The 264,484-nt window shown below is 42.7% G+C and overlaps 8 protein-coding genes and 1 pseudogene across 19 annotated transcripts; 3 read left to right on the top strand and 6 right to left on the bottom strand.

Annotated features, from left to right (window-relative positions):
• Positions 1–28,109: 28,109 nt before the first annotated feature.
• Positions 28,110–86,831, top strand: RPGRIP1 (RPGR interacting protein 1). The gene is made up of 23 exons (XM_079768644.1): positions 28,110–29,708; positions 33,474–33,748; positions 34,945–35,044; positions 35,576–35,689; positions 38,555–38,660; positions 45,930–45,953; positions 46,837–46,983; positions 47,459–47,532; positions 50,689–50,834; positions 53,714–53,874; positions 54,240–54,383; positions 54,843–54,993; positions 57,204–57,656; positions 57,815–57,966; positions 58,582–58,963; positions 60,239–60,423; positions 60,734–60,931; positions 64,391–64,529; positions 70,893–70,990; positions 79,394–79,586; positions 81,165–81,249; positions 84,154–84,284; positions 86,583–86,831. Exons 1-23 carry the CDS (start codon positions 29,647–29,649, stop codon positions 86,693–86,695), a joined length of 3,633 nt encoding a protein of 1,210 aa, XP_079624770.1. The 5' UTR covers positions 28,110–29,646; the 3' UTR covers positions 86,696–86,831.
• A 148-nt stretch (positions 86,832–86,979) lies between these two features.
• On the bottom strand, positions 86,980–128,787 carry SUPT16H (SPT16 homolog, facilitates chromatin remodeling subunit). Its single transcript, XM_079768624.1, is given in 27 exon segments — positions 86,980–88,283; positions 89,097–89,174; positions 89,313–89,442; positions 89,818–89,947; positions 96,260–96,429; positions 96,822–96,897; positions 97,409–97,521; positions 97,852–97,977; positions 99,473–99,591; positions 99,852–99,978; positions 100,085–100,220; positions 100,747–100,874; positions 101,319–101,472; positions 101,557–101,672; positions 101,756–101,851; positions 101,960–102,025; positions 103,320–103,432; positions 103,564–103,637; positions 105,964–106,054; positions 107,586–107,758; positions 108,631–108,782; positions 109,202–109,348; positions 110,114–110,266; positions 111,151–111,321; positions 112,776–112,799; positions 112,801–112,872; positions 128,619–128,787. Coding segments are annotated over 27 exon segments (3,147 nt in total). The 5' UTR covers positions 128,685–128,787; the 3' UTR covers positions 86,980–88,137.
• A 128-nt stretch (positions 128,788–128,915) lies between these two features.
• Positions 128,916–189,102, bottom strand: CHD8 (chromodomain helicase DNA binding protein 8). 11 transcript variants are annotated; one of them, XM_079768618.1, is made up of 39 exons: positions 189,020–189,037; positions 188,162–188,263; positions 169,940–170,995; positions 168,706–169,077; positions 167,328–167,713; positions 166,211–166,325; positions 158,929–159,111; positions 158,783–158,851; positions 158,016–158,071; positions 157,389–157,506; positions 155,834–155,917; positions 152,779–152,916; positions 151,536–151,657; positions 151,152–151,395; positions 149,786–149,962; positions 148,459–148,602; positions 147,963–148,218; positions 146,222–146,432; positions 145,770–145,965; positions 144,894–145,061; positions 144,401–144,580; positions 143,495–143,605; positions 142,950–143,146; positions 142,521–142,720; positions 142,260–142,440; positions 142,080–142,169; positions 141,330–141,433; positions 139,240–139,369; positions 138,086–138,161; positions 137,573–137,627; positions 137,188–137,395; positions 136,554–136,762; positions 135,740–136,459; positions 135,364–135,515; positions 134,787–135,089; positions 134,185–134,298; positions 133,813–133,992; positions 133,311–133,427; positions 128,916–130,836 (listed from the first exon to the last, which is right to left on the bottom strand). In XM_079768618.1, the coding sequence occupies exons 3-39, from the start codon at positions 170,780–170,782 to the stop codon at positions 130,264–130,266; spliced, it is 7,782 nt and encodes a 2,593-aa protein (XP_079624744.1). In that variant the 5' UTR covers positions 170,783–170,995; positions 188,162–188,263; positions 189,020–189,037; the 3' UTR covers positions 128,916–130,263. The 11 variants fall into 11 exon arrangements, with proteins under 11 accessions (XP_079624744.1, XP_079624739.1, XP_079624747.1 ...); XM_079768613.1 differs by lacking the exon at positions 188,162–188,263 and having other exon boundaries at positions 189,020–189,102; XM_079768621.1 differs by lacking the exon at positions 188,162–188,263 and having other exon boundaries at positions 142,260–142,416; positions 189,020–189,102.
• On the top strand, positions 143,620–144,390 carry LOC307098110 (large ribosomal subunit protein uL22-like; annotated as a pseudogene). Its single transcript has one exon. The product of its transcript is annotated as a large ribosomal subunit protein uL22-like (transcript).
• A 2,369-nt stretch (positions 189,103–191,471) lies between the features above and the next one.
• RAB2B (RAB2B, member RAS oncogene family) lies at positions 191,472–209,476 on the bottom strand. The gene is made up of 8 exons (XM_079768208.1): positions 209,239–209,476; positions 208,937–209,008; positions 205,771–205,838; positions 199,291–199,373; positions 199,024–199,116; positions 194,882–194,993; positions 194,017–194,085; positions 191,472–193,281 (listed from the first exon to the last, which is right to left on the bottom strand). The coding sequence occupies exons 1-8, from the start codon at positions 209,282–209,284 to the stop codon at positions 193,174–193,176; spliced, it is 651 nt and encodes a 216-aa protein (XP_079624334.1). The 5' UTR covers positions 209,285–209,476; the 3' UTR covers positions 191,472–193,173.
• Positions 209,477–209,601: 125 nt separating this feature from the next.
• TOX4 (TOX high mobility group box family member 4) lies at positions 209,602–226,791 on the top strand. The gene is made up of 9 exons (XM_079768205.1): positions 209,602–209,689; positions 209,907–209,975; positions 217,966–218,208; positions 219,077–219,337; positions 219,683–219,913; positions 222,227–222,307; positions 222,975–223,718; positions 224,840–225,003; positions 225,694–226,791. The coding sequence occupies exons 1-9, from the start codon at positions 209,684–209,686 to the stop codon at positions 225,752–225,754; spliced, it is 1,860 nt and encodes a 619-aa protein (XP_079624331.1). The 5' UTR covers positions 209,602–209,683; the 3' UTR covers positions 225,755–226,791.
• A 144-nt stretch (positions 226,792–226,935) lies between these two features.
• METTL3 (methyltransferase 3, N6-adenosine-methyltransferase complex catalytic subunit) lies at positions 226,936–238,367 on the bottom strand. Its single transcript, XM_079768206.1, has 11 exons — positions 238,117–238,367; positions 233,250–233,464; positions 232,759–233,160; positions 231,290–231,465; positions 229,724–229,940; positions 229,311–229,498; positions 228,897–228,935; positions 228,403–228,511; positions 228,216–228,281; positions 227,933–228,045; positions 226,936–227,163 (listed from the first exon to the last, which is right to left on the bottom strand). Exons 1-11 carry the CDS (start codon positions 238,214–238,216, stop codon positions 227,052–227,054), a joined length of 1,737 nt encoding a protein of 578 aa, XP_079624332.1. The 5' UTR covers positions 238,217–238,367; the 3' UTR covers positions 226,936–227,051.
• A 4,618-nt stretch (positions 238,368–242,985) lies between these two features.
• On the bottom strand, positions 242,986–243,483 carry LOC307098462 (small ribosomal subunit protein eS19-like). The gene has a single exon (XM_079769297.1). It carries the CDS (start codon positions 243,451–243,453, stop codon positions 243,016–243,018), a length of 438 nt encoding a protein of 145 aa, XP_079625423.1. The 5' UTR covers positions 243,454–243,483; the 3' UTR covers positions 242,986–243,015.
• A 4,946-nt stretch (positions 243,484–248,429) lies between these two features.
• Positions 248,430–253,745, bottom strand: SALL2 (spalt like transcription factor 2). The gene is given in 5 exon segments (XM_079769284.1): positions 248,430–249,569; positions 249,571–249,614; positions 249,617–249,787; positions 250,259–253,077; positions 253,473–253,745. Coding segments are annotated over 5 exon segments (3,288 nt in total). The 5' UTR covers positions 253,540–253,745; the 3' UTR covers positions 248,430–249,382.
• Between the last annotated feature and the right edge of the window lie 10,739 nt (positions 253,746–264,484).

Below are 264,484 nucleotides of genomic sequence, written 5' to 3'. Positions count from 1 at the left end.
CCCATCCTAATCTGGGCCCTAGATTACCCTCATCCTGAGATGGCCTGTCTCCAGCCTATTACACTTGATCGTAGCCAAAAGGTGGAGAAGCAAACCCCTCTGTTCACATTATATCAGCCGTGCAGCAGTGGACCAGCTCTACTAAGAACGAGGGAGATTTCTCTGGGCTGTTAGGGAAAGCAAGGTGCAGAACACTATCTAGATAATGCGATTGTGTGTGTATACATTTTAAGAGATGTATGTACATGTGAATGCAATTTGGTGCATTATTTTGTTTTTTGTATATTTTTTCCTGATGCATTATTTTGAATTAGTTCTGATTTCCAGAGAGATTCATAAAGTACCTATAAGTTACCTGTCAAATAACAAAACTAAAACAATTTAGTAATGAGTTTGATGTCCTTTATTCAAGGGAAAACAATGCACAGAGGAGAAATACAGGACCTCACAGGACCTCACAGGCAGTGAAGCACTCTTGAAGGATTTCAGGCAAGAGCAACTTTTGTATAGCATGAGAAATAGCAAAGCAGAAACAGGGCATGGTTGTCTGAGGTTGATGATCTGACTTTATAAAGATGAATGAACAAAGAAGAGCCCAGAGTTGTGTGGCCTTTATAATTGGATGACTGGATTTCTGTGAAGCAGAGCTTTTACAGGAACAGAAAACTTCAGTTTGCTGAGGTGATACTCTGGCAGGAGCAACTCCATCTTTTTTAATGTTTTTATTGATTTTAGAGAGAGAGGAAGCAAAAGGAAGAGAGCGAGAGAGAAACATTGATGTGAGAGAGAAACATCAGTAGGCTGCCTCCCACATGCACCCTCACCGGGATTGAAACCACAACCTGGGTATGTGCCCTGAAAGGGAGTCAAACAGAAGACTTTTCCGTGCATCTAACAACGCTCAACCAACTGAGCCATACCAGCCAGGCTAGGAACAACTCCATCTTGAATTTAGAAATTTATTTCAACATACATTTGGGGGAGTGAACCTTTTATCTCATTGACCCCAAGAATGAATGAGAAGGAATAATTTATCTGTTTAAAGGGACTCCTTATGGAGTAATACAGAGATTACAATAAGCAAATATAAGCACTTATATCAACATGGATAAATCTTGAAATGAACATTGAGTGAAAAAAGCAAATTACAAAGAGCCAATCTGCCTAGAAATCTCTGACATCTTCAAATAAACAACTAAAGGAAGAACCCTACAATATTCTCAAAATGAAAAAAAAAAAATGTTCACTTACCCAATCAGCATTAATTGATCAAATACAGTAAGCAAGGCATGGGAGATATTATTAAGATTTATATATAGTCCTTGCCCTCAAGCAACTCAATTTAAGAAAAAAGATGGACATCTTTTAAAAATGACTGTAAGGTAGTTTTTAATAGTGTTTAATAAATATAATAGCTTGAGGATACAATTAATTGAACTGAGACAAGATAAAAAAATCTTCAATGAAAGTATATTTTAGGCTTAGAGAATAGCTTATATACAAAACAAGATAGATAAAACACCACAGTAAATTCAAAATTTTTAATTAATTTAGTAAGGCTGCAATGTATTGTGCATGTAAGGAATTGTGGAAAATGTCTTTCAGTTCTTAAAGAGCCACATTTACACTACTCTAGAATTTGGACTTTATTCCATGCAATGGGCATTCATTAAAACGTTGTAAGAAAAGGTAAAAAATAAAAAAAGGACTCCTTATGGTTAATTGGGCCCAAACTTATAAACAGGGTCTAGCAACTAGCTGTTGTTCATAGGGGCCTTTCATGCACACTGCGTTTCAGGGAAAAGCCACAAACTGGGCTGCCAAGCCTCCGGCACGGTGTTCCTGCCATCTGAGCTGAGCCTTATAAAATAGCTCCTGGGCCCTCGCCAGTTTGGCTCAGTGGCTAGAGCATCAGCCTGTGGACCGGTCCCAGGTTCGATTCCAGTCAAGGGCACATGCCTGGGTTGCAGGCTCGGTTCAGGAGGCAGCCAATCAATGATTCCCTCTCATCATTGATGTTTCTATCTCTCTCTTTCTCTCCCTTCCTCTCTGAAATCAATAAAAATATATTTTAAAATAAATAAAAATAAAATATCTGCTGGTATTACATTTGGACCCATGAGACTCAGACCTTCCCATTCCAATTGGAGTTATGCAGTTATACCCTCATTTTCATCTTTACAGACTAATCTGAGCAGCTCAGTAATTGTCACTCAGAATGGGCAATTCTCATCAGTCACAACAGTGCTATTGGGACCAATCAAACAGTTTGGATTTGGAGTCCTCATTTGCATAGAAATGCCAATCGAACTACGGGCAGGAACTTCTCTCTATATAAGCCAGCTTCCCCTGAGTCCAGTAGAATACACTTTCAGCGGCATTTCCCCTGTGTGGACTGTAACAAGTACGGTAACACCTTAGCTGCTTCAATTGAATAAAGTCTCTCTTCACTGCACCCACATTTGGGTGTCCTGTTGGCATTGAATTGATGACAGTGAACTTGATTGACAACCTTTTTCAGTTGTGTGCATTTCTCTATTTCAATTTTTTTTAAAAAATATATTTTATTGACTTTTACAGGGAGGAAGGGAGAGGGACAGAGAGCCAGAAACGTCGATGAGAGAGAAACATCAACCAGCCGCCTCCTGCACACCCCCCTCCGGGGATGTGCCCGCAACCAAGGTACATGCCCTTAAGCGGAACCGAACCCGGGACCCTCCAGTCCGCAGGCGGATGCTCTATCCACTGAGCCAAACCAGTTTCGGCTATTGTTTCAATTTTTTGCCACATGCATGTATGTATTGCTTTAGGCTACTTTATTTATTTCTTTTTAAATACATGTGTTTATTGATTTTACAGAGAGAGAGGGATAGAGAGATAGAAACATCAATGAGAAGGAAATATCCATCAGCTATCTTCCATACGCCCCCTACTGGGGATCAAGCCCATAACCAAGGCATGTGCCCCAACTGGGAATCGAACCAAGGGCCTTTTGGTTCATGGGTTGGTGCTCAACCACTGAGCCACACCGGCCAGGTGCTTTAGTCTACTTTAAAAGGAAAAATGAAAAGCATATAAGAAAGAATATACTAAAATATTAATAATGGTTCTCTCCTGGTAGGAAAATTACCAGTACATGTGCTTTTTTGTCAGCTTTGAACAAGTAATCAAGGGAAAACATACTTAAAATGCTTAAAGCTCGGCTCAATTGCCATATTACAGTTCATTTAAAAGTACCTCATAGCTGTGGTTAACTTTATGGGCTCCAACAATCTCTTAAAACCCAAGATTGGTTGCCTCCCACACATGCCCTGACTGGGGCCAGGTATTGAACTTGCAACCGAGGTACATGCCCTTCACCAGGAATCGAACCCATGACCTTTCAGTGCTTGGGCTGATGCTCTGGACACTGAGCCACACCAACCAGAGCTCTTCTTAATGACCAAAACGATTAACTTAAAAATGAAAATATAAACAAGCAAAAAAATCTTTAGCCACAAAGCTTGAAAAATATTAGAATGATTTTTTAAAAAAATCAGAATCGCCCAGCCGGCATGGCTCAGTGATTGAGCATTGACCTATGAGCCAGGAGGTTGCTGGTTCAACTCCCAGTCAGGGCACATACCTGGGTTGTGGGCTTGATCCTCAGTGTGGGGTGTGCAGGAGGCAGCTGATCAGTGATTCTCATCATTGATGTTTCTGTCTCTCTCTCTTTCCCTTCCTCTTTGAAATCAATAACAATATATATATATATATATATATTTAAAATCAGAATCATGACATCCATTTAGTGGTTTTGAGGTTAAGTCGTATTTCTTTCTTTTTTTAAAAAAAAAAAAAAAGCCTCACCCAAGGACATGTTTTACATTGATTCTAGAAAGAGGAAAGAAGAGGGGGAGAGAGAGAGAGACCTCCTGGTTCATGGGTTGACACTTAACCACTGAGCCACACAGGCTGGGCTAAACTTTCTCTTATAGTTTGAGTCTTACCTCTGAATTATTTCCTAACCAGAACTCAAGTACCAAGGTTGCTAAACCAAGGTCCGGTCTATCCCTACTAGACTAACACCTGGTGCCATTCTCCCCACCAACATTCTCATACATATGTATGTAATGAATTTAGTTATTGTTTCTTGCTAATCTTTCTCCTATCTATTTAATTATTAGACCAGCAAAAAGAACCTTGAAGGTAGAGGAAATTTTGTTCCTCCCACACAGTGCTTTGAGACTTATATAATACTAGAGGCCCAGTGCACAAAATTCGTGCATGGCGGGGGGGGGGGGGAGGGTGTCCCTTAGCCCAGCCTTGCACACTCTCCCATCTGGGACCCCTTGAGGGATGTCCGACTGACCGTTTAGGCCCGATTCCAGCCAGACATCCCTCTCACAATCCAGGACTGCTGGCTCCCAACTGCTCGCCTGCCTGCCTTCCTGATTGCCCCTAACCGCTTCTGCCTGCCAGCCTGATCACCCCCTAACCACTCCCCTGCCAGCCTGATTGATGTCTAACTGCTCCCCTGCCAGCCTGTTTGCCCCCAACTTTCCTCCTCTGCCGGCCTGGTCCCTCCCAACTGCCTTCCCCTGCTGGCCATCTTGTGATGGCCATCTTGTGTCCACATGGGGGCAGCCATCTTTGACCACATGGAGGCAGCCATATTGTGTGTTGGAATCATGGTCAATCTACATATTACTCTTTTATTAGATAGGATTAGTGGCTCCGTGCATGAAATTTGTGCACAGGGGGGTGTTCTCAGCCCTGCCTGCACCCTCTCCAATCTGGGACCCCTCTCGCATTCTGGGACTGCTGGCTCCTAACTGCTCACCTGCCTCTCTGCCTGATCGCCCCTAACCACTCTGCCTGCTTGCCTGCTCACCCCCAACTGGTATGAGGGAGAATAAACCAGCCTTCTCACTCCCAACTTCCCCCCCTTGCCAGCTTGATCACCCCCAACTTCCCTCCCCTCCTGGCCTGATCACCCCTAACCGCCTCTGCCTCAGCCCCGCCACCATGGCTTTGTCCAGAAGGACGTCCAGATGGTCTCCCAGAAGGTCTATTTAGCATATTACCCTTTTATTAGTATAGATAGCCTCCAGCCACTTCAAAGAGATATTGTAAAAATAAGTTACTTAATCTTCCTATCTTTCTAATTCCTCAATTTCTGTTCCCCCTTCTTACTGAGGACGAAAAAGGGGCCACATACTAAATCTGACAAACTTTGAGGAGGCCTGCCATGCAGAGACCTATGATGGTCTGTGTTAGGTCGAGGCAGGGGGGAAAGACCACAGCCCTGCAAGCATCCACAAGGTAGATGGTGACAAAGATAACTGGCGCCTTCCCAGACCTTGCCAGCCTTTCCAGACCCCTGCCCGAGGCAGGAATTCCACACCTCTCATGCCCTCCACCCTCCCCTCACTAAACAGCTGTATAAAGGAAGTACCTAAGCCCCGTTTTGGCGCGAACTCCCCTGGCCCACTCTCGGACCGGTGAGTTTCGCCCGGGAGCGCAAGATTAAAACCTCCCCCCCTTTCCATGGCCTGGACTCTGTCTTGTTTCCTGCGTCGCAAACCTTTCAGTCTGAACATAAAAATTCCTAACTAAAAGCAGTCATGGCAGGTAGTCATGTCCTGGGCGGATATCTTCCTTGACAAAGGCCAATCTTTAACTGAGCTGCCTATTGTCTTTTTTGCATCTATGATAACATTCCTTTGAAATGTCAGAGTAATCTCCTTTCCAAACCTCTCAGGGCACAAGCTCCTGTCAGAACACGAGACCACAGAAACCCTCACTGTTATCTTATTCTCCCTCATACCATCTTTCTGTGCTGTAAATGTTAATTGTTAAGTATCCTGTATCCAGCAATGTAAAAGAAATATGTATCTATTCATTTTCCTTTTTATCCAATCTCAGAGACCCCCATACATCTTCCCCTTTGATTCTGATGTGTAAAATAAATGGTAAAACTGCCATTTTCTGGAAAAATCTGTTGAGATTTTGCTTCCAAGCAATTGTCGTCAGTTTGGATTAAATAAACTCATAAAAATTCTTACAAGTTTGGACATTTCTTATGTTGACACTACTAAATGTTTTTCTCCATCTTTTCTCTTTGCTTCTCTTTTAATTTTCATCCTAGCAATGACCTAAATCTGGCTTCCTATAGGTTAAGCCTTCTTTAACACACTTGCCATCTGTTCTCCTTCTGGCTCTGAAGCACAAGATTTTATCCTGTAGTAATTTTTATTATACTAATCTTTGTACAGTTTACAAAGTGCTTTTCAGTTCACAAGTCTTACATTTCATAATTAGTACTTATTTTACTATTATGGAAGAAATGGACCTTTTAAGCAAATTTCTAAATGTTATAAAAATACTATGTAAACTGGCCCACATCCTTTCAAATATGAAATTACATTTCATTTAGTAATTACCTTTCACCTGACTGATCATTATACAATTTACTCAAGGACATTTTTATGTACAATTTTGAAGACTGTTGGAAGCCGCCCATTGCCTTCGCTAGCAGAGAGAGGTGGACAAGGAGTCCGGAAGGCTGGTTAACCTTGAAGGCTCTGGCAAGGGTCAGAGCTAAGCACCCAAGGTCTAGTTGAAACAAAGGGAGCTGAAGCAACTTCCACCTTTTAGTCTCATGTAAATCCTTACTGATGGGCTATCATTGGAATTGCCTGCCTAAGGGCTATGGGTGGATCCCAAAACCTGAATAAAAGGGATTAAGGCCTGAGCAAAGCAGAGTCCTTCCTCTTGAGCTGGGTTCCCACCTGGCCCCCAATTCCCAAATTTATATTTTCTTGTCTAGTCTCTTTCATTTGTGTGTGGCCTCCTCCAGAGCCCGAACCCTGAACCTGAAACCTGAACCACGCGGGACGTGGGGGGGACACTCACAGAAGACCTGTCTTAATGTCTGAAAAACATTTCCAATATTGTAATTCTTATCTTTTGTTACCATGTATTCCACAACTCCACCCCTGACTACTGACTTTTGGTCATCTCAATGCACATTCAGTTACCTAAAACCTCAGAACTCACTCTCTTGCTCAGTACCTCATGTCCAAAGAACCCTGACTACCATTACCTTCTGGCATAGCAGAGGGCCAAAACATGGTAAATTTTGGAAATGTAAAGAAATGTAGAATTAAGGACAATAAGGTAAACTACATGCTAGCACGCATTTCACTGGGCAGATTCAAGCATTAAGGAGATACCATTAAAGTCCCTTTCATTCTAAAGAGTCCTAAAAAGCAAGAGAAAGCCTTATTAAGCTTCTGTGAGTAAAGGTTTCCAACAACCAAATCAAGTATCAATTTTCAAATTTAAATTTTTTTATAATGCAATAATAGAAAGGTTTTTAAATTTTTTATTGAATTTATTGGGGTGACATTGGTTAACAAATTTATATAGGATTCAAGTGTACAATTCTATGATACATCATCTGTATATTGTATTGTATGTTCACCACCCAAGGTCAAGTCTCCTTCCTTCACCATTTATCCTGTCTTTGCCCTCTTCTAGTACCCTGTTTCAAATTAAATTTAAACCAAATAGAATTGGGGACAAAAATGTCCAAAAACTGGTCTGGCCGGTGGGGTTCAATTGGTTGGGCTTCCTCCCATGCACCAAAGGGTCACCAGTTCAATTCCAGTTCAGGGCACATTCCCAGGTTTCCTGTTTGATCCCCGGTAGGGGGCATGTGCAGGAAAAAGCTGCTCAATGTATCCTTGTCACCTCAATGTTTCTTTCCCTCTCCCTTCCTCTCTCTTTTTTATATTATTAATATTTTTAATATATATTTATTTATTTCAGAGAGGGAGGGAGAGGAAGAGAGAGATAGAAAAATCAATGATGAGAGAGAATCATTGATCAGCTGCCCCCTACACGCCCCCACACTGGGGATAGAGCCCGCAACCGGGGCATATGCCCTGACCTGGAATTGAACAGTGACCTCCTGGTTCATAAGTCAACACTAAACCACTGAGCCATCCTGGCCGGGCCCCTTCCATTACTTTTTTTAAAAATATACTTTAAAAAAAAATATATATATATATATATATATATATATATATATATATATATTATTGATTTTTTTTTTTAACGAGAGGAAGGGAGAGGGAAAGAGAGTTAGAAACATTGATGAGAGAGAAACATCGATCAGCTGCTTCCTGCACACCTCCTACCGGGGAAGTGCCCACAGCCAACGTACATGCCCTTGACCGGAATCAAACCTGGGACCTTTTCGTCCGTAGGCCGACGCTCTATCCATTGAGCTAAACCGGTCAGGGCAAAAAATATACTTTTATTGATAACAGAGAGGAAGGGAGAGGAAGAGAGAGATAGAAACATCAGTGGTAGAGATCCAGCCTGAAACCTTGGCATGTGCCCTTGACTGGAATCAAACCTGGGACCTTTCAGGCCGCAGGCTGATGCTCTATCCACTGACCAAACTGGCAAGGGCTTCCAATACTTTTTTAATCACAAAAAATGTTATATCTCCAACTTTATTGATGACTGAAATTCCTATAACATGGAACAAAGTCTACATTCCACATTCAGAAGTTGTGGGGGAAGGGAACATTCTCCCCCTTCCCATATTGGTTCTTATGGCTAGTTGAATAATTAAAATGACAGGAGAAAGTCATGTTTTAATATATACACACAGGAAATTCACATAAGCATGAAAATTCTAAAACAGTAAGGCAGAATAAGGTGTGTATGTCATTCTGGATTAAGGAGAAGGAGATAACAGTGTGGGACTTGAAAGTGAACTAAGGCAATTCACAGTGAGTTGAAAAGAGTTAATGTTTAGTAAACAAATGCTTGCTGGGCAATGTTTAGTAAACAAATGTCTAGAGACAATGGGTCAGAGAGAGGACTTTGATCCAAAGGGGCCTGCTAGGTTCCTCCCTATCTTCCATACTAGTTCACATTGTACTGTGGTCATCTGTGGTGGCAGTTCCTCTGGGACAGGCCTTCCATCTCAAATGCTTTTTAGATATTTTTGGGGAAGGTCATTGATTCTTCCTGAGTCTTCTGTTTCTTTTCTAAATTAAATGTATAGGGTGACTTTGGTTATAGGAGCATATAGGTTTCAGGTGTAGATTTCTATGATACAAGATCTGTATCTTGCACTGCCTGTCCACCACCCACAGTAAATCTTCCATCACCGTACATTGGGCCCCTTCACTCCCCACCCACCAACTTCCCTCTGCAACCACCACACTGCTGTTTGTGTGCAAAGTTTCCGTTGTATTTCCCACATATTGTTCCCGGAAGAGGGACCTGGCCCTTAGGGGGTCTGCTTGGGACCAGTTGGTAGTGTGTGGGTTCTTGACTTCATGCAGGAAAATGTTCACAGCAGGAGTTCAGGTGAATTTTAGAGCGTGTTTATTAAAGCTGGGGACAGGGAAACAAAGGACCTAGGATAACTGGAAAGGAACTAGGGGAAATGAGCCTAGGCTGGTCTTTGTTGGCTCACTAAGAAGTCAAAGCGGGCTTTGGGGAGAGGTTCAGGCGGTTTGCCTGGGACAAACTCAGCTGCTCATTGCTGCCCTGGTTGCAAGCCTTGTGGGGTCCCTTAGAGTTTAGGAGATGCACGCCTTTGGGGAAATGAGATGGGTTGGAAGAGGGGAGAGGAGTGGGTGTGAGTCTGGGAGGGAGATTGGCTTGGGACCTTGGTTTTGAGGAGTTTTAAAGACTGGATGTTTAGGGGAGGTCTTAGTGGAGGATTTCAATAGAATATTCATCAGTTTTATGCTGATATACCAAAATGAGATTTATTCTCTTAACTTTATTTGTCCTCTGGTATGGTTGGCAAATGACACTAATTGAATTTCTGCTGTTTCTCTGGGTAGGTGATTTAAACTATTACCCTCTGGTTGGGGAGGAGAAGTGCAAATCATTCACTCTTAAGTGTTGTTGGTTTAAGGAAGATAAAATTTATTAGAAGGCTGCAAACCGCTATTTAACTGTCTATCTTAGTTCCCTATTATGCTTGTACTAGCTGTCCTGTCTTATGAGTGAAATCATATGGTTTTCAACTTTTTCCAACTGGCTTACTTCACTTAGTATAGTATTCTCAAGGTCTATCCATGTTATCTCAAAAGGCATTATTTCATCTTTTCATATGGCTGAGTAGTATTCCTTCCAATGTGTTCTTTATTTGTGCTGTCAGTCTTTATTTTCTACTGTTCTTTTTTCATAGTTACTAGATATTTTCTCATGCTGTTGAGCATCTTTACCATCATTATTCTGAAGTCTGTTTCAGATAAATTTCTTATCACTGTTTCATTTATCTCTTCTTCTGAAGAATTCTCTTGTTCTTTCATTTGGGAATTGTTTCTTTGTTTCCTCATTTTGGCTGCCTGTTTGGGTTTGTGACTATGTATTAGGTAGATCTGCTACATCTCTCAATCTCTGCTACAGGACAGTGCCAAACGCTGTTTCTTGTAAATATTTCTCTCTTTTCCGCGTCCAGCATGGCTAGAGAGCAGTCCAGTTCCTGAGTAGGGGCGGCCGGGGATTGAGAAAATGGAAGAAAAAGATAGACACAGAGATAGAAGTAAAAAGCTGGGACCGGGTGGGACTGCTGCCCTCTTCTGATGGAGAGACAGTGACCTAGAGCCGATGCAGCGTGTTTATTTTATACCCCCAAATACCAGAAAGTTTTATTAAAAGTCAAGATAAAGGAGATTATTTGCATTCTTGAGTGGGCCCGAGTCCTATTCATGCCTAGTGCTTGACTGGATTTACATAATAAAACCCACTCCCTGGCACCTGGGCAGAAATGAAGGTCAAGCTGACAACACTTTTGCCTTTTGGCAGAATGTGTTTCCAGTGTGTAGCTTTGCCTACCGCCCTGGATTCAGCTGACAATGTAAAGAAATGCCCATGTGCCTTCCCAGGCACTCTCTACAGTTTCTGACTAATTAGATCAGCAAAGACTCAAAGCCTCCACATCTGTCTCTGGCTGCAGACTGAAAGGATTCCTCTTGATCTGCCTGCAGGCAATCATCCACAGGTGTGGCAAGAGGTGTTTTTTTCCAACAGGATGAGGCAATTTTTTCTGCTTGGAGGCTAATTGTTATTCTCAGTCTCATAAGAGGCAATGTGTTTTCCAATAGGGTCAGTTAACTGTCTTCCCCCCAGGCAATGTCATCTGTATAGCAATTATCTGCATGAGAAAGATTACCTCTGCAGCATGAGGGAATGGCTCAGGACAGGAAACTGGGGTGTCTGCCTTCTGAGCTCTAACCCCAGAGCCCTCAATCCTGGCTTCTGCTCACCCAGCTCCAGTCCACTCTGCTGTTCCTCTGTCAGAACACAAGATAAGTGGCTCCACAGGGAATTTTATGCATTGGCCCTTTATAAGAGAGTGCCTGGATTTCCAGTTGTCTCTTCCTGGTAGAGAGCTACCCTGCGCCTTTTCACAGCCAGATATTATGTGGGTACCCTTCTCAGTTCTGGTGCTCTCTGCTGGGGGGCCCAGCTTGGGAATTAAACCCCAGAGTTCTCAGTGGCAACCCCCCACAGCTGAGATATCTCTCTGGAACTTCAGCTGTTGTCTGTGGGAGCCTGGCCAGCCCTTTCACACCTCTGCCCCTCCTACCAGCCTCTTTGCAGTCTCCACTTTTGGTCCTCAGTTGTCATTCTCTCTAGCAAGTCTTCCGTTGATTATTCAGTAAGTTTTTCTGTATTTTAGTTGTAATTCCAGTTTAGACCTGGGAGAATGTCCGTAAGACATCCACTTACTCTGCTGCTATTTTTAATCTAGTCTTCTCTTTGTCTTTAACCTTTGGCATTTTAATTGTGATGTGTCTTAGTGTGGGCATCTTTGGGTTCCTCTTGTTTGGATTCACTGTGCTTCCTGGACTTGTAAGTATATTTCTTTCACCAGGTAAGGGAAGTTTTCTGTCATTATTTCTTCAAATAGGTTTTCAATATCTTGCTCTCTCTCTTCTCCTTCTGGCACCTCCATAATGCAAATTTTGGTACACTTGAAGTTGTCCCAGAGGCTCCTTATATTGTCTTCATATTTTTGCATTCTTTTTTCTTTTTGCTCTTCTGATTGGGTGTTTTTTTCTTTCTGATATTCCAAATCACTGATTTAATTTTCAGCATCCTCTGCTCTACTATTGAATCCCTATAAATTATTCTTTATTTCAGTTACTGTATGCTTAATTTCTGACTGGTCCTCTTTCATGTCTTTAATGTTCTCACTAAGATTCTTGAAATTCTCACAAAGCCCCTTGAAGTTTTTATTAAGATCCTTGAGCCTACTTATAATCATTGTTTTGAACTCTGTATCTAGTAGTATGTTTGCTTCCATGTCATTTAGTTCTTTTTCTGGAGATTTCTTTCATTTGTGACATGTTTCTTTTTCTCTGCATTTTGGCTTCTTCCCTTTGTTTGTTTCAATGTATTAGGTAGAGCTTCCATGTCTCCTGGAATTGGTAGAATGGCCTTGTGTAGTAGGTGTCCTATAGGGTCCAGTGGCTCTGCCTCCCCAGTAACCTGAGCTAGACACTCTAGGTGTGCTCCTGTGTGGGCTTTGTGCACTGTTTTGTTGTAGTTGAGCCTTGATTGCTATTGCTGTCACTGGGAGGAATTGACCTCCAGGTCAATTGGCCATGAGGACCAGCTGTGACTATCACAGAAGAGATACTGTAGGGGAGACTTCCCTATGGTGCAAGACTTGCTTGGTGCTCACTGAGTCTGCCCCTTGAATGTGTTGCTCACGGATATGTAGAGTTGTAAGCTCGGTGGTCTGAAGCTGTCTACTTGGTGCACTGGCTCTGGGCTTTCCAGGAGGTGCAAAGTCAGCCACTTCCTGGGGCCACCCAGCATGAGCTAAAAAGCAATCTACAGATGGCTGCTACTTGCATTGGGCTTGAAAGTGCCCAGGAGAAGCCAAGTTGTGCAGCAAGGTAGGCTGCTGTTAATGCCGGGCTTTGGGCCTCTTATTGAGGGGTATGGGACACACTGAAACAAGCCTCTGCTTGTTTAAGAGATTTTAGGAAAGTCTGAAGCCTGATCCAGAATAGGCCATTCATATGAAAAGGCCTCTGCAAACAGCTTGGATGGGGCTGCAAATTGGATAGGGCAGTGTCTCAGAGAATTACCAGGGCAGGGCGAACAGTGTGAGCCAGGTTGTTGGAGATTCAGATTGGCACCTGACAGTAAGCTCTGTGGTGGAGAAGGTCTCAGCATAGGAACAATGAATGCTGTGAGCACCCCTGTCTTGGAGAAAGCCGCCCTCAAGTTCTTGTCCCTATGCCAGACAATCCAGTTCCACCCCATATGTCCCTGGATCCCCCCAAACCACTGCCCCAGTGCTGGAGTTCAGAGGGAGCAAATATGTGTAAGTCCATGCACTATCCCTTGAAGAGGAACTGCCTGGGTCTCCAGAAGCCTCTGTGTCACTCAGCCATAACCCCTCCTGGTTTTTACAACCCGAAGTTATGGAGACGTCTCTTCCTGGCACTGAAACCATGGGCTGAGGCATCTGGTGTGGGGTTGGGACCCCTTGCTCCTCATGGGAGACCTTTGCAGTGGAGATAGCCCTCCCAATTAAGGAAATGCCACACAAGTGTGCCACACTAACCCATTCTGCACCTCCACCCCACCTACCAGCCTCAATATGCTATCTTCTTTAATTCTCTAATTGTAGGACTTCCATTCAGCCAGATTTCAGGAAGTTCTGAATGATGGTTGTTCTGTATTTTAGTTGTAATTTTGATGTTGTACCACATCTTCTTTATCCATTGTTTCTTAAAAATAAAATAATTCTGCCCCGGCCCATGTGGCTCAGTTGGTTGAGCATGGTCCTGTGTACCATAAGATTGCTGGTTTGATTCCCAGTCAGGGCGCATACCCAGGTTTGGGCTTGATCTCCAGTCATGGTGCATTTGGGAGGCAGCCAATCAATCTTTTTCTTTCACGTTGTTGTCTCTCTCTCTCTCCCTCTCTCTTGCTCTCTCTCTCTCTAAAATAAATAAAAACATTTTTAAAAGCTATTAAAGTAAAATAAAATAATTCTCATGCCAGAGAGACACGTTTTGGTGTGGCAAATTTTGCTTCCTTCTAAAGTACATTAAGTCTAGCCCTATCTGGTTTGGCTCTGGATAGAGCAGCAACCTGTGGACGGAAGGGTCCTGGGTTCGATTCCAATCAAGGGCACATGCCCAGGTTGCAGGCTTGATCCTAAGGTTCTCTCTCATCATTGCTGTTTCTATCTTCCTCTCCCTCCCTTCTTCTCTGAAATCAATAAAAACATATTAAAATAAATAAATAAAGTACATTAAGCCTAGTGAAAAAATATGAAATGGTCTACATTCACTCTAAGATGTAATGAGATGTCAAGGGAAAAAACAGGAGGTAACTGGTTGCCTGAAAGGGGTAGAAGGAAATGTTTAAAAAAATAAACAAAGCCTGCTGGTGTGGCTCAGTTGGTTGAGTAAAGTCCCAAGCACCAAGAGGTCGCTGGTTCGATTCCCAGTCAGGGCACACACCTGGGTTTCCATCCCCAGTAGGTGGTGTGCAGGAGGTAGTTGATTGATGTTTCCCTGTCATCAATGTCTCTCTCTCTTCCTCTCCCTTCCAATCTCTCTTGAAAAAAAATCAATAAAAACATATAAATAAATAAATAATAAACAAAATCAGTAATTCAGACAAGAGAGAGCAAGATTGCCACACAAACTTGGCATACTTTGAAATTTTGGCCAGCACTAGCTCTGCTTCACATTATCTCTGCATCGATCATCCAAAAAAGGAAAGAAGATCCAAAATTAACTGTGAAATAGGGAACTCATACAACTTAACAAAAGGAAGATAAACAACCCAATCAAGAAATGGGCAAAAGACCTAAATAGATGCTTTTTGAAAGAGGACATACAGAAGGCCAAGAGGCATGTGAAAACATGCTCAAAGTCACTAATCATCCGAGAGATGCAAATCAAAATGACAATAAGGTACCATCTCACACCTGTCAGAATGGCTATCATCAACAAATCAACAAATGACAAGTGCTGGTGAGGATGTGAAGAAAAAGGAACTCTCATGCACTGCTGGTGGGAATGCAGACTGGTGCAGCCACTGTGGAGAACAGTATGGAGTTTCCTCAAAAAGTTAAAAATGGAACTCCCATTTGACCCAGTAATCCCACTTCTAGGAATATACCCCAAGAAACTAGAAACACAAATCAGAAAGAATATATGCACCCCTATGTTCATAGCAGCACAATTTACAATAGCTAAGATTTGGAAACACCCTAAGTGCCCATCAGCAGATGAGTGTATTAAAAAACGGTGGTACATCTACACAATGGTATACTATACTGCTGTAAAAAGAACTCCTACCATTTGCAATAGTATGGATGGAACTGGAGAGCATTATGCTAAGTGAAATAAGTCAGTTGGAGAAAGATAAATATCACATGATCTCACTCATTTGTGGAATATAATGAACAACATAAACTGGTGAACAAAAACAGATTCAGAGACGGAGAAGCATCGATCAGACCGCCAAACCTCAGAGGGAAGGTAGGGGAAGGTGGGGTAAAGGGGAGAGATCAACCAAAGGACTTGTATGCATGCATATAAGCCTAACCAATGGACACAGACACTAGGGGGCTGGTGAGGGAATGAGCAGGGAGGTGGCGGGGGGGGGGGGGGGGAGAGGACGGGATTGGGGAGATAAGGACACATATGTAATACCTTAATCAATAAAGAAAAAAAAGCAGAAGGAATCAGGGAAGATTGGGGAAGAATAAAACAATAAGAATATACAGCCAAAACTGGTTTGGCTCAGTGGATAGAGCGTCGGCCTGCGGACTCAAGGGTCCCGGGTTCGATTCCGGTCAGGGGCATGTACCTTGGTTGCGGGCACATCCCCAGTGGGGGGTGTGCAGGAGGCAGCTGATCGATGTTTCTCTCTCATCGATGTTTCTGACTCTCTATCCCTCTCTCTTCCTCTCTGTAAAAAATCAATAAAATATATATTTAAAAAAAAAAAAAAAAGAATATACAAAACTTTAGAGAAGAAGAAATCAAATTATAACAACTTTTGTACTAAAAAAAAAAAGTGAAATAGCTTGGGCAAGAAGCAATCTTGGGTGTGGAAAAAGCCATTTTTTTTATGTGCTTTAATTCCAAGAAAGGAGTCCCAAACAAAGGTTCTCTGCTCCAATCCTGATGCATTCCAAGCCAGACTGCTAATTTTTATAACTCTGGCACTTAGACTTGGAAAAATATTATGTTGAGTTTTCCTCTTTTCACTAGGAAATTTATGTTCTGGATGATTTCTATACTTTCTAATAATCTCCAATTTATTTTATTTTATTATTTGATTGGATATAGGGAAATCACACAGGGCCCATTAAATATTTTCTTAACCTCCTGGGAATCCCTGCCTTTCATGTCAGTAACCAGAATGGGAGCTTTCCCAATGCACACAATGAGTGCATAAAAGAGAGAATTTCATGTAACAAATGAGACCATATTCCACTTAGTGTATAATATGAATGCAGTGACTAGCCATGCAGGATTTTAAAGAACTTCTTATTTTCAAATATCAGTTCCTGTTGTTGCATAATTACATCCCAATGTTTGGTTTGGAAACTTTGGTCACAGTTCCATGGAAGATGTACCATACGTTCTTTTCCTTGAAAGGGTCCTGGCACCTTGTTCCCGCCAGTGGAGCATGGTTTGTTCTCTTCAAAGAGGTCTCAGGGCTCCAGAAAACCTCCCCCTGTTGTTACCCTTCAGGGAGAGATTTAAAGGTCATTCTACTAACACCATCAAATTTCTATTAATCTCAAATGAAACAGATGTTTTCAGCTTTAGTTTTAGTTGAGAATTTGGTGTATTAAGAATTCTTTTAGGTGCTCTTTCTCCAACTGCGATATGCATAGAGAAAAAGCATAGCCTTCAAGCTCTGCTCTACAAGGAGTTAACATCTTAAGAGCTAAACAGAACTGTATTAACTCCTCTCTCAATAAGCCAGGCAGACAAGAGGATTCTAGAGGACACCACAAAAGTCCGAGAAAAGAATTAGAGCAGACTCTCTGGAGGAAGCAAAAACTGTAAGTTTATATCTAATCCATATTTATGGTCTCCTATTTCTTTCCATGGGGTGTTTTTGAGAACAGTGAAATAAGTTTATTCATTTTTCATTGTACCACCAGTCTCCCAGGCATTAGGCACAACATCGTTAGGTCACCTTTAATCCTGTCACCCTTTTATTCCATCCTACATCCAACTAATTGTCAAGTCTTTTGATTCTCCTTCCTTGGGGTCTTTGTGATTCATCCCAATTTTCCCTCACCCCCACCCAACTACCCCTGCTATTTCAAAGCTTCTTTCCAGAACCATGGCAATATCTATCCTCTTATCACTCCTCCTCTCTGCCAGTCTTTTTAACTAATAGCAGGTGAACCTTCCTAAAGCTCTTTTACTGCTCTAACTTTAATGCTCTTTTGCTCAAAATATATAAATTGCTGGCCATTTTGACAGAATGAATAGAACACCTCTATTTTAAATGCAAGGTCTTCCAAAATATGCACTTAAATTCTCACAACTCTTTCTTAAACTCGTCATGGCTACCTGCTATTGTGCAAGACCACTCTGCTCTTTGCCCATCTCTGACTCTATTCAAACTGTCCTCTGTATGGAACCTGCCAAAATCCCTCCTAGACTCCAACAACCCTCCCTCCATAATGCTTTATCTGATCCTTCAAGTGAATGTCTCAGTCTTCCTTTCCTCTCTCACTTTGTTTTGTTTTTCTCTGATTGACTTTATATATTTTACCGCACAGTTAAACATGTGCTTTTCTCATCCCCCCCTCCCCTTTGTTTTTAATCCTCACCTGAGGATATTTTTTTCCATTGATTTCTAGAAACAGTGGAAGGGAGAGAAGAGGAAGAGAGAGACCCACATCATTGGTTGCCTCTCACACACACCCCTACTGGCACTGGGGAACCTGCAACCAAGGTACATGCCCCTGACCAGGAATCAAACCCGAGACCCTTCAGTACGCAGGTCAATGTTCTAACCACTAAGACAAACTGGCCAGGGCTCATTTTTCCTCTTAATTATTCACTTCCTGAGAGCCAGGGCTCTATTTGTCTTTTAGTAGCCATTGAACAAAATGGACACACATTAATATTTGTCAAATTAAGTTCAATCCAAATTCCAGGAGCTCCTACCATCCTTTACGAGCATTCATACAATCCAATTACCGAGCCTACACTTTTCTCCACAATCTTTCTTCGGCTCTGTTCCAAGTATCTTTCTCAATGCTTACATCTCATTTGCCTCTATCCTCTTACATAAGATCAGCTCCTCCTGGGTTCCCTAACTCACTGGAAAAGTATTCTCTTCAAGGATCTCTTCATAATTTGTCACCTTCTCCCCACCAAACCTTCAACTCAACTGCAGTCCTCCTTTCAGAGACTTGAATATTTATTGGAACTGTTAAAGTTAATTCCTTATACAGGAAATCTTAAATCTCTAATCCACATTAAATTGAAATGTTAAAACCCTGCTCCTGTGCCCTGACCGGTTTGGCTCAGTGGATAGAGCTTCGGTCTGCGGACTCAAGGGTCCCAGGTTTGATTCCGGTTAAGGGCGTGCACCTTGGTTGCGGGCACATTCCCAGTAGGGGGCGTGCAGGAGGCAGCTGATTGATGTTTCTCTCTCATTGATGTTTCTAACTCTCTCACCCTTTCCCTTCCTCTCTGTAAAAAAATCAATAAAATATATTTAAAAACAAAACAAAACAAAAAAACCCTGCTCCTGTATATTGCCACACAGGCCTACTTATCCCTTGAATTTTTAAAGGATAGGAATATTTTTGCAGCATTATTTCCTCTACACTATTAAAATGTTACTGCCCTAGCTGGTTTGGCTCAGTGGATAGAGCATCAGCCTTCGGACTGAAGGGTTCGGAGTTTGATTCCGGTCCAAGGCACATGCCTGGGTTGCAGGCTCGGTCCCCAGTAGGGGGCATGCAGGAGGCAGCCAATCAATGATTCTCTGTCATCATTGATGTTTCTATCTCTCTCTCCTTCTCCCTTCCTCTCTGAAATCAATAAAAATATATTTTAAAAAAATGCTACTGACATTCCTTTAAGCAGGTTTGTCACCTGCTTTTTGAATTTTTTTTCCTCCATCTCTCCTACTCAGATCTGTGATACCATTATGGCTCTCATCTCACTGTGTCCTCAGGGGATGAGGGGGTTAATACAAAACGTTGTAGAAATCAATAAAACCAATTGTAAAAAGAAAAACAATGACTGTCACAATCCAATGTTGTAATACTACATCTGCTGAAAAATTATTATATGTCTGCAGACAGCAGGTACTGTGTTAGGCAATATACATACAAAGATATTCTCAAAAGAGTTTATAGACTTGTTCAGCCAGCATGGCTTAGTGGTTGAGCATCCACCTATCACTGTTCAATTCCAGTCAGGGCACATGCCCAGGTTTCAGGCTTGGTCCCCAGTGTGGGGCACGCAGGAGGCAGCTGATCAATAATTCTCTCTCATCATTTTTTAAAAAATATATTTTGTTGATTTTTTTTTTTAGAGAGGAAGGGAGAGGGAGAGAGAGTTAGAAACATCCATCAGCTGCCTCCTGCACACTGCCCACTGGGGATGTGCCCACAACCAAGGTACATACCCTTGACTGGAATCGAACCTGGGACCTTTCAGTCTGCAGACAGATGCTCTATCCACTGAGCCAAACCAGTCAGGGCTCTCTCTCATCATTTATGTTTCTGTCTCTCTCCCTCTCCCTTCCTCTCTGAAATAAATAAATAAAATAATCATATATATATATATATATATATATATATATATATATACCATGTTCCTCTCTGAAATAAATAAATAAAATAATTATATATATATATATACCATGTTCCTCTCTGAAATAAATAAATAAAATAATTATATATATATATATATATATATATATATATATATATATATATATATACTAGCGTTCCCGTTGCAGGAAAAATCCTGCAATAGGGTTTCCTGCTGCACTCTACCCCACCCTGCCTGCTCTCCTCCCTTGTCCCCCGCCCCGCCTTCTCTGCCAGCCCGCCTGCTGTTCCCTTCTCCCCCGGCCCCGCCTCCGCTCCTCCCTTCTCCCCCGCCCCGCGATCTCCACCAGCCCCCTGCTTTTCTAACTTCTCCACCAGCCCGCTCTCCTTCCTTCTCCCCTGGCCCCGCCTCCGCTCCTCCCTTCTCCCGGGCCCCGCCTCCGCTCCTCCCTTCTCCCGCGACCCCGCCCCTTCTCCCCGGCCCCGCCCCTTCTCCCCGGCCCCGCCTCCACTCCTCCCTTCTCCCCTGGCCCCGCCTCCGCTCCTCCCTTCTCCCCCAGCCCCGCCTCCGCTCCTCCCTTCTCCCGCGACCCCACCCCTTCTCCCCGGCCCCGCCCCTTCTCCCCGGCCCCGCCTGCTCAACTTCCTTCTCCCCCGGCCCCGCCTCCGCTCCTCCCTTCTCTTCCCCCCCGGCTTGCTTGCTTCTCTGCAGCTTTGCTCCCTTCTGCAGCTCTTGGCTTCTTTCTACGCTGTCTCGATATGCAAATTAGCCGCCATATTGGTTTGGATAATTTGCATATTCGTCCTGATTGGTTGATGGGCGTGGCTTGGCTGGTGGGCGTGGCTTGGGCATAGCGAATGTGCGGTCAATTTGCATATTTGTCTATTATTAGATTAGATATATATACCATGACCTCCTGGTTCATAGATCGATGCTCAACCACTGAGTCACTCCAGCTGGGTGGGAATTCTTTTAAAAATATTAATTTGAAAGAGAGAGAAACATTGATTTGTTGTTCCACTTACTGATGCATTCATTGGTTGATTCTTGTACATGTGTCCTAACTGGGTATTGCACCCAAAACTTTGATGTATGGGGATAACACTCTAACCAACTATGCTATCTGTCCAGGGCTACAAGGGAATTCTTTTAGTCTTTCATTCCACTGAGTTTAAATGATGGGTAAATCCTCCTTCCTTATATTTTCTCTCCACTCCTTTTTTCCTGAGAGATTAAATCTGGCCACTACATTGGATTTAGGATGTTTCTTCATCACTCCTTCACTGGCAGTCTCTCCTGGGTTTTCTTTTCTGACATTCTTATAACCTCCATTTCATTTTTAGAGCTTCTTTGATTTCACTGTTAGTGCTACTGTTCAGTTGCTCCACAGCAGTATACAGCTTTGGTGGTGTATTTTTAAATTGTCATAACCAAAGCCATCTTATCTGGGCCCAGACATTAAAGAACTACAGCATTTCTTCTTCCACTACAGCTCCCTTTAAATATATATATATATATATATATATATATATATATATATATATATATATATATATTTGATTTTTTTTTACAGAGAGGAAGGGAAAGGGATAGAGAGTTAGAAACATCGATGAGAGAAACATTGATCAGCTGCCTCCTGCACACCCCCTACTGGGGTTGTGCCCGCAACCAAGGTACATGCCTTTGACCGGAATCGAACCTGGGACACTTCAATCCACAGGCAGACGCTCTATCCACTGAGCCAAACCAGTTAGGGCTACAGCTCCATTTTTGCAAATGGCTTTTGATCCAGAGGGCCAGGCCTGTGATGCAGTTACCTCTTCGTTCTCTTTCATATTACTTCTCTACAGAAGGAGGCTGGGAAGACAGGGTAATTTAGCAAAACCACAAATGTGATCTTAAATGTGAGATACCCTTTAAAAGAAAATTGTTTCTTTGGTTGCTTCAATTCTGTTTTAATCCTAGGATTGTTGTCTAACATGTGAAAGTACATCAACTTTTGGGTGATTGTTCAGCTTCCTTAAAATAAGCATGCTATGAAATCGGTATAGACACATTTAAAATTATGTCACTGGAAAGAGGTTCTCCGCTTACTGTGGTTTTTAAAAAAATGAAACATTTGCCGAAACCGATTTGGCTCAGTGGATAGAGCGTCGGCCTGCAGACTCAAGGGTCCCAGGTTCGATTCCGGTCGAGGGCATGTACCTTGGTTGCAGGCACATCCCCAGTGGGGGGTGTGCAAGAGGCAGCTGATCGATGTTTTTCTCTCATCGATGTTTCTGACTCTCTATCCCTCTCTCTTCCTCTCTGTAAAAAATCAATAAAATATATTTAAAAAATGTTAAAAAAAAGAAAAAAAGAAACATTGCAGAACAGAATGTGAATGACACAATTCAAGTTAAGCTATCTGGAAAGTAGATCAATAAAATGTTAATGTTGCCCTAGCTAGTTTGGCTCAGTGAATAGAGTGTTGGCCTGTGGACTGAATGGTCCCAGGTTCGATTCCAGTCAAGGACACATGCCTGGGTTGAGGGCTCGATTCCCAGGGGGCGTGCAAGAGGCAGGCAGTCAATGATTCTCTCTCATCATAGATGTTTCTCTCTCTCGCTTCCTCTCTGAAATCAATACAAATATATATATTTTTAAAAGGCTATGATGGCCCTAGCCAGTTTGGCTCAGTGGATAGAGCATCGGCCTGCAGATTGAAGGGTCCCAGGTTGGATTCTGGTCAAGGGCATGTACCTTGGTTGCGGGCACATACCCAGTAGGGAGTGTGCAGGAGGCTGCAGATCAATGTTTCTCTCTCATCGATGTTTCTAACTCTCTCTCTCTCTTCCTCTCTGTAAAAAAAACAAATATATATATATATATATATATATATATATATATATATATTGATATATATTGATATATATTGATATATATATTGATTTCAGAGAGGAAGGGAGAGGGAGAGAGAGATAGAAACATCAATGATGATGAGAGAGGATCACTGATTGGCTGCCTCCTGCAAGCCCCCTACTGGGGATGGAATCCACAACCTGGGCAGGTGCCCCTGACCAGAATCGAACCTGGGACCCTTGAGTCTGCAGGCCGACGCTCTATCCACTGAGCCAAACTGGTTAGAGCAAAAATACATTTTATTGATTTTTTACAGAAAGCAAAAAAATATTTTATTGATTTTTGGCTCTATCCACTGAGCCAAACTGGTTAGAGCAAAAATATGTATTTTTTAAAAAGGCTATGATGTATAAAATACTATCATGAACGTGTTGAGAAATTCCTACTACAACTTAAGACTTAAGTGCAGCCTACCAGAAGCATGTAATTTGCTGGACTTTTGTTTTTTAATTTCAGTGTCCTCTGGAATCACTTACAGCTTGAGAACTGATATGACATCACACCTCCTGGTGGAAAATACATTAAAGAACTTGTTAGGGACATAGATTTGATACCTCCAATGATACCAGCATCAAAAGGTAAATACAATGCCTGAGGATGGATGCTTTTTATTTATTATTTACTTATTTTAATCCTCACCTGAGGATATATTTTGTATTGATTTTAGATAGGCAGGAGTGGGGGAGAGAGAGAATGAGAGAGAGAGAGAGGTGAGAGGGAAGCATTGTCACCTAGCTGGTGTGGCTAATAGTTGAGCGTTAACCCATGAACCAGGAGGTCACAGTTCGATTCCCAGTCATGGCACATGCTTGGGTTTTAGGCTGGATCCCCAGTTGGGCGTGTGCAGGAGGCAGCCGATTGATGATTCTCTCTCATTATTGATGTTTCTATCTTTCTCTCCCGCTGTACTTGTCATCATTTCCAAAGGATAGATCAGAGAGGTGATCATAGTGGTGGCTAAGGTGGTTCTGAGACTAAAGTTCTGAGCTCTCTTTCTTCCAGAGAAGGAGCTGTATTTTGAGCTCTGTGGTTTTAGAATAATTCCCATAAGATCAGAGCCAACCCTGGGCCAGTGAACACTCACACACTGAAAAGCATGCTCTAGTTTCCTCTGATTAGACCAAGCAGAGGCTCTGTTCAGGAGGCAGTTTGGGGCCGTTTCTCCAGACCACAAAAACAAATGAGATGACGCTTGGTAATTAAGAAAGGTTTCTATCCCTTTCCTTATGGGAGATTTAAAGATGGTTGTGGGCACAATCCTTGTCTAGGTCCAAATTATCTAATAAGGAGAAAAAATAGAATAATAAATGAAAAATTAAGTAGTCTAACAGCCCTATTTGATATTTCTTAAGAGAATGTACTTTCTAGACAGAAAGTTGAGTCATACCTCATGCTCGAATGATATGGAATGATATTCCTTATCCAGGAGTGAAATGGAATAATAAAGAGATCCATTAGTATACATTTCATAAACTTCTTCATTTCCTCTTAAGTACTTGACCTAAGATAGATTTAAGCCCTCTGGACAAAATGTGATGAAAGACCTGATGGGTTTTTTAAATGACATGTAAAAATAATCTCCATTTACCCTCTCCTGGGACTTTAGGTAAGAATATTAAGATTCAACCAACTTTGAGCAAAATGAGCCAGGAAGAAACAGAGGACAGTTTACTTCGTCTTCGTGAAGAACACATGTTGTTAAAGAAGCTTTCTTGGAAGCAACAGGATGAGATCAAAAGGTACCTAGAGTTCTCCTTAAGTCTTTAAAAGCTGTATCTACACCCGGCCTGCATGACACTAAACCAAAAAGAATACATTTTCCTGAGTTGTCTATACCCGAAAATAATTCAAATGTCAAAAATGGTTAACTCCAAAAACAATATTTGGAAGCAATATTACTTTATTTGGTTTTCTTGTAAAACACGTCAATAGACTGCGGCCATAGGCCACAAAGTATTATCAAGAGCTATTTCAGCTCACAGATCAAGAGCCTGGACAGATTCCTGCCCTGGTCACCATAAAGGGAATAGGAACAGGGCGAATGCCCAAAATCTCAGGGGAACAAAGGACAAGTAAGGGCAAGTAAGAAAGGGTGTGTTTGTTTGTTTTTTAATTTAGAAAATGAAGCAAAAACTCATATTGATCATTTACTGTATGAAGGTATGTTGCAATCACTTTATATATGTTAACTAACCAAGAGGTTAATTGCCCAAAGTCACAGCTAGTGAGTGGCGGAACTGAAAGCTTTTAACTAAAAAATCTAAATACGGTGACCTTAGAGTATTGGCTTGCTTTCAAAAGTGCATCTCTTGGGTGGGGACCTGGAGAGGAATCTGAGATAGGGTGTGGGTAGATAAACAGATGGGAAGAATGGGTGTTCTCAAAGTTCCGGAACTATCTCTAGGACATAGTTTGAAGATATTGGTGTCAAAGACCAACAGGAACACATATATGGTTGAGCAAGTAGTGTTTATTACTCATTACAGCTACAGAAAATGCACACCATGGGGAACTAAGGGCATCTCAGTAGGAATGTGTTAGAAAGAACCTATTTAAGGATTTGATCTTCAGTGAGGTGAACTGGGGGAGGGTCCAAGATAATAGTTTGCTCCAGATTTGGTGTTGTCAGAAAGCAAGGACAACTCTGTGTTTGGATAGCTCAAAAAATCTTATCTCCAGGGAGGGTAGACTAGAGTGAGGCTGCATCTGTAATAGGTAAAGAAGTAGCAGTCACTCATATTAGCCAGGAGACTAGGATGTTTGGTATTTTGTGGTGGCACAGTGACCTTGCTTTTTGTCTGTGCTTAGACAAGATTATGCAGTGGTCTCAAATGGCCTGGTCTGATGTTTGTATTCTGTGAGATTATGTCCAACAGGATAATAATATGGCCTAGCTGTGAGCACCAGGCCAGCTTCAAACAACACTGAGAACTAGCTATGTCAAACCAATTTCCCAATGTCAGGAGCAGTTTTTTGCTTTCTCATTGATAATGCCCAAGAGTAGTTCAGAGCCAAAACCGGTTTGGCTCAGTGGATAGAGCGTCGGCCTGCGGACTCAATGGTCCCAGGTTCGGTTCCGGTCAAGGGCATGTGCCTTGCGCGTCCCCAGTGGGGGGTGTGCAAGAGGCAGCTGATCGATGTTTCTCTCTCATCGATGTTTCTGGCTCTCTATCCCTCTCTCTTCCTCTCTGTAAAAAATCAATAAAAAAAAAAAAAAAGAGTAGTTCAGAGCTTCATTTACTAGTAGAATCTAGAGGATTACGAGTTTCCTCCATAAGCCAGGTCTCTTTAGAGCTGGAGAGTCTTTTATATTATGGAGAATCAAGAATCTGACATCAGAAAGTTGCACTGGTCAAAAAATCTTGCTTCTTGTTTGGTAACCAAAAAGTACTTGGAATTATAGATATTAAGTGGCTAAATTGAACTCTATCCCCCCTCTCTGGCTTTGAGCAAGTTACCGAGGTATTATGCCTTGGTTTCTTTATCTGGATATAAACATAAGTAATAATAGCTAACTCATACAGTGCTTACAATACACCATCACTGTCCTAAGCACTTTACATATATTAGCTTATTTAATCCTCATAACAACCTAATGTGGCAGGTACTGTTTTGTCTCTTCATAGATGAGGAAACTGAGCACAACAGGTTAATGACATGCCCAAGGCCACATAGTAAATATCAGAACTGGCATGTAGTGGGACCATGGGATCTGATGGTAACAGTAAAAAAGCATGATTTTAGGTCTGGACAATAGTGATTGACTATCCATATATAAGGCTCAGTGTTTACTAGGGGCTGTAGAAGGCTAATCCTTAAAGTTGGACACCTACTAGTATACAGGGGTGTGCAGACAATTGGGATGAGGGAAGTAAATATTAAAATTTTACTTATGTTTAATTATCTCCCCTTTAAAAATTAGTATTTTTGTTTATGTTTTATAATGACCAGACTGTATTAGTACAGAAGTAAATGTACATAATCCTATATAATAAAAGGCTAATATGCAAATAGATGGAAAGATGGAATGACCAGTCACTATGACACGCACTGACCACCAGGGGGCAGATGCTCAACACAGGAGCTGCCCCCTGGTGGTCAGTGCGCTCCCACAGGTGGAGTGCTGCTCAGCCAGAAGCCCGGCTCACGGCTGGCCAGCGCAGCAGCAGTGGCGGGAGCCTCTCCTGCCTCTGCGTCAGTGGAACATCCCCCATCCCCCGAGGGCTCCCAGACTGTGAAAGGGCGCAGGCAGGACTGAGGGCCCCACCCCCCTCCCCCAAGTGCACGAATTTAAATTTCAAGTTTAAAAATAAATATACACACAAGTATATTGAGGAATGTTCAAACATTTTTGTTAAGATGAGTGTGTGATCACTGCAACAGAATGGACAAAGATGGAACCACTATGTCCCTGCCCTCAACGTGTTACAGTGTTTTGGGGACTGAAAATATTTTTTAATATATTTTTATTGATTTCAGAGAGGAAGGGCAAGAGAGAGATAGAAATATCAATGATGAGAGAGAATCATCAATTGGCTGCCTCCTGCACGCCCCAGTGGTCGGTAAGCTGCGGCTTGCAAGCCACATGCGGCTCTTTGGCCCCTTGAGTGTGGCTCTTCCACAAAATACCACGGCCTAGGAGAGTCTATTTTGAAGAAGTGGCATTAGAAGAAGTTTAAGTTTAAAAAATTTGGCTCTCAAAAGAAATTTCAATCGTTGTATTGTTGATATTTGGCTCTGTTGACTAATGAGTTTGCCGACCACTGCCCTAGCTGGTTTTGCTCAGTGGATAGAGCGTGAGCTTGCGGACCAAAGGGTCCTGGGTTCAATTCCGGCCAAGGGCATATACCTTGGTTGCAGGCTCCTCCCTGGCCCAGGCCCTGGTCAGGGCTTGTGTAGGAGGCAACCAATCGATGTGTTTCTCTCACATCGATGTTTCTCTCTGTCTTCCCCTCTCTCTTCCACTCTCTCTAAAAATCAATGGAAAAATATCCTCGAGTGAGGATTAAAAATATATATATATATCACAGATCAATTCACATTATTTGCTACCAAATAAACTGTAGAAATAGCTGTCATAGAGAAGTCACATGCCAACTGTTAGGTCAGAGGAATTCCAGAAGCCGATGCATGCAACCGATGGTGACGTGGATAACAGACTAGTGCACCAGACAGATGGCAACACAAATGCTGGTCCCTTCCTGGAACCCGTGACAGTCCAGTGCTCCAGGCAAATGGTGACACAGATATTGGCTCCATTCCTGGAACCCCTGCCCTTGGCAGAAATTCCACCCGCCCTCAGCTCATGGTCCTCCGCCCTCACTGAACACCTGTATAGAAAAAGTACCTCAGCTCCCGCCCAATGCGACTTCTCCGGCCCTACCCTCAGGACCGGTGAACCTCGCCTACCCGGGAGTGCAAGATTAAAAGCTCTTCCTTTTGACTGGCCTGGACTCTCTGTCTTTGTTCCCTGCCCCGCGAACCTCACATTTGGTGCCAAAACCTGGGACGGTGCGAGCACTCCATCTGACCGTTCACGGTCCGGGGTGCCCCCCTCTCCTCTCTCTCTAGGATCCTCCGGCCTTCTCCCCCGGCTCGGCAGCGTCAGCGGTAAGTCCTGGCCCGTGCCGATCCCTGATGGTTGTCCGGCGTCTCTGTCCGTAAACCATGGCCCACGTCAGAGATTGCCTTCCAGGCATAGCCCTCCGGACCCCTCCAGGAGAGGTTCCGAACCTTGGGAGGTAGCGGAGATGTCCCTGCCACCCCTCGGTTCTCCGGCCTTTTGGTCTCCGTCCGGACCCCGGGAGGTAGTGGAGACAGCCCTGCCGTCCCTCGGGTCCCTGTCCGTAGCCTTGTCTGAACGACTGGGATGCTGGTCCTTTAGCCTCGGCTACTGACCACAGGTATCGAGCATGGGTAATCAAAATTCTAAACCTGATCTGAGCACACCTCTAGGGTGCCTACTCACCAATCTGGCTAAGCTAGGCCTGTCCCAGGATATGTGTCCTAAATGCCTCATTTACTTCTGTAACGGGGCATGGCCTCAGTATGAATTGGACAACGGGTCAAAATGGCCCGAGAACGGGACTTTCGATTTTAACATCCTTACTGACCTCAGTAATTTCTGCTGGCAAACCGGGAAGTGGCCTGAGGTCCCATATGTCCAGGCCTTTTTCTATCTGCACTCCTGTCCCTCCCTCTGCTCCTTCTGTTCCACAGCCCAGGTTCTCCTTGCTCGCGAGAAACCTCCTCTACTTACCGACACCCCTCCACTTTCCGCCTTATCTGAACCCCCCAAAAATCTTTCCTCCCCTCCGACTCGTCCGCCTTCCTACCCAGGCCCTCTCCCCACAGCTTCTTCCACCCCGCCATCCGCTCCCTCCCTTCCCCCACCCTCCCCCACCCAACGTTCTCTTTTAGAATTTCCCCAGCTAACCACCCACTTCATCTCACAGTCGGCCCCAGATATTCGGAAGAAGTTATAAAAGGCTGAGGATGGCCCTCAGACCCTGGTCCGAGATCTAGTGAACATGGCCTTTAAAGTTTTTAATGCCCGTGAGGAGCAGGCAGAGTCAGATTGGGAAGCCCACCTTCGACAGAAGGTAAACCTGCAAACCCAAGCCCTGGCAGCCGCGCATGGTCCCAAGGGGGCTGTGCGTGGTGGGGGTGCAACGAGAGGACTAACGCCACCTGGAGAATGCTTCAAGTACGGAAATGAAGGCCACTGGGCAAGGCAGTGCCCCCGGCCCCGGGCTCCAACCAAGCCCTGCCCAGCGTGCGGTCAAAGCAGCCACTGGAAAATTGACTGCCCCTGGAAAAGTGACGGGCCCTTTGCGTCTCAGCGTGGAGGGGCCGCCCTTCCAGGTCATGACTCGCCACCAGCCATGCTGGGACTGGCCGAAGACTGAAGATGCCTAGACTTGATGACCCCCATCACCCTCGCCGAGCCCAGGGTAACGCTCAAGGTAGCGGGTAAGCCGGTCTCCTTCCTGGTTGACACGGGGGCTACCTTCTCTGTCCTGCCCTCCTTATCAGGGCCCTTTTCCCTTCCACGAGCTCGGTCATGGGTATTGATGGCAAATCCACCTGCCCGCTGGCCACCGGGCCCCTTCCCTGTCTCCTCGACGATAGCCCTATAACCCACTCTTTCCTAGTCATGTCTTCGTGCCCTATGCCCCTTTTAGGATGGGATATCCTCACCAAACTAGGGGCCACTCTGCAGTTCACTCGGATCCCTTCAGCCTCCCTGCTTCTTCCGATCCTGGCCCTCTCCCTTCACAGGATAAATGCCTTATCTCCTTATCTCCTCTATGATAATTATCTCTAGGAAAAATGCGGGGGTTTAAAAATTCAAGCGGCTAGAAGCCTGGGAACAGGCTACGGGGCCTGCTCCCTCCTCCCCCTGCCTTTTATACTTAATGGAAGGTCTGAGGCATGGTTATGCATTTTTGAAGGACATAGAAAGAAGGTTTGAAGGCTAATTTGAAAGTGTGAAATTTGTGAAGGTTGTGTATGTGATGAGAAGGAAAAGAGAAATGTTGAAAGAAAGAAAGAAGTTCTAAATTAACTATCCTACATAATAAAATGGTAATATGTAAATTACCATCACTCCGCTACGCCCACGATTGGGCCAGCAGGAGGCGCAGGGGGCGGGACTCAGGGTGGCCGGGGTAGCTGATTGGGCCAGAAGGATGCTGAGCTCGCGGCGCCACTGGCGCCGCGAGCTCAGCGTCTGTACCATGGCTGCCGGAGGCTTTCGGAAGGCCTGGGGCGCCGGACAGGTCCCCCGCGATCAAAGGCCAAAGCGGGGGACCTGGCCGCCTGTCTGCTCCGGCGCAAGGCCTTTCGAAAGCCTCCGCAGCGCCGGAGGCTTTCGGAAGGCCTGGGGCGCCTGCGGACAGCCAGCCGGACAGGTCCCCCGCGATCAAGGCCAAAGCGGGGGACCTGGCCGCCTGTCTGCTCCGGCGCAAGGCCTTTCGAAAGCCTCCGCAGCGCCGGAGGCTTTCGGAAGGCCTGGGGCGCCTGCGGACAGCCAGCCGGACAGGTCCCCCGCGATCAAGGCCAAAGCGGGGGACCTGGCCGCCTGTCTGCTCCGGCGCAAGGCCTTTCGAAAGCCTCCGCAGCGCCGGAGGCTTTCGGAAGGCCTGGGGCGCCTGCGGACAGCCAGCCGGACAGGTCCCCCGCGATCAAAGGCCAAAGCGGGGGACCTGGCCGCCTGTCTGCTCCGGCGCAAGGCCTTTCGAAAGCCTCCGCAGCGCCGGAGGCTTTCGGAAGGCCTGGGGCGCCTGCGGACAGCCAGCCGGACAGGTCCCCCGCGATCAAGGCCAAAGCGGGGGACCTGGCCGCCTGTCTGCTCCGGCGCAAGGCCTTTCGAAAGCCTCCGCAGCGCCGGAGGCTTTCGGAAGGCCTGGGGCGCCTGCGGACAGCCAGCCGGACAGGTCCCCCGCGATCAAAGGCCAAAGCGGGGGACCTGGCCGCCTGTCTGCTCCGGCGCAAGGCCTTTCGAAAGCCTCCGCAGCGCCGGAGGCTTTCGGAAGGCCTGGGGCGCCTGCGGACAGCCAGCCGGACAGGTCCCCCGCGATCAAAGGCCAAAGCGGGGGACCTGGCCGCCTGTCTGCTCCGGCGCAAGGCCTTTCGAAAGCCTCCGCAGCGCCGGAGGCTTTCGGAAGGCCTGGGGCGCCTGCGGACAGCCCGCTGGTGCACCAGGTGCATGATTAAATCATGCACTGGGCCTCTAGTTTACAAGAATTGTACAAGGGCCATTTTACTCTGAGCAAGAAAGTGAGGCTTCAGTCTCCAAGCCTGGCAGGACAAGGTTGCTGGATACTTCTTAAGCTAAACCAGAATATTCACAGTGTCTAACTTCTTATCCAGCCACCCAGGTCCCTGGCTTCCACTACTCCTTTCCTTCCCTTTCCCTCCCACTTTCACTGCAATACAATCTCAACCACTCATCTGTCACCCCTTATTTGTATTGCCATGGCGACTACCCTCTCAGCTTGGAGTACGGAACTGGGAAAAGGAACCTCATACCCTTTAGTCCACCTCTTCTCCTTACACCTTTCAGCTTGTCTCCATGATCAGGGATTTTTCTTCCTCTGTGGGGAAAACACATACATCTGTCTCCCCATCAGCTGGACAGGAACCTGAAATCTCATCTATCTCTCACCCAATATAGATGCAGCCCCAATAATCAGTCTTTACCTGTCCCCATAACCCACCATATCTGACACAAAAGAGGAGTCCAGATCATCCCTCTCCTCCTAACCCTTGGCATCACAGCTGGGGTTGGAACTGCCATAGGGAGCTTAACCACTGCTCATCCTATATTGAAAGCCTGAATCAGGACCTACAAGAAACATGTGAATGCTGAGCAAGGGGCAAAACTGGGAAAACAAGAACCTCACCCCCGGGATAACCTATTCTCCCCTTTCATATCACTAGTGAAGCAACTGAGACCCCTACTGTTTCCCCCCCAAAATAACATCTAGGTCTCAGTTGTATTTCAGCTCCAGGCCCAGAAAAGCAGCAAAACCAGACAAGTGACACTGTGGCGGCCTCAGGACCAGCTTTTACCTCCCAAGTGACTCAACAGGATCGCTCTCGAGACTTCACCAACCAGTCTCTGGGGGAAAATCATGCTGCTGCACCCCTCGTCCTTAGCAGCGGTAACCCTACAGAACCGATGGGCCCTAGACCTTCTTACTGCAGAAAAAGGGGGGACTTGCATATTCCTTCAGGAAGAATGCTGCTACTACATCAACGAGTCCGGAGTGGTGGAACAGAACGTGCAGACCCTGACCAAGCTGAGTGAAGAGCTACGTGCAAGACACGCCCGGGACAACTCTCTTTTCCACTAGTTCCAAAGCCCCTTAGCTACCTGGATCCTACCCATAGTAGGGCCCCTAATTCTCATCTGTGTCTTTTTTCCCCTAGCCCCCAGCCTCCTCAAATTCATCCGCTCCCGGATGGCGGAGATGTCACGGGTGACTGTAAACCAGCTCCTGCTCCATCCCTACACTCGGCTGCCTTCTGACCTGCCTCTGCCTGACCCTGGCCTTTAAAAACCCCCCTCCCTCTTCGCCCCTGGTCAGCAGGAAGTAGCCAGGACGATTTCGGCGCCCCCTATCGCCAAAAGGCCGGGATGTTAGGTCAGAGGAATTCCAGAAGCCGATGCAGACGCAGATAACAGACTAGGGCACCAGACAGATGGTGACACAAATGCTGGTCCCTTCCTGGAACCCGTGATGGTCCAGTGCTCCAGGCAAATGGTGACGCAGAGATTGGCTCCATTCCTGGAACCCCTGTCCGCCCTCACTGAACACCTGTATAAAAAAAAAAAAAAGTGCCTCGGCCGAAACCGGTTTGGCTCAGTGGTCTGCGCACTCAAGGGTCCCAGGTTCGATTCCAGTCAAGGGCATGTGCCTTGGTTGCGGGCACATCCCCAGTAGGGGGTGTGCAAGAGGCAGCTGATCGATGTTTCTCTCTCATTGATGTTTCTAACTCTCTATCCCTCTCTCTTCCTCTCTGTAAAAAAATCAATAAAATATATATATTTTTTTAAAAAAAAGTGCCTCGGCTCCCGCCCAATGCGACTTCTCCGGCCCTACCCTCAGGACCGGTGAACCTCGCCCGCCCGGGAGTGCAAGATAAAAAGCTCTCCCTTTTGACTGGCCTGGCCTCTCTTTGTTCCCTGCCCCGCGAACCTCACACCACCCACTCTATTTTTGCCCACAGGATGAGGACAGCCTTGCTGCGGTTGACAGTTGCAGGCCGGGACCTGAGGGCAGAGGTGGCCACCCCGGAGCAGCTCTCAGAGCCCGCAAGGCAGAGGCGGGCCGCGGGCCGGCGGCAGCATCCCTCTAAGCACCAGCGCCCCCTGATGCTGGGGCCGCAACAGCAGTTCCCGCGCCCCGGCGCCCCCGTATCCCACCGCACGCAGCCGCGGGTCCTCGTGGGACAGAGACAGCTCCGCAGCGCGGGCGCTCCAGGGCTGGAGAGGCCCAGGCGGGGTGAGGCTCAGGGCCGTCCCCACAGGCCTAGAACCAGGGGAAGGCCGAGTTGCCAGCCACATCCTCCTCCTCATTGCTTTATTCCGCCCACCACCACGTTTTGTTCTTTTGTTCTCATTCCTTTCTACCTCCCTGAAGGGTTTTTCTTGTTTGTTTGTTTTTGTTTTGTTTTTATTTTCTTTCCCCTGAATGGGATGTCGGGTTCAAAATTCTCAGTTCATCCGGAAATACTGCTGAGAGCAGACTCAGACGACAGAAGCGGAAATGTGTTGGTCCCGTTCTGCAGCGGGCCTAGAAAACAGACAGAGAGATAACATGGATGTGCTGCTCAGTTGTATAGATAACATGGATGTGCTGCTCAGTTGTAAGCTGCAATGATCTTAGGATAGGTCCCTCTGGGACTCTCAAGCCTAAAACTGGGGCTCTTAGCCTTTTGGGGGAAGTGGATTTCTTTGAAACCATAATCAAAGTGAGGCCTCCTCCCAAGAAAAATGCACAGCACCTAGACAAAACTTTGCATACAATTGCATGAGTTCAGAGATTCCTAAAGCCCATTCCTGAAGTCCAGGCCTAGAACTCAGCTGTGCGTGAGGAGCTGCAATTTATCTTCTCCCAGTATTCCAAGTGGCAAAGAGTCTCTGGCTGCTATGAAACCCAACATTGACTTAAGTAAAATTTTGTGTGTAAATTTCCTTCACTTAGCGACTCAGCCCTGATTTAGATCCATGGGAATGGAGTGTTTTTACCCTGGGGGATACAATGTTAAGTTTTATTTGGTATGCTCCTCTATTTCCAAGCTCCCTATTTGAGCCAACCAAATCTTTGCAAAAAACGGCTAAAAGTAGAAAAACTGAAGTCTAAATTTCACTTCAGTTTAACTTCAGCATTACTGAGTACCAGGCACTAGAACTAAAGATGCATTAGAGTTAGACATACAGTTCCTGCCCTGGATAAACTTGTACCTTCTCTGCTTTTATACTCACTTACTTGAGAGTCTGTAGTCCTGTTGACTTAAAATTATGTAGTCGCCTATCTATGCAAGAGTAAAGACTGAGAACTCCTCTAGGATCAGTGGTCATATAAAGATTTCCCCCAGTCTCAAGGCTCCTTACTCCCAACACTTGGTGTTCCAGTTCTAGCACTTGGTGTTCTAGAGAAATCGGTTGCCAGTCTGCATCCTCTCTCTCAACTTTCAGAGCCAAGAGACAGGCTGAGCTACACGGCCCCTCCCACATTCAAGGAGCATGTGACAAACGAGAAAAACAGAGATGAAATATCCAGTGAACCCAGCGAACTGTGAGTTCTTTTCATTTGTCCTGCATGGTAACTCTTCCGGCTTTAATTGAAAAATACACCATTTAGGAGCAAGTGGATGTTGTTATTTTTGAGTTTGTCCAGCATAACAAAAGAAGATGAAAGTCAACCCTAGGTCAAATTCTAACTCCATTGCTTAAAAAATGGGAAATAAGCACCTCTCTTCTTCCAAGGAAAGGAAAACAAAGGCCTGTCCTTAATCGAAGGGTTTCCCTCTTTTTCTCTTTATATTTTTATTCCTTAAGTCGTAATTTATTTATGTTTCTGTTTGAACTTCAAAGTTATCTTTTGTCAGATTATCTTCCACACATACTAAGATCACTAATTCCTCTGAATTCCTTTTATATACGTGAGAGCCCAGTTCTCAACTTCAACTTCTGTGACGCAGTTTCTATTTCTTCTTTTTGTGTTTAATGTTCCTAATTCTAAAAGTAAAATTTCTTTCAGCAAAGTCTTAATTATGAATAAACTCATTGGTTTATGCATGCCTAACACTGCCCGCATTATGACTAGCAATGCTATGCAAGTGGGAGAATCACCCAAGTCTCCTGAGAAAATGTGGTCCAAAGATGAAGATTTTGAACAGAGAAGCTCTTTGGAATGCGCTCAGAAGGCCACAGAGCTTCGGTAAGAGTGTAGCATTCCATGCCTCAAGCCGTAATGAACTGAAAAAGCAAGAAATTCTTTTTTTTTTTTTTTTTTTAAATATATTTTATTGATTTTTTACAGAGAGGAAGAGAGAGGGATAGAAAGCTAGAAACATCGATGAGAGAGAAACATCGATCAGCTGCCTCCTGCACACCTCCTACTGGGGATGTGCCCGCAACCAAGGTACATGCCCTTGACCAGAATCGAACCTGGGACCCTTGAGTCCACAGGCTGACGCTCTATCCACTGAGCCAAACTGGTTAGGGCAAGAAATTCTTATTTGTACCTTTCATCAGTCTCAGAGGAAAAAAGAATGCTTGAAATTAACTTTAATTTTAAAAGTAGAGCTGTGTTAAGAAATGGATTAACCTAAAGGGGATGCTTATGTATAACTAGAGGCCCAGTGCACGAATTTGTGCACAGGTGGGGTCCAGCCAGCCCAGCCGCAATCGGGGCAGATCAGGGCTGGGCCTGTCGGGAGGAGGAGATGGTGGGAGGTTGGCCAGCTGGCCTGCCCTGATTGGGACCCAATCTGGGCTGGGCCAACTGGGAGGAGGGGCCAAAGGCAATTGTCCGGGGCCCCCGCCCTCAATTGAAATTGATGCCCAACCACTGAGCTGACTGGCCCTGCCCCCAAATGGGGTTGGGGGGCCCATCTGGGTTGGGGCTGGGTGGAGGAGGCCCTGTAGGAGGTTGGCCGGCCAGCCCTGCCCTCTATTGGGGTGGAGGGCAATCAGGGGCAGGGCCAGCCTGGGGGAGGGGCTGCGTGCCTATCATGGTGGGGCAGGCTGATCAGGGGTGGGCCAGCCACGGGGAGGGGCCGCAGGAGGTTGGCCAGCCAGCCCCACCCCCTGATCAGGCCAGTTCACTGGCCGCAGTGGGCATGATAGCAATCGGTCATCTGTTGTTCTGGTCATTATGGATGCTGGCTTTTTATACGTATAGATAGATTTGCTGCTTCACTTCATTGAAGAAAAACTATTTCATCCTCATCACCAGATAGAGGTGGATTCTCAGCCCTTATCCTGGAGAACTGTTTTTAAATAGTCTTTATTTTTTAAAATTTATTTTTTTAAAAATATTTTTATTGATTTCAGAGAGGAAAAGAGAGATAGACACATCAATGATGAGAATCATTGATCGGCTGCCTCCTGCACGCCCCCTACTGGAGATTGAGCCCACAACCTAGGCATGTGCCCTTGACAAGAATAGAACCCGGGACCCTTCAGTCCGCAGACCAGCGCTCTATCCACTGAGCCAAACCAGCTAGGGCTAGTCTTTATTTTTTAGAGTAGTTTTAAGTTCAAAACAAAATTGAGCAGAAAGTACAGATATTTCCCATAAACCCCCATGTTACCTCCACACAGCTCCCACACTGGCAACATCCACACCAGAGTGGTACATTTGTTATAATGGATGAACTTATGCTGACATATCACTATCACCAAAAGTCCATAGTTTACCTTAGGGTTCATTCTTTGTGTTGTATATTCTTTTTTTTTTTTTTTAATATATTTTTATTGATTTCAGAGAGAAGGGAGAGGGAGAGAGAGAAAGAAACATCAATGATGAGAGAGAATCATTGATTGGTTGCCTACAGGCCCCCTACTGGGGATCAAGCCCGCAACCCGGGCATATGCCCTGACTAGGAATCGAACTGTGACCTCCTGTTTCATAGGTTGATGCCCAACCACTGAGCCATGCCAGCCGGGCAGTGTGTTGTACATTCTATTGTACAAATGTATAATGAGCCCTAGCCAGTTTGGCTCAGTGGATAGAATGTCGGCCTGTGGACTGAAGGATCCTGGTCAAGGGCACGTGCCTGGGTTGTGAGCTCAGTCCCCAGTGGGGGGCCGTTCAGGAGGCAGCCGATCAATGATTCTCTCTCATCATTGATGTTTCTATCTCTCCTTCTCCTATCCTCTCTGAAATCAATAAAAATAACAAAAAAAATGTATAATTACATGTATTCGTCATTATAGTATCATACAGAATAGTTTCACTGCCCTAAAAATCCTCTGTGCTCTGCCTATTCATTCCTTCCTACCTTCTTACCCCTGATGTTACGGATCTTTTCACTGTCTCTGTGATTTTGTCATTGTCCAGAATGTTGTATAGTTGGAAACATACAGTATGTAGCCTTTTCAGATGGGCTTCTATTTAAATTTCCTCCATGTGTTTTCATGGCTTGATAGCTCATTTCTTTATTATTATTTTCACTAAATTTATTTGAGTGACATTGGTTGATAATTTATTTCTTTTTAGCACCAAATAATGTTCCATTGTCTGAATGTACCACAATTTCCATTCACTTTCTGAAGGACAATTTGGTTGCTTCCAACTTTTGGCAATTATGAATGAAACGGCTGTAAACATAACTGTTGGTTGGTTTGTTAGGCATCATCCCATGTACCGAAAGGTTGCCAGTTTGATTCCCAGTCTGGGGACACACCTGGGTTGTGGGCTCGGTCCCTAGTGGGGGATGTGCAGGAGGTAGCCAATCCATGTTTCCCTCTCACATTGATGTTTCTCTCCCTCTCCCTTCCTCTCTCTCTAAAAATCAATTACAAAAATTTTGAGAAAAAAAAAAAGCTGTTATGTTTTCTCAGAGCACTGAATTTAAAGTTGGTAGTCTCTCAAATCTCAGCTGATATGAGGGGAAATGGGAGAAAGGAGATTGTTATGGGAGTGTGCGTATACTTCCTATTTCTGGTGTGTTGTTGGGGAGATAGGCAGATAAGAAACAAGAGGAAGGGATTCTTACTGGTGCAGAATCAGCGGTAAAAGATGTTTAACTTTGTCCGTTCTCAGACAGAATATTTTAGCACTATCTTCTTCCTATAGAGCTTCTATTAAGGAGAACATAGAGCTGATTCGGCTTAAGAAGCTCTTACATGAAAGGGATACCATACTGGTAGCGACAAAAGCACAACTAACAGAAGTTCAAAAGGTGAGTTGCCATCATCAGCTGTGCTTTTTTGGGGAAAAACAGTTAGTTGAGTATTATTGTCTACATCTTATACATCAGAGACCACAATTGAGAGAAATTAAGTTATTTGTCTAAGGTCACACAACTTATAGGTGATATTCAAATCCAAACCTCGCAACTCAGAGTCCATTCTGTTTCCATTGCTTCCCATTATCTCTCTATTAGGAAGAAGGCTCAAGCCCTGCCCGATAAGGTAGAATTAAATGGGGTGAATTTGTGTCAGGGTTAAGGTACCAGCCAAGAGTTATACGCAGAATGTAAGTTAGGAAGTCAAGATCAGAAGAGAAGAACAGCTTTTACTGAGTACTCTCTATGTGCTGGACTCTGTACTAGATACTTATAGACATGATCTCATTTAAGCCTGACAACAACCCTCAAGGTAAGTACATTTAATGGGTGAAGGAACTGAGCCTCAAAGAAGTTAAGTAACTTGCTCAAGTCATGCAAATAATAAGGGGCAGAGCAGGCTTTGAGTCCGGTTTATCTGCCACAAAGGCTTATGCTCTTTCCTCATTATCACACAATAGAAACTTATATCTGAATTGAGGGTCTAAGTGATAAATTGGCACCATTCTTCTTCTTTGTTTTTTAATCCTCATCCGAGGTAATTTTTTCCATTGATTTTTATTTATTTATTTATTTATTTAAATATATTTTATTGATTTTTTACAGAGAGGAGGGGAGAGGGATAGAGAGTTAGAAACATCAATGAGAGAGAAACATCCATCAGCTGCCTCCTGCACACCTCCCACCGGGGATGTGCCCGCAACCAAGGTACATGCCCTTGACCGAAATCGAACCTGGGACCTTTCAGTCCGCGGGCCAACGCTCTATCCACTGAGCCAAACTGGTTAGGGCTTTTCCATTGATTTTTAAAAATATATATATTTTTATTGATTTCAGAGAGGAAAGGAGAGAGAGAAAGAGATAGAAACATCAATGATGAGAGAGAATCATTGATTGGCTGCCTCCTGTAGGCCCCACACTGGGGATCAAGCCCAAAACCCGGGTATGTGCCCTTGGCCAGAATCAAACCAGGGACCCTTCAGTCCACAGACCAACACTGTATCCACTGAGCCAAACCAGCTAGGGCTTTTCCATTGATTTTTATTTATTTTATTTTATTTTAAAATATATTTTATTGATTTTTTACAGAGAGGAGGGGAGAGGGAGAGAGAGTTAGAAATATCAACCAGCTGCCTCCTGCACACCTCCTACTGGGGATGTGCCTGCAACCAAGGTACATGCCCTTGACCAGAATCGAACCTGGGACCCTTCAGTCCGAAGGCCAACGCTCTATCCACTGAGCCAAACCGGTTAGGGCTCCATTGATTTTTAGAGAGAATGGAAGGGACAGGGAGAGACAGAAACACCGATGCGCGAGAGACACATTGATTGGTTGCCTCTGGCATGCCCCGGGCCAGGGCCAGTATCCTGCAACCGAGGTACATGCCCTTGACCAGAATCAAACCTGGACCCTTCAGACTCTATCCACTGAGCCAAACCAGGTAGGGTGGCACCATTCTTTTATTGAATAAATATTTATTGAGTACATGTATCAATCAGGAACTGTGCTAAGCACTGGGATATGAAGATTAAAAGATAAGTAAGATACCTCTTGCCTTCAAGGAACTTTCAGAGTGCAGGATCTGAAAAGGACTCATAAAGGAGTATATTCATGAGTCAAATAGTGGGATACTAAAGGTTGATAACATAATCAATTCCCCCCCCCCCAAAGAAATCACTTTATCTTTTTATAATGTCTGAAATATTTTTTAAATACATTTTAATAAAGAAATAATACATTTGAAAAACTTATAAACCACTAATAAGTGTTAATTCTGGGTAATAGGATTATAGATGACTGTTATTATAGTCTTTATACTCTTCTGAAATTTTCAACTTCTCAAAAATTACAAAACCACTGGATCCGGGTGAGCCTGGGCCCCGGGTCCGGGCGAGGCCGCGGGCCCCTGGATCCGGGTGAGCCTGGGCCCCGGGTCCGGGCGAGGCCGCGGGCCCCTGGATCCGGGTGAGCCTGGGCCCCGGGTCCGGGCGAGGCCGCGGGCCCCTGGATCCGGGTGAGCCTGGGCCCCGGGTCCGGGCGAGGCCGCGGGCCCCTGGATCCGGGTGAGCCTGGGCCCCGGGTCCGGGCGAGGCCGCGGGCCCCTGGATCCGGGTGAGCCTGGGCCCCGGGTCCGGGCGAGGCCGCGGGCCCCTGGATCCGGGTGAGCCTGGGTCCCGGGTCCGGGCGAGGCCGCGGGCCCCTGGATCCGGGTGAGCCTGGGTCCCGGGTCCGGGTGAAGCCGTGCCCCCCCTGGGTCCGGCCGAGACCAAACCAGAGGGAGTCGGACCTGCATTATCACCATTTGTCCACCATCCAGAGCTGAGGGGTCAGTGCCGACATGTACTCATAAGGAACTGGTGGTCATTGATATTGGGTCTCAAAAGAACTGTTGGTCCAGAAAGAAACTCACTACAGACTGATTTTTTGCCTGTCAGCATAACTATTATTGCCCGTCGCACATTCAATTCTTATAAGTACATCTCTAGTGACACATGATTTCGCTCATCTAGGGGAAATGATGAACAACATGGACTGATGAACAAGAACAGAACCAGAAACAAGGAGGCACCGATCGGACTATCGGGCCTCAGAGGGAGGATAGGGGAGGGTGGGGGGAGAAGGGAGAGATCAACCAAAGGTCTTGTGTGCATGCATAAGAGCCTAACCAATGGTTAAGTTCAACAGGGGGTTGGGGCATCCATGGGGAGGGGTGTGGGATGGGAATGGGGGGATGAGGACAAATATGTGACACCTTAATCAATAAAGAAATTAAAAAAAAAAATTACAAAACCACAAGGAAAGATCATCTGGCAGCAGTGTGAATGATAGATAGGTTGGCTGGTATGAAGATCGGAGGTAAAGAAATCAGGTAAAACCTGAGTGCAAAGATCCAAGGAAGAAAGGATGAGGATCCCCACCAAGGCGGTGAGAGAGGCTTACAGAGAAAGGACTGTATTGGGAGAGGTCCGGGAAATGGAAGAATGGGCTCTGTCATCAAAGGGGAGCGCGTGAGGGAAAGGAGAAGTGAAAGGTGATGCCTGAGTCTCCAGCTCGGGTGGTGGTGTCATTCACTTAGAGTGGCTACAGTTAGGACTGCCCTTGATATGTCTGCTCTGATGGACAAAAAGTATCTTCACAAGGCCAACCTCCAAACCCATGTTTAGTAGAGAACTATGCATATGCTTACATTCTTTGGATCTGGTTAATTTTTAAAAATATTTTTTAAGCCCTAACTGGTTTGGCTCAGTGGATAGAGTGTTGGCCGTCGGACTCAAGGGTCCCAGGTTTGATTCTGGTCAAGGGCATGTACCTTGGTTGCGGGCACATCCCCAGTAGGGGGTGTGCATGAGGCAGCTGATTGATGTTTCTCTCTCATCGATGTTTCTAACTCTCTCTCCCTTACTCTCTGTAAAAAAATTAATAAAATATATTTTTAAAGAAATTTTTTAAAAAGATTGTTTTAAAAATGTATTTTTAGAAAGAGAGGGAGAGGGGTGGGGTGAGGAGAGAGAGAGAGAGAGAGAGAGAGAGAGAGAGAGAGAGAGAGAAACATCAATGTGAGAGGGAAACATCGATTGGCTGCCTCCTGCATGCTCCCTACCAGAGATTGAGCCTGCAACCTGGGCATGTGCCCTAACCAGGAATCAAGCTGCACTTTTGGTATACTGGATGATGCCCAACCAACTGAGCCACACCAGCCAGGGCTGATTTGGTTAATTTTGGTAGCACTTAAAGGATGTGGAAATATGGAAAGAAAAATAATTTAAAGTTGTATAGGTAAATAACTGTACAGGTTCCCCCACTAAATAAATGTTTAGTGCTCTTATGAAGGCTTTTATAAGCTGAAATGGCCTAAAGCAAAGAAGCAGTTACCATTAATTTATATAGAATATTTGGGGGGAATTTCAAGACCCAAAAAATAACCCACCAAATCAAACCAAATAATATTAACATCCCAGCTTGCATTAGTATATTCCCTGAAACCCAAGATGAACTGTGCTAGTACAAGGTACCTATATGTTGAATCTATACACTGCTCATTGTTTTCTGGGATTTGTACCCTTCAAACAAATACTGGCACCTTGTACAAAAATAAAGTAAAATAAAATTAATTAATTTGAAAAAATAAAATTACACTAACATATAGTAAATGTAAGAACGATATGATAGCCCAGCTGGGGTGGCTCAGTGGGTTTCAGGGAATATACTAATGCAAGCATTGACCTATGAACCAAGAAGTCCTGGTTTGATTCCTGGTTGGAGTGCATGCCCAGTTTGCGGGCTCCATCCCCAATGGGGATGTATGTGGGAGGCAGCTGATCAATGATCCTCTCTCATCATTGATGTTTCTCTCTCTCTCTCTCTCCCTCTCCCTCTCCCTTCCTCTCTGAAATCAATAAAAATATATTTACAATAAAGAACAAACCCTGGTTGGTTTGGCTCAGTGGACAGAGTGTCAGCCTGTGGACTTAAGGGTTTCAGGTTCGATTCCAGCCAAGGGCACATGTCTGGGTTGCAGGCTCGGTCCCCAGTAGGGGGCATGCAGGAGGCAGCCTATCAATGATTCTCATCATTGATGTTTTGATTTCTCTCTCCCTCTTCCTCTCTCTGAAATCAATAGAGAGAGAGAGAGAGAGAGAGAGAGAGAGAAGGATATCATAAATACACATCATGCTTTGCACACCTATCAATCCACTCAAGCAGTAGACTTTCCATTTTATCTGTTACTGGGTGTTGACTATCAGAGACCATTTTGCTACTAGCAGAAGCAAGAGGAACTTCTGCAGCTTCCAAGATTCTTCCTCTCTGCCTGTAAATAGTATGCATGGTGGATGCAGGCGCGTTCAATGCAAGCACAATATCTTTATTTTATTCTTCACCATTGAAACATTTAAAGTGCATCCAGTGTTATGCTGTGTAACAACCTTACAAACCGTTTCTCTTAGGCTTTTCTGTTATCTTGCTAACAGACACACAAAATAAATCGGGATAAAGTACAGATGCTCACAGACACAATTCAAGCTGTGGTAGCTTGATGCTGAGATGCTGAGTGCAGTTGCAGGGAAGGAGCCTGGCCGTGCCACTCCTGCTGCTGTGCTCTGAATAAAGGCTCATTGAAAACAAATACTGATGTAATTTTTGCATTTCACCTTTGCGTGCAAAGCCGCTTTGAAATGCAAATCTGCTTTGCATTCCTATTGGTTAGTGAATACAGGTCCTGATGCAGCTCTTTCACGAAAGCTAAGTGGCACAATGTGAACTTTCAAAAAGCAGAGGATACCTGTTCTGTGGGATTAGATTTTTAAAAAATTGATCTCTTCCTTCATTACATTAAAGGAAAAGAGGAAGAAAGCCATTCTAAATTGAATGTCCTTACCTATGTCAGTGGCAGTGGTGGAGATTAGCTAAAATGGTGAACAATCATCCACAATTTTTTATTTTATTTTTTAAATATATTTTTTATTGTTGATAGTATTACAGATATTTCCCATTTTCTCCTCCTTTTCCTCTCTCCCATCCACAATTTTTTAAAATGTAGGTTTACAATTTGGTTTTCTTTTTAAAAAAAAAAAAAAACACATATTTTATTGATTTCAGAGAGGAAGGAAGAAGGAGAGAGAGATAGAAACATCAATGATGAGAGAGAATCATGGATCCGCTGCCTCCTGCACACCCCACACTGGGAACCAAGCCCACAACCTGGGCATGTGCCCTGACCAGGAATCAAACGTGACCTTCTGGTTCATAGGTTGATGTTCAACCACTGAGCCACCCCTGCTGGGCTCTCTTTTTTTTTTTTAGACTGTATTTTTAAAATATATATTTTTATTGATTTCAGAGAGGAAGGGAGAGGGCAAGAGAGATAGAAACATCAATGATGAGAGAGACTCATCATGCCCCACACTAGGGATTGAGCCGCAATCCAGGTTTATGCCCTTGATGGGAATCGACCTATGAAGCTATGAAGCAAGAGGTTCATAGGTCGAAGCTCAACCACTGAGCCACACCTGGCTGGGCACAATTTGTTTTTCTTTAGCAATTTACCTTTTTGTCATGCTTTCATACACATATACTAAAATAAGTTTGCATTCTCTTAATCCTTTAGCAGTGAAATAAGATAGTCAGTAGCACGGATTCTGGAGTCTGAACAAGTTTTAAAGTTTAGGCAATCCTACTTACCTCTCAGATTTGCTGTAAGGATTAAATGAAGTAATATATGTGGAACAATTATAATGATCATAATGTAATATATAATAAAGCACATAGAAACATATAACACATAGTAACTGCTCAACCAACAATACTTGTTATTAGTTTGGTTATTATTGTTTTTTCTTTTTCTAAAACTGGAAAGAGACCTTCTGAAGCATGTCTAGTTTCTAAAGATTTTTCTAGGATAATCCACCAAGTGCAAAGCAAATGTGAACAAATGACCCTTCATTTAAAAAATTATTATTATATTTTGTTAATCCTCACTGGAAGGTATTTTTCCATTGATTTTTAGAGTGGAAGGGAGGGAGGGAGAGAGAGAGATATTCATGTGAGAGAAACACATTTATTGGTTGCCTCCTGACCTACAGGGGCGGGGATCAAACCTGCAACCCAGGTACATGCCCTTGACCCAGAGTCGAGCCTGTGACCCTTAGGTGCACGGGCTGATGCTCTAATCATTGAGACATACCAGCCAGGGCATTTCATTTTTTATTTTTTTTTAATGTTGTGGTCTATTAGATTCATAGACAATATGGCAAGCTAGCACAGGGGGATAGTATTAGCAATTAGTAACCAGGTACTCAAATGAGTTGATGTATGGGGATTTTTAATAATGATTTAAAAAAGAAGTATTTAGCCAAAACTGGTTTGGCTCAGTGGATAGAGCGTCGGCCTGCGGACTGAAAGGTCCCAGGTTCGATTCCGGTCGCGGGCGTGTACCTTGGTTGTGGGGACATCCCCAGTAGGAGGTGTGCAGGAGGCAGCTGATCGATGTTTCTCTCTCATCCATGTTTCTAACTCTCTATCCCTCTCCCTTCCTCTCTGTAAAAAAATCAATAAAATATATTTTTTTAAAAATAAAAATAAATATTTAAACATTTGTGTTATAAACATCAAAATGAAAATCAAGTTGATATATCAATAGAATAATACTTATTTTTTTCTTTCAGGCATATGAAACTCTGCTCCAGAAGGTACTTAATAAGGATTCCTTGAATCTGTTTCTGATCAATCAGAGTAATGAAACCCAAAGAATTCTGGATTCATATTCAAGCAACGTGACACCAGAATTTAGCCAACTAAATCAAAGTGATTGTGTCACATACCGCACACATTTCTGTTAAGAAAAACGATACTACTACTATTATCAGAAGCTACTTGTTGCACTGTTTCCAAAAAAAAAATTGAAATATGAGAGCTGAGTTGAGAAATATTTAGAAGAGTATTTTTCAACCTACTGCTAGAGAGAATTATAGCATTGACTCATAAATTCCTAAGAGTAGTCTTTTAGCATGTGTGAGATGGTAAGATATAATAACAACATTGCAAATCTTCTCTGGTGCTATTAAGTATTTGGCCCTCTTTACTCCTGAGAGTGGGGTACAGATGAGGCTGGGGGAGTGTTCGTGCTTAAGAGTCACTAAGGCAGAGTTCCTCAAGAGAGGTGTCCACCAACAAATGCACACTTAACTTCTAGAATTAACATGTCATTTTGCTGGGTGCAAGGGGAGAAGTATATCATCATAAAAAGCATTCAAATGGCTTAGACAGCAAAGGCAGCTGTGAAAGGTGGTGCTTCACGTAGAGCCAGGGTTTAATTTGAACCTTGGGAAAATTAAGGCTCCAATTATGAATTACAGTTTATCAGAGTGGGAAATCCTCACTATCAGGGAAACAACACTTCCTGAGAAATGCTAGGGTGAAAAACAAGGCCGCGTTACACTGCAAATATAACATGCTGTTGATCAAAGCCATTCTTTGTGACATCCATTAGGGAGTGACAGGAAGGCTGGTCTCCTGAGTCCACTCCTGGTGAGTGATAGGACCATTCCCAGAGCACCTTCCCTTTTGCCCCAGAACCAGGGGATCCTGAGTACAACCCATGATGCCCTCCTCAGCCAAGTGAACGAGCTGAGGGCAGAGCTGAAGGAAGAGAGCAAGAAGGCTGTGAGCCTCAAGAGTCAACTGGAAGACGTGTCCATCCTGCAGATAACATTGAAGGAGGTAAATAATAACGATCAAAAGATGCCATTAATTGTAAGTTATGTTCTAATTTTAAAGATGTTAAAAAAGTGTATCTTAGCAGCACTATGGATATTTCATTTTTTTCAAATGAGAAACGTGAGGCTCTAAGTGGTTAAATAATTTGCTCAAGATGATAATATTAGGGGAATACTGGGATTTATACTTATGTCTGTTCTCCAAAGTCATTGCTCTTTTATAGCGTTCTGCTGCTTCCCTAACAGTAGAAACTCAGACACCATGATCATTTCCTTTGGATAATCTTCATTAATTCCAAGGAAAGTTTCTATCCTATCTTTAATTGGCTCAAGTCTTTCTAGTTGAGTGTCTCCTCATAGACATTGGAGGTGAATGTAGAAAACCTCCCACCCAAGCTCCACCCTGAAACAGAAAAGGGAAATCTTGTGCAAGACAATATCTTTTAAAATTTTATTTGTCACTCTACTATCATTCTTAGTTTCAGGAAAGAGTTGATGATTTGGAAAAAGAACGAAAATTGCTGAATGACAACTATAACAAACTCTTAGAAAAGTGAGTACCACATTTGGGTCCCAGTGCATTGTTTGTTATAAAAGACTAGAGGCCCAGTGCATGATTGAATCATGCACGTGTAGGGTCCCCTACACGCTTTCGCTTTTCGCGGTGGAGCTGGGTGCCAGTCCGCTGGTGCCAGAGAAAACAGGCACCCAGCTCCCACCCTTTTGATGGTCCACGGCCGCTGAGGGGGGCTGCCGCGGACACCTGGCTACCCTGCCGTTGAGAGGCGCAGCTGGGTGTCCGCGGCAGGCCCCCTCAGCAGCCGCGGATCTGGCCGTTGAGAGGCACAGGGGGTAGGAGTCCCGCCCCCTGTGCCTCTCAACAGCAGGGTAGCCCCCCTCAGTGGCAGCGGATCCGTGCCTCTCAATGGCCGGATAGGCCACCCCGAGTCCCGCCCCCCAGCCTCCCGCCGCCCAATCGTGGGCGTAGCAGAGTGATGGTAATTTACATGTTACTCTATTATTAGATAGGATGATTATAGAAAGGTGCCTTCCCAATTGTAAAAATAATACATAGTTGACAAGGATATGGGAAAACTGGTACTCAATACTGTTAGTGAGAATATAGGTCAGCACAGTGTTTTTGCAAGGGAACTTGATACTATCTACCAAAATGTTAAACCTCTGTATATCTTTTGTGCCAGCAATTCCATTTTTTTAAATCAAAACAAAAGAAATCTTATTATATGTATATGCAAAGATATTGTATAATAAGAATGTTAATTGCTGCATTTTTTTTAGTTTTACTGATTTCAGAAAGGAAGGGAGAGGAAGAGAATCATTGATAGGCTGCCTCCTGCATGCCCCCTACTGGGGATCAAGCCTGCAACCAGGGTATTTGCCCTGACTGGGAATCTAACCTTGACCTCCTAGTTAGATTCTGAGCAACACCAGAATCTAACAACCACTGAGCAACACCAGCCAGGCAGCATTGTTAATAATAGTAAAAAATAATTGAAACCACCCAAATTTTGATAGGGATTGACTAAATAAACCATTTTGCATTCCCACAATAAAATATGGTGAAGCTGGGAAGGGGAAATGCAGGGGGCAAGCAGAGATTAACCAAAGAATTTATATGCATGTATGCATAACCCATGGACACAGACAATAATGTGGTGAAGGCCTGGGGGTGAGGAGGCGGGAGCAGGGTGGATGGAGTCAATGGGAGCGGGGGAGCGGGAATAGGAGACATCTGTATTACTTTCAACAATAAAAATAAATTTTAAAAAATCTGATGAAGCTATTAAAAATGATGTAGCCTTAGCCAGTTTGGCTCAGTGTGTAGAGCGTCGGCCTTCGGACTGAAGAATCCTGGGTTCGATTCCAGTCAAAGGGCACATATCTTGGTTGCAGGCTCTATCCCCGGCACTGGTCAGGACTCGTGTGGGAGGCAACCAATCAATGTGTCTCTCTCACATCGACGTTTCTCTCTCTGTCTCTCCCCTCCCTTCCACTCTCTCTAAAAATCAATGGAAAAATATCCTTGGGTGAGGATTAACAAAACAAACAAAAATGCTGTAGACCTATATGCCTATTATTAAAAGAAAAATCTAGTTGCAAAGGAATATATTAACTCTGACCCAAAAGGATTAGAGTAGGGCAAAGAGGCACCTTCATTTTTATTCTACGTACTTCCACATCATTTTACTTTTTCACAGCACGCATACATTCATGCATTTCCTATTTGGAATTAAAAATACCTAGAATTAATAAAAATCAAATGTGCCTTCTGATTCAGTTAAAGGCAGAAGAGGACATATTGGGGAAGTTGTATGGGGGCATCCTAGGAACAACTGATGCTTTTCGACTCAGTGAAATGAGGTAGCGTGGGGATTATCCACGTTGAAGTTTCCCTGTTACAAACACTGCTATTGGCCTCTTCCCTTCATCATTCAGAACATTATCTTCTTGGACCGTCATCGAATGCATGGTCAGGAAGTGCCAAGAACTCTTAATATGAGCCTAAGCCAGTTGTTTTTAGACCACATTTATTAAAGTGATACATAGGGAAAAAAGACATAAGCAGAAATAACAGTTTATCAATATCACTCCACTTGTGTAAACACCAAGGACTGGCCATGTGTGCTTTACATTCAAAATGGGTCTGCCCTGCCCTGGCCGGAGTGGTTCGGGTAGAGCGTCAGCCCACGAACCTAAGGGTCTCGGGTTCGCTTCCTGGTCAAGGGCACCTATCTGGGTTGCAGCTTTGTTCCCTGGCCCCTGTTGCGGTGCTTGTTTGAGGCAGCCAATCGCGGTGTCTCTCTCACCCTGATGTTTTTCTCTCTTACCTCTCTCTCCCCCTTCCCCTTCCCTTCCACTCTCACTAAAAATCAATGGTAAAAATATCATCGGGTGAGGAGTAACAAAACAAACAAACAAACAAACCCAAAATTGGTCTGCCCTGACAGCTAGATACAATGGTGTTTGCAGGGTACAGTCACTGAAAAGTTGAAACTATTCATTCCTACCTTTCAGTGTAGTAATTTTTAAAAATATTTCTTAATTGATTTCAGAGAGGGAGAGGGAAAGAGAGATAGAAACGTTAATGATGAGAGAGAAGTATTGATTGGCTGCCTCCTGCACACCCCCCACAACGGATGGGGCCCTGACCAGGAATTGAACCGTAACCTCCTGGTTTATAGGTTGATATTCAACCACTGAGCCACACCGACTGGGCTCAGTGTAGTAATTTATATTCTAGTTCAAAGGCAAGTATTCTCTAAACTAGCCATTGGTGATGGTAGATAGAGGAATAGAGTAAGGAAAAGAGGAATATTTTGTTCCTCATTTTAATCCAGCAGGCCTGAGAATGTCCTGGTACACAGTTTGCTGACTAAAGAAAGCCATCATGCTAGGGAAGTTCCTTGGGAAATAGATGTAATTTGGGTTGTTTGCCCAATGGGATATTTGAGGCCTAAACAGAAGTGATGTTAAAGAACTCAATAGGACCCAAAGTTCCATGGCAGTTGGTAACTGACAGTTACAGATAAAGCAGGGGCAGAAAAAAACAAAACAAAACATGTAGGGCAGTGAATGGTGAACTAGGCCCAGGAGATGCTGAAACTGTGTAATAAAGACATTTTATCAAACACCTTTGAGTATCCATCTGACAAATCCCCCCTCCTTCCTTACTTCTTCTCGGGTTCAGCATGCTGGACAGCAGTAATCCTCCTCAGTGGAGCAAAGACCTTGGAGGAGAACAGCTGCAGCAGAAAGTCTCTCAGTTGCAGCATCAGCTGGATACTGAGCTGGAGGAGAAGAGAGAAGTCTTACTTCAGCTGTCCAGAGTGACAGGTAGGTTGGGCCTTGCAGAGCTGTCTCAAATGAGGCATCCTTTGCATCTGGTTGGGGAGAAAGGAACTTGGGTCAGCATTTCTCTAATCCCTCAGTTGGTCATAGATAACTAGAATAAGAACACTGGCAATGAGGATCAGCTTTATAATCCAGAAAGCACAACACCTACCTCACACTTACACTTTTTTCTACATAATGACTTTCCATTTGAGAGGATGCCAATTCTTAATTTATTATGTTTATAACTATATATATATAAAACTATATATATGTATATATGTACACACACACACACACACACACATATATATATATATATATATATATATATATATATATATACTTTTTTACATTTATTTCAGAGAAGAAGGGAGAATGAGAGAGAGAGAGAGAAACATCAATAATGAAAGTGAATAATCGATCAGCCTGCCTCCTGCACGCCCCCTACTGGGGATCAAGCCCAAAACCCTGGCAGGTGTCATGACTGGGAATCGAACTGTGACCTTCTGGTTCATAGATCGGTGCTCAACCACTGAGCAACACCAGCTAGGCTATTATGTTTTTAAACATTCACTTTATTTATTTATTAAATATATTTTTATTGACTTCAAAGAGGAAGAGAGAGGAAGATAGAAATAGAAACATCAATGATGAGAGTGAATCATTGATCAGCTGCCTCTTGCTTGCCCCCTACTGGGGGATCGAGCCCATAATCTGGTCTTGTGCCCTTGACCAGAATCAAACCCATGACCCTTCAGTCCACAGACCAACACTCTATCCACGGAGCCAAACTGGCTAGGGCCACTTTATTTATTGAAAGTATTGAAAATGAATTTCTCTGCCTTTTATTCTTATTAATTATTTTAGAAGTGATTGAGTGCCTTATTATTATTTTTTATTTTTAGCATTTGATACCTGAAATTGAGAAGCAAATTATTGCTGTTAGTTACCACGACTGTTTTCTCCTATCCTAACTCTTGGGTCACAGTAGATAGTTACTCCAAAGATGTTTAGGGCTCACCACATTGAGAACAACAAGTTCTGTGTTTCCTGGCTGAGGAGGCAATTGGCAGGCAGAGTAGCAGCCCAGCAGCCTGTCCTTTTGGCTGAGTTATTTGAGTTGCATAGTTTATATAAACTGCATCGGAGGCCACATGTCAAAATATTGGAGCCAAAAAATTACAACTGATTAATCCCCAAGACGCACATGAAAAAATGTCTCTTGATCTATACTGGACTTCTCGAGCCCACACTTTAACCTTGTTGTGTTAAGGCACGGAGATAAAACACATATTTGTTACTGCAGCATACTTATATTAGTGTATACTGACTAAGCATCAGACTATATCTTAAAAGTGAAATAAATATAAAGATTGAAAAAAAAAAGACTCAAAGATTTTAAAATACTGTCAAATAAACCTTTGCCTCATTTTTTTTTTTTTGCTAGCCTAAACCTTCGTCTTATTAATTTTCACTTTCATAATACTCTAGTATATTCACATAAGAGAGTGAAAGAAAAGAAATATGACACCAAAAAAGATAGAGCCACACACACTAAAAGAAAAATTGAGGTGGTCATGGTTATATAAAGTACAGCATATGTAATCAAATATTGTAATATGTATGGTGCCATTTGGGTACTAGAAATATCAGAGGGAGCCCTAACCGGTTTGGCTCAGTGGATAGAGCATCAGCCTGTGGACTGAAGGGTCCTAGGTTCGATTCCAGTCAAGGGCACGTACCAGTGCGGCTTGATTCCCAGCTCTGGTCAGGGCGCATACAGGAGGCAACCAATTGATGTGTCTCTCTCTCATTGATGTTTCTCTCTGTCTCCCCCTCCTTTCCACTTTCTCTAAAAATCAATGGAAAAATATCCTTAGATGAGGATTAAGAAATATCAGGGGGAACACTTTGTAAAGTATATGAATATCTAACCAGTATGCTAAACACCTGAAATTAATACAAAATAATATTGACTATAAACTGTAATTAAAAAAAATAAAAATAATTTTTTAAAAATATATTTTATTGATTTTTTTACAGAGAGGAAGGGAGAGGGATAGAGAGTTAGAAACATCGATGAGAGAGAAACATCGATCAGCCGCCTCCTGCACACCCCCCACTGGGGATGTGCCCGCAATCAAGGTACATGCCCTTGACCGGAATCGAACCTGGGACCTCCCAGTCCGCAGGCCGACGCTCTATCCACTGAGCCAAACCGGTTTCGGCAAGAAAAATAATTTTTAAAAAGAAAAATTATTCTTTTCAATTAGAAGCAGGAACCATAAAAGGATAAAGCTAGGAGCACATGTTGAGGACCTTAGTAGGTATGAAGCACAAGTGAAGTCTTGTAAAGACCTTAGAGTAATCTAATCTAAGCCCCTGTTTAATGCATGATAATAGAATGATCACACTAAACGCTGATCACCTTCCTTCCCTAAACACGCAAACCCACAAATGCCCACCCTCCCTCCAGATTCGGGTGGGTGTGGAGTGGGTGCCACAGAGAGTCAATAGATGGAAGTCTAAATGGAGTTGGAGAGTTGTTGGCATACTGGTTTGGATAATGCTGTCAAAAAAGTTTTGAGCTGAGCCAGTCCAGTCAAGTGGCTCTGTTTTTGTTTGTTGTTGTTCTACCTTTTACTCTACGGTTCTGCCGGTGGTTTTTTGTTTTGTTTTTGGAGTCCAAAGATCAACTCATTTTACTGGGTCAATAAGCTGGAACTCCTTTGGAGAAATAAAAGAGAATTGCTTTTCTCAGGGCAAATTTATAAAATGAATTAAACATTAGTGGGAAATTTGATTTATACTTGGTCCAGCTTTAACCATGGCTACTGATAACTACAGAGTTCCAACTTTCTGGATTACTTTTTCCCCAGCTCAAAACAAGGATCTGAAGCTTGAAGTCACCAACCTGCTTGAGAAACAGAAGCAGGAAGTAGAGATCCTCCAAAATAAAGACACAATTTCTCAATCTACCCACGGGCAAGCTGAGCCAGCCACTCCCCTGGCTCAATTCCTTGAGGCCACTCAGATAGAGGTATGTGCATCTTTAATCAAGCAAGCTCCCTCTATAGAAAAAATGAAAGGATTACAACCCTAATCCATACTTTTTTTCTTTCTACCCTTTACAGTTAAAAAAAAACTTAACGTATTTTTCAGATGAGGGCTTGAAATGATCAGATGAAGAGCAAACAGCCAGTAGCGGCTGCATAACTTCCTCAGTGCTACTGAGCATGAGGAGCTAGGAGAGAGCACTTGTGAACTTGCACCCATCCGCTTACATTTTGGAGTAGATTCTGCTGCTGGCATTTTACTGTTACCAACAACGGCTTTATGGAGACTAGTTTTTACTGGACCTGTAATGTTTATACTCCTTTCTTCCTATGCTTTTTCCCTCTACAGCTCTGTGAACAAAAAAAACAAGAGGAAAAGAAACTGTCCCAGTTGTTAAGTGAGTTGCAAATATCCTATGCAGAGACCACACTGGAACTAGAAAAGACCAGAGACATGCTTATTCTGCAGCGCAAAATCAACGTGTGTTATCAGGTGCCAGAAAAGAGGGCACAGGAAGGGGAGAGAGAAATAGGCACCTGGGAACCACTTACAAGACTGGGAATGAAGCAAGACCCTAGTTTCCAGGGCTGATGCAAGGTGACAGGAGGTCCTGGGCAAACACAGAAAGTGCTGTCCTTTGGAAAACTTGAGAACTCACACATGCCCACTGGCGTCAGAAGCCAGTGGAGGGGCCGGCGGCAAATGGAAATGGCAGGTGGGAGCCTGCTGGGTTTACATTTTGCCAGTCCCAGGAAAATATCACCCCAGGGCACTAATAGCACTACCGGTCCTGGAGGGGTCTGTGAGGAATCCAAGTTTTTTCCTAGTAGTTGAATTGGCCCTGCTAAGGAGATAGTGGAGTCTCTTTTACCCAGCAAGTACCAGCTTTTATCTGGGCTCTTTAGTTCTGGGCCACTGAGGTAGAAAAGTTCAGACATGATTTTGTTTCAGGAGGAACTGGATGCAATGATGACAAAAGCCGATAATGAGAATCAAGATCACAATGAAAAAATGGAGAGGCTGAACAGACTCCTAGACCTCAAGAACAATCGTATCAAGCAGCTGGAAGGTATTTTAAGAAGCCATGGCCTCCCACTCTCTGGCAAGTCTTAGTATTTTGTTCTCCTCTCCTTGGGACCCATCACACAGCTACTGTCTGTGTCCTTGGCGTATGACTTACCCCTCCTGTTCTTTATCCTACCATCTTTGTTGTTTTGGTTTTTTTAAATATTTTTGTTTTATTGATTTTTTTACAGAGAGGAAGGGAGAGGGATAGAGAGCTAGAAACGTCAATGAGAGAGAAACATCGACCAGCTGCCTCCTGCACACCCCCTACCAGGGATGTGCCCGCAACCAAGGTACATGCCCTTGACCTGAATCGAACCTGGGACCTTCCAGTCCGCAGGCCGACGCTCTATCCACTGAGCCAAACCGGTTTCGGCATCTTTGTTGTTTTAATACATGGCTAGCAGCTTCTTTTGCTCCAGCACATCAGCATCTTCCTCTGATTTCTCCGGAGAGTTTCAACAGGGCCCAGCAATTGCTGAATCTATTTTCGGAATGAGAGAGCAGATCACCGTTGGCCCTCAGGGTAGTGTAAACATTCCCTCTCTTAAGATTGTTGCCTCAACCCAGGCCTACATAGCAGTTTTTGTGAGATAATAGAATTTCATCACTCATTTCTCATCATCCTTTTATGTGCTTTCTCTCTAAACGTCTCTAAATTCTTTGTTGTAGTTTGAGGATGTTGGCATAACAGGACATGTGGCTGGACACCTCTGCAAATTTCATTATGTGGTACTTCCTATATTTAGTACAATCACTGCTGACCAGGACCTGGTCTCAGCCTTGCATGTCAAGAAAATTGGCTTTGTTATTACCCAGTGGTGAGAGACCTGACTGACAGAAAGCAAAATTCATCAAAGACTGATATTTAAGCCAGCATGTTCATTTGTTGTATCTGTGATAGTGGCTGCCACGAGAATATTTGAAACCACTGTTCAGGACAGCCCTCTCTCTGGAAAGCAGAGTCAGTAAGCAGGTTACTTAGTGAGCATGGAGCTAGAGTAAAGAGAGGTGGGCCATTCTGGGGCGTGGTTTATCCATGCCAGGGTGAGTCTGTTAAAAGGTCATTGCCATAAAACAAAGGAAATCCCTCCTTGGATTGAAATTCTCATGTCTTTCAGTTTCACGGTCTTTCTCCTGGGACAGTGCAGGATAAATACGCTTATCTACTTCTAAGGATTCATTTATTGTAACTTAATAGGTCTGTCATTACTGGTGAGGCTACAGAGTTTTTCCTATGTTTACCAGTTATTTGTATTATTTCTTTTGAGAATTGCCTGTTTCTGTTCTTTATCCATTTCTTAACAGTATTTTATTGATTTGTAGAATTTGTTCATATGCTAAGATTGTTAACTGTCATGTAATACAAAATTTTAGATTTGTTTTCTTGAGTTATATTAATCTCATCAATTAAGAAACCCCTGTCAATCTCTGTATTCCATTTATTTTGGGCAGGAAGAAATCCTAATGTGTGCAAAATATTTTTATTCTACTACTTTAACTCTTTAAATAGGACCTTCACCATCAGCACACTGAAGACTCAAATCCTCCCCGATATCAAGTTTCTGGTTGGTTGAACATGGGAGGTAATACACAGATTTGTTAGACTGTCTTACATATCTTTGCATTCCATTGTCAATATTTTCAACCTCTTTCCAATAAGTGTCCTCCTCCACTTTTTACTTCATTACTCTTTAACTTAAAGTGGGATTGCTTTGCCTTCTTATGATGAAGTCAAGTTCTTAACAGAATGAAGATACTTGGGACTGATCTGGCTGGAGAAGGGGAATCCTTTATTAGTGGGGCCCAATGTAACACAATAGATACCAAGACTGCAACTTGCTGTTCTTTCCATGGGTAATATCCCAACATTTTGGAAATATTCACATTTTCTGTTTCTAGCACTTCTCTGATGGAATTACCAATTAATTCACAGGACGTTGCTGTCAGCCAGAATGTCATTTGTACAATAAATTGTGCCTCCAGTGTTTTCCTGAGCTTAGTGTTTACTTTCCCATTACTCCTTTTGAACCTTACTTCTAAAGGAGATATTGGGTTGTTGAGCCAGCAGAATTCAAAGCTCCTGGTTGTCATTCTGCTGCTTTTCCATTTGAATCACATGGTTTCTTGAAATAATCACAACCTGGACTTCCACCATGGTTTCTAGTCTCCTTTTGTCCACCTTCCTTTATTCTAAGAAAGAGCGCCATGCCCTTTAATGGATAGGCAGTTTTCTTTCCCCTCTAGAACAGCTCAAAGATGTGGCTTATGGTACCCGACAGATGTCGTTATATCTGGAAACACTGCCAGCCCATAGAGATGAGGATAAAGTGAACATTTCTCTGTTGCATCAAAGTGAGAATCTGTTGGAACTGCACATTCACCAGGCCTTCCTGACATCTGCTGCTCTGGCTCAGGCTGAAGACACGCAACCTACCACTTTCTGCACCTATTCCTTCTATGATTTTGAAACCCACTGTACCCCACTAGCTGTGGGGCCACACCCGCTTTATGACTTCACCTCCCAGTATGTGGTAGAGACAGATTCCCTTTTCTTGCACTACCTTCAAGGGGCTTCAGCCCAGCTTGAGCTTCACCAGGCTCTAGCCAGCGAGCACCACACCCTTGCAGCTGGATGGATTTGCTTTGACAGGGTGCTGGAGACCGTGGAGAGAGTCCATGGCTCTGCCACACTTACTGGTAAGTGCTGTCAGCTTCCCACAGCTCCTGGGTCTAATGCAGAATTTCCCAAGGTCTATAGTTGCTCTTCTGGTGCTCTCCCATGTCCTTTGCCTTTATTCTTGATCCTCGCCACACCATCTGTATCCTCCATGCCTTTCATACTTTCTGCTACCCAGGAGCTGGTGGAGAAGACTTTGGGGTGCTAGAATACTGGATGAGGCTGCACTTCCCCATAAGATCCAGCCTACAGGCATGCAATAAGCGAAAAAAAGCTCAGGCCTACCTGTCAGCCAATGTACTTGGAGCCTGGAGGGCCCAGGAGGATGAGGTGAGAAAAAGGATGTGTCCATGCACCTCTAAGGAGCCTCATCCCAGCAGCTCATGATATCAGCTCATCCTCCCCTTGAATGTGAATGGAAGAGAAAAACTGTCACACCACAAGTAGTTCAGATTCTTTCCTTGGTCAAGCCTGAGTTTGAAATGAAACCATGCCCTTGGAGCTAGTTAGCTCCCTGCTGTGAACAAAATAGCTTTTCTGTTCCATTCTCTAAGACAAGGCCTGAGTGCCAGCATCTCCCTCGGATAGCCATCTGCCAGAGCCAGTTTGCAGGCAGGTGAACGTGATTAGGTTTCTCTGTGACCCAGTTCTCTAGGTCGGAGCTCTTGCTCATTAAGGGTGCTGGGCTTCACCTAACAGTGATGGGCAACCTTTTGAGCTTGGTGTGTCAAACTTTGCAAAAAAAACTGAGCATAACTCGGGTAGTGTGTCACTTTGAGGAAAAAAACATTATTTCGCAAATGTTTCATCCTCAGGAGCAGCAAATGTTTCATCCTCGGCATGCGGCCGCCTCAGCGGCCGCGTGTCATCAGAAATGGCTACGCGTGTCAGTGCTGACACGCGTGTCATAGGTTCGCCATCACTGACCTACAACAACTCTCTTAGGTTGCCCTTTTCCTCCATCCAAGACCAACATCTCTCCAGTCCAGATCAGAGACTTGGAAGCATCAGAATGAGCTGCAGGTGGAAATCACCAGATGCTGTGGCCTCCAGAGTCGATGGCTGGGAACCCAACCCAGTCCGTATGCCATGTACCGTTTCTTCACCTTTCCTGACCACGACACGGCCATCATTCCAGCCAGTAACAATCCCTACTTTAGAGACCAGGCTCAATTCCCAGTGCTTGTGACTTCTGACCTGGATCAATATCTGAGACGGGAGGCCCTGTCTATATACGTTTTTGATGATGAAGACTCAGAATCTGGCTCCTATCTTGGCAAAGTCCAAGTGCCCTTGCTGCCTCTTGCACAAAACAAATCCATTAAAGGTGGGAGTTCCAAGTTACTGCATTGTTATGGTCTTTTCCCAGTGTTGTCTTCCTGTCCTAATTCTAGTTTTCTTTGATTACTTGCTTGGAGCAGTCTCTCTTAAAACCTGCTGAAAGGATTTTAGAATGTTGTCAAAAGCGACAGTGCAGACTTAAGAGTTTCACTAGTCAGCGGAAACATTGGCTTCTTCTGCTTCAACAACTAAAGCAAGATTCCCAAGTGGGTAGACCCACCAACCTGAAGTCATGCCTTTATTTCTGAACAAACATTTTCCAATTCTGAAATGCTTCCCAGTATTTGTCTTTACTTAAGAACTATTGTTTCTTAGTGCACATGACTAGATATCAGATTATAAACTGTCCTTAATACTCCCTCGTAATTCTCTTCCTTCCTTTAAGTATTAGACACAAGTTAGCAAGAGTTCTATCTATACCACAACTAAGGGAAATTTCTTAAAAATACCCCCCCCCCCAAAAAAATGGAGCTTAACTTCATATTACCTTACTTTACTTTCATACCCAGGGTTATGGGGTGCACCTAGGAAGGGTCAACTCTCTGGAAGGGTGAGGCAGGGATATCCACGCTCTCATTAAGGAGTGTGATGGATGCAGCAGTATACCAAGCATGTTTAACAAGCATCTGGATGTGCCAGGAAGTGTGTGAGGATTCTCTCCTCCCAATATCACAAGTGCTTTAAACAAACAAACAAACAAAAAGGCTGACACTTCTGCTCACAAGCCATCCTTTGCCAAAGAGGAGATAAAATGTGAGTCATCTGTTAAATAAATCAGCATTACCCATCAGAAGTCTGGCCTTTGGGAAAAGCTGTTTTGCTTAAGTTTCCTTGGCTTTTGTTATTTTAGAAATAAGGACCACTTGAGTAGAGATAATGGTTTCCTTTGTATGCCTAAGGCATAGCAAGCATTTGGTAACAGCAATGATAACGCGATCCTGTTTATTGTCTTAGTGACTGGTGACAAGCAAGCTCTACCTGTCCATACATCCTTTGACTATCCTTTCTTGAAACCTGGGGGTACCCACCTTCCCCTCCAAATATTTTAAGGGAATATTAGAAGTAAATATTCTACGGAAGCATAAATATTCAAGGCCATTCTATGTTACTTCTGAGTGTGTTGCATCATGATTACTCGATGAATGTTAATTGTAAACAATACGGTGAAATTTAAAAATGGAGGCAATAGACAAGGCGCTGATAAATGCTCACTTACCTATTTCATTTGATCAGGTCTTACTAATGTCTGTGTGTCTCTCAGGTGATTTTAACCTCACGGACCCTGCGAGAAAACCCAACGGATCTGTTCAGGTACAGCTGGATTGGAAGTCGTGCTATCTACCTCCCGAGAGCTTCCCGAAACCAGACGCGCAGACGGAGGAGCACGGCGCCAACCACGGCTTAGAGATCTCCTCTGATGAGGAAAAGGCTTCCTTCCCTCCCCAGGTAGCAGACCGCCACCAACCCTATGGAGCATATTTGAAAAAAATAGTATTAAAATCGAAGGGGAAAAAAGTTCCTTCTGCGAACGTCATGCGTTCTGCAGACTTAATCAGCACCCTTCGTAACGCCGCGAGGCGTTTCATGGGGCCAAACACTGGGTTTGATTGTGGGGAGAAGGAAGAGATGGCATCTCTCAGCTCTGTGACAGGAGAGACATGAAGTCTAATGCTAGCCTTCAAATTCCTTTCCTGAGAATCAAGGCTGTTAACTATCATCTTATAAGGCTGTTTCTGCTCCTCTTATTCCGGACCAGGTGGTATCTGCTGAGATTCCCATCGAAGCTGGCCAGTATCCAACTAAGAAAAAACCTCCCCAGGTGGGAGAAAGAAAGGAAAGGGAACACCAGGTTGCAAACTACTCAAGAAGAAAACATGGCAAAAGAACAGGCATCCAAGGAAAGAACAGAATGGAATATCTTAGTCGTAACTTCTTAAGTGGAAATACACTACAGGTAAGGCCTTAGAAATCTGGAGAACTAAAATATGGGTTGTAAAAGGACTTGCGTGCAGGCATATGAGCCTAACCGGCGGTTAAGGACAACAGAGGGGTGGGGGCATGTGTGGGGAGGGGTGTGGGATGGGAATGGGGGGATGAGGACAAATATGTGATACCTTAATCAATAAAGAAATTAAAAAAAATAAAAATAAAAAACTTAAGTATACATATATAAAAAATAAAAAAATAAAAAAATAAAAATAAATAAAAAAATAAAATGTGGGTTGTAGTGTCCCCAAATATATTATTCTCAGAGGAAAAAGCAGAAGCAAACACACAAGATAAGCAATAATCATGGCTTTTTGTGGCTACTACGTGTTTCCACAAACAAGTAGTTTAATAAACCTCTGGACTGTTCAATTCAATGTAATAGATTATGTAATCTGCAATTTATGCTTAGAACTTTAGTACCACAGTTTTAACCAGTCCACTTCAACTGTAATTAAAACAAATTAAAAGATAAGTATTGCCCTGGCTGGTGTGGTTCATGTGGTTGGACGTCATCCTGTATGCCAAAAGGTTACCAGTTTCACTCCCAGTCAGAGCACAGGCCCGGGTTTCGGGCTCGATCTCTGATAGGGGGCATGGATCGGTGTCACTCTCTATGTTTCTCTATCTGTCTCCCTGTCTGAGAAAGGAGGGGCGTTTATCTGAGGTGTCCCTTGAGATAAACTTTAACCATGCAGGTAGGTGTTTGGACATTTAAAGTAGTTGCCAACAGACATCCTATCTAATAAAAGAGTACTATGCAGATTGACCATCACTCCAACACACAGGATGGCTGCCCCCATGTGGACACAAGACGGCCACCACAAGATGGCCAGCAGGGGAGGGCAGTTGGGAGGAACCAGGCCTGCAAGGGAGGGCAGTTGTGGGCGATCAGGCCAGCAGGGGAGGGCAGTTGGGAGGAACCAGGCCTGCAAGGGAGGGCAGTTTGGGGCAATCAAGCCCACAGGGGAGGGCAGTTAGGGGTGACCAGGCTGGCAGAGGAGGGAAGTTGGGGGGACCCAGGTCTGCAGGGGAGAGAGCAGTTAGAGGGGAACAGGCCTGCAGGGGAGGGCAGTTAGGGGTGACCAGGCCTACAGGGAAGGGCAGTTAAGGGTGACCAGGCCTGAAGGGGAGGGCAGTTAGGGACAAACAGGCTGGCAGGGGAGCAGTTAGGCATCAATCAGGCTGGCAGGGGAGTGGTTAGGGGGTGATCAGGCTGGCAGGCAGAAGTGGTGAGGGGCAATCAGTAAGGCAGGCAGGCGAGCAGTTTGGAGCCAGCAGTCCTGGATTGTGAGAGGGATCCCAGATTGGAGAGGGTGCAGGCTGGACTGAGGGACATCCCCCCCTGTGCACAAATTTTGTACACCGGGCCTCTAGTCCTACATAATAATAGCGTAATATGCAAATTGACCGTACCTTCGCTATGCCCACGATTGGCCAGGAGGCGCAGGGGCGGCAGGACTCGGGGTGGCCTGGGTGGCCGATTGGGCTGGTGGGACGCTGAGCTTGCGTCGCCAGTGGCACAGAAGGGGCCTCTGTGGCAGCAAGCCCACATCCCGCCGCCGACCATCAAAAGTGGGGAGCTGGGTGTCCGCTCCGGCACCAGCGGACAGACACCCAGCTCCCCTGCGATTGAAAGTGAAAGCAGGGGAGCTGGGTGTCTGTCCACTCCGGCACCAGGCCAAAAGCCTCTGCCGGAGGCTTTTGAAAGGCCTGGTGCACCAGCGGACACCCAGCTCCCCTGCGATCGAAAGCGGGGAGCTGTGTGTCTGCTCCGGCACCAGCGGACCCCCTGCCATCAAAAGCGGGGAGCAGGCTGCCAGCAGTGTCCGCGGAGTGTGCTAGGCTTTGCGGGGCAGTGGATATGGCCTGGATGGCAGGTTAGGCATAGGGGACCCTACACGTGCATGATTTAATCATGCACTGGGCCTCTAGTTTTCATATAACTATGACTGCCAGAGGAATTATGCCACACAAATAGTTACAGTTGCAATTCACACAGCAATTTATTTTTCTTTTATCATTGCAGTGGGTACAAAGCTTATTAACACACAGCACACTGTTATTCACAAAATTCCTGGTGCCGTGGGTACAGGCTTAAAGGGAGCTCCCAAAATGTGGCTTCCTCTGGTGGCAGCAGTGGCGCCTTCTCTGGCTGGCTGGTCAGGTCAGGAATGAAGTTTCTGCCTTCAGAGATCCCTGCGCACAGCACGGATCAACCTGAGGCCCCACCATTCGTCTGTCTTTTGGCACCGAGTGGAGCTGAGCGAAGCGGGGAAGGGGACTGCACCCAAACTGAAGGCCATCAGTGAAGATAACTTCCAGCGATCAGAGCCACCAGCGCAGCGCAGGGATCAAAGCAATCCAGCGATCAAGCAATGATCAACTCGAATGGTGTTCGGGGACCCTTTAAATAGCCTGTAGTACCCACGGCAGTCCAGCGGGGAGTAGGGGATTCTGGTAAACAAAATGCATAACAAGATCTGAAGTTTAACATTAGTTTCAATGGATATATTAGTAAACAAAATTGTAAGCACTTGGTCACTCTCTGGGGAGGGGGAGGAGTATATGTCATCAGACAAAGGGTTATCAGGGCAAGTCACTCTAAGTCAGCAGTCTAAGTTCAAATCCTTATCAATGGAATACACACGCTTCAGGGCAGTGGGGGATGTGTTCTTAATATCTCACTTTAAGTTTCAGGACAGTTAACTTAAATCTTTTAAAACCTTTTAAACATTTTTTGGCATTTTAAAACATTTCTATATTTTACTACAACACTCCCTCTCCCTCTCTCTCTAAAAATCAATTGGGAAAAAAAAAAGAACAAGTATTTATTGAACACCTACTGTGTGCTTGATACTGCCTTTTCTTCATAGGAAACTGGATTAAAGTTACTATGTAGCACCTAAAAATATGTACATATAAGATTATAAATATGTGTTATATGATTTTATATTACATTATTATGTTATAACTAGAGGGCCCAGTGCATGGATTCATGCACCGGTGGGGTCCCTCGGCCTGGCCTGCGGGGATCGGGCTGAAACCGGCTCTCTGACATCCTCCGAGGGGTCCCAGGTTGCGAGAGGGTGCAGGCTAGGCTGAGGGACCCCACACTGGTGCACGATTGGGGCTGCAGAGGGTCCGCAGGAGGGCTCAGGGCATGTCCAGCCTGTCTCACCCAGTCCCGATTGGCCAGACCCCAGCAGCAAGCTAACCTACTAGTCGGAGCATTGGCCCCCTGGTGGTCAGTGTGCATTATAGTGACTGGTCGAACAGTCGAACGGTCAGACACTTAGCATATTAGACTTTTATTATATAGGATAATTTGTATTGCATTAATTATATAGTAAAGTGATTATTACTTTTATTAAATAATTATATAATATAATTATGTGTGATTTTATTTGTTGTATTTATTCTGTAGCAGGTGAACTACACTGAATGGAAATTCTTAGGCTTTAACATCTCCATAGATGATTATTTAAAGAATCAGCAAAAGGAAGAGGAAATGACATCATTCCCTTCAGCACTGATACAAAATGAAGCTCTCCATCCTGTAATTGGTATTGTCTTTTTAAAATCTGATTTTCCTATTTAATCATTGAATTATTTTATCAAAGCAGTTACTTCTTCATCTTCATTGCTAAAGTTTTTATGGGAATTTAAGCTTAGTTATATGTTACAGTGGGCTGGTTAGGCCAATTAAGGTTGGAATTCTCAAAGAAAGTAGCTTTCTATGTATTTAAAGCTAGCTATAGCCAGTTTAGTTACATAGCAATTATAAGATGTTAATCACTCCAAGGTCTTATGAATTATGGTTACAAAGAAATAGAAGGAGGAGCATAATTGGCTCATTTGTGATGTTAATCAAAATTTTTTGTTGTTGTTAATCCTCACCCAAGGATATTTTTTCCATTGCTCTTTTAGAGAGTGAAAGGAATGGAAGGATGGAGGAATGGTGGGAGGGAGGGAGAGAGAGAGAAACATCAATGTGAGAGAGACACATCAATTGGTTGCTGCCTTCTGCACATGCCCCAACCACAGGCTGACACCCCATCCACTGAGCCAAACCAATTAGTGCTCCAAATTTATTTTTTTCTATTTTATTCACTAGTTTATTTTGTTTTTAGATTTCTTGTTTATTTATTTTGATTTTTAGATTCAATTGTTGATAGATATGTATTTGTTGCCATTTGTTGTTCATATTTTTTATTTCTTCTTCTTCTTTGTTTTCTTCTTCTTAAAGAATATCTTCAACATTTCATGTAATACTGGTTTGGTGGTGATGAACTCCTTTAGCTTTTTCTTGTCTGTGAAGCTCTTTATCTGACCTTCAATTCTAAATGATAGCTTTGCTGGGTAAAGTAATCTTGGTTTTAGGTCCTTGCTATTCATCACTTTGATTATTTCTTGCCACTCCCTTCTGGCCTGCAAAGTTTCTGTTGAGAAATCAGATGACAGTCATATGGGCACTCCTTTGTAGGTAACTAACTGCTTTTCTCTTGCTGCCTTTAAGATTCTCTCTTTGCCTTTAACCTTTGGCATCCTATCTAATAAAAGAGTAATATGCAAATCAACCATCACTCCAACACACAAGATGGCCACCCCCATGTGGTCAAAGATGGCCGCCACAAGATGGCCATCAGGGGAGGGAAGTTGTGGGCAATCAGGCCAGCAGGGGAGGCCAGTTGGGGGGACCAGGCCTTCAGGGAAGGACAGTTTGGGGGGACCTAGGCCTGCAGGGGAGGGCAGTTGGGGGGACCAGGCCTGCATGGGAGGGCAGTTAGGGGGACCAGGCCTGCAAGGGAGGGCAGTTGGGGGCGATCAGGCCTGCAGGGGAGAACAGTTGGAGGGGGACCTAGGCCTGCACGGGAGGGGAGTTGGGGGGGACCAGGTGTGCAGGGGAGGGCAGTTGGGGAGGACCAGGCCTGCAGGGAAGGGCAGATGGGGATGACCAGGCCTGCAGGGTAGGACAGTTAGGGGTGACCAGGCTGGCAGAGGAGGGCAGTTAGGAGCAATCAGGCCAGCAGGGGAGCAGTTAGGCATCAATCAGGCTGGCAGGGGAGTGGTTAGGGGGTGATCAGGCTGGCAGGCAGAAGCGGTTAGGGGCAATCAGGCAGGCAGGCAGGCGAGCAGTTTGGAGCCAGCAGTCCTGGATTGTGAGAGGGATGTCCCAGATTGGAGAGGGTGCAGGCTGGGCTGAGGGACACCCCCACCCCCCGTGCACGAATTTTATGCACCAGGCCTCTGATTTTAATTATAATGTATCTTGGTGTGGGCCTCTGGGTTCATTTTGCTTTGGGCACTCTATGCTTCCTGGACATGTAAGTCTATTACTTTAACCAGGCAGGGGAAGTTTTCTGTCATTATTTCTTCAAATAGTTGTTCAATATCTTGCTATCTTTCATCTCCTTCTTGCATTCCCATAATGCGAATGTTGGTATGCTTGAAGTTGTCCCAGAGGCTCCTTTCACTATCTTCATATTTTTAAATTCTTTTTGCTCTTCTAATTGGATGTCTTTTGCTTCCTCATATTCCATATCATTGATTTGTTTCTTGGACTCCTCTACTCTCCTGTTGAATTCCTATAAATTATAATTTATTTCAGTTAGTGTATGCTTAATTTTTGACTGGTCCTTTTTCATGTTTTTGACTTTCTCACTAGATCCTTGAAAGTTTTATGAAGATCCTTGAGTAACCTTATAACCATGGTTTTTAACTCTGTATCCAGTAGTTTGCTTGCTTCCATTTATTTTATTTGTGATATGTTTCTTTGTCTCCCCATTTGGTTGCTTCCTTGTGTTTATTTCTATGTATTAGATAGAGCTGCTCTGTCTCCTGGAATTGGTAGAATGGCCTTGTGTAGTAGGTGCCCTGTAGGGCCCAGTGGCTCAGCATCCCCTGTCACTTGAGCTGGACACTCTAGGTGCGTCCCTGTGTGGTCTGTGTACACAGTCTTGTAGTTGAGCCTTGATTGTTGTTAATGTCACTGGGAGGAGTTAACCTCTAGGACAATTGGCTGTGAGGACTAGCTTCAGCTACAGTGGGAGAGCTGCTATGCAGGAAACACCCTTATGGAACAGGACTTGAGTCAGTGGGGCTTTAGTGCTCACTGAATCTGCCCCTTGAGTGTGTCACTTATGGATGTCTAGAGTTGTAACTGCTGTGGTCTGAAGCTGTTTACTGGGTGCACTGGCTCTAGGGCCTCCAGGGAGGTGCAAAGTCAGCCACTGCCTGGGGCCACCCTGTAGGAACTATTTGTATTGGGCTTGGAGGTTCCCCGTAAAGGCCCAGTTGTGAAGCAAGGCAGCTTGTGCTAGTATAGGTCTTTGGCTTTTTATTGATAGGTTTGGGGCATGCTGACCCAGCTGCAGCTTGTTTGAGAGATTTTAGCAAAATATGAAGCCAGAGAAAGGACAGGCCATTCATATGCAAAAGTTGCTGCAAATAGGTTGGGTGGGGCTGCAAATTGGATGAGGTGGGGTCTCAGGGAATCACTTAGGTGGAGAAAACATATATGGCTGCCAGTCAGCTTTGGACTGGGGAGGTTCCAGCATAGGAACAATGTGCTGGGACCTCTGTCTGGGAGAAAGCCACCCTCCAGTTCCTGTCCCAATGCTCGATAAGCCAATTCCTCCCCATATGTATCTGGTCCCCCCAGAGCCTCACCCTGGTGCTGGAGCTCAGAGGAAGTGGGACCTTGTATTTCAGTTCATGTGCCAGCCCTTTAAAAGAAATACCTGGGTCTCCAGCAGCCTCCGTGTCACTGAGCCCCAATCCCCACTGGTTTTTACAGCCCGTAGTTATGAGGACCTCTCTTTCCAGCTCTGGAACCCTGGTTTGGGGGTGTGTTGTGGGGCCGGAACCCCTTGCTCCTCACGGTGGCCTCTGCAGAGATGATCTCCCTCCTGATTTAAAAAACAATCTAGCCTGTTCTATGCCTCTGCCCCTCCTACCAGTCTCAGTGTACTTTCTTCTTTACTTCTCTAGTTGTAGGACTGCCATTCGCCAGCTTTTAGGTGGTTCTGAATGATGGTTGTTCTGTATTTTTGTTGTAATTTTGATGTGGTTGTGGAGGCAGTGGGTACAGGTGTTTACCTATACTGCCATCTTGGTTCTTTTTCCAAATTTCTTTTAAATTAAGGCAAGGCTTTTGTGTTACAATGAGAAGTAGACATGATTTCAGGTTACATTTGTGGCAAACTAGCTCATTCAAACCAACTCTCCCATTGATGACAACTAAAAAGCTCAAGTTAAAAATAATAATTATAAAAATAAAAAGCTAAAGTTATATATATTTTAAATCTTAATGTTTCTTAAAAGCATTAAAGAACCAATAAGAGAGGGAAGCCCAGCTGGCATGGCTCAGTGGTTGAGTGTTGACCTATGAACCAGGAGGCCACGACTTGATTTCTGGGCAGGGTACATACCTGGGTTGTGGGCTTGATCCCCAGTGTGGGGCATGCAGGAGGCAGATGATCCATGATTCTCTCTCATCATTGATATTTCTATCTCTCTCTCCCTCTCCCTTCCTCTCTGAAATCAATACAAATATTTTAAAAGAGAGAGAGAGAAAGAAGAATGACCAAACCTAGATGAGGGAATGATTAAAATTCAGAGAGGGTGAGCTGGAACTGCTTCAGCCCTGGGACATTGTCTAGAGGAAGTTGGGGCAAGATAGAACCATTGTGGATTGTGGAGGTAGGGAAATGGGATATAGTCTGACTGGTGTCTGCTTAGGTCAGAATTTCCCACTCTGGTCCGGGACCACAGAAGGCAGCACCTTTCTGAGCCTCTTCTGCTCTGAGAGGCAGATTTATGCTCTGGGCACTTGCAGGACTAAGGGGATAAGGGCAGACTCCATGCCCACCAGGATACCAGATAGTGCAGTTATCAGACACAACCCCCATAGCAACTGTGTTTGCTAGCCTCATGGAGATAAAACTGAACTTTAAAATTCCAGCAAGGAACTGGAGCCATGAAAATTGATATTATAAGTTTTAAAAAACATTTTGTTTTAAAATAATTTCAAATTTACATCAGAACTTCATGAACAAGACCAAAAATATCACAGAAACGCTTCACACAAATTCATCAATTTTATACTTCATACAACTTTTTACTTTATCATTTTTTCTGAAGCTTTTGAGAATATGTTGCAAACATCATGCCCCCTTAATTCTGTATATTTCGGTAAGAAAAAAATTATACAACCACACTATAAGTATCAAGTTTGTAAAGTTAACATGGATACTTTATTTTTTAACATCCAGTCCATTTTCGGAATTTGACAAATGTCCCAATAATGTCCATTGTAGTAGGCTCCCCCTTATGTAATCTAGGATCATACATTGCATTTAGTCATGTTTCTTTCGTTTCATCTAAACCAGTTCCTAATTTTTTCTTTCTTTCATGGTATTGACATTTTTGAAAATATAAGTGAGCTGTTCTGTGAAGTGTTCCTTCTCAATTTGGATTTGTCTGATGTTTCTTCATAGACTCAGGTCACGGATTTTTTACAGGGTTACCATAGAAGTAATATTGTGGCCTCACTGTGTCGCATTAGGAGGTACTTGATGTCAGTTTGTCCCATTACTAGTGATGTTAACTTTGATCACTTGGTTAAGAAAGCATCTGCCAGAATTTTCCATTATAAAGTTATCATTTCCCTTTGTAATTATTAAGTAACCTATGAGAAGCTATTTTGAGACTATATAAATATCCTGTCCTCATCAAACGTCAGCTAATACTTTTGGCATCCATTTATAGATTGTTGTTGTTTTCCTAAATCAATTACACACTGTTTGCAAAATACATTGCAAATATCAATGTTAACCAATAGAAATTATAGAACTGCTAAATACAGAAATGTATGCCCTAGCCGGTGTGGCTCAGTTGGCTGGAGCATTGTACCATACACCAAAAGTAAGTGCTGGTTCGATTCCCTGTCAGGGCACATACACCGGTTTTGGGTTTGATACCAGGTCCGGGTTCGTATGGGAGGCAACTGATCAGTGCTTCTCTCTCATGTGGATGTTTCTCTCTCCCCCTCTCCCTCTCTCCCTCTCTCCCTCTCACCTTCTCTCTCTCTCTCCCCCTGTCTCCCCGTCTCCCTTTCTCTATAATCAATAAACAGGTCCTGGGGTGAGGTTTGAAAAAACAAAAAACAGCCCAGTCTGGTGTTTCTAAGAGGCTAGAGCATTAGCCTGAGCACCACAGGGTCGAGGGTTTGATTCCTGGTCAAGGGCACATACCTGGGTTGCAGGTTTGTTCCCTGTACCCCCCCCCCCCGCCCCGCCCCCGCCCCATATCCCCGTTGGAGCCATGTGGGAGGCAACCAGTTGCTGTGTTTCTCCCACATCGATGTTTCTCTCCTTTCTCTTTCTCTCTGCTCCCCTCTCTCCTCCCTTCCACTCTCTAAATAACGATGGAAAAAATATCCTCACTCCTCTAGTGAGGATTAAAAAAAGAAGCAAATTAGACACAATTGAAATGAGCTGGTGAAAACATCCAGAGTAAAGCAAGGAGAGACAACAAGATGGAAAATACAAGACAAGAAAAGAGCCATAAAAGATAAAGTGAGGGGGGAAAAATCAAAACAAAGATAAAATGAGGATGTACAAGGAGAAGAGAAAGGAGGGGACAAATGCGGTATTTAAAGTGATAATAACTGAGAGTTCCCCAGAACTAATAAAGATATTAAGGCCCGGCTCCGTGGTTGAGTGTTGACCCAGGAAGGTTTTTTTTTAATAACCTTTACCAACTTTGGATATTTGGGAGAATAAAGAAGACCACACTCTACAGTGGGCTGGATCACTAAGCATAGAGTTCACTACTATTTGTGGCCTACAGTACATAGAAAATAGAAAAAGAAAAAAAAAAGTTAAGCGTATCGGTCACAACCTGGCAATTCTCTTCCTCAGCAGATAAGGAATCCTGTGAAGGAGCTTCTGAGGTCAGTGAAGCACAGACCACAGACAGTGACGACATCGTGACACCCGAACGTCAGAAATGTCCTAAGGCAGTAAGTACCTGGGTGGCCATTGAGCGGGTGACAAGACGGTCAATAATGACAGCTAGTGCGCCTAATGACCAGGCCTGTGGAGTTCAAGTCTAGTTTTAATGAGCCGGGTGGGGAATTTAAGTTATTGAGTTAAGTATACTGTACATTGCGAGTGAATAGAACTCTGTTGATGCAGCCGAAACCGGTTTGGCTCAGTGGACAGAGCGTTGGCCTGCGGACTCAAGGGTCCCAGGTTCGATTCCGGTCAAGTGCATGTACCTTGGTTGCGGGCACATCCCCAGTAGGGGGTGTGCAAGAGGCAGCTGATCGATGTTTCTCTCTCATTGATGTTTCTAACTCTCTATCCCTCTCTCTTCCTCTCTGTAAAAAATCAATAAAATATATTAAAAAAGAGAGAGAGAGAGAAGAACTCTGTTGATGCAGTCAGATGAGAGAGAGGATCGTTTCTCTCGATGTGATGGGAATGAGGACTTGCTTCCACACGTCTCTCTCCTGTTTGGCTCCCTGGCCTGCCTTCTTCATTGTGCAGTGTGATTCACCCCCCGCCTGCGTGAGGCCCCTTCCTTTAACTCCACTGAAGGAGACCGGGTTTACTTGGGGAGGTGGAGGCTGGAAGAGAGGTTCTTCCTGGGAGAGCTAGGGGGATCATTCAGTTTCTGAAGTTTCCGACCCAACCTTTAAAACCTGTCATTACAATTAGTTATTCAACATTTCAGTCTCAGATCTCCTCAGGAGCTAAGTGAGGATACACACAAGCAACAATCACTGTGTTAGAATCTTGTGGTTTATACATGAGGTAGAAAACACTCACTCTCTCGAGCCACTAGGATGCTCCCTGGCAGGTTTGTAGGTGCTCAGTGAACAGTTGTTGAATGAGTGACTGAAGGAAAGGTGAAAATCTCATTAGAAACAGTCAAGTATAGGTGACTTAGAATCAAGGGAGTAGATTATGTGATATAAACTCTTAAGGTTTGCAAGAATCCAGAAAAAGGAAATTTTGTAGAGGTCAGAAAACTTACTTGAAAGTCAGAACCTGTACTGAGGATTTGCAGGAAAATGAAGGATATTGGAGTGGGGAGAAACAACTCAAAGTCTGTAGACTTAAACAGTGAATATGGCAAATAGTTAAGTTTATCTGTTTATTGAACTTTTAACTGTCATATCTCTTTTAGACATTATGTAGTCAATGTCTTGAGAAATGTTTATAAGACAGATCAGAGCCCCTGCATGTTAGAGCTAGACAACCTCTCAGAGATAATAAAGGTGAACACGATTAACTGGTGTGTCTGGGATGACAGAGCTCGTTAGTGAAGGAGCCAGAACTCCAGTCAAGGTTTCTACACCAGGCCACCTCAGATCAACACACAAAGCAGCCAGCTGGTCAGCACATTTTTGAACTACAAGGTAGACAGATTACATTAAAATATTACTCTAACTTAAAGGCTGCTAAATTAATCTCCTTTTAGAAAATCTTTGTGTACCCAAAAATGTTACTTGAGAAACTAAATCTGAAAACTGAGCCTACCTAGCAAAAAAAGTTAGTGTTATTATTATCAAATTAAATTTACAACATAGACCTATATGTATTCAATCATGATTATATTTCAAAATAGCTAGACATAAGAGATTGAAAGAGTTGAAGGCCTAGATTTAATACTTGAACTCTGTCACCCTTCTGCCTGGAGTCAGCCCCGGAAATAGAGGAGGGAAGGAATGCAGTTTAAGAGCGTGGAGATTTGGTTCATGCAGAAGTGGTTTAGAGCCTGCTCTGCTGCTAAAATCTATGCAATGTTGGGGGAGTTATTTAACCTGGATTAGGCTTTGTTTCCTCATCTGTAAAGCATTAATATTAAGTATGCCTACTTTATAGTGATGAGGCAAGATTTAAAGAACGTGATGTGTAGTAAGAGTTCAGTACAATGCCTGAGACAAATTAAGCACTAAATGATAGAGATGATGATGTTGGTGATGTCAATAGTCTATTCTCTCTGAAATATTCTAGTTCTCAAGGTCAAGCTTTTATAATCTGAGGTGGTCCCTACAAAGAAGGACTAGGCCCTAAGGGGAGGGGATTAAAACAGGAGTGTCATTTCTCTTCTGCCTGCCAGGTCAATCCAGGAGGTTGAACAATACAACCTAAACAAGACTCTTCCAAAATGCCTTTTCCTTATACATCTCCCCCCCCCCCAATATATTTTTTATTGATTTTAGAGAGGAAAGGAGAGAGAGGGAGAGATAGAAACATCAGTGGTGAGAATCATAGATCAGCTGCCTCCTGCACGTCCCACACTAGGAATGAAGCTCACAACTCGGGCATGTGCCCTGACCAGGAATTGAATCATGACTCCTGGTTCATAGGTCAATGCTGAACCACTGAGCTATGTTGGCTGGGCCCCTTATACTTCTAAAAAAGTGAAACAATGACAATACATATGGATCTTTAACAGCCTTTCTGAGAGTCCAGAATTAGGACAGTTGCTGTGTTCACAGGATTGGTATGGTACCAGTATAACTGGACAATCAGTGGGTCCCTGCTGCCTGTCACTACTTGAGCCAATTAAGCAGAGACAGGGTTGAATCATATATGAGCGTTTATTCCAATACCGCCGGCAGTTCGGCACAGCAGCAAGTCATCCACAAAAATCCGCTCTGCAGCCCCCTCATAAGTCAGCTGTTCATATAGAGTAGGACAAAGATTACACGGGAAGTAGGGATTGTGGGCATGGGGAAGGAGGCTATGCGGGTTGGGGTGGGACTCCATTGTTTGGGCAACAAGGTTGTTAATCTTCCCATGATAACAGGCGGTTCTTGAATGAGAACGGACCACATTTAAAGGTTGACTCCCTGGTCCAAGGTTGACTCCCAGGTCCCAGAGGCACACAACTCCCAGCCAGGTCAGAATGTCCTTTCTTTAACCAACACAAGGCAATCGTGGTTAACGGAGCATGATTAATATTTCCCATAACCATAGCTGGTCCCCAGTATTTTATCTTTGCCCCATTCCTAAAGGCCCTCTGTACTTATCTTCTCCCTAAGAATCCCCAAGACAATAGCAAACGTGGTTTCCTCCAGATGGAGTCCCATTCCTGGTCCCAGGAAGCAGTCTCCCACTCTGAGTGGACCATAGAAAACGTTTCCCTCCCCATCCTAACAGCTGCTAATGAGAAGGGAGCACTTACATTTGCTCTCTGGCCTCGGGTTACTGTCTTTTAGCTCTAGTGTGTATCAGAAACCTCAAAGTTTATTCTCTTTCCTTGTACTCTTAACTTCAGGTGTGGAGGATGTCCTGACCCTTATATATGCTAGCTAATTAATTGTAGTAACTCTGCCCCCCAGCCAAATTAGCTATCACACCTGAACTAATAAACTGAGGGGAACTGCTTGTCTGATACTAATGCTGCCCGCATAACTAACTGCTCTTAGGGTTTCCGCAGCAAATTCAAATGAGTTAGTATATACAGTGGTTAGTGTGATTTAATATTACTAATTGTATATATTTTTCTTCTGTTCAGTCCCAATAAAATTATATAATGCAACTAGCTCATGTAAAGGATTCTGGGTCAAATTAAAATGTGGAACCATGTCTTAGTCAATTTGGGCTGCTATAATCAAATAGCAGAGACTGGGTGACTTAGAAACAACAGCAGTTTATTTCACAGAGTTCTCAAGGCTACAAGTCCAAGATCAGGGTGCCAGCCTGGTCAGATTTTGGCGAGGATCCTCTTCCATGATGCAGACTGTCAACTTCTTATTGTATCTTCACAAGGCAGAAGGAGAATGAGCTAGCTCTGACCTCTTTGAATAAGGGCACTAATCCCATTCAAGAGGACTCCACCCTTGTGATCTAATTATCTCCCAAAGGCTCTATCTCCAAATATCATCACATTGGGATTAGGGTTTTGTGTTTGTTTGTTTTTTATTAATACTTACCCAAGGATATTTTTTTCCATTGATTTTTTTTTTTTTAGAGAGAGTGGAAGGGAGTGGAAGGGAGTGGAAGGGAGTGGAGGGAAAGGAGAGAGAGAGAAAGAGATAAGGAAAAGAGAGAGGGAGAAACACCAGTATGAGAGAGACACAATGACTGGTTGCCTCCTGCATGCACTCCGACCCAGGCCAGGGACTAGAACTTAAAACTCAGGTATGTGCCCTTGACCGGAAATTGAACCCGAGACCTTTCCATGCATGGGCCAACACTCTAAGCACTATGCCAGCCAGGGCAGGATTAGGGTTTTAATATATGACATACATATATATTTTATTGATTTCAGAAAGGAAGGGAGAAGTAGAGAGAGAGAGACGGAAGCATCAATGATGAGAGAGAACCATTGATTGGCTGCCTCCTGCATGCCCCACACTGGGGATCGAACTCAGAGCGTTGGCCTGCGGACTGAAGGGTCCCAGGTTCAATTCCGGTCAAGGGCATGTGCCTGGGTTGCGGGCACATTCCCAGTAGGAGATGTGCAGGAGGCAGCTGACCTATGATTCTCTCTCATCGATGTTTCTAACTCTCTTTCCCTCTCCCTTCCTCTCTGTAAAAAATCAATAAAATATATTAAATAAATAAATAAATAAAATGCTATGTGCTTGATATTCATTAACTCACCAAATCCTCACAGCAGCCCTGTCCATTGTTTGCTCCTTGTTTGCCAGGCTCTCTTTCCCCCCGCCCCCCCCCCCCCCAAAAAAAAAATGTTTAGCAGCTTTAGTCATATAGCCCCAAAGTAGAAACATCAATGTATTGATCAATAAGAGGATGAATAAACAAACTGTGGTAGATTCCCACAATGTTGCCAAGCTCTCTTCACACAAAATGATGAATAAGACAGAACTGGTCCATTCCCTCTTTTTTTTTTTTAATCTAAATTTTTTATTGATTTCAGAGAGGAAGGGAGAGGGAGAGACAGATAGAAATGTCAATGATGAAAGAGAATCATTGATTGGCTGCCTCCTGCACGCCCCACACTGGGGATCAAGCTTGCAACTTGAGCATGTGTCTTGACCAGGAATCGAACTGTGACCTCCTGGTTCATAGGTCAATGCTCAACCACTGAGCCACACCGGCTGGAGCCCCATATTGGTTCTTATGGTTAGTTGAATAATTAAAATGACAGGAGAAAATCATGTTTTAATATATACACACAGGAAATTCACATATGCATGAAAATTCTAAAACAGTAAGGCAGAATAAGGTGTGTATGTCATTCTGGATTAAGGAGAAGGAGATAACAGTGTGGGACTTGAAAGTGAACTAAGGCAATTCACAGTGAGTTGAAAAGAGTTAATGGTTAGTAAACAAATGCTTGCTGGGCAATGTTTAGTAAACAAATGTCTAGAGACAATGGGTCAGAGAGAGGACTTTGATCCAAAGGGGCCTGCTAGGTTCCTCCCTATCTTCCATACCAGTTCACATTGTACTGTGGTCATCTGTGGTGGCAGTTCCTCTGGGACAGGCCTTCCATCTCAAATGCTTTTTAGATATTTTGGGGGAAGGTCATTGATTCTTCCTGAGTCTTCTGTTTCTTTTATAAATTAAATGTATATATAGTGTGACATTGGTTAATAGGAGCATATAGGTTTCAGGTGTAGATTTCTATGATACAAGATCTGTATCTTGCACTGCCTGTCCACCACCCACAGTAAATCTTCCATCACCGTACATTGGGCCCCTACACTCCCCACCCACCAACTTCCCTCTGCAACCACCACACTGCTGTTTGTGTGCAAAGTTTCCGTTGTATTTCCCACATATTGTTCCCGGAAGAGGGACCTGGCCCTTAGGGGGTCTGTTTGGGACCAGTTGGTAGTGTGTGGGTTCTTGACCTCATGCAGGAAAATGTTCACAGCAGGAGTTCAGGTGAATTTTAGAGCGTGTTTATTAAAGCTGGGGACAGGGAGGGAAAGAGAGAGAGAGAGAAGAGGGAGATGAGAGAGATGAGAGAGAAAAGCATTGTTAGGCTGCCTCCTGCATGCACCCCAACAAGGGATCAAACACGCAACCGGGCTACGTGCCCTGACTGGGAACCTAGCCCGCCACCTTCTAGTGTAGTACTGGACAACACTTCAACCAGCTGAGCCACACTAGCCAACGCTGGTCCCTTCCCTCTTTTTTTTTTTTTTTTTTTTAATATATTTTATTGATTTTTACAGAGAGGAAGAGAGAGGGATAGAGAGTTAGAAACATCAATCAGCTGCCTCCTGCACACCATCCACTGGGGATGTGCCCGAAACCAAGGCACATGCCCCTGACTGGAATCGAACCTGTCCACAGGCCAACGCTCTATCCACTGAGCCAAACCGGTTAGGGCTGGTCCCTTCCCTCTTGAATCTTACCTTCTACTGAGGGAAAACAAGTATAAATCAGCGAACAAATAAACCAGATATTTGCTGATTCTAAATACTATGAAGAAAAGAAATAGGCCCCGCTGGCATGGCTCAGTGGTTGAGTGTTGACCTATGAACCCGGAGATCAAGGTTCAATTCCCCGGTCAGGGTACATGCCTGGGTTGCGGGCTCAACCCCACTGTGGGGCATGCAGGAGGCAGCTGATCGGTGATTCTCTCTCATCATTGATGTTTCTATTTCTCCCTCTCCCTTCATCTCTAAAATCAATAAAAATGTATTTTCAAATATGTACATATTTTTTTTAAAAGAAAACAAATAAGGTGACAATAATAGATAGCAATGAGAGGGGTTGAGTTAGGTAAGGCCACAGTGAGGAAAGACTGCTTTGAGGAGGAGACATTTGAACTGAAGCCAGGCTTTGTCAATGAGCCTTGAGAGGAACAAATGACCATAACTGGCTTTTAAAGAATTTGCCTTCTGATTTGCAAACAGAGCAACTGTCCCAGGACCTTGTCACTTTCTTTTCTGTGCCACCAGTTACCTACAGTAAAAGAGGAAGGGGGTAGGGCAGAATAATGCCGCAGTAACAGCCTTATTCATATGTATCTCTGTGCATTTGCCAAATGTTTTTGTGAGACAGATTCCTATGAGTGGAACTGCTGGTTTTAAAAGGAATTGTGCACTTGAAAATTTCACGAATGCCACAAAATTATCATCCCCCCCCCCCCCCCCCAATTATACCAATTTGTACTCTCACACTACAGTGGCCTCTTTCTCACAGTGTTACCAACAATATTCCCCCACCATTCTTTGTTCCTAACTTTAATGAAATAAGAGTGTTTGTAAGGGAAGGAGTCAAAACTAATTTTGAAAATTACTTAGGTCTAGGTGCACGGAGAGGAAACAAATTAAGGGCATACTAAATACTGGGACTAAAGCGGCTAGTGAAACAGACTTGTGGTCCTCGAGCTCGTGGAGCTTACAGTCTATGGAGTGCTCTCCAACAGAACTATAATGTGAGCTACAAATGTAATTAACATTTTTCTAGTGGCCACATTAAAAGTGTAAAAAGAAACAAGTAAAATTTTTGAAAAGATAAATTAAAAAATGTATTTTATTTAACCTACTAGTCAATATCCGAAGTATCATTATTTTAACACGAAGCCAATAGGAAAAACTATTGAGATATCTTACATTCATTTTTTTAATGCAAAGTCTTCAAAGTCCCGTGTGAGTTTTTTTTAATATATTTTTATTGATTTTTCACAGAGAGAAAGGGAGAGGGATAGAGAGCTAGAAACATCGATGAGAGAGATACATCGACCAGCTGCCTCCTGCACGCCCCCTACCGGGGATGTGCCCGCAACCAATGCACATGCCCTTGACCGGAATCGAACCTGGGACCCTTGAGTCCGCAGACTGACGCTCTATCCACTGAGCCAAACCGGTTTCGGCTCCGTGTGAGTTTTATACTGATAGAAAATCCCAATTCAGATTATGTCACAGATTATGTCACATGTGGCGAATGGCTATGGTGTTATGGGCCATAACTCTAATGCAATGCTTTTCAACTGTGAGCTGGAATGTAATCATAAGGGGGGAGGGGCAGGCCCAGCCAGCACTTCAACAACAACAAAAAGCCCAGTAGGCAGCTCCTTGCTATAGTGGCTGAAACAGCTCAAATCAGCCAGCAGGTCTCCTAGGAGCTAATGTCAGGAAAATGCTGGATTGGTTTTCATCCAGAAAGTTGAAGAAAAGCTATCTGCTCAGAAAGTCTCTTGACTCCTTCTATATGTGGAGATGGCTGAGGAAGGCTGGTCTGAGGACAGGATTCACTGGACCAGGAGACAAAACGACTGGATTCTCGCTACCAGTTTCCCCCACATTAGCTGGGACAATTCAGTCGCGTTGTCTCAGTGCCAATATTACCTACAAATTGATTCTCAAGGAGTAATACACAAGACGGAGTATGCCTGTGATTGACAGTAATGTGTTAATTAAGTGGAGTATATACTCGGAGCATCACTAACCTATAGAAAATAAATGTCTTTTTCTTACCAGGATTCAGAGAAGATGTGCATTGAAATTGTCAGCCTGGCCTTCCACTCAGAAGCTGAAGTGATGTCTGATGAGAACATAAAACAGGTGTATGTGGAGTACAAGTTCTATGATCTACCCCTGTCAGAGACCGAAACGCCAGTGTCCCTGAGGAAACCGAGGGCAGGAGAAGAGATCCACTTCCACTTTAGCAAGGGTGAGGCAGCGCCCGCGGTCAGTGGGGAGAGCGGGCCGACAGACGTTTAGACTGAGGGGGCAGAACTACTCTGGGCTTCTGGTGGGGTGGATCCAACCCTTTTTCTTTTATTTATCAAAATAGTATGCGCATGTGGTTTGAAAATATCAGATAGCCTTACAAAGGTTTTGAAGTAAAAGCAAACAGCCCTTGGCCCCACCCCTTCTCCAAAAATCACTCCCATGCTCCTTCTGTCATCCCTCAGTCCGCTGTACCACTTTTCCCCCTTTTCTGTTATTTCTTCTGTTATTTGACTCCATATTTCTGAGTAATGTTTTATTGCAATTTACTGATTCACCAACTTTAGAGATTATCTGCTGAGTTTCTTAGAACATAAAATTTCTTTCACACCATACCCATGTTCACTTCCCCCCTTAAATGGATCATAAGGTCCAAACTTCTGTCTTGCCTTCCCACCATCCAAGTGTCTGTCTTGCATCCTTTTAGTTGCTCAGTTACACCAGGGTCCTTAATGGCTGCCGGGGAAAGGAAGAATGCCTCCTTCTGAGCCTATTACACAGGTTTCATAGGACGTAATGGCTAGCACTTAATCATGTGGCCAAACCTAGCTAAAGTAGAGGTTGGAAAACATAGGTCAGTTTATTGGAGACTGTAACATCTATACTAATAAAAGGGTAATATGTTAATTAGACCAGACTTTTTCTGGATATCTTCCAGACGTCCTTCCGGACAAAGCCACGGTGGCAGGGGTCAAGGCAGACATGGTTAGGGGTGATCAGGCTGGCAGGGGGGAGCAGTTAGGGGGCGATCAGGCTGTCAGGGGGGAGCATTTAGGGGGTGATCAGGCCGACAGGCAGAAGCTGTTAAGGGCAATCAGGCAGGCAGGCAGGCGAGCGGTGAGGAGCCAGCAGTCCCAGATTGCGAGAGGGATGTCCGACTGCTGGTTTAGGCTCGATCCCTGCAGGCCAGGCCGAGGGATCCCACCTGCAGGAGGGACCCTGATCACTCCAAAGATGCCCTTTGAGGCACAGTGTCACCCCAGGTGTGGCCTGTAGGGGAGGGGCTACGGGAGGTTGGCTCCAGGGCGTGTCCGGCCCATTTCACCCATTCCCGCCCTACTGGCCATCTTCTAATTAATTTCCTTTCAATGTGCATGAATTTGTGCATACCAGGTCACTAATATGTAAATAATAGGTGTGGCCCAGCCAGTATAGCTCAGCAGTAGAGCGGAGACCCATGAACCAAGACTTGCTGGTTGACTCCAGGTCAGGTTGCAGGCTCAATCCCCAGGAGGGGGCGTGCAGGAGGCAGCAGATTGATGATGTTTCTCTCTCAACGAACGATGTTTCTATCCCTTTCTTCCTTTCTCTCTAAAAATCAACTAAAAAACATTTAAAATAAATAAATAAATAAATAATAGGCATGGCTGAGTTCAATAAAACTTTACAAAACCGGGTGGCCAGCCCGTGGGCCCTACTTTTCCAACCTCTGTTTTATATGTACCACTTATGAAAATCTTAGTGCCCAAATAGCAAAAGTGTATGATTCTTTGTTCTTTTCCCTCTTACCTTAATATAGTGATAGACCTGGACCGCCTGGAGCAAAAAGGCCGAAGGCAATTTCTGTTCGACATGCTGAATGGACAAGGTCCTGAGCAAGGACGGTAAGCATTTACTCTCCACTTTGAAAGAAAGGAGATATTCATCCAAGAATCGAACAGTTTTAGTTTGGTTTTGTGCTGATATTGAATAGGTTAACTACTTCTTTTACATTGATTTACCCTTAATGAATTTCTCATCTACTTGAGTCTAATTTATGTTCATGGATAACTATCTGATAAAATATATAATCTTGTAGATTTAGTTCATTTCTCATTCCATACCAGCTCCTACTTGGGTTTTTGTGTCTGTGTATGTGTGTGTGTGTGTGTGTGTGTGAGAGAGAGAGAGAGACAGAGACTGGGGGTAGGGCAGAACGCCTGCAATGCAAGTGTCCCGCCCACTCCTGGTCGGTGCCTGTGTATGCAAATTAACCGACATCTTTGTTGGGTTAATTTGCATATCACTCCTGATTGGCTGGTGGGCGTAGTGGAGGTATGGTCAATTTTTATGTTTGTCTATTATTAGGTAAGAATATACAGTAACAATTTTTTCTTTCCTTTTTGCAACCTTCTACTCAATTTTAGAATTCAGTTTATTTTATTTTTGACTTCCTTTTGCCAATATGGTACAATAAACAGAACATTGTCTTTGCAATCAGACAGACCTGGTTTTGAATCCTGACTCTTCCATTTACAATGATCTCTAAGTTATTACTTAACTTGAAGGCTACTGTGAGCATAAAATTGAAATAACATCGTTTGCCTAAAGCACTTGGTATTGTGTCCAGCATGCAGTAATGATAGTTACCATCCCTTCCTGGGAAAATTGGGATGGGGGAATTGGTATTATCCCTTTGCAGTTTTCAAGTTCTCAATAACCATACAGAAACATAACCACAAGTGAATATTGCTTACTGAGCTAAAAATGTATCATTTTCAGAATTCTTCTTTCAGCTTAGTTATCTTTAGCTCTTAAGAGTTTAAATTTTTAGACCTATTCTTGTTCCCTTAGTACTATTAGCCACCAATGTTTGCTTTTAAAAAATACATATTTTTATTGATTTCAGAGAGGAAGAGAGAGGGAGAGAGAGATAGAAACATCAATGATGAGAACCACTGATCAGCTGCCTCCTGCACGCCCCACACTGGGGACTGAGCCTGCAACCAGGGCATGTGCCCTGACTGGGAATTGAATCATGATCTCCTGGCTCATAGGTCAATGCTCAACCACTGAACCATGCTGGCTGGGCCAATGTTTGCTTTTAAAAAAATATAGAATTATGCCCTGGCCAGTGTTACTCAGTTGGGTTGAGTGTCGTTCCATGCAGGGAAAGGTCATTGGTTCAATTTAGACCAGGACACATACCCAGGTTTCAGGTTTGATCCCTGGTGGGGAGGCAACAGATCAATGTTTCTCTCTCATATCAATGTTTCTCTTTCTCTCTCTCCTTCTCCCTTCCTGTCTTTCTAAAATCAATAAAAACATTAAAGAGAAGTATAGGATTATGAAGTGTCCAAAATAGGCAAATTGAGAGACAGAAAGTAGATTAGTAGTTTCCATGAACTGAGGGAGAGGGCAATAGAGAATGACTGCTTAATGGGTACAGGAGTTTTGGAGGAGGCGATGAACATGACCTGGAATTAGATAGTGGTGATGGTTGCATAAGATTGTGATAATACTAAGAAATACTGAATTGCACACTGTAAAATGATTAAAATAATGAATTTATGGTACTTGAATTTTTCTCAAAAAATTTAGTAGGTACCAGTCTCTGGAATTCAATATCATTTTTTGCTAGGCTGTCAGGGTAGTAATCATTGCTGACTGCTTATCCTGGCTGGGTGGCTCAGTTGGTTGGAGCATCGTTTTGCACACCGAAAGGTCACAGGTTCGATTCCCGGTCAAGCTACATACCTAGGATGCAGGTTTAGTCCCTAGTTTGGATGTACAAGAGGCAACCAATCGATGTTTCTCTCCCCCTCTCTCTAATGTCTATAAACATATCCTTGGGTGAGGATTAAGAAATAATAACTGTTGACTGCTCACTACTTGTGAGGCACAGTGCTGTTCACTTTATAGTATAATCTTTCAAGACTTACAGCTCTAAGGAATATACATTTTATATTCGTTTTGCAATTCTATATTTCTTCTGTTTCCTTTACTATGCTCAGGCTTGGTACCCAACTTTTATTTAGAAATTGAAAACCTTTTCTTCTAACTTCTCCTGTTTGTTGTTTTTTGTGCAACTCATCCACTGCCCATATCAAATCTTTCATCAAAATTATAAACCAGCTCTAGCCAGTTTTGCTCAGTGGATAGTGTTGGCCTTTGGACTGAAGAGTCATGGGTTCAATTCCAGTAGAGGGCACATGCCTGGGTTGCAGGCTCAATCCCTTGTGGGGGGTGTGCAGGAGGCAGCCGATCAATGATTCTCTCTCATCATTGATCTCTCTCTATTCCTCTCTGAAATCAATAAAGATATATCTAAAAAAAAATTATTAACCATCTTGCAAGAAATTATATCTCAACGGTTTTGAGACAACTTGATCAATTACATTGAGTCTTATAGTTCCCTCTTTCAAGGCTGGTTGTTAAATTTTTTAATATACTTTTTAACATCCTCACCTGCAGATATGTTTTTAATGATATTTTTTAGAGGGAGAGGAAAGGAGAGAGAAAAACACACACACATGATGCCAGAAACTTTGATCAGTTGCCAACTGAATGGGGGATTGAAGCTGCAACCTAGGCCGGGAATTGAACTGCAGCCTTTTGGTGTACAGGATGATGCTCCAATCAACTGAGCAAGCTGACCAGGACCCAGTTGTTACTTTAAATTACACCAATTCCTCACTCTTTCGCTGCTGTAATTAGACATTGTCTAATTTATGATTACTTTCAGCCTTATTTTTTTTAAGGCTTAGGGTATCAGCAGTGCTGAATTAAATGTAATTTCCCTCCCTTAGTTTAAAGTTCACAGTGGTAAGTGATCCTATGGATGAAGAAAAGAATGAATGTCAAGAAGTAGGATATGCATATCTGAAACTATGGCAGATCATGGAATCAGGAAGAGACATTGTAGAGCAAAAGCTAGACAGTGAGTAATACATGTTTTGTGCTTCTCAGTTCCATTTATTTCTAAGCAAGTCATCATAATAATACTTTTCCTGTTTTACCTTCAATGTAAAATTACTGCTACAAAGTTTGAGACAAGTTGGATCGAAATCCCTATAACTCTACTTACTTCTAGATCAAACCTGAGGGTAGTCAGTTGTCGATTTTATTTTTAAAAATTTTTATACCTTTCTAGTTGTCAATTTTAGTTAATATACCTCTTGATTACTAGAATCTACTATGACTCTCCAATGTTTGAGATAGGAAGTTTGAAAAGACAAGTTCTTTTAATTTCAATCAAATTTAAATGCCAGAATTTCTGACCCCTCTTAAGCATAGAGTTTGTAAAGGCAGCTCACACCCCTTCTCTTTTAATGCCTTATCATGCACCTAATTTCTTAGACACCAACTTTCTACTCCCTCACCTCTCACAATACTGGTGACCAAGTCTTATCCATTCTACTTGAGAAGTGTCTTGACTACATTCCAACTGCTATACTAGTTTTCTGAACTGGTCTCCCTGGCACTGGTTTCTTCAGTCCATATCCATCTACTACAGTGTCTCTATACATTTGCTAACCACATTCTTCTTAAATGTTTTTAAGACCTTTGCTATAAGGCCAACATGTTTTAACAATATTTGCATTTGAATGCCTTTAGGTGGGCCTGCTCTGTCCAGTTCTCTGTTCCCTGTTACCTTATACAGCTGGGACTTCACACCTTTACCTTAGCTGCTAGGTTGTGGTGGGCATTTACTATTCACCAGACTAATGGTTTTTGAACTTCCTGTCATAAACCATTAGTGGATGGTGAGATTAAATTAGTAAGTCACATTTTGAAGAAAAACACACCAGAGAACTGTAGAAAAGAAGGTATCAGAGTACATTGCACAGTACTGCTCTACAGCAGCGGTTCTCAACCTGCGGGTCGCGACCCACAGGTTGAGAACCGCTAGCAGGGTCGGTCGCCTAAGACCATCGGAAAACAGATATTTACACTACGATTCATAACAGTAGCAAAATTAGTTATGAAGTAGCAACGAAAATAATTTTGTGGTTGGGGGTCACCACAACATGAGGAACTGTATTAAAGGGTCGCGGCATTGGAAAGGTTGAGCACCACTGCCCTAGGGGATCCTTGTTTATCTTGCAGGTTCATCCTGAGTTTGAATGGTGGGTTTCCCTGGTTCAATTCTTGGCCTTTTCTTCTTTTTTTAAATATAGTTTTATTGATTTTTTTACAGAGAGGAAGGGAGAGGGATAGAGTTAGAAACATCAATGAGAAACATCGATCAGCTGCCTCCTGCACACCCCCTACTGGGTATGTGCCTGCAACCAAGGTACATGCCCTTGACCGGAATTGAACCTGTGACCCTTCATTCCAAAGGCCGACGCTCTATTCACTGAGCCAAAACCGGTCAGGGCCTTTTATTCTTCATATACCCTTTTCCTACGTGTTTGCATCCACTCTCAGGATTTTAATTATAACCTAGAAATGATCTCAGATCTAGGTTTCTAGACCAGATTTTTAATACAATTTAGCTTACAGCAAACTAAGTAACTACTTGTATGCCCTTAGTATGTCCCCACCCCCACTACTAACTTGTACCTTATGTTCCCTCTTACCCAAATAAGAATGGTCATCTTTGATTCCAACCTTCTTCTCACTCCCAACATTCAATCACAAAATTCTATTTTCTCTCTTTAAATATTCTGAATGTCCCCACCTTCATACCCTCATTGTTGTACTTCAGACCCCTTCGTTTCTCCCCTGAATTAGTGCAACAGCCCAACTACCCTTCCTGATGTATTTGTATCCCCTTTGAATATATTACCCAATAATGGATTCATTTTTCTAAAACCCAAATAAAAAGTCACTAATAACTTCAGTGAAAACCAAATTCCTTGGAAGACAAGTAAGACCTTTTATGATCTGGCCCCCGCTTATCTGCATAGCTTTCATTTCTGCCATTCCTTGCAATTTTCTAAACTCATGTTTTGGCATTAGCTTAGGTATTTTTTACTTTTTAAAGAGTCAGTTTAGGGATTGTCTCCAGAAAGCCTTTTCCAATTTCTCCATCCTGATTAGGTGACACTTCTGTGTTCCCAAAGCACCTTGTTTTCATCACAGCACTTACCATACTGTAACTGTTTTCCTTTGTCTTCCATTTGACTCAGTCCCCCTAAGAAATAAAGTAACTTAGTATCCCCAGCACCCAATGTTTTTTAATGGAATGCTGCTGCTGCTGCCTGATTGACGTTTCTTTTTCCTTTCCCAACAGTTGTTAGCCCTACAGACCAGGCTACCCCAATAGGAAGTCTGAAGGTGTCCCTTCAAGCTGTTGCTGCCTTCCATGCTATTTACAAGGAGATGATCGAAGATTTGTTTTCGTGATAGAACAAGTGCTATTCCATTCTAATCTCTGTGAGGGAACCATAGTAAAAAAGTCTCTTATAAAGTAACTTGCTAATCCATAAATTTGGTTTACTGTGATGTCTAGCTAGTATCTCTCAATCTGATCATAAAAGCTTAGAATATGAAAGTTTGTTTTCATGATACTAGCTGGACAAAGTCATTATTTTCTAATGCCTCAGCACTTTACCAGGCGAGCAGGCTTGCCTTTAGGAACTGCCAAAAAAAAATCACAGAAGTTGAATTTACAAAAACAAAACAACAACAAAAAAACCCCAGTTTATTTATCTTTTAGTTCTTCCAAAATTGAAAATATCAAGTCCTACTGCTAAAGAGAAAAAAAACAAACAAAATCTGAGACCCCTCCCCCCTCCTCTCTTAAAGTCACAAAACACAGAATTAACTGCAGTGGAACAGGTGGGTGCCGAGAACCAGGAGGGGGAGTATGGCAAGATAAACTCCCCAAATACTTAAAAAGCTGTTCAACAGAAACTGTGATAAATACAGGACAATGCAAGACAAGTAAAAATAAGGAGCAGCAGTGACGAGGCCATGTTGTAGAAGTGGCCTCCATTCTTCTTTTCTCTTCTCATCAGGATATTCTAGGCCCAAGGCATGACTATTGCCCCTTCCAGATCTAAACGTTGATTCCTTAATAATGAGCCTCCTTCCAGATTTCACTAGAAGCAGTATATGAGGCACGACTGTTCTTACTCAGGTGTATCAGAAAACAATGGTAATTTTGTTTCTACCAATATCCATGTGTGAATTTGAAAGGAGGATGAAACCAAGCCTTGGAGCGTCGCTGCTGCTTATGTCTTCCAAGGCAGCAGATACCCCAGATCTTGCATGAGGCAAGAAAGCAGGAAAACTCAGACGGAGGTACCAGCCTGATCTGCCTTACTAGCTCAAGTTGTATGGTTTATCACAAACATTAGCAAATTCCAAGAACCTGTCTGTTCTTGAGTACTGCAAAGATGCAACTTAAAGAGATGTGAGGAAGGTCATGGCTGTAGGGTAGGATGGTGGATCGAATCTGCTGGTTAAGAACCATGGTGCAAGTAGTTATTCACCTTGTACTAACATCTTGGAAATATACTCTGAGACATCAAAGAATAAGATGTCAGAAGCACTGACGTCCTGGCAGAAGGTGACAGGAAGAGAGGAATGAAATGGTGTTAACAGTGGAAGCCTCTGCCCTTCTTCACAACACCTCCTGCCTTGCCATCTGGATGGGGCCACTGGCACGTGTCCTGGTGGGCCTGGAATTCCCCGAGTAGATTGGTCCACACAAATGGCCCCCTAAACCCATAAACACAAATGGCAAAACTTCAAAAGAAAAAAGGAAAAATACAGTTTCTGTCATGTAAAATTTTCAGGGGTTGGCTGGAGGAAGAATGGAGCTGAGGGCCAAAGTTCAGAAGTTACTTCCTCTTTTTCTTGGGGGGTGCAGAGCTGTGTCTGGAACCACGGTTAGAGCCACGGCCTGAACTGTGCACAGATGCCTTCCTCTTCCGGCTCATACTTCGACTCTGTTCTTCCTCTTCCTCATAACGACTTTCACGGTCCGCTAAAGAGAAGAGGTATTACTAGTTGGATATAGGTTAGTGTTAGGTACCTGATACTACTGGATAGCATGGAATAGTACTGAGAATATAGTTTGGAGTTAAACCTTTTAATCTGGACTCAGTCACTTACCAGTTGTGTAATCTTGACCAAGTACTTAATATTTTTGAGTTTTGGTTTATTTATAAAATGGAAAATTATAAACAAAGAAGGATTAAATATGGTAATTTATGCAAAGTCCTATCACAATGCTTAGGATATAGTGGATATTTCCTTTCACCTATTTTTTCTTTTTAAGTTTTATTTATTGATTTTATAAAGAGAGGGAGGGAAGGAGAGAGAGAAAGAGAGAAACATCAATTTGTTGTTGTACATATTTATGCAGTCATTGGTTGCTTCTTGTATGTGCCTGGCCAGGGATGGACCCATAACCGTGGTGTCTATCAGGAGGATGCTCCAACCTATCTGAGCTTCCCAGCCAGGGCACTTCCTTTTACCTTTAACTGATATTGGGCATTTGGTTTCAGAGTAATTAAACTGGCACTATAAAAATATTCCTAACCTGGGAGAGGCCTAAAAATTTAGACTATTATAGAACTTAGATTTGGAAGCTGAATGACCTAACTCTGGAGCCTTATAAGACTATGTGGCTATCATGACTATGGGTCAATTGAGGACTTGACAGATGAAAAAAGTATCCAATTAGGCAGTCATGTCTATTGGAGAATAAAAATTACAGACCTTGTTTTCTCCACTAGTTAAGGACTGAAATCTGTTAGAAATTTGTGCCTCAAAAAAATAAAACAAAAAAATTTACCTTTTCGGGCTTCTTCCTCTAGTTCATCCCAATCTTTTCCACTCTCTTCTTCACTGCCCAATGATTCCTTGGAATAGTCTGAAGAAAAAAAATTTATTAGTAAGCATTAATCATTATACTGGAATGGAATAATAGAACTCTTCCCTTTTGCAAAGTAGTTTCCAGAAATGGCATTAGATTAGAAAGCCACAGAAACTTTTCCTTGTAAAGACTGACCCGATTCTTCAGCTTCTGATGAATAATCTTCATCACTGTCCTCTTCTTCTTCTTCATAGTCATCCTCTGAAGGATTAAAAGTCTCATCTTCGATTTCAGACTCTGAATCCCCTTCCTCAGCATCACTACCCTGATGAATTAGAGAAAAAAACAAAAACACTATTTACTGTTTAATGGATATCCTAAATATATAATTCATATTTATTAAAAAGTTTCACTTCATCCTTCCTTGCCCAGGAATATTAACTGCAGAAATATTCTTGGTAATAAAGCATTATGCTGAGTTGGGAGGACCATTTTTTAGAAAACAATATTTGAAATCTTGTCAGTGGCTACATATACCTAGTTAATTTATTGTTTACCTATAAAACTAATTTGGAGAAATAATATCAGATGTGTTCAGAGATTTTCCCACTTGGTCTGGCTTTTTATGTACTACTTTTCCTAATTGCTCAAATAACGGGCAACTATTACATAGCAGAAAAGAAACCCCACACTCACGCACCTCACCCTCAGGCTCCAGGAAAGACCAGCCACCTTGTTCGAAGAAGCCCTCAGGGTCATCAACAATAGTCTTCATGATTTTAGTCCAGTTGAGGGACTGTACTCCTTCTGTATACTTTAGGTCACAGGAACTGAGAGAAATAATATTACAAAGTCAAAATCAATCCTCTATATTTTCTGAGAATATCCAGTTGTCAAACTGGTGATTAGAATCTGAAGAGCAGTTAACCTTTTCTTAAATTAATGGGAACAGGTATTCTTTGCACTGTGCCACCAGAACATGCCCAGATGGCTGATATTTGGTCTCCCAAAGCACTAGCCCTCACATCAAAGCAGCATTCCAACTGCAGCAATCTCTGTCCCTCAACTAAATTAATCTAAGTTCACTTTCTTCTTCTTTTCTATTTTCTTTAGGAAGGAAGAACCCATGTAGAATTTGGAAGGCTGCTGAAGTTGAGAGTGAGAAAGAGATAGAGGAGGATTTGGGGAGGCAGACAGCTAGAATGTGTGGGACAGAATACTAGAGGATAGAGTGATGGGAAAGCTCTGAAGATTTGCTGAGGATGGATCCCCTCAAATTCTTGGCCGAGGATCGATCTGCACAAACATGAGAGGAAACTAATTAGAACTGGGCAAAGAATCACAGAATTCCCAGATCGCACACAGAGGTGGAAATAATTCTCGTTCCCATCAGCTTTAGTGCAAAGACCTCAAAACACTCAGGGAATTGGGTAGAATCTTCAGAGATGTGCTACCTCAGCAATGGGAACAATCAGCCCCAGACTCAAGGCTGTTCTGATCCAGCATTCATGACACTTGAGAACAACAAGTCTTAAAAGATCAAATGGAATCCAAATAACTGTAGCTTAGAATAGAATCGAAAAAATTTGAAATAACAAAACTTAGCACCCAAAAATATGGAGCCACAATGTAGGGCAACCAATCACAAATTACCAGGCATGCAAAGAAGCAGGAGAAAAATCAACCAATGAAAACAGACCCAGAAAATACAAAGGTGATGGATGAAGTAGCAAATAAAGATGTTAAAAAAGCAATGATAAATGTTTCATATGTTCAGATGTTCCATATGTTTAAGAAGAGGAAAACTTAAAGACAATGAGATGAAAAAATGAAATCTGTATAATTACTCTCAGAAAAAAAAGAGGGACTGAGGAAAGAACAAAAATATTTGAAGATTCATGGTCAGAACATATCCAAATATGAAAACAACAAAGCCCACAGATTTAAGAAGCTCAATGCAGACCAAACATTTGGATAATTATAATAAAGAAAAGCATACCAAAACATCTAGGTATCAAAATGCTAAAAACCAATGAGAAAAAAAAATCTTAAAGAAGCTTGAGAAAAAGACAGAGGAAAGAAGAATGACAGATATCAGAAACCCTCGAAAACTAGAAGACAAAAAATAACATCTTAAATAGTAAAAGACCGTCAACTTAGAATTCTATGTGCAGCAAAAACACCTTCTGAATGAAAGTGAAATACTTTCAATAAGCTGAGGCAATTTACACAGAAAACCTGCACCTCAAATACTAAAAGTTTATGAGGCAAAGAAAAATTATAGCAGAAGGCTACAGATAGAAGGTTGGAACCACACAACGGCATGAAGAGCACTAGGAATGGTGGATATGAGTTATACAAAAGACTTTCCCCCTCATTTTGTAAACTGAAAGGCAACTGTTTTAAAGCTAAAATAATGACAATAAATTGTGGAATTCATAAAATATTAGAAGTACAATATATGACAATAGCAGAAAGGACAGAAGAGAAATTGAAGCATAAGAACCTTCCAACAGTAAAGATGTTTTATCTAAGAGCAAATGGTGATAAGATGTATATGTAAACTTTAGAGTGATTATTATAAAAGTAAAACAAAGAGACCCAGCCAGTGTGGCTTAGTTGTTGAGCATAATCTACGAACCAGGAGGTCACAGTTCAATTCCTGGTCATGGCACATGCCTGGGTTGTGGGCTCAATCCCTGGCAGGGGGGCGTGCAGGAGGCAGCCGATTGATGATTTTCTCTCATCATTGATGTTTCTCTCTCTCTCTCTCTCTCTCTCTCTCTCTCTCTCTCTCTCTCTCTCTCTCCTCCCTCCCTCCCTCCCTCCCTCCCTCCCTCTCTAAAATTAAGAGAAATATGTTAAAAAACAAAGCAAAACATAAAGCATAGGACAGATGAAAAACAAATAGCAAGATGGCAGATTTAAACCCAATCATATTGATAATTACATTAAACATAAATGGTCTGTTTTCAACAATCCAATGAAAATGTAGACATTCTCAGAATGGATTTTAAAAAGTGAGACTGGCTGGTGTGGCTCAGTGGTTAAGCATCAACCCATGAACCAAGAGGTCCCCAGGTTCAATTCCCGATCAGGGCTAGATCACCATAGCGGGTGTGCCGGAGGCAGCCGATGGATGTTTCTCCCTTATCGAAGTTTCTATCTATCCCTCTCCCTTCCTCTCTCTCTATTAAAAAAAAAAAAAAAAGTGAGCCATAAATGTATGCTATATGTTATCTACAAGTAAGTTACTTTCATATAAAGTAATGTAAGTTAAAAGATAAGCCATACTAACCAAAGCCAGAAGTCTATAGTAATATCGCACCAAGCAGATTTCAAAATGAGGAATATTACTAGAAATGATGAACATTTTATAATCACATGATCTCACTCATATGTGGAATCTAAGCAACAAAACAAATGGATGAATGGAGTGGATCCAGAGACATGAAAGCATGGAACAGAGTTCAGAATCTTGGAGGGAATGCAGGGGAGTGGGAGGTAATCAACCAAGAACCTCGTATGCATATATGCATAGCCCATGGACACAGATAATGGGGCAGTGAGGGCCTGGGGCGGGGGCAAGGGTAGGCTGGAGGGGGTCACTGGGGGAAAAAAGGGGACATATGTAATACCTTCAACAATAAATAATTATTTTTAGCCTAGCTGGTTTGGCTCAGTGGATAAAGCCTCGGCCTGTGGACTGGAGTCCTGGGTTCGATTCCGGTCAAGGGCACATGCCCGTGATGCGGGCATGATCCCCAGTAGGGGGTGTGCAGGAGGCAGCCAATCAATCATTCTCTCTCATCATTAATGTTTCTCTCCCTCTCTTTCTGAAATCAATAAAATAAAATAAAAAATGTAAAAATGAATGAGACTAGGTTAAAAAAATTATTTTTAAAAAAATAGACCCTCCTCTACATGGTCAAAAACTTCTATTTTTTTAACAAAGATGCCAAGGTAATTTGATAGGTAAAAAGATAATTTTTTCAATAATTTATGCTAGAATTGGAGATACACCCCCCACATCTCTAATAATAAAAGTATAATATGCAAATCGACCGAACGACCAAACAGCAGAACGACTACGCTATGATACCCACTGGCTCCAGGCCAGCCAAGGTGAGTGCAATGTGATAGGTGGGGGGTCTGGCCATCGCCCCATGATTGCCCTGCAGAGGGAGGCCCAGGCCACTGGCCAGCGGGGCCTTCCTCTTTGGGGCTATCGATCGCAGGGTTCCGGGACTGTGAGAGGGCACAGGCCTGGCTGAGGCCTCCTCCCCCTCACCGGAGTGCACGAATTTCTTGCAGTGGGCCTCTAGTATATATATATATATATCTCCAAAACATGAACCTTGACCCTTATACCACCGTAAAAAAATTAACTCAAAATGAATCACAGAGCTGAATGTAACACCTAAATCTATAAAACTCTAGAAGAGAGAAAATTTTTTATGACCTTGGGTGAAGCAAAATTTATTAGATAAGCTCTGGTCAGTGTCACTCAGTGGTTAGAGTGTTGGCCCATGCACTGCAAGGTCAAAGGATTGTTCCCTGGATAAGGGCATGTACCTATGTTGCAGGTTCAATCCCCAACCTGGGTCAGGGCACGTTCAAGAGGCAACCAATCAGTGTATCCCTCACACATCGATGTTTTCTATTTCTTTTTCCCTCCCTCTCTCTCTAAAAACCAATTGAAAAACCCTAGCCAGTTTGACTCAGTGGATAGCACATTGGCCTGCGGACCAAAGGGTCCCGGGTTTGATTCCGGTCAAGGGCACATACCTAGGTTACAGCCCCCCCCGCCCACTCCAGGCCCTGGTCAGGGATCATGCAGGAGGCAACCAATCAATGTGTTTCTCCCACATTGCTATTTCTCTGTCTTGCCCGCTCTCTTTCACCCTCTCTAAAAATCAATGGAAAAATATCCTCAGGTGAGAATTAAAAAAATAAAAACCAATGGAAAAAATACCTTTGGTGAGGATTAACAACAAAAAATAAATTAGGTAAGACGTAAGAGCAACATTACAAAAGAAAAAGTTGACCAAAAATTTCGTGAACATTTTATACTTCTGGCTTATAAAAGACACTTAAGAAAATGAAAAGGCAAAGTAACTATTGGAAGAAAATATATGCAAAATCTGTATTTGTTGAAAGACTTGTATATAGCCTAAAGAATTCTTCAACTCAGTAACAAATTTTCAATGTGGGCAAAAAATATGAAGATATTTCATCAAAGGTACAGAATGATACATAGCATATGAAAAGGTGCTCAACATCATTAGCCATCATGGAAATGCAAACTGAAAGCACAATGAGATAGCACTACACACCCACTATAATGGCTAATATTAAAAGACTGAAAGTAACAAGTGCTGGTGAGGATGTGGAGCAACTACAATTCTCACACACTGCAGGTTTTCTAGTATCCTGGAAAATGATTTTATAGTTTCTTATAAAACTAAACATAAATTTAACCATATGGCCAGCACTTCCAATATTATAGGTGGTTTACCCAAGAGAAATGAAAACATGTATATACAAAGAGTTGTACATAATGTTTATAAGAGCTATTCATAATAATCACCAAGTGAAAACAACCCAAGCACCTATTAACTGGTCAAGTATGGACTATTCACACAGTATAATATTCCTTAGTAATAAAAAGGAATGTAGTACTGATGCACAACTTGGATAAATTTCAAAAGCATTATACTAAGTGAAGGATGCAAGAAAGAAAGGTTATATCCTGTATATTTCCATTTATGTAGCAGTCTAGATTATTCTAGAATCTTCTGCAAAGTGTATAATGACAGAAACCAGGGACAGGGTTAAGGAGATTGACTGTAAAGAGGTATGAACACTTTTAGGAGTGAAGGAAATGTTCTATATCCTGATTATAATGGTAGATATGAGATTGTATATGTTTGTTAGAACTCATCAAATCATATATTTTAATTGCTGAATATTATTACATGAAACTTGTACCTCAATAAAGCTGATTTGAAAAAGTAATATACATCTTACACATAATAGTTGTGATCCTATATCACTTACCTGCACATATTTCTTAGGAAAAACTTCAAGGAAACCATAAATTTCTATTTTTCTGTTTATTTCTAAGCTCTTGACATATTTCTTATGAAGAGACTACATTTATAGCACCTTCCTTTTCCAGATAATGAAGGGGGAAGGTAAGGGGCAGAGCAAATTATACTCATGGCTACTCAAGCCTCACACATTACCTAGGGAGTAACGAACATTTCCCTGTTTATTGGCGTTCTGGGACTTCCATGAGAAATACTTTTAGCTGAAGTGTGAGCATATGGTGTTAACGGCAAAAATAAAAAAAACCTGGCCAGCATGCCTCAGTGGTTAGAGCGTCAGCTCATGCACCAAAGGGTCTCTGGTTTGATCCCTAGCCCTGGTTGGGGCACATGCAGGAGGCAACTAATTGATGTGTCTCTTTCACATCGATGTTTTTGTCTCTCCCCCTCTCCCTTCCACTCTCTGAAAATCAATGAAAAAATTATCCTTGGATGAGGACTAAAAAATAAAGTAAAATAAAACTTTATCTGTCTCATCCCAGTAATAAGAGAAAACAAGTAAGAAACACCCCCCACTGTTTATAAATATTATTATAAATGTGTATAGATCTTTTTATACATATATCAAACAGAGTTAGTAAAGATCTGACTTTGATTTTCCTTGTGTAAGTATCCATAAATTATTGTTGGGCATTTAGAAAAAAGTGAATAGCTCTAATGGATCTGAGTTTTTAAGTCCCAGTCTATAACTCTAACCAAAGACAGTCTCACCTTAAGTATATCATATTTTTATGTATAACATACCATACTTATATTTTACTAGAGGCCCAGTGCATGGATTCGTGCACTGGCTGTAGGTGCACCTGCCAGTGGTGAGCCCAGAGTCTGGCACCAGCCCATCAATAAGCTGAGCGGTGCTCCCGCTGTGGGAGCACACTGACTACCGGGGGTGGAGGTTGGGGGCAGCTCTGGTGTTGAGTGTCTGCCCCGTTAGTCAGTGCGCATCATAGCGACCAGTCGCTTAGGCTTTTATATACAAAGATAATATAGGATTCATGGGGTAAATGGGAGATTGCTGGCAGATTTACTTACTTCAACCATTCCTTGATGGGGTCAAGAGAGGCTACAGGAATGGCATTTATCATCGTCACTTTCTTGCTGTAGTCCTTGTAGACAATTACCATATCAAAGTTCTTCAGGTGAAACTGAACCCGCTCAAAGTGAATCAGCTCAACTTCATCCAATGTCACCACAAAAGGTGGCTGTCAAGGAGGAACTGGATCATTATCATATAAATACTTTGCCAAGTATTATATATTAGCAATTTCAAATACTTCCAGAATCTAAACCATTACATAAAGGATAACTAAACAATTTTTGGGTTTTTTTTTTGGGAAAGACTAATAGCAGTAAAACATATATATTAAGGATCTCCAGTAAAAGAATCTGCAAGATTAAAATCTTCTCAAGAATAAATTTAAGGAAACCATATGAACTATCAAAAAACTAAAGAGGCTTATAAAGAAATATTTGTTCAATATGTCTTATGTCTAAGATAAGTGAATATCAAAAGAAATAACATGGATCTACTCCTCAAAACACCTATCCTCCGTTTTCTCTATTTTCTTACTAAAAGGGGGTTAGAAATACTCACCCATTCTGTAGCATTTACCAGTGCACTACTAGTGGGCTGAAGGAGGCAGGTACTTCTGTAGGGCGCTCCATTAAATCTGAAAGATAATAAAGAAACCACATTAAGACTAAAGTTGTTGCAAGAGAAACTGCTACTGCCACAATAAACTTCTGTTTCCCATTCCCAACAACTCCAGCATACTCAATACAAAGGAAGCCTCTCATCCCAGCCCTTAAAGTTTCAAGAGGAAATGGATATCTCAAAGGTTATCAGTTATACGAAAAAGGAGAAGGTATATTAAATTATTATTAAAGGAAGAATAACAAATTTTTATAAAAGGTAGTCCAGTGAAACTTCAGGCCAGAAAAAAGAGATATGCCTGGCTGGCGTGGGTCATTGGTTGAATGTTGATCTAGGAACCAGGAGGTTACAGTTCCATTCCCAGTCAAGACACATGCCTGGGTGGTGGGTTCGGTCCACAGTATGGGATGTGCAGGAGGCAGCTGATCAACAATTCTCTCTCATCATTGATGTTTCTATCTCTCTTTCCCTCTCCCTTCCTCTCTGAACTCAATAAAAATATATTAAAAAAAAGAAAGATATGTTACCCCAAGTCCCTAAAAGGCACTTCAAATTCCAGTTCCTCCTTAGTTAGAGCCTCTACTTTCTCAATGAAATTTTTAAAGGCAGTTTTCAGTTTGTGCCTCATTTCTCGTTCCATCTGTAGAAGAAGAAAAAAAATACTAATTAACTATAGCTATCACTTTACTTTAACAATGTATCTCTTCAAAAAGTCTGAAGTGCTTTTGCAGTCATAACTATGATACTAATGGGTATACCAAATTAAAGGCCATCATACCATTAACTGTAGAGCTGAGTCTACAACCTAAGTCTATACCATAAGCCACTGTAGCACACAAACTCAGCAGATATCTAAGTTATTCTCTAGATAGATTCAGGGATTCTTTACAAAATATAACAATTACTGAACTCAGATTTGGATTACATCCTACCTAACTACCCTGCAAATAAAATACTAAATTTCACAGACCTGCTCAGCATAGAGGTCATCTCGGTCATGCATATGCTGATGTTTTCCCAAATCCGTGGTGATCTCTCCCACTTCTGTGTAAAACTGTACATCTGTGTGCCGCTTTTTCCCAAACATGATGGCATTCTGAGGGCAAAAAGCAGAAAGAAGTCAGAAAAGTTGGTCTATACAACAGATAAGAAAGCAAGATAACAACAAAATGTGAAAATATAAAAATATCATTACTAGAAATGACAGCACTTATATAAAAACTTGAGGCCTGGTGCATGAAAATTCATGCACTTGAGGGGGGAGCCCTCAGCCCAGCCTGCCCCCTCTCAACAGTCCAGGAGCCCTCATCACACCTCTGCTGCTGCCACTGCCGGCAGCACAAGCCTAGACCAGCCCTGATTACCTGAGCCTCGGGCAGTCCTGGGTGGCTGGAGGGTTAAGGGGCCTGGGGGACTCCAGAGGCAGGTGCATGGCGTAGTCAGACCCGCCTGGGGGCGGGCCCGGCCATGCCACATGCCTGCTACCCCGGGGGTGGGGGGTGGGGCTGAGGGGACTGGGCGCTGCCATCTTTGTGAGGGCGTAATGGCCAATTAGCATATTCCATCTTTATTAGCTAGAACTAGAGGCCTGGTGCACGAAATTGTACATGGCGGGGGGGAGGTTTTGTCTCAGCCCAGCCGGTGCCCTTTCATGGTCGGGGAGACCACAGGGGGATGTCCTGCGGGGAGTGGGCCTGACATCCTTAGTGCTGCTGCGGACATGGGAGAGGTTCCTGCCACCGCTGCTGTGCTGGTCAGCCATGAACTGGCGTCTGGCTGAGTGGCACTCCCCCTGTGGGAGCGCACTGACCACCAGGGGGCAGCTTCTGTGCTGAACATCTGCCCCCTGGTGGTCAGTGCGCGTCATAGTGACTGGTTGTTCTGCCGTTCAGTCGATTTGCATATTACCCTTTTATTAGATAGGTTAAACTATTCCTGAAGTCACCATAAACTAATGACATTTGGGAATGTGAAAGAGTATAAACTTTAAAAAGTACTCCTACTTATTACAATGGACTTTGGAGATTATATTGGTAATAAACTGTGTCTAAAGCAAAAACTTTCTATTTCAGAAAGAGAAACTGAGACCTTATATACTTTGGTGATCATTATGTAGCATCACCAAAGGAACAAAGACATTTAGCACCTTCTAGATGTTAGGCACTGCGGATTTATAACCATTATTATTATAACTATTTTCAATCCCCACCAGAGGATATTTTTTGCATTGATTTTTAGAGAGAGTGGAGGGGAAGGAGAAGGGAGAGGGGGAGATAGAGAAGAGAGAAACAACAATGTGAGAGAGGTACATTGATTGGTTGCCTCCCACGCGCGGCCTGACCAGGGCCAGGAATTGAACCAGCAACCCAGGTACATGTCCTTGACCGGGAATCAAACCCATGGGCTTTTGGTGTGTGGGCCGATGCTCCAACCACTGAGCCATGCTGGCTAAGACTTTATAAACATTTATTTTATTCAATCTTCTTAAAGACCATATATGACTGGTAACATTTTCATCAATATCTTAAAGGACAGAGGCTGACAGAGAGATCTTGCCCAAGATCACATAGCTAGTGAGTAGAAAGGTATACCTTGAGGTGAAAGTGCAAGACAATAATCATTTCTCCATCACAGGGCTGGAACAATGCATGCTTGATGTTATTGTACAGAATATCCACTTTGTCTCCTCGAACAGATGTGAATCGGAAACCTGGGGGAGGAGTGGAGAAAGCAGCTAATTACCAAGCAGCACCCTGAGCTTGGCCAAAAGGCACTGCATCTTTCTTTACTAATTTGAACAGGGTCAGAGGAAATGCCGACAACTGTACAGAGCTTTCCTTTCATCCTGTCCATACAGCAACGTTAAGTAGATTCCTTCCAGCATTTCCTTGTCGTACTGTATTATCTGATGTGTCATTCTTACAAATGTGTCCCTGACGACAAAGCCCCGGCACATGAGATGGTCCATACCATTGACATGGGCCTCCAGTGAACCTTGCATCCTTTTTTGGGCAATGTTTGGCCGAATGTATAGATCTTTTAGTTTGGGGTTACTCCGGTTTAGATTGATCACCAGGGAGTCTTGTTTCACAATGCCCTAAGCAGAATGAAAATTAATGTGAATCTTCATGTATCTTTACACATCCCCCAAACCCACGTGTCCTTTTGCAGAAAGTTGCTTTGTCTATGGTATTCAGGCTTACCTCCTTCTCTTTCTCTTCTGCTTCCCGAGTCTTATAACGCTTCTGTACCTCTTTTATAATCCGGAAAGCATTCTGAAGGTTCAAGGCTGGTACTGTCTGTTCTCCGGGTGCCTTCATATTTGAAGCGCGGTATGTACTGTAGAATGGGGGAAGCATTTATATGAGTTTCTTCATCAGGCTAAGTTACCTGCATTTTCACTATATTTTATAACTGGCTTAATATTTTTAGAAGAAAATAGCACCACTGAATGGAGAAATGACATTTGGAAAGCTAAACAAACAAACCACCTCTTTCTTCTCTCTTGAACAGAGAACGTTGGCTAATCCATTGGGTGGGACAATCATACTTATTTTTCAAATCTGGTATAACCTCCCAAATGATCCCATTCCAAACCATGAAAGAATAGACTCCAATTTGGCACATCTTTCTTGAGATTCTATTGCAAAATATGTGTAGTAAGTATAAAATATTTTCATGAGGATTCTAAATTATGTTTCATCCTCAAAGTAATACAAAGCCTGAAAGGTGATTCTAAACAAGTGTCACTGAGGGAGGCTTTGCCATTCACTAACTAGGTGGGGAGGACAGCACAGAGAATGAAATGCTGAGTGACACTACAGCCAGAAAGGAATTGGGGATGGTTATTTTCTTGGGAACTCACATTTCCTTGACAAAAGTGGCTTCTGGGTTAGGAAAAATGTTGCCCTCATTCCTGCCCAGAGCACTGCCTGGGCAATAGAAGTTAATTCTCAAGTAAGTATAATCTCCTTCCACCGACATACTTATATTCTGTTAAAAAAGAAACAGCATTAAAATAAACAGGATTCTTTCCTTGATAAAAATTAGGAGTTATAATAGAAATGCTAAAATTAAGTTAGGAGTTACAAGGCTGATTGCTAAACCTACATATTTAGCATTTTTTTTTATATGACCAAATGTATTTCCAAAAGAATCATGAGCTCTCCAACTACTTATGCTACGTGTACAAACACAGGTTAAAAAAATGCTCAAAAAAAGGTTCAAGAAAAGAGGACAATTATGCTTCTAGACTAGACCAATAAACCCTCTACAAAGTGAAAACTGAAAGGAAGGAAAATGATAGCAGAAGATAAGTGAGAAGTGTAGAGTCTGAAGAAGTGTCAGAGAGATGATTTAGACAAAACAATAATCTATTTTTAAGAGAATTACTATTTTAAGAAAAAGTTTGAGGGGAACCTAATTCAATGTTAGTACCTTGATCGTGGCAATGTGAAAAGGCGTTGCTATGCCAAACACAGGCATTATTACAGTCTCATATTTCTTATCAATATAGATCTTCATTTCCCGAATATGTGGTTCTTTAGGCATCAAAGATGGGTTTTTATAGGACACATTAGATTTCCGAGCTCTGGAGTGGGGATAAAAAATTTTATGAGAAATTTCTGCAAAATACATATAACTGAGACAATGCTCAAAATGCAACCTCAGTTACTTCTGAATCTGCTGTTCTCCTTTCTGTTCAGTCAGTCGCCTCTTTGCTTCCTCATTGAGTTGAGCTGCCAGTTCTTTTTGATGTGCTCTTCGCTTCTCTTCTGCAGTCATCTCATTCTAGAGAAGAAAAAAACCCAAGCTATAAAACATGTGAACTATGACCAATATGAGATCAATGTGGTTAAAAACAGTAAACTCACTCGTGTTCTTTCTGTAAGTAATGCTGCCCGTGAACCTCTTCCCAACAGGTCTTCAGCCTCATCTTTCTCCTCTTCCTCTTCTTCTTCATCCTCATTCTATGGGGAAGTTATAATCAGAAATTGGGTTTTTACTTTTTAGTCAATATTTTATATCTTCTTCACTGTACCCAAAATTCCTATACCACACATTTATCCTCTTCCTACCTTTAGAAAAATCCCCACATTCTTTACTTTCTTCTTCACGGAAGTGAGAACAGTGGCTGGACCATCCTAGAAGAAAACGGAGAAGTCAGATATCTATAAGAACACTTAAGGAAACACTTTCACTTTCTAACCTAGTATGTACCCGGGAAATGTTTTGAATCTCTGGATACTAGACTCTTTGATAATGAATAAATACAGTTCTTAGGTCCCAATCTCTCAGTAGGAACTAGAATTGGAAGGCAACACTGGGATAACAGTTAAAATTACAGGCTTTAGCCTGGCCGGTGTGGCTCAGTATCAACCTATGAATGAGGAGGTCATGGTTCGATTCCTGGTCAGTGCACATGCCCGGGTTGCAGGCTTGATCCCCAGTATAGGGCTCATCATCAGTGATTCTCGCTCATCACTGATGTTTCTTTTCCCCCCCATTAATGTTTTATCTCTCTCCCTCTCCCTTCATCTCTGAAATAAATAAAAATATATTTTAAAAAAATACCCCCCCTTTCCCCTTCACTGTGTAACCTGCTCCAGTGCCTGCAGCCTACGGAGAGGCCAGGCTATGTTTCAAGGTCACAGCGTGCTCTGGCATGGGACACTATGAGAGACCCAGGGGGATGGGCCTGCCACAAATCCAAACCAATGCACACAGACTTGATTTGAAATCTAGCTCAATCCCTGTCTAGTTGTGAGCATTTGGCAAGTTACTTAAACTTCTCCGTGCCTCAGTTTCTTTTTCTGTATATGAGGATAAGAGTATCTACTTAATAGGATTATTGTAAGGATTCAATAAATTAATGCATGAAAGTGCTTAGCTTATAATAAGAACACTGACATATTTGCTATCATCATCATCATAATCAAGAATCAGTTCCTGCTAAGTGGAAAAACAAAACAGTCACAGAAGACCCCAAATGTATAGAACAGGCAAATCCTTAGAGACAGAAAGTAATTTAGTCACTGTCTAGACCTAGGGGACTTGGGGGGAAAATGGGAATGACTGCTAATGGGTACAGGGTTTCTTTCTGAGGTGATGAAAATGTTCTACAATTACATTGTGGTGATGGCTGAACAACTGAATATACGGAGAAGTCACTAAACCGTACACTTTAAGTGGTTGAATTATAAATCAGTTTCATTAGAATCGGCTCCTGATATGATCATAGTTGAAGCCATAATGTGATAACAGTGTGCTTTACATTATTCCCTGTACATGGACTACAATCTCTATTCCTAGCTATATTAGGTCAGGCTGTCACATGAATTTTTCCCCTTGGCTAGCATTTAACAAAGACTTTTAACAAGTACAAAATGCCCCTCAAAAGTCAATTCATGAGCACTCAAAAGTTTAAGCAATACAGACCTCATCCACAAGAACTGTGTCACCAATGAACAGGGCATAGGTTTTCTCTTCTGGTTTCTTCCCTTCCTTGTTAGTTAGGTCTGAGAACCCCAAATTGATGCTGAAAACCATCCCTAAAATAGCAAAACAAGAATCAGAATATGACTGTGAAAGGATGGAGAAATATAGATTTTATATAGAAAAGAGGAAGATAAAGGAAATTATTCAAAACAGTATTTTCCTACTGTACGCATGTAAAACTCACCTTTCTTCAGTTTATACTGATTTTTACTATTAATTACTAAAGAGCCTTCACGGAATTCAATTCCCATTCCAAACCTAAAAAAAGAAACAAGAAACTTTAGCAATAGGTAATAGATCTCATACATGGGTCGAGTATAATATATGCGATTTCTTTTTTTTTTAGAGTTTAAAATGAAAGCGTTTATTCGTGAGTAAGTAGGACAGAGATAAAGCTACTCCACAGGCAGAGCAGCCTTCCTCCCGCCCCCAATTAAGAGTTCAGTTGAGCCAAACTGGCGACATATGACAGGGAGCAAGATCTCAAATGCTCCCATAATTTATTCTATTTTAATTTTCAAGGTAAGGCAGGCAAACATGTTGAGTGATTTGCTGCTATCAGTCAGTCATTTAAGGAAGGGGATTAGAGAGAATAGTCTTTGCACTTTTAATAAGCTAAAAATAATATCCTAATAAAGTACCCCAAGTAACATTTATTATATCAAGTGTTCTTTATTTTAGCTTATTCACCCACATTTAAATTTTAACCTCTACCATGAAATCAAGTTAGGAGTTTTCCTATAAGCTTAGCAGAGACTATTAAGAGGCAATTAAGATAGTAATAACTGAATTAAGAGAGGCAATTTTTAGTGGAATGCTGATAAGTAGACTCATAAAGTCACCTGGGCCAAGAATTGCTATTTAGATCAATATATTTCCTCTTATCCATCAGAGAAGCCCAAAAAGTAACTATATACCCCAGACTACTTTTCATCTAAGGAGATTGCCTATAGCTTTTGTTTCCCAAAATGTCTTGGATTCTATAAAATGTTATCAGTTATTTCTAGGTATTCAATGGTCAAATACATTTGTGAAACAGTGGATTAAATAAAAATTCAAATATTTTTTTTCTAAAACAATAGGACTTCTCTTAGTATTTAATTTTCGTGTTTTTTTTTAAACCAAAATTATTTATTTTATTTTTTAAATTACAGTTTAACATTCAATATTGTTTTGTAGTAGTTTCAGGTATACAGAATACTGGTTAGACAATCGTACATTTTACAAAGGGTTTCCTTTAATATGTCCAGTACCTAATTGGCACCTACATAGTTATTACAATACTAGAGGCCCAGTGCAGGAAATTTGTGCATGAAATTTGTGCAGGGGGGGGGGGTGTCCCCTCAGCTCGGCCTGCACCCTCTCCAATCCAGGACCCCTCAGGAGATATCCGACTGCCTCTCATAATCCAGGACCGCTGGCTCCTAATCGCTCGCCTGCCTGCCTGCCTGATCACCCCTAACTGCCTCTGCCTTGCCCTGCACCCAGGACCCAAGATTCCCTCCTCCGACAGGTCGCAGGCACCCAGCCCCCAGGCTGGCTTAGCCCTGGCTGGCCGCAGCCACAGGAGACCATGGGCGGGCGGCTTCGCCCAGGCCGCAGCCTCAGGCGGCTTGTCCCTCTCCTGGGCCGCAGGTGCAGCCACTGGCACCCGGGACCATGGGGCAGGCGGCTTGTCTCTCTCCCGGGCTGCGGGCGCAGCTGCTAGTGCCTGGGACTGCGGGGTGGGTGGCTTGTTCCTCTCCCGGGCCTCAGCCTGGCTGGTTCCCATTCCTCTCTCCCCAGTGTTGAGTGTGTGAGCCATTACGGCGTGACGGTGTGATGACAATTTGCATATTAGCTTTCTATTATATAGTATTAATAACTGTATTTCCTATGCAGTACTTTATATCCCCCTGACAATTCTGTAACTAACAGTCTGTACTTCTCAATGCCTTTAGCCCTTTCCCCTCTAGCAACCATTATTCTGTTCTCTGTATGTATGAGTCTGTTTTTGTTTTGTTTCTTCATTTATATTGTTCTTTTGAGTCCACATGTCAGTGATATCACGTGGCATTTGTTGTTCTCTGACTGCCTTATTTCAGTTAGCATAATACCTTCTAGGTCGAACCATGCTATTGCAAATGGTAAGATTTCCATTTATATATGTACCACAATTACTTCATAGCTTGGCTATTGTAAATAATGCTGCAATGAACATTGGGGAGCAAATATTCTTCCAAATTAGTATTTTGGGTTTCTTCAGATATATACCCAGAAGTGGAATCGCTGGGTCACAAGGCTCACAGTATTTAATTTTCAAATGTGAGCTGAGGTGCTCTAAGAAAATACAGCATGTAATGTTTCCTAACATTTGTAGATTAAGCCTGAAACCCTTATTGCTTTCAGTCTAGAAAAATCTCCATCCCATTTCTCAGAGCAGAATTTAAATCTCTCCCATTCTCTGATAACACGATGTGTCTGGCACACAGTTAAGTATAATAGTCCATAAATGTTGGTTGAGTCAATCTCAAAATAGTTTGCCTGAACACAGCCAGTCATAAAAATTTACTCAGAGTGACGACTTACATTCATAGCATCTTACCCTAGATTTTTAGTAATTTTGTTCAACAGTTCTGGCTTCTGCTTTTTAACCATGTCAATGACAGCATTATACACATCACATATCTTCACACCTAATGACAAGACAGAAAGAAAACATTAAGTATCTTCCAGAAAATAAAACCCACCACCATATTTAAAAATCAACTTTTCCCCAACTTATTATGTCTCTTCTAAAGCAGTGTTTCTCAAGTGTAAAATAAGAAATATAGTTTCTTTTAGGAATGGTAGGGCTTAGAAATTTGTATTTTTTTAAAACAATCCATTCTGTCATTTTAAATTACACTATTTGAGAATCACTGACCTGGGAGACTGTGAAACACCAGGTGGTCTCAGAGAAATAGCTTTTTAAGTGTTGATAAATGGCAATACACTAAATTACTATAAATTTTGAAAACAGGACTACAGAAGGAGTGAATTACTGTTAGAAGGACTCTGGCCTTAATTTTTCAGGGTTTAGGAAATAGATATTTCAAGCCAGAGTAGTCTAGATATGATAGCCTTAGAGGGATCTTTATCCTCATTAAACCACCTATGATTATGATTTCCAATAGGATTTCTCAAACTTGACTTGAAATATCATGGGAAATGATGTCTGGAAGCTCTGGGCAACATAGATGGGCTTACAGAGTGGTTAAAGGTGGTAAATATAAAGTCCCGCTTAGCCATTTGGGGGTGACAGTCTTAAAAGAGGCTATACCTTGCTTATTAGCAGGATTGCTATTAGTTCTGCTCTTACGCTAAGATTATTCTATCCATTCAACATAGAATTAACATGACACATTCTGTTGGTAGAGATACTAGATCTTTAACTTTCTAAGGTGCTTCTAAATCCATACACTAAAAGGATCATACACCATGATCAAGAGGGACTTAGAACAGGAATACATGGATGATCCCACACTCATAATTCAATCAACGTGATACACCACATTAAAATACAAAGGTAAAAATCATATAATTACCTCAATAGATGCAGAAAGAGCATTCGACAAAATTCAATGTCCATTTATTAAAAAAATCAAGAAAGTGGGTATAGAAGGAATGTACCTCAACATAATAAAGGCAATATATGACAAGGCCAAACCTAACGTCATACTTAATGGTCATTAATACTGTATTGCATATTTGAAAGTTGCTAAGCGAGTAAATCTTAAAAGTTGTCACTCATCACAAGAAAAATAAATCTTTATGTATGGTGACAATCGTTAACTAGACTTGCTGTGGTGAGCATTTTGCAATATACACAATACTAAATCATTATGTTGTGCACCTGAAACTAACATAATTTTGTAGTCAATTATACCTCAATTTAAAAAAAAAAGAACTTCCTAAAATTCTAAAGAAGAGTAATAAGGCCATGATATTTTATAAAGATTTGGATACAGTGGTATAACCAGAGAGGTTTTTATAAAAATCAATGTAAAACTACAATAACCACACATGCCTAAAAGTAGATTCAAGAACTAAAATGCTAGGATAATTAGAGGTTAGTAAAATCTAATTCTATTTTTAGTATGAGAGTCCCAGGGACATAAAGTCACATAAACATTAGTAACACTTTTGTTACTTGATTTCCAAACCTTCTTTTGTAAGGCACCTCACCATGTCTTAATTCCTTTAGCAGCTCCTCTTGAAGCTGGAGCAAAAAGTTGTAATTTTCTTGAACTTCCTGAGAGGGGTCAACCATCAAAGTGCGAACAAGGTTGGAGCAGTAAGATTTGAAACGAATACCCATGGCACAAGTGATGGCCCCAAAATGCATGTGATTCTTATCACTAAAAATCAAAGGAAGAAAGCAATTCATTGATTACCCAAACTAGGAAAGGCCTTAGTATCTTTGACACATAATATCTGTAATCACTAACTTTCCCTGCTACATCCCAAAGCTGAACCAGAAGGACCTAATTTTTTTTTTTTTTTTAATAAACCAGTATATAAAGGAGTAAAATTAGTGACCAAACTTTTAGGATAAAAATTCAGTGAGAAGTTGAGTTGTTTCCTAATTATGCAAAGGATATATTCATTATATTCTAACTAGAGGCCCGATGCATGATTTTGTGCAAGGGGCTCAACCCTCACAGCCATGGCGGCTTGCTTCGGCCCTTGCAGCCCTGGCTTTGTCCAGAAGGTTGTCCAGCTGTCCGATCAAATTATCATATTATGCTTTTATTATTATAGATTATTATAGATAGTATGATGGTAAGGAGTCACTTATCCACCAGTCCACTATAAAATGCAGTATTCACTCTGAAATAGTTCCTTCAGGTTTGACCAGGGGGAAAAAAAGCATTTTTTATAGTATTTTTTAAAATTAAAAGGGGTTACATTATAGAACACTTAATAAGATTTTTATGTTGTGTGTGTGTGTGTGTGTGTGTGTGTGTGTGTGTGTGTGTCGTGTTTTGCATTTTTGCCAGGCATTTTTAATCATTTGGAAAAATGCTTACAATCAAATACTCAAGTAAGAAATGAGTAACTATGTGAAATAAAATAGAAATATGCATGGAATAAGACAAGAAGACAATATAGAAGGCAGAGTAATAGTTATTCTGTTTCCCAATTTTCTGAATTCCAGAATGAGTCAAAGGAAAAATAGGCTAAAGGTTGAAATGCTCTAGCTGTTTCATTTTGAAATTCTCAAACTTACCTCACCACACTGAACTTGAGATTATAGTTGCCACCACTCTGAATGATAGGAGGATAACACATTTCCACAGTAGAGGGGTCTGCCCCAGCTAGGTACTTTTTCTCTTCAATAGCTTTTTCCACAGATTCAGCCAGTTTGCTGTGTCGAACTTTCTGTAAGTGTACCCCAAAATGAAACAATACTTACTAGAGGGTGGCAAAAAGGGATGCTGTAATTTTGGATGTTATCAATGGATGACAACATATATCCTGGTATCCCTTAGGATGCTATAAAAATCTTATGAAATGATTTGTGCACCAGATAACATACTGGTATATGTCCAAAGCAAATTTAGATAATAATATGTGGAAATCACAAGTATTTAAGAAATTTTCAAGTAAAATATTGGATAAACACAAGAAACTATAGTGCAGGGCTATAGTTATTTTGAAAGAGAACTGGCAAAATGATATACCACCAACTTAATTATCAAAGGCTTAATTTTAAAGGAAGCTGAACATACCAAAACACTGCATGGTAAGGTACTTCTGGTTTATTAAAACAGTAAAAAGACTTTCCCCTCTCCATTTACCTCATCTGCATCAACTATTTCCATGACTCTTTCTTTGAAGAATTTGTTGAAGACCTCAGAGGTGATGCTGGCTGCTTTCTTCATTAGGTTGAGCTCCCCATCCTCCTTTACAGCAATGGTATAGGCCACAACTGCACTGATATCTATCTGCAGTCAAAGTGGTAAGAGTTTTTTAACATGCAGATATAGAATTGCTAAATAAATTAATCTCTCCCAAAGTGAGTATTATAAGTGACGATATTAGGTTATTTAGCAAACGATTCATTAGTAATTTCCAGAATATTTAAATATTCCTTTCTTGGATTGAATAAACATCTGAAGTAACTCTTTACCAGGTCACTGTGTACATTTTAAGAGGCATTAAACTACCATTTTAAATGTAAATGCCCCTCTCTAGACATTTTTGTAAAGGTTGAAGAAAGATAGGCAGGCGATCAGGGGGAAAAAAACAAAATTTTTCTGGACAAGAGACCTACTCTAAATAGCTCAACTATCTCCTGAATGCCTCACACCTAAGTGAAAAGTAAAATGGCTTACTGGGTTGGCTGGTGTGGGTCAGTGGTTGAGCGTCAACCTATGAACCAGGAGGTCAGGTTTCAATTCCCGGTCAGGGCACATGCCCAGGTTGTGAGCTCTATCCCCAGTGTGGGTCTGCAGAAGGTAACTGATCAATGATTCTCTCATCATTGATGTTTCTATCTCTCTCTCTCCGTCTCCCTTCCTCTCTGAAATCAATAAAATATATTTCAAACAAACAAACAAAAAAAGGCTTACTGGTCAGCCAAAGGGAATGTAAAATGGAAATGTAAAATAATGTAGTTTTCCCATATTCTCTGCACTATCTGTTATGGAGGTCCATCACACTTTTGCCTTCTCAACTCTCAATTTGCTTCTTTCCAGGAGTATTCTTACTTTGTCAAAGCCCTCTTTGTTGAGGCAGTCATTCCAGCTCTTCATGAACTCTCCAGGGAATTTGTCTTTGCTGAACACTCCAATCTTCTTGCCATTCTTGCTTTCTTTAATGGCTTCAATCATTTTGTCAAAGCTGCTTTTATTACTTTCATTCTGTTGGTGTCACAGGGAATAAGAGGGGTTTGTCAATTGGTTTTAGAATTAGACTTTTATGTACTACTAGTAAAAAACAGCAGACAAATACTCTAAACCCTGGAAAGAATAAATTCTATCCCCAGGCCCTACTCCAGGCGTCCTCAAACTACGGCCCGTGGGCCACATGCGGGTGTTTTGCCGTTTTGTTTTTTTACTTCAAAATAAGATATGTGCAGTGTGCATAGGAATTTGTTCATAGTTTTTTTAAAACTATAGTCCTGCCCTCCAACGGTCTGAGGGACAGTGAACTGGCCCCCTGTTTAAAAAGTTTGAGGACCCCTGCCCTACCCACTTCTTTAGGGCAAACAGTAACAAACCAAAAGTTAACACATTTCTTTGTATACTTTTATATGATTAGGCGAAGGTGCCATAAAAGTTGACAAGATCATTTTCCCCCAGGAACAGCTGAGAAACTCAAATACATAGGTGAACAATATTCCTGAGAAAAATATCTTTGTCAGGTGAGCAGTATGACCAAATAATTAAATAAATAAATAAATAAATAAATATTATATTTAATAAAAACTAGAACTAAGGTATATCTAAATTTCCTTAAGGATATTTGAAGCTATTTGTTCCAAATTAAGGTACTCAGATGAAACAATTGTAAGTTGACAGTATCCTCGAGTATGGACAGATAAAGTTTGTTTTGCCAAAGAACTGACAGGGTTGTTCAACTCTTTTTCTTCTTAACAATGAAGATGTGACAAAACTTTGAAATTAAAACCACCCTCAGCTACAACCTTCCCCTCATATTCTTTTAAATTCCTAGAAGGCATTTCTGTTGATCACTTTTATAAACATTCTTTCACATTTATGACACATTCTTTTTTAGTTCTGACCTTTTCTCGTATCAGCAGTGTGATGGCAGGGGCTCCATTAGCATTCTCATTGCCCTTAGTGTTGGCAATCTGTTTCAAGAACTCCACCTTTTTTTTGCTGGCCATAAAAATGATTTTGTCATCACAGAAGACCATGATAGTATCGGTTAGTTCGTAACCAAAGAGCCATGTCTATCAGAAAAGATAACAATGACAACAGTTTTTACAGATAAAAAAATTAATGTACTTGTATAGAAATATTTCTAAGATAAGATTATGTGAAATTAACTTCAGAATAATCAGGAGTAGGAGAGGGCCTGGATGTGGACAAATGAAATAAAATTGGCCAGGAGTTGACAATTTACTGAAACTAAATAATGGGTAACAGGAGTTCAATACTATTATTTTATCTAGTTTTATACGTTTGAAATATTCCATAACAAAGACCATCCAAACCTTGGGGCAGTTTGTGTTTATAGAAACTATCATATTTTTAGGGCAGAAGTGCATAAAATGGGATAAAATAAAGCCCCAGGGAACAGTGCATTCTACCTCCCCCAAATATTGCTAGTTGTGTACCAACTATTAATTTTTTCTCTCTAAAAAAGATGGGATTTTGCCCCGCCGTCGTGGCTCAGTGGTTAAGCGTCGACCTATGAACCAGGAGGTCAGGGTTCAATTCCCGGTTAGGGCACATGCTTGGATTTCCGGCTCAATCTCCAGTAGGGGGCGTGCAGGAGGCAGCCAATAAATGATTCTCATCATTGATGCTTCTCTCTCTCCCTCCTCCTTCCTCTCTAAAATCAATAAAAATGTATTTTAAAAAGATGGATTTTGAGCTGGGCAGACTGCTCAGCATGAAGAATTATTTCCCGCCCTAGCTGGTTTGGCTTAGTGGATAGAGCATCAGCCTGCAGACTAAAGGGTCCCAGGTTCGATTCCAGTCAAGGGCACATGCCTGGGTTGTGGGCTCTATCCCCAGTGTGGGATTGTGCAGGAGGCAGCCACTCAATGATTCTCTCTCATCATTGATGTTTCTATCTCTCCTCTCCCTCTCCTTTCCTCTCTGAAATCAATAAAAATATATTAAAAAAAAAAAAAGAATTATTTCCCATCCTTTCTTGCAACTAAGTATGGCCAACAGATTAAATTTTGGCCAATAAATTATAAGTAGAAATATTCTGTAGGACTTCAAGCAAGTCTCCTTAAAAAGGGAAGGAGATCTCCAATTTTCTTCCCTTTTTTCCATTCTTTTTGCTTGGAATGCAAATATAATGACTGAAGTTCTAGCAATTTGTGTACCATGAGCACAAGGGCTAAACTCTATAAATGGCAGAGATGTGGGGGAAAAAACTGGATCCCTGAAGACTATCCAAGAGAAAAAGAAATATTTTGCGTAATCATTGTTCAGATTTTTTTGATATATAGTTAAATCTGTCCCAATTTATATACCTCTCTTTTGTCCTTATTTTCTGATCAGTGCTGTCTACTGAACTTTTTAAGATGAAAATATTCTCATCTGTTCTAATATGGCAGCCAGTATAGAGTACTTGAGATTTGGGACTGAGGAATAAATTTTTGCGTGGCTACTATATTGAACAGTGCAGCAGATGATTCAATGATGGTCAGGGCTAAGAACTGCTCACCTGTAAGGCAGTTGAATTAAGGCACATAAACAATTTCTTCATCAACGCCCACTGATACAACAATGGCATCAATGTTAGCATATTCATCTTCTCCTTTCTGAAAAGTAAAGAGTAGATAATTTGGTCATTTTCTTCTTACACCCAGGCAAAATAGGAATAGCGACTTCACTATTTACTTAAAATGTATTTAATTTTTTCCTAAGAGAAATTCCAAGTTTAAGGTACGTTTACTTGACAACTTCATAGTCATTGCTCTATGCAACTGTCACCACAATCTAAAACATTTTCACCTCCCCAAAACAAACCCATTAGCAATCATTATCCATCTCCCTCTAACTCATCTAATTTGTCTATATGGTTTTGTCTATTCTGGACATTTCATATAAATGCAACAATAAAACATGTGGCCTTTGTGTCTGGCTTCTTTTACTTAACATGCTCTCAAGGTTCATCCATGTTGTAGCAAGTTTCAGTACCTCATCCTTTTTATTGCTCAATAACAGTATTCTATTGTATGTATATACCATATTGTATCCATTCATCAATTGCTACACATTTGGGTTATTCCTATTTTTTGGAGATTATAAATAATGCTGCTATGAATATTCATGTAAGTTTTAATGTGGAGCTATTTCTCCTGAGTATATGCCTAGGTGAGGAATTGCTGGGTCTTATGGTAACTCTGTTTAACTTTTTAAGGAACCACCAGACTGTTTTCCAAAGTGATTACAGCATTTTACATCCCCAACAGCAATGTATGGGATTTCCAATTTCTTCACATACTGACTAATCTTGTTGTCTTTTTTTACTATAGCCATCCAATAGATGTGATGTAGTATCTCATTGTAGTTTTGAGTTGCATTTCCCTAATGGCTAATGAGTTGGGCACCTTTTCACGTGATTACTGACCATTTGTATACTTTTTTGGAGGTGCCTATTCACATCCTTTGCCCGTACTGTGTGTTATTACTTTACTAGTGGCCTGGTGCACAAAATTCATGCACATTAAAAGGGAATTAGAGGAAATACTTTAATATTGCTATTTGCCCTTTCTCTATAATAGAAGTGTCCAGACAGCCCCACCCCCACTGGGTGACACCAAGACCTGGCTGGCCCCACCCCCGTCAAGCCCCACCGGGTGGGGGACGCGGCCTCACGTCCCGGTGCCAGGGGACGCGGCCTCAGGTTCCCTGGCTCTGGCCTGTGCCACACAGCCTCACCCAGACTCGCTGCGCCACAAGACCCCAGACTGACCGCGCCGCGGGACCCATCAACGCACCTCCTGGTGACCAGTCGTTTGGTCGTTATGGATGAAAATAAAGTCATGCACTTAAGCATGCACATTCACTTTCAATGCCTGATTTGTCTACGTTCTCTATATTGCAAAATAAGATCTTCAGCCAGATAGCATCATAATGCCAAGTTCTTTAAATAATGACACATACCATTCTCTCCACTCAGTATGCTCCATTTGAATGGATTAAATGTATGTGACTCATATGAAAGGCACCGCTGCTTGCTCTTAATAGAGGAAGCATCAGCTCATTACCTAATGCCATAAAGTGGTTTAAATGGCATATACTGACTTGAACAGAAGGAAAAATAACAAAAACAACAAAAAACACACAAAAATAACAGCAACGTTCAGTGCTGTGGATGGCAGGATCCTCTCCCTTTCCCTTTTTTCCCTGCTTTTCCCATGAACCTATTTGCGCTCCGCCTCAAAATCAACACAGAAGACAAAATCAGATGCTGTAATCTGCAGTTTGTAGTGCCATTTGAGTACAAAGAGGTGTCTTTTAATCTTTACATTTTTTTTTTTTTAATCAATGCAGCTCAAACTTGCTCCCAACATCCCAGGAGCCAGGCCAACGTGGCTGTGCAGACACACCTTTGCCAGGTGCTGTCAGGCTTCAGGGCTGGGGCAGGGAACACGGCAGGTGTTGCTGGAAACGAACCAGCTCTCCTCTCTACACAGCAGGAGTCTTTTCATTATAAAATGCAAAGCAGCAGCCCTTTTCCATTACCCCCACCCCCAGCCCTCCTAGCCCGGGGGTGTAGGAAGGGGCTGGGAGGATATTGACTCTCTGCTCTTTGATTTCTCTTATGTAACTGAGCCCACAACGCCAGCCGGCTCAGGGCTAGCCACACCTAGAAGGCAAGTGGCGGAGCTGACCAGGGGCTTTGACCAAGCCCGAGCGTGTGGGTCACGGCAACCTCGGCAGGAGGGCTGCTCCCGAAGACTCTAGGCCTCTCCCAGCTCCGCACCCCAGCTCCCTGCTCTCCCCCTTTCACCCACAGGTGCCACCAGCGTGGTGTGCAGACGCCAGGGTTACAGGTTCAAGACGCTCCGCCTCCTCCTGGCACTTTGAGCCATAAGCACCGGCAGGGACTTTTCCACTCAGTCTTGGTCTCTGGTCACTGCTGAGGTTTTATGGACTCTCTAGGCCAGGGACAGCCAGGACCTTTGCCTCTGACCAACGCTGTGCCTGCAGCCTGCCTGGGTGAGGGGCCAGGGGGAGGGTTGGCTAGCCGCCCCACCCTCAATTGGGGTGTGAGAGGCTGATCAGGGTGGGGCCGGGGGAGGAGCTGGATAGGGCAGCCATCTTGTGTTGGCAGTCTGGTGTGAGGGTCAATTTGCATATTACCTCTTTATTATATAGGGTTATTAAATTGTAAGAGTTCTTTTTATATGCTAGAGATGTCTCTTATTAGATGATTTGCAAATTTTTACCCAGTGGGTTCTTTTCACTTTCTTTCTTTTTTTAAATATATTTTATTGATTTTTTTACAGAGAGGAAGGGAGAGGGATAGAGAGCTAGAAACATCGATGAGAGAGAAACATCGACCAGCTGCCTCCTGCACACCCCCTACCAGGGATGTGCCCGCAACCAATGTACATGCCCTTGACCGGAATCGAACCTGGGACCTTTCAGTCCACAGACCGATGCTCTATCCACTGAGCCAAACCAGTTTTGGCTCTTTTCACTTTCTTAATGCTGCCCTTTGAAGCATAAATTTTTTAATTTTGAAGAAATCCAAATTATTTTCTTGTGCTTTTAAAAAAAATCTTTACCTGAGGATACTTTTTAGAAAGAGGGAGGGAGGGAGGGGGAAAGAGAAAGAAAAGAGGGGGAGAAACATTGATCCGTTACCTCCTATTAGCGCTTGACTGGGGATCAAACCCATAACCACGATGCTCCAACCAACTGAGCAACCCAGCCAGGGCATTTTCTTAAGCTTTTTAAAAAATATTTTTTTATTTATTTCAGAGAGGAAGGGAGAGGGAGGGAGATAGAAACATCATAGATGAGAATCATGGATCGGCCGCATCCTGCACACCTTCTATTGGTATCGAGCCTGCGACTCAGGCATGTGCCCTTGACTGGAATTGAACCCGGAACCCTTTGGTCCGCAGGCCAATGCTCTACCCACTGAGCCAAACCGGCCAGGGCTTCTTATGCTTTTGATGTCATATCTAAGAAGGCTTTACCTAACTCAAGGGCATACCTATACTTTCTTTTATAGTAGTTTTATAGTTTAGCTCTTATATTCAGATCTATGATCCATTTTCAGTTGATTTTGTATATGGTGTGAGGAAGGGGCTTAACTTCATTCTGTTGCATGTGGATATGCAGTTGTTTCAGCACCGTAAGTTGAAGACTATTCTTTCCCCACTGAACTGTCTTGGCACCACTGTCAAATATCAAATGATGTAAACGTGAAGGTTTATTTCTGGATTCTCAATTCTATTCCATCGATCTACATGTCTATCCTTATACTAGTACCACATCGTTTTGGCCACTGCAGCTTTGTAGTAAGTTTTGAAATTAGAGTTTACATGTGAGTCCTCTAACCATTAACCACTTCTGGACAGCACTATCAGCCCAAAGGACTGGTAATTGTTTGTGGGTTATAAGGTCAAACCTTCCTGACTTGGTAAAATCAAGAAAAACATCTACTAAGACTCTTCTCCACATTTTAAGGGTTATGGCTGCCAAATAATCCAACAAGACATATAACTAAAAGAAGTTACTAGAAACTGTATCCATTCACCCACTGATACGCAGTGAGAAAATGGTTTTCTTCAGGTTGGTCAAATTTTTGCTATGTACACTCCAATCTATTTGTATAAAACCCTAATATGCAAATAGACCAAACGGCAGAACAACAGCACAATCGTCGCTATGACGTGTGCTGATATCAGGGGGTGCGCGCGGAACATGGCGAGTGTTGGCCGCGGTGAGATGGTGGAGCAGGTGAGTGGGGGGCACCAGACCAAGGCAGGGTGCTGGTCGCTGTCATCGGGGCGAGCCTCTGGTGGTTACTGAAAATTCTTTGCTACCATGCTCTGCAGTCCTGCCTGGTGCTTGCACCTGCTGCCGGCGCCGGCCCCACTCGTACCCGCTGCTGGCCCTGATCACCCCTTAGGGCCTCTCCACCTCCCCCTGCTCCTGAAGGGCGATCGGGGCCAGCAGCCGCCTCTCGCACCTGCTGCTGGTGCTGGCCCCAATCGCTCCGCGCCGTCAGTGTGTGGAAATGGGGCCGATGCGGTCAGTGTGTTGGAGCGGGGCTGCTGGCAGACAGGGGACTGGGAGCCACAGCAGGGGTGCGGAGGATGGGCCAAGACCTGCCCCTATGCCCACCACAACCTTGCAGCCCACAGTTCCTTTCAATGTGCATGAATTCGTGCACTGGGCCCCTAGTTCTTTAATAAACATGGATTTTGTGTCAGTAATATTACTGCTACTTTGATAACCTCCCAAAATTAGTCACAGGCGCTCCCTATATTTAATGCTCACGTGTTTTAGATATTAAAAAAAACACACTGAAACTAACCAGAAAGTCCCCTTTAGTATTTTTTTATATTTAGTTGAGTCAAAAATTTCAACAAAGAAAAAGGCATCAACATGTACAAAAATTAAAAATACACAGTAATTCATTTTTTAAAGTATACAGAGTAAAATCCTGTGACTTAATCATTAATAATATGGGAAAATCATCGAAAGGAACCTAAATACAATTAAAAGTAGGCAGAGAAAAAAAAAAAGACCCACACATTCAACTTTTTTTTTTGATAGGAAAAATAAACCCCAAAATCTCAAGGATTTCAACTCATGTACTAGTAAAACATGCAGTTTTCTACTGCTGATCAAAAAGATAAGAGGATGGCCTGGATAGCATGGGTCAGTGGTTGAGCGTCAACCTATAAACCAGGAGGTCACGGTTCAATTTCTGGTCAATGCTTTTGCCCGGGTTGTGGGCTTGATGCCCAGTGTGGGGCGTGTAGGAGGCAGCCGATCAATGATTCTCTCTCATCACTGATGTTTCTCTCTCTCCCTCTCTCTCTCCCTCTTCCTTCCTCTCTGAAATCAATAAAAAGAAACACACACACACACACACATCCTATATAATAAAAGCCTAATATGTAAATTGTCCCCTCGACTGGGAGTTCGACCGCTTGCTAGGACGTGTGCTGACCACCAGGGGGCAGCATGGAACATGGCAGGAAATGCGGCACTGGCAGAGGGTGGCAGTGGAGGTGCTGCTGGTCCCAATGGGCCCTGACGAGAGTGGGACCACGGCGGAATGGTGGAGCAGGTGAGTGGGCAGTGCCAGGCCAAGGCGGGTGCAAGCAGGGCCCAATCACCTGGCCAATCACCCCACAGACGGCAGCCAGTGGGGGGGTGGGGGGGGGGCCGGGGCCGGCTCCCAGGCGCTGAGGGAGCCTGGCAGGGGCCCAATGATTCAGGCAGAGGGGGGCGCACAGGGGCCTGGGAGCCCAGGTGCTGCCCAGGGCCCAGAGGTCAGCTGGAACCTGCCCTTCCATGCCAGACTCTCGCACTTCAATAGCCGGCCTGGCCTAGGGACCACACCCATGCACAAATTCCATGCACCGGGCCTCTAGTAGCCTATCTAATAAAAGAGTAATATGCAAATTAACAGTCACTCCAACACATAAGACGGCTGCCCCATGTGGTCAAAGATGGCTGCCCCCATGTGGACACAAGATGGCCGCCACAAGATGGCCAGCAGGGGAGGGCAGTTGGGAGGGACCAGGCCTGCAGGGTAGGGCAGTTGGGGGGGACCAGGCCTGCAGGGGAGGGCATTGGGGAGGGAAAGGCCTGCAAGGGAGGGCAGTTGCGGGGGAAAAGGCCTGCAAGGGAGGGCAGCTGAGGGGGACCAAGCCTGCAGGGGAGGGCAGTTGGGGGTTACCGGGCCAGCAGGGGAGGGAAGTTGGGGGCGACCAGGCCTGCAGGGGAGGACAGTTAGGGGCGACCAGGCTGACAGGGGAGGGCAGTTAGGGGCAATCAGGCCGGCAGGGGAGTGGTTAGGGGGTGATCAGGCTGGCAGGCAGAAGCGATTAGGGGCAATCAGGCAGGCAGGCAGGCGAGCGGTTGGGAGCCAGCAGTCCTGGATTGTGAGAGGGATGTCCGACTGGGATTGGGCCTAAACGGGCAGTCGGACATCCCTTGAGGGGTCCCATATTGGAGAGGGTGCAGTCTGGGCTGAGGGACACCCCCTCTCCCCTGTGCACGAATTTCGTGCACCGGGACTCTAGTATATATATATATTTTTAAAAAGGTAAGAGGATGAATCCTAATTTCTCTTGGAACCAGTTGCTCTGACCATTTCATAGAATATTCTTGGTTGAGTCTTTATAAAAAAAAAATCAGCTCTAACCCCAGAAGAAATATAATAACACCAGAATTTAAGATATTAAAAACAATAAATTTGGATAAAATTTTTCTTAAAATGTGACTCAATGAAAAAGGTTACAATCAAACTAAGTATATTTTGACAGCAAAATCGGGAGTAGTGTTTTTATTTTCAAACCCTTTTGAGGAGTATAAATGCTTTATATAGATTACATTTAAAAAGTCTGAAATTGGTCCCAACCAGTTTTCTCAGTGGATAGATAGCATGTCAGCCTACGGATTGAAGGGTCCCAGGTTCGATTCTGGTCAAGGGCATGTACCTTGGTTGCAGGTTTGATCCCCAGCCCTGGTCAAGTCATGTGTAGGAGGTAACCAATTGATGATTCTCTCTCTGTGTCTCTCCCCCTTCCCTTCTACTCTAACAATCAATGGAAAAACATCCTTAGGTGAGGATTAACAACAATAACAACAGAAAATAAGAAAAGTCTGAAATTGTGGGAGATTTTAAATAATCTTCTTATAAAACTCACATGATGCCGAAACCAGTTTGGCTCAGTGGATAGAGGGGTCCCAGGTTCAATTCCGGTCAAGGGCATGTACCTTGGTTTCGGGCACATCCCCAGTAGGGGGTGTGCAGGAGGCAGTTGATTGATGTTTCTCGCTCTCTATCCCTCTCCCTTCCTCTTTATAAAAAATCAATAAAATATATATATTTTAAAAAACACTCACATGATAAGCTATATACATGATAAGCTATATACTCACATGATAAGCTATATACAAAATATATTTTAAAAAAACCCACTCACATGATAAGCTATATACTAAAATATTTTGATTAAGTAATATCTGGAATTCATTTTGAAATATTGGAGTGGAGGGGGCTAGTGTGTGTGTTATTAAAGTGCCAGGCTAGCATAGCAGCCCCTTGCCCCTGGACCAGCCCCACAGCCAGCTATAAATGCCAGTCTGGCCATTTGAGGGGGTTGGGACTCAATTCGGTGCTGCTTACAAGGTCCCCAATTACTAATCTGTTCTCTCCTGAGTAGGCTGGTCTTCAGGACTCTGACTGGACCCCTTGTTAAATCCGGACTTGCAACCCCTATGCTCCCCTCTATAGATAAATTATCTTGCAGCAGTGACCCCTGGTATGCATAGCTTCTCAACATCTAACAAATCTTTTCTTTCTCCAAATTCTGACACCTTCCAATCTGTTTGTTCCACTTGACATCCAAGTCAGACTGTTTTGCAAGAGGAAATGGACAGAGTGGTTAAGTGACTAAGCAGAGCTGGGACAGCCAACACCCTAAGTGCTTTACAAGTATTCTCACTGTGAAGATACTGATGATAAATATGCATATCTCATAGAACCCCAATGGGCTCAGATTCAGGAGGCACCAAGTATCAAGGAAGGGATATAGGGTATATTGTACATGGATGAGCTCAAGGCTAAAAACAGAAGGTCTGGTCACAAAGTTTAAGTGAAGGACCCCTCCAGTTCTTGGAAGCCCTGAGACAATCCCTAATCTCTCCACAAAAATACTTGCTTTATTCTCTCTCTGAAGAAATTAACTCAGAAAGCTATAGACTCAGATATTAGGCCCAGCAGAAGGAAAGTGCAAAATGTTGGGGAATTAAACAAAAGTCTGCATTTTGAACGACAATTGGGAACAAATGCCCAAAGAAAAGAATTAAAGGATTTTTTTCTCTGTGCATCTTCATTGAATTCAGAAAAAACACTTCAGATACTGACATTTGGGGGTCCTCCATAGACTGAGCCAGTCTATTCACTCTACAACAACCCCAACAAGTTGAGAGGCTCCATTCATGCAGAGCTTCCAACAAGTTTCGTATTGCTTTGCTTTATATGGATGAATATAGCCAAGTCTCATTTTGATTTTTGTGACAGGAACTAGAATCAGATCAGGCTTCTCAAAATACTGTAAGCTTTAAGACTGACAAATAACAGCTTCAATTCTGACAATTCTGAGTGATTTTCAACCTCGAATTTTATATCCACTGAACTGTATTATTAACAAAAAGTAGAGACAAAACTTTTTAAGACATACAAGGGCTCAAGAAATATGTATTTTCTGTATCCTTTCTTAAGAACCTCTTAGAGAAAATGCTCTTAACAAAATAGAGAAAACTCAAGACATGGGCTATAGGATATAGGGGACTCAACACTGGGAAGTCCCAAGGTTCAATAGGCCTGGAGAGCAACCTATACAGATAGAATGGTATAATGTAAGGTTGAAGGGTGGGGTAGGTGGTGGTGGTAGTACTTAAAAAACAGAGAATTAATAAAATGTCTGAAGAGTGCAAGAATTTTAGAATAAAAGATTGATGAGATTATGACAGACCCACAGGACAAAAATTAGGGCTGAGGACACTTAAAAAGGGAGAAAAATTGAGGCAATCATGAATGCCAGGAAAAATAAAAACCATAGCGGAAAAGGGAAAGTAATTGTTCTGTTACTTCACCAACCAGTGAAACTATTTACATGAGCATTAACTATGTAAACTGACTACTGATTTTATTAAAAACCATGAAAAAAAAACTTATAGAGGGGCAAATGTGTGATAAAGCAAGTGTAATAAAATGCTAATTGTACAATCTAGGTGGTGGGTATATGGGTATTTAATGTAAAATTATTTTACCTTTCTGAATGTTTAAAATCTTTCATAACAATGTATTGAGAAGAAATGTTAAGTGTCAGGAGGTAGAAAAGTTAAAATAGGTGTGATGGCATAAAAAATTAACTTTAAATCCTAATTTGCCAAAACAGTTAACATGAAAAAATAAACAAACCAAGAACTAATAGTATGTAGATATTACTTCAAAATATGAAAGAGAACTAAAAGTGGTTGTTTCTGGGCAGGTAACCTTTTTTGTTGTTGTTAATCCTCACTGAAGGATATTTTTCTATTGATTTTCAGAGAGTAGGAGGAAGGGAGGGAGGGAAAAAGGGAGGAGACAGAAACATCAATGAGAGAAAGACACACTGATTGGTTGCCTCCTGAATGTGCTCCCATTTGGGGTGGGGGGGTGGTTGGGGGCTTTCGAACCTGCAACCCAGATATGTGCCCTTGACTGGGAATTGAACCTGCGGGCTGATGCTCTAACAGCTGAGAATGGCCAGGGCAAGGGCAGGTGACTTTTTAAAAAGGCTTTTAGAACTATTTGTTTTTTTTCAAGCCTATGTATTACTTAATTAAAATAATTTTTAAAGTGCAAGTTAATAATATAGGTGGTTAGGAATCAGCAAAAAATGTGCTGGTAGTATCTGAATGATAAAAGTTGGGGAAATATTGCAGGGCACAGGAACAACTACCTTCCTTTGAACGAATTAGGTATTACATTAAAGGAGGAAACACTTTGAAGTTTCTGATGATAGCTGGGATACCCACAGAATTTATCATTCAAACTGAGACAATTCTGAGAATAGAAAACCCACGGTATACCATTAATAATTACACAGGGGCTCAGCTGGCGTGGCTCAGTGGTTGAGCGTCGACCTACGAACCATGAGGTCACGGTTTGACTCCCGGCTGGGGCACATCCGCAGGGTGAGGTGTGCAGGGGGCAGCTGATCAATCATTCTCTCTCATCATTGATATTTCTATCTCTTTCTACCTCTCCTTTTCTCTCTGAAATCAATAAAAATATATTTTTAAAAATAATTACACAGGGGCAGAAGGTGGATAGTTTCAGGACAGGTAGGACTTCCAGTCATCCTAAGGCTAGCCTGGGTAAAAATCTTTTCAAACCAAGAAAGGGAGGCATGAAAGCTCAGAAATAATCACCATCATTCACTGGATGCTTACGATATGCCAGGCACTAATTAAACTTGGTAATAGGGATAAAAAAATAAACATAAAAAAGTAGATAACAGAGTAGACTATAAAAGTTGAGTAAGCAAGAATAAACGAATCCCAACCTGTCCAGGCATTTACTTCCTTCTTTACCCCTCTTTACTTAAGAGACCAAAGTATTATTTAAATCTTTCCCTATCTCTCTCCAGAGATAAAGGAACCATAAGAACTGAGATGAACATTATCTGGGGGAAAGTAGTATGGGAACTGCCTATATTTCTTAAGTCACAGCAGATAACTGCTTAGTCTTGGAAAGCAATCCAGAGCAAAAAATTTGTCCATGAAAAAAAGCAGCAGAGCCAGAGAGCAGCACTCAGGAGAAGCACTGACACTACAGGTTAGTTTTCTCCAAGGGCAAACATTTTCTTTTTAGGGTTGGAGCCTCAATCCTGACAGATTGAGTCACATAAATTAATGCATTGAATCAGCATCCTTTTTGAAAACAGCTGGTATTTGCCCAGCAGGAGTGGTTCAGTTGGTTAAGCATCCCTAATTCCATGAACCAAAAGGTCACCTGTTTGATTCCTGGTAAGGGCACATGCTAGGTTGTAGGCTTGATCCTCAGTAGGCAGCTGATTGATTTTTCTCACATCAGTGTTTCTTTCTTCCCTCCCTCTCCCTCTCAAATAAAAATATGTTCAAAAAAGAAAACAGCTGCGATTTTGATATTTTACGGAATTCTTTTGGGATAAAAGGCAGATAGACTGAAGTCCAGGATGTCCTAATAAGCAGGTCTCAAATGAATTATAGTTGTGCCTGGATATTGTATCCCTCAGTTCTCAAAGGGGCCAAGACCCCAGAATGATGGGAACTTCCCCGCTTGTATCACATGCAGTACTAATCCTATTGCTTGGTTAAAAATAATCACAATCATGAAAAGATTGGGAAGCCCTGAATAAGGACCTAGTAAGTATAAGAGGACAGAGGAGAAGACCACCGCCCCTCTCATGACCTACCACTAACATCTGGAGTTTCCTATTGCAAAAATACAAAGGTGCTGCAAACCTTTTCTGTTTGTAGCAGGTCTAATCTGTGTGTGTGTGTGTGTGTGTACACACACACACACACACACACACATTCCCGCTATGGGAGCTCACTGACCACCAGGGGACAGCTCCTGCTTTGAGTGTCTTCCCCGTGGTGGTCAGTGCATGTCATAGCTACTGGCCAGTCGTCTGATCCTGTGGTCGCTTAGGCTTTTATATATGTGTGTGTGTGTGTGTGTGTATGTATGTATATATATACACACACACACATTCTATATAATAAAAGGCTAATATGCAAATTGTCCCCTTGGGAGTTTGACCAACCGGGAGTTTGACCACTTGCTATGATGCGTGCTGACCACCAGGGTGTGGTGCGGAATGAAGGAAGGCCCCTGCCAGCAGCCGGAAGGCCCCATCAGCCCTGATCGCCGGCCAGCCTAGGGACCCTACCTATGCATGAATTTCATGCACTGGGCCTCTAGTATATATATAAAAGCCTAAGCGACCACAGGATCGGACGACTGGCCAGTAGCTATGACGTGCACTGACCACCACGGGGAAGACACTCAAAGCAGGAGCTGTCCCCTGGTGGTCAGTGAGCTCCCATAGCGGGAGTGCTGCTCAGTTGACCGACCCGTCCTGGTGGTCCACCAGCCTGGTGGCAGCCCTCACTCCCTCAGTAGACCTGCAGGTCCAATCTCTGGAGAACGAGCCAGGCACCGACGGACCAGTGCCACCAGCACAATCCCGACATCACTGCCAGTCTCCTGGAAGTCAGCCTCGGGCACCGTGGCCACTTCCCCTCCCTAGACGCTCTACAAGAAACGATATAAAAGCAGCCACCAGGAGGCTCCCAACAACCAGTGTGAACATCAGTGAGACGGATCCGGATCCTGGGCTGGCAAGGGCATCCCACCGCCTGCCCGGAGGGCCGATTGCTTTCCGGCCCCCCACCCCTCTTGGGACGGGCGCCAGACGCAGGGCTCACGGCTGGTGAGCGTCACTGCGGAGGTATGAGACTCTTCCAATCAGGACTGACTGGGCACGAGCCCACAGCAGGTGCAGCAGGACCGGGATGAGTGGGAGCGGCAGGCAGCATTGGACTGCCAGTTTCGGCACAATCCCCACAGGCCATGATAAGGGACCCCACCAGTGCACGATTCATGCACCGGGCCTCTAGTTTTAAAATAAGAGGCAGGACTGGACTAGACTCAAACATCCCAGAGTCATAAAACAAGTTCTAGTCACTATGGAGGTCTCCAGTTTGATTTTTTGGCAGAGCCTATTTTCTCAGGTATGAGGTTTAACGTTTTAAAAATTTCTATTCAATTAAAAGTGTGTGGTACTGCAATTGTTTTTAGGACATAAGTTATGAAATCTGTAAGTAAGAAATATATCTTATTTGCAGTAGCTCCACAATATATGTCTAACCCAGACTCAACTTGTAGATAGGTGAGATTAGGAGCCACATTAGCTCCCACTCTTATTTAAAAAAAAAAGGAGAGGGGGCAGTCATAGCTTTCTGGTTTTCTACAATTCTATGTAGTTGAAGAGTTTGATCTACCTTGTGTTAGCTTGTGCAACCACACAGTTCTGAAAGGCTTATGCTTAAAGGTATCTAAGACTAAAAAGTGGATGTGGAACCCAAGCTAAATTCTTAGTTATCTATATATATAAAAGCCTAAGCGACGGTTACAACCAAACGACCAGTTGCTATAATGCACACTGACCACCAGGGAGCAGACGCTCAACGCAGGAGCTGCCCCCCTGGTGGTCAGTGCGCGCCCATAGCCAACCTCCCCCGGCCAGCCAACCTCGCGTGGTCCCTCCCTACAGCTGGCAGGCCCGATCACCTGATCGGGGGGGGGGCGGGGGGGCAGGCCCCGGGCTGGAATGGAAAACCGGGTGTGAGTGGCAGCGGATGCAGCCCCTTTCCTAAGGGGGGCCAAGGACCAGCTCCCTCCTTGGGGCCAGCGGCCAACCTCCCATGCTCTGTCCCTCCCCCCGGCCGGCAGGCCCCGATCAGCCCGCCACCCACCTGCCATGGTGGCGGTGCGACAGTGAGGGAAGGAGGAGTGGGGGAGGCGGGGAACCACACGGTGGGTGGCGGATCAGCGTCCAGCATCCATTCCTTCCTTGCCTGGCCCGGCAACCACTGCCTCCTCTCCCGACCCCGCAGTGACCTTTGGGCCCCAATCGGCCCTGATCGCCGGCCAGGCCTAGAAACCCTACCTGTGCACGAATTTCATGCACCGGGCCTCTAGTTTTTGTCATAATAGAGGTTTGAAGATGAGAGCTGACAACACAGGCGTGGGAGTTATATAGTTAACTTCAAGTTCTTATTTCAATGCCAGTTTTCTTAAAGGAAAAAGTGCAAACTAACCAAATATAGCATGCACCTACATATTTCACTCTTTCTGGACAGCAAGAGAATAAACAACCAGAAATTATCCCAAAAACTATGATCTCTGCTTAAGCAGATCAGAATGAAAGCACTCTACTAGAAAGACTGTGCATACAGAAATTTTACAGGTAGGTTCTGAGCATAGTTATTAAAATCTAATTATAAAAAAGAAAGTCAATTTGAGTAAGATTTTATAATAATAAGCCAAAAATTTTGCTAATGAGTAATTTTTATGACTTGGCAACTTTATAATGCCAGGGTCTTATCAACATCTAACAATCCCCCTTTCAAATGATGTCAATAATTAAATAGGTGGGCCAACATAAATTTTAATTATTTTTGAGAAACAAAAAATGGGGGCCAACAAATAAACTTCCATGGATTTAAAGACTGTCACTTGAGATTAAGTTTGGCAATTTGTCTTTAGGCCCCAAGTTTTTTCTAGTTTCATGCTTTGCATTTAATTATCACATAGGGGAATGATGAGCTCTAAATTGATCTTTTTTTCATGAATGGCTTCAAGAGGATGAATAATTTGATAAACTCTGAATTACCCAGACTAGAAACAACCTCCACATCAAAGGTATATGATTGTGGGGTCTATGGGGAGAAGAGAGGGCTTCTGATTATTATCAGCACATAAGCACGTATTAATCTTTAAAAGATATCGGGACCTTTAGAGTTTTTCTAACATGCATCATGTTCAAATTTTAAAATGTGACATTTGTTAAATACTAACCAACAAAAAAATTTTTAAAATAAATTTTATGTTTAGGACTTGTCTAGCACAGAGTCCTTATTTTTGCTTTTCATAAAATGTAACTTTTATGAAAATTATCTAATTTTATTTTATTTTCAATTATCTAATGCATTTTATTTTCAATTACCTAATGCATTTCTCCTCAAAAGAAGAAACATGCACAGGAACCTTTAATGTGAATGGCAGGGAAATGGTCAATTTTAATAGTTTGGTTTTTAGTAGTTCAATTTGGAAGACAACTTACAATGCTGAAATCAGAACTGAACATTTTTTGCCAGGACGTTTTTCAGGTTTTAAAGTCTTTATTAGCTTATCTTCCCTGGATGACAGAGTTCAGAGGCCAGACTTAATCTAGACAGCCCAGGCTGCACCACAAGATGCAACCAAATGTTTGAATTGACAAATTACTTTCATAAGAATAAATTTTAACAGTGAACGTTTTCCAAGCAACAAAATTGCCCAATCTTTAAAAGACTGGGAATTACAACAGCTCTTTTTCTGTAAACGTGCCCTGGACACTACCAAGGAGGAAAACTAATCAGGTTTCATGCATCACATCGTTTTTTGTATTACTAATGCCTGCAGGTTCTCAGCGTTTTCTGTTACCCACGGCAGGGCCTAGAACATGAGGCGGTTGCAGGTAAACAGTATTTGTTTAACTGTAGCAAAAAGGCCCGCAAAGAATAAACGCGAAGAGCCCGATTCACATCCTCCTAGCCCCTCCGTCCATCCTTGCCGAAGATTGTTGTAATTCTGGCGGGACCTGGGGGGAATACTCTGGCTCGGGAAGGACAGAGCGAGTGCGTGGGTGTGTGTGAGCACTGCAGGAGGGGGCGGCAAGACGTGATCACGGAGTGGGAGGGAATGATGATGCAAGCCTCTTCTAGGGCGGGAAGAAACTACGAGAGGTGGCTGTTATGCATGACCCGGGCCGGCACGCGGAGAAGATGGTGGTGGCCGCAGGGTGACTGCGGGGGATTCCCTGTTACGGGGCAGCGCTCGTGGCCGCCTGAGGTGAATGCTCCTGGAGCAACTAAAGGGGCGCGACACTGAAGCCGGGATTTCTCGAAGGAAAGGGAAAAAAGGGCGCCGAGAAACGGGGTTATTATGGGATGTAAAAGAGGGGCTCCCTAGGGAAAATTACGGGATCTATCTCACCCGCCAATTGCTGTACAGTCTCTTCACTCGCCGGTAATAAGCATCTTTATCCAGAGTCACAGCCATAGCCACAGACGCCGCTCCTCCTCGGGTCCCGAGATTCACGCGAGGTCCCGGCTCCACCACCCGCTCTCGGCCCCGGAATCCCGCACTCTCCCAGTGACCCGGAAGTGTCGACCTTAAAGATGCCCTTTCCGCTTCCGGGTCCCGACAGCGCTGAGTTTTGCTTTTTAAAAAAAATCCTGCCTCGGGAGGTTAATGGGAAGAAGGAAGAATGTGGAAACCAACAAAATGTGCAAAGTCTAGATTTTCGCGCGATTTTCCTGTTAACTTAGTAACCGCACGCTAGTCGACGTCATCACGTGACGCTCTGCCTCCGCCCTGACTCTCCGCAGGGCCGCAGTTCCCAGGAGCTCCGAGTTTTCGCCGCGGCGGCCGCGGCTGGGAAAGCTAAGGGGGCGGGAGGCCTGGCGCGCTGGCCCCGCCCCTCACAAGCTGCCGCGCGCGGGTGGGATGACCCCACCCATTGTCAAAAGAAGGGGAAGCAGAAAGAGCGGGATCTGGCGTGGGAGTGGAACATTCCGCTCCTACAAACGGTGGGGAAGCAAAAGCCTCTGCTGCTCCAGGGCTGGAAAAATCTTCCATGTCAGGACGCTGGGTCAGGGTCTCCAGGAAGACAAGGAGAGCTCAAATCAGGGAGAGGGAACCCATCCTCCCAATGAAACTACCACACAAGTTACGGGGTAAGGACAGAAAGGGGGAAAAAAATGCCCAGGCTTCATCTGAGCGCTGGAATGGTAGGGGAAGGGTTGTAAGAAACAAATGGCTTAAGAGGATTCAACCCCAAAGTCCTGACATTCTCTTGCCAGTCTCCTTGCAGCAGTTCAGTGACACCACTTCAGGCTTCCCTAAAGCAATTAAGTTAATCTGAAACAAAAGTTTCGTGATTCTTGCCGAAATTCTTCCATCTCTTCTCAGAACTCGGGAGTTTGAATCTGGAACATTTTGCCTACTATTTAGCTTAATTCCCTTGCCTTTAGCAAACTGGACAGCCTACACGTACATATAACCTTTAATGGAGTCCAAATGACTGCCCTATCCAAGTTAACTTGGCATGAACAGTAATGGACTTTCGGAAAGTGGTGTTGAAATCACCCAGCATGAACAGCAATACTTAAAATTAATATTTATATTGGATTTGAGCAGATGTAGAACAAGGGAAGAGTGGGGAAGGATTAACTTAAATTTATTAATGCCAAGGGAAGGAAGGTAACAGTTCCTGACCCTCCCGCTGTATCCACAGTTCAGCCAGGAACAGGCTCTGCCAGAGGCTAGGGCCAGCGCTACATAGTCTGTGGTTAATGGAGGTTTCTAGGGAGGGGTGAGCACCTCAGCTGCTCTAGTCTCCTTTCCTTCCCCAGAAATGAGGAAGTGGTCGTGTATTATTTAAGGAGTTCCCCTGCCCACCCAATCCGCTCAAATTTGGAAGCAATTAGGTATAAGTTTTCTTTTTCCTTTCACCTCCTTGAGTGGGAGTCTTGGGTTTCCCCACATCTCCCCTGCCCCTCCCACTTTTCCATAGTCCAAGGGCCAGAGTAAATGAAAATACAGCAGCCACCCAAGCAATGGGGACCAAGCTGAGGCTTCAGTCATCCGCATCTTCGCTGGAGTCTGAGTTGGCTGGCATCATAGGATCATCAATGAGTGAGAAGTCCCTTTCTGAGCTATCATAGCCCTGAGATAAATCATCATCATCATCTTCATCCTCATCGTCCTCATTGTCCTCAGGTTGCAGTGATGGCAACCTCAAGGCAGTACCAGAGGTGGTAGAGGCTGGTGAAGAAGGATAACCAGTGGCTCTCAGGCCTGGATGGTGATGGTGATGATGGTGGGGGTGGGGGTGGGGGTGGTGGTGGTGGTGATGAAGCATGGTGCTGGAGTCTACATGAGGGGATGATGTTGCACCACCCATCACAAACGGCATAAAAGGCAAAGATGCAGAAGCAGCACTGCTATGACCCAGAGATGACACAGACTGTAGACCACTACTGCTGTGCTGGAAGGTATTGTGCAGAGACAGGGAGCCAGTGCCTCCACCCTGCATCAGGGCCATCATCTTAGAAAGGTCTGGTCGCATCCTACGGGCTCGCTTCTTACTGTTGTCTGGTGCAATAGGCCCTGGCAAAACCCGATTGAATACAGTTTCAGCATGGTGACTCTGCGAGGAAGAACAACAACAACAAAAAAGAGTAAAAAGAAGGGGAAAAAATGAAACAAAAGTAAACAGAGTTCTAGGAGCAAATGCTAGAAGTAGTTGGTTGAAGCATTCTGATGTTAAAATCAAGGATTTCATGCTGATATTCATGTCCAGAGTTTTGCTTTTTTCCCATGAGTACATTGTACTTTTACTCTGGCCAACTACTACACAAATGCTTACCTTTGTTAATGAGGTGTCTGAGTAAGACACCGAATCAATACTTGTACAGTAGACTTTACTGACAGCAGTTTGTTCACATGATCTTACCATGTGAAGTACCTCACAACTGTACTGGTATTTACGATACTACCCTTCATTATCAGATCAGAGTGGGTAAACAAAAGAGAGTTCAGGTTACACTTTTGGATGTCTAGAACACCAAAAAGATTGTGGCTAGCTCCTCACCAAATGTAATACGTTTTTCACAATGATAAAAACTTACGTATCTGCTGAATTTTAAATTGCTTCTTCTAGATGTTCTGACTGTAAATTTTGGTTAAGTTCACTGGTGCTGGAAATTACTACTTTTAATGCCTCTGCTTTGCTAGACATATGTATAATACTGGGTAAACAGTCACTGAATTCAGACAAAGGGTATCTGTGTCTCTGGACATTGCCCAATCTAAGCCTACCATCTCACATGAGAATATACCTTTCTATCTTACAAACATTTCAAAACTCTATTTGTAAAGACTTTTAAAATATTATAATAGCACTTAAACTCCAATAATAAAGTATGCAGTGCTAGACACAGTGATCAATTCTATATAAGAATTCTGTACTAGTCATGATTTTCTGTGATTTCCTATGATACTTTCTTTCTTAAAGAGTTATAAATGGACCATAAAGAATTAGCAAAAGTAGTTGAGGTAACACTATTTTTAGAATTAACCTTTTGCACTCGGATGTCGAGTGTGACTCGACATGGTTAGCATCGGTAGCAGCTTTTTTTATACTCTTTGAATGTATCAATAATTTGAAATATAAAAAAATCCAAATAAATAAGTTTGTATGAAAAGAAACTCCAGTTTTTTATTCTACTGCCGCGCTTTGTAAAATCTGGGGTATTTAAAAAATTAAATCCCGAGTAGAATAAAGGAATCGAGAAAAAAGCAAGCGAGTGCAAAGGGTTAAAGGAAGAAAAGTATTTTTTTTTACAGGCTGCTCTACAATGATCAAGACAGAGAAGGTACCAGCCTTTAGCCCTCAGCCTCCCATATCAACTATTCTGCCCATTACCCACTTGGTCCCATGAAGGCTAAGAGGAAAAATGAAAACATTCTTTATTTTATATGAAACAAAATAGTTATATGAAACTATTTATATGCAACACTTTCACCAAAATAAAATAAAGCTCATAAATATATATTATATGCAAAATAATATTCTAAGAATTTGTTAAATACAAAAAATGTTGTTCATTTAGAAATCAATTTTGTTAAGAGAAATCATGTAAAAAGATGTAAAATGATCAGATGAGTAATGATTAAATAAAGTGAGTATGCAAAAGTGCTAATCCATTATAAATGACTGCTTACCAAACCAAACCATGATTTATATGTTTAAAAACTACAACTGTTGCCCGGCCAGCATGGCTCAGTGGTTATCAACCTATGAACTGGGAGGTCATGGTTCGATTCCCAGTCAGGCTCGGCATGTGGAAGGCAGCCTATCGATGATTCTCTCTCATCAATGATGTTTCTGTCCCTTTCCCTCTCGCCCCCTCTCCCTCCTTGAAATCAATAAAAATATGTTAACAAAAAAAACCCCCACAACTATTACCCCAAGTAAGAAAAACACAGCCAAGAGAAACTTCTGCAGTTTTATGTTGGTGGAAAGGATATGGATACTTAATCCAGAAGGTCTGTAACCATGATAAAACACAGATATACCTGAAAATAATAATAACCTACTGACCAATACTGTTATGATAAAACTATAAAAACATGATTTTCTGTTCTTTTTCTATTACTGGCATATTATTAGTGATTCTCAACCCAAACCCCATGATTGTTTTCCTTAGTAGGCCCCAAATCACGTCTAAAATATATAGAATCATAAAACTTTTAGATATTATGTGGTCCAAACCTCTCTCTTTTCAGGCAGGCTGTGCAAAAAGAAAAGGTTAAAGGATTTGCTGAAAAACCTCTTAGTCAGTAGAAGAGTAGGATAAGGCTTTGAATGCTCTAATACACCTTACTAATTCTTATATTTTAATAAGTTTAAGGTGCTGAAATTAAGTTTTTAGAATTTTATGCTTTTCTAGAGATAACGATGCCACCAGGACTATAAAAATACCAATAACATTACTCTGGCTTCCTTATTGGTGAAGACACATTTTCTCTGACACACATTGGAAAAAAGATAAATAGCATTAAATTTCTCCAGTCACATCTAGTGTGGGAACAGAGCGGTAATGCCTCAGTCTCACTTACCTTTTTTCCATTCCTAGAGTTGGAGGTCTGTACTGGTTCCATTCCCAAACAGTTCAATTCTACCTTATTATTTTTTTTACATCTCTGCCACTTCTGTTTTCTGCGATCCTCCATATACTGCAATAGAAAAGCATCAGTTATCCTAGAGGAGTAAAAATCTCTCTAGAGTAATTACTAAGGTATTAGTGTCTAGTTTGACAATAAGTGCTTATTGCATGGATAAACAGAAGATTAGTCCTAGTGGAAAACTGCAATTAAGTAGATCTCTCCAGAAATTTTAGGTGGTTATATAATAATTTGATAGCAAATACTTGCCTAGCAATTTAACATGTGCTTTAACATTATTTTATTTTGACCCTTACAAACCTGTAAGGTAGGTAGGTACTACACCTATTTTGAAGATGCAAAAACAATGACATAATATGGCATGCTTCCTCCGTCTCACACAGCATAGAAATCAAGGGAATCACTTTAAATCCTGCTGGATGAAACTGCCACTCACCGCTAGAAATCGGGGATCGACAGCGAACTCTGGATGACCCTGTAACCACATCTCCAGTTCAGCCCGGCGAGGGGCATCCTCACCCACCAGCAAAGTACCATCCACCTTATTGATGACAGGGATCCGAGTCTCCAGGTCCACATCAAGGTGATTAGGCTCTTCCATGCACTCCACCTCCAGCTGCAAACCCAGAATCCACCCCCATGAGCACATACTCTTCTTTGGGGCAGGAAGGGAGGGGGAGTAGAGCCAATGGTAGCCATAAAACAACTCTAGCATCTTCTAGTCCCTCAATCCCAAGTGCCTTCACCATTACTGAGAATAAAAAGCTCTTATCTAATCAACTTGTTACAGACTTTCTCTACTACTCACCTCAACTAGCTTCTTTCTGTTCCCCTTCTTCTTATGAAATAGAGGATGTCCATCTCCCATTACTCCATTAGCCATCAACTTGTGCTTCTGGAATGTTAGCTTCAATCCTTCCTCCTAGTAAGACAACCCACCAACCCAAGGTGTCATATGGCACATGTTTTTAAAATAAGGATTAAGCTTTGGGGGACTTGGGGGAGAGTCATCTTCTGACTCAATGATAGTGAAAAGGCCATTGCACCTAAGGGTAGAAATTAGAAATATAACAAAATGTATATGCTTTTTCTTGATTTCAGAGAGGAAGGAGGAGAGAGGGATAGAAACATAAATGATGAGAGAGAATCATTGATCGGCTGCCTCCTGCACACCCCCTACTGGGGATTCAGCTTGCAATCCTGAGCATGTCCCCTGACCAGGAATTGAACTGGAGACATCTTGGTTCATGGATCAGTGCTCAACCACTGAGCAACACCAGCTGGGCTAGCTCTAATTTTTTTTTCCTCTCTTCATTTTTAAAGTTAGCTAACCAAATGAGTTTAGTGAAAGGAGTTAGCAAGAACTGTAACTTCCTTCCCCATTTCCCAATACCTAAATGCAAAGCTTACATCTTTGATCTGAACTGTAAACTCCTTCTCATCCATGCCTCGGCGAAGTTTGGTGAACTGAGCTGCTGCTGTGGTGACTGCGGAAACTTCCTCCTCTGCCATGGAAGCTGCACTGCTACTTCGTGGTGTGGGGACTGGGGAGTCACCGTATTCTCCTGGAGTCAATGAAGGACTGTCTAACAAGTGGTTGCCTGGCCCCAAAATTCCTCCTGTTACCATTTCCTGACTTCGGCGGCTAGAAGGCCACTTCCCTGAGAGTACAGCCTGGCAGACGAGGTCAATACGGTTTATCAGGACACGATCCTGAGTGGGGAAAAAGAAGTCAACACTGGTTTTAGGGCATGAATATTAGCTATGAGATCTTGTGATAATCACAATGCCATCATTATCAAGATGGGTACAATCATAAGGGAGAAAGGAGGGAGGTAATAGTATCAGAATCCTAAGTCAACTGAGAAGAGTTTTATAAAAAAACATGCAGTACTAAACACAAAGAAAATCAGAACCATCTGTTCCTTGTTTCTTGTGTGTTACACTGTATTTCTAGACTCTACGTGTCCAGGAATGAGGCTATTACCTTGGGCCACTCAGAGGCTCTTTGTCTTTCTTGTAGCAGCAGAAGCTCAGGGGTCATTTGTTCTCCATCATCATTTGGGAATCCATCTTGGGACATAGTGAGGGACAGGAGACTCTCTTCATCATAGAGCTTTGAGTGGGACCTGTCAGCAGCTAGAGATCATACAGAATGTGTGAGCAAAGATGAACGAATAAGGTTATATAGGAATGGTATTATATAGGCTTTTAAATAAAGACTCGGAGAATAACAGATCTCTTTGGATATTCTATCAAATCAAAATCTGAATCTCTTTCAGAGGATGCATTTAGAAAAGAAGGGGAAGAGCAGAGATGGGGGCAATAGGGAAGAAGGTCAACAGCCTGTCACATCCACTCACTTAGCTTCTCTTCCTTCTCGTCCTCACTCTCATCAGTGCTGGAGCTGGAGCTGGATGAGGATGAGGAAGAAGAGGATGATGGTGACAGCTTGCTCAAGTCCAGCTCAGAGTCTGAATCATCCTCATCTTCCAGTTTGACTGGTAGGACACTCCGGGAAACCAAAGAAGTGGTATCAGAGGAGGCGACTCGCATCTCATAGACTTGAGGGGTTGGTCGGTTCCTGGCTACCATGTCATGCTCTAGCTTTAAAGTTAGACTGTCCAGACTGGGGGCCTGGGCAGCTGTCTCCTCAGGTGGCTTTTCAACAGGAGCATCTGGGCGCAGGGGCAATGGTGAGGCAGTGCGCGAGGTATACTGCTGGTGTAGCAGTGGAGTAGAGCAGCGTGACAGGGATGGAGCTGGTGCTCCTGCTTGATGGTTCTGCATATAATTCATTCGGGCAGCCAGAAAAGAGAAGTCTGGGTCCTGCATGATGTTGCAATCTGTTTGGCTCACCCCATGACGGGCTGCCCCTCGTAGAAGCTCCCCATCATGTCGAACAGGCTCCCACCATTTGGGCAATTCAGGACCTGGAGGCTGACATAATGCCAGCCGATCTTCTAAAAGGGGGTGACATAAAACTTGCTCTCGTAAGCGCCGAAGCAATTCGATACGGTAGAGAGTTCGTGAGGCCCTCTCCTCAGTGATGGGCTCAATAAACAGATTAGGGTCTGGAGGCTCTGCAAGAGATAAATGTGGAAGGAGAAATGAGCCACGATTGATTCTGTCACCATCCATCCTGACACTCATCCAAAAATCTCTAGTTTTGCTTACCATCTCCAGCTGCTGGGGGAAGACGGCACACTTGGCGGCACATGGCCACAAAGCCATGGAAATACTTGGTAAGGCTTTCGTCTGTTTTTTTGTCCAGTCGAGCAAAAGTGCGGAAGCGATCCCAATGGAATTGCATGGTGTCAGGGTCATACTCCACACCAAAGGTAGACACTACTCGATAGAAATCAGTTTGTTCACGCCTTGTCCATCTACAAAGGGAAGAGGAATCAGACAACAGTGATCAGAAGAATATAGGGAAACTGGTTATTTCTTAATATAAGAAATGGCTTAGAGTATCTGAATACACAAAAATTGAAATTAGGGGGAAAATAAAGGCCCAGAAGATAGCAGAAGAGGTAGTTAAGAGGTACTCTGTAACATGTAAGAATTTAATAATTAGCAAATAATTATTTATGGAAAAAATGATGTGAGCAAATAATGAGAATGTCTATACAGGAGATCTTCCTGGGAGTTATAATTATGCAGAAAGTGAAGTTTATGTCAAAGTGTAACAATTAGAAAATGGTCCCTCTTTAAAGAATTTCAAATAAATTCTTCCTAAGATGCTTTTCAATATAGGGCCTATAGTAAAGACAAGCTTATAGTGTAGCCCAAATTCCCAGCCATATTTTACCGTTGTTGTTTTTCCCGCCGTGCAATTTCTTTTAGCTTGAAGGCTGCCTCACAACGTCGCCGTCTCCGGTCCCCACGTTCTGCAGCTTCTATCTTCATCTGCTCTCTCTTGTAGCTACGCTGATAGGCTGTGACTAGGCGCCGAAGCCTAGCTGTCAGGGCAGAGCCTGGAGGCCAGAATAGATGGCCTGGCTGTTGGGTTACCTGGGCTGTGGGAACCAAAGTAGAATGAAAAAGAAGTACAGGAAAGACAGGACAGATAATACTGGTAATTCAACCCACCCAAAGGCAAAGCTCTTAGAAATCCCAGGATAGGATAGAATCAGTTGATAATTCCCCAAACTCACCATCCCACACAAATTGTACTAGGTGACCTAGACATTTACCTTCTTCTCCATCAATTACTGAGATCTCCTCATCCATCATCATCAAAGGATCACCCTAGAGAAGGAGATCCACCCCACAGGATGGAGGGGAGAGGGAAAGGGGAAGAAGTTGATACTCTGAAATCACTTTCTCAAGTGTGTCCTTCTGTAGTACCAAGGGATCAAGAACATTTTCGAATGAAAGGAACCCTCACAAAAAATTGGAAGTAACTAGCTAAGTGAATAAGAAAGAAGAACCTGAAAAGTCAGTTCTTATTAATGGCTTGAAGATTAATAGGACTCAGGAACTTATTTAAAATAATATTTTCCAATGTCCAGTGTAGGTCTTCCAAAAAGTCATCCCTGATCTCCCCCAAAAGCATTACAATCCTTTCTATAATACTTTATATTCTCAAATGGTAATTACTTTTCATTTTGTATTAAAAATTAGTCAGTATACTTCAGGATTCAAGGAATAGGAGAATACTTAACTATTTAGTAAGAGAGAAAATAGACTTAAATGACAATTCTCACCTCATCATCTTGGTCCTTTGGGGGACCCTGGAGTGGTTTATATTCAGGATCTTCACAATCCTTATCAAAGTCAACCCTAAAATTACACAGAGGCATGAGAAAATGTTAGCAATGTATCTTTTTTCACTAAGAGGAACCTAGGATGAAGAGCTGGCCAAGCATACAATCCAGCATGGAATAGTCTTTTTCTTCATGCTGGAAGGAAAGGCAGGCCAGGTGCTAAGCTCTGAGTAAGTTAGGCACAGCATCCAAAAGAATAAAAAATAGGGAGAAAATTACAAAGTGCACTCTAAATTGCTTTAATTTAAAATGAAACACCAATAAGCACACTTGTCTCTTTATAGCCCTGTTTATTGTTTAACCCATTACCCACCTCCTTCCCAACTATATACTTTTATTTCATTCAAATGACCCATGCTTGTTTATTTTTACAACTTTGCTCTACTGAGCAGAAGAGTGACATAATAAATAAATAATTTATTACTGCAATGAATAAATGGCCCAATTTCCTTCGAGAGTCCTTCACTAAGCAACTTGAGGTTATGATCATCAAAGAGAAACCTCTCAAACATGAAGATGTGTGGGTATTCATGAACTAAGCCAACTCTCTCATATGCCTCTCAGGTCTCCACATGAGAAGTTTTGTTCAACTCACTGGCACCCAAGTAGGGCAACACTGCCCCACCTGGTGGCTCAGTATTAGCATGGCAACTCATCATCGAGGCATGTATCCAGGCAGAGTAATGCCTTTATGTCAACCAGAGCTAAAATTTCCTACGGCTCTACCATATAAGTGGTATGGAAGAGCTACATGGCTATTATCTTTTAAGAAGACCAGTTATCCTTTCAGCTACTGTGGCTGTACAGAAAAGTACTGCAAAGAAAATGGAACAGAACATCAAATAAGCCAATTGGGAGTAACATTAACTTTCACCCTTAGTTGTATCTTATGGCAATGCATAGTTTTAAGCCAGTTTATGGAGTCCTTTCTGCTGGTCTCACTTTTTGTTAAGAATTTATCATTCATAAGTATAACCACCATTAAGAATCCCAATGTGTTCTGTCAAGGCTAAAGTTATCTCTTAGCACAAGTTATCTAATAGCCTTTATAGGGTTGCCAAAGAACTTTAAGAGAATTAAACACCAAAGCTTACCCTTCTACTATGTCAGAGAAATTATCCAACACTCGGTGTTCTGCTGCAATAGCTTTGTCATCTGGTCGACCAGCCTTTTCCAAGAAACATAAAGCTGGGTCTGCTCTCATAGTATTATATTTTTCATAGCCTAGAAGAAAATGGGCCATAAATTAAAGAAAATCATGGATTCACTTTGTTTTTATGCTTATTTTATATGCTTATTTTGTATATTATATGGGCTCCTTTGTTCACAATGCAAAATATAGTTTAAATGTTAACTTGGACAGTTGTTGGGTTATCCTATATAATACAAGCCTAATATGCTAAGTGTCCGGTCAACCAATCAAAGCATAATATGCTAATGATATGCTAAGGTGGCTCAACTGCTTGCTATGACATGCACTGACCATCAGGGGGCAGATAGTCAACGGGTCAACCAGTCGCTATGATGTGCACTGATCACCAGAGGGTAGATGCTCCGACCAGTAGGGTAGCTTGCTGCTGGGGTCCGGCCGATTGGGACTGAGTGAGACGGGATGGACACGCCCTGAAGCCCTCCTGCGGTCCCTCCCTGGCTAGCCAACCTCCCACGTTCCCCAGCCACGATTGTGCACCGGTGGGGTCCCTCGGCCTAGCCTGCACCTTCTCGCAATCTGGGACCCCTTGGAGGATGTTGGAGAGCCGGTTTCAGCCTGATCCCACAGGCCAGGCCAAGGGACCCCACTGGTGCATGAATTTGTGCACTGGGCCTCTAGTATTACTATATTTAATATTTCTATAGCAATTTAGAGTTATAAAGGGCTTTAATACTAGTTATTAAAAATAGGAATTTAATCAATTTTTATACATGTAACTTAAATGGCACAACATACAGATTGGTAACAATTATTAGAGAACAGATGGAAGACTCCCTACATTGGGATTTAACTATCCATCTGGTCTTTCTTGCACATCTATTTATAGGGACAGCCATTTAATTGGTAGTCTTCCTGTTATTTTTACTACATAGATGGGGAAACTAAAAAAGTAAAAAAGTTAGGGAAAAGTCACACATTTTCAAATGAAGGATTAAAAATTTGTACCTGCAAACAGACTGAACTTTTCATGAATGGTAAATGAATGAGTGAACACACTTTAGGATGTTTATACTCTTCTAAGTAAGCCTAAGAGTACAAATGTTCACACTTTTTCTTATCTCATTAAACTTCTCAAAAACACGTGGATCAGTGCATTACTTTTATTTTATAAAAGTAAACAGAATAATTTTTTTTGTAATTATTAAAAATAGAATTTTAGAGGGGGAGGGAGAGAGAGAGAGACGGGGAGAGAGAGAGAGAAGAGAAACATTGTTCAGCTGCCTCCTGCATGCCTCCTACTGGGGATTGATCTCACAACCATGACACGTGTCCTGACAGGGAATCAAACCAACAATCTTTGGGTGCACAGTGAGATGCCCAACCAACTGGGCAGGAAAAGTATTAAAAAAAAATAATAATAATATTCCAATTTACCAAGTCAGTGGGCTGGAATTTAGCACTCAATGCTTTTAATGCCTGGGATTTGTCATTAGGCAAAAATGAAGAAGAAGTATTTTCTCTCACCCCACCCCCATTTTTATTTCACTCAAACACTACTGTTTACACATACACCAGAAGTATAAAGTATTCTACTTTTATAATATCCTATTTTAATAAAGGTTCAGAGTGCCTGAACATTTAGAAAAATGGGATGTTATAGAACACTTTCAGCAAGCCACAATAAAGTCATACAAATTAAGTACATTTAACGATAGTGAGCATACATTACCTCCCCTGATTTGTGGAACCTTAACTTAGATGCCACAACATACAGACTGGTAACAATTATTAGAGAACAGATGGAAGACTCCCTACATTGGGATTTAACTATCCATCTGGTCTTTCTTGAACATCTATTTATAGAGACAGCTGCTCAGCTCTGAATATTTAAGAACTAGTTTCCCATTCAAACGTAAGTTTATTGAAAATCAATCACAGAAGTCAGTTACTAGTCATGAGCATTTGCTAAATGTTCTACCTGTGGATATAAATCTACAACAGGAAAGGAACAGACCAAAAGAAGGTACCTACCATGCTTAAACACACCAATGAGCAGGGACTTGTCAGCCTCACTGTCCCACCACGTTGTTGGAACCTCCAGCTGATCCACTACTGGGAACCATATGTCAATCTCACTAAAGGTATAAGAGGACAACACCAAAAATCAACAGAAAACTGAAAAATAAAATGCCACATTTCTAAGAACATGGACAACTAAAAAGTATACTTGGGAATGAAGGTAAAGGACAATTACAAATATTACCTACATGTTGGTAAAGTTAAAGTGTGTATTAAAATTTATAATGATAATCCTAACTTGTGAAGGAGGGAATCTATCAATGTAACCACAGACAGGAAAAGGTGCGGGAGGACTAGAAAAAAAGATGGCAGGATTAAATAGAAAAAAAAAAAAAAAAAAGTAAAAGTTGAACTCTTATCAAGAGGATATTTCATTTACCATTTATCATAATGTGAATCTTGAATTTTTATAGTAAACATTTTCCTTTGGGGGAAAAAAGGTGTAAGAGGGCAGAGTCAGTACAGCAATGCAGGAAATTAAAATAATAATCCTTGGAGAGAGCACTACAAGTATCTTCTTTTATCCATTAATTTAAATGCTCATGCAGCTATCTACTTCTTTCTGCAGTTATCAGATACAGAACTAAAGACCTACTAGATAGATTTTAATTATCCGGTATAAATATAATATAAAATGAAATAAATAAAACAATCTTTTCTTCAATAAGGCATGGCAAGTAGAAAACTACAGAGTAACTTTACCTGGCAATGGCACCCCCTAACACCTTTTCTGCCTGGTCTCCAATCACCTCCTGCCTCAGATAGTACAGCATTCGTACCCGTAATAGCACCCTACAAAGAAGAGAGGAAGAGCTGGCTCAATAATAGTGTAGAAAGTTTGCGGTGGAAAACACTTTAGTCTTGGTCAAATTCCATCCTTACTTGTTACACTGATGTTTCAAGTGTTTCTTATAACTTTCATCTTGGAACAGAGTATCAGGGTTGTATTTCCGGATCCAATCTGCCTTATGGATATCAAAAGTGCTTTGTGACTTTACTTTTTTCCCCTTGCGACCACGAGGCACAGGGATAGAAAGACCTGGAGAAGGGGAAACATTGAAGACTTGGATTGAGAAAACTCCTTGGACCTGAAAAGGATTAGATAACCTAAAGAAAGATGAAAAGTAAAGAGTTGGTAATTACCAGAATGATTCTGCAATTCTTTTGTCTTGCCATTTTCAGCAGGGCTAATCAAGTCCCAAATGAAACCTTTGATATTTTCATCCCCACGATAGTGTAGAAGACAGTACACGAGGATAGCCCGGCAAATTGTCTCCACATCTCGCTCAGTCATACGTCGCTTAAAGCGTCCATGAGATAAGATATCTCGCCACCGTCCCCAACTAGAAGAACAAAAAGGAAATTATACTAATATGTTCCTGGGGACTCTAATTCAATAATATCCCCCAGTCCCTAGAATCGCATATCCCAAAAAGGTGGGAGACAAAAAGATCTTGGGAAAACGTGGTTAACAGAATAAAGTTTTTCCTATTGTCCCCTGTTTGAAATCTCCAACTTGGGTGCCTATCAAGATGGAGATGCACAACCTCTGATGGCAAGGTGGGTTCTTACCCATATACCAATAGGTGCTTTTCCACCCGGAAGCAGTCAGTGCGTCCATAGGTATGGTGACGGTCATGCCGGCGAGAGCGTGGCCGCTCATCATCTTCACTTTCCAAATCAGAGAATTCTACCAGGTCGTCATCCTTCAGAGTGCTGAAATGGCGGGTCTGTTTTCGTACTCTAGGTGTGTCAATCACCAAGTTATTCTATGCAAAGTATAGAAAGAGAAGTAACTCTTCTTGATATGATCATGGGAAAGGCATTAAGACAATTATGGATTGAAATAGCCGTGGATGTAATGTTTGTAGATACTCAAAGAGAGATTTTTTTAGGACATGCTAAATAATCTGCAGGGATTCAGGAAATAAAATGAAATGGTAAATATCTAAGCAGTTTTCTGGGGCCTACTATGTAGAAAGTTTTTTCAACAGCCTTTGTTTATAATACACTATTATAAACCAAGGTCAGCATCTAAGAAACTGAGCAGCTATAAAGATCCCTGAGAGTACTATGTCTTCTGTAATATTTCCTCCCTAAAGGAAAAGGCAGCTCACCTTGCTATTGAGTAGATCCATGTCCAGGTCAGCCTTTTTGGCCCACTTTTGCCAAAAGTTGGGGTCATCCAAAGAAATATCTGTTCGATTTTCAGAAGCAACAAAGCTTGCCTGGTGAGGAACAAAAGAACAGAGTAAAGCTGACTATACTACTTTTCTGAGAAATGGGAAACCAGTAATTGCTTTAAAAATATATATATTTAGCTTTTCCTAAAAAGCAGCCTGAGGTGACTTCTGAAAATGGTTCGCTATTCACCTGTCCCCGAAAACCCCACAAAATCATGCAAACCAAGAGGTTTGAATCTTCATGTTCATTTTAAGAACACTTGTGAAACTGCCCAGGCCATCAAGGGTACACATATCCTAAAAGCCACCAAGTATCTGAAGGATGCCACTTTACAGAAGCAATGTGTGTCCCTTCATTGTTACAAATACTGGAGTTGGTAGGTGTGTCCAGGCCAAACAGTGGGGTGGAACACAGGGTCAGTGGCCAAAAAAGAGTACTGAATTTTGCTGCACATGCTTAAAAATGCAGAGACTAATGCTGAACTTAAGGGTTTAGATGTAGATTTTCTGGTCATTGAACACCTTCAGGTGAACAAAACTCCCAAGGTGCAGCAGAGAACTTAGAGAGCTCATGGGCACATTAACCCACACATGAGCTCTCCTTGCCACACTGAGGTGATCCTCACTGAAAAAGAGTAGGCTGTTCCTAAACCAGAAGAGGAGGTTGCACAGAAGAAAAAAGATACTCCAGAAGAAATGAAAGAAACAAGAACTTTTGGCCCGCGAGTAAAATCAGCATAAAAGAAATGCTAATAAAAGTTAAATATATATACTCTCCTCCCCCTAGAGATTCTTGTGTCTATCTCTGCTTATCTAGCCTCTGGCACAGATAGAACATACCTTGGCAAAGGTAGAACCCTTTCCTTCAGACTCAATGGTGATGGTTGTGGTTCGTCTTAACAAGATCTGGTCAATGTCCTCTTCACAAAACTTGGAGCCCTCATCATCTTCCTCCATTATGGCTGCATATGCTCCTTTTCGTAAGAGGTCTTCAATTTCCTTCTTGGAGAATTGCTGGATCTACAAAATCCAATAGAAAGATGAAAAGACTACCAAGAAAACATTATCTAATGATATCATAATATTTTAGTTTGTTATAGTTTAAGAATTATAAAGGTTGCTGGTTTGATTCCTGGTAGAGGGCATACAGGAGGCAGCCAATGTTTTGCTCTCACATCAATGTTTCTCCCTCCCTTCCTCTCTCTCTAAAAATTAAAAAAGAAATAAAAATTGAGAATCCAAATAAGGTGGTCAGATTCCAATGCAAAAATAGTTTTTTGTCTCTATCTCTATGACCTGGTACAAACATTATCAATAGACCAAGAAAACTCACTCCAGTAATATTGCCATCCCGACCACTCATGGACTGCAGCACAGCCTTATCCAATCCCAACTTGAGGCTAGCTTTATCAAACATTTCTCTCTCATAAGAATTCCGAGTGATGAGACGGTACACCTTCACAGCTTTGCTCTGCCCAATTCGATGACACCGTGCCTGGGCCTGGATATAAAAAATGGAAGAAAAGGGCAAAGATTACGTAAAATGGCAGGTGGGGATGCTGACTTAAAATACCAATTCACATCTATAAAGCATCAATGAGATCAACTCAAAATCAAAAGTATATTTCAAGATGAAATTATTGTCCCATCATGTAGACCAGGGGTCAGCAAACTATGGTCTGTATGGACACCCTGTTTCTATAAATAAAGTTTTACTGGAATATAGCCCTACCCACCATTTACATATTGTCTATGTCTGCTTTTGTGTTATAAGAGTAGAAGCTATGTGTTCTGGCCCAGCCAGTGTGGTTCAGCGGTTGAGTGTCGACCCAGGAACCAAGAGTTCACTGGTTCGATTCCTGGTCAGGGCACATGCACGGGTTGTGGGCTCAATCCCCAGCAGGGGGTGTGTAGGAGGCAGCCAAGCAATGATGTCTCTCTCTCATTGATGTTTCTATCTCTCTATCCCTCCCTCTTTCTAAAAATCAATAAAAACATATTAAAACAAAAAGTAACTATATGTTCTGAAAAGCCCAACATTTACTATCCGGCTCTTGCAAGAAAGAGTTTGCTGACCTCTGATCTAGACTGCCACCCTTACTAAGTAAACAATTCTATACTCTCTGAAGTACAAGTTTCTAAGATCCTGATCCCGCTGAAAAACCTCCCAGGTTGGGTAGTTAGTCCCTAAAACAATGATTTCTTTTACCTGCAGGTCATTTTGTGGATTCCAGTCTGAATCAAAGATGATGCAGGTATCAGCAGCTGTGAGATTAATACCAAGTCCACCAGCCCGGGTGCATAGCAAGAAGACAAAGCGGTCTGAGTCAGGCTTGCTGAAGCGGTCAATAGCAGCCTGTCGAAGGTTCCCTCTAACTCGCCCATCAATACGCTCATATAAGTACCTGTTTGGGAGTCACAGGGAAAAAAAAAAAATTTAATTGAATACTCAGGAAAAAAGAGATTAAAAAAAGCAGAGTAGGATCAATACCAGTACCTCCATGTCTCTAGTTGACCAAAAGCTGAACAGAAAGTTGAGAATCAGAGTCTTAAATACTTCTCTTATCCCAGTCCTGATCAAATTAAACTCAGGTCCTACAACTTTTTTGCAGCTTTATGATGATACAATAAACATAAGGCAAGGGAGGATTCTTTGCTCACCTCCTCTGGATTAGATAATCCTCTAGGATATCTAGGCAGCGTACCATCTGGGAGAAGATCAGAACCTTATGGCCACCAGCTTTAAGTTTTGGAAGTAATTTGTCAATAAGAACCAATTTGCCAGCTGAACGAACCATGGCCTGCAAGTGGAAGTCATGAGGTATAATATGGCAAGCTTCTCTAAATTCTGTTAGGATTTTTTCTTCTGCACCTGTCAAAAGAAAAATCAAACTTGATGGCAAGGTCCAGAAAAACATACTAAGGCTATATTTTATTTAACTGAGAGAAAGGAGAAAAGAGTAATCTGACTTGAGATCAACATATCACACAGACAGAATTTCAGCACACCCGAAATTCTAATCATCTTCAATTGTATTAAAATATTCCAAGTAAGGCTTAAAATTATTAATTGGGTAAAAAATATGTAAATGTGTGGACAAAGACATGCAAAACACTATTACCATCCTACTTGCATTGAAAACAAAAACAGCAAAATGGAGTAGCAATAATGACATTAACCAGAGAACAGAATGACTTGAATGATTATTCATGAAATTCAAAACAGCAAATCCTAATTAATTTTAGAGGTTATGTAGAATCAAGCAGGTAGAAAAAATAGAGAAAGATATTTCAAATAATGGGCATGGGGAGGAGGAGGTCAATGGGGGAAAAACAGGGTATATATGTAATACTGTTAACAATAAAGATTTTATTTTTATTTATTTATTTTTAATATATTTTATTGATTTTTTACAGAGAGGAAGAGAGAGGGATAGAGAGTTAGAAACATCGATGAGAGAGAAACATCAATCAGCTGCCTCTTGCACACCCCCTACTGGGGATGTGCCCGCAACCAAGGTACATGCCCTTGACCGGAATCGAACCTGGGACCCTTGAGTCCGCAGGCCGACGCTCTATCCACTGAGCCAAACCAGTTTCGGCAACAATAAAGATTAAAAAAAAAAAAAGATATTTCACGTAAGAATTGTTTCAAAAGGAAAACTCCCTCCCGTCCACTCCCAAATTAGGCTGAATCAGTCAATGCACCAATTGTTCCTAGGGAATATAATTTAGAAAGTAAAACATGTAATATAGAAATGGAAGGTACTGCCCAGCTGGTGGTGTGACTCAGTTGTTGAGCGTCAACCCATCAAGAGGTCACCAGTTTGGTTCCCTGTCCAGGCACATGCCTGGGTTGTGGGCTGGATCCCCGGTAAAAGGCATGCAGGAGGCAGCCAATTGATGTTCTCTCTCATCGATGTTTCTCTCTCTCTCCCTTTTCCTTCCTCTCTCTCTAAAAACAAAAACACAATAAAAATGTTTTTTAAAAAGTGAAATTCAGACTGGCTCTAAAACCCACACCCTTTTTTTTGGTTTGTTTAATATATTTTTATTGATTGCAGAGAGGAAGGGAGAGGGAGAGAGAGAAACATCAGTGATGAGAGAGAACCACTGACTGGCCACCTCCCGCATGCCCCCGACTGGGAATTGAGCCTGCAACCCAGGCATGTGCCCTTAATCGGAATGGAACCTGGGACCCTTCAGTCCACAGGCTGACACTCTATTCACTGAGCCAAACCAGTCAGGGCTAAAACCCACACTCTTAACTACTATGCTAAACTCAGTCTTGTCTTGCTCCCCATTTGAAGGGTGTATCAGTTTTTCTTAAAAAAAAAAAAAAGAAGAAGAAGAAGAAGAAGAAGAAGAAGAAATGGCAGGTATTTTCCAGAAATTTCCTCACCATTGATGAGATAGGGATGGTTGCAGCATTTGCGCAACTCCATCATTGTGTTGAGTAGATTAGGCATGTTAGTGTGACCTGCCCCTTTGGAAAGAAAGGAGAAATTCTTCTCCAAAATAGCCCGGTAGTATTTCTTCTGGATGTTGGTCAGCTCTACTTCAATAATAGTTTCCTGTTTGGGTGCCAGGTTTTTTTCAACATCCTCTTTCAGTCTTCTCAGCATCATTGGCTTGAGAATGGCCTGTAGCTTTTGAACCTGAGAGAGAAATGAAACCAATAACATGAGGACAAACATTCTCACAGTATGTGGAAACATTAAGAAATATAATGAGAGCTTTCTAGTATCTGAAAAATATAGATTTTGGACAATGCCACACATGATTTAGGCACAAGTTTATAAGAAAGACCCTTAATGCCTATGGCAATAGATGCCTGTTTAGTGCAAACTTTACCTTTTTGTCTGAGGTTAGCACCTCATCAGATACAGTCATCCTACCTGTTCCTCTGTCTTGAGATCCCCAAAATCCTTGAGGAATTCTGATTCTGAGGGGAACTGTGATGGTTCCAAGAAATGAAGCAAACTAAACAGCTCCTCCACAGTATTTTGCAGTGGTGTTCCTGTGAGTAGCACTTTGTGTTCCTAGAAATGGAGAAAACAGAAGATTGAGAAGACTCAAAAATACAAAGGTCTTTTGGGATTTTCTCTTAAGCATATAACTTTAGCTTTACTTTCTTTATCTGTAAAATTATGGGAATGGACCAGATTACTCTCTTAACCTTTATTTCACTTGCTCCCTCTTTTGATAAACACAAAACATTTAAGAAAACTTTTGATATTATTCAACATATTTGAATTAACTTAAATATTATGATTATAAACAGAGAAATATTCAGAATGGCTTTTTTTGCAATTACATATGCTTTTCAACACTCAACTCCTATATACTACTATGTCCTCTTTTAGGGAAGGTGTGGGATTAAATATAGCCATTAGTTCTTTGAGGTTCCTCCTATCAAGGTTCACCCCTTGAATCTGGGCTTGCCTGTGACTTGCTCTCTCTGACAGAAAGAATGTAGAAGAGTAATATCATGCTGACTTTCAGAGCCTATACCTCAAAGGCATCGTAGCTTCTGCCTTTGCCCTCTTGGAATACTGCCCTGATCCTACCATTTAAAGAAGCAAAGTCTGGCCAATTGGAGGATGACAGGCCATGTGGAAGATGACCCAGGCACCCCACCCAACAACCAGCAGCAATTGCTAGCTGCAGATGCATTACTGACTCCAGGTAAGTCCACCAAAAGAAAAGGCAGAGCTGAGCCCAGCCCAACTTGCTGAGCCAGAGAATCATGAAAAATAGAGTTACTGTTTTAAGCCACTGTTTTGGGGTATTTTGTTGCGCAGTATTAGGTAACTAATATAGTATCCCACCTCTCCACTGGTTGAGAACCACTAACCCAGAGTTGCCTTCCAATTCTAAAATTTCTATGACTTTAAGGTTACCGTTCCCATAGACCCGTGGTCGGCAAACTGCTGATCTCGAGCCACATGCAGCTCTTTGGCCCCTTGAGTGTGGCTCTTCCACAAAATACCACGGCCTGGGTGAGTCTATTTTGAAGAAGTGGCGTTAGAAGTTTAAGTTTAAAAAATTTGGCTCTCAAAAGAAATTTTAATCATTGTACTGTTGATATTTGGCTCTGTTGACTAATGAGTTTGCCGACCACTGCCATAGACTATAGCTACCACCCAATATCAAGATCCCATTCTTTTCTCTACTAAATTAAATCCAGGTGTCTTTACCCACAAGTCAGTGTGAGGAACTCACCAGGTCCATGTGCTTGAGACTATCAAGTAGCTTGCAATTACGGTTCTTTAGTCGATGGGCCTCATCAATGATAACACAGCGCCATTCAATCTCACGAAGCTCAGGACAGTCTGACAATATCATCTCAAAAGTGGTGATAAGGGCATCAAACTTGTATGCACCTGGGATGAGGCGCCCCTAAGCATGAAGGCAGTAAAGTCAGAAAAGTACCTAAATAAGGAGGTCTTCAAGTATACATTTTCTTTTCTATATTCAGGCAGCCTTAATAGGCAATAAAACTGCACCACCAGCCTCTTTATCTTCCTGATAAAACAGTGCCAAATCACCCAATGTGCCAAATTATTCAACATATTCAGCTTCTTAGAAAAATGTCAGGCCTTATGAATAAAGCTGGACATTTTTAACTCTGCAGTATACCTAGCTCATGTATCTCAGCCCTCAATCTTTTGTTGGTTAAATCCACACATGTTGAATTTAACATGAAATCCACACATGTTGAGTATTGCTAAAACATACAAGATAAAACTAAAAATGAAAATCACTAATATAGTATGTGATAATACTGGCTACTGTCCAAAATGAACAGAAGAATCGAATCATCTCAATAAAATTAAGAGCAGCAAAATATAACTTGAATAAATTTGGATTGGTAGAACTAAAAATCACAGTAATGATTTTTTCTATAAAATAATTTATAAAATCTGATGTTAAGACTAGATTATTCAAATTTTTATTTTCAGATTTACATAGAAGGAACTAATCTTTTTAAAATATATATATATTTTATTGATTTTTTACAGAGAGGAAGGGAGAGGGATAGAGAGTTAGAAACATCATTGAGAGAGAAACATCGATCAGCTGCCTCCTGCACACTCCCCACTGGGTATGTGCCCGCAACCAAGGTACATGCCCTTGACCGGAATCGAACCTGGGACCCTTGAGCCCACAGGCCGACGCTCTATTCACTGAGCCAAACTGGTTAGGGCAGAAGGAACTAATCTTGATGAAAATTTTAATAGACTTAAAAGAAAAGGAAAGAAAATAGCTTAAGTTCACCACCGGATCAAGGAATTAAAGTGGTTAAATGAATTTCATTCTGGAAAATAATTTGATGAAAACTCATCAATTCTGGTAAAATTATATTTAAAATATATGTATTCATAAATCAAGTCAGGACTTCCTCTGGTTCAAAATGTCCACTGGGTCAAAATAGCAAAGTCAAAATCATGTCCTGCACAATCTGGATTAAAATGCCTTAAATTAGAGAGCCTCAACAAAAGTCTTTTATTCATATTAAAAGCCTCTAAAATACCAAGTACCTTGGCCTACTCTCTAAACTGTAACATTCCCATGATATACAACTCACCCGTGAATCTTTGCAGTACATTTCATATTGCTGAATCATCTGCCGGCTGGCCAGACTGCCATGGTACACAATAGTGTTCATCTCTGTCCATGTATTGAATTCTCGCTCCCAGTTAGTAATTGTGGACAGTGGGGCAATGACCAGGAAGGGACCATGGATGCCTACATTATATACCTCCTGCAAGAAGGCAATGGACTGAATAGTTTTGCCCAATCCCATCTCATCAGCCAGGATGCAATTCTGCCTGCAGATTCATCATGGAAAATGAAAAGCATGTCATAAGATATCATCTTTTTAAAAGTCTGTAAAAAAAAACCTTTTAAAACAGAAAATAAAAATTACCCCAGACTAAGCCTCCATCTATAGGCCCACTCTTTTCTTTACCTGTTATACCAATTAAAGAGCAGCCAATTGACCCCTTCCAACTGATATTCCCGTAACTGGTTTCTGTTTTTATACTCATGTGACAGCTCCAACTTCTTCCAGGCACTTGCCTGCGGACGATTCTTAAAAATAGAAAATTTGAATAAATGGGGTGGAGACATTAACACAATTACACAAACTTACTAGGTAGTTCTAGTAGTTGAAGTCCATTAAAAAACACAACTCCTTGGATTAAAACATGTTAAATATATTCAAATTCATGAGTTCATAATGACACTTTTTAAAAAAGGGAAAATTCCACTGGTCATCTTTAGAGGATGCAATGCTAGGAAACTACTTCATTATTTTGAAAAGGATAAAAGCATTTATCCTCCTTTCCTATACCATCTGTAGTTTAAGATAACCAAACAGTAAGTGAAATGTATTTCTTTGTATAGAAGATTCTGGCTAATAAAATGAAGAATGACAGAATTAAAATATCATCATTTAAAAACCCTTAAAGAATGGATCTAGGCAATGATGCTAAATGGCTGATAGCACAAAAGACAACCTAAAAGAACCACCTATGATGTAGATTTAGTGGCCTGCCTCCCCCATTTGATCAAGCCTCTAAAACAGTGACATCGAATGGAACTACCTACAATGACAAATGTTTTGTTATTAGCCACATGTAACTATTGATTATTTGAAATGTGCCAAGTGGCTACTACAGTGGACAGCAGAGCTCTAAAATGTACTAATGAACAGTGCTGCCCTACATGCAATCATTATGTGAAATACAAGGGACAGAGTACATGTTAAAAGATTCCAAGGGGAATTGGCAAACTTCAGACTATGGAAAATCCTAGAGAACAAACTGCCTGGTTTCTTCCAGAGAAAATGGCAAAGGAGAAAAAGGAAATCAAGAGAGACGTATTAACTAATAATAATATATGGACCTTATTTATAATTGAACTCAAACAACTTAACAAAAATTAAAAGAGAAGCAGGGAAATACATATAGTGATTGGTTATTTGATATTTAGGAATGGTTAAATTTTTTCAGGGATAATAATGGTATTATTTATCTTTAGGTATAAATGCTGAAATATTTACAAATCAAATATAAAACTCTGGGATTTGCTTTAAAACTATCTGGGAAACAGGGAAGTGAGTAGGTAGAGATATAAATGAAACAAGATTGGCTATGTGTAATTATTAAAGTTGGGTGATGGGTATATTATTTTTTCAACTTTGTACTTACCACCCTTTTGAGTTCTGGGTGCCTTGACTGGATGCGTTTAAATTCTCGAATCTTGCCCTCATCAACATCCTCTTTCAGCTCCCACGTACTATCCTCATAGGGCAGAGAGCACCATTTCACCAGGTAGTAAATTACAGGCTAGAAGAGAAGAAGCCAAAGCCTTTATACACTGATTCTCTATTATCTGCTGTTGTAAAAGGATAAGAATTTGACTATAGAAGCAGATCACAAAATGTCAATACCTTAAAAAGATGCTGAAAAAGTCAGGCAGAAAATACCTGCTCACCTGCTGATGTACTATGGCTTTGATCATTCTTCCATACAATTTATTAGAATCTGTTTCTAAAACAGATAGTATAATAGTTTCTAAAACAATAAGCACTGAAACATTATACTCATCAACCAAGACATGAGAAAAAAATTTTATTTTCCTATATTATGTTGAAATTAGGTTGAAATTAAAAGATATGGCTCTATTCCATACTATTCTCCTGGCACTAAATTTGACACAGTAGTAGCCAAGCTACTTTTAGAAGCAGGAACAGCCTAACCCATAGGAGCAAAGCAGGGTGAAATCAGTGGGCTTCTGAGCTTTTGCACCACTCTGAGTGCAGATGCTACTTCAAAGAGCAGTCATTCGATGGAAAAGAGATTTCCTTGAGAGCTTCAGAAAGCTAGGAGATAACTAGAGCGCTTTCACGGAAGAGAGGTGACAGTGAAGAGGAAGAAGAAATGCTGAAGCTCCAACTACAGTATTATGCTGTATGTATGCATTACACTGCAAGGGAAGGGACAGTGACCAATGGTAAGCAGCTCGTATCCTTATGACTCACAATGATCACTTCATAAATTGCATTTCCATTTTTGCTTATATGAAGCAAGAAGGGCCTAGCATAATCAACAGAAGCCTCTAATTACCAATTTATGAAACAGCCAGAAAGAAGTTTTCAGAGTCACAGAACAAGAATCCCTAGAGTTAATCTAGTTGCTCTTATACCTTTTTCTTTATTGTACTGACTCACAGGTCATATTCTTTTTATTTTTAAATCCTCACCTGAGGATATTGGTTTTTAGAGAGAATGGAAGGGAGAGAGAGACAGAGAGAAATATTGATGTAAGAGAGACATATTGATCGTTTGTCTTCACACATGCCCCAACCAGGACTGGGGATCAAGCCTGCAACCTAGGTATGTGCACTTGACCACAATCCAACCTGGGACCCTTCAGTCCCCAGGCAACACTCTTTCTGCTAAGCCAAACTGGCTAGAGCTCACAGGTCATTTTCTATGTAAAGCCACTTGTCCAGGTCACATATTTCCAACATCATAACTTACTTATCCATGGACTTTAATATTTATTATAATACATGAGGCCCGGTGCACAAAATTCATGCATGGGTAGGGTCCCTAGGCGTGGCCAGCGATCAGGGCCGATCTGCTGGGTGACCGGCAGTGTGATTGGGGAACCCCGCTCACATCTGCCTTGGCTGGCCTGGGCTGCGGGCAGCTCCTGTGTTGAGCGTCTGCCCCCTGATGGTCAGTGAGCATCGTTCCACCATTTAGTTGATTTGCATATTAGGGTTTTATATAGATAGATTTGTTTCCATTATCAGGTAATGTAAAAACGATGATAAACTAAACTGATTTTGGAGAGGGGGAAAATGGGTACAAAGAATATAATTATTCAATGTTGGGAGCATAAATTACAGTACCAGCATACTAAAACATTTTCATCTGTCATGCCGATTGCAACACATTACACAGGGATCTAATCAAAAGCCAATTACTTTTGGAAGGGTTAAGTAGGTGGCGGAGAACAAGGCTAAGAAGGTTGACCTCCTGAAAATATAATAATAACTAACTTGTTTTAATAATTGGTCTGTTCCCACTCACCTCCCACAAATAAAAAACAGTAACTCCCACTCCTACCCAAAAAAGCAGAATATATGTGATCCCAGACATGCTTGTTATGATTTAAAGACATATGGAATTGTAACAGGCCTTAGATATCTAAGGTTCTACCTAAGTGACCCTGAAGGCTTATAAAATAAACTTTGTATTTTATAGAGGAAAGACTTTGACTTTTAGGTCCTATAAGGATGAGCCCAGTTCACCACTCAATACTGACAGCTTAACGAGATTCTGTTGTTTTCTACTCATCACTGTGTAAGTAATAAATGTCAAATGTGATAAAAATGTTATGAAATATGGACCTGCAAAAACAAAACAACAACTACTACTTAAAGTGAAAAAAAAAATGAAGAGTTATAATGAAGCAGTTAGTCACAGCCTAAATAAGTTTAAAATAAATTTAAATGAGAGAATGCTGAATTTAATGATGGCTTAGAGCTCTATGACTCTTATTTGGAAAAATGAAAAAAGTGACTTATGAATCTATATTAGCAAGTGTTTTAGCATATTTAAAATCTGCTCCCCAATCTAAAAAAGCTTTAGTGCAGTGATTCCCAAATCAAGCTATACATGAGAAACCATTGGAGAACCAACTTAAAAATACAGATCACTGCATCCCATCCTAGAACTACTGAATTTGAATCTATGGGAGTAGGACCCCTCCATCATTTCAAAGGGACAGATTCAAATGCAGTAGGTCTGTTTTAATAACAAATGAAAATGCATTTAACTGATGGTAAGCTCAGGAAATAAATAACTCAACAACACAGAGAAAGCTATGAGCCTGTACAAGTATTTTTAATTAATAAATTTAGATATTTGTGAAGTATCCCTCCCCCTGACCTCTCACCCCCAAGTGAATGTCGAGGGTCTCCCATATAAAATCTGAGAAAATGAGACCAAGGTGAATGAATACTTGTAAACATAGCTCCTAGTACTTATAATGTATGTTTACTTTATGGAAATCTTTCCTTTTAGCCTCTCTCTTTACTCCCTTTCCTTCCCAATATCATTCTAAGAATCCCTCTTAAAAAATGTGAAATACCTTTTCCATCTAAGGGATTTTTCTGAAAAAGAAAGAAAGAACAAGCAGACCAGCAGAAATCTGTAAGAGGCCTTTCAGGTTCCTCCATGACCCAACTCACCTCCCCATTGTCCTTGTCAATACTGTGAGACTCATCCAATATCCTGTCCACCTCTACGTAATCTGGATTGAAAGGCTCTTCATCCTAGAAAAGTTAGAAAAGCCAACAATAAGATCAAAAGGAAGTTCCACATTTTCATATCCAATCTTATAAACCTACCTGTGTCTGCATACATCTTCTTGCCTGTTACCAATAAAGTGTCTCTTCTCCCTAACACAGGCCATTTTCTCCATATATGCTTTGGTTTAATCCCTTCTCAACTTTTTAGGAATCTCTCTCTACTGTATCATTCCCATAAACATACCAATATGTTCTATTTGACAGCTTAAAAAGACTTCTCTTGACTCCTCATCCCCCTGCACCTATTTTTCTGTTCTGCTTCCTACTTGAACTTTCTAAGAATTCTAAATATCCATTTCATCACCTCCTTCTTTATTTCCTAGCACTTACCACAACTTGAGTTATTTTTTAATCTCCCTCCCAAGACAGTGAGGTGCATGCAAACACAGACCTTGCCTGGTTTGTCTACCGTAGTGACTAGCACATAATAAATGATGAATAAATGAATGACTAATCTGATTAAACGCCTACCTATGAAAGGCAGATTTAAATGGCATCTGAGTTAGTAGAGCTCGGTTCAATGGTCACAAACTGTACATCTAACACCAGCTGGAATGGGATTAGCTCCATTGTACATTTCACAAATTAGGCTTTAAAAGAACATGGATGAAAAACGCAACCCGATTATTATTATTTTCATGTAAAAAGAAATTATAAAGCCTACATGGTCCTACTTGCCCTAGGTAATGTGGAAAATAATTCATTTATGGGCAAACCTGGTGGTATAAAGTTAACTTCATCAGACATATTCAGCCAGAACTGTTTTTTAGCTGAAGCTACACATTATTCGTCTCTCAGTCTTTTTTTTTACTAGATCTTATCCCCTTTACCTCTCAGAAGCTTTGAAAATAATCCTTTTTCTTAAGGCACTTAGTACTCTATATAAATATATAAAGATGAAAAATCCCAGTTTGGCAAAGGGAATGTACACAAAACTTTCAAAGCAAAACCGAGAGCTAAATATGGCTAAAGAGACCCTTATGCATGCTCCAAAGTGTTTAGTAGTAACACTAGATATGGGAAATTAAAGTTCCTTTATCACTATTTCGAGTTATACTGGATTAGAAATTTGAGAAAATAAATGCTGTTTCTTAACGATATGGTTGCTTATGGCTACTGATACCATCAACTGCTAAAGACCGACATTATAGGAATAAGAATGCCTCAAGTAGACCAGGGGCTGGTTTATCATCCGTGTTGAAAATACTTCATGACTACTGAGCAAGTCAATATTAAAATACCCTATAACTTATTAAAAAGACCATATTTAGACCTGACAAAACTCTGCATGGGACAATTAAGGCAAGTTCAAAATCCAATGCATATACTCATGTATACAAAGCAACTGTAAGTCTTTTAAAGAACCAGTCAAGGCTGATAACCCCAATAATTTATGTTTCTATAAAATAAATAGGCAATACCTATTCCTAATTACCTCATGGAAGAAGTGTCTCATCTGAGCCATTTTGGTTTTGAAGCGCTTTAGTTTTTGATGGATCCTCTTATCTTTCTCTAGTTGGGAGATGGTAGCCCATTCACAGTGCAGATAGGAACTGAAGGGAATGGAAATAGTCAATCATTGTGCAAGAAAGGGGAACTGACAGGCTATTATTTGAGATTTTTGGATTAGCAAGAAGCAGACCTAATGACTACAAGCTTAAATTGAAGATACCCTCTTAAACTTGCATTTGCAGCACACAAACCACCTGGTTTGGAATGGGCTTAAAAGTTCCCATTTCTAACAAGCACCCAAATGATGCTAATTCTGCTGATCCATGGATTACACTTTTGAGTATCAAGGTCTTAATGTTAGAATATGGTATAGAGGATCACAAAGGATTTTATCAGAAACCACCCTTATCCCACCTTCCTTTGGGAAACTGTAAGAGTCATGTCAATTCCTAAACTTCTCTCTGAATAGGCACTTTTCCTCAGTAAAAACAATTTGGGCTTAGGAGACTATAAAAAAGAGACACATTCCCACCCAGGATAGACTATACAGGAGAACTTTTTACAACCCTGTGGAGTTTGGGGTAAAAAGTTTTTTTCACAGATCACATACTAGTTCTTGTACTTGACAAAGAATTCTTCAGCTTCAGTATATTGTCCAGAAGGAAGCTGAGAAGAAAAAATTTACAGTTATTAATACTTGGTTAGAGAAGGAACCTTTAATTTTAACCATACATAGTAGAACTTCCTATCAATGCTCCCAGAATATATTATTGACTTAGGGATTAAAAAACTAACCTGGTACTTCAATACTAAAGGCGTGACAGGAAAAAAATAAGCCTTTACCCATTATAAACAGATAAGCAAAAGAAGAGGCAATAAGACAGTTCCTATTTTTGAGCTAACATTCCTCCATCATCTCTTGTAACTACACTATAGCAATTATCCTGACATCCAAAGGTGCTCATTAAATAAAGCCTGTGAATGTAGTATTGGTTGATATAAAGATAGAGGCTTCCATATGGGATAACATATAGATTTTGAGAATATCATGGAAAGGGAAATAAGTCAGATAGAAAAGGGCAAGATCCTCATATGTGGGATATGAAACAGAAAGCAACAAATGAAGTCATACTAGTAGACACAGACAACAGTATGGTAGTTACCAGAAGAGAAGGGCATAGGGAGAGGTTGAAGAGGGTGAAGTGGGTCAAGTATATGGCAATAGGAGACTAGACTTTGGGTGTTGAGCATACAATACAATATAAGATGATACAATATACAGATTATAGAACTGTACATCTGAAACTTATACATTGTTATTACCCAATGTCACCCTAATAAATTTAATTAAAAAAAAAAAGAAGACAGAGGCCTCACCTCCTTCTTCACAATCCGCATAGAAAGCACTTTGTCCACAATGGCTGCATCTTCTTCACTGGGATTCTCCTGTAGCAAAAGATGCAGTTAATATAGTGTGTGACCAGCAAGACAAACCTGACACACTGCTTAAGTTGACAGCTTACCACAAAGAACTGCATGGAAGGCAAAGTCTCGCCATCTGGTTCCTGCACTGGTTCAGGAAGGATAGGCTCAGTTTTTATTGGACCAGTTACATCCACTTCTTCTTCTTCTTCATCATCTGTGATCTTTATATCCAGATCCTCTGTATATTTTTTTCGCTTAACTTGACGGTTTGAGCGTCTCTTCTGTAAAGGCAAAAATTATTAAATTTCCTTTAAAATTATTTGCCATACTTAGATTTAACTTCAAAAATCCCATGAAAAAAATCAAACCAAAGGAAGATAAAAAGCTTATTTGTCAAACCATGAAAAATTTATTCTATGTACTGAATATCCTCTCTAATAAAATGGTAATATGCAAATTAACCATCACTCCGCTACATAAGCCACGCCCACCAGCCACGCCACACCCACCAGCCAATCAGGGCGAGTATGCAAATTAACCCCAATCCAAGATGGCTACAGCCACAGAGAACAAGGTTTCCCAGGTAACAGAGGAAGCCAAGTTTTCAATAGCCGTTGCAGGCCTAAGCCTCCACTCAAGCTACAAAGTTTCAATTATAGAAGGTAAACAAATTCAAACAAATGGCGGCAGAATGGAGCTTAAGGCTACAAAGTTTCAATTGTAGAAGGTGAATTAACTGCCACAAAAATGGTTGCCGGAGCCCCAGGCTTGGCTCCACTCCAGGCTACAAAGTTTCAATTGTAGAAGGAAAATAAATTCCAGATACCAGGGCCTCTGCTTGGGTTGCCAGGGGGCGTGGCCGGCCTGCAAACCACCACAGGCCCCTTGCTCAGGCTGCCCCACACCCCAAGGGAACCCCCACCCTTATCTGTGACACCCTTCAGGGCAAACCAGCTGGCCCCCACCCGTGCACCAGGCCTCTATCCTATCTAATAAAAGAGTAATATACAGATTGATCATCACTGCAACACACAATATAGCTGCCCCCATGTGGTCAAAAATCCTGCCCCCATGTGGACACAAGATGGCCACTACAAGATGGCCAGCAGGAGAGGGCAGTTGGGAGGCACCCGGCCTGCAAGGGAGGGCAGTTGTGAGGGACCAGGCTTGCAAGGGAGGGCAGTTAGAGGTGATCAACCCTGCAGGAGAGGGCAGTTAGGGGTGACCATGCTGGCAGAGGAGGGAAGTTGGGGTCAAACAGGCTGGCAGGGGAGCAGTTAAGCATCAACCAGGATGGCAGCGGAGTGGTTAGGGGGTGATCAGGCTGGCAGGCAGAAGCGGTTAGGGGCAATCAGGAAGGCAGGCAGGCAAGCAGTTGGGAGCCAGCAGTCCTGGATTGTGAGAGGGATGTCCAACTGCCCGTTTAGGCCCGATCCCACAGGATCGGGCCTAAACGGGCAGTCGGACATCTCTCCAGGAGTCCCAGATTGGAGAGGGTACAGGCTGGGCTGAGGGACAACCCCCCGCCGTGCACGAATTTCGTGCACCGGGCTTCTAGTAATATATTTTGCTGAATTGTTTTATCAAAGAACCAGAATCAACCTGAAAGAAACCTGGGTATTACTGGAAAAATGCTGTGGGGAATGAAACAGGACTCTTAGTCTGCAGGGTATAATGTACTTCATGCCAGGAACAACCCTGATGTGCAATGGTACAAAAAGAATATTTTGTTTTAGTTTTAATTTTAAAGTGTTTTTGTTTTATTAAATAGAATCATACTATATGTATTGTTCTTGTTATTATTTTTCTAGTTAACGATGTTTCTTAGAGGTGTTTTCCATATCAATATATTTTAGATCTTCCATATTCTTTCAAGTGGTTGATAAAAAAATTTTTTTAAATATATTTTTTATTGATTTCAGAAAGAAAGGGAGAGGGGGAGAGAGAGAGAAACATCAATGATGAGGGAGACTCATTGATTGGCTGCCTCCTGCATGCTCCCCACTGGGGATTGAGCCCACAACCCGGGTATATGCCCTGACCGTTATTCGAACCGTGACCTCCTGGTTCATAGGTTGATGTTCAACCACTGAGCCACACCAGCCAGGCAATAAATTTTTTGAATTAAATAATTTAAGCAATACTTGGGAGATCATGATTAAAAAAAAAAAATGGGGAAAATCGCCCTGGCTGGTTTTTCTCAGTGGTAAGAGCGTCAGCCCATGCAGAGGAGAGTTGCAGGTTTGATTCCTGGTCAAGGGCTCGTACCTGGGTTACAGATCTGATCCCCGCTTCAGGCGAGGCACGTGTGGGAGGCAATTGATGTGCCTCTCTCACAGAGATGTGTATCTCTCTCTCTCCTCCCGCTTCCATTGCACTCTAAAAATCAATGAAAAAAATATTCTCACTCCTTGGGTGAGAATTAAAAAAAAAAAAAAGAAGAAGAAAGAAAAGATAAGGGGACCCTAGCTGGTTTGGCTCAATGGATAGAGCGTTGGCCTGAGGACTAAAGGGTTGTGGGTTCAATTCCAGTCAAGGCACATACCTCAGTTGCAGGTTTGATCCACTGCCCTGATCCAGGCATGTGCAGAAGGCAACCAATCGATGTGTCTCTCTCACATTGAAGTTTTTCTCTCTGTCTCTCCCCCTCCCTTCCACTCTCTATAAAAATCAATGGAAAAATATCCTGGGGTGAGGATTAACAACAAACAAACAAACAAATAAATAAATGTGGAGAAATAGAAGTATTATCTTTAAATCATAATTCTATCACCTGAACACACAAGTGAATCAAATGAGTTACTATAAGCAGAACTTCTGAAATTGAGCAAATTTGCTTGGCATAAAATCAGTTTTTAAAAATTAACCTTTTGCACTCGGATGTCGAGTGTGACTCGACACGGTTAGCATCGGTAGCAGCTCGATGAAAAAAGCAAGCGATACAAAGGGTTAATAGCATTCCTACATAGATACAACCAGAAAATATAATGAATCTATGAAAGAAAGATTATCTACAGGATAAAATTTAGTAAAAATATATAAAATCTATACAATGAAAACTTTAAAACACTATAGAAAGACACAAAGACTTGAATAAATACTAATACATACTATTCTGGAAAAAGAACACTTAATTCTCCCTAATAACATAAATTTGACAAAACAAGATTAATAAAACTTTTAATGAGACAAGTTGATTCTGAAATTCCAATGGAGAAATAAACATTTAAGAATAAGCAGGAAAAATATGAAAAAGTAATAAGGGGCCTTAGCAGATATTAAGGACAATATAAAGCTATATTCATAACAAAGCTTGCTACCTTTCCAAGGACAGGTAAACAGGTCAATTAAATAGTGCCCAAATTAGACTAAAATATTTATGTGGATTAAGAATATGATAAAAATAACACTTCTAATCAGTGAGGAAAAAGTAGATATTTTATAAATGGGATTGAAAACAAAGGGCTAGCATCTAGAGCAGTGGTTCTCAACCTTTCTAATGCTGCGACCCTTTAATACAGTTCCTCATGTTGTGGTGACCCCCAACCATAAAATTATTTTCGTTGCTACTTCATAACTAATTTTGCTACTGTTAATGAATTATAATGTAAATATCTGTGTTTTCCGATGGTCTTAGGCGACCCTGCTAGTGGTTCTCAACCTGTGGTCGCGACCCACAGGTTGAGAACCGCTGCTGTCGAGCCTAAGACCATAGAAAAATACAGATATTTACATTAGGATTCATTAACAGTAGCAAAATTACAGTTATGAAGTAGCAACAAAAATAATTTTATGGTTGGGGGTCACCACAACATGAGGAACTGTATTAAAGGGTCGCGCGGCATGAGAAAGGCTGAGAACCACTGATCTAGAAGATGGAAAAAAAAAAATTACAAAAGGATCAAAGATTTAATAGTAAAACAGAGACACATTTCTATATAATCCATTATAAACAAGGTTGAGACAAATAATAAAACTGATGCAGCCCAGCCAGTGTGCCTTTGTGGTTGACTGTCAACCTATGAACCGGAGGTCACAGTTCCCATTCCCGGTCAGGGGACATACCCAGGTTGCAGGCTCCATCCCCAGTATGGGGCATGCAGGAGGCAGCCGGTCAATGATTCTCTATCATCATTGATGTTTCTATCTCTCCCTTTCTAAAATAAAAAAAATATATATTTAAAGAAAAAAACTGATGCAGAAAATACTATATGATAAATTTCCTAAGAATAAATAATTTTTATAGGGATCTTTTAATTTTTTTAAGATTTTAAAGTTGATTTTTAGAGAGGAAGGGAGAGAGAGAGAAACATTGATGTGAGAGCAAAACATTGATCGGCTGCCTCCTGAATGCCCCCTATGGGGGACTGAGCCCACAACGAGGGCATGTGCCCTGACTGGGAATCAAACCAGCAACACGTAGGTGCACAGGAACTCACACACTGTTAGTGAGAGTATATATGGGCATGACCTCTGTAGAAGAAAATTTGACAATATCCTTTGATCCAGCAATTCCACTTCAAAAATATTACCCTACAGATAAATTTGTACATGTGTACAAATCTCTGTAACATTACTTGTGGTAGAAGACTAATGAATTGGTTAAACAAATATGGCATAGTCAAAAAATGGAATACTGTCAACAAGACACAACTACAACTGGGGGTGCACATAACCCACAAGGAACATTCCTGGAGCACAGACCTTAGATGATCTGGACTCAAAATGGATAAAATACTTAAATGTAAACAAACAAACAAACAAAAACACACACACATAAAAATCCTAGAAGACATAGGCAGTAAAATCTCTGACATCTCTCGTAGCCATGCTTTTGCCAATACAACTCCTAGTGGTCAGGGAAATAAAGGAAAAAAATAAACACACAGGACTACATCAAACTAAAAAGCTTCTGCACAGCAAAATGAAAAGAGAACCTAATATATGGAAGAACATATTTGCCAATCAATGATACATCTGATACAACTTATAAAACTAAACACCCAGAAGACAAACAATCCATTAAAAAACAGGCAAAGAACCTGAATAGACACTTCTCTAAAGAGGACATACAGATGGCCAGTAGACATAAAAAAAGTGCCCAAAGCCACTAATTATCAAGAGATGCAAATTAAAGCTACAAAGACATATCACCTCCTGTGAGAGTGGCTATCATCAACAAACAAGTGTGAATGTGGAGAAAAGGAGCCTTAGTGCAGACTGATGCAGCCATTGTAGAAAACAATATGGAGTTTCTCAAAATTTTTAAAATGGAACTGCCCTTTGACTCAGTGATTCCACTTTTGGGAATACATCCTAAGAATCCCAAAACACCAATCAGAAAGAATATATGCACCCATGTTCATAGTAGCATTATTTACAAAAGCCAAGTCTGGAACTAGCCAAGCGCCCATCAATTCAAGAATGGATAGAAAAGCTGTGGTACATACATATACACGATGGAATATTATATGGCTACAAAAAGCACAAACTCTTACCCTTTGAGACAACATGGATGGACCTGGAGATTATTATGCTAAGCAAAATAAGCCAGTCAGAGAAAGACAAATATCATTTGATCTCACTTATAAGTGGAATTTAATTTAATGAACAAAATAAAATGAGGAACAAAATAGAACCTGAGGCATACGTACATGGAACAGACTGACAGATTTCAGAGGGGAAATGGGTGGGGCAGACTGAATGAAAGAAGGTAAAGACAATAGTCAAATAATATATATGCATAACTCATAGACACAGACAACAGTGTTGTGAGGGACAGAGGGAGGAGTGCAGGGTCTGGGAGGAGGTGGGGGACATCTATAATAGTGTTAACAATAAAAATAAAATAATAAACAAATAGAATACTATTAAACTATTTAAAAATAATGGGGTACATTTACAACACCAAATGTTGAAGATGTGGAAATGGAACTCTCATTACTAGTGGAAGTGTAAAATGACATAATCACTTTGGAAGCCAGTAGATTCTTATAAAGCTAACAGAGGCCTGGTGCACAAAATTTGTGCACGGGGGAGGGGGGGTCCCCTCAGCTCAGCCTGCAACCTCTCCAATCTGGAACCCCTTGGGGGATGTCCGACTGCCATGTTAGGCCCGATCCCGGGGATTGGGCCTAAACCAGCAGTCGGACATCCCTCTCACAATCCGGGACCGCTGGCTCCTAACTGTTCACCTGCCTGTCTGCCTGATCGCCCCTAACCGCCTCTGCGTGCCAGCCTGATTGTTTTTAATTGCCATGCAGTGGTCTATTACAAAAGTTTTCATAATTTCATTTAACTATTTCTACACCAATGGACATTTAATATTTGTAACTATTTATTTGAGCCAAACTAACGACATGCTGGGAAGCAAGATCTCAGATGCTCCCTTGGCTATTCTTAATATTCCCCAGAAGAACAAGCATCAGTTTGTCAATGTATTGAATGTATATTAAGAAAGAAGGAAGGCACTGATAAATATTAATAGCTAGAGAGGTACTTAAGATTTGTTTAGTCCAAATCTCCATTTACAGAAGAGGAATACAGATACAGCTAAGTTAAGTAAATGGGCCAGGCCCAAAGAGTCTCCTGAATCTTAATACCAGGTTCTATCTATGGTTGGAAACTGGAGCCAAAGATGGTATCACAAGGCAACAATCAGAGATAGAGAACTGAAGTTCTCCTGGTCTGGCTTCTTTTATTCTCTTCCAATGCCCCTTATCATCAAAAGGTAGAAAAAACATTGCGCTTAAACACCCCAGTTCAGAGTCAGAACTCTTGAGTGTAGAAAAGGTAAGGCAAAAGGGATACTTCTAACAGAAACCAAAGTACGGACATATCCATGATAACAATTATGCAACATAATTTCATTTTTGTTTAGTGTTTGAAACACTAGAATTTAGAAAAATGAATATTGCTATTTTTACAGTAATATGCTTTTTGCCTAAAAGGCAAACATTTAAAAAGACATGACCAGCCAAAACCGGTTTGGCTCAGTGGATAGAGCGTCGGTCTGTGGACTGAAGGGTCCCAGGTTCGATTCCGGTCAAGGGCACGTACATTGGTTGCGGGCACATCCCCGGTGGGGGGTGTGCAGGAGGCAGCTGGTCGATGTTTCTCTCTCTCTCATCGATGTTTCTAGCTCTCTGTCACTCTCCCTTCCTCTCTGTAAAAAATCAATAAAATATATTAAAAAAAAAAAAAAAAAAAAAAAAAGACATGACCATGACCAGGTCCCATCTCTTTTACCTTTGAGGCCTATCTCTGAATTAGAAAAACTGTTGAAATATTCATAGGCTTATAGTCTTTTAGTATCTACTCCTAGCTTGACTCTCAGAATTAAACATGATTTTTCTATAACTTCTTTAGGGATTCTTTTACCTGAATGCTGCTTTCTTCATCTTCCCGGGGTGATTGAGCCGGCATGACTTCTACATCTGAATTATCAGATGAGGTATTACGTTTTCTTTTCTTACCCACCACAGGAGTGATGGTGCTAAAATGGAAAAAACAAAATCATTTTCAATGAGGGCAAGGAAAATTTAGGAGTAAGAAAATATAATTAATCTAAACCATTACAGATGAAGCTTTCAGACAGACAGAAGGATCTAGATCTTTAGTCTGTGGGGTGTCTGGCAAAGATTTTGGGGTTTCTAAACCACTGCCTGACCTCTATAACAGATTTGTCAAATCCTTACTACCACTGTATTTACAAATATCTGAGGTAAAGTAGCATAAGAGAGCAGAATGAATACTAGACTAAGAATTATAAGGCCTTATTTTAGTCCCAGTTCTGTCACTAGCTGAGCATGTTTCCTCTTTTGTAAACATTGATGATACCTGGTCTGACAGTTGTTGAGGATCAACTAAAATAATAGACATGAAATCTGTTTTCTAAAAGCTAAAATATCATATACAAATATAAAGCATTATTATAATTTCACCATTAATGCTGAAAAATCCTAGGGAATAGAAACTGAGGAGAAAGGAGTGAAGCTGTAAGAGAGACATGAAAGAGAACACTCAGTGTGACAAGAATGACGTGGCAAGCATGGTGCTGTCAACACTGCTTAAGACTATCAGCAGTTGCCTTTTCTAGTTCACAGATGAGATGCAAGAACAGGGCAGCTATGTCTTCAGCAGCTCTTTTCCTAATGTGGGTGGTAGGGGGATATTGAGGAATTCTTCGCACTACAGTGATACCAAATCAGGAAGAATATATGAAAACATAGTCACAGTTTTTAAATGTAACCCCAAACACAAGGATCTTTTCCTGTGCCTTAGTGATTCTCTTTCAAAATATGCAAATTTCTGTTTAACAAATCATGTAAGCATTAAGACAGAAAAGAAAGGCCTTATTATCTTCTCTGACAGACACCAGCAGACAGATCACTTTGAACTATGTTGCTGCTAAATACAGTATTTCCTCTCAGCATTAATGTAAAAATGAGTGCACTGCCCTCAAATGTCCATCAGAGTACCAAAGGGTAGCACTTACTTCAGCTTACTCTTGCCCTTGGTTTTGGAGGTACCAGATGTTTTGCTCTTCTTTGGCTTTTCTTCCTTGAGCCTCTCCCCACTGCTCTTTTTCCTGCGTTTCTTTTCACCTTCCTCCTCAGGCCGAACGCTGGGCAACTCATCCTCATTCAGGACTCGAGGTATGTTCTGCTCACCTCGAGCTCGAGCCCTAGCAATGGCTTCTGCTACAATCCGATTTGCTTTCTCTTGTTTCTTCTGGTGCTCCAGCCTGCGGTTTTCCTCCATTCCTGTCTTGCCCCCCATATGAGGAGCAGAGCTTGCTGGTGAGGACAGAGCCGCCACTTCACTGGCACTCAGGACTTTAACTACAGAAAGTCCAGAAGAGGCCCCTTGGGAAGAGCTAGCCTATAGAAATGAAAACACTAAAATGTCAGCATGCTTGTAGATAAATAAAACAGCTCTGAAGCAGGTGGGCCAGAAACTTTAGTTCTCTAATTCCTCAAGAATCAGGTTCAGACCCAAATCCCACTAAATCTGGACACTTTTTTTTTGGTGGGAAGTGGGTAAAAAACAACAAGAATTGTGCCAAGTTAGCCCTAGCTGGCCTGATTCAGTGGTTAAGAGTATCAGCCTCCGCACCAAAGGGTCATGGGTTTGTTTCTTGGTCAAGGGCAGTACCTGGATTGCAGGTTTGATCCCTGGCCTCATCCCTGGCCCCAGGCGTGTCCCTGTCAGGTCAGGTCCAGGTCAGGGAACATGCAGGAGGCAACCAATCAATGTGTCTCTCTCACATCAGTGTTTCTCTCTCTTTTTTCCTCCATCCCTCCTTTCCCCTATCTCTAAAAATCAATGGAACAAAGATCCTCTGGTGAAGATTAAAAAAAAAAAAAAAAATCGTGCCAAATTAAACTTCAGTAACCCTTTAGCCATGCTCCTAATGTCAATACCCATCTCCATTATTCTAAAAATGTTCACACAATATAGCTAATACTGGTCTTTGGACTTAAAGTAAAAAAACTCAAATTCTACTCTTAGCATACCTTTTATCTCCCTGGGGGGTGGGAGGAGTGATAATCACTTGGCCTCATTAAGACTATTTCTTATCTTTCAAATGAAGAAATTTAAAACCATCTTTATTTCACAAAGGTAGGAAAAGATTGTAAAAGAAACAATTCAAAGACAAATACGAGATAAATCACCCCTTATCCCAAAGCCAACAATAACCCTCAAACCTTTCCATAATATAATTAAATCAAGGTTTCCATGGGTGAAAGAAATGAAAGTCTACATCTCAGTTCAGAGGTCTGAGTCTAGACTGGCCCTCACCAAGGAGTGATTGCTGAGGGTACTAGCAAGGGACTGAGGTCTATTTTCCTCCCTAACCATGTAAGTCTCACCTGTGGCTGTAGTACCACTTTGAGTGGTACTGAAAGTCTTTGTCCTGGGCTCTGTCCTGGTCCCATTATCTGAGCCTGTTGCACAGAGGAGAGCGTTACCGGCTGGGTTGAAGGTGGCTGCTGGGGCTGTGGCTGTGATGATGGAGGCTGTGGTACGATCTGGATTTTCTGCTGTGGCTGCTGCACCTGCAGCTGGATAGTTACTACTTTGGCGGGCTGCCCCTGGGCATTCTTGGCTTGAGTCAGGGCTGCTAGTTGGTTGCCCTGTAACACTATCTTCCCTGGTAGACTCCCTAGCACGACATGCCGATGTCCTTGGGGACCTCCAGACTGTGGCTGTTGGAGGACCAGGGTGATGCGTTTCGATTCACCCTAGAGTGAAGAAAGGAAATTGCAAGAAGTTCATTAAAGAATAATATACACCTAAATATTTACAGCAGTTTTCCTCATCCTAAAAACATAAAAACTGAGAGGTAGAACAAAGTATAATTCATTTTGTTCATCCTCCTATCTGCCTTGATAGAATCTTTTCTGTAGCACAGGTATCAAGCCTATTTTTTAAAAACTCCTGATACGAGGGTTATATTCTAAGGTACTCATTCCACTTTTTGAAACTCTCTTAGAATAAAAGTTTATATTGAACTGAAACCCACCTTGTTATAGTTTCTTTCTATAGGTCCTACTTATCTTAATACTACTGCCCTCCCTCCTAAACTCTTTGGCCCTTTTTTTAGAGGCAAGAGCCTCTATTTTCTTAGAATAGAATCTAGCCTTTTCAATAGGCAAAGCAGGAGGAGGACAATCAGTAATAAGAACAGGGGAAAGATACACATAGCTTGTCTAAGTCTTACAAATATACTTTTCCCCAAAAATGATTCTTTGTTCCCATAGCATCCTATATTCCTCATAAAACTTTCTATCATACATTACTGTGAATTCTTGTCTAGCCATCTGTCTTGCCTGGCAGACTGTGAGCTCTGTAAGTAGAGGGACTGTAGCTGTCCTGTTCAGTATCAGCTAGGTAGTGTAAATAGGTAGTAAGGGTTCAAAAAATATTAACAATAACTGCTTCTACCTGATAAGCAGTAAGTACGTGGATGTCAACACTAACTGATAAAAAGCAAAGATGGAATTTATTCAGGACTTCCTAGAGCTAGCTCTGTGTGCTCTCTCTCACACAGTTGCTGGGCCCTCTACTAAACCAAAATTCACCTCCCCCTTTCACTCAAGTCACCTGAGTAGGTGTAGAGGTCAGTGTAACTGCAGGCTTCAGTGGGGGCCCTGAGGCCCCAGGGTTTCCAGCAGGAGCTGAACCCTTAACTGGCTGTAGGACCAGCTGCTTTACTGGTCGGCTGGGCTGGACAATGCGCTGAACAGTAGCCTGGTTCCCAGGGACCTTGGCGGCCAACACTGTATTACCAGAGACAATGGAAACACCTGGTCGAAGGGGAGTGCCGGTTAGCACTTTGGTAAAAGTGACTTTTCCACCATTGGCTGTGCCAGCCACTAGGGGCTGAGCTGTGCTGGTGATACCTTGGGCCTGAATTTGTGCCACATGGGCACCAGTGACTGAGGAGCTTGGTGGGGCTTTAAGGATAACAATCTTAGGGGCTGACTGAGGTGGTTGCCCTCCAGGACTACTAGAGGACACAGCTGTGGCAGAGACACCCATGAAAGGATTCCCTTGGCTCAGGATCTCCTGGTTCTTGGAGACCTGCAAAAGTCCTGATGTTGGCGCTGGTGTCTGTAAGACAGGTTGGGCTGGCTGCTCCTGGCTGACGGGCTGAGTGGTATAATCATGCAAGGTTAAAGATTCTGGAGCTGGAGCTGTTGATTCCTTGGGAAGTTCTGTGGGGGCTGTTTCCTCTGGTGGGGGGACCAGGTCACTTGCTGATGGATTCCCCACATCACCACCTCCACCATCCTGGTTCATCTGATCCAAGGAGTCCAGAGAGCTTGGTAGTCCAAGGGCTTCCTCAATGGGGTCTTGTGTGACCTGGTTGAAGCTGTCATCAGTCAGAGAGTCCAGGCCAAATAAATTTGGGTCATCAAACAGATCCATGATGGGGTCTGCCATCTTGGGAAAGCAATGGAGGGTACTTCCCCCAAGATCTAGGGAGGGAAGGGGAGGGGGGGTATTGGCTCTCCCCTCCCCTCCCCTATTAAGAAAAAAATGTACACAATGGAAGACTACTCTTCAGGTAAAGAGGCAAGAAACAAGTGCATGTCAGATTGTCCTGACCTTCATGGAGCAAGATGGCTAGGTCTTCAGAGGAAGGTGGTAGAACTCCTGTTGTGGGAAGACAAATGAAAAATAAGCAAAGTAGGTGACCCCAGGAAAAATTTCTCCTTCTTAGGTACCACCTTTAATATCAAATCACATCAAAATAATAAGAGGGAAATATGGGTAATCTGAGGCAGAAATAAAGAAGAAAACACCCACATTTCTGCTTCAAAACTGAAACAAAAAAAATAAAAAATAAACTCAACCCCCTTTTTGGACTCTTACACCTATACACTTTGAAGCTTCTGTCTGTCAAGATAATTCAGGTGTCTTTGTCCATTTCTTTTTACAATTATCATTCTTAGGTAAAGATCAGAAAATTTAATAGTCATTCACCTTCTACTTAGGTTTGTTAAGTTGACAGACCTTAATGATACACTAGCAGCATTTCAGTGGCTACAGATAGAGGTTTCTGAATATATTGTATTTTATAAATTTTCCTTGTATTTTAGATACTTTTACTTACTAATGGCAAAAATAATACCTTTAACCAAGCTCATAGTGCAATCTTGCTAATAAGGTTATAGTATAATTTTACCTGGGAAGTTTTGTAAAGTTTATTCTAGTTAACATATTAACCTACACATAGTATTTCTGTTTTGAATCTCCTCCCCCCTTTTCTCATATTTAAGATAAAAACTTGGAACACCCCATCACACTCCTAACCTCTCTCACAGCTGAAATCTTTCCCACCCTCAAAGGTCTTCTTCTCCATAAGATGAGCCCCTTTAACAACAGAACAGTTTGTGATGACCTGGTCCCTCACCTTCTTTAAATACCACAGCACTGTTTATACCTTATTGAAAGTATTTATATCTAAAATTATACTAAAATGATGAGTCTCTTGTTCATGTCCTCTGAAGGCCCAAATGGTTCCCTCGTGCAAATTATAAAAAGCTGCCTGCTCCTGAAGATGCTTGTCTGCCATCTGCTGGAAAACTGTCATATTATCAATGTTGATAATGAATATGTACAATGTACACCCTGCACAATCCTGCATGGTGGCCCAGCTCCTCCTTCGCAGAGACAAAAAAGTTCCTGATAATGGGGACCATGTCTTATTTATTTGTGGATCCCTAAAGAACCAGCAGGATATCATATATACAGTAAATACTCAAAAAATATTTAATGAATTAATATGTTAGCTTGCTGTATCTGGTATGAACCATTCAGGCCTTATAGACACTAAACAGTATTCCCTAATTTTAAGATGAGACAGTAGAAAGCTTTCCATCTTGAAAAACTGTTCTACAAATAACTTAAAGTATGTTTACTAAATCCACACCTGGGACTTCAAGTTCATGAGAATGCTGGAAAAAGGAAAAACTAAGAAAAGGGATTATAAGTACATCAGCAATAACTAAACTATATAAAAAAGTTGTATCTGTTCTTTGTCATATGATGTCAATATTTGACAATCTTGGAAAGCCTTGATTGATAAGACCATTTCTCCTAAGTTTTAGAGGCAGTAGAGAGGAAATTTGTCAGTGATACAGTATAGGCTTTACTGAAGAAGGCTTTTCCACACAACCCCAAAACTTTTCCTCTTCCTTAACCCATTCCAGTTATCCTTACAAAACAATATAGTAATATGGGTAAATATATCCTGGACACAGATAAAAAGAACAGACTCATTAGTAGCTGGTACATCAGTCAAAATTATGAAGTCTACATGGCATCTCCACCAATGTTAAACAATTTACTCAAAATGGTGATCACACCCGGCCAGTGTGGCTCAATGGTTGACCATAGATCCATGAACCAAGAGGTCCCCGGCTTGATTCCTGGTCAGGGCACATGCCTGGGTTGCAGGCTCAATCCCCAGTGGGGGGTGGGGGCATGAGAGGGTATGCAGGAGGCAGCCAATGGATGTATCTCTCTCATGGATGTTTCTATCTCTCTATCTCCCTCTCCTTCCTCTCTCTCTAAAAAAATCAATAAAAACATTTTTTAAATGGTGATCAGAAAAGTAGATTTTTTAATAAAAATCTACTCTTATAATTTTATAAACTTCCTCAACACTATTATCAACTTTTTTTCTAGTTATGCCCTTACTTTTTACCTATTATCTTTCATCTCCTATTTACTATCAGAGAAGTTACACTAAATAACTAAGAGATGCCATATAAAAATTACAATGAAAGTTTCCACTAATTAGTTTATGCTGATAATAGTTTATAACTTGCCTTTTCTTCCATGGGGTATTTTGTCCTTTCCACGACTTCTTGCTAAGTCTCTATAGGTCAATACATTTACCATTTATCTCCCTTCCCAGTTTTTAGGTCAAATTTCTGCTTCTCTTGGTTCAGTCTGGGCCCAGCAATTTAAAAAAACTTCATCACTGACTTAAAGACCCACCACCAAGTTTCACTGCTTCTCAGTCCCATCCCATCAATTCACTTCTACTGATCTAATTCATCTTGTACATGTGTTGTTGTTTTTTTAATATATTTTTATTGATTTTAGCGAGGAAGGGAGAGGGAGAGAGAGAAACATCAATAAGAGAGAATCATTGATTGGCTGCCTCCTGCATGCCCCTACTGGGGATTGAGCCCACAACCCAGGCATGTGCCCCTGACTGGACCCTTGAGTCTGCAGGCCTCAAACCCGGGACCCTTGAGTCCATAGGCCGATGCTCTATCCACTGAGCAAAACCAGCCAGGGCTCTTGTACATGTTTTTAATCCTCACCCAACGATATCTTTCCACTGATTTTTAGAGAGAGTGGAAAAGAGAGGGAAAGAGAGAAATACTGATGTAAGAGAAACACATGATTGGTTGCCTCTTACACGAGCCCCAACCAGGGCCTGGGCCAGGGAGGAGCCTGCAACCGAGGTACATGCCCTTGACCGGAATCGAACCTGGGACCCTTTGGTCCACAGGCCCACGCTCTAGCCACTGAGCCAAACCGTTAGGGCTTGTACATGTTTTAAAATCCTAGTCTGCTGCTCCTTTCCTAACTCCCACCTTTAAGATGTCCTTGCCCCTCAAAAGATTAAACATCTCCCAGCGTATCTCCAACTTTCTTCACCCCTCCTTTTATTCCTACTTGTGGGTCATTCTGGCTGTATCCAAGCTGGCCTATCCTACGAAGCTCATCTATCCCATGGTTCAAACCTGGTAGTAAAAATAGATGTTAAGCACAGAAATATATGAAGCACTTAGATGCCCCAAGTAAAGCAAGTACCTAGATAAGGAAGTCATACCTGCCCAAAATACATACAATATACACATGTATGTGCTCAAAAGGAAAGACAGAATTTAATCGTTACAATTCATCACTTTCACTAATTCCAAACTAATGACAGAAACCTCGAGGGATGAGTTGGGAGAAGTGGAACAAACTAGTCAGTTAAGGTTAAAATCCAAGACCATCACCTATATTCTCCAAATAACAAGCCAGTTTACACTAGGAAATACTTTATATAATAGTCCCGCATCTCACCCCCTCCTTCTTTTTTTTAAAAAATATATTTGTATTGATTTCAGAGAGGGAGATGGATAGAAACATCAATGATGAGAGAGACTCATCTATCAGCTGCCTCCTGCACGCCCCCTACTGGGGATCAAGCCCACAACCGGGGCATGTGCCCTTGACCGCATTAGAACCCAGGACCCTTCAGTCTGCAGGCTGATGTTCTATCCAGTGAGCCAAACCACCTAGGACTCACCTCCTTCTTCTCTTTTCCTTCAATGTAATTCTAAACTTGTTCTTCTGCAGTTTTATCACCTTTAATATAGTTTTTCTTGAGGTGTTGTGTTTTTTTTTAGAGTTCTAACTCTCCTTTTCTTATTTTACAAGTCTTCTTACCCTTGCCCATTTCAATTGTCGAATCATAAAGGACTTTAATTCTACTCTACTTTCCCATCTCAATCTCCCCATACTTTGCAATAAAGCAGTGACTCTCAACTGGGCACAGTAGTTTGAAAATGTGTATTCAATGTCCTAATTTTATATTTAGCAAATGGAAAGAGAAAACACACCTCAGTGTTTAGGTTATTTATATTCAGTAAAACTGGAAAAAATTTTCTTGGCTAGTAAGGATGTATAAAAGATGGGGGGCGGCGAGTGCTGGAGCAGAGAAAAAAGAAGCATCCCTGGCTCAGGGGTTATCGACCCTGGCTCAGGGGTTATCGACATCTGTAGTGGGATAAGATTTCTTATGGTCTCTCAAAAGGGGGTTTATCATAGTTATTGCTTATGATGAATGAAAAACACTGCAACAGTTGTCTAATAGGTAACATCCATTCTCCGTTCACAGATTTCTCTGTACTGACCATCCTCTTAGAGATAATGTATGCCATATTGACAAATGCTGACTTTTTCTTTTTTGGTAATATGTACTTTTACAAAGTACCACTGATGCCCATTTAACCTCTAACTGCTCAAACATTCAGAAAATAACAAACTATTTTATTTCAAAGTATAAATCTTGTTATTGGAAACTGTATCCTTTGAAGGGGATCAGCTGCAGACAGATATAAACACATGTTACTGAAACACAAGATGCTCAGAAGCAGCTTAATTTGAAATGAGAAATCCCTTGAAAATAAAATAATCAGAAGGCCTAAAATGAAAATCACCAATATAATTTTAAAAGAGGATTTAAAAACTATACCGTGGAGACATTTGTGAGACCCAAAGAGTCTCAAATCTTATAAAGGAATGGGAAACAAACACCCAAGGTGAATTTAATCACAATTTAGGGTCAGCAAGGGATCTACCGCAAAGGATGGAAGGGTACAAATCATAAGAACTGGAGCTTTTAACTTGGAGCCACTCAGATTTCCTCAAGAAGACTGAGATCCTAGGCCATTTTCTCTATCTTCGCTATTCTCATTGCTAAATGTGACTACCCTGTTTTTGTTTTCCCAATTACTTAAGGAAAAAGCACTCACACCTCAATCAGATGTATGGACATTTGGGGGCAAAGATGTAAAGTGAGCCCTCTTGAATAAACAAGAAAAGCAAAATAGACAACTATGAAAGCTAAAAGAATGTACGTATGTCCAGGGGGTAAGGGAGAAACTACAGAAATCATATACTCATATGAAAGGAGGGAAGGGGCAAGGTAAGGAAGTCAGGGGGTTATGAACAGGGAAACGCGACTGGGGGTGGGGGTGGCGGGGACCCGGGTAGATTACCTGCTCATACTGCCGGGGTTGGTGCCAGTAAGGCCCATACAGCAGAAGCGGGAGATTTCTGGCAACTGGCGCCCCCCAAATGGAGATGAAGTACATGCACTTGAAGGAGGGAGCTAGCGGGGTGCCCTACAGAGTGGGGATGGCCAAGATGGGAAGATGCGGGGGGGGGGGGCGGAAGGGGGGATGTGGATGCCCGGGGGGGAGCAATGTTAGGGCGGAAGCTACAGGCTGGGAGGCTCGACAAGCCCAGATGGAGAAAAGGAGCTGTGCCTCACCCTCGTGTAGGAATAGAGGTGCCTTTACCTGCAGCGGCGTGGGGGGCCGGTTCGCCCCTCTCGCTGTCTCTCCAGCACCAGTTCCCCCTCCTCCTGCGCAACCTAACTCATGCTCCAGCCCGCCCCGCGCCCTCATTGGCTAAACTGGACTGCCACTCACCGAGAAGCAAAGACGCAAAACAGCGTAAAGGGTGGGACTTGGGAGAGTTTCCCCTCCCCCGCCACCGCGGGTTAGGTTGAGAGCGCACGGAGAGGCCTATCCGGTTTCTAGGGCCCAGGCGAAGCCTGCAGCTTGCTTGGAAAAAAAAAGGGGCCTGGCCAGAGGAACTGTCTCATGCTGCGGGAAACTAGTCCTAGGGATTAAATTCCCTACCACCAACACTGTATTCTATACACCAAAGAGCATAAACTCAGGAGGGAGGGTTCCACTCCAGGCAAACTCTGCCTCCTCCTGAACTCCCTGCCTTCTAGCAGCTCTGTCAACTCTTCTGCTGTAGTGACTTTACCTACCCATTAAAGGAGGCCGAATCTTCTCTCCATCATGGGAGCGAGGCAGTCCAGTGCTGGGATATGGAGGCCTTTTACTCTTAAAAGATAAAGCACTCTTTCTGCCACAACTCCAAATGCTGGTTTGCATTCTTGACACTCCAACCCGTGGGCAGCAGTCTCTCTTTCCAGGAGCCCTCCAACATTCCCAGCCCCTCCCCTCCAAAACAGCCCCTCAACTCACCACAAAACCCGGTCGGTCTCCTGACCCCATCTCATTTCTGTTAAAACAACTCCTTTGGCATACTGGCCAGTGTCCACTTTGCTATGCCACTTGAGATCACTCTAATCCCCAATGAGACTAGTCAACTCCAGAGTGATGGTATGCAAGCTTAAATCCCCCAAAGTAAACTGTTATTAAAAAGAGTTGCTGATGATCTGACCACATTTCCTCTAAAATGTAACCATTAAAATTCTACTTTCTGTACTCTAGGTCACAAACGAGGAAGCAGATTAACTTGGCTGTAGAGCTCCTATTTTTAAACATTCTAGCATTACCACTATTGCTAGGAACACCCAATTACCACTTCTGTAAACAGCAATACTGTTTTCCCATTCACTCAGGCTCAAAACCTCATCCTTATTTCATTTCTTTGCATTATCAAAATCTTATTTATCCTCTAAGATCTATATAAAATGCCTCTTCATTTTCTCTACATTTGAGTATTTGATATACCAAGTAATGTGGTTGTATTAGAAAACCAAAGAGGAATAGATGTGACCTCTACCTTCAATATATAGGAGTATATTTGAGTGTAAATGTGGGGAGAGGATAGAGTAGGGAATTATGACAGTAGTGACAAATGTAAACAATTATAATACAAGGTGATTTGTGCAATGAAATAAGCAGAGGGCTATTACAGAAACAGATGAAAGAGACTTAATTTAGTACTTTCTTAATGGAGGAAGAGTTAACTAGGGAAGGTAAGTGGCTACAAAAAAGATATTCAGGCAGCAGGAACAGTAAAGAGGAAAACAAAACAAAGCACAGCAATGAGAAACAACATGAGACATGTAGTGGAAACTTTAAGTAGTTCTGTAGTTCAGTCTTGACAAAGTGTAAATCACAAAAAACAAATTAGAGGGAGATGAGATGGAAAGGATAGGTAAGGGCCAGACCCTGCAAGGAGGACCTTGAATACCATGCTAAAGCATTTTTTTAAAAATTTGTTAATCCTTACCCCAGGATATTTTTTTCATTGATTTTTAGAAAACAGAAGAGGAAAGAGACAGAGAAAGAGAAACATCAATATGACAGAGACACATCGATTGGTTGCCTCCTGCATGTGCCCTGACCTGGGCTGGGGATGGAGCCTGCAACCGAGGTATGTGCCCTTGACCAGAATCGAACCCAAGACCCTTCAGTCCGTGGGCCGATGCTCTAACCACTGCGTAAACCCGCTAGGGCTAACGCATTTTCTTACAGGTGGATGAGGAACCACTGAAACAGGGAATGACATGGCCAGAACTGCATTTTGGTTAGCTAACTTTGGCTGTTAGGGAATAGATTTGGGGGATGAGGGTACAGAGTTCACTGAAGCAGTTAGGAGGCTACTATGGTAGTCTAGAAAAGGATTGTATAGTGATATTTGCTGATTTTTCTTTCTGCCCAGCAACCAAAAGCCCCCTTCCTACATTGGGGTAATAGCTCAGATAAGAGTCTTCAATGGAAGGCTGGATATTAACTCCCACTACAGAGCCAGGGAGCAGGGGGACGGAGGAGGATGTTGGAGGCGGAGGTCTCACCTTCACTTCCTGGCAGAGACAAAGTACACACATGACCTAGGCCCGTGGTCGGCAAACTGCGGCTCGGGAGCCACATGCGGCTCTTTGGCCCCTTGAGTGCGGCTCTTCCACAAAATACCACGGCCTGGGCGAGTCTATTTTGAAGAAGTGGCGTTAGAAGAAGTTTAAGTTTTAAAAATTTGGCTCCAAAAGAAATTTCAATCGTTGTACTGTTGATATTTGGCTCTGTTGACTAATGAGTTTGCCAACCACTGGCCTAGGCTAATTCAACTGGACAGTCCTTAGGGAACTTTGACTTTGAAGAGGTAATGCAAAGACCCAAAAAAGCAGTTAGACAACATTCAGCACTGGCAGACAGCAGAGTATTACTGCATCATCTTAAACAGACTGTTCAGTGGTGTGACCTTGGCTATGTTTTCCACATCTCTAACTTCCCTTGGTTTTAGATCATTTTTAACCCAGATTCTCTAGCATTTCCATTGATTTTGTAAGCCATACAATATCCATCCAATAAATTCCCTTTCTGCTTAAGTTAGCCAACTTGATTTTTATTGTTTGCAAACAAGATGATTAGAGCAATGTGGTGGTTCAAAAGGTAATGATGGGAAGGAAGGGAAAGAACTGATTAATGCTTATGAGATAAAAAATGGCAGAACCTGGAGTTTAGAGGCAAAGCTGAGTTCAACCATGTTGAGTTTGTGGCCTATAGTATGGTGAATAGTGATATTCAATAGGAGGTTGGATATATAAATCTAGCAGTTGGCTTGGTGATAGATGTAGAGTTACCAGTATCTAAATAGCACTTTCAAGAGTGAGGATTACACAGGGAGTGGGAAGAGCAAAGCAAGAATATGAAAAACTGCACCAATATTGTTGGGGAGACTATAGAGAATACTGGGGTCTGTGAAGAATTGGAGAACCCGTCTATTCCAAAGAGAGTGGCTGCTATTTAGCTCTAGTTAAGTGTTGCCATATGGAAATGTACATCCAAGGTTGAGAGAGAACTTCAGATTTTTCTCAAGCCAGAAACAAAGTTTATGTAAATCTTCTAGGTTTTAAATGTATACTGAATAAATAAATAAAAAAGATAACTAACTTTTTAAAATATGTTTTTATTGATTTCAGAGAGGAAGGGAGGAGAGAGAGTTAGAAATATCAAAGAGGCAGAATCACTGATCAGCTGCCTCCTGCATCCCCCCAGTAGCCTCCCTAGTGGGGATTGAGCCTGCAAACCGGGCACGTGCTCTGACCAAGATCGAACCAGTGACCTCCTGGTTCATAGGTTGATGCTCAACCACTGAGCCACACCGGCCAGGCATTTTTTTAAAAATATATTTTTATTGATTTTTTACAGAGAGGAAGAGAGAGGGATAGAGAGTTAGAAACATCGATGAGAGAGAAACATCGATCAGCTGCCTCTTGCACACCCCCTACTGGGGATGTGCCCGCAACCAAGGTACATGCCCTTGACCGGAATCGAACCTGGGACCCTTCAGTCCGCAGGCCGTCGCTCTATCCACTGAGCCAAACCGGTTTCGGCCGGCCAGGCATTTTTAAAAAGTGTTTAAAACTGTATACAGGTTAAGCAAAACGCTTAGCTGGAAACCCAATTAATGAGCTTTTTGGTAAGAAAAGCTAAGGAGGAACTCAGGAGAACATCAGGATTTAAGAATCAGAATAAGCTACACCTACCAAGCAGTTAAAGAAGGAAAAGCTAGAGAAGCAGAGTGGGCAATGTCACAGAAGCAAAGAGAGTAGAGTATTGCAGGGGAGAAAGAGTGATCGATTATACTGAACAAGCAAAAATGTCCCATAACAAACGTCCATTGGATTTAATAACTGAAAACCTCCTTGATCCCTACTTTTCATTGTCAAGCCAAAAGTAATCAGTGGGATACGAGCTTTCACAGCATTTTAAGTACTTTTTAAAAATAATTATCTTCTATTTTGTATTTCATTTATATTTGTACATGGAGGTATAATGAGCTTTCAAGTCAGAGGGATGAGGATTCAAATCTTTGTCCCACCAAGTAAATTAACCTTTTTGTCTACAAAGAGGGATCAAGTTACAGGACCACTAATGAGGATTAATAAAACACCTAGCACAATATTTTGCATATACCACTATGTCCTAGGAGGTACTCAACAAACATTGCTGGATAGATAGTTGGGAAAAAAATTTTGGTTTTGCCAGTGTTCTCCACCTAATCAGTTTTAGTGGGATCATCACCCCAATTAATGGCCTCTAAAATAATTAACTTCAGCAAGTTAATTCCTATGAGCTTGAATGTACAGTCTAGCTCTCTTCCTCTGTATTAAATCTAATTTAAGGCAAATGGGAATAACTACACTTTAGATTCCAGAGTCTGAGGACCATGTTCAACTAACTGGCTTTGTTCAGTCTAAACCTACGATCGAGATGTTCTAAATCACTAGTATCCAACTTTGAGTGGTGAGAGACCTAAGTAAGACTCTCAGGGATCCAAGGAAGGGCCATAGAGATTTCAGAAAAGTCAGTCACACCCTGAAACACTTTTTTCAATTGGCTTCCAATATACCACACTTTTCTGGTTTTCCTCCTACCTCTAACTGGTTCTCCTTTGCTATTCTCCTCTACCAGCCTTTAATTGTTGAAGTTCACCAAGCTTTGGTCTTCGAACCCTTTTTATTCATCATTCTATACTTTCTTTTCAAGACTATCTAATTCACATGCATGGCCTCAATTATTATTCACTTTTTCCACCAAATTATCTATTTGCTTAATGTCTCCTGAACTAGTGCAACTGTCTTCTAACTGGTTCCCCTCCATTCTGCCTGTTTAATTTTTATTTATCCTTCAAAGCTTATTTCAACAACATCATTTTGAAAAAAGCTTTCCCTGACCTTCAAGAAGACACAAAGCCAAATTTATGCAGTATACGTTACATGACAGGCACTCCGCTAAACAATGCAAATATAGAACCCATTTCATTTTCTTAAGCCTAAAATAACTACCTTTATTTTATAGATGAGAAAACTGAGGCACAGAATGATAAGTAATTTTCCCAACATCCACAGCTGGCAAAAGCAGTGCCAGACTCAAATTCAGGCAGCGTGGCTTCAGAAGTCACAATCTTAACCACCCTACTACATTATGCTCTAGGTTACATGCCCGTTATAAACTGCCTTGTAACATCCACAACTTTTCTGTAGTGCAGACTGAACAACTGATTATAGTATAATAGTTTGATGCCCTTCCCCCCAAATTAGAATGCAAATTCCACAGGTCAAGGACTGTGTGTAACTTGTTCATTACAATATTCCCTTTGCCTATCGGGTGGTAATAGACATTCAATATACATTTGTTGAAGGAATGCATGTTCAACTTCCAGCCAAAGGTTTGTGGGAGTGAGAGGTAATGGGGAGGTTTCTGGCAAAAGCAAGGGCTTCTCTCAGAATGCAGAGATAGTAACAAATTAATGGGCAGTGGCACGTTTTTCTACCAGAAGCATTCAGAAGAGGCGTCATAAAATCATAAGCATCTTCACATTTTAGGACCAGACACAGCTTTTACATATAGCAAAAGGGGCTACAGGCAGTACCCATAAAAACACTGTTTTCTATAGTGGGACAGTGTTGAAAGTAATGAAATTTTAGTCATCTTTAGGCTTGGGACCATAGAGACTCAGTGGTGGCCAATTTAAAGCTGTGGCAAGCAGCAACTAGATGACACTATACCCATATGACTCGAAAATAGGGCATGGATTCATTTTTAAGTCAGCCTCATTATGTGTGTTTTTTCTTCCAGTAAATACCTCTGAGTTTTGCTCTCTCTGAAACAGAAAATAAGAGCCTAATCTTTAGGTCCTTTGGTCAAGTTAGACTGGATCTTCCTCTTCACTGGCACGTGGTCACCAAGGTCAAAGTAACATTCTGGACTACAGATGAGGAATATATAACTGGATCAACACGTCCACCTTGTATGATGCCACTTTTGGTCATTCAGCACAGTAACAATATATATGTAATTTACAGTAACAATATATATGTAATTTAGGTAACAGAATCCTGGTCCTCTTATCCCCCCTCCCTCCCCCACCACACCGCTCTTACATGCTCTACTTTTACTGGGGCAATATACATACATTTGCTCAGCCTAACAGAAAAATATAAATATTTACTTTATTTATGAGGGATTGTTTTCATTGCAACATTTATGTTAAAAAGGTGTGTGTGGCAGGGGGAGGAGAAACAGTATAAAGCACTGTTATCACACTTGTGCCTCTAGGCACAAAAAATGACCCCAGTGACATGTGACTAATGAAAACTTAGTGTGCTACTTTGACGTGCATTGGCTAAAAATATGGAGTTATTTGCAAGACGGACCAAGTGATTTTCTCATGTGGAGCTTAAAGTATTTCACATGCTCTTATCTTCAAAATTACCAACTTAAATAAAAGAAACTTATTTTTTTTGCCTTTTAACAGACAGAGATACAAAAAGAAATGTTATTTTCTCCAGGTTCTACAACTGCTAAAGGCACAGCTTTAACAGGCTACCAGAGGCCTACTGGTCTCATGTTGTGGTCAGAGAGAGTTCTCCCACAGGGGTCAGCACTGAACCTTTAAATAGGGGGAAGCCAGATAGTGAATGGGGCTTTGAAGTCCAACAGACTAGAGTCCTACTCCTAGTTAAGTTACCTGACTTCACTCTCTTATTCTTTTCTCTTCTGTAGAATGAAGCTAACATCACATACATTTCAGGATTATTCTGAAGATTAAAAGATAATATACAGCCTGACCAGTGTGGCTCAGTGGTTGAGCGTCGACCCATGCACCAAGAGGTCGCAGATTCAATTCCCGGCTGAGGCACAAGCCTGGTTGTGGGTTTGTCCCCGGTGGGGAGTGCAGGAGGCAGCCAATCGATGTTTCTCTCTCATCGATGTTTCTATCTCTCTCTCTCCCTTCCTCTCTTTCTAAATATCAATAAAAACATATCTAAAAAGAAAAAGATAATGTACAATATTTGGCACACAGTAGGAAAATAAAAAGAAGTTTATTATTCCCTGTCCAATAATTTAAAAGAGCACCTCTAAAGACTTCTCTCAAAGCAAAATTACTCCTTTGAGACTTGGCTGAGCTGATCTACTACGCATAATGGTGCAATGCTGAAATAGATGTAAAAGTTTCACAATTACAATAGCAGGACTGCTGGGCAGGATGAAAAGACTCTGCTGAGAAAGCAGTAAAACCCTTTAACCTCAAGCCCATGGAAAAGACTTCAACCAGCACTGGTGTCTAGGGCAACATCCAGGTAATTCAATTAATCATTTTTCATCTTTGTAGGAATGATGCCAGTGTCTGTCTCCTACTACTCCATTTACTTCACAATGCCTGCTCATGGGAACTTACGTTCTCCAACTAAGCAGGCTGTCCCTTGGTAGTTCATGTGCCCGCATCCAGCTGCCTCAACTTTTGACTCCCATGGTCTTTAGGAGAGGAGTGATCGTTCCCTGTATGTAAGACCTTACGAAAAAGATTGCCCCAACAGGAGGCGTATCTGAAAAATAAGCAAAAGCACTACATTTTACAGGAGAATTGATGTGTTACTAATGTGCTCCACTCCACAGACAAGAGGTAAAAAAAGAGGATGACTGAGCACTGATTAGAAGTAATGAAGAAACCACCGAGTAAAAAGTTCAGTGTCCATGCAACTTGGTAGCCCTATTCAAAAATCCAAAGTTTTCCCCATTCAGTTTATTGAGGCAGATGTATATCTGATAAAATCATGTTCTGTTACAAAATCCTGCTGTGGCCCTGGCCGGTTGCTCAGTGGTTAGAGCATTGGCCACAGGCCCAAAGGGTCGCGGTTTCAATTCCTGGTCAAGGGCATGTACCTGGGTTGCAAGTGTGATCCTGGACCTGGTCAGGGAATGTGGGAGGCAACCAATCAATGTGTCTCACAACCATGTTTTCTTTTTATCTCTCTTTCCCCACCCCCCTTTCCTCCCTTCCACTCTTTCTAAAAAAAAATGGGAAAAATATCCTCAAGTGAGGATTAAAAAAAAAAAAAATCCTGCTATGATTTGGACTTTAAAAAGGCAGCCCAACTACTGAAATCACCGTTTCCTCAAGAACTTAACGAAAAAGAAAATCCCATATCGTTAATGGGACAATGTACAAATTATTCCATGTCCCAAAGGACTAATTCCCAAAGATGTAGTGGACCCCCAAAGTATGTAGTGAAAGAAAAAAATGAAAGTATGTAGTGGGGGCCCAGCCAGTGTGGTTCAATGGTTAAGCATCGACCTATGAAAGGTGAAGTCACAGTTGGATTCCAGGTCCGGGCACATGCCCAGCTTGCAGGATTGATCCCCAGTGTGCGGCGTACAGGAGGCAGCCTATCAATGATTCTCTCATTTGATGTTTCTATCTCTCTCTCTCCCTCTCCCTTCCTCTCTGAAATCAATTAAAAAAATATTTTTAAAAAAAGGAAGAAGAAGAAAGTATGTAGTGGGGGAAAAGAAAACACAAAATCTTTGGATATTCCATGGATTTCTATAATGACAATGAAAGACAATTGGAGAAACCTGAAAGATTTTACAGCACTTGAAATCCTTTCTCTCAGGTGAAATTAAGAATTAAGTTAATATACTTCCTCTCTTAGAGAAGTACTGACATTGTTTTAGAAGAATTACAGACTCTCAAAACCAAAAAGTCTTATTATAGAATTAGTAGTTACTGGAGTATTGGGGCATTACCAAAGAATTAGAACTATCACATTTAATGTGCTGACATACAGGGGAGAAAAGAAGCACAGTCCTATTATTGCCTAGTAATCTGAGTAGCATGTCATACAATTGCCTTTTTAAAATGAAATAAAGTCTGAAAATGCCAAATAAAATTAAGCCATACACCATAAATTTCTCTGGAAATGTACAGAGGAAAGGGATGTTTCATTCTTTCAATGACAAACCCAGTATTTTCTTAATAATTATGCTTAAGAGTAAGTTTCTTGTTAAAATCCTTGACTTGTCTTTGAATTTTTTTGGGTATTTTTATTTGAATAGGAGTGAGCCTGATGTTCTGGGAAGTCTTCACAAACACACTAATAAGAATATATTTAGATAGTCTGAAATTGAAGAGGCTAGAACATTGTCTACAATTTTCTAAACATTGTCTACAATTTCCCTACACTGTTTAGAATACATTCCTGGATCCATCCCTGCTGAAGGTGAATGTAAAGCAATGATCCATGCCAGTCCAGTTTCTGTTTAAGCCTGCTGGACTTTGATTATCATGTAACATACGTTAGTGGGTAGAAATTAAGTGTTTTATTTTTAAAAGTCTCCTGCTGCAATCTGAAGGCAAGAATTAAGATATTTTTTAATTGATCATTTTGCTTCATTAAACAACCAAGAACCTGGTGAAGGACAGAAAGTAATGGATAACTAAAAGGTCAAAAAAAAAAAATTTACAGATACCTATAGAGGAGCGTAATGAGAAATGTGTAGTTTAAATTTAAAACATCCAGTAACTACAAAAAGATGGACTTATTTTGCAATACAAATACAATGAAAATCTTAAAGGCAGTATGAAAGAGAACACACACAAAAAGAGCTAAATTACAACTTCATACATGTACACACCTAAGACAAAACTGAGAGGTTAAAAGAGGGAAAAATCATTCAGGATAAAATTTAGAATGTAACAAGTGGTTAAATAAACTTTCAGGCAACGGTAAACAGTTTCATATAGAAATACAACTATCACTTGGGTAACTAGAAACCATTTAGTGTTTCTCTACAGTCCTTAAAAGGCCTCAGCAAGACAGAAGCAAAAAGGTGCAATGTCAGTGAATAAAAAAAACATGAAGTGAACAAAATCGTAATGGAGGATGAAAGGAAGACCACACTAACTTGGTAAAGAAAAGAATAAAAAATTTATTAAAGAGGAGCTCTATAAACTCGAGCTGAATAAAAGATGAAATGACTGCCGATGAGACAATCCAATGTTAACGGTCAGACAGTAAACACAGTACTAGGTTGCTCACGGTAGTGTAAGGGGAGTTCACGCAAAGGCCTGCAGATTAGGGACTTGCTCAAATGCAAGCCCAGAAGAGGACTGACTTCTAGGGGTGAGGGTGAAAGGTCCAGAAAAATATTTGTCTCTGTTTATCCCCGAGGTATTAGGCTCAATGTAAGCTCAGAAGATATCTTAACTCTTGCAGGGCTGTGGACACAGTATCTCTCAAAGAGCATTTGGCATCTCTCTGAATGTTCTGAAAGTGTTACAGTATTTCAGCAGATGGGAATATCAAATCTCATTCTTTCAGGAAGCAAGCACAGTTCTTGGCACCCACCAATTAATCTTAAGTGGTAGTTTTGCTTAGAAAGATCTTGCTGTTTTTAAAAGATGTGTGCAATGGCTGTTGTTGGTTTTTTTTTTTAAAGACAGATTCCCCCTCACCATCCTACCTTAGCTATCAGAAACTTGACCCTTCACATAAAATGTCAAATTTTTCATTTTACAACCAAAACTCTGCAGTGGTGGTGATTATAATGCCAGGATTCTTCCACTCCAGCACCCAGCGATGCTGCAGACAAGGCTGTCCTAGGAGACACAAGATCTGTGTTTCCCGGTGATTCACAGCCAGCTCAGCAGATTTGTGTCATTTTCTATCCCCGTCTAAATGGATTTTGTCAATTTGGGAACTGACAACATCAAAAGGCCAGATGCAGAAGATAGATCAAACAACATGGGGAAAGTGTGAATTGTGCAAGTACCCGTACACTGCTTCATCAAATGCTTTATCAAAATCCATTACTTCTCTGCTACTTCAGTTTTAAACCTCCCACCCGAGCCTGTACACACACACACACACACACACACACACACACACACACCTACCCTGTCTTTGGCCAGGGTACTTCATCCTGCCTTGCAGACCCACTGGTATGCCACTCTTGCAACTCAGGCCTTCTTAAACGAAAGATGTTTTCCTTATCATAACTCTGGTTAAGGGGCAGGATAATTCCCAAATACTTGGAATGGGAAGCTTCTCACATTCTGGCCCTCAGAGGTTGACAATCTGTTCTGAAATCTATTTGGTGACCAAACTCAAAAGAAATTCTGCAGAAGGCATTATCTAATTAACTAACAGAGGACATTATTCACATCACCAACTCAACATCTAGTATCTGAAGTGCCCTACACACCAGATGGGCCCTGAGCTGATGGTAGGATAACCCCGTCAGAGAATCCCTGCAGAATCGACAGGCTCAGAACAGCAGAGGAGTAAACGATCTGGGGCTGTCGGTGTGTGTGATGGCAGGATGCCGTGGTCACCGATTATGCGGCTCCCCTGGCTGGTGTGTGGGACGTTCTTTAAAAGAAAAAAACATCGAATACCAAGTCTTGGCCCACTATGCTCAGTCACCGAAAAGAGTGGCCCACGAAACAGCTATCCCCCTAGATACCTACACTGTACCCCGCTTCTTCCAAGACCTCGATCACTTCAGGCCGGGCCCTTCACAGGCAGGGGCTGCTGCATCTGCACAGCTGCTGCAGGGGCAGGGAAGTTTCCTGCGACACCAGAGACAGGTAAATAAAGAAACTGCATTCGCTCCGAGGTACGGGGAGGGGTCTTGTGCCAGTGAGGAGTTTACATCATGCAACAGAAAACCAGGAAGCTCTGCAGACCTGTCAACGGAGAGGCCAGGCTTGGGCTCCTCTCCGCCCCCACTCCCGCCCCCACCCATAAACACTCTCCAAAAGCCTGCTCTTCTCTCCTGAAGATCCACAGGCATTACACGTAATAATGTATCACAATCTGCACACGCTGACCCCATGCGTTCCTACCCACTTTTACTATCAAAATACAAGAACACAAGCCAAAAAACAAACAAAAAAAACCCCCAAAAAAACAAAAACCCTAATCTCTCACTACTGAGTCCAAAGTATGGAGTAACCAAACGGAGCCGGGGAGTTCTCCTTCCTCTGAAGGGGCAAGGAGAACAAGGAGCTGCCCTAAAATCTACACCACGCCCAGGAACGCGATGACAAGCCCTAAGACTCCACAGCGGCCGGGGCAGCTGCCTCCGCGGCTCGGCGCCGCTCGGGCCCGGCGGCCGGCGGCCGGCCGCTCCCCCGGCCTCTCACAAAGGAGAGTGGTTCAGTCCGGCGCATCCCCCAGCACCTGATCCCTTAACAACCGGCGGGCGGGCTGAGGGGCGGTGGATCGAGGAAGGGGATGAGTTACTGAAACCAATTCTAAGAGCCTCGGCCTTTGCAAAGACCCTCGGGCCAGCCCTGAGGAGCGGGCACGAACGGGAAGCCTACCTGAACCAGTCCCGGCACTTCCTTTCCAGCCAGCGTTTCAACTCACCCTTTCGGAGAACAAGGCGCCTTCCGGCGGAGCATGGCCAGCCCTCGCCTCAATCTAGCTTGCTAGTAGTCCATTCTCGCCCGGCTCCGCCCACCTAGCTTCCTCCCACCAATGACAGGGCCGACGCCCGGCCTCTTCCAGCAGGGTTGTGTGAATCCCATCCAGGAAGTCTCTCGAGGGTGGGGGGGGCGGGGGGTCCTAAAAGGCTCCGGAGTGTACGTAGGCGACCACAGATATGCCTGATTGAAAAATAAAATCTGGCGGTAGCTCCTCTCGGCAGGCTCAGTTCGCAGGCGTTCAGGCCCCTTGGCATGTCTTTTGCCCCCGCCGTTGGGGGCGCTCTAAACGAAAACATTTAGTTACCTGTTTCTGGGAAGCCATCTTGGATCGGGCTGGTGCTCTGGGGCCGGAGGAGAGAGAGCTTAGAGAAAGTGAAGCTCTTTTCGGCGTTAATGTCCCTTGCTCACGGTGGGGAGAAACGGGAATATTGCTGAATGTGGTGAGAAGCAACCGCCACCCCCTCCCATAGGAGTGAAGCGACCTTACCAAATCAAAGCAGCAAAGAAAATGAGTTCTTAGAAAGACAGTGGGTTTCCCCAGTTCCTGGAATAATCCTTTATGGTCACCTCACACCCCAGGACATCAGCGTAAGACCAACCTAAGTTATATCTCTATTCTAGATGCTTCTAATCCTTAGGCTTCACTTGCAAGTTTTCCAGTGTGCTGACTTTGACAGTACATAGGACTGGGAGTCCGTTGGAAATGAGAAAACAGGATTTAGGGAAGAACAACTTTTTTTTTTTCTTTAAAAAAAAAAAGAAAGGACTAAATTCATCAGTAGACCCAAACTACTTGTAAATACAGATAGAGCAAATGATAGAAGTCTTAAGAGAAATTATATGTAAGGAAGAGAGCCATTAAGGGACAGCCTTAAAAACACAGGCAGCAGAGAGTAATTTTCTAATAACTGCATTTAAATAGGAAAGGAAATAATTTCATTCCCCTTTTTATTGAATTTATTGGGGTGACACTGCTTAACAAAATTATACAGGTTTCAGGTGCACAATTCCACAACACATAGGAAATAATTTAATGGCGGCTTAAATTCTCTTGTGGTCAATGAGATTTTCCTGTGTGTCCTAGTCTAAATCTCTCCTTGCTACCGCAAGTTTTTGTTTTTGAACTGGGGAGTGGAGCCTTTCCAGATCATGAAAGGAGTTTCTAAATGAATGACATGTTTGCATGGTCACACATGGTAGGAGTTCAGAGACCTTCAAGAGTCATATGAGTAACATTTTATCACAGAAGTGATAAGACTTGGCCACATACATTTCCCTGTATGTTGTACAGTCTGTTGGCCAAATTCTCCCCTATCATTATATCAAACTTGAGGTATTAGGATTTATCAAAACAATGTGTTCGTAACTGCATATGCAGATGTGATCTTAATTATTAATAGTTTCTAGAATGAGAACTATTATCCTTCTGCCTATTTGATACAAAATAAACTTGCTATCAAAGGAACCAGTTATAGGCATTACATTATAGAAAGGAGAAAGGGTGTGCCTGGTCTAATAATTACTGCTGTCTGCAGTGATCTACAATAGTAATAGACTGCTATAAATAATATGGTTTCAATGGTGTTGGCCTTCAAAAACCAATCAACACCCATATTATCTCATAGCTACCATTCTTCATCAGGGGTGCAAGATCCATTTTCTTTTTTAAAAATATATTTTTATTTATTTCAGAGAGGGAGAGGGAGAAATAGAAACATCAATGATTGATCGGCTGCCTCCTGCACGCCCCCCCACTGGGGATCGAGCCCACAACCCGGGCATGTGCCCTTGACTGGAATTGAACCCAAGACTCTTTAGTCTGCAGGCTGATGCTCTATCCACTGAGTCAAACCGGCTAGGGCATGGAAGATCCATTTTCTATGATAACTCATGACCATTTCACTCAGAGCATCAGCAAAGATCAACACAGGTCATGAATTTGTCCAGAAACTTTTGTTTCTCCTGTTTATCTTACAATTGGTGAAATACCCAAGTATAGAAGGTTATGAATGATTTGGATAACAGAACTGGATGTAGGATTTTTGGTTTAAAAAGATATGCTCCAAAACATCAAAATGGTACACTTTAATGGCTCTGAGAGCAGCCGCTCCAGGCAGAATGCTATCTTTGATCAATGCCTACAAACACTAAATATTTCTTGGTTGGTAAAGAAAAACTGTACCAAAAACAATAGTTACGTTTACTTTAGTTTTGTCCCTCGTGTGAAGGTGCAGGCTAACCCCAAATTCAACAGCCTTAAATCCTCTTTGGAATGAGGTCAGATTTAAAAAAACAAAAGCATAAGCAAAGCAATACCCCAAATGTCTCCCAACTTCCTGTGGTGCAGTGGTAACTGGGGGCAGAACCCTCTATGGCATGAATGTATCTCAAGGAATACCTCTTCCAATGTCTTTGATACAGAGTTTCCTAGGAGAGTATCTACTTATGTTTGAGATCAATCAGAAATGACACATGAAATATGAGCAGCTTGGATACATGCATATATTTAATAATGAAGCAATTCACCACCAACAACAAAAAAATTATAAAAATTCATGAGACTCAGTGCTGTGGAATAGTATGGGACAGCAAGGCAAAAAGATACAGCAACTGACCCAGAAAGCTGAATGAAGAGGGAAGCAAAGGCAAATTTGGCTAGGATAGTATATATGCTCTTGAAAAGAAGAATTAAAAAAAAAGAAAAAAAGAAAAGGAGAATGGCTGCAGAAATACCCACTTATTTGACTGCTTAGAAGCAGGCAACCTTACTGTACGCTACATGGGAGGGAAGCAAAGAGCTAAGAAGGGAAAGAGAGGAGAGGGAGAAGAGCAATATAGAATCCAGGGTAAGCAGATGGAAGAGATTGAGATAGAGTTACAAAGAGAAGACTCCAAGGCCTTTTGTTTCCTCTGAACTCTAAAATAGACCTGCTCTGAGTCTTTAAGTATGTCAGTTAGATTCAATGATCACATAAATAGCACTAGGCACTGTGAAGGAGTGGTGGAGGGAGTGCTTCACAAAGTACAGGGATAACGTGGTCCCTGCTCTCAAGGAGCTTACATCCTATGTGGGGAGACAGATTCCACGCACAAAACAACTACAAAACATATTTACAAAGCAACATAAATACAAATAAATATACATATGAATAAACAACATATGAAAGCTAAGGGGTACTGTGTCAATAATTGCTTAGAATCCCTAGGTCAGTCAAAGAAGACTTTCTGAAGGAAAGTTTTGGACTTTGAGTATAATGTTAGCAGAGAGTAGGTTAGCATGTGCAAAGTCATAGAAGTGGAAGTAAATATGTCATGTCCAGTAAGTAAGCAGAATAGCTTGATTAGAGTAAAAAGTCTCAATAGGTCTCATTAAGAAGTATGATGAAATAGTAGGGGTCTATTTGGTGAGAAATACTGCAATGTTAGGTCTGGTCCCTAAAAGAAACAATCAGGGAAAGATGTTTTCTTTAGGTAATAAATGGCCACAGGTCCAGGAGCAATTCCACTGCTCTCAAAAGTTTTGTAGTTACTCTAAGACTAGTAATAAGATGGTAGAGAAGTATTCAGCATTCTTCAGCAGTTCAAGAACTCTTGCAGCCTTCTGCAAGAACTCTTATGAAGTGACAGGTGGAAAAACAATGAAATTCAAAGACTGAGGATCTATCATCCAAAGGCTAGCCAGATCCCAGTAATCTCAAGTGCTCAAGCAGAATGTCCCAGACCCATGGTACTGATTCCTGGTGGGGAGCAGATTATGTATACTTCTAAAATAATTTATTTTTTAATTGCCATGACAATCAACTTTGATATTAACATTTTAGAAATAAAAATAGGGTATAAGAAGAGCCCTAATCTATAAGGAATGCTCACGTCCCTGAAGAAGGGACAGGTCAGTAAGGGCTCAATTTCCCCCGGTCTTTAAGTGGAAAGGCAAAACATCACACCTTGAAAGGAGGCTTTTCTCAGCCAAAGTTAATAAGACCTCTGTAAGCCTATTGATCTGAAGCTGTTCCAGGAAGGGAAAAAAAAAAAGAGTCCAGGCCAGACATTCAGCAGCAGCCAGAGTTAGACTCTATGTCACCAGAGTTCCGCTGGGAGGCGATGGGTGCCACTGATGTTGAAATACACTGTTGAGGACCGATCTTGATGCCATTTGCCTGCAAAAGAAAAGAAGCAGTAGTGCCCACCTCAAGTGCTCAAGTAAACAGGAGAAAGGAAGGGGATAAAAGGAGAATCATTAATTACTCTTTCTAGAAGCAGATATGACCTTGGCAAGTAACCATGTGCCCTAACCAGACTGTTGTAGAACAACAATCTGTGACAGTGAAGATGAGACGACCAGCTGTGTTATAAATATTAGATGACTAGATGTGGCTAGTTATAGATGACTAGAAATAGCTTTTGTGCCCCTTTTTAAGACGACTGTTATACTTAAGATTCACAGCTATGTGCAGAATCAGGATGTGATTAGGAAAGAGTAGGAGCAAGCAAAAGAGGAAGTAGTATATAAGCATATAATTCTTTTATGTTTTGCCCCAAAACTTGCTTTATATAATGGCCCTGCTGAGCAATTAAGTATTACACCTCTCTCAAGCACCGAAATAGTAAAGAAATGAGGTTGAGAAGAAAACCTCTCATACTGTATAAACTTTTTAGATCACCAACTAATAAAATCACTTGAAGCATCCTAGGTCTCAGATTTGAGAAAACAATAACAACAAAAAACAAACAAAAACAGAAAATGACAGGTTTCTGTGCACCTACATAAAAAACAACAAGTATGAATTGGCATAGTTTCAACTAGTATAATGTTGTGGATGCTTACATTCTAGGGAGCTTACTGCAGCATTTACGACAAAGCAAATTTAATTGTCAGCCCCACCCTTTCTCACCTCATTGTGGACATCAAATAAACCCTGCTGGATCTTCCTATATATTTCTTTGGCTGTGTTAATGAAGGCCTAAAGGAGACATAAATTATATTATTAGGCTCCAGTTTAGGTAGAGAAATAAGAGAAATAAGGAAAAGAGAATACAAACAGTATTCCTATTTGAATTTCTAAAGTGAATTAGAGCCCTAGCAGTTTGGCTCAGTGGATAGAGCATCAGCCTGTGGACTGAAGAGTCCTGGGTTCGATTCTGGTCAAGGGCATGTAACTCAGTTGTAGGCTCCCAGCCCTGGTCAGGGGCATGCGGAAGGCAACCAATCGGTGTTTCTCTCTCTCTCCCTCTCCCTTCCACTCTCTCTAAAAAAATCAATGGAAAAAATATCCTCAGGTGAGGATTAAAAAATAAATAAATAAAGTGGATTAGGAACCATTAGAAGAACAGAGTAAAAATGTAGAAGGTCCCCCACAGTCCCTGTAAAAGCCATTGTGAGTGGTTTTAAAAAGAAAAAAGGAATTATATGGTATTTTGGTACTGATCCAAGATGTTCCTAGGTTGGCAAACAGGCTCTCTTCTTAACTGATACAGTCAACACCAGGCTGAGGAATGATTCCAGCACAGCCCATGAGACTCTCCAGCTAAAGTAATTTACAAGCAACAGTGCTGTCTAATCCAAGCTTACAATTAATGTTACCCAAAGCAAAAATAAAACCTTAGAAATCAAGGTAAAGAAATGGGGTGATTCCCTTAAAGGAGACATGTGGTCACTTTGACCACATAACATTCTTTCTTTACCCATGTCTCTGAATAAAAGGACAAAGATATGATGTAATCTCTGAAAAGCTTTCCCTACTTTTTTCCAAACAGTACCTCTTCAACATTGCAGGCTGTTTTGGCTGAAGTTTCCATGAATATAAGTCCATGCTCCCGAGCAAAGGCCTCCCCTTCTTCTCTCTTCACATCCCTGCGGGACTCTAAGTCACTACAAGAGATTAATTGGGGAGAAAACGAAAATAAGATCCAAATGAAAGAAACTCTCGTTCTAAAAGAATCCCATAACTGTTTCAGTTGTCAGTTAAACCATAAGGAATATAGATACTACGTGATATTTATAGGGTTACTGATTTCTGTGGTGTCTTGGAAAATATGCTTCAGATCCATGATTGCATGGTTGAGGATAATATCTTACTCTATTAAGAGAATAGGGTTTATAAATGGTTAGACAAGCTCATAGTTGCTCAAGGCTTATGCCCTGTGCTTTTTTCAAATGAGATCCAGTGGAAGCAATGGAAAGAAGATGAATGGGAAATTCCATTTGTCAGAAAGGAGAAAAGTCATAGATGTCCCATCCCATCGTAATGAGTGTCTCCCTCCTTTAGTGGAAGCAATTCACAAGAAGAGAGAAAGCCAGGAATAAGAACACAGGTGCCTTAAGTCTCAACTCTCACTAGTCTCATTATTAACATGTACAATAGCAGCTTGCCATCAGGTAAGTGAAGGATTCAGAAAAAATTATAAAATTGGGTAATATGGGGCAGGGGAATAGAGCAAAAGACTTAGAAAGGGAATGAAGAGTCACATGGGAAAACTTTAGGAAAGACAGAATAAAAGGCTGTAAAATAAGGTAAGGATAGACTTTTTTTACTTTTCAAATTAGAAATTTTCATTTGGGAGGCTTCTAGTATTTCAATCATGAAAAAAAATCAAGAAGTCCATTAAAGAACAACAAATCTACAAAATGTATATTTATTGTTCATCAGCTGTATACAGACCAGGGAAAAACTATCCATCTAAATGTCAACACTCCGAAGCTGTTGTTCTAGTCCAGATGCTCCTCTAAGCTCCAGACCTGTTTGTCCATTTGCCTGTTCTTCATTTCCACTCTGATGTGTAAAAGGAACTTGAAACTTACATCAAAATGGAACTTGATGTTTTCCTCCCAACCTGCTTCTGTTGCAGGCTTCCACATTTCAGTAAATGGCACAAGGCAAAACCAAAATACCCTTACTAACACCTTTCCCTCCTTCACTCCAAATACCCTACCCATTCCACAGTGAGGTGCTTCCAAAACGTACCTTAAAATTCTTTTCTCTTTCTCTCCATCATCATCACCCTACTCCAAGCCACCATTCTCTCTCACCCAGAGTACTGCAACTGGGATCCCACTTCAACCCTTGCTCCCCTCCAGAGAAATCTTATGAAATCTTATCAAGTCACTTCTCTGCTTAAATGCTTCCCAATGTGTTTATAGTAAAATCAAAACTCCTTACTAAGGCCTGTAAATGCCACTAGATCTGGTCCCTGAACCTCATCTGATACCATTCCCCCTTGATTCAGTCCAACCATACCAGGTTTCTTTCAATACCATAATTTGCACAGCTTCTTCCAGTTGAGGCTTTCACACACTTTGTTTTCCCTCTCTAGTATCTGGGGGAGATGGGGGGTGTTGTTTTTAATTTTTGAAAATGTTCTTATTGGTCTCAGAGAAAGGAAGGGAGAGGGAGAGAGAGATAGAAACAACGATGAAAAACATCTATCAGCTGCCTCCTGCATGCCTCCTACTAGGGATCAAGTCTGCAACCTGAGCATGTGCCCTGATGGGGAATCAAACTGTGACCTCCTGGTTCATGGATCAACGCTCAACCACTAAGCAACACCATCTGGGCTTCACTTGTGTGTTTTTTTAATCCTCAACCAAGGATATGTTTGTGGTGTGTGTGTGTGTTTTAATTGATTAGAGAGAGAGGAAGAAGAGAGAGAGAGAGAGAGAGAGAGAGAGAGAGAGAGAGAGAGAGAGAGAGAGAAGCATAGATTGCTTGCATCCTGTACAAGCCCAGGGGATTGAACCTGAAACCCAGGTATTGAACCTGCACTCTTTTTGTGTACGGGATGATGATCCAAACAACTGAGCCACCCAGCCAGGGCTATTTTATTGTTGTTGTTTTTAAGTCTTTGCCCAATAACTCTTACCCATCCTTCATATTCCAACTTAAATATTACTCTTAATAAAAAAAATATTTAGCTTGTTACTCTCTTTTATAGCAGTCCTTTTTTCCCTTCACTGCATTTGTCATAATTTGTAATTAGACACAGATAATTTATATTTAATATCTGTGTCCCCTCTAAACTCCATAGGAGCAAGGGCATGAGTTTTGTGTTGTTGTTGTTGTTTTCACCTTGTACATCCAAGGTCTGGCACAGTGTTTAGGACATAGTAGGTTTTCCATAAAACTGAATGACCCAATAAATGAGTACAATTAGTCTGTGGCCAATTCTCAAATAGTGCCACCTCGGGACTACTACAAACTCAGAAAGGTGCCAAAGGATACTTCAAATGTTTGTGGGAAACACAGCAACATTCAATATAAGAACACTGTGTGAATTACAAGCTAAAGATAGTTCACAGAGTCAACATTAGATCAGAATAGATACCGTTTAATATCTTCATCTCTTTGTAAAAAGTTTTTGACAGCTGCTGTGATAAAAAGCAAGTACTGTGCAAAAATCAATTTGGAACAAGGAGTGAGAGTGACAGTGTCAATCTTGATTCCAAGGTTTGAGAAGCTAGGCAGTGCCCAACAGGCCATACAGGTCATTAATAAGTAATTATGGTTATTTAAAATGGTTTTCTTTTAATTTATGTTTTTCATTTCATTTTTTTTTTTCTTTCTCCGCTGCGACTCCAGACAGGATCCAGAGAGGAGTTTTACCATCTCTTCTCTGGGTTTTATCAAGATTTACTTTTTACCCTTCTGTGTTAGCATCTTAAGGCACTGCATATGTTTTTCATTTCTCAGTTATTAAGTTGTTGTAACAAAAATACTTGTTATGTTGTTTAGATCTAACCATTTAATAACAAAACTGCTAGGTATTTCTTTTGGTTTATGGGTGTCATAGAAAATTTGCTGAGAATAACAAGTGTTGGGGAAGATGAGAAGAAACTCACACCCTTGTACACTGCTGGTAGAAATGTCAAATGGTAGAGCCATTATGGAAAACAGTATGGCAGTACCTCAAAAAATTAAATACAGAATTACCATGAGATCAGCAATTCCACTTTTGGGTATACACCCAAAATAATAAAAACCAGGGACCCAAACAGATATTTGTAAACCCATGCTGACTGTAGCATTATTTACAAAAGCCAAAAGGTATAAGCAACCCAAGTACCTATCAATGGATAAATAGATAAACCAAATGTGGTAAATAAATTCAATGGAATACTATTCAGCCTTAAAAAAAGAAAGGAGGATTGGTGGAGATGGAAGAGGGCATAGAGGGGATAAATGGTGATGAAAAAAGTAAAATAAGTTTTAAAATAAGTAAATAAACTTTTTTTTTTTAAAGAAAGGAAATATAGATGCATCTAGAGGACACTATGCTAAATGAAATAAGCCACAGTCAGCCCTGGCTGAGTAGCTCAGTTGATTGGAGCATCGTCTCGATACACCAAGGTTGGGGGTTTGATCCCCAATCAGGGCACATACAAGAAACAACAAATAAATGTATAAATGGATAGACCAACAAATCAATGTTTCTCTCTCTCTCCTCCCCTTCCCCTCTCTCTAAAAATCAATAAAAATAAATAAATAAGCCACAGTCACAAAAGGACAAACACTGTAGGGTTCAATTCCGCTTATATTAGATGCCCAGAGTAGTCACACTCATAGAGACAGAAAGTAGAATGGTATTTGCTGGGGCTAATGGGATGAAGAATGTGGAGTTAGTGTTTTATGGGAACAGAGTTTCAGTTTGAGAAGATAAAAAAGTTTGGAGATGCATGGTAGTGATGGTTATAGAACAACATGGACATACTTAATGCCACAGAACTGTACACTTAAAAATGATTAAAACTGTAAATTTTATGTTATATATATTTTACCATAATAATTTTTTTCACTGAGATACTAAGAGCACCAGAAACTACAAAAGTTTGGGGACCAAGTGATTCAGTGCCCATAGAGTACCCAGATGACTGTTGGTATTTATTATTTATTCAAATAAAAACTTACCTTTTATTCCCAATCAGCATGATAACCATGTTGGAACTAGAGTGCTGCCGGGCATCCTCTAACCATGAGGTCAGGTGGTTGAAGGTTTCACGCCTACAATAGAAAAGTTTAGAAAGTGGATCTGAATGCCAAAGAAATTCCAAATGTAAAGGAAAAGGAGAAAAGATACATGTGTAAAGAAAACCATTAAGATGCCATTCCTCTTTAGCATTCCAATTTTGAGAACCAAGAGAAGAGTCTCCCTCCCACCCACCAGGTCTGACTCACCTTGTAATGTCGTACACCAGCAGTGCGCCAGCTGCTCCCCTGTAGTAGGAACGGGTGATAGAACGGAAGGATTCTTGCCCAGCCTTTCCCACCAACATGGCAACAAAAAACATCCCAACAAAACAAGGTTATTGCCAGAGAACTGACTTGATCATATGCTTAATAGTTTTAAAAATTTCTATAAGAAAAGGGAATTAGTGAAAGGAAACATGACTGCCCAGGGAGAAACCCAGGTGGGAAACCAGTATTTTTCAAAGGTAATGCAGCTGATATTTCCAATGGGTCAATTATTCCTGTGAGACCACCTATCAAATTGTTGACTAACATTCCTGGTATCTAGGCACTAAATGCCAGTTACACCCCACAGTCAGCGTGACAACCAAAAACATTTACCAATCAATATCCACTAGAATAACTAGAAATAGGACTAGAAACTCAGTACATGTACTGTCAATCCAAACATGATATTGAACACATTACATTAACCTTTCTTTTCTGTCTCTATTCCTTTACCTATAAAAAGAAAAATTATCTTAGAATGACAATACCCTGTCTAATGAAAGTTTCATTTCAATGAATCAATACAGAAAATTAGTCAGACACAAAGCACTTGAACAGGGAAAGAAGCCCAGGGCCCAGAACAGAGTTTTCCTTAAAAAAACAAACAAACAAAAAACAATTCAACTGTTCACACTCTAATTTTCAGTTAGAGTCAAGATACTAAGTTTTATTTATAACTGAGCAATTTATTAATGCTTCCACATAATGGGTACTTTTGTTTTCCTGATGGGATTCCCCCCCTCCTTACAGGAAGCAAAAGCATCTTTTAAATAATAGTATGAATAAAATGATAATTGAATCTATAATATTAGTAAAGTTTTCACATTCTTGAAATCAATTAATCTCATATTCCTACATGAAGATTGGGTGCCCTGGCAAGATAGCTCAGTTGGTCAGAGCGTCATCTCGATACACCAAGGTTGAGGGTTCCATCCCTGGTCAGGGTACATACAAGAGTCCAAACAATGAATGCATAAATAAGTGGAACAACAAATCGATCTCTCTCTCTCTCAAATCAATCAATAAATTTTAAAAAACTAAAGCTTGGGATGGAAAGCTACTATTCATATTTTAAAGATGGAAAAACTAAAATTGGACATGGGAAAAGAAATGACTATCTCATAGTAAAATAACAATATGATGACACTAGTAGTAACACAAATTAAATCTCTTTCCAATAAGAATCATTCAAAAGTTTTTGTTGCATACCTGAAAAAATAATTCTAAAGAATTTGTTGGTAATATTAGTAATAATTTAAGGTTTAAAACATGTTTTCCTTCCAAGAACTCACTTAACACTTTATTCTCTAACAGTTTTTTAAAATATGTTTTTATTGATTTTTTAGAAAGAGGAAGGGGGAGACAGAGATAGAGAGTGAGAGAGAGGGAGAAACATTGATGTGAGAGAGAAATATCAATTGGTTGCTTCCTGTACGGCACCCCAACTGGGAAACAAACCCACAACCTTGGCATGTGCCCTGACTGGGAATCAAACCGGCAACCTTTCAGTGCATGGGATGATGCTCAACCAACTAAGCCCACTCTGGCCAGGGGCCCTAATAGCTTTGTCTTAAATTTATTCCTGTTTTGCTTTTATCTCTTACCGACATTTTCTCCTCTATTGTTGAAAGACCCTCCTATCCTGTGGCTTAGTAGGAACTAATAGGAAAAGTTTGAGGGAGACCCACATGATGGTTGAATTATATGGTAGCATTTAACTATAGCAGCTGAAAATACTTCCAGTGGATCATCAGAAAACGTCTTTTAAAATCAAATCACACCCTAGCCGCTTTGGCTCAGTGGATAGAGCTTCGGCCTGCAGACTGAAGGGCCCCAGGTTTGATTCCGGTCAAGGGAACATGCCGAGGTTGTGGGCTCAATCCCTAGTAGGGGACGTGCAGGAGGCAGCCGATCAATGATTCTCTCTCATCATTGATGTTTCTATCTCTCTTTCCCTCCCCTTCCTCTCTGAAATCAATAAAAATAAGTTTAAATAAATAAATAAATAAATAAAATCACTTTACTTCTTTGTCTCAGCCCAGTTCATGAATCAAAGTTTGTGAGCCAATAAGCTAGAAAGAGTGACTGATTCAAGTTGGGCTGGTCTGCATCCGTCTGAGGTACCTTGCCCATCCCAAGTAAAAAATCTGAAGCAGCAAAGATTAAGATGGAGGTCTGATAAAGAGAATTAACTTTTCTAATTTCTTCCAAGTAGAAGCATCATATTGTAGTTTCAAGATAGATACTTGGAAGTATAAATTCCTACAAAGTCAGATGCGCTCATTTCCTAAGAATCAAAGTGCATTCCAAAATAAATTAAATTAATTTGGGATTATTTAATTAATATTTCACTAGGTGTACCAGTTAATGTGGATTTTTTTCAATAGATGGAGTTATACATATGTTGATATATATGCGATTTGATATGTGTGCTATTTTGTGGTACTGACAGCAAGCTTTAAAACTTCACATGTCAAATTTGGTGACGAAATTAACATCATAGATATTTTTACACTTAAAAATGTCAAATTTCATGCCAAAAAGAAGCATTTGCGGGAAGTTTTAATTCATTACTTTATTTTGAAGGAAAAGTTATCGTATACTTCGGGAAGCTTATGGTGAACATGCTCCATCTCAAGATACTTGTGAACGCTGGTTTAAATGCTTTAAAAGTGATGATTTCAATGTGAAAGACAAAGAACGTCCAGGTCAACCGAAAAAGTTTGAAGACCAACAATTACAAGCATTACTGGATAAAGATGCATGTCAAACTCAAAAACAACTTGCAGAAAGATTAAATGTTGCTCAGCAAACAATTTCTGATCATTTACAAGCAATGGGAAAGATGTTAAAGGAAGGAAAATGGGTGCCACATCAACTGAACCAAAGACAAATGGAAAACTGAAAAGTTATCAGTAAAATGTTGCTTCAACGGCACGAAAGAAAGTCTTTTTTGCATCAAATTGTGACTGGCGATGAAAAATGGATTTATTTTGAGAATGTACAAAATCATAGGTTGATCCAGGTCAACCATCAACATCGACTGCAAGGCAAGGCCAAATTGCTTCGGAAAGACAAGGCTCTGCATTTGGTGGGATCAGGAAGGTGTGGTGTATTATGAGCTTCCTTGACCCATTAATACTGATTGCTACTGAAAACAAATAATCAATTGGAACCACGCTTTGATGGTGAAACGGCCAGAATGTGCCAGAAGACATGGCAAAGTAATTTTGCTTCATGATGACGCACCATCACATACTTCAAAACCAGTTAAAGACACGTTAGCCGAAACCGGTTTGGCTCAGTGGATAGAGCGTCAGCCTGCAGACTGAAAGGTCCCAGGTTCGATTCCGGTCAAGGGCATGTACCTTGGTTGCGGGCACATCCCCAGTAGGGGTTGTACAAGAGGCAGCTGATGGATGTTTCTCTCTCATCGATGTTTCTAACTCTCTATCCCTCTCTCTTCCTCTCTGTAAAAAATTAATAAAATATATTAAAAAATAAAATAAAATAAAATGAAGACACGTTAAAAGATCTTGCCTGGGAAATATTAACCCACCCCCTATATTCACCAGACCTTGCTCCTTCAGATTACCACTTGTTCTGATCGATGGCACACGTACTTTCTGAGCAGCACTTGAAAATATACAAAGGAGTGGAAAATTGGGTCTCTGAATGGTTTGCCTCAAAACAAGAAAAGTTCTATTGGGATGATATCCACAAATTACCTGAAAGACGGGGAAATGTGTAGCTACTGATGGACATTACTTTGAATAAAGCACTTTTGATGTTTCTCTTGAAATTATCACATTTTCTTTTATTACAAAATCTACCATTATTAACCGGTACACCTAGTATATTAGTTATAGTACAATGCCTCTTCAGTTAGCATGGTTATTTGGGCAAATATAGATACAGAATAAAGAAAGAAAAAAAGTAATATGGCCCTAGTTGGTTTGGCTCAGTGGATAGAGCATTGGCCTGAGGACTGAAGGGTCCCAGGTTCAATTCGGGTCAAGGGCACATGCCTAGGTTGTGAGCTCATCCCCAGTAGGGAGCGTACAGGAGGCAGCAGATCAATGATTCTCTCATCATTGATGTTTCTCTCTCTCTCCCCCCCGCCCACTTCCTCTGTGAAATCAATAAAAATAAATTTAAAAAAAAGTAATATGACTCTCTAAATCCTTATCAGTAACCAGAACAGTGACGACAAAACACTTTGGATAACTTCATCTCTTTAAAAATACCAGTACCAGTATGTCTCAGTTGGTTGGAACTTCGTCCCATAAATCAAAAGGTCATGGGTTCGATTCCCAGTCAGGGCACAAACAGGTTGTGGGTTTGGTTCCCAGTCAGGGCACATACAGGACATACAGGAAACAACCAGTCAATGTTTCTCTCTCTCTCTCTCTCTCTCTCTCTCTCAAATCAATAAGCATATCCTTGGGTGAGGATTAAAAAAAAAAAAAAGTAGGCCAGCTGCATCACAAGGGAGTATCAGGCCATGTGGTTCTTAAGGATCCTGTCAATAGAGCAGTGGCTTTCAACTTTCTTATTTTATGATCCACCATGTGTTATATTACCACTTAAGGAAAAAGAGAAAAGCAAGCAAGTCAATGCTCAGACACTCTCGTAACCATGACCATACCACTAAAGGGCAGATATTGGGTCTTCTGGCATCAAAAGATCAAGTTTTAGAAATAGCAGAGGTTCCAGTTAAAAATGCAGTATCTAGCTAATACCAGTCCTGACACCTACAGGCTTCCACTCTTGGTCACCTCCTCAGAATTTGTCCTGTGGCCTCTTTAGGGATCCAAATCTATCTTTGTGGGAAATATAAAAACCAGTGGACAAGAGGGGAGTTACAATACTTACTTAGATTAAAAGTGAAAAAGCACCCACAGATCCCAACAATAAAAAGAGAAGGGAATAAGCGGCAGCTATCTAAGAAATATATGAACTTAACCTTGACAACAGATATAGAACAATACCTTTCAGGCTTTATGGTGGAAAAAAAAAAAAGACTAGAGACAAAACTGGTCAAAAGACGTAAGTTTTGTGATGGTAAGTTTTAGAGGTATCTAGCTAAGTGCTAACACTATTAGGGATGTGAAGTGATTCAGGTTCCTACAATTAGGGCAATCCAATATGGTAAGATGAAAAATCTAATCAGAGGGGCAAAAGGTTACTAAAATGTTTGTAAATACTGGTACAACCAACAAATGTACAGGAGAATATCATCGAAGTTAAAAGCACCTGATCAATCAGTGCATCCAAAAGCGGTAACAACGTTGGAGACCACCAGAAAAGGGCTCTGGGCACCAAGGGCCTAGAGCACCAGGTAACCACTTTTAAGACAAAAATCTGTGTTGGGGGATGTCATGTGGGGGCAGGGAAAGGGAGGGAAAAAGGAAAAAAACTTGAGAACTGCTTCAGCTTTCAGTTCGGGGAAAATACAGAATCAAATAATAAGTAAATAAAAATAGAAAGAGATTTTAGCTGAACATTAGAAACTGTGTGGTAGTTCCCTTTAACTTAAAATAGAGACTAGAATATTATTTTTCTTAGGGAAAATAAAAGTACAAACCAAATGAGATAATGTATATGAAAGCAATTTACCTGGATAAAATTACACTAAGTCAACTAAATTTTGGCAGGATAACAAATTATAAAATTGTCAAATTTTAAAATATGCATAACCCTTGACCCAGAATTTCCATCTCTGGGCATGTATTCCACAGAAATCCTCAAATATCTGAATATAGATGTAGTAAATAAGAATAAACAATGAAACTTTGCAATTTTAGTAAAAAATTCCAAAGCACCTAAATTTCCATCATGGGCAATGGTTAAATTAATAATGGTACAGACATTCTATGATTCTATGCAGTGGTTATAAGAAATGAGGTAGATCTATATGTATCAACATGGAAAAATCTCCATAACATAGAGATTGTTTAAAAAACAAAAACCCAAGTCACAAAGCAGGTCTACTTTGTCACAATTCTAAAAACAAACAAGAACAAAACCACTACCATATATTTGTTTATGTTTCTATTTCTGTATCTAAATACAGAGGAAAAGTCTGAATCATTAATAGTGGCTTACTCTGGCAAAGCAGAAACCAACATTGGGAAGGAGAGAGCTTTACGTGACCTTTACTTCTTATTCTGTACCCTTATATTGTTGGCTGTTATTTTTACTGGAACAAATGTATATATTACTTGGGTGATTTAAAACAAAAAATTAAAAATATGGCATTCAGAATTTGTAACTGTAACAAAGGGAAGTGAAAATTCCCTCTTTGATTTCATTCTTCCCCACCATTAGCCCCACCCACAAAGCCCCTTCCGTGCTCATCGACCTTTAGTGTTATATTTGGATCTTGGTTACAAACTAAATTATTTTGTCCTCTCTCACCGTATCCCAGATTTGCAGTTTGATTTGTTTTCCATCAATGTTGACCATACGGGCTCCAAACTCCACACCTGTCAGTGCAGACCAAGAGAAAGAATGTGATTCTCATGAACAGCCATATTAAATGAGAAGTTCCTCTTTTATTCAATACTAGAAGCCTGGTGCACGAAATTTGTGCACAGAGGGGAGTTCCTCAGCCCAGCCTGCACCCTCTCCAATCTGGGACCCCTCGATGATGTCTGATTGCCGGACATCCCTCCTGCAATCTGCGACGACTGGTTCCTAACCACTCGCCTGCCTGCCTTCCTGATCGTCTCTAAGCCCTCTGCTTGCCGGCCTGATCGCCCCTACCTTGCCCCCCTGCTGGCCTGATCGCCCCTAACCTCTCTGCCTGCCTGCCTGATCACCCCTAACTGCCTCTGCCTGCCTGCCTGATCGCCCCTAACTGTTCTCCCCTGTGGGCCTGATCTCGCCCCCAACTGCCCTCCCCTGCAGGCCTGATCTTGCCCCCAATATGCTAATGACTTTGCCCTCAGTGCCACTAAGCCCATTATCACAGCCTATTTGCTCCAATTAATTTTGTGTTCCTTGAAGTTTCATTTCTAAAATTAAAAACTGTTCTAGGTGATAATAACCTCAGAAACGTAACCAAAGAGCAGATATGGGGATAAAACAATGTAGAAAAGGTGAATAAATTTTTAGCAATATCACTTCATGTTTAAGATTAAGTAATGTTTAATTTTGTAACTTTTTTTTAAAAAGCTTCTAAAAATTCTGAAAATATTTCCTAGCATTTTCTCCAACTCATGCTTAAGTCCTCTATATAAAACAATATTTCTATTTTTGCAATTCCAGAATTTTTTGACAAAAGAGCCTACCTAAGAAATAGGTTCCTAAGAATGATACATTTAAGACCTCCAAAAATTCCCAGAGTTCACTAGAAAATAGCTTTCCTCATAGGAGTATGGAAACTGACAGTCTGAATAAAGGTTTTGGTTTTCCTGGCATCCATCTTCTTTCAAGGTAACATCAAGACAAAACTTAAAAATCAGCCCAGCCAGTGTGGCTCAGTGGTTGAGCAACAATCTATGAACCAGGAGGTCAGGGCACATGCCTAGGTGGTGGGCTCCATCCCCAGTGGGGGGCTTGCAGGAGGCTCATCAATGATTATCTCTCATCACAGATGTTTCTATCCCTCTCTCCTTTCCCCTCTGAAATAATAATTTTAAAAAAATAATAATTATTAAAAAAAATAAAAATAAAGAATAGTGATAGCTACTGAAAAATGTCCCTAATTCCCGCCCCCCTTTCTGGAAAATAGAAATGGAATTTCAATGCGGAAGGTTAAAAAAAACAAACACAAAACTTCATCTCCTTTTATGCAACTTTCTCTAGTTAGGCACTTAGAGATGCTTATATTTTGCACATGTTTTCTATCCAACTGCCTCGTTTATCTTGGTACAGAAGACTGCATTTATCTTGGTACAGAGGAAAGAAACAGAGCCTGTAATGGACTCTGGGGGAAAACATGATTGATCACATCATTCTTCAGATTTAAAACGTGTCATTTCCTCCTATTACTCAGGCTATTTCAAAACTTGGTCCCTAATTTATTTTCTAACTTTCATTTTTACCACTCACCACTTCAAACTCTATGCTCCAGCCATATTAAACTACTTTCAGTTTTCCAAAGGTAGCCAGACAGATCTCCATCATTCCTAAGCCTTTGCACATGTTGTTATTCCCTCTTGCCCTGATCATTTTTCCCTCATCTCTACAACCCCTTTGCCTAGCTAACTCTTGCTCATTCTTCAATTCTCAGCCTTTCCTGAGAGAGGTAACAGTCTCTCCTCCTCTTTTGCAATAGGAATTTACTTGTCACTACACTGTATCTACCCCCAGCTCCACCTCCTACATTGGAAGATTGTAAGTTACTTAAGGGCAAAGTTTGCCTTGTTAAGCACTGTATCATTAGCACCTATCATGGTGCGAGTGTCCACTTAATATTCATTTCCAAAAATATTTTCCTGTTCATGCTATCCTCTTGTAACCACATTAGTTATTTGGCTCTGGGTAAGTCCTTTGGAAGCAGTAGCAGTTACAGATCTCCATATCCTGGGGCTTGGAGGTGGCAATAGGGTAAGAATGGGAGTCAGGGTTTTATTCAGAAACTGCACTTGCATGGCAAGAAGGCTAGTTTTATACATTTCTTTGTCTGGAGTGAAATTATGGACATTATGGGGATGGGGATACTAAGGCCTCAGCAGGCCATGCCTTATCACAAATGTGTGGGAGATGCTTATACTTTCCAGGATCACCAGTGCATTTTTTGGAACCCTAACATACTCCTTTCTTTATAAATTACTAGAGGCCTGGTGCATGAAAATATAAGCACTGGAGGAGGGGTTCCTCACCTGGCCTGCCCCCTCTCACAGTTTGGGAGACCTCAGGGGCGGGAGGCAACCCAGGCTATCAGGGGAAGGTGACGCTCCCATCACACCTCTGCTGCTGCCACTGCCAGCAGTGCAAGCCTTGGCCAGCCCTGGGCAGCTGGGCAGCCGCCATCTGAGGCTTACCTGCGCCTTGGCCGGCCCAGCTTGCCTGAGCCTCAGTCAGTGGGGGGTGCAGCAGGACCCAAGGCCCCCAGCAGGGCTGAGGGAACTCCCGTGGCAGGGGCGCCGCCATCTTGTGATGGCATGACAGTCAATTTGCATACTACCTCTTTATTATATAGGATTAATTTCATCTAGCTTTTAATTTTAAGTCTGGGATTGCTTCTTCCTCTCCAACACACAAAAAGACTACACATTGGTAATTACTTTACAAAACATACGTGAGGCTACCCGTAATTTCCCGCAAAGCGAGTTTGTAAATTATGCTTTCGTGCGATTTTTCATAAACATTCAAATTGCGTTTGAAAAAAAAAAAATCCTACAGCAACTAATTCATACCTCACGCTCATTTCTAAAGTTACCTTTCAATGATTTACTCCCCATGACACTATTCCCCATTGACAGCATTTGATGGGTCACTCTTCATTTAATACAACTTGGGACTAGTTTAAAAGGAGGGAAAGCGAACTTTTTCCTTCCAACCCTGAAGGCTGCTAACTTTCCTCTTTAGCTCGTCGGGTTGCACTCTCTGCTCTGAGACAGGCACTGGCACTTACCTATGGTGAGGTCGTGGACAGGCTGGAACCGCTTGTCTGTAAACTGCAGGAGGAGACATGACTTCCCCACGCCTGAAAGAGGAGGACGCACGTCCCAGCCTTCACGTGGCCCGGGAGCAGTCCAGAGTCCGGGAGCCGGGGACGGGGGAAGGAGACCCCGAGCCCCGCCCCCGCCGCCCGCCCCGCCCCGCCCCCGCCCGCTCTCACCTTAACCGCCCAGCCTACTGGGCCCCGCCCCCACGGCCTGATTTGGGAGCTGGGGATCCCCGCCCCGGCGAGGAGGGCAGTCGCCCGCCGGTTACCTGTGTCCCCGATGATTATGTATTTGAAGAGATAAGCATAAGTCATGGTCCTGTTTCCTCTGGATTCCGGGTCCGCCCGACTTCAACAGCCACTTACCTCCGGCCTCTCTAGCCACTCAACCCGCCCATCTCCGGCCCCTCTAGTCCCGATCGCGTCTCTATTGCTCTCCCCCGCAATCCTCTCTGGGTCGGCGCGACGGCGGTACTCAGACGCCGCCTCCCGGGACGCCGCTGCCGCACCTACGGGCCATAGTCCTCCAAGCTCCAGGGGGCGGTAGCTAGTCTCTCCGGCCGCCGGGCCTTCCCCGGCGGGAGTCGCCACTGCAGGCGCGCCTGCCAATCGGCGGAGGGTGACGCGTCCGGGCGGAAGTGACGGCCGTCGCGGGTCCTGCGGGGGCGGTGGGGACGATGAGGGGACTGAGACGGCGGTGACCGTTGTGTGAAGATGGAGGTAGGAACTTGAGCGCCGGGAAGGCTGGCGAGAGAGCGCGGCGGATCGGACCGGGTCGGAGCGGAGGCGGGAAGCCGGGCGGAGGGGACGGTGGACGGGACTGCAGGGGGAGCGGGGTTTGGGGGGTGTGGGTCTGAATGTCGGGGTCAGAATCCGTCACGCCAAGCTCACTGCCTTCTCCCCTACCTTCTCCCCGCGGCTTTCTCTCGGTTTCCAGTTTCCCGGAGGAAATGACAATTACCTGACCATCACAGGGCCCTCACACCCCTTCCTGTCCGGGGCCGAGGTGAGCACGAGCTGCCGGCGCTGCGGGGCGGGCTGGGGCGTGAGGAAGCGGCGGGAGAGGGCGGGGGGGGGGGGGGGGGGGGCCGGCGGCCGAGGCCGCTGTTGGTCTGTAGACTCTTCTAGACCCTGAGGGCTAATGGGGAGGCCTGGGGAGCTGCTGTCATCAGAAAAGCGGGACGGAGGAAAGAGCTAACCCATTTCCGAGGGATTCTGGAGGGGAAGACAGAGTGAAATCGTCTCCTTTGGTTGGGGAGAAGGGACTGCGACAGTCTGGAGGGAATCGCACAGGGAAGAGAATTATTTCAGCTAAAGAAACTGGGGTGAGGGCAGGAGCTTGCCTAAAAGGGGTTAACCGTGGGCATGTGTTCATTCTTGAAACAACTCTGTTGAAGGGGGTCTTTGTTTCATTCAGATTACCTACTACTCAGCGGTAAAAACAGAAAAGTTAGCTTGTTTGGCTAGTGACAGGATGAAAGGAAGTCGTTACCAGAAAACACGAAAGAAGTGAGACATGTGCTTCTGTTTGCCCGTGACTCAGGTTGCTTCGCCTTTGGATGGCACAGTTTCTCCGGCTGTCAGATGGCTACAGTAATAGTTTCTTGTGATGTTGAGAAATGGAAGTGTTGGCGCCCGGCAGGCGTGGCTCAGGGGTTGAGCGTGGAGCTATATGAACCAGGAGGTCGGTTCCATTCTGGTCAAGGGCACACGCCTGGTGGCGGGCTCCATCCGCAGTAGGGAGGTACAGGATGCAGTTGATCAATGATTCTCATCATTGATGTTTCTCTCTGCCCCTCTCTAAAATCAACAAAAAAATGTATCTTTAAAAAAGACTCACTTAAGAAAAAGAAAGTGCATCATTGCCAATTTCTTCTAAATCACGTCTCCACATTTAAATTTCTTTAGACTGTGGTAAATTTCACATTGTCTGCATCTAGAAACTTTCTGGGTTTGAGCCCGTCCTTTGTTTTTGCTTTTATGACTTTAAGACGTTTAAGAAGACAAAAGTACTTGGCCAAGAAGCTGATAACTAAATTTCAGTGGTTTCTTTTAGCCCAGGACTTTGTCATTGTTAATAGTTCTTCTCCTCATTGCCACTTCACCTTCCTTTCCCGTTGTGTTTTTTTTTTAAGCTTTATTTTAATCGGTTTATGGTTTTTGTTGTATCTGGTCTTATAGTGAGCCACTCAGAACTAGTAAAGGTAATTTTAAATTTTTTTCTTTTAGAGAAGGGGGGAGGGGTTAGAAAGAGAGACATCGATTTGTTGTCCTACCCATTTATGCATTCATTGGTTGCTTCTTGGATGTGCCCTGATCATGGATTGAACCTGCAATCTGGCATGTGGGTCAATGCTCTAATCAACTGAGCTACTCAGCCACGGCATTCATTATATTGAGTATTTTCTAGTTGCTGAATTCTGTCATGATAGGAGGCATGGTGATGGAGAGACCTCTGTTTAAATCCTGTCTCCCTGTTTTTTTTTATTACAGTTGACAAACAATATTATATTAGTTTTAGGTGTACAACATAGTGACCACACATTTATATAACTTAGGAAGCGATCACCTGATAATGCTAGTATGGGCAAAAGATTTGAACACATACTTCACAAAAGAGCAAATCCAAATTGCCACTAGGCATCTGAAAAAGGGTCATCATCACTCAACAGAGAAATGCCAATTAAAATCAAGGAGATACCATTGCACATCCACCAGAATGTTTAAAATTAAAAAGACTGACAATTTCAAGAGTTGACAAGGATGTAGATAACTCTTAATCATTGCTGGTAAGAGTGTAAATTGATTCAACCACTTTGGAAAACTGGCAGTATCTACTAAGGATAAGCATATAACATGCTCTAGCTCAAGGGTCCTCAAACTTTTTAAACAGGGGGCCAGTTCACTGTCCCTCAGACCGTTGGAGGGCCGGACTATAGTTTAAAAAAAACAACTATGAACAAATTCCTATGCACACTGCTAAGTCGGCTGCTAAGCAGGACAGGCAGTGGCGGCGAAAACACCTGGCAGGCCGGATAAATGTCCTCGGCGGGCCGCATGTGGCCCGCGGGCCGTAGTTTGAGGACCCCTGGTCTAGCTGGTTTGGCTCAGTGGATAGAGCGTCGGTCTGCGGACTGAGGGGTCCCAGGTTCGATTCCGGTCAAGGGCATGTACATTGGTTGCGGGCACATCCCCGGTGGGGGGTGTGCAGGAGGCAGCTGGTCGATGTATCTCTCTCATCGATGTTTCTGGCTCTCTATCCCTCTCCCTTTCTCTCTGTGAAAAATCAATAAAATATATATTTTTTTAAAAAGAACTATTAATAAATGCAACTTGGATGATCTCAAAAATATAATGTAAGCAACAGAAGCCAGACATAAAAGAATAGACACAATATGAGTTCATTTTTAATGAAGATAAAAAATAATGCAATACTAAACTCTCCTATATAATAAAGAGGTAATATGCAAATTAACCCTCACACCCTCACAAGATGGCTGCCTATGGCCAGGCCAGCAGGGGGGTTAGTGAGGGACGACCAAATGACTAAATAACAGGCTGTGTGGGGCAACCAGGTCGGCGGAGGGGGAAGGGGCTGTGAGGGGGGACCAGGCTGGCATGGGGGGCAGTAAGAGGCGACCAGGCCGGCGGGGGGGGGAGGATGTGTGAAGTTGGGGGCAATTAGGCCGGCAGGGGCGGCAGTGAGGGGCAACCAGGCTGGTGGAGGGGGGCAGTAAGGGGTGACCAGGCTGGCGGGGGGGGGGGGGGTGCAGTTAGGAGCAACCAGGCTGGCAGGGAGGGGGCAGTTGGAGGCGACCTGGCCGGCAGGCAGGTGAGCGATTAGGAGCCAGTGGTCTAGGATTGTGAGAGGGATGTCCGACTGCCGGTTTAGGCCCAGTCGGGCCTAAACCGGCAGTCGGACATCCCCCAAAGGGTCCTGGATTGGAGAGGGTGCAGGCTGGGCTGAGGGGACCCTCTCCTCTCTCGTGCACTAATTTCGTGCACTGGGCCTCTAGTAGTGATATAAATCAGAATAGTGATATTTGTTGTGGAAGGAGGGAGCATTGACTGGGAAGGAGCTTGAGAAAATATTTTGGAGTGATAGAAATATCTGTATCCTTGATCTGAGTGGTGGTTAATTGGATGTTAGCATATGTAAAAAATCCATTGAAATATATATATTTAAAATTTGTGTACATAAGTTATGCTTCAGTAAATAAAAAATAATTTTTAAAGAGTACATGTCCAGAGAGAAAAGCTTAGCATTTGTTATAACATTGCTTGAAATAGGAAAGGTCTATAATCTAAAAGGAATTTAATCTTTTGTTTCATTCAGGTTGCCTCCTATATAATGATACTAGTGGCCCAGTGCACGAAATTCGTGCACGGAGGGTGGGTGTCTCTCAGCCTGGCCTGCACCCTCTCCAATCTGGGACCCCTCGGGGGATGTCCAACTGCTGGTTTAGGCCCGATCCCTAAACCGGCAGTCAGACATCCCTCTCGCAAGCCGGGACCGCTGGCTCCTAACCGCTCACCTGCCTGCCTGCCTGATCGCCCCTAACCACTCTGCCTGCCGGTCTGCATGCCCCCAACTGCCCCCGCTGCCGGCCTGCTCACCCCCAACTGCCCCCCCTGCTGACCTGATCACCCTCAACTGCCCCCCACCCTTGCCGGCCTGATTGCCCTCAACTGCCCCCCCCCCCCCCCCCCCGCCGGCCTGATCACCCTCAACTTCCCCCCTCCTGCAGGCCTGCTCGCCCCCAACTGCTCCCCTCTGCCATCCTGCTTGCCCCCAATTGCCCCTCCCCCACCGGCCTGCTTGCCCCCAACTTCCCTCCCACGCCAGCCTGATCATCCCTAACCACCTCTGCCTCAGCCCCGCCACCATGGCTTTGTCTGGAAGGATGTCCGGAAGGTCTCCCGGAAGTTCTCCTAGTCTAATTAGCATATTACCCTTATTAGTATATATTTTTATTGATTTCAGAGAGTAAGGGAGAGAGAGATAGAACCATCAGTGACTAGAGAGAACCATTGATCGGCTGCCTCTTACATACCCCACTTTTGGGATTGAGTCCGCAACTCTGTCATGTGTCCTGACCGGGAATCAAACAATGACTTCCTGGTTCATAGGTCATTGCTTAACCACTGATTCATACCAGCTGGGAAGCCTCCTTATTTTATAAACTGTAATTCCCAAACTGCTTCTTCCCCCTAAAAGGCCCAGGAATTTAACAGAGAAGGAAAAGAAAGCTGAGTGAGAAGGTAACTTCATCATGTTTCTATTTTCTCCTTCTGTGCCCACATCATTTATATTTACTTTGATACTTGCTACAGTTATCTTTGTTTTATATTTGACAGTCTAGAGCAGTGATGGCGAGCCTATGACACGCGTGTCAGCACTGACACACGTAGCCATTTCTGATGACACGCGGCTGCTGAGGCGGCCGCATGCCGAGGATGAAACATTTGCGAAATAATGTTTTTTCCTCAAAGTGACACACTACCCAAGTTATGCTCAGTTTTTTGGCGAAGTTTGACACACCAAGCTCAAAAGGTTGCCCATCACTGGTCTAGAGTATGATCTAGTTATGTAGTAGATCCACTAAAATAAGTTTGGATTTTCATAATTGGATTTTAACTATAATCTTTCAAATCATTTGTGTAGTAAAGGGATTTAGAGGGAGTCTCTGTATTTATTCTAGCATGTGGTTTACCCTTCCGTATTCTTATTCATTGCCATTATTTTTTAAATATATTTTTATTGATTTTAGGAATGGAGAGGGAGAGAGATAGAAACATCAATGATGAGAGAGAATCATTGATCAGCTGCCTCCTGCACGCCCCCTACTGGGGATCGATCCCGCAACCCAGTCTTGTACCCTTGGCTGGAATCGAACCTGGGACCCTTCAGTCCACAGGCCGACGCTCTATCCACTGAGCCAAACTAGCTAGGGCTCATTGCCATTATTTTACTCTTCATACTTAAAGGAAGAAAACCAAATAAACAAAACAACGCAGCTCACCTCCCCGCTCTCCCCCAAAAACATACACACTACCATTAAAGCCACAGCTAGTGGCTAACAAAGCTGTTTTCAGGAGGTTGTACATACAAGGAATGCCTTGTTAATTCGATACAATGGAATCTGCATGTCTGTTTTTTTAGTGTAGTGCATGAGAGCACTCCAGATGGTTTGTGAGGGCTAGTCCTTTGTAGAACACTGGTCTCTTATTTTGGATATGAATTTTTACTCTTTTAGAGTTTTCATTAACAAATCATTTCATATCTCAGCAGAGTTGCTTTTTTATTTGTATGGTAAGCATCATTTGTTGTGGATAGGCATCTTTTACTTTGCCAAAACAATCTGTATCTTTAAAATTTTTTCAAACTACTATTATGTAACGATTGATCTAGCACAATAAATGTTTCCCCTGTTCTTTTTCCTGTCTCTGTAGCTTGTTTGTTGACATGAGAATTTGGTTAAAAAAACACTTTGTACCCACTTCCTGAAAAGTGCTCACATGAATCTAAACTGAAATTTCAGTGTCATGTAAGCCCTGGCTGGGTAAGGGGTAGCTCAGTTGGTTAGAGTGCTGTCCCAATACTCCAAGGTTGTGGGTTTGATCCCCGGTCAGGGTACATACAAAAAACAACCAATGAATGCAAAAAAAAAAAAAAAAAAGTGGAACAACAAGTTGATTTCCTTCCCTCCATCAATCCTTCTTTCTCTCCCTCTCTCAAATTCAATTAAAAAAAATTTTTTTAAGGTGGTAAAATGAATTCAGTGACATAGACCTAGAGATAAGAACTTTCACACAATAACAAATTATGAGTTGTGTACTGAGAAGAGTTGAGTTCTTAGGGAGATATTTACTTTTTCCATCAAGAACTGCCTGCTTCTGTACTCCTTATGCTACTGTCATATAATAGCCCAAACAACTACCACATTTTTACCATGCTAAGTAAAATAGTAAGGATCTTGGAAGAGGAAAACAGAAATGAAGCTATACTTATCTTTTTTTCTTCAAACTTATTTCTGTTTGCCAGTATGATTCAGAGAGATTGGGCATTTCAGAAACATACCTTTTTCTCCCTAGTTTCTGCTACCTGGAAATATTCTTCTAGCACTGTCTTCATTAAAATAAAAATGATGATATTACTGAGACCTTTTCTGGGTCTAGAAAAACCAGAGGACCTCTTAGAATGCATTGTTTAATCATGAAAAAAGTGTGGATGTCTATTGAATTTGATCTGAATCAGTTGACATTTACTATGCCATGTGACAGGTTGATAAAATTTAAAGCTTCCAAAATTCAACTACCTATGATAATTGGTTGGGGCAGATGGCAAGTTAATTATAATTTAGATGTTAAAACAGTTATTAAGCAATTATGTATATCAAGCAATGTGATCAGCTTTTGTGTGCTAAATCCAATTAATCCTAATAAAAACCATATAAGGAGATTACCATTACAACTACCATTTCCTTAAATGAGGAAAACTCATTTAAGATTATATAGTAAGTGGCAGAGCTGGGACTTGAACCAAGACCTCTGTGACACCAATGGCTCTTGATATAATTTACAGGGTTGGGAAATATAAGTTTATAGTTCATATGGAAAATAATACAATAACTAATAATATAAGAATAAACTGTTTTGCATACTCATTACTATAAACATACTTTTGCCCCACCCTGTGTAATGCTCTAGTGCTACAGATGCCATTTTAGTTTTTTTACTTTATTTTGTTTTTAATATATTTTTTATTAATTTCAGAGAGGAAGAAGAGGGAGAGAGATAGAAACATCAATGACGAGAGAGAATCATCGATTGGCTGCCTCCTGCACACCCCTGACTGGGGATTGAGCCGCAACTCGGGCATGTGCCCTGACCAGGAATCGAATCATGACCGTCTGATTCATAGATCGACATCCAGCCACTGAGCCACGCCGGCTGGGTGCCATTTTAGTTTTTTAATGTCAAAAGAAACCGTAACATTTAATGTGTCTTATGTCAGCAATTGGTCTGTTAGCTCTGTGTATGGTGGCCCCATTCGGAATATAGTGTATTATTTTTGTAGTTGGACTCAGAGGAAGGGATTGAGTCTTTAGCCAGCTGGAGTAATCTTTTTCTTCCTCACTTAACAGAAAGGCTTGGTCAGAGCAAGATTAAGAATATGTTCAGGAGCTGATAGGAAACCAGTTTGCCATTTAAAAAATAACATATGGAATGCTTCATGAATTTGCGTGTCATCCATGTGCAGGGGCCATGGTAATTAATCATCCAATTTTAGCTTACATGCTGCCAGAGTGAGCACCAGTTTGTCTTTTGACAGTAGCTCTTATGTTTTTCTCTTCACTATTATCCTTACTTTGGCATTGTTGGATTTTCCAAAAATACTGTACAAATAGGAATCTTATTTGTTGTTATCATCATGATTTCTAAAATGGAAAAGATGTAGGAAACTCTTAAGTGCATACATTTTAGAGGGAGATAAGGTACCCATGATAGGAAAAGCTTCAAAGGAACATAAAACAACAGAATATAATTGTCTGGTTGACAATGAATTTCTGTGGTCTAACAGCTCAGGCGTAGTAGTAGTGAAATCTTTAGAATCTTTGGAGAGACTTTAAACATAATAGCTAAACAGGTAATAAAGTCTGAGTCCTTACTAATGCTGCTGAAAGGATTATTCATTAGAATAATAGACATAATATTTTAGGACCGCTGAGATGATAAAAGTAGAAAAGAGATAAAAGAATTGAAAATTGTGATTGATGTTGGCAGCTTTGTATGTGCCATACATCCAAGGATATGAGAAAGAGAGGTTTATTTGTAAAACTAAATAGGTCCTAAGAAATTGATAACAAAGATAGGATCCAGGCTGGAAAGAGGTACACTGAGAATTCTCAGTACTCAGCCATGTTCTTCATTTAGAAGTATACAGTTTCTCCTCTTCCCACTAATTATTTTTCCTCTCTTTTTCCCCCTTACAGACATTCCATACACCGAGCCTGGGTGATGAGGAATTTGAAATCCCACCTATCTCCTTGGATTCTGATCCATCACTGGCTGTCTCAGATGTGGTTGGCCACTTTGATGATCTGGCAGACCCATCCTCCTCTCAGGATGGCAGCTTTTCAGCCCAATATGGGGTCCAGACATTGGACATGCCTGTGGGCATGACCCATGGCTTGATGGAGCAGGGCGGGGGGCTCCTGAGTGGGGGCTTGACCATGGTAAGGGGCAAGATATGTTCAGGCTTACCCAAGCTCCTGGGCATGGTGTTAGGGAAGATAAAAGGGATTCTGTTCCCTATTGCACTTGAGTATTACATGTTTCTCACTCTTGTGGATGAAGGCTCATTGATAAAGACTTAAAGTCCATTGAATGAATGAAATGTATCATCTGAGTGAATTTTACTTGAAAAATGGTTTAAAATAGTAAAATGTCCAGTCACCTGAAGATTAACCCTGAATTGAAGATGATTTATTGTGATTTGCAGGCGGTCTCCCCCCTTTTAATATAGCCTTCACATCCTAGGATTCAAATGTGAGTGTGATAGTTGGCACATTGATTTATTCAAAAACAGTCTGAACAAAATGTATTAACTGTGGGTTAGTAAGTGTTATAAATCAGTATATTGGGCTTCCAGCACATCTCATTAGTAGCACATCTCCACACATTTTATTTGATGTGAAACATCTTGACTTCGGCCTTATTACTCAGATTGCCTGTGTATTGCAACTTTAAAAGCCATTATTTTAGCAGTGTACAGAGAAGAAGTTTTCCTTTACTCCTTGTGTCATTACTACCTCCAGATTACCAAATAATTTATTAACTCTTTAATTTGTCCAAAATTAAGACCTCTGGTTATTTTTAGTTGTTTTAGAACAGGCTTTGGAGTACAAAGAAGTGACTTTACTAATTTATATACTTTATTAAAAAGCTTAATGTTTTATATGTAGACAAATTATTTTATGTTTAGAGTCTAAACAATGATACAATGTAGATGAGTAGGGTGTTTATAAACTGTCCTGAACTTGGTGGGGGGAAGAGTGGTGTTCTTTATATTTAGTGTTTAATTAGTCCTTCTGCTTCTCTCAGGACTTGGACCATTCTATAGGAACTCAGTATAGCGCCAACCCACCTGTTACAATTGATGTACCAATGACAGACATGACGTCTGGCTTGATGGGGCATAACCAGTTGACCACCATTGATCAGTCAGAACTGAGTTCTCAACTTGGTTTGAGCTTAGGGGGTGGTACCATTCTGCCACCTGCCCAGTCACCTGAGGATCGTCTTTCAACCACCCCTTCACCTACTAATTCACTTCATGAGGATGGTGTTGAGGATTTCCGGAGGGTGAGGCATTCCCTGCCAAAAATCAAATCTGCCATGATATTCTGGGATAAAACGCTTGGCATACAGCGCTACTTAGTATCTTTACACCTGTTCTGCCATCTCCTCTGCTCTTTTCTGGGTATGGGGTCCTGCCTCTCAATTTATAGTTTGTAAAGTTCCTCCCAATCTTCATTCTTATTGGTCCTCACATACTTTACTAATATCTTAATCCTATTGCCTCTATTTTTAGTATTTCTGAAAATTCCTCCATGTAGCTAGTTTCCCCATATAAAAGTCCTTTTCTTGCAGTTCTCCAGATATACTTCCCTTCTTCCTTCTTGTAATTCTCTCTTTTCTCCCCTGCAGCAACTTCCCAGCCAGAAGACAGTTGTTGTGGAAGCAGGGAAAAAGCAGAAGACCCCAAAGAAGAGAAAAAAGAAAGATCCTAATGAACCTCAGAAACCAGTTTCAGCATATGCCTTATTCTTTCGTGATACACAGGCTGCCATCAAGGGACAGAATCCCAATGCCACTTTTGGAGAAGTTTCAAAAATTGTGGCCTCCATGTGGGACAGTCTTGGAGAGGAGCAAAAACAGGTGAGCAAATAATGAGGAACTAGTGGATAGGGAATGTTCTAGAAGTTTTTAAGTAAAGGGATGAAAACTTAAGTTTTCTTTTAACTTTCTTACATGTTCTTTTATCACCTCTTTGTTAATGTCATTTACAGATCATCCTTTGTCTTAGAAGCTGCAGCCATATACTAACTAAAAAGTATCAGTTATTATAGAAACACTGAATCTAGTTTTTCTAAGCCTCATTTTTTTCCCCACTGTAAAATTAGGCTGTTTCTTCATAAGTTGCATGTTGTGGCTAACTCTAAAATCTACCAAGTTTGGATTTAGAATTTAGTTTAGGATTTTTCTCATTGGCTTATTTTTAACTTAAAAACTATGATTAATCTCCCTACATTTAATGTGTTTTTTTTAAAAAAATGAAAATTGTGCCTGGCCACCATAGCTCAGTGGTTGAATGTGAACCAGGAGGTCACAGTTTGATTCCCGGTCAGGGCATGTAGGGGCATGCAAGAGGTAGCTAATCAATGCTTTTTTCTCATCGATGTTTCTATCTCTCCCTCTCCCTTCCTCTTTGAAATAAATATCCTATATAATAAAACCCTAATATGCAAATTGACTGAACGGCAGAAAGACTGGCCACTATGATGTGCACTGACCACCAGGGGGCAGGTGCTCAACACAGGAGCTGTCCCCTGGTGGTCGGTGCGCTCCCATAGGGGGAGCGCCGCTCAGCCAGAAGCCGGGCTCACGGCTGGCAAGCGCAGCAGTGGTGGTGGGAGCCTCTCCCAGCTCTGTGGCAGTGCAAAGGACCCCTCGGGGTCCCAGACTGTGAAAGGGCACAGGCTGGGCTGAGGGACCCTCCAGTGCACGAATGTTGTGCACTGGGCCTCTAGGATTTAAAATAAATAAATAATGAAAATTGTGATACTATCTAATAAAGGATAGAATTGAAATGGCTATAATTATCATACACTATCTAGGTTTTGTGTCAAAGAGAATCTGCTACTTAATAATTTGAAAAGAGTAAATTTATTCTAGATAACTTGTATTAGTTATCTGTTGCTACTCAAAGCACCACAAATTTAAAAAAATGGCAATTTATTATTTCCCATGATTCTTCAAATTGATTGGGTGTGTTTCCTAATGTTCTTTCCTGGGCACATTCCCATGGTTGTAGTCAAGGGACAGCTGGTATGGCTGGCCAGGGTGACTTTGCTCCCATGTCTGGCAGTTGGTGCTACCTCTTTCACACAGCCTCTATCTTCCACATTTAGACTAGCTTCTTTACAGTATGGCAAATGTTGACCAGTGATCCAAGAGGACAAAAACAGATGCCCAAGATTTTTTGTGTCACTTCAGCCACATTTTAATGGTCAACGGAATTCATAGAGCTAGCCCAGATTCAAAGAAAGAGCAAATTCAAAGAAAGATTCAGTTCTTAATGGAAGAAGAGGTATACAAAATGGAAAGAGTTCTTGTGGCCATCATTGCAAACAATTTAACACATTCCTTAAGGGAGAGTATACTGGTTAGGCACAATCCCAGGCTAAGCAGACTACTGATCTGAAATAGTTTGGGGGTCAGGATTTGTTTTGCTAATCAAAGTGGGCATGGGTTGGTGTTAACTTTATAAGTGTAGTTATTCTAGCAAGATTCTTTTTTTTTAAAAGTTTAGTTTTATTCTTTTTTAAATTAATATATTTTTATTAATTTCAGAGAGGGAGAGGGAGAAATAGAAACATCAATGATGGGAGAGAATCATTGATTGGCTGCCTCCTGCACCCCCCTTACTGGGGACCGAGCCTGCAACCCGGGCATGTGCCCTTTACCGTACTCAAACCTGGAACACTTCAGTTCGCAGGCCGACACTATCCACTGAGCCAAACCAGCCAGGGTTGGCAAGATTCTTGTTGATTGGCTGGCTTTCAGATGCTTGGTCACTGGAAAGTCTGACATGGAGGCTGTCTTGATTACTAGCTTTCAAAAGTATATTCACTAAAAGGAATTGTCAGTATTCATTTTAAAAATACGTATATCTTTATTGATTTTGGAGAGGGAGAGAGAAAGAGAAACATTAATGATGAGAAAGAATCATTGATTGGCTAACTCCTGCACACCCCACACTGGGGAGCAAGCCCACAATCCAGGCATATGCCCTGACCTGGGAATCGAACCATGACTTCCTGGTTCATAGGTTGACGCTCAACCACTGAGCAACACTGGCCAAGCTGGAGTTGTCAGTATTCAGATTGAGATTGTCATTTAGTGATGAATAGAATTATCAGTCTTTTCTAGGCGTTTGGGCACTTCTTAAACAGTTTTTCTTTCCTGCAGGTATATAAGAGGAAAACTGAGGCTGCCAAGAAAGAGTATCTGAAAGCTCTGGCTGCTTATAAAGACAATCAAGAGTGTCAGGTAAGAGGGTTACAGCAGATGGATATTTAAACCAATAAAAGATTTTTTCAAGCTGTTTATTAGTTACTAGAGCCCAGTGCACGAAATTCGTGCATGGGCGGGGGGGGGGGGGCGGGGGGGCGAGTCCCTCAGCCTGGCCTGAACCCTCTCCAATCCGGGATCCCTCTTGCAATCCGGGACCACTGGCTCCTAACTGCTCACCTGCCTGCCTGCCTGATCGCCCCTAACCACCTCTGCCTGCAGGCCTGATTGCCCCTAACCACCTCTGCCTGCAGGCCTGATGGCCCCTAATCGCCTCTGTCTCGGCTCTTGCTACCGTGGCTTTGTCCAAAAGGACGTCTGGAAGATGTCCGGTCTAATTAGCATATTACCCTTTTATTAGTATAGATAATACCACCAAAAACCTGTGCAACCTCTTAATAACTAGTTGTTAAAGCTTAGAAACATATACAGCATGGTTTCTTGTTGTTCCCATCATAAATCTTACTAAACAGTCTTCGTGAGTTTATTTTCATTGTTTACTTTAGACAGGGTAGCACCCACAGCTGTTTTTTTTTCTTTTTTTTTTCAATCTATCATTGTCTTTTGGGAGGTGATTAAAGTGAGTATGTCTCAGGGAATACAGTAAATTTCTGAATGGCTTTTTCTCTTTTTGGTTGTCTTTTAGGCCACTGTGGAAACAGTGGAGCTGGATCCAGTGCCACCATCACAGACTCCTTCTCCACCTCCTGTTGCTACTGTTGACCCAGCATCTCCAGCACCAGCCTCAACAGAGCCCCCTGCCCTGTCTCCTTCCATTGTTGTTAACTCCACTCTTTCATCCTATGTGGCCAATCAGGCATCTTCTGGGGCTGGGGGTCAGCCTAATATCACCAAGTTGATTATTACCAAACAGATGTTGCCCTCATCTATTACCATGTCCCAAGGAGGGATGGTTACTGTTATTCCAGCCACAGTGGTGACCTCCAGGGGGATCCAACTAGGCCAAAGCAGCACAGCTACTATACAGCCCAGTCAACAAGCCCAGATTGTTACTAGGTCAGTGTTGCAGGCAGCAGCAGCAGCTGCTGCTTCTATGCAACTGCCTCCACCCCGACTACAACCTCCTCCATTGCAACAGATGCCTCAGCCCCCCACTCAGCAGCAAGTGACCATTTTGCAGCAGCCTCCCCCACTCCAGGCCATGCAACAGCCTCCACCTCAGAAAGCTCGAATCAATTTACAGCAACAGCCACCTCCTCTGCAGATCAAGATTGTGCCTGGACCCACTCTGAAAATGCAGACCACCTTAGTCCCACCGGCTGTGGAAAGTAGTCCTGAGCGGCCTATGAACACAAGCCCTGAGGCCCATACAGTGGAGGAGACCTCTACTGATACAATCTGTGAGATGATCACAGATGTAGTTCCTGAGGTGAGCCAGTTTTCAAGCGTCTTTCCTTTGATAATCAGTCTCTGATGATCCAATAAAAGTAGGGGTTGCCATTAGCACTTAATGCTTGGCAACCAGGAGTATGAAACAGCCTGTAAAGGACAGTTCCCATATTAATACTCTGTAATGTTCTTGGTGAAAAGCATTAAGAGGGCCTCCTTTCCAGACTACTCTTTAAGCAAAATACTGTGGTTTGACTAGAAAGGATACAACCCAAGCCCAGAGTTATTTTTTGGATACAACCCAAGCCCAGAGCTATTTTTTGGAGGCATCTACCCAAGGATCCTAAACTTTGGAGATTTAAGTGCTTCCATTTCTCCTATATCTGGACTGCTTGGCTTGATGTTTTTAGTGGGGAGATGGATAGGGGATATAGCTAGAAAAATTCAATTGGTTCATATCAATGAGTCCAAAGTGACATAAACAGATGTCCATTACCCTAGCTTTAACTTATACATGGCCAGTGGTTATTTTTAAATATGGGTCTGTTTGAGACTAGCACCACAATTGATGAAGCAGTAATTTAAAGAAAAATAATCCCTCTATCAGGAGGAAACTATGAATCTCCCAAGTTCTTTCACTTTTTCTAATGGCACATTTTGTCCTCTCTTAAATCTCGCAATCTTAGTTGAGGTGACCCAACCTCTTTTCACATTCTGCTTTTGATTTTATATATTCAAGTGTGGAATAAAGTCGGTGATGGGTAAGATTAAAATTAAAGAACGTAAAACTAGTATTTGACCCTCCACATACATGGATTCCTAACCTGGATCAAAAATAGTGACCCTTTAACTGTGCAGGTAAATCTGCATACGCGTGAGTGGACCCTCGCAGTTCAAACCTGAGTTGTTAAAGGGTCAATATACTAGCATATAGCCAGCATTCTCCTAATGGGAAGAAGCTTCATGTCAAGTCTGCTTGGCAAAGTTCTAAAAGTGGACAAAAAGCGGGAGACCAAAAACTCACCTTCTTTTGAAATGTTACCCCCATATGTGTGGGATGTTAACTCCTATTGCTCCATTGGGTCCCAAAGTTAATTTCACTAGTGGCTGGCAAAGTAGGTAGCAAATCTAATCCATCTTTGGTGCTTTCTTCCTTCATAGGTTGAGTCTCCTTCTCAAATGGATGTTGAATTGGTGAGTGGGTCTCCAGTGACGATCTCACCCCAGCCTCGCTGTGTGAGGTCTGGTTGTGAGAACCCTCCTGTTGCGAGTAAGGACTGGGACAATGAATACTGCAGCAATGAGTGTGTGGTGAAGCACTGCAGGTGAGTTATAGTTTCTCTTATAATTCAGGTGTTGCTAAAATTAACTACTGGAAAACATGGTAACCCTGAGCATGTCAGTATTACCTTAGATAGAGTATACCTTACCTTAGGTAAAGTAAGTTGGTATATACATGTATATGTCTGATTGTAAGACTATTAGAAAAGTTTCCCTGCTTATAAAGAGCTTGCATTTGCTACACAGACAAAGATAATTAGCAGTCACGCTTCTCAGGTACCACATTTACCTTTAGGTATACTCTTTAAATGTATGATGACACATTAAGCAATTAGTGACTGAATATTAGCTTCGCCTATCTCCTTAGTGCAAATCAGAACACTTAGGGAATTAGAATTTGAGGAAGAATGGTAAGTGATTAAATAGCATTATAAGGTGCTAAGTATGGCAGGAGTTGGAGTTCTGAAGATTTTGTCCATCTCCCCAAATTTTCTTGGGATTTATCTACATTCATGAAACGAGGCATTGGTATTTTCTATGTCAAATCCTCTTCAGTAAACTAGGATTGCCTAAACTGTTGACTTTTAGGCCCATTGCCCTAATATTCCTACTGAGTGATACCATTTCACTTTGATGATATAGGAAGTTAACTGAAAACCTATTTGTTTAAGACAGAGTTAAGAAAAATACATTTAAACTATAATTCTGTTTATGTGTATCTTTTTTTCTCTTAGGGATGTCTTCTTGGCCTGGTTAGCCTCTAGAAATTCGAACACAGTGGTGTTTGTAAAATAGTCCTTCCTGTTCTCCAAGCCAGTGAAGATTTATCTGCCAGGAACATGTCCAAGACCCTGCTTTTAAAACTCAAGCTGGGCTTCTGATAGTACCTGAACTGAGCCCATGATGGTCCCTTCATGCTTCTCCCCTTTCCTCTCTTCAGCAAGGGGCCAGGCTATGGAGCAGGGTCATTGAGTTTGCTGTAATCTGGGGTTGCTTTTTACTTTCAAGTACAAGCAGAGATGCCAGTGACAATAGCAGAGGAAAGGGTGAAGGGAATATGGACAAGCAGAACATAGGGGTGGTGGGAAGGGTGGGGGGGATGGTTTGAGGAAACTTGTTAGTATAATTGTCATAGGACTTGCCTAAAAGATTATTAAAATTATGAGAGTACATATCAGCTTTGAGCCTACCACGGTGTGCATCCATTTTAAAAGGAATAAAAGGTTGAATTGAAGGATACCTTTTAAACAGAGAGCTAGTAATGTCACATCTATACATTGCTTTGAGAACAAAGGTTTTCAATACAGGCACACTGGGCTGTAGGGAAAATAACATCATCTAGGATTTTCTTATTCTTCTTTGCAAATATTTCTGTAGTCATTATCTTTCCTTATCTCAGCTATCACAGTTTCTGAGTGTGAAAGGCAGAACTCTACATCTTTAATATAAGAAGTTTCACCAAAGTCTAAAGTTGTATTCAGTTGTGTTTGATAAGCTATCTTTTAAAAAATATGCCAGAAGTGGTTTCACTTACATAATTTACATAAGCCTATTCTCTGCACACCCTAAGCACTTAAATTTAATCTAAAATGCACTTATTTCACTTTTCTTGAAAATTTAAGCCAAGAATAGACTACCAAGCCACATAGTTGTAACAGAATCAGCAAATATTTAGAGCATATAGCCCTAGTGATAACCTTAAGGGAAACTCAAATCTTACCTTGAGAAATGCTGTCCCCGAGAGCCCTTTCTTTATCATCATGTTCATGTAGTATTTATTACTAATCACTTTCATCCTATACTGAATAATCAACGTTTTAATGCTTCCCATGCATTCATTTAGTTTGAACCCTTACCACAAGCCAATGAAGTAGGTAATATTTCCAGTTTACATTATCAGGAATCATACTGAGGGATGAGTAACATGAGTTCACACACTGTTAAGTGGCAAAGCCAAAATTTGACCTCAAAACCCCTACTGCAATACAAACTTTTATTTAAATAAGAAAAAGAGTTACTGTACAAATAATACTCTTCAGATGCAGCCTGCAGAGCCATAGCTATGGATGCTTAGTTCTGTGAGGAAGTGCTTCTATAGATTTTTAGGTTTAGAGATGATACCATCTGGATACCTTTGCTTGAACCGGGCAACCACATCTGGATCTAGTAGGTGGATCCCATCCAGCTGGTTTCCAAGGGTGATCCTGAAGCAAGGGGAAAGATGGGGCAAACCAAAATTTCCCAGAATTAAAAGGCTTAATATTGTTAAAATATACCTTTTATTAAGACTGTCTATCATCTCATCAAATAACTCTGCCAATTCTTTTTAAAAGACCTTGAATAGTATGTGGTAGCATGACTGGTTAGGAATGGGCAGATTCTGATGTTAAAATAGAGAAGATCTGTGTCACTTACGGGTTAATAACTGATAGCTAACCAGGCCTACTTTTCAAAGCTGTTGCTGCCAGTGAGTATTCCTTGGATAAGTAAAATGCTAACAGCATGTCTCGTACTTTTTTAAAATTGTATTTTTTTAATTGAATTTACTTAAAACCTGTATGGTTTTGTGAACCAATGTCACCCAAGTAAATTCAATTAAAAAAAAAATTAGCAGCGTGTCTTTTAAAGCTCTACTAACGGAATGAAAAATGTTAAAATTCTTGACAGATTAGATTCTTAGTAACCACCAGGGGACAGATTCAAAACATCCACAGACTAACTGAGGAATATCTTTAGGTTGTAAAAGTGGAATCTAGAGAACAGTGGTTTGAATCCTAAAACATGTGGGGTTTCCAATGAATGTTGCAGAATCCTATAAAACAGTCTAAAATAAAATATAAGCTTAGTTGGCTTATGAATCCTCTGAAGCCCATTTACAGAATACTGGAATATGATGTGAAACTCTACTAACTAATGTCCTTGACTATAAATACTTTTGCCCATGGGGGCTAGCATGTTCTCTGGTCACCTTACCAGTTGGGTTGCACATTGTGAGGTCGTCCAAATAATTCAATCTTGCGAGTGCCAGGGGATAATCTCTCAATCATGCCATAGATTTCATCTGGTTTATGACTGGTAGAACGAACCTAGGAAATAAAGGGTCTAGCTACATCTAAGTTACCCAAGATTGCAATTCTAGCCCTTTCCATTTATGTTTTAAGATCCAAATGAGAGAACTTGGGCCAAGAATTCCCCTGACCTCAATAACTAGTATCAATTAAAATGTGAAAACTTTGAATGCCTGGGAAGCACATACCTCAGCTACGATCACATCACAATCCAGACCCTGGTTGAAGCCTTGGGGATTTCCTTTGACACCAACCTGCTCACCACAAAGAACAGATTACCTTATGGAACCCAACATTTGAACTTTTTCTCAATAAGAAATCACATAATTCCTCTTTTTTGCTCCACCTAATGAATTGAGCCCCACTGCTGCTCACCAAGCAGTGTTCCTTTCCATGGTTCAACCAGTGACCTGTACGGCCTGTCCGAATGATGCGTTGCAGTTGATTTGTCTTCACCCAGATAATTTCATCTACCCGTTCATAACTGTGGGGCATAAGAAAGAACTAGAGCTTTAATCAGGCTTTCACAGTTTAGGAGTAGTACAATCTACTCTACAGAGGTAGGGAATCATAGGAATACTCTGGGAGAAATAAACAGATATCTATATAGCAATTATGTATTTCCCCCAAAACAGTGGTCGGCAAACTCATTAGTCAACAGAGCCAAATATCAACAGTACAACGATTGAAATTTTTTTTTGAGAGCCAAATTTTTTAAACTTAAACTTCTTCTAACGCCACTTCTTCAAAATAGACTCGCCCAGGCTGTGGTATTTTGTGGAAGAGCCACACTCAAGGGGCCAAAGAGCTGCATGTGGCTCGCGAGCCGCAGTTTGCCGACCACGGCCCCAAAAGAAAGCAACACTTACCCCCAGAGGTTCAGACATTCTCTGCCCAACTCCATGGCCCTAGAAAGAAAAAAGGGTTAAACAGCTACTTCCATGCCTGTTTTTTCTTTTGCTTCAAGGTATGTGTTGTTTTCAGTAGACATTCAGTGAACATTTACATGCAAGACACCATTAAGGCAACAGGATGATTTAAGAATGTAAAAACAAAACATAGTATCTATTCTCAGTGGCCTTACCTTTCACAAGGAACAAATATAAAGTTAAATAGGACTCAAGATATAATTTGTTATAAATAGGCATTAGGTCTCAGTAGGAAAAAAAGGCTGACTCAATCTTATATTTAATAGCACAGCTAGGAAAACCCAGGATTTTATCCCACCCAGTACTCACTCTGTACTATACCTGCCCATACTACATATCTTTGAACCGCATTACCTGCCTGTGACCCAGAGGAAGAGAAAGCCATCATCCTGCAGTACTGGTATGTTGAGCCTGCGCATCTCATCATCTGTCAGGGTCCCATAGGGCAGCTCCATGTGAATATCCCAGGGTGGGTCAGCCATCACAACTGCAAACTTGCCCAAGATACTGACGTCCAGGTAGCGGATATCACAACAGATCCACTGCATGAGGTGGTATTTGGTCATCTTCCCTTCCTCCACTCTGAGATTCATGGCCCCAGTCCCTCTTTTCCATCTATTTTCCTACTCCCTTTTAAGCATATCTATCCCACTCCATTCCCAATCAGCAAAACGGATTGCTAATTATGCCCTGCTTTCCTACATGTATGGCTGCCCTATTCAGATTAAGTCCATAAATTGAGATAAGTTTTCTGAGCCAACAGGTACCTGAGGTGGGAAGAGTCGGTCTACATTGGAATCACCTCCAACACTCTGTGTGAGAGCAAGCTCCTGGCTTGGTGTATGGTCTTTGCTCCCAGGAGCCTCAGAATCCATGCAAGCATCAATTTCATAGTGAACATATTTGCAGGTATCCATGTGGAAACATGTATTAAGGAAAGAGCAGTCACCTAATGACTCATCAGTGTGTTTATTGATGATTCGCCTGGGGAAATAAAAAGGTAAAATCAGAATCAAGATGGTGTTCCACAGTCAGAGCCAACAGTTCAAGTAACAAATTGTTTCACAATTTCCTATTTACTAATTTTCTCTATTTGAGCTTCCTTCAAGAGTTTTCAGAGAAGGGGGAGGCAGGGGACTTGAATATCTGTAATTCACACTAATGAAGAGTTTTAATTCCTCTCTGAGCAAAGACATAACTTGCTTGTCTTATGACAGGAAGGAAGGAAGGGCTTGCTGGTTAGAGCAGTATAACACTGACCTAAGAGCCCAGAGTCCTGTTTCTCCTAAGATAATCTTCTTCCAAAGAACTTTAACTTACACTGGGGCTCAGAGATAGAAGTGCCTTGCTATTGCAAGAAAGGAGCATTAAAAAAACACATACTTGTCCCTGGCCAGTTTGGCTCGGTGGATAGAGTGTTAGCCTGCAGACCAACAAGTCCTGGGTTCAATTCCAGTCAAGGGCACATACCTTGGTTGGGTTGCAGGCTCCTCCCCGGCCTGGACCCTGGGCAGAGCACCTGCAGGAGGCAACTAATCGATGTGTTTCTTTCACATTGATATTTCTCCCTGTCTTTCCCTCTCTTTTCCACTCTCTCTAAAAATCAATGGAAAAATATCCTTGGGTGAAGATTAAAAAAAACACAACAAAAACCCACACACACTTGCATTTATTTGGGAGTCCAGCCTGTATTCCTCCCACAGAACACTACTTCTAAAAGTATACTTTCAGCCCAGTTGGTGTGGCTCAGTGGTTGAGCATGACCCAGAAACCAAGAGGTCACCAGTTCAGTTCCCAGGCAGGGCACATGCCTGGGTTGCAGGCTTGATCCCCAGCAGGGGGCATGCAAGAGGCAGCCAATCAATGATGTCTCTCTCTCATCAATGTTTCTACCTTTCTATCCCGCTCCTTTCCTCTCTAAAAATAAAACATTTTTTAAAAAAAAGTATACTTTCAGAATCTGGAGGTCTTTGACAAACTATTGAAACCTTTTTCTTTTTTAAATATAATTGTATTGATTTCAGAGAGAGAGAGGGAGAGAGAGATAGACCTCAATGATGTCTCAACATCAATGATGGGAGAGAATCATTGATCGGCTGCCTCCTGCATGCCCCCTACTGTGGATTGAGCATACAACCCTGGGCATGTGCCCAGACCGTGATCTCCTGGTTCAAATGTTGATGATATTCAACCAGTGAGCCATGCTGGCCAGGACATATGAAAACCATTTAATAACAGGATTAAAGACATAATCTCAATGATTGGAAGCAACGTGCTGAAAAGGAATGACTACTTCTAGGAGACCCATCCCACCTCTCTCCCTCCCAAGAGACCTGAAGTGCAGCTTGCGACAGGGCCGATCAGCATCACTGGCTTTCATGCACTCCTCCTTGGTTCCATAGTCACAGAACTCTTGCACTTGGGCCCGACCTCGTGACCGAAACTTTTCGACAATGGATTGTTCCTTGGCTGTTGTAGTATTTAATAGCTCTAGAATCTCCTGACTGACCTATGACAGAAGAAGCTTTGGACTTAACAGGGTTTGTAGATAAAATTAGCCCTTAAACCACCTGTGTAAATTCTACTTGATAAAAATGCCCACCAAAACCACTTATGTTAGGTACTGAACTAAGGCATAATGAACTCTACTGTCACTTTAACTTGTCAAATTCACACACCTAGAAGTAGCAAATGGAAGAGAACTCATGTGGTTCCATTATTTATACCAAGAACCACTACACAGTAAGTCTTCAACATTGTTGATAGGTTTTGTAACTTTAAATGAAAAGATGTATAACAAAACTAATTTTGCCGAAACCGGTTTGGCTCAGTGGATAGGGCGTCAGCCTGCGGACTGAAAGGTCCCGGGTTCGATTCCGGTCAAGGGCATGTACATGGGTTGCAGGCACATCCCCAGTGGGGAGCGTGCAGGAGGCAGCTGATCGATGTTTCTCTCTCATTGATGTTTCTAACTATCTCCCTTCCTCTCTGTAAAAAATCAATAAAATATTACAAAAAAACCCACTAATTTTACCATAGGCTAATTGATATAAACAAAGTTCCTAAGGCATCTCATCAACGTTATGATGAAATAACACTGAACAAAATGACTTTGAGAACTGGTTGTATTGCCAATTCACATTGTTTAATCAATTTCTATAATTATTGGTCCAGTATTCATTTCCATTCATCTCCCCCTATTCCTACATTTGGATTCATCTTTTTAAAAAAATTTTTATTTGTTGATATTTAGAGAGAGAGGAAGGGAGAAACATCAATTTGTTGTTTCACTTATTTGTGCATTCATTGGTTGATTCTTGTATGTGCCCTGACTGGATTGAACCCACAACCTTGGTGTACTGGAACAATGCTCTAACCAACTGAGCTACCCAGCCAGAGCTGGATTCCCCTGCCCTTGATCTTATGATTCTTCCAAACAGATCCAGTAACAAAGATTCTCTAAATCCGAGTTTCTAACATTGACATTATTAACAATTAGGGCAGGATAATTCTTTGTTGTATGGGGGTTGTCCTACTATGACTGTAGGGTGTTTAGCAGTATCCCTTGCCTCTACCCACTAGATGCCTGTAGCACTCGCCTGTATTGTGACAACCAAAAATGTCTCTGGACATTGTTAAATGTCCTCTGCAAGGAGGGAGGAAGGCAAAATCATCCCCTGTTGAGAACCATTGTTCTAAACCTTCAATTCTAAGAATTGCTCCTTGTGCCAGGGGTAAAATTCCTCTCAACCAAAGTTATAATTCCAAGTATATGTATGAAAACATTTCCATCTGCCCCTACCTTCTTGCTCTGTTGTTCCTTAGTTGACTGTTGGTTCAGAAGGCTTTCTATCTCCAGATCAACATCTGAGGCAGCATGTTTCCTTGATTTCTTGGTTGGCTCCTTGGCTGTTTCTGATGCTGAAGAGGCCAGACCAGAGGCCAAAGAGCTAGCAAAGGCAGCTGCTGTGGTCGAGTCCTGTTCTGCTCGCCGCTTCTGACCTGTGATAGTCCCTGTTACCTCCCCAGAGCCCTTTTCTGCCACAGCGACCATCATGGCAGAGAGCTTGGAATGATCAGCATAGGTCACAAGAGTAGGATGTGCATCATCTTGTAGGAGACCTCGCTTTACCTCAATCAACTCCTGAGCTGCAAACTTCTGTAGGAGGCTTTCCACCCCATCTTGAGTAGCAGGGGCATCTGGCTGGGGAAGTAAGAGAAGGCAACAAGACACTGACCATGAACTGAAAAAAAGAAGTGATAGATTCCAACCCTGTCTTATCAGGTCATTACCGTGGAGATGGCAAGACAGATGGACACAGCATCAGTAGGCAATGTTAGGGATAGATCAGAGAGATGGTGTAGCAACTTCTTCTCCAACTCAGGGTCTGTAGCTAATTCAGGAACTGAAGCTATGCTGGACTTGGAGCCACCAGAAGTGGGTACAGTAGGCACTGGGCTGTCACTGCGGAAGGTTGGAGACAGTGCTGCCTCTGGATTCCGTAGATCTAGGAATGAAGAGAATATAAACTGAAAAGGGTGCCCTGGCTGGTTTGGCTCAGTGGATAGAGCATCAGCCTGTAGACTGAAGGGTCCTGGGTTCGAGTCTGGTCAAGGGCACATGCCCGGGTTTCGGGCTCGATCCCTGGTGTGGGGCATGTTCTCTCATTGATGTTTCTATCTCTCTCCCTTTCCCTTCCTCTCTGAAATCAATAAAAAGTATTTTTTTTTTTTTAAAGGGGCAACTGCCAGCCTATATATTCCTCGGGAGTCAAATTCTCCAGCAATCACAGTACACAGTTCTTTCATTTCATGCGGGAAATCCTCCGACCAAATTTGGCACTAGATTAACCTTTCCTCAAACATATTTAAGCATTCATTCACTGCTTTGCCAGGATAATCCTCAGTTTTCTGGGAAGAGCTTACCTTTTCTCTATGAATGAGAGTTTTCATAATTCCTCGTCCTTCATGTACTTTATAGGAAATGAGCAGCATGGTAAATTTAAATGCCCATACCAACTCTATTCAAGCTATTCTAAGTGACAACTGGTATAATCAACCTGAACTTAAAAGCCAGAAATATTTTCAACAACCTAAACTATGATTAAATCTCTCTGAGGAATGGAGTTTAAATTTTTATGAATTAAGGCCACTAGACATCAGAAGATATACAAATGACAGTGTTAGAGGTTAGAATAATGGAACCTTTAATATCAAACTTAAAAATCTTACAATTTGCTGAAGCCTAGTCACAAAATATTTCCTGACTGTATTTTTAAAAAAATCTAGTTTTGGTGTCAATTAACTAAAAATGTGCTTTTTAAAAAATTAAATTTAGTAAAGTGACATCTATGATAATAAAAGCATAATATGCTAATTAGACCAGACAGCCAAATGACCTTCCGGACGTCATTCCAGATGTCCTTCCGGATGAAGCTGTGGTGGCGGGGGCCAAGGCAGAGGCAGTTAGGGTCGATCAGGCAGGCAGGCAGGCAGAGTGGTTAGGGGTGATCAGGCAGGCAGGCGAGCAGTTAGGGGCGATCAGGCAGGCAGGCGAGTGGTTAGGGGTTATCAGGCAGGCATGCAGAGTGGTTAGGGGCAATCAGGCAGGCAGGCAAGCAGATGGGGCAATCAGGCAGAGAGGTAGAGTGGTTAGGGGCGATGAGGCAGGCAGGAAGAGTGGTTAGGGGCGATCAAGCAGGCAGGCAGAGCGGTTAGGGGTGATCAGGCAGGCAGGTAGGAGAGCAGTTAGGAGCCAGCAGTCCCGGATTGCGAGAGGGATGTCTAACTGCCAGTTTAGGCCCAATCCTCCCTGCGGGATCAGGCCTAAAATGGCAGTCAGACATCCCCCAAGGGGTCCCGGATTACGAGGGTGCAGGCTAGGCTGAGGGACAACCCACCCACCCCCACCCCCCGTGCACAAATTTCGTGCACCGGGACTCTAGTTGGTTAATAACATTATATAAGTTTCAGGTGTACAACTTTATAATGCAACATCTGTATACTCCATTGTGTGCTAAAGAAAATGTGTTTTCATAATTAAACCTACTGATACTATGGAGAATGAAATCACATAAACATTTTACTTTCTCCAGTTAGTAACCAAATTTAGATCTTTGAGTAATGTGTAATTTTTCTTAAAGGAAGCAATAAGTCTGTAAAATGAATCATTTTTTTTTTTAGTTAATCCTCACTCAAGGATATTTTTCCACTGATTTTTAGAGAGAGTGGAAGGGAGGAGAAGAGACAGAGAGAAACAGCGATGTGAGAGACACATCGATTGGTTGCCTTTGCACCTGCCCTGATAAGGGCTAGGTATGAATCTGCAACTGAGGTATGTGCCTTGACCAAGAATCAAACCGGAGATCCTTCAGCCAACACTCTAACCACTGAGCAACTGGCCAGGGCAAGCCCTGCTATTTTTAATGCAGGCTTTTGCAGAAAGCAAAGTTTTTCAGGAACACACACATATGTATATAGTAGAAATGCCTCGAATCATATCCTTCCAGAATGCTGTTTTTGAAAAAGTTGATGAAATACTTTAATCCCAGTTACAGGAGTCTATAATAAATTAAGAAGCAATTAGGGACCCAAGCCAGGTAGTTCAGTTGTTTAGAGCATTATCTGATAAACCAAGGTTGCAGTTTCAATCCCTGGTCAGGGCACATACAAGAATCAACCAATGAATGTATAAATAAGTAGAACAAATCAATGTTTCTCTCTCTCTTCCTTCCTCTCTCTATAACATCAGTAATTAAAAAATAAAAGAAGCAATGGGTCATTTGTCTATGATAGTGATGTAACTGTTGTATTTTCTACCTAAAATTGATATGCATGTCGCCTGACCAGCATTGCTCAATGAGTGTCAGCCTGTGGACTGAAGGGTCCCAGGTTCAATTCTAGTCAAGGGCACATGCTTGAATTGCAGGCTCGATCCCCAGTGTGGGGCATGCAGGAGGCAGCCAATCAATGATTCTCTCTCATCACTGATGTTTCTATCTCTCTCCTCTGAAATCAATTAAAAAAATAAAAAATAAAATAAAATTGGTATGTATGTTTAAAAGGCTCAGAAACAGAGGAAATCAAAGAATAAGAAAAAAACCAGAGGGTCCGGATGAAGCCGTGCCCCTGGGTCCGGCCGAGACCCAACCAGAGGGAATCGAACCTGCATTACCACCATTTGTCCACCATCCAGAGCTGAGGGGTCAGTGCCGACATGTACTCATAAGGAACTGGTGGACATTGATATTGGGTCTCAAAAGAACTGTTGGTCCAGAAAGAAACTCACTACAGACTGATTCATTTGCCTGTCAGCATAACTATAATTGCTCGTCGCACATTCAATTCTTATAAGTATATCTCTGGTGACACATGATCTCGCTCATCTAGGGGAAATGATGAACAACATAGGCTGATGAACAAGAACAGAACCAGAAACAAGGAGGCATCGATCGGACTATCGGGCCTCAGAGGGAGTATAGGGGAGGATGGGGGGAGTGGGGAGAGATCAACCAAAGGACTTGTGCGCATGCATATGAGCCTAAACAATGGTTAAGTTCAACAGGGGGTTGGGGCATCCGTGGGGAGGGGTGTGGGATGGGAATGGGGGGATGAGGACAAATATGTGACACCTTAATCAAAAAAGAAATTTAAAAAACAAACAAACAAAAAAAGAAACAAACCAGAAAATTGATCTATAAGAGGTAGAACTGAAGTTTATATATCAAGAAAAAAAAGTCTTCCTCTTGGGTAATTCAGTAACTACTCCAATGCTTGATTACTAATTAATCCCTGACCATATGACTTGCACTTCTTCCTCCACTCACCCTACCCTCTTAACTTCTTTTTTAATTATCTAAGTACAATATAGCCCTCAAAACCAAATTCCAGCCCTAGTCAGTTTGGCTCAGTGGATAAAAAGCATCAGCCTGTGGACCAAAGGGTCCCGGGTTTGATTCTGGTCAAGGGCAGGCACCTTGGTTGCAGGCTCCTCCCCACCAGGGCCCTTTCTCTCACAGAGATGTTTCTCTCAGTCTTTCCCTCTCTCTTTCATTCTCCCTAAAAATCAATGGAAAAATATTCTCAGGCGAGAATTAACAAAAATAAACAAAAATAAACAAACAAAAAAATAAAGGTGATTAAATGTTAAAAAAAAATTGCAAGTACCAACTTCTCCATAATTGCCTTCACTGACTAAACCAACTCTTGTTAGTTCTTTCACTGCACTCTTGTGGAAGCATTCCTGTGGCATTTTACATGTATCATACCCTTTATCCCCAACTAAATTTCAAATTCCTTGAGAGCATGGTCCATGTCACACTTATTTTGTCTAACTACACTCATGCACACTGTAGAAACTCAATATTTACTTATTATGGTGTGAGAGTCCTGCCAGGGCATCTAGTTCCAGGGGCCAGAATGTGTGCAAGGTCCTTAAGACAAGATTTAGTGGTGGATTTGAATATACTGAGAAACACTGGAATAACCTACCACAACAGTGGTACAGAGATTCGCTATTCTTGTACATCTTTTATCATTGATTTGCCTTAGATAATTCAGGGATTGTGCTGGGAATGGGTGGCGAGGTTCCTTCGTTTTACCACTGTGACACAGAAGCGGGGCTGGGAGATTAAAAAACAAACAAACAAACAAGGAACGCTTTCAGATTCCAGCTCCGCATGTAAATGACCGAAACAACGCCCGTTCCTCGGCTGAGCGACACCCACTCTGTGCGGGCCGCTGAATGGGCGCTGTGGATCACAAGGTCCAGTGCTTGCTCACTGTGCCCACCGTCGCAAAGAAAAGGCCACTACAAACCAGTCGCCAGAACCTAGGGGAGAGCAAAACGCCAGGGGAGCAACAGAAAGAGAGGACTTTCTGTTTCAAGGAACGGGGCTGCGAGGCCTGGCAAACGGGACGTTCCTGCAGACTTCAGAGGCATCAGGCAGGGGCGGGCATGGGGCTGGGAAGGCGAACCGAGAGACCCGACGCCCGGGGTGGGAACCTCCACTGTGCTGCTGGGGCGAGAGAGGGAGGGCCAACGCAGGAGGCGTCAAAGAAACAGCCACTGGGAGGAGGGCTTCCACCCGGGAGCTGTCTCCTTCTCCAGCTTCCCTCCCACCCAGCCCGGCTAAGCTCCGGCCGGAGACACGCGCCTCACCCAGGTGCCCCGAGTCCTGCTTCCGCCTCCGCTGCAGCCTCTCCCGCAGCGAGTCCAGCTGCTTTTTGTGGGCCTGGATAGAGCTCCACGTGTCCGACATCCTTGCCTCCCGGCCTGGGGTAAGCCTCGAATCAGGCGCGGGAGACTAGCACCTCCCAGTTGAAGCTCCGGGGAAAAACCTAATTCTCACCCGGGCGCCCCAAGGCTAAACGGAAAGAGACGCCGGCGTGGCGCTAAAAGAAAAGCCATTTCCGGTTTCGCGCCGCTTTGACGCTGAAACCGGAGCCATCTTTGGTGTTGGCAGGAGGGCGGATGTTTTCTTATTGGCGCTCTCGGGTGCTTCCGGGTGCAATGAGGCTGTGGCCGCCATCTTGGTGCCTGGCAGAGCGGCCATGTTGCTTATAGGCGCGCATGCGGCCATGTTGCATATAAGATCAGTCTTGAGAGTTGACTAAGATAGTGCTCCTAGAGCGGCAGTTGTAATACGGATATTTAAAACGAGGGATCACGAATTCCGCCGACAGTTTGCTGCATACCTTTCCCACTGAAGGCGTTGTAGGTTCATGTTTCCATGCATTCATTTACAGCGACAGCTATTCATTAGTTCCAATCCGTGGGTGTGTATGCCTGGGCACACTTCTCTGAGGGAAGAAGAGATGGAGCAGTGATGTTATTATAAGGTATCTATGTATATTCTCACTCTTCTTTTTTAAAAAAACATATTTTTCTATTATTTTTATACATTTTAGAGAGAAAGAGAAGGGAGAGAGACATCAATTAGTTGTTTCCCTTATTTATGCACTCATTGATTCTTGCATGTGCCCTGACAGAGATTGAACCAGCAACCTTAGCACATCTGGATGACTCTCTAACCAGCAGAGATACCCAGCGAGGGCTTCTCACTCTGCTTACACCAAAACTGCATTTACCATAGTAATACATTGAAATAGAGTCCTCATAAGGAGGTGGGGGGTGGGAGTGGAGGGGAGGGCGGGGGTGTTTCTGAGATTCAGGTTGCATGTGTTTCTTATTCTGGTAGCTGGTTACATAAGAATGTTGTGAAAATTAAGCCAATTTTTTAAGTGCACTTCTCTGTACATGTAGTAAGCTTAAATTCAAAAGTTTGTTTTGTAAAGGGTCCTCTGAATGGAAGCATTTAGAAACCACTGGTTTGTCAAATGCCTACATGATGCCAAACACTGTGTCAGAAAGAATCGCTTGAAAAAGGCAAGGCTGACCTAACCGGTTTGGCTCAGTAGATAGAGCGTCAGCCTGCGGACTCAAGGGTCCCAGGTTCGATTCCGGTCAAGGGCATGTACCTTGGTTGCTGGCACATCCCCAGTAGGGAGTGTGCAAGAAGCAGCTGAATCGATGTTTCCAACTCTCTATCCCTCTCCTTTCCTCTCTGTAAAAAAAAAATCAATAAAATATATTAAAAAAAGAAAAGAAAAAGGCAAGGCTCCTGTTTTCAAAGAATTTCTGGCCTGGTAAAGGAGCCAGGACCCTTTATTAATATTGAACCATCTTTACAACATATGGCAGCATGAGCATAGGCTCTAAAAATAAATGTGATTGCAAAGAAGAGGAGGATCCCAAGCCCAGGCGACCCAGGAAGGCATTGGAAGGAAGGTGGCATCAAGGTTCAGGCTTGAAGTGACAGATAGGTCTTCAGTAGGTGAAGCCATAGGATGGAATTCCAGGATGAAGACCTGAAAAAAACAAACGTCTAGACTAGAGTTAGGAAAGCATAATGAATGTCCTGTTAATCCAGATTAGTTTACTAGAACATAGAGAATTATATTATTTGAGAATTTAGAAGGATATTTGTTTCCATATTTGAGACCAGATTGCAAAAAAAAGTACCTGTTACCTAAGTAAAGAACTTGCAATTTAATTACAAAACAACAGGATAATTTCGAGTTTTTGAATAGAGAGTGTTTTAAGGTTGATCTTATGTTCTAATTAGATTCAGATGGGGAGAGAGTTTAAAGACAGAGAAAATGGTTAGTTAGCCTATTGTAACTAAGTCTTTGATGATAGGAACTTTAATTAACTCAAAAACTGATTATGGATAGTAATGGAAAGGAAGGGATAAATATGAACGGGGTCTATTGTGAAAAAAGATGTATGTGGCCCTAGCCAGTTTGGCTCAGTGGATAGAGCGTCAGCCTTCGGACTAAAAGGTCCTGGGTTCGATTCCGGTCAGGGGCACATTCTGGGGTTGTGGGCTCGATACCCAGTGTGGGGCGTGCAGGAGGCAGCCGATCAGTGATTCTCTCTCATCATTGATGTTTCTCTCTCTCTCCCTCTCCCTTCCTCTCTGAAATCAATACACACACACACACACACACACACACACACACACACACTAGAGGCCTGGTGCATGAAATTTCATGCACTGGAGGGGGGTCCCTCAGCCCGGCGTTCCCCCTCTCACAGCCCGGGAGCCCTCAGGGGCAGGAGGCAACCCAGCGATCAGGAGAAGGCAACGCCCCATCACACCTCTGCTGCTGCCACTGCCAGCAGCGCAAGCCTCAGCCGGCCCTGGTTACCTGGATTACACTGAATGAGAAGCAAAAACACTGTCTTCCTCAGCTGAAATACTCTTGGGAAAGTTGGCTGATATGAGATCATGAAGCCTTCAAGGGGACTGCTCCACCTAAGAGTATTTGCTTCTTAATAACCTTGGTCTAGCAACTGCCCTCAGAAAGTTAATAAGAGATGCTTCTGTACTTTCATTTAGGATGTATCCTTGATGGCCCTATGGTTAGACACTTGCATTATTACTAAAGTGAGATAGCCCTATTATTGCTGTATTATAGAACTGTTAAATTAACATTTAATTATTCACAAGTCTGAATTTATCATTTGTTATATGATTGCTGTTTCTTTCAAGAACCTGAACAAATAGAAATGAAATATATAGAAGTTTATATAGCCGTGAAACTAAATAATCTTGGGGGAGAGAGTACTGGATATATCCTTGCAGAAGAGGAAGGGAGTTGGTTCATCTTCAAGTCAGAATTTGCAGGTCAACCCCTAAACAGTATAAGCATTTTTATCTAGGAAAGGAAAGATTTTCTATTAGAAGAGACTTAGTTTCTGGTAGGCTCTGGGATTCCTAAGTCCTGGATTGCCTCCTCTCACCCTCAGAGGAAGCCAAAGAAGTAGCACAAGTACTTTTGAAAATCAGCCAGATGAAGGGCAGCCCCCAGAGATCTTCGCTTTCACATTCATTTTGGGTAAATCATTACAGTAGTAAATTAGGAAGATTTTAGGAGCACAGGAGGGCCACTTAGCATGATCTGCATATAGATTATTTTTTTTTAAAGGAAGCATTTATATATTTTTACAATTGTTTTATTGATTTCAGAGAGAAGAAGGGAGAGGGAGAGAGAGAGATAGAAACCAGTTTTCTGCTAAAAAAAAAAAAAGCCACTGGTGGGCGGGGGCAGGGGGTGGGGGGTGAGGAGAGCCGCTGCTTTCTTGTCTGCCCACCCTGGTCTGCATACAACCCTGAGCACTGCAGAGAGGAAGGAACCTCACCTACATCTCTCCTACCCAAATAGGTGTAAGCCTAGTTGTGAGCTGATGAGTGCTGCATACACTACATTTCTTAACTTTTATTCATATACTAGCGGTCTGGTGCACGAATCTGTGTATGGGTGGAGTCCCTTGGGGTGGTCTGCAGAGATGGGGCCCCAGCTCACACCCCAGCCTCACAGTCCCGCATCCCTGCCTGGCACCCACCTTGGCCTGGCGCCGCCCTCTCACTGTTCCACCATCCTGCCTGCAGGGCGATCGGTCAGGGCCAGGCTCCCCGCCCGGCTCCTTCAGCACCTGGGAGCCGGCCGGCGGCCCCAACCCCCGCCACTGCCTCCACTGGTCGCCATCTGCGGGGCAATCAGGCCTCCACTCCCACCCACCTTGGCCTGGCACCGTCCATTCACCTGCTCCACCATCCCACTGCAGTCCCGCTCTCATCAGGGCCCATCGGGGCCGGCAGTACCTCCACTGCTGCTTGCTGCCAGTGCCACGTCGCCAATGCTCACCATGTTCCGTGCCGCCCCCTGGTGGTCAGCACACATCATAGCCAGCGGTCGAACTCCCAGTCTCTGGGTCGAACTCCCAGTTGATCGACTGCCCGAGGGGACAATTTGCATATTAGGCTTTTATTATATAGGTTGTTGTAGTTTTCAGGGTTAGCCACAACAATGCCTCCCATCCCACATGCCCTTAGGCAATGTGACTTTGCCACTCTTCCTGTTAACAGGTAAAGCTCATTTCCGCTCCTCTTGAGTCTGAGCTGGCCCTCTAACTTTGGCCAACAGAATGTGGCAGAAGTGGTACTGAGTTTCAGAGCCCAGACTTTAAGAGGTCTTGCAGCTTCTGCTTTTGCCTTCTTAGAGACCTTGGCCTTCATGAACATCCAGTTATCCTGATAGATAAACCACTTGAAAAGAGAGAGGTGAAAGAGAGAGATATTGTAGAGACTGAAAGACCTTGAAGGGGGAGAGGCCCTGGAGGATGAATCTATGGAAGAGGCTCCAACACTTCAGCCATTCAGCTGAGAGACCAGAAGTAAGGCCGACCCGGATGCTCCAGCCCAAATCAGTGCTGCTTGCGTGAGCTCAGCCCTCACCACATGAAACTTGAGCAGGCCACCCTAGTTGAGGCCTGCTCAGACACCTGAAATCACAAGCAAACACATAAATATTAAGACCCTAAATTTTGGGATGGTTTGTTACACAGCAACGAATTACTGAAACATCCACGGTACTAACCAAAGGATCTTTGGCCAAATGGGTTTTTTTCCTTAAGTATTTTATTTTATTTATTTATTTATTTATTATTTATTTATTTTTATGAATGAGGCAATTTATTAACCCAGCATTTGTTCTAATGCTTCTTGTTGGCAGCTGCCACCTGTCCTGCGATTCTGTCCAAATCTCTCTGTCCCTGAGGTGACAATTTGCGGCCCCCATCCTGATCCTTTTCCACCATTTTCAGCCCCTCCAGGGCTTGGAGGACTCTGCGGGCCACGCTCTTAGAGCCTCTGCTAAAGCGGCTGGGCATGACACCATTTCTCTGTCGTCCTCCGTAGATCTTGGTCATGGAGCCAACCCCAGCGCCTCCCCGAAGGTACAGGTGCCGCGCTGTGGAAGCAGCTCGTGTGTAGAACCAATTCTCATCGTAGGGAGCAAGCTCTTTGTGCTTGGCCAGCTTGACAGTGTCCACCCATTCAGGGACTTTCAGCTTCCCGGACTTTTTGAGGAAGGCTGCCAGAGCTCTGACGAACTCCTGCTGGTTCATGTCTTTTACAGTCACTCTGGGCATCGTGCGGCCTCCGCGCTGCCAGCCAGGGGAAAGGGAAGTATTTTATTTTAAAAAAAATATGTTTTATTGATTTTTTAAAAATATATTTTATTGATTTTTCACAGAGAGGAAGGGAGAGGGATAGAGAGCTAGAAACATCGATGAGAGAGAATCACCGACCAGCTGCCTCCTGCACACCCCTCACTGGGGATGTGCCTGCAACCAAGGTACATGCCCCCGACCGGAATCGAACCTGGGACCTTCCAGTCCGCAGACCGACGCTCTATCCACTGAGCCAAACCGGTTTCGGCTGTTTTATTGATTTTGAGAGAGAGAGGGAGAGATGGAAACATCAATGAGAGAAAAGCATCAACATCGATGGGCTGCCTCCTGCACGCCCCCTGCTGGGGATCGAGGCCACAACCCCGGGCATGTGCCCTGACCAGGAACTGAACTGGTGACCTCTTGGTGCATGGGTACATGCTCAACCACTGAGCCACACAAGCCAGGCCCTAAGTTTCTTTGTGTGTTTTTAAAAAAAATACATTTTATTGATTTCAGAGAGGAAGGGAGAGGGAGACACAGAGACAGAGAGAGAGAAAGAGAGAGAGAGAAATGGGATGCTGAGAATCATTGATTGACTGCCTCCAGCAGGCTCCCTACTGGGGATCAAGCTGGAGCCCTGACTGGGAATCGAACCATGACCACTGAGCCACACCTGATGGACCTAAGTTTTTTATGATCAAAAGCAAAATATGTCCACTGGGGTTAGACAATCTGTTATTAAATTAAACATTAGAAAAGACAAGGAAGGACATAGAAAGGGAAGTCTGTTTTGGGAATCAGGAAACAGATGTTCCTTGGTTTACTGAGAAGTCCAGGGATGGTAACCAGAGTCCCAGGAGCAGGAGTTTGAGAGAGATGAAAATATGTCAGTAGAATCTAGGCCTTTTTAGGAGTGACAAAGGTTGAAATATCTGAGAAGCAGATGCAGAGACATAGGAGATCAAACGTTTTTTATTTATTTATTTATTTATTTATGGAGATCAAAAGTTTTATTGTGGAACATCAGTTGTTAAAAATTGGGGGTGAGGGGGCCTAGCTGATTTTGCTCAGTGGATAGAGTGTCGGCCTGCAGACCAAAGGGTCCCGAGTTCGATTCCAGTCAAGGACACATGCCTGGGTTTCAGGCTTGAGCCCCAGTAGGGGGCATCCAGGAGGCAGCCGATCAATGATTCTCTCTCATCATTGATGTTTCTATCTCTCTCTCTCCCTCTCCCTTCCTCTCTGAAATCAATAAATATATATTTAAGAAAAAATTGGGGAGGGGGGGCACCCTGGCTGGTGTGGCTCAGTGGTTGAGCATCGACCTATGAACCAGATCGTGGTTCGATTCCCAGTCAGGGCACATGCCCGGGTTGTGGGCTCAATCCCTGGTATGGGGTGTGCAGGAAGCAGCTTATCAATGATTCTCTCTCATCATTGATGTTTCTATCTCTCTCTCCCTCTCCCTTCCCCCCTGAAATAAATAAAAATATATTTTTTAGAATGAAAAACAAAAACAGGTCAGGGGTCAGGCTAGAAGGGGTCAATGAGGGAGAAAGGGGACATATGTAATACTTTCAACAATAGAGATTTTAAAAGCATGGGGAAGGGGGGGTCAGGGAGGGAGAACTGTCAGACTATAAGGCAGACCTGACAAAGTCTCTGCCAGCCCGATGGGAAGTTCCTGAGGAAAATTGCTTATTAGCGTCACAACTTCCAAGGGAATGACTAGGCCCCTGTACCCGCCCCCCGGCCCGCCCCCCCCCCCCCCCCCCCGCACCTGGCTCAGTCATTGGCCTGGGGCTGGTGAAGAGCAGGACAGTTGGAGCAGCTATTTCATTCTTGAAGGAGCACCTCTGAAACAGCACATCTCTGCATCTGCCGAAGGAGACTCCGTGTATCTTGTGTAGGTTCTTAAATATAACTGTATTGGTCCTTAGTTTGTTGTATGGATTGAGTTGGTATATTTTAAAGTGGTTATTAAGAAAGCTGAGCCGAAACCGGTTTGGCTCAGTGGATAGAGCGTCGGTCTGTGGACTGAAAGGTCCCAGGTTCGATTCCGGTCATAGGGCATGTACATTGGTTGCGGGCACATCACCCCCCCTCCCGGTGGGGGGTGTGCCGGAGGCAGCTGGTTGATGTTTCTCTCTCATCGATGTTTCTAGCTCTCTATCCCTCTTCCTTCCTCTCTGTGGAAAATCAATAAAATATATTTTAAAAAAAAAGAAAGAAAGCTGAATTCAAGAGAATTGTACACCCCCTCACCCTTCTCCATGTTTGCATTGAGTTAGTTATTTCCCTCTGGGAACCTACAGGCCATTATTTGTGTCTATCAAAGTATTTATTACCACCATGTAAGAATGTTTACATTTTCCTCTTCCCAGACTGCACTCTTAGGGCAGAAGTGTGTCGTATTTATTTACTTTTGTATCTACTCAACACTTGGTCTCTGAAAGAGAATAAATCCTCAGAAATTAACTGAATGAATAAGCAAAGAAGCTGTCTCTCCCTCCTAATAGTAATGCTCTTTATCCATCCAGTTTGAACCGGATCCACTGATTATTTCATGTACAGTGTTTTGCAAGCTGCATTTAGTTACATACTCATTCCAGCAGGTTAGAATTAATTCACCTTCCAAAAAGATGGCCAAATGAAGTCATTAAGGGTGAGAAATGCACCCTGGCAGTGTGGCTTAGTTGGTTGGGCATCTTCCCATGCACCAGGAGGTTGCTGGTCCAATTTCCAGTCAAGGGCACATGCCTAGGTTACAGACTGGATCCCTGGTCAGGGCGTGTGCGGGAGGCAACCAATGGATGTTTCTCTCACATCGATGTCTCTCTCTCTCTCTCCCCCGCTCCCATTCTTTCTCTCTAAAAATATAAATGAAAACACTATATATATATATATATATATATATATATATATATATATATGAAATGGTGGGGCTTGGAGGCTATAATAAGGAGTCTTAAAGGCTCTAAAAGAAAGAAATTTAAGGTGAAAAGAGAAAAGAAAAATAAAAGCTGTCAGGTAAGAGAGGTCAATGAAAGAAGAAAAAGCAGCACAGGTAGGAAAAAGAATGAAAAGGAGATAGAAAGAGGGCAGTGAGGAGTCAGGCTCCGTGCTGACCTGCCCAAGGAAGTATCATCAGCAGAAGCCTCATTGACAGCTGTTACCATAATGAGAACTGACGTCTAAAGAGAGGGCAAGTCTAGTTTAATTAGTTAAGTGGCATTAGCTATGTCCAATAGGGGTAGGGGAGGTAAAGAAAATAGAAGGATTGGTGACCCATCTCCTTCCATAGGCTGAAAGGAAAAACAGATTTATAAAGCTTTGCCTGGAATTAAAGAGACAGGAAACATCTTCCCCGAATTGAGTTCATAAGATTTCCATGTGTTCCTATTTATTAGTACCTTTTAAAGGAATCTGTACTGTCCTGGTGGGGGCAACTAGAATCAAACATCGTTCTTTGCCTTTTATCAAGCCAAAATAGGTTTACACACTCCCTCCCTTCTGTCTTCCAGCCTTATACCAGGAGTCCTTAATGATGTAGCAGGAAGCCAGCACCAGGTGACTTTGGGCAAATCATTTTACCAGTTCCATCTCTTTAGCACTAAGATCCAGTGATATTGTAGTCTTACAAAAAAATTTCTGGAGCATCTTCTTTTAAAAATTTTTTTGTTAATCCTCACCCAAGGACATTTTTCCATTGATTTTTTAGAGTAGAAGGAAGGGGGAGAGACAGAAGCATCAATGTGAGATACATTGATTGGTTGCCTCCCCCACCCCAGGGTGGGAATTGAGCCTGTAATAGAAGCATGTGCCCCTGACAGAATTGAACCCCTGACCCTTCAAATCTGCAGGCCAATGTGGATTATCTTCTCATTATGAAACCAAGGTTGCAGAATTAAATATGAACCTTACCATGTTGTAAAGAAACAAAGTGAAAAAAAATATATGTATGTGTGTATGTATATGTATTTATATATGTATACTAGAGGCCCAGTTCACCAAATTTGTGCATGGGTAGGGTCCTTAGGCCTGGCCAGCAATCAGGGCCAATTGGGGTCTTCTGGCTGCCGGCGGGGGCCTTCCTTAGTTCCTCGCCACCCCCTGGTGGTCAGCACACATCATAGGGAGCGATCGAACTCCCGGTCAAACTCCCAAGGGGACACTTTACATATTAGCCTATAGTTATGCTCTTCATTTCATGCTTCCACCCCCAATGTACTTCCTCTGCTAAGAATCCTTCTTTAGTCTGGCCGGCATGGCTCAGTGGTTGAGCATCGACCTATGAACCAGGTCACAGTTCCATTCCTGGTCAGGGCACATGCCTGGGTTGTCGGCTCCATCTCCAGTGTGGGGCATGTGATTCCAGTGTGGAGTGTGCAGAAGGCAGTGGATGATTCTCCCTCATCATTGATATTTCTATTCTCTCTCCCTCTCCCTTCCTTTCTGAAATCAATAAAAATATTTTTTAAAAATCCTCCTTTATCTTGTTGGTAGAAATTATTAGGGTTGAATTATTTTTTCTTTCTGTTTATAATATCTGACCTCAAGGATCATAACGATTAATTCATCTTAGTTCTGCAAATTAATTGATATCAGCCAGGCTGGCCTGGAGTTTAGAAAAGACTGATAAACAGCTTCCAACCTTTAAAGGAAACAAACACCTCCACAAAATAAGACATAAAAGCCTGGTGGTAGAAGGTTCTAGGCAAAGAGAAAATCTAGACAGTGATTGCACACAGTGGGCAACTTCCCTGCAGAACCTTCTGAGAACACAAACTTCATTTCTACAGGGAAATGACATTCACTGGAGATTGTTTTAAGACAAGGCTGAATAAATTAAATATTTTAACACCATATGCTCAGCTTTTGGCAGGACATGTAAGTGGGAAGGGAATCTCAATGTTTAGGAAATGCCATATCACACCCCAGCTGGCTATTTAGTCATGAAATAAGGAGAAACACACAAATATTTGGTTAAAACACCTTTAATGAAAAGGGAGAGACACTAACATCTCCCTTGTCTGCTCTTCACATTTTTCTATGTTAGAAGCTCTGGAGCCTACATCTTCAGAGGAGAAGCCATCATTCAAGTCAGTCACTAGCAGAACCAACACTTTCTCCTCCTCAGAACTGTTCCAAATGATCCTATGTTAAGAGTAAACACTACATCTCATTATAAGACGGAGAGGCAGGGAGGACACCATCTGGAGCTCATCTCCCAAAGTCTGGGACTCTAAGAACCAGATAGTAGCAAAGACATAAGCCCCAGACCATGGACAGGCAAAACGGGGAGGAAATGGGCTTTGAGATCAGAGAAAGATGATGAAAATACAAGGGGCCAGGGAACAAAGGAGGGAGAAATCTAAAACTAGAAGCACACTAGTGCTAGGAACTCTCCCATGATCCGTGGTGCGCTGCTGCACACTAAGTCACCATTAGTCCAAAAGAACATTCATGGGATCCATCCAATCAAGAATCCGAGGTCCACTCCCTTATATCACGTCCCTTTCTTAATCACACAGGTTCCCACTATCAAGCCCTATAGGTCAGCAATACTCCTCAACTCTCCATCATTACTTCTTCAACTGTCCTCACCAACAGTGCTTATTAAAGATAGGAACTAACTTCACATTTCCCAAAATATTCCAGGGGAGACATCTTGGCAAGAAATCCACTTGTTTCCTAACTTGGAGAGGCAATGATGAAGGAATATGAGAAGCTGGAGATGTCTTGGCATATCGACCTTTGCCTTAATGTGATTATCAAGCTTACTGGCAAGAGTAGACCCTTTATTTCTCCCTACCCTCTAGGGCTGAGCCACAGATACAGACATTGCTGCACCTTCATTGCTAGCACCTTTTGGGGGAAGCAGGGGGAAGGAATGCACAGGTTGCTACTTCTCTTCTACAATAAGCTGTTCAGGCACTGCCTCGGATGCAGGAGGCTGAAATAAGAAGAGGAGGGCTCTTTTCTCCTTAGCCTCTCTGAATCCTGTTGCTGGAGGCATGTCCCCAGCCACAGCTCTCGGACCAAATAGCACTGGTGGTGCTGAAGTGGTGGTGGAAGTGGATTTGGAACTCCCAGGCTTGGGTGGGCAGGTGACTGGACAGGAAAAAGCCATGTTCTAGTTCCAGAAAGACAGGAGGCCCCCCCTCACCAGCTGGGCAGGAATGTCTTGGGAGAAGAAGCCCTGCAGGTTGACCTGGTCACCAGAGAGGAGAGGCACTGAGCCCTCCAGGGACAGCGGCTGGTCCCTTTGGGCTGGGCTGCAATTCCAAATGTGGGTGCTCAGGTGCACCTGCCAAAGGGAAAGGGAGCGGGAGAGAGGGGAGGGGAGAAGGGTCACCGAAGGGAAGCTGGGGTGGGTTTCCCTTGGGAATGTGAAAGCTTTAGAGAATCTATTTCCCTCGGGTACAATGAATGGAGAAGAAAAATCCCTCAGGGGGGTCATCCTCCTGTGAGCATGATTTCCAAGCTCAGGGACTAGAGAAAAACCACTTGGGACATACTATGTAAGAAATGAAGAGAAAAAGGCAAACAAAGCCTCTTAAATCTTAGAGGTCCTTCTACAGAGCTCTCAGGTTCTGCAAACTAGGTCAAAGGGTAGCAGGAACAAAAAAAAAAAAAAAAAAAAACAGGCTCATGGGATTGTAGGGTCATCTTTTCTGGGAAAGGGGGAGAGCCCTGGGGAAGTGATGGAGGGAGAACAGCCCGGGACCAAGGAAAGAGCAGCAATATTCTGAGGGCCATGAGGGGCAAAGGGCTGTACCTGGTGGTGAGCCAGCAGCATATGCTTCTTGAGGGTAGCCCGCTCGAGAAAGCCCTGCCTGCAGAAAATACAAGTGAGGAGTGGCCCCTCCTTGGGGTGGGTCTTCTGATGCTCCTCCAGAGCTGCCTGGGTGGGAAAGGTCTGGCCACACACCTCACAGGCCTTTCTGCTACTGCTCTCTCCTGGCTCCTTTCTCATCACTTCCTGCATGCTCAGCTCCTCCACCAAGGTGGTGCCACTGCCTTCCCCTTCCAGGGCGAGGGCTGCCTTGGGGCTTGAGCTCCTCTCTGGTTTGCCCCCCTCTTCTGTGACTTCTGCAACATCACTGCCTCCCTGCTCCCTTGGCTGCGTTTGATCCAGGCTGTCTGATGGTGGCGGCGGTGGCAGCGAAGGAGGTTGAATTGCTTTCTCATTACTGTCCATCTCCTTCCCAGCTGTGGCTGCTGCCACCACCATCCCCACTTCCTCCTCTGCTCCAGATGCCTCTTCAGAATCACCTCGCACTGATATTGCTTTCTCACCTCCACTCTCTGAGCCTCTTCCTGCCAGAGAATCTTCATCAGTCACGTCTTCCTCTTCCTCCTCTTCCTCTTCCTCCTCTTCGGACAACTCCTCTTCTGGGGATGGCTGCTGAGATGGTTGCTGGGGGAAGCCCCCTGCCCCAGAGACTGTAGATTGCTCAGAGCCATTCTCTTGGGCAGCTCCCCCACCTTCAGGGAGCGGGTTACTCCCATTGGGGATTTGGCCCCCCAGGTGCATCCGAACATGCTGCTGCAGAGAAACTGCATTGGTGAACTTCTTCTGGCAGATGGGGCAGGAATTCTGGGCCCGAGCAGCCGGACTGGCCTTGTGGCCCACGAAATGTGCACGCAGATTGCCCCGGGTGGAAAAAGCCCTGCCACACACTTTGCATTTGAAGGGCCGCTCACCTCCATGTTGACCGTAATGCAGGCGCAGGGCTCGAGGACAGCTCAGCACCCGGAGGCAGATGACGCACTGGTTAGGTCCCGAGGAAGCTGAAGCTGAAGCCGCAGGGGCAGAGGTCGTGGCGGCTCCCGAGGCGGTCGAGGCCACGGCTCCGGCTCCCTGCCGGTCGATCTTTTCTACCAGTTGCTGCAGCTTCGATGTCTCAGAGGGCGAGGCCCCCAAGGGCTCTAGCACATAGGGGAAGGGGAAGCTCCCCGTGGACTTGAAGTGGTTGGTAAGCAGAGCCCAGCTGGGAAGTGAGGTCACCAACTTACTTAGCTGCATGCGCGTGGCTGTGCCGCTTTCTGTCCCCCCTGCGATGGCGGAGGCCTCAGTCCCCGGAGGAGTGTTCTCATCAGCTTTGCTCTTCGGCTCTACCGCTTTCATGAGCACAAACTTATTGAAAGCGGGGAGCGCGGGAGCGGCAGCTGTGCCGGCTCCGGTGGAGAGCAGCGTCAGGCTCTCGGTGGCACTGAGTGCTGTGGTGGAGGCCACCAGAGGCTTGCGTTCCACACCCCCACCGGGCACGGCTGCCTCCTCCTCAGCCTTCTCCGGCGGCACAGACATGCCATAGGGCAGGCCGCTGCTGGTGATGACGTAGTCTAGGTGCTCTGGCACCGGGTGGGGGTTCATCTGCACGTGCGGGTACTTCTCCCGATGCCGGTGGAAATGCACTTTGAGGTTGCCCCGGGTGGTAAAGCGGTTGCCACAGACATTACACTTATAGGGCCTCTCACCTGTGTGCGAGCGCAGGTGGATCTGCAGGGCACTGTCACTGCCAAATACTTTGGCACAAAAGCGGCATTTGTGCCGGCCGCCAGGCTTCTCCAGGGGACCCATCCCTTCCCCATAGCCCAGCTCGCCACTTCCGTTCTTTGGCTTCAGGAGCCCCGGGGAGGCGGTGGCCTCCAGGCCCCGGGCTGCCCCAAGGCACTGTGCCGCCAGGAGTCCCGTGGCGCCTGGGAATGCCAGATGAGGCGAGGCCACCAGCTGATCTGTGCTGCCTGGCAGGGCTGGGGAGGGGGCGGGCGGGGGCTTGTGGCTTCGCCCAACCCCTCCCGCAGAGAAAGGGTGCTGTGACCCCAGCGGATGGTAAAGGTGGAAGAAAGCCTGTTTGGGCGTTTCTGCCCCTGCGGAGGAGGCGGTGGAGGAGGAAGATGCCAGGGTCTTGCTGGTTTGGACAGGCTTGATGGGGCTGAAGAGTGGCAGCAGGGGCTTGGTGGCCGCGGCAGTGCCTGTCCCAGGTAACTCTGAGGCACTGCCAGCGGCGCCCACCGTCTGGCCTAGGGAGCCGAGCAGGAGGACCTGCCGGCAGATCTGCTCGGTCATCTGCATCTGGTGGATCTGGCGCTGCTGCAGCACTCGCAGCTCCTCCAGGATCAGAGGGATGTTCAAGTGGCCACTGCCCACCCCTGGGGGCTGCGGTGGGGGCGGTGGAGGCGGAGGAGGTGGCGCAGGGGTGGACTCGGGAGGTAACGGGGTTGCTCCCAGCTTGGGACTGGCCAAGATCAGGCCTCCTCCTCCTCCTCCCCCAGCTGCTGTACCTGTGCCAGCGACTAGGAAATGCCCTGCAGACTCCTCTCCTCTGCGCTCTGCCCCCCAGGAGGGATCTGTGGGCACGGAGGACCCAGAATCCGGGGGGTTGCTGTGCTCCACCTCCATGACCTGGGGACTATTGCGGCCCTCAGGCCGGGGTTCGGAAGAGCTGTTGGGGTTCTCCTGGCCTCCGATGATCACCATTACAGGGGGCTCAGTGGAGCATGCATTCTGGTGAGCGAGGAATTCAGTCGGGTTAGTGAACTGCGCGCAGCACTTGGCACAGACCTGGGGGTGCTCCTCCTCGCTAGCATCACCTGGAAGAAGAGGAGAAAGCGTGGGTGGCGCGGTCGGAGCGGCTACACGGAGGCTCTAATTAACTGGGAGCCCCGTCACTGCTGGTTGGGGGAGGGGAGAGGAGCTCGCCAGCAGGCCAGGCAGGAGGCTAGAGCTCCGTCCTGACCCTCCCGGACGCGAGAACCCCAGCATGAGGGTGGGGTGGGGGAACACGCGAGCTAGTGCCCTCGCGGGTCGTCCCCCGCCGCCTCCACCACCGACCCCGGGCCACCAGCGGGCCCGTGGGATAGGCGCGGGGCACGGACGAGGGTCTGTGCAGATAAACGTGCATTTGATCCCGTCCACCGCAAGTCCTCCCCTCCCCCCCGCGTGTCCCTTCCGCCCCCACCCGTGCCCAGCCCGGACCCTACCGCACCTCCGAGCTCCGCCGGCTCCCCGCAGGGCCCCCTGAGAAGGGAGCTTCTCCCGGCTTCGTGCGCCATGGTAGTGGGGGAGGTGGAGGGCTGGGTGGAGTGGGAGACAATGGGGACGGGGATGGGGGGAGGTGGCGGTGGCCGCCGGGGCTGCGGCAGCCTCTGCACCCAGCGGCCCAGACTGCAGAGATGGAGATCGGAGGCGGCGGCGGGGGCAGGGAGGAGGGGGAGGGGAGCGGGGCGGCGCGGAGGTGGGAGGAGCAGAAGCCAGAAAGCTGGGAGAGGGGAGATGGGGGTGGGGCCGCTGGAGGGGAGAGTTGGTGAGGGGGAACTGCTGGGGAGGGAGGCGGGAGCTGGGAGAGGAGCGGGCTGGGGCGGAGGTGGGTGTGCGGGGGCGGGGACCTGGAGCTCAGGAGCGTTTCCGGAGGCTCAGTGACAGGTGCTGTGGGTCACGGTGGGGGTTCACCTTTCCTCGCCCGCTGCCAGCTCACCCCATCTCCAGATGCCTTTGCCCGGGCCCGCCCCCTCCCCCCAGCAAGCTCAAGGGGGCACAGTGGGAAACACAACCCTGTTCACCAGAGCAAAGCGACAGGCTTCTCCTGCTTTTCTTTGCATAAAAGATCCGCTGAGCCTGGAAATCGTAGACTCCAGAGAGGTGGTCTGATCTCCTCAGAGGAGCCCCAGAAGCCAGGGCGCAGGGGGAACCCAAAACATTCATCCATCAACATCCCCCCCCCCCCCCCAAACACCCCAAGGTGGATCCTGTCTTCCTCACCTCAGTTACCACCCTCCCCTCACCTCCCCCCACAAAAGAAGTTTCTCAGGGTGGGAGGCTGCAAGGTAGAAATTCCAAGAAAGGCATTTCAGGACCCCTCTTTTCCAACGCTAAGACCCTTTCCACCCTGCCCCGCCTCCTCCGGAATAAATGAATGCAAGTGACTCCACAGATCAGCGGCTCCACACGCAAATTACAAAGTTCATGCTTACTTAAGGAGCCATCTCTTACATGAGCCACCCTCTCTACTCTCCCTTCATTGTTCTCCTCTGGCAACGTACTGTCACTATTTAAGGACAGTAGGGCTTGGGGAGATGCTGGCCCACCTAGCTCTAACTTTGGGGGAGGGGAGCTCTTCCCGAAACAATGGGAAAAATGCAGCAGGGGCTGCCTGGCAGCCTCTGGGTCTAAAGCCCCTTTCAGCGTCAACCTGGTTTGAATGCCTAGAAATTACTTGACACTTGCTTGGGGCAGCAGGCCTCCTAGCCTCCTATTCTGAGAGAGGTTTGTAGGGATAAGATGCCTCCCAGATGGGGTTTCCCTTTCTACCTTGAAAGGAATCCTAATGGATTTCCCACTTCCTAAAAGAATTTGTCTCACTAACAGCAGGCGACCACAAGTTCTTGGTTTTGTGGTTTGCCCGAGCAACAGTAAACCCATGTTGTTCTCATCCCAGTTCTGTTCTTGCCTGACGGGTAAGTTGAGGCAGGGTGGTCAGTGGTACCACACTATGCCACTATTGCGCTTTTTTGTAAAGTGGTAATATTGCAGCTGTGCTATCTTCCTCAGAGAAGTATTGTGGGAACAAAAACTCGAGAAACTCTTAGTATGTACCTATGGAACTTTAAATTTTGGGGGGAGTGCCAAATATTATGGATTAGAGAATTTACATTGTCAGTGGCAAAACAAAATAAACTGAAATACACATATACTAGCATTTGTCATTTTTCTTATTAATCTTACTAATTTCTGAAATAAGATGTTGGCTAATATCATTGGCATATGTCAAGGGTAGGGAATCTTTTTTGGAAGGAGCTGAAACAACCTAATAGTAGTAACATCATTTAACCTTTGAACAGAAATTTTGCTATCTTTTATTTTTTAACTAGTGGCCCGATGCACGAAATTCATGCACAGGGGAGGGAGTGTCCCTCAGCCCGGCCTGCACCCTTTCCCATCTGGGACTCCTCGGGGGATGTCGGACATCCCTCTTGCAATCCGGAATCGCTGGCTCCTAACAGCTCAATTGCCTGCCTGCCTGATCACCTCTTACCACTCTGCCTACTGGCCTGCTCGCCCCCAACTGCCCCCCCTGCCAGCCTGCTCGCCCCCAGCTGCCCCTCCCCACCAGCCTGATCACCCCCAACTGCCCTCCCCTCCTGGCCTGATCACCCCTAACCTCTGCCTCAGCCCCGCCACCATGGCTTTGTCCGGAAGGTCTCCCGTTCTAATTAGCATGTTACCCTTTTATTAGTATAGATATATTTTTATTGACTTCAGAGAGGAGAGGGAGAGAAAGATAGAAACATCAATGATGAGAGCATCATTTATTGGCTGCCTCCTGCACTCCCCCCACTGGGGATTGAGTCCACAACCTGGGCATGTGCCCTTACAGGGAATGAAACCATGACCTCCTGGTTCATCGGTAGACAATCAACCACTGAGCCACCCTGACCGGGTGAAATTTTGCTATCTTTTTTTCACTGAAAACATTTTACTGAGTTATGTCTTGAAACTTCAGATTACCGTAAGAATCATAACACTGTAAATGATGGCTCTGTAACAGATGAGCTAAGTGCTTCCAGGGCTGACCCTTACAATGAGGAAATGGGAGGGTCTGTTGCAATTTGGCAAGTCACAGGTTAGTGCAATGTTATTTTTACACATACGGAAATTTAAGGTTGGAGGGATTAAGTGACTTTTCCAAGTCCACACAGTAAATCAGTGAAGGAAGCATTCAGAATTTTGACTCCTGTCCAGTGCTTTCTGAAGCACACCAACATTGTGTGGCTTCCCTAATGCTAAAGAAAGGGCCCTGTGTGGCATCTACCTGCCATTTGCTCTCCAGCCTCAGTAAGGGCAGGGAATCAGATGGAAGCTTTCTACTGAGCATTTGTTAATTAGCAGTGAACATTTGATATCAAGTTGCTGTTTTGTCAAGTCTTCCTACAAGAAAAGAAATCCTTTTCTTTTCATCTTCTCCTGGGAAACACTGTCCCCTTTCTTGCTATTTAATGAAACTTGCTTTCTGATGCGTAATTTGATCTGCACTCTTCTTTAAAGTAAATTTAGTCCCTGGTGAAAGGTGACAGATCAACAGCCACCTGTAAGAGGAACCCTCTACTTCTCAGCACTTTGCACTCACTGCCTGTCTTAAAAGGGGGGCATGATTTTTAGGCAGACACAAATGAAGTCATAAACACTGGCTGGAATAAACTAAGCTGGTAATGGTGTAGTAGATAGCAGATAAGGTGAGGTAAGCTATTCTGGGTCACATGCAAAATCTGGGATGGATGAAGGCCTAAGACCTGGACATGGTTGTTTAAATTTATAAAGAGCTTAAATGATGAGGAAAAGGGAAAACCAGGTGGCTCTCTAAACCAGGCGGGCCATCAAACTGCTGCTTTAGGCTAGGGAGAGAAGGCCTGGGGAGAACAAAGAGAAAAACAGGTGGGTAGTGCGCAGCAAGGTGGTCCAGTGGAACAGTGGTTCTCAAACTTTGCTGCCCATTAGAATTACTGGGAGAGCTCTTAAAAATCCTGATGGTCAGGCCACACCTCAGACCAAGTAATTCAGAATCCTTGAGGGTGGAATCCAGGCATCAGTATGTTTGCAAAGTTCCTCAGGTGATTTTACTGTCCAGACAAGGATGAGAACCACAGTACCTATCAGCGTACTGCCCTTCCCATCAGCCCTTCTACTCTACTCCTCACAAATCTTATCTGTGCCCAATCTGGCCAAAATGAGGACATGGGCAAAATGAGCTGCTCACTGCTACATCTTCCTGACAGGCACTCTCTATTTTGCCCACAGGCAGACATTAGTGCTCATGTATTCTACTTCCTGTGAAGAAAACTTGATGATTTAAACCTGACTGAATTTAGCCACTGTATTGCCTTTCCCAATGTGCTTCTTGAACCACATTTCTAATTGTAAGATGAAAGGCTTTGTTCTACAAAGAGTTTGAGAATTTTCCAGCCATCAAAGAAACAAAACACCTGCCTACTTACTATAAACATTGAACCAACACTAATTGGCAGTGTCCATAATTATGAAGTGATTCTGTAACTCCTGCTATGGACTATTTCTAAGGCATAATGTCCCATCTTCTCTTCCTCACTCTTCTCTCCTAAATACACACAGATACTCCTTTGCCACCCACACCTACTAATGCACCCAGGGCCTGTGCAACACAGTGGATAATTATGCAGGCACAATGCTTTGTATATCCGGTGTGAAGTGAGAAAAATATATTTGTTTTCAGAATAGGAATATCTTAGGTCAAACATAAAAAAAGTATTTTTCTGACATCAAAAGACTCAGAATTCATAGCACTTTGGAGCTGAAAGGGACTTGAGAGATCTGGCCCCTTCTTTGAGCTCAGTCATTGAGAGTGCCAGCTCAGAATCTAACAGAGCTGAGTTAAAGGCTCAGTTCCAGCACTTTGTAATGTCTGTGACCTTGGGAAATGTTCTTAATCTATCTCAGGCTTGGGATTCTCTTCTTTAAAATGGAGGTACAGCCATAAAAAGGAATGAAATTCTGACACATGCTACAAAATGGTTGAGCCTTGAAAACATGTTAAATGAATTAGACCAGACATAAAAGGACAAATATTATATGCTTCCATTATATGAGGTACCTGGAATTGGTAAATTCATAGAGAATGGTGGTTGCCAGGGACAGGGGAGGGGGAGAGAAGGAAAGGGGGAGTTAGTGTTTAATGAGCATAGTATTTTACCACACACTCAAAATTTTTTTAATGGAGGTAATAATAGTGTAGTTGGGAGGAATAAACAAGAAATACATTCAGGATTTAGCATAGTGCCTGACAAATAGTAAATGTTCCACAAATATTATTGATGAGTGTCATTAATTACAGGCCAAAAGGTGAAGCCTGGGAGAAGAAGGGACTTGCCCCAGGTCACATAGCTTCAAAGTCCAGGCTGGACTGAAAACCAGGCTTTCGGCTTCCTTCTCCATTCTCTGCCACATCATGCCTGAGCTACTTCTATCCACGCAGAAATGCTCTCTTTTTGACCCAGGGGTACCTAGGGCTGAAAGGCTTAGGGCTTAGCCTGAGAGACGATGCTTTCTGCTTCCAGATATAAAGAGAACAGAGCCCTTAAAACTCTAATTTTGCTTTCTCCCCCGTTTGCTGCTCTTGATGTCAGCCAGCTTCCATTTCTCCCTCTAGATCTGTTTGGCTGTTGTCCTGGTTTCTCCTTCTCACTAAATATCTGGGTTTCTGGTTGTTTCCTTTATTTCCCAGATGTACTAGTTTACATTTTCCCTATTCACGTCCCTTATGTTCTCTCATCCAGACTTCTAGACTCTGTAGGGGAGAGATTTTTTTTCTCTCTCCAGAGTTTTAAAGTAAATAGACTATTTCCTTCTCATCACTTATGTGCAATAACTATTCTGTTAGGTTTTGGTGTTCTGGTCAAAGAAGCTGAACAAAAACATGGCTGGATAACAGGTTTTACAGACTGTTTCTTGGTGACGTCTTAGGTCACTGCGGAGATGAGGCTTTTAAAATGTGCAACAAAGGCTAAGCATTTGCTTGTCACATAGAGTGAATATTGCTTAAAAGAAGGCAAAGACTCCAGAAAACCTCAGTGGCACCCTAGCCTACTAAATAAATGTCTGCTGATGCTCGTGATAATGACCACAGTTTCACAGGTACAGCAAGGGACACACAGAAGAGCCCCCAAATAAGAAACTTCCCTACCTGCCCTAGCCGGTTTGGCTCAGTGGATAGAGCGTTGGCATGCGGACTGAAGGGTTCCAAGTTCGATTCCGGTCGGTCCAGGACACATGCCCAGGTTGTGGGCTTGATCCCCAGTAGGGGGCGTAGAGGAGGCAGCCAATCAATGATTCTCTCTTACCATTGACGTTTCCATCTCTCTCCCGTTTACCTTCCTCTCTGAAATCAATAAAAATATATTTAAAAAGGAAAAAAAAAAAAAAGAAAGAAAGAAAGAAAAAGAAACTTCCCTACCAGAACAAGAAAATGTCTCAAAGGTAGAAGAAAAAGTCAGGTGCTCGAAGATCACATAAGCAAACAGAAACCCTATCTGTGGAAAAGGAGGAAATGAGAAACCTACATATCTCATAAGAAAAGGAAGGAATTTTAGATTTCATCCAACATAGCTCCCACATCTTCACAGATGAGACCCAGTAGCCCTCCAGGTCCTGTAAGTAACACAGGATCTTTCACTTTCAGGAGAATGCTGATCAGATAACCCTTACGCTTTCTTAAGGCAGATCTTAGGAGGTAACTACGGTTACTACTACTTTGTTGCTCTTTACATTTATGTTTCTCATTTTCATGGCTCAAGGCAGTATTTCAACTGAAATTTGATGCTGACATTGGGTGCAAGCCTACACAGTTTCCAGAAGGACGGCTTTGGAGCAGCATCTTTATGCCCCCAAGGATTCACAGCCCCAAGTGGGAGCTACAGCTCAAGGAGCTTGAGAAGCCACTCAGGGCAGTTGCTGAAGATTCCTTTGGGTCCCTCACAGATTTTTGCTCAGCTGTGGAATGAGAATGGGTGAGCAGACTTGGGAAAAGAGAAAGGATGCCTCCTGGGCTGGGGGAGATTAAGCACTGTTCCAAAATCAAGCCAGCAGGGGAGCGGGACTGTGAGGCAATTCTGAGGGTCTGAGGGAAGTTTCCTGTAGAGCAGGAGGAGGAAACATCCGGCCTGCAGAGGCATTAAGAAGGGCTAATGTGTCCCAGGAGGGAACAGATGCCACCACCGTGAGCCTCTAAATATGGGCACAGTGGGATCCCAGCAAAGCAGTGACTCTGAGGAGGAGGTGTTCTACCCGAAACACAGTATGTCTGTTAAGGTTGATCCATAGCACATGGAGCACTGATGTGACTGACCTCCAGTCATGTTTTTACAACAGGTGGAAAACCAAATCCATGGGTTAGTTTTGGTCACTTCAAATACATTCTCCTAGAGCTTTTCATGGCACATCTCTCATAAAGAAGTGTTGAAATTTGCCAAGAGATTCCTGAGTTTGGGTCATATTTCAGCACTTTGGGAATTGCCACTGTCCTAACATATAATGATAATAACAACACTCACACTCATTAAGTACTTATTTATGCTAGTAATTTTTCCAAGTGCTGTACATACGTATATTAACTCATTTCGATTCTCCCAATAACCTAACGAGGTAGCTAGTGTATTCATCCCTATTTTACTGATGAGGAAACTGAGGCATAGGGAGGTAAAGTAAACAACTAAGACTGCTCAGCTAACCAAGTAGTGGAGCCAGGATTTGAATCCTAAAAGCCTGGCTTCAGAACCCTTGTGCCTAATCCTACACTACATTGTTGGGTGAATTAACTATTTGTTAAACAAATAGTTTATCCCTGAGTCATGACTTCCAGACTGTCACAGTGAGAACACATATGGCCATACCACTGACCAGTGTGTCCAACACTTGCTTGATCCTAAGAATTACCTGGACATTTGCGAAGATATGGATTCCCGGACTCTGGCCTAGATCTACCCATCAAGCAAGTTTGGAAACCCCGATTTAGTGGAGTGAGCACCACCAGCCCTGAGCCTCAGGAAACCTGGGTTTTCATCCTGACTATGCCTCTGTTTCTGAGACTTTGGACAATATCGCTTCTCAGTACCCTATTGCTCTATTGTCTGCCTTTTCCTGGAATGCCATAAGGATATATGAAATCTACCCCAACCCCCATAAAGAAACGCTATTACTTAAAAAACAGGTGATAATATCCTTACAAAATGATATGCATGTATTAACAGGTATATTAACTCATACTTTTTTTCTTAGCTTGGCCTATCTTGAAGCCCAAACCTAAGCACCTCATCCAGACCTCCCCTCCAGCCTCTATCCCAGGTGACACGGATACACATCCCAAACCAGGCTTCATCTGACCGACATTAGCTATCTCCCTCTGGGAGCTCTGATCCGCTCTCTGCTCAGCCCAACAATGAGAAACTTTTTTCTCTTCTCCCTCAGGGGAATCTCCGCATTTATCCAATTCATTCTCTTGCAACCCAACTCTCCAGAAAGGAAAGGGGGGGAAAATCCCACCCCTAAGAGACAGTCTTCAGGTCTGAGGATGTTACTTAGCAACCGCACAAAGACCAGTGAGCAAAGGGGGACCTGGGGAGAAAACTCTTGGGTGGGGAGACAGAGCCAGTTTGAAAACTCCATTTCATCCAGAGAAAAACAACAAGGAAAACACAAACAGAATCATTCCTGAGAAAAGCCAAGTGGGGCTTCGCCCCGCCACAGGTCATCTCCTTAGTCCCTGTACCTCAACTCCTTCAGCCCCCCCACCTCCCTCCAGCCCTCTCCCTCTGTGACTATGTCCTCCCCCTGGTTTTGCCCCTGGCCCGGGGGCCCTCCCCTTGCCCTGGCCTGACCCACACAGGCTTGCACTCAGAGCTCCCCCCTCCTCCCTCCCCAGGCACCCACCGTTGTCAGACGCGCTGGGACCTTCGCAGTCCGAGATTAACTGTTGGGGTTTCCGCTGCTTTCGCCTAGACATTCCCGGGTAGAGTGGTGGGAGAGGGAGGGGTGACGCTCACTTAGTCTTAACCAGGGTGACCTGGTCTGGTCTCTCCCTTGGGTCTGAAGCCAACTGATGCCTCTCCCTCGGGCAAATCACTGTGAAGCAGAGATGTTCTCTCTTCCCAGAGATAGGCAAACTCTCTCTCTCTCTCTCTCTGATTCACTGTCCCTGACTCTCTCTCTTTCTCTCTCTGATTCTCTGTCCCTGACTCTCTCTCTCTTTCTCTCTCAATCTCTGCAAGTCTTTAAAGGGGAGACGCCCCCTTTTTTTCCCCTTCAGCTTCTTCCCTGCGCTTCTGCAGCTCCCATTGTAAAAGCAAAAATCCTAATCTTTCCGCACACTCTTTTCTTTTGTACTGCAGAGGAAAGGATTTAACCCTCTCCTCCCTGCCGGGCCCTGGGCCTCTCCCCTTGCTGTCTGTTCTTAAAATAACCACCACTTGTTTTTCTAACTCTTCTTCTAAGACATTCACGGTGCTTTTGATCCTTCCCTGATTCTATACCACCTTGTTTGATGATGCGACTGCTTCTGGGCTATAGTTTGAAATAAGAACTTTCTGGTATATCCTTATAATGAGGCCAAGAAGTCAGCTACCTCTAGTTGAAAATGAGTGTATAAAAACTTGGCAAAAAAAAAAAAAAAAGAGAGAGTAAAGATGAACAGTTGGTATAAAAACTTTATGCATGTAGAGCTCTTTATAATTTATAGAATATTCTCATGTACATGCCATTTTTTAAAATTACAACTCAGACATTAGCATGGCATGTTTTACCACTCCCATTTATAGATGATCCTATTTATAGATGAACCAAAAGGCCCAGTGAGGTTAAGTAACCTATCCAAGATTGCACAGCTATGATGTAGCAGAGATGGGCTTGGAAGCCAGGTGCACCTGACAGTCTAGCATTCACCACCCCCCACCCCCAACCCCAACCCCAACCCCACCCCTCAATATTGTTAAAGGTACGCTATGCCAACAGACTCTTGGCATGAAAAAACAAAAGTGTTTGATGCCCCGCCCTCGTAGTTCAGCAGTTGAGCATCGAGCCAGGAACCAAGAGGCCACTGGTTCGATTCCCGGTCAGGGCACATGCCTGGGTTCGGCAGCTGATTGATGATGTTCCTCTCTCATCATGGATGTTTCTAACTCTCTATCCCTCTCCCTTCCACTCTCTCTAAAAAAATCAATAGAATATATTTTTTAAAAAAGTGATTGATTTTTAAGGAATCTCATTTAAAATAACAACCAGGGTCAATGGCTTTTCTGTCTCTGTCGTTCCTGTCCAGCTTCTAGGGTTGAAGGGAGGCTCTTTTTGAGATGATGTAGGTGGGTGGAAGCAACGAGGAGGTACTTTGAGCTCAATAGAAAAGGAACTTTCTAACAGTGTCATGGATTCCCCAGTGAATTTGTGAGCTCTCTGTATTAAGTTCTCACAGTGCTCACTTCGGCAGCACATAACGCTAAAATTGGAACGATACAGAGAAGATTAGCATGGCCCCTGCGCAAGGATACAGAGAAGGAGGGGAGGGAGGTAGACACACAAATTCGTGAAGTGTTCCATATTAAAAAAAAAAAAGTTCTCACAGAGGCTGAAAACAATTGTCAAGGATTCTGTGGGAAGAATGGCCTTTTGGATATGAAGTTTGACCTTTAAGAATATCCTCCATCTCTAAAATACATCACTTGGTCACCAACCAGGTCTCTTCTGCCCAGCTGGTACACTTAAAGGTGATTCATTTTTTTTTTTTGTGTGTGGCCATGCTATTCCTACCTGAATTTGAGTGATACTGTGCTACTGGGCATAGAATATCCTGATATGCCCTATGTTCTACCTACAATGTCTAGGTCTTTTTCTTTTGACCTTATTTACCCCTTGCTCTTCTGGCTGAGAGGAGGAGCATCTGAAACACCATCAGTTAGCAAAGTGGGAATTACTTTTCTCTTTGAAGTTTAATGATGTAAATCTCTGATGGCTACATCTTCAGAGAAAAGCACAGCAAAGCTCACTCACGGTGTTGGGTGCAACTTGCCGTTTCTTTCATTTCTTTCCTTACACAAGTCCAGGCTAGTCTGGCAATACTAAGAAAGGGAAACAGAGAGACAACAGATGGTGGGAGGATTGCTGGTGATAAATGGAGCAGGTACCCATATATGAAGCGATTTGGGAAGCACTCTGATCTTTGCTTTGGAGTTCACTGAATCTCCATTATTTCCCCCGTCCTTTGGGGTCAGGACCCTGGGTGCCTCCCTCACATTCCACCCTTGGAACTCGTGCTGACATTGCCGTATTCATCCAGCTAACTCCCCTGTGGTAAGCAGGTGCAGTTATCACTGGGCTGTAATTGTAGGAGAAACAGGAACACTGAGGCCAGGCAAGCTTCTAATTTCTCAGAGGAATTAACTGTCACTCTCTCATCCCACTCTTTCCATCATTTACCTCCCTTTTGAG

The sequence above is a fragment of the Cnephaeus nilssonii genome, assembly GCF_951640355.1.
Source record: "Cnephaeus nilssonii genome assembly, chromosome: 4".
Classification (NCBI taxonomy): Eukaryota; Metazoa; Chordata; class Mammalia; order Chiroptera; family Vespertilionidae; genus Cnephaeus; species Cnephaeus nilssonii.
The sequence above is the reverse complement of the archived record's forward strand: the minus strand, read 5'-3'. Positions and strand labels throughout refer to the sequence as shown.

What these genes read in the sequence shown, in the direction of transcription:
- RPGRIP1 (XM_079768644.1), top strand. Translation starts at nt 29,647, where the DNA reads ATGCCTAGACTTGATGACCCCCATCACCCTCGCCGAGCCCAGGGTAAC. An exon ending in CCATGGCCTCCCACTCTCTG is followed by an intron (nt 54,994 to 57,203) that starts GCAAGTCTTAGT and finishes TTTCCCCTCTAG; the next exon opens with AACAGCTCAAAGATGTGGCT. An exon ending in TGTAGAGCAAAAGCTAGACA is followed by an intron (nt 84,285 to 86,582) that starts GTGAGTAATACA and finishes CTTTCCCAACAG; the next exon opens with TTGTTAGCCCTACAGACCAG.
- CHD8 (XM_079768613.1), bottom strand. Translation starts at nt 170,782, where the DNA reads ATGGCAGACCCCATCATGGATCTGTTTGATGACCCAAATTTATTTGGC. An exon ending in TTGACAAGGACAATGGGGAG is followed by an intron (nt 152,917 to 155,833) that starts GTGAGTTGGGTC and finishes CTTCTCTTCTAG; the next exon opens with CCTGTAATTTACTACCTGGT. An exon ending in CGGCGGGAAAAACAACAACG is followed by an intron (nt 136,763 to 137,187) that starts GTAAAATATGGC and finishes TTCCCTTTGTAG; the next exon opens with ATGGACAAGGCGTGAACAAA.
- RAB2B (XM_079768208.1), bottom strand. Translation starts at nt 209,284, where the DNA reads ATGACTTATGCTTATCTCTTCAAATACATAATCATCGGGGACACAG. An exon ending in ATGCTGATTGGGAATAAAAG is followed by an intron (nt 194,994 to 199,023) that starts GTAAGTTTTTAT and finishes AATCTCTTGTAG; the next exon opens with TGACTTAGAGTCCCGCAGGG. An exon ending in TATTTGATGTCCACAATGAG is followed by an intron (nt 193,282 to 194,016) that starts GTGAGAAAGGGT and finishes TTTCTTTTGCAG; the next exon opens with GCAAATGGCATCAAGATCGG.
- TOX4 (XM_079768205.1), top strand. An exon ending in GTGTTGAGGATTTCCGGAGG is followed by an intron (nt 219,338 to 219,682) that starts GTGAGGCATTCC and finishes TCTCCCCTGCAG; the next exon opens with CAACTTCCCAGCCAGAAGAC. An exon ending in TTGGAGAGGAGCAAAAACAG is followed by an intron (nt 219,914 to 222,226) that starts GTGAGCAAATAA and finishes TCTTTCCTGCAG; the next exon opens with GTATATAAGAGGAAAACTGA.
- METTL3 (XM_079768206.1), bottom strand. Translation starts at nt 238,216, where the DNA reads ATGTCGGACACGTGGAGCTCTATCCAGGCCCACAAAAAGCAGCTGGAC. An exon ending in TCTGTCTTGCCATCTCCACG is followed by an intron (nt 233,161 to 233,249) that starts GTAATGACCTGA and finishes TTACTTCCCCAG; the next exon opens with CCAGATGCCCCTGCTACTCA. An exon ending in ATGGAAAGGAACACTGCTTG is followed by an intron (nt 228,282 to 228,402) that starts GTGAGCAGCAGT and finishes TGTGGTGAGCAG; the next exon opens with GTTGGTGTCAAAGGAAATCC.
- LOC307098462 (XM_079769297.1), bottom strand. Translation starts at nt 243,453, where the DNA reads ATGCCCAGAGTGACTGTAAAAGACATGAACCAGCAGGAGTTCGTCAGA.